Here is a 283,029-nt window from a genome sequence, read left to right as displayed (position 1 = left end):
AGCAGAGTCCCGAGGGCAGCCTTAGGCGATGCAGGCTGTGTTGCCACGGCAATTCTGCCCAACTCCTGCAGCCCATGGAAAGAAGGCAGTGGGGGTTACTCTGGAGCCCCTTGGTCACTGTCCTCTAGAGGGGCCCCTGCAAACCCTCAGACTCACCACGCCCTCGCTGAGCCTTGAAGGTGACCCTCTCTCTGCCCCAGTGCTCGGCTGATTCCTTTGGGGTCAGGTGCCTCTGTCCCCAAGAACATTTTCCTGCGTCAGGAACCCATCCTGTGAGCTCTCACACTGTCCCAGCCTTATGGCTGTGGAATCTCTTACTGTAATTGTCCCCTTGCCAGTCACTGTCCCGCCACAGACCATCTCCACGCAAGGACCACATTCTCCCTGCTGGGTCACTGGAGTCTGGCAGCGGCAGAGGCCGAGGTCTGAGACGTGCAAAGGCTGAGGAAGGGCGTGTGCTCAGGGGAAGACGATCCACAGGGAGTGAGGGGGGTCAGGCAGCAGGGACACTGAACAGAAATGTAATGTAGCCTCAGCCTGATCCTGGGAGTGATCTGCAACATGAACAGATCAGCAAAGCTGTCCCACCTGCCACAAGAGGGCCAGGATTTTTTGTACCTAGGCAAGTCAGTAGGCGGCCTTCCCAGGTGGCTCAGTGGTAAAGACTCTGTCTGCAATGCCCAGGACTCAAGTTCAATCCCTGGGTCAGGAAGATCCCCTGGAGGAAGAAATGGCAACCCACTCCACTGTTCTTGCCTGGAGAAACCCCACAGACAGAGGAGTCTGGTGGGCCACAGTCCATGGGGTCACAAAGAGTCGGACATGACTGAGAGACTGAACCAGGAAGTCAGTAGGTATAAACTTCCAGGCATTTTCAGGGCAGGTGGCGTCCTGAGGAGGCCAGCTCTCTGGAGAAAGCGCAGCTGTGCTAGCAGCAATACTCTCACCAGGGGCGCTGGGGTCGTACCACACTGGGTGTTTGTCCAGTGACAATTTTGAAATTAACAACACATCTGCCGTCTAACATCCACAACGTGCCAGGCACTGTGCTCTGCCTTTTACCATCTCGGTCTGTCTCGAAGCAGCCCTGGGAGCACAAGTGGAGAGAGGGAAGATCCAGCGAGGCTAGATGATGCCTCTGGTTGGCCCAGACACCGGGAGGCAGGTAGATCAGCTTACCTGTACCCAGGTGATGCACACACGCAGTAACGTTTGAGATGCAATCAGTGTTCAAGGCACTGTCTCCCTGACTCTTTGATCAACTTTTATTCAGGATGGGAATTATTGTGTTATGTCCTTTCACCAGCTTGCTTTTCTGAGATTGGGCCTGGGCTAACCTGCCGGGTTGCTAAGCTGGTGGGAACATTTAAACATTTTAACCTGATCAGACCCCGCGCCCTTCCACGTAGTCTTCCCTCCGCTTGGCAGCATCCTCGGTGAATTGGAAAGATGTCCACCTTCCAGGTTAATTTCTTTTTCCGTCCTAGCCATTTAGTCTCCTTCCCCTGGGGAGCTTGGGGAAGAGGGGACACCCGTTCCCACTCAGCCCGTGGGAACACTGTGCCAACAACCCTCAACGCTCTGCCCTCCCCAGGCCCCCGGCCACGGCCCTGTTTGTCCAAATTAGAGTCCGTTTACTCTGCAAACTGTGCTTGTGCTTCCGTCCACACTGAGCAGCTGCTGCCCTTGTTTGCACGGCTTGGTCAGCAGGCAGACAGCCACCCCGGACAAGCCCGGTGAGCTTCTGGCCAGAGGGAGCCGCAGGCACCCGGATGGACGACGCCCAGCTTCCCTGGAGCAGACGGTGGCGGCCTGGGCTCCACAATCCAAAATAGTGTGCAATAAATAAAACATTTATACAGAAGAACCCTGGAATATCCTCCAAGGGGCAGCCTCCCAGCCCTGGCTCCACCAGACACTCTCTTAAAAAAAAAAAAAAAAGGTCAATTTTAACTGGAGGCTAATTACTTTAAAATATTGTGGTGGTTTTTGCCATACATTGACATGAATTGATGCTTTTGAACTGTGGTGTTGGAGAAGACTCTTGAGAGTCCCTTGGACTGCAAGGAGATCCAACCAGTCCATCCTAAAGGAAATAAGTCCTGAATATTCATTGAAAGGACTGACGCTGAAGCTGAATCTCCAATACTTTGGCTGTCTGATGCAAAGAACTGACTCATTTGAGAAGACTCTGATGCTGGGAAAGATTGAAGGTGGAAGGAGAAGGGGAAGACAGAAGATGAGATGGTTGGATGGCATCACTAACTCAATGGACATGAGTTTGAGTAAACTCCAGGAGTTGGTGATGGACAGGGAGGCCTGGTGTGCTGCAGTGCATGGGGTCACAAAGAGTCGGACACGACTGAGTGAGTGAACTGAGGTGACTCAGCCATGGATGTACATGTGTCCCCCATCCTGAACCCCCCTCTCACCTCCCTCCCCATCCCATCCCTCAGGGTTGTTCCAGAGCATCGGCTTTGAGTGCCCTGTTTCATGCATCGAACTTGCACTGGTCATCTATTTTACGTATGGTAATACACATGCTTCAGTGCTATTCTCTCAAAACATCCCACCCTCATCTTCTCCCACAGAGTCCAAAAGTCTGTTCTTTATATCTGTGTCTCTTTTGCTGTCTCGCATATAGGGTTGTCATTACCATCTTTCTAAATTCCATATATATGCATTAATACACTCTATTGGTGTTTCTCTTCCTGACTTACTTCACTCTGTATAATAGGCTCCGGTTTCACCCACCTCATTAGAACTGATTCAAATGCGTTCTTTTTAATAGCTGAATAATATTCCATTGTGTATATGTACCACATCTTTCTTATCCATTTGTCTGCCGATGGACATCTAGGTTGCTTCCATGTCCTGGCTATTATAAACAGTGCTGAGAGGAACATTGGGGTACATGTGTTTCTTTCAATTCTGGTTTCCTCAGTGTGTATGCCTAGCGGTGGGATTGCTGGGTCGTATGGCAGTTCTATTTCCAGTTTTTTAAGGAATCTCCACACTGTTCTCCATAGTGGCCGTTCTAGTTTGCATTCCTACCAACAGTGTAAGAGGGTTCCCTTTTCTCCACACCCTCTCCTGCATTTACTGTTTGTAGACTTTTGGATAGCAGCTCTTCTGACCAGTGTGAGATGGTACCTCATTGTGGTTTTGATTTGCATTTCTCTGATAATAAGTGATCTTGAGCATCTTTTCATGTGTTTGTTAGCCATCTGTATGTCTTTGGATAAATGTCTGTTTAGTTCTTTGGCTCACTTTTTGATTGAGTCAATTATTTTTCTGGTATTGAGCTGCATGAACTGCTTGTATATTTTTGAGATTAATTCTTTGTCCAGACCCCCTCTTTCTGAGCTTGGCTTGGCTGGTGGTTCCTGAGGCAGTCTATGCAGCAAGATGGCAGGGTTTGTAACCTGGTTCCCTTGAAAGTGGTTTAACTGCTCTGCAGCTCAGCTTGCTCCTGTGTAACATGGGGCTGAAGTCCTGGTGGGAGGATGGTGTGAGCTAATGACAGAAAGTACTCAGAACAGCCTCCCACACGAAGTTGTTGTTGTTCAGTCACTAGGTGGTGTCCGACTCTGTGTGACCCCATGGGCTGTAGCCAGCCAGGCTCCTCTGTCTACGGGATTTCCCAGGCAAGATTACTGGAGTGGGTTACCATTTCCTTCTCCAGGCAATCTTTCTGACCGAGGGATCTAACTCATGTCTCCCATACCGGCAGGTGGATTCTTTACCACTGAATCATCTGGAAAGCCCCCCATATGAAGTATATTCTCAGTATAAAAACCAGCATTTATTTGTCTCTCTACTGGCTAAAAGAGCGCCGAGTGATGAGGAAGTGGTATTGGTAGTGGTGTGTTACTTCCAGCATTAAGGGTCCTTTCAGGCAGGAAACTGTATGGAATGCTTGTCAGAACCTAACCGCAGAGTTTGGTTGGATAATGAACGATGGCAGCTGGAAGCCCAGAGTTCTGGTCCAGGTCCCATTCCTGTTGCATTATCCCTACTGCACATCCGCTCCCACCCCTGCCCATCCGCACTGCATCCCTGGGACTCCTCTGGACTCTCTTCTGCGTGGACTCACTGTGGGGATGTAACATGTCCTGGTCCGGTAGGATACTGTTTGTCTATCTATCCTGCTGTTCTCACACGGGGTAGCTCCGTGAGATTTTCAAGTGGCTTCCTTACGCATTTGTTTGTTCCATCTTGAAAGTACCGGGATTTAAAATTTAGTTCTGGACTGAGTCTTCTTGGGCCCTCCAAGGTCCATTTCCAGTGGTTTTCCATGTGAACAAAGGGCAAGGCTTCCACAGTTACACAGCTTTGTTGTTCAGTCACCATGTTGTGTCCAACTCTTCGTGACCCCGTGGACTTCAGCACACCAGGCTTCCCTGTCCTTCACCATCTCCCGGAGCTTGCCCAAACTCATGTCCATTGAGCCGGTGATGCCATCCAACCATCTCATCCTCTGTTGCCCCCTTCTCCTCTTGCCTTCAGTCTTTCCCAGCATCAGGGTCTTTTCTAACAAGTCAGCTCTTTACAGCAGGTGCCAAAGTATTGGAGCTTCAGCTTCAACATCAGTCCTTCCTATGACTATTCAGGGTTGATTTCATTTAGGATTCACTGGTTTGATCTCCTTGTAGTTTCAAGGGACTCTCAAGAGTCTTCTCTGGCACCACAATTTGAAGGCATCAGTTCTTCTTAGCTTTAATCAGCAGCAAAATAAAATGAAGTTCCTTCAACGAGGCCCACACGGATGGTGAGTTCCTTCTTAGGCTTTACTGCCTGCCACGCCAACAAGCCTGTGGCTCCCCGAGCACGTCTTTTCCTGGCCATGGAGGTCTCTGTGAGCTGCCACGCCCACCTCGAGGAGTGCCCTGCAAAGTCCTGACTTGACAGTGAGCTCCAGGCAAGGAGGGTGCTTCGGAAAATCCCAGGTGGAAGATGACTCTCTGTGAGCAATAAGCTCATCACACTGCTATGCCCAAGCTGAGCCCTCGACACTCTGGTGCCTGGCAGGGCCATTTCCTGGCAAACGTGAAGAGAGGGTTAGTTTCTGCCTGCCCTTCCTGACTCAATCAGCTCTCGACCCAGTGAGCAAACACATGCCAGCCTCTGGGGCCGTCTCCCTGACTCCCAGCCCAGACCTGCTCCCGGGGCACTCAGCATCTACCGTGAGCCTCCCATTTTATTTGGTGGCTTCCAGTCAGTAGGAATTTATAGACACAGCCAGTCCTCCCTGGTTTTATTATGCTCATAAGGTGTAGGGGAAAAATTATGCAGCCACACCCTCTTCTCTATCTGTCTCAGGCTCAGGAATCCACGCGTTCCAGTCCTGATTTTGCTCCAGGTTGTCTGAATTCCTGGAAAGACCAGGAGGGGGCACTGTGTAACCACACAGCGTCTCCCCGGCAGCTTAGTGTACTGGTTTTCCCAGGTCCCCTGCGACCTGGCCATCCCTCTAACCTGTAGAAAGTGCCAGGCTCCATTGACTCTGGAAATCTAACCTACCTCTTGCCTGGACCACAACACCCGGATGAAACTGCAGTGTAACAACACAATCTTCATAAGGGCAGAGCAGTCCTCTGAGCAGTATCCTTTACCAACTCTGCCTGCAATGCGGGAGACCCAGGTTTCATCCCTGAGTCAGAAAGATCCCCTGGAGAAGGAAATGGCAACGCACTCCAGTATTTTTGCCTGGAGAATCCCAAGGACAGACGAGCCTGGCGGGCTACAGTCCATGGGGTTGCAAAGGGTCAGACACGACTAAGAGACTGAGCGCGAACAACAGAAAACCATATTTAGCACTTTCGTGTCTAGTTTTTACTTTGGTTTAACAAGGAATAGGAGAAATTTTGGTATCAGTAACAGTATTTTGGCACCAACAACAAAACCAAAAATCTTTCAAAAAAAACCAAAAACAAAAACCTGTGCCATCAAAAGGTAACTGATGCACCCAGTGAAGTACCAAACATTAGCAGAAATGAAATAGAATTCGGTACATGGGAAAGGGCTTTGCAAGCTCTGAGCTACCAAAGTAGGGCTGTGAGAGGGGAGTAGTAGTTGAAACAACAACAGTCTCCCAGATAAAGGATAAAGAATAACCTTGAAACCTCAGCTCTCTGCTGTCCCCAGGGAGCCTTTTGTGGGAACCCATCCATGGGTCTTGGCTGCCCCTGACAGCCTCTACCCCTTCTCCCCACCAGGGGGCTTCAGTCCTCTTTTCTGCCCTGTTCTTGTTCTTAGACCCTTATCCTTCCTCTCACCTGTAGATTCCCCATCCTCCCCAGTCATCCTCCCACGAAGGGCTTCCTTTCCTTGTTCCCCTCTCAGTTTGTGATCCAGGCATTAAGACTTTGGGGAGCCACAGATGAAATAAAGCAGAGTCAGTGGTAAAGAACTCGCCTGGCAATGTGGGAGGCAAGGGTTCGATCCCAGGGTGGGGAAGATCCCCTGGAGAGGGAAATGGCAACCCACTCCAGTATTCTTGCCTGGAGAATCCCACAGACAGAGGAGCCAGGTGGGCTACAGTCCACAGGATCACAAAGAGTCGGATCCAACTTAGCGACTGAACAACAAAAGCCACCAGTCCCACAGTGTTGAAACTGTTTTCTCGTCTGTTGCCCCAGTGAGGAGAAAGTGTATGATTTATTTGTGTGTGTGTTCATTCCAAAGCTCAGTGCAGTGGGGTAAGCCAGAGGTATTAAGCAAATTTGCAAACCTCAGCTAAATGAAACCTCCAAAAATGTGATCAAGGTTGCGTGGAAACAAAAGATCGAGATTCCACTGAGGATAGATTTGGCTAATTTAAAAAGCACAACAGAACCTTTTCTTTGTTATGTTTGCTTTTAGTTTACAGCTCTCCTTCCCCTTTATCATGTCACAAGGGCATCCTTGGCTGTAAACTGTTCTTTCTCACCTTCCCAAACTGAAACTCTGTTCCCACCAGACACTAACTCTCACCTTCTGGCAACCATCCTTCTACTTTGTGTGTCTATGAATCTGAAAAGTTTCCAGAGCTCAAGGTCAAGAAGATATTTTCCTGTTTCCTTATAGAAAATTTGTTTTGTCCTTCACATTTAGAGCATCAGTCCATGTAGAACTGATGTATGGTGTGGAGTGGGGGCCAAGATTGTCTTTTGCACGTTTATGGAACCAATATACGTAAAGAACCGATTGCTGTAACACCGATTATTGAGAAGACCTTGCTCTCCACTTCTCTCCACGGTGCTTGCGATGTCGATCCAGTGTCTGTGTGGCTTTGTTTCTGGACTCTTTTATTTTTTAATTATTTATTTAGTTAGTTATTATTTTTGGCTGCACTGGGTCTTTGATGCCACGTGCAGGCTTTCTCTAGTGGCGAGTGGGGGCTACTCTCTAGGTGTGGTGCGTGGGCTTCTCATCGCAGCGGCTTCTCTTGTTGCCGAGCACCGGCCCTAGGGCGCCTGGGCTTCAGCAGCTGGGACACACGGGCTTAACAGCTCCGAGGCTTGTGGGATCTTCCCAGAGGAGGGACTGAAGCTGTGCCCCCGTGCACTGGCAGGCAGATTGTTAACCGCTGGACCACCGGTGGTTGTTCTGGGTCTTAGTTACTCTCAGGTCTTGATGTTTCCCCACCAATTATGGAAGCAGACTGTGGATTTCTAAAACCAAGTAAATTGCTGGTATTCTAATTTAAATAATTTTGATCAATAGATCCATTTATGGAGTAAGTCACTTTTCTATGACCTAGATCACCCTTCCGAAAAGACAAGACAGAAACACTTACTGAGCAGTCATGAGTATGACAAGGGCAATAGGTCTGCAGACTGAAAGAAAAATCACTATGGAATTGCTGTTCATATATATATATATATATATAATAGAAGGAGCGCGTGTGAGGATTGGGGCTCAATCTTCCTATGTGCTCAGTCGTCTCTGACTCTGTGACCCTGTGGACTATAGCCCACCAGGCTCCTCTGTCCATGGGAGTTTTCAGGCAAGGATACTGGAGGGGTTTGCCACTTCCTACTCTTAGGGGGTCTTCCTGATCCAGGGATTCAAGCGCCATCTCTTGCGTCTCCTGCATCGCAGGTGGCTTCTTTACCACTAGGGTCACCTGGGGCGCCCCCACAGTCTTCCTACGATGGGTTATGTAAAAGTTGGAGCAACTTTGGGATCTGGTCTCTGAGGCTCCTTTTTCCTTCACTGGCCTGAAGTTCAGAGGCTGGAGCTCTGGGAGATGGAAGAAGGGGGAGGATTTCCTCTCCGGGCTCCCACTGCACCCCCAGTCTAGCGCTTCCTTGCGATGACTGTGTGCTTATCCTCGCATGTCGTTCACTTTGCAGCCTGGAAACTGAGGAGGGATTCAGATTATGATTTATTTTTCAAACACATCTGCTGAGTGTCCGCTCCAGTTCTGGGTAGCGCTGCCTTCCAGGTGTTCTGTACAGAGTATCCCACCTGGAGAGGGGATAACCAGGGACCCTGATGGGAAAAAGGCTTATCCCCCATGACGGCCTTTCTCCTGTCCCCTGGAGCATACTCTGAGTCACGCTGAGGCCACCTGTGTGTGTGTGAGTGACCAGGACAGGAGCCAGATGGAGGCAGTCTTCTTTCTGTCCCGGTCAGGCTGGTTAGCAAACACTCTTCCCCCTCAGCCCTAGACGCTTCCTTCAAAGGCTTTCCTGAGGATCCCTTGAACAAATGCCTTCTGCAAGTCGGAATCCCCAGGCTGAGACAAAGACGGGCAACAGGACTCCACGGTGTCTCCTTCTCAGGCCTCATTGTCTTTCCTTCCGTCTGTGGAGCCCTGGAGGGTGACCATGTCTGCTCAGTGGCCGCATTCCCCCACCCCCAGGGCTGCCGAGCCCCAGGGAACCTCAGGGCTTTTGTGCTCTGGGGTCCCCCAGGCTCTCTCCATGCTTTTGCCCTTTCTAGCTCCCCAGGGGAGGCCCAGAAGTGGGATTTAGCTGGACCTAAGGAAGTAGCATGGACTTCCCAGGGGGGTGAGTGGTTAAAGAATCCGCCTGCCAATGGAGGAAACATGAGTTCAATTCCTGGGTCAGGAAGATCCCCTGGAGTAGGAAACACCCAGCCACTCCAGTGTTCTTGCCTGAAGAATCCCATGGACAGAGGAGCCTGGTGGGCTACAGTCAATGGGGTTGCTAAAGAGTCAGACATGATTTAGTGTCTGAGCATGCACAGAAGCAGCAAGCCAGTTACAGACTAGGAGGACACCAGCTTGGGCCCATGCTCCCCACCCAGCAGGTTGTGCCTGGGGAGTTGCCAGGGCTGGAGGTTGGGCAGCTGACCTGGACATCCCGCAGCAGGCAGGCCTGGGGCTGGAGCAGGGTCCTGGCTCCTTCCCGGCCCTGGCTGACTCCGCACCAGCTGGGTGGAGGGTGGGGTTGGCCAGGACGGTGCAGAAGGGGCACAGAAGTGCCGAGGTCTGGGCCGGTGGGTTCCCCCACCCCTACCACTGAGGACATGGCCAGAGGCCCCTCACTCCTGGGAGGGGAGCTGAGGACCTGGCTGAAGCTCAGGACGATTGGGATGCGCAGGTTCCTGGTGGCTTCACTGTCCCCCCCACCCCCCTACCGCCTGTCAGAGCAGCCAGGGCTGAGGGGATCCAGACGATCTGCTGGCAGAACCGAGTGCCTGGCGGCGGGGGTGGGGAGGGAGGAAGACAGAGAGAAAATGGACAAAGGGAGACCCCCGTAAAACCAGCCGCGGGTCTGTAATCACCAGAGCCTTTGTTTAGAGCTGGTTTAAACAAGTTGTGATCCTTGGGAAGGGGAGGCCATAAACTGAAGCGAAAATAAAAGCGTTTACAGCGAGGGCCCGCGAGGTGCCGGGGATCAATGGGGGAGCCATGGGGGTGTGCCTGGCCTGCACTGCCTGGCGTCCTGGGTGCCGGCAGGCCAGCCGGGCTCAAACATCACAGGCTCCACAGAGGTGGAGGGATGGGGTGGGGGCGGGGGGAGGGGGAGGCAGGTGCCCTCCCCCACCGGGCCAGAGGACAATCCTGCATTCCAGGCTGGGGGGTGGGGGGGAGCAGGGGGAAGAGGGCAGGGTGCCAGGGCTCTGTGACATTTAGAGATTCATGGCCGGAGGCCAGGAGATCTTAGAGGCAGCCTTCCACTCCCCTACAAATTCCTTTATAATGGACTTGAGGGGTTGCACTAATAAGAGGGTTTGAAGGGCACTTGTTCCTGGAAGACATGCCTCTTAGGCCCAACTTATCAGCATGGAAAGGTGTCAGGAGGCAGGTTTCACCCGGGGAGCAACATTCCTCAGGGGCGCTCCATGTAGCCATGGGTGGTGAGGCGAGATGCTTGTGAAGGTGAGGCTGAAGGTGGTCATTCCTGACCGTCCAGCCCTGAGATTTTGGTGTGGACCCTCCATTCACTCGACAGATGTAACCAGCACCTGCCGTAGGCCAGGCAACCAGGCAGGGACGCGTTAGGGAATTGTATACATGTATTCACTCCTGTTTTTTAACAGATTAATTTTCCCCAGGGATCCGTGTAATGGGATGTTGTTGTTTTTGTTGTTGTTTAGTCACTAAGTCGTGTCCAACTCGTACAAGTGGGTTTCCATTCCCTCCTCGAGGGGATATTCCCATCCCAGGGACTGAACCCATGTGTCCTGCATTGGCAGGCAGATTCTTGACCGCTGAGCCACCTGGAGAAGCCCATGTAGTGGGGCGCTTTGGAAGAGCGGCAGTACCAAGGAAAGCCAAGGCGATTCTCGGACATATATTGTCTGAGGTCAGAGGGCCTCGTGGGTTGTGCTCAGAGAGAAAGGCAGCCAGGCTTTTCTGCAAAAAAAATCACACCGAGGTCACGTTCATATTAATAAAGCAGATGAGTAATTGGAGGCTCCTGAACAGATGCAGCAGGGTTTTTTGCTTGTTTTTTTTCCCCCCCTTTAAAATTTCCTGCTGACTCTTTGGCAACATTTGTGGAAGTAGTGCTGAGCTGAGTCTTCCAAATGGCAATGACCAGAGAGAACCCAAAGGCAGGCAGCTCACCCGCTCAAGAGATCTCAAGAGAAATGAGTCCGTGGGGATCTTGTGCCTGTGGTCCTGAAACACCAACGCTTTGTGCAGGGGGAAAACAGGGCAGGGAATGGGTGTGGGCTTTGCAATTAGACAGTTGGGGGTTTTTTTGTTTTACTATGCTGCTGCTGCTGCTAAGTCGCTTCAGTCGTGTCCGACTCTGTGCGACCCCATAGGCAGCAGCCCACCAGGCTCCCCCGTCCCTGGGATTCTCCAGGCAAGAACACTGAAGTGGGTTGCCATTTCCTTCTCCAATACATGAAAGTGAAAAGTGAAAGTGAAGTCGCTCAGTCATGTCCTACTCTTAGTGACCCCATGGACTGCAGCCCACCAGGCTCCTCCATCCGTGGGATTTTACTATAACTAATGCCAAATTATATTTTAAAAGACAATCAAGCGTTAGAAATTGGATGGGATATATCATAACAAACTTTCCCTGGGTTTTTTCCAAACTTATTTATTTTTAATTGAAGGAAAATTGCTTCACAGTGTTGTGTTGTGTTGGCCTCTGCCAACAGCTGGTTTTTAAATCTCTTCTCCTCAACTTCGTCATTGGACCCTTGGCATCATCTCCAAGACTCTGTTTTCTCATCTATAAAATGAGGACCAGAACGTCCCTGCCCCTGGGCTGGGTATGAGGATTTCTGAGGTGGTGTGCATGGGGCTCCTCCGTTGCTTCTCCTTCCCTCCCGCCCTCCCCTCTTCCCTGTGAGACAGATTTAGTATCACACCTCCCAAATTTTGAAAAATGGAAATTATGATAACAGAAGTACCAAAAAAAATAGATAAGCTCTCCTTGTTTGTTTAGGAAACATCTCGGATTCCTACACCCGGTGCTTTACTCACTAAGTTGTCTTCAGCTCTTTGTGACCTGATGCACTGTAGCCCCCAGGCTCCTCTGTCCTTGGGATTCTCCAGGCAAAAATACTGGAGTGGGTTGCCATTTCCTCCTCCAGGTGAATCTTCCAGACCCAGGATCGAACCAGAGTCTCCTGCGTTGCAGGCAGTACCAAAAAGACAGATGAGATCTCCTTGTTTATTTAAGAAACATCTTGAATTCCTGAACCAACGACATTCAATTTCACTATCCATATATCCTAAACAACATTGGTTTAGGACTTCATTCATGTAGTACCTGCCATGGGCTAGGACTGTACTAGGCAGTGGAGATGCAGAAGTGAATGGCACTGTCCTTAGCCACAGACAAATACCAAAGGTGCAGATAATTTTAAAGGCACAAAGAATTCGGGGGAAATAGAGCAGAGCTCTGGTCTTTCCTCATGGCTCAGATGGTCAAGAATCTGCCTGCAATGCAGGAGATGCAGCTTCAATCCCTGGGTTGGGAAGATCCCCTGGAAAAGGGAATGGCAACCCACTCCAGTAGTCTTGCCTTCCATGAGACTTCCACAGACAGGGGAGCCTGGTGGGTTACAGTCCAGGGGGTCCCAAAGAGTTGGACATGACTGAGTGATTGAGGACACACACATTGTTAATTTAATCACATCTTTAAAGAAAAGTGAAAGTGTCAATTGTGTCCAATTCTTTGTGACCTGATGCACTGTAGCCCCCCAGGCTCCTCTGTGCATGGGATTCTCCAGGCAAGAATACCGGAGTGGGTTGCTATTTCCTCTTCAGGGCATTGACCTAGGGATCAAACCCGGGTCTCCTGCACTGCAGGCATACTCTTTACCACATGAGCCACTACTTGTCTCCAAATACAATCTCCTTCTGAGGTACTGGTGGCTCAGAGGTTAAAGCATCTGCCCGCAATGCGGGAGACCTGGGTTCAATCCCTGGGTCAGGAAGATCCCTTGGAGAAGGAAATGGCACCTGGCCCAGGTGTGGGAGGCGCTGTGGGAAGGCACACAGGACTTGCCTCCACAGGAGGGATTCGGTGTGAATCCCGGAGAAGGGACAGGGCCAGAGAAAGACCCCCAGATGCTGGCAGGAGAGGGGGAAGGGAGGAAGAGGGAGGGGAGAGGAAGTGGGGAGGCAAGGGTGTGGGAGGGGTGAGGGGAGGAGATGGCAGGCAGAGCTGGGAGCAGAGGGAGAAAGTTCAGTTTCTAGTAGATAAAGGCCAAGCTGGATTTTTGGTGTCTTTTATTCTTCAGGCAACTCTGCCCTCCTTTGCTCCTGGTATCTGAGTCACGCATCTCAGTGCTGGGCTGAGATTGTTATCCAGGTATTTGAGATTTGTTATCTTGTGATGGGAAGGTCTAGATGTGTTTCCTGCTCTCCCCCGCCTCCCCAGCTCCTAATAGTGCTTGGTCATTCTGTACGGGTCAGGATCTGTGCCTGGTCCCACATGCCCTGCTTGGTAGGTGGCCCCCTCAAAGGGAAGCACTGAGACCACCCTGCTGCTCTGTCTAAACTCCCCTCCAGGGACCCAGTACTGCCATCTGCCTTGCTTGAGTTAAAAAGAGTCTTGAGCAGGCAGGCAAGTTGAGTCTTCGCTGAACACCCTAGAATATTCATAAACGCAGAGAGCAATATCATGACCCCCATCCACCTACGCCCACCCAGTTTCCTCATGGCCAAGCCTGTTTCATCTTCTCTGACACTACCCCTCCTCCCAGGTTATTTTGAAGCAAATGCCCAGATAATTCAAACTCTGTAAACATTTCAATAAATATTTCTAAATGAACTCTAAAAACCCCACAATAATATCGTACCTAAAAAATGAACAATCATATCCTCAGTATCAAATAACCAGCCAACGTTTGCATTTCTCTGATTGCCTAATAATACTTTTTTGCAGTTTGGTTGTTTGATTTGGAATCCATATAAGATATAAGGTCCATACATTGGCATATATGTCTCTTGAGTGTCTTTTAATCTCTAGGTCCCCGCCCCCCCATTCCCCTAACTGCACCCTACCTTCACCAGAAATGGAGTTATTTTTCTTTCAGAGTTTCTTGCAGGCTGAATATTGATGATGGGATTCTTGTGGGAGTCCTTTAACATGCTTTTCTGCCCCTTGTACTTCCAGTTCTAGAGGCTTGGTTAGGGGTGTGTGTGCAAATGTATTATCCATTAGCAAATGTATCATGCTTTTCTCTTTTTGTATAATGTAACTGACCGCTGATAATCATCATCTAGATTTATTAATTTTACTTAAATTAGCAATTAATTAAATTGCAAGTTGCAAGATGGTGATATTCTATCATTCCTTCTTCACTGACTAGATGGAATGCTGTCATCACTCCTTTGGTTTCTCTCAGGTCCAGATCATATAGGAAAAGAGGGACAAATACTTGGTTGTGTCCCCTGATTCAGCAATTCAAAAGAGAATAAAGATTTTGTTCCTTAATATCATCCAAAGGTAATCAAATGAGTTATTGTTTTGGTGGGCTCTTGTATCAATGAGAACTCGGGGGCTTAAACATATTTGGCCTTTTTCAACCCACTGCACTTTTCATTCATATAAAAATATGTTTCATTTGTCCTAGCTTTGACCTGAGTAGCCTGTGATAGTTTCCTAGCTTATCTATAAAGGTTTCCTGGCCCAAATCTGCAAGGGGCCATTTCTCCAAGGATTCCTGATTGTTTTTAGCGGGATATGCCGTGTAGAGATAACAGTCTGAGTGTTGGGAGGGGTAATTACCACCAGGTGGGTCACTCTGTTTGTAGGCCTTTTCCATGGACAGAGCTAGAAAATATGTGTTCTTTAGGAAAGATTAAATAATCATAAAATCCTCTGATACGGGGATTCAAATCCAAGATTTACAGGAATTTTGCTTTGTCAGTCTTACATTGTGTCTTCTTTCAATCACAGTGAAAAGTTCTCAAAACACCAGCATAATTTGATTTGTCTTGCGTAACTCTCTGGCTTCCTCGGTGGCTCAGGGGTAAAGAACCCACCTGTCAATGCAGGAGACTTGGGAGACCCCGGTTTGACTCCTGGGTCAGGAAGATCCCCTGGAGAAGGGAATGGCAACCCCATCCAGTATTCTTGCCTGGAGAATTCCATGGACAGAGAAGCCTGGTGGGCTATAGTCCATGGGGTCGCAAAGAGTCGGACTCCACTGAAGCACGCATGTTACTACCTAGACACGAGTCTCAGAATGACAGTACGAGTGTGACCATCAACAGCATGTTGACTGAAAGCCTCAGGAGGCTTGGCTTCTGGGTCTTTTTGTCCTTTGGGCATATCCCACTGAGGATTTGCGGCCAGCTTACAGTGTAGGAATTGCTGTTTGATTTAATCTTGTTTTGTGAAGTTCCATAAAATAGTTTGTAGCTCCAGATGATCGTACTAAGTGAAGTAAGTCAGATAGGGAATGGCAAATATCATATATCACTTATATGTTGAGTCTAAAAAAATGATACAAATGAACTTATTTACAAATTTTGAAAACAGATTTATGGTTACCAAAGGGGAAAGGTGGTGTGGGGAGATAAATTAGGAGTTTGAGATTAACATATACATACTATATCTAAAATAGATAATCAGCAAGGATCTACCGTATAGCACAGGGAACTCTACTCAGTACTCTGTAATAATCTAAATGGGAAAAGAATCTGAAAAGAAATGTATAAATTTAACTGCATTACTTTGCCATATGCCTAAAAACTAACACAGTATTGTAAATCAAATATATTCCAATATAAAATAAAAATTAAATTTAAGAAAAAATAAAATAATGATCCTCAAAAAAATAAAAACATTTAATGGCTCCAAAGTAAATTCTAGAGAATGCAGTGTATGAAAAAAAGTCTGCCTTTATCCCTGTACCCTTCAGCTTATCCTTTTCATTCTTTTGTTGGTAAACATTTAAAGAATTACGACTTCTTTCTTCCATTTTAAAATGCTTCTGTGTAAAGAAAAAATTTTTTTAATTAAAAATGCTTTTGTTTATTTTTGGGAGTTGTATTGAGATATTGTTTACAAACCATCAGATTCATCCTTTTAAAAATCAGCATATGTCTTCTTTCCTTAGACAAGTGGCAGCATGTAGTAAGCACTTTTTTCTCTGCCTTGCTTTTTACAGTAACAGTATACCCTAAAGATTCTTCCATGATATGAAGAGATCTTCCTCAATCATTTGCAAAGCTGCATAGCTTAAAAGCACCACATTTTATTCCACCAGTCCTCTCCTGGTGGCCATTTGAGTTCTTTTTGTTACTGCAAGTAGTGCATATATTTTTTTTCATATTTTGATGCGTGTACTTTTGGACGATCCCTTTGTAGGTGGGGAATTGCTGGGTGAAAGAGGAAAGGCATAGATAACTTTTCGAGACATTGCCCAGGTCCCCTCCCACCATAAATGTATGAGAAGCATTGCCTCCCAGCTTAGCTAACATTGTATATTGTTGAAATGCTGCATGTTTGCCAAGCTGCCAGCAGAAACTGTATCTCAGAGTGATTTTACCTTGGGATTCTCTCCATATGAGTGAGGTGGAGGACTTTGTCATGACTGAGCGCCCCTTGTAGTTCTTATCTTGTGAACCATGTTTTTTGTGAACCTTGTGAACCTTGTCTTTGTGAACCATGTAATTTCCCATCCATTTTCCCATAGGTTTTTTGACCTTTAAAACTCCCTGTGATAACGAGTGCAAATGGTTTTCCTAATTTGTCTTTTGTCTTTTTACTTTGTAACAGTGTTATATGCCATGTAAAAATTGTTTCCCTGTTGTTCGTTTATGTAAGCAAATTTATTAACTTCTTCTTACTTCTGATTTTGAAAACATAGTTGGTGAACTTTCCCCCATTTCTGGTTTATGGATTTGAGCTGTCTCCTTTAGCATGTGAAAGCGGCTCAGTCGTGTCTGACTCTTTGCGACCCTATAGACTGTAACTCAGAGAAGGCAATGGCACCCCACTCCAGTACTCTTGCCTGGAGAATCCCATGGATGGAGGAGCCTGATAGGCTGCAGTCCGTGGGGTCGCTAAGAGTCAGACACGACTGAGCGACTTCACTTTCACTTTTCACTTTCATGCACTGGAGAAGAAAATGGCAACCCACGCCAGTGTTCTTGCCTGGAGAATCCCAGGGACGGGGAGCCTGGTGGGCTGCCGTCTCTGGGGTCGCACAGAGTTGGACACTGCTGCTGGGACTTAGCAGCAGACTATAACTGGCCAGGCTCCTCTGTCCATGGAATTTTCCAGCCAAGAATACTGGAGTGGGTTGCCATTCCCTTCTCCAAGGGATCTTCCCCAACCCAGGGATCGAATCTGGGTCTACTATATTGCAGGTGGATTCTTTACCGCCTGAGCTCCCAGGGTCTCTTTTATGGTATACTAAATTCTCACATGCAATTGGATCAATTTCTGGACTTTCTTTTCTGGTCTGTCTGTCTGCCTATCTTTGGGCCAAAATTAAACTTTTAATTATAGAAGCTTTATAATACCCTCTCATGTGTGGTAAGGCTAGCCTTTCTTCTCTTGGTCTTTGCTCTTTTCCAGGGTTTTCCTTGTTCTTGCTTGTGTACAAACCATATTTTTAAAATTTTAAGGAGAATTTATACAATTGTAATACATAGATGTTGCTTAGATCCTTGTTCAAACAAAGAATTATTTTTTTTAAAGTTAGTATCAAACTAAGAGAATATCCATTCTATGTATTTGATGAAATTATAAAGAATTATTGTCAATGTGTGTGTGATGGTGGTGGTTGTTTTAGTCATTAAGTCATGTCGGACTCTTTTGTGACCCTATGGACTGCAGCCTTCCAGGTTCCTCTATCCACGGGATTTTCCAGGCAAGAATACTGGAGTGGGTTGCCATTTCCTTCTCCAGAAGATCTTCCTGACCTAGACACCAAACCTGTCACCTGCATTGCTAGGTGAGTTCTTTACCACTGAGCCACCAGGGAATCCTGTGTGTAATGGTACTAAAGGGTATTTTTCAATCCTTATCCTTTAGAGAAATATAGTGAAGTAGCACAGATTAAATCATAATTTATATCTGCTTCTAAGTAATCCTGGTGGCTGGAGGAGATATAGATGAAACAACTGACCATAAACTGATAATTATTGAAACTGGGTGGTGGGGACTTGAGGTTCATTTTACTATTCTACTTATTTTTATATATTTTTGAAATAATAAATAGTTTAAAAAAGAGAAAGGGATTTCGAGTTCTAAAGGTTTTGAAACGTGGAGCAATATGAAACTTTTTAAAAAAGTAAGTTTCAGCAAAGAGTGGGTGCTTTGCATAAGGAAATTTGCAGTCAGAAGCCAGGATGCAGAGGACGGAAGTAAGGAGAAAATGTTTGCATTATTTACCCGACTGACTCAGCCCAGGGCCAGGTGCATGAACTAATCCTTTTCTCCATTAAACATTTACCTGTAACTGAACTATATCCTTTTTCTGGGACATAAAGGTCCAATGTAGATAGGTGTGCCCTGATTTACAGACCAGATGAGTTCCCGAAAAGTTGGTTTCAAATTCTCTATTTTCTAACTGGTTGCCTACCATGTTGCTCAGAGTTTGGGGTCTTTGAAATTCCAAAGTGTTTCAGAAGGACAAATTGAAAAAGATATCATAAATGTCACTTTTATGGAACTCTTTTTATTTATAAGCAATGTATATTTTAGAAATAAAGCTGTAGACTGCAGACCACAGACCCTCTAAGTTACCCTTTCCACACTTCAACGCTTGAGAGGTGAATTTCGTTCAGAGTTTAAAACTAGCTCTCAATCCTGCAGCTTGACCCCCTCTCTTGACTGAGTATCTGAACACTGCTCTCAAGAAGTTATCATGTTTGCAGTCTGTTTTGAAGAAAAAATACAGATAGAACTGGGTTGTTGATGTGAGGAAGGAGGAAAACAAATATATCCCTTTTATTTCTTTAAAATTCAGTACTGGCTACCTATATTACCTGTCAAACATTAATAGAAATAACTACTTGGTAAAATAGTCCTGCTATGACTGAAGGTAAAGATACATACAAATGCCACGACCCACAAATCGAGCTTCAGAGATATTCGTGCACATGGGTCCCTGGACTCAAGTACAAATGAATGTGCCAACAAGATTGCTCCCAACAAGGAAGCACTGGAAACATACAGGTGTCAGAAGCAGTAGGCAGTTGAGCGTTGATAGGCTAGATAATTCTACAGCCATGAAGAGGAAGTATCCATGGTTACATTCAGTAACATGGATGAATATTACAAAAGAGTGCTATAAGAAGCGTAACAAGAATGCATACACACTGTTTATAAACTGTTGCTAAAGGATGCATACATAAATGTTAAAATAAAGAAAACAATAGGAAGAGCAACAAGTATACATGTGCTAAACTCAAGGATCAGTTGTTGAATCATCATAGAAGGTGGGGGCTTCCCTGATGGCTCAGAGGTAAAGAATCCACTCGCCAATGCAGGAGACTCAGGAGATCCGGGTTTGATCTCTGGGTTGGGAAGATCCCCTGGAGGAGGAAATAGCAACCCACTCCAATATTCTTGCCTGGAGAATCCCATGGACAAGGGAGTCTGGTGGACTAGAGTCCATGGGGTCGCAATGAGCCGGACAGCAGAATAGAAGACAGGCTGGGAGTTATCTTGGTGAGAAGGGGAAATGAATGAGAAGAGACACATAAAGACATCTGGGGTTCTGGAAGTGTCCTGTTTACCAGCCTGATTGGTGAATGCACAGGTATACAATGTATGATTATTTATTAAACTGGATATTCATGTATATACCTTGCTGGATAGGTTTCATATTTTTTTATTTAAAAGGTTACAATAAAAAGTTAATTAAAGGGCTTTTAAATGTTTATGGGAAACATAATTTCCTTTGTATTGTCTATAAAAATCTATATATCACTCTTATAACAGCCATCGTGGGCATAATTGTAATGTCACTGAATTGCTGGACCATATAACTCATACTTATGTAAAGAATATTGGAGAAACTAGAGATATGTAAGGGAATAAAATATCTAAATATGTCAACAGCAGTGATTTTCGCTGAATTAACAGTTTGCAAATAGACATCTGTGAGTCCAAGTTAAATAATGCTTTGTAAAGAGAAAACATAAAACAGAGAAAGCTGTAGCTCACAGCAGAAGATTCAGCAAACTCTAAGTATATTGATTTTTTTGTACTTAGAATAAAACTCCTGTCTCACACTTGAAGCATGTTTGTAGGGCAAGGAGGAGAAGACTGAGTGATGAGGGAAGTGATTTTACTTTGCAAGTGCAGGCTCTGGAGGCCCGTATGATTTGCCATGTGGGAGGCAGAGTCCTTTCAAAAATCAGATCATCACAGCTGTCAGCCAGTCAGAAACGCAGGTTAGGCTGCCTTTCTAGATTTTGACATTGGTTAATGTGTTGTTGTTGTTGTTCAGTCGCTCAGTCGTGTCCAGCTCTTTTTGACCGACCCCAGGGACTGCAGCACTCCAGGCTTCCCTGTCCTTCTCTATCTCCCAGAGTTTGCTCAAACTCATGTCCATTGAGTCAGTGATGCCATCCAATCATCTCATCCTCTGTTGCCCCCTTCTCCTCCTGCCCTCAATGTTTCCCAGCATCAGGGTCTTTTCCAGTGAGTCAGCTCTTTGTATCAAGTGGCCAAAGTATTGAAGTTTCAGTTTCAGCATCAGTCCTTCCAATGAATATTCAGGGTTGAGTCCCTTTAAGATTGACTGGTTTGATCTCCTTTCAGTCCAAGGGACTCTCAGGAGTCTCCTCCAGCACCACAGTTTGAAGGCATTCATTCTTTGGTGCTCAACCTTCTTTCTGATCCAACTCTCACATCTGTACATGACTACTGGGAAAACTATAGCTTTGACTATACAGACCTTTGCGAACAAAGTGATGTCTTTGCTTTTCAATACACTGTCTAGGTTTGTCACAGCTTTTCTTCCAAGGAGCAAGAGTCTTTTTAATATAGTACATGCATATCCCCTGCATTAGAGATTATTACAAAAGAAATGTGTAGTATTAGTACTTCACATGGCACTGGGTTTGAGAAACAAGAGCCAGTTACAGAAATACAACGAACAATTTGACGTGTTATCAGCAGAAGTTACAGAATTACTCTGAGCAAAGAGAAACAAGGAGCGCCTGATCTTTACTGCACACCTGGGACTGTGCCAGTCTATTTCACAGGTAATCTCAAGCAATCTTACCAGCAGGGCTTCCTGTGAAGCAGGAACAAACCCCCAAGGATGATGGACCGTTCTCCCCTATTTCACAGACAAGGACACTGGGATTCAGAGCAATAAACTCACCTGTACAGAGTAAATGGCAGCATCTGGGAAAAGTGTGAATTTCAAGAAAAACTTAAATTGCTGTCATAGACAAGATATTAAGAAAATGCAAGGACTTCCCTGGTGGCCCAGTGGTTAGAAGTCCGCCTTGCAGCGCAGGAGATGCAGGTTCCGTCTCTGGTTGGAGAACTAAGATCCCATGTGCCACTGTACAACCAAGCCCAAGGGCCGCAGCTGCCAAGCCTGTGCTCTTGGAAGCCTGAGAGCCACAACTAGAGAGTTTGTGCACCACAATGAAAGATCTCACATGACTCAAGTAAGACCCAATGCAGCAAACTAAAAAAAAAAAGAAAGCTCAGATGCTTTCTACAATATACTTACTATATGTGAAGACTAAGCACTCAGCTTAAATAAATAAATATTCAAAACGTGACCCATTGCCAAGTCTTCCTGACTTCAAGGCTTATTACATAGCTATAATAATCACGAGAGTGTGATATTGGTGGAAGGACAGATATGTGGATCAATAGAAATGAAACAGTGAACCCAGAGGTAGACCCACACACAAACAATTAATTTTTGAAAAAGCAGTAAAAATAACTTAATGGAGGAAGAATAACCTTTTCAAAACATGGTGCTGGAGCAATTACCAGTGCATAGGCAAAAAACAAAACAGGGACCTTGACCTGATTCTCACATCTGACAGAAAAACAAACTTCAAATGTGTAATAGTTATAAATGTAAAACTCTGAAACTTTTAGGAAAAACATGGGAGAGGATCTAGGATAAAGCAAAATTCTTAGGCTTGACACCACAAGCATGGTTCATAAAAGGACAAATTGATAAATCTGACTTCAAAATTTAAAACTTTTGCTCAGCAACAGACCCCGTAAAGAGGATGAAAAGACAAACTCCAGAGTGGGAGAAAATATTTATAAACCATATAGGCAGCAAAAACCTGCTATCTGGAATATAAAGAACTCCTAAAATTCAACTGTAAAAAAAAATTGAGCAATCTAATTAAAATATAGGCAAAAATCATTTCACTGAAGAAGGTACACAGATGGGAAATAAGCATACATGAAAATGTGCTCCACATCGTTAGCCATTAGGGAAATGGAAGTTAGAACCACAATCAGATCACACTCCGCACTGACCAGGATGGCAAAAATAAAAAGTAAAACCAGCACCAGGTGCTGGTGAAGTTGCAGAGAAACTCACTGATGGAAACATAAGATGGCACCACTCTGGAACCACTTTGGCAGCTGCCTAAGAAACTAAACATAAATGAAACACACAACCCAACAATTACACTGCTGGGCATTTATTCCACAGCAATAAAGACCTGACATTCACACAAAACCCTATAAACAAATGTTTGTAACAGTCCCAAACTGCCACCAATTTCGATGTCCTTCAGTCAGTGAAGAGTGAAACTGATGGGGCCAGGTACACAGCACAACTCCGATGGGTCTCCAGATTCGTCTTCGTGGGTGAATGACTTATCTTGAGGGGGGTCTTACACCTCTTCATTCTTGGCACGTCAATTGTTTTCAATCAAAGGCTGACCTGAGGCTTTGGCATTAGAAGGTTTCAAGAACAGTTTGAGGAAAATCCCTATTGTTGTCCAAGTGTTTAAGTTAGCCTGCCATCTTCAAAATTAAGGTTTAGAGTCATGAGCAATGTTTACAGTTTAGTATTTTCATGTCTTCCTAGTGCAGCAATTCTGAAACTTTTGAATCTCAGGACCTCTTTAAATTCCTGAAAGTTCTTGAGGATCCCAAAGAGCTTTTGTTTATACGGGTTAAATCTACTTCATATATACTATATTTGAAACAAACACCCAGACATATAAAAAGTTTTATTAATTAACTTAAAAGTAACAGTAAATAAATCCTCTGTGTGTTGACATAGATATTTTACTTAAAATAATTATATTTTCTTAAACAACGAAACAGTGAGAAGGGTATCATTGTTTTCCATTTTTGCAGACCTCTTTCATGTCTTGCTTTGTAGTTTGCAGATCCCTTTAACAGCTGGGTTCTCATATTTGCTTCAATTTGTTGCAGTGTTTTGGTTGAGGTGAAGCATATAAGAAAGGCCAGCCTCCCACAGGTATGCAGTTAAAAAAGAGAGATCTGGGTGACCCTTTGGAAATGTCTTGGGCCCCCCAGAGATCTGTGGACCACACTGAGTCTGAGATCTGTAAATCCACACTGATCTAGTGGATTTCCTCAGATTTCATTTGTCTTCTTTCTTCAAGGTTGCAGAAGACACAAAAAGTTTGACATTGTGTTCAAGTTTTTGGAGGACTTAGTCCTTTTAGACAGCTTGGGGAATAGTACTTTCCAGGAGGCACTAGTGGTAAAGAATCCACCTGCCACTTCAGGAGACGTAAGAGATGTGGGTCCGATCCTTGGGTTGGGAAGATTCCCTGGAGGAGGAAATGGCAACCCCCTCCAGTATTCTTGCCTGGAGAATCCCACAGACAGAGGAGACTGGCGGGCTACAGTCCATGGGGTTGCAAAGAGCTGGACACGACTGAAGCAACGTAGCACACATGCATGCAAACCGAAAAAAGGATGATGAAGAAAAACAGCATCTCCAGAGGCTGTTGATGTAGAGGGGTAGGGTCTGTCTTTTCTTAAAAATCGTACCCTGAAGACAAGGTCTCAGTGAGCCCACAAGGGCCAGCGTTGGGGGCTGAACAAAGTCCGTGACCCAGCCCTAGTGCCCCAACGCACAGGTGACCCAGCCCTGGGAAAACGGGGCGTTTCCAGCAGCTCTGGAACCACAGTGTCTCTCTCAGCTTTCCTTGTAACAAGATTAGTCTTGCTTTTCCCTCCTCTTTATTCCACCGTCTTGCGGGCCACCTCTTGGCTTTTGCGGTAATGTGATTAGCTGGCCTGTGGCCCACACCGAGGCCACTGACACAAAGATCTCTGCTTAGCTGAGTGCACCTCTTTCCTAAACAGCATCTCAGTGTTTATAATCACAGGGCCATTGTGAGTGCTGGGATTCCAATAGGACAGGATATTTACGATACCGCCTACCTCCCCCACCTCCATAAAAGTCCATTCAAGGAGACAGTTGGAAAAGGAACAGAGACAGATGTGTGTCCTTCCCAGATGCTGACAGGCCTCAATTGTTCTGCATATGTAATGACTTTTTACGGCTCTCTGCAAAGGCCTCTTCTGACTTTTAAAAAGCTGCCAAAGTCAAATATAGGTAGTTTTAGTAATCTCCCCGGATGCTCCAGCTGCCTAGAAATCCTCTGTCAGAGGGTGTACAAAAAAGCCTGCCTCCCTTTCCTGTTTCATGGCTGTAACATTGATCTCTTAGTATTTATATATGACTGTTCATGTACATGCAAGAGTCCATAGCATCTTATTTGGACAAGAGTCCTTTATAAACATTCAATGGTTCAATAATTGTTTTAACGGCAATTTATGTAATTAGAACATAAAGAAAATAAAATGAATGGAGAATGTAGACCCTCCTATGAAGTTTTTAACAAATATTTTAATGTTTCTATATTTCTGAATATAGAACTTTAAAGTTGAAAAAACTTTTCAATGTGGAATTAGCTCATTTGATTTTTATAGCCACATGATCTTGAAGGAACGTTTCTTTTTAAAAAATTTGTTTATTTTCTAATAGATAGCCAATGAGAATGTGCTGTATGGCTCAGGAAACTTGAACAGGGGCTCTGTATCAACCTAGAGGGGTGGGATGGGGAGGGAGACGGGAGGGAAGTTCAAAAGAGAGGGGATATATGTATACCTATGGCTGATTCATGTTGAGGTTTGACAGAAAACAACAAAGTTCTGTAAAGCAATTATCCTTTAATAAAAAAATTTATTAGTTAAAAAATTTTATTATTTTCTAAAAATCGAAGTATAGTTGCTGTACAATATTATATAGGTTTCAGGTATACAGTATAGTGATTCACAATTTTTATAGGCTATTCTCTTATTTATAGTCACTATGAATGTTCCCTATATTCCCTGTGCTGCACAATATATCCTTGTAGCTCATTTTTTACCTAATAGTCTATACTTCTTACTCCCCTACCCCTATGTTACCCCTGAAACTTATTTTCTTTTAATGCAAATTAATACATTTGATAATTTCTGATGGATAAGATTTGTTCTGGTCATTTGGGTAGTTTAGGTTGAGCTGAACAGGAAAATATCCAGGATTGGAAAATTCTATCTGCGGTGCTGATCAGCTTCTTCTTTATTTATTTTAAAATGTCTATTTATTCATTTGGCTGCACCAGGGCTTAGCTGTGGCATGTGGGATCTTTAGCTGAGGCATGTGGGATCTAGTTCCCTGACTGGGGATTGAACCCAGAACCCCTGCGTTGGGAGCGCAGAGTCTTAGCCACCGGACCACCATGGAAGTCCCTGATCAGCTTCTTGCTGTACTCCTCTCACCTTAAAAATCCTCTGCTAAGAGTTAGCTCCCTTGGTTTGATCCCTGTGCATAAGGTCGCCACTCTGTGCTTCCGCTATGACTTCAGAGGGACACTCAGGAGGATACTGAGTGCCTCACAGGTCTGTTCCCACTGTCATATTTCTTCCAAAACCCGAAGCAGAAAAATGAATACCCGACTGATTTTAAAAATGGCAAAAGACAGCAAAGTCCTTGAAGAGATGCTTCCAAACCCAGACATTATTCCTCTGCATGCTAGGCCCAGTTCAAGTATCTTCTCATCGGTGAAGTCCTTGGCACCCTCCATCTGAAAATGCTCTTTTTCAGTCCTCATCTCAGTTAGGCGTGTCCAACAGTCTGCTGGTAAACGTTTAACAACCAGCTCTTTGTGGAGAAGATGAACCCTGGTTTGTAGTGCTTGTGATGTAAACAGTCCTGCCTGGCTGACTTTAGTCCCACGAAGACGTCACTGGACTTTCCTGGTGGCTCAATGGTAAAGAATTTGCCTGCAATTCAGAAGCCCTTGGTTCAATCCCTGGGTCAAGAAGATCTCCTGGAGGAGGAAGTGGCAACCCACTCCAGTATTCTTGCCTGAAGAATTCCATGGACCAAAGAGCCTGGCAGGCAGCAGTCCGTGGGGTCAAAGAGTCGACACAACTGAAGCAACTTAGCACGTGCCCATGCGTGTGCACACACACACACACACACATACATATATATATTCTTTTTAAGCGGCTTTCCAGGTGGCACTAGTAGTAAAGAACCTGCCTGCCAATGCAGGGGACATAAGAGATGGGGATTCGATCCCTGGGTTGGGAAGATCTCTTGGAGAAAGGCGTGGCAACCCACTCCACTATTCTTGCCTAGAGAACCCGATGGACAGAGAAGCCTGGAGGACTGCGGTCCGTGGGGTCGCAAAAAGTCAGACATGACTAAAACTTTCACTGTCGTTCTTTTTCATATTCTTTTCCATCGTGGCATATCACAGGCTATTGAATATAGTTCCCTGTGCTACACAGTGGGACCTTGTTGTTTACCTATTCTCTAATATTCAGGCTTCCCTTGTGGCTCAGCTGGTAAAGAATCCTCCTGCGATGCTGCAGACCTGGGTTTGATCCCTGGGTTGGGAAGATCCCCTGGAGAAGGGAACGACTACCCATTCCAGTATTCTGGCCTGGAGAATTCCATGGACTCTATAGTCCTTGGGGTTGCAAAGAGTTGGACACAACCAAGCAACTTTCACTTCACATGTAATATTCAACAGTTTGCATCTGCTAATCCCAAACTGCTATGTGGTGCAGCCAAAAAAAAAGGGAAAAAATCCAACAAAATAAAAGCACAAAATATGACATATGCTGATATATGTGGAGAGAGTGAGAGCCCTGATTACATCTAACATGTAAACACACTGATATGAAGTATTATTTTTCTTTGGACCTTAGACCAGTGATCTCATGGCTGATACAGACCTACAGTTATTTTACTGCACTGATCCAAATATGTAAAGCACTTATTGTTACCATAAGCATCAAACATGTTTATTTGTTAAATGTTCATTAAATGTCCATTTAGGTTGTGTGTTAGTCCCTGCAGTCAGAGTGATTCTTTCTTTGAAAATGGTGACCAGAGGTCTCAATCCTATTTAGCCAAACCTATTACTAATACCTAGGAAATGCTCTCAATTCCTGGTCCTATAGGTGATGTCTCATCTAACATCTCCCAAATTTCTGGATTGGGCAGAAGTTACAGAAATTTCCAGTTTCTATTACAGGTTTTTTCCTGTGTTTTTATTAATTTAGGCTGTCATTTCCACAATACATACGTTTATTCTCAGAAGTGAAATCTGACCAAAATATAGATGGAAGCATTTTAAAAAGAATTTCATTCCAACTGCTTTAGCCATTCATCTATAATTATTTGGGGCATATATCAGAGAATCATTTTCTACTTTAGGTGAAGTATGACTCAGCCAACAATCTCTTGTGAGTGAATAACATCCTGGGATTCATGGCTGGTCCCCACAAGGCGCTGCTAATAGACTGATTCGCTCAGCTCCTCACTCTTGGGAGGAAGTCCAGCTTCACCCCTCTTCCTCCTCATCCCCCAGCCTCAGAAGGGAACTTGGGCTTCTGGTATTTATAGATAAATATACAGACTGTGGTCCAACACTGGACACCTGCATAAGCTCATAAAAGCGTCCCCGGTTCAAACAACCAGTTTTACATTCTTGGCCAGTTGTGGAAACCCCACCCTCACTGGGCTGAGGCAGCAGCAAGTTCCAGCTAAGGCACGCACACACTCAGCTTGTCTTGCTGGACTGACCGCCTCTCTAGGAACCAGATGGAAGCCATTGCTATGTTAGGATACCCATCACATGGACGAGCAGGTGGGGGACCCAGAGGGAGGAGACCCCAGAGGCGTGATTCGGGAGCCCCTCGGAGATGAGGACAACCTTCAAAACCAGGCTCTCAGTCCATCACTCCCCACACCCTGAGATTCCCCGTGTGAGATGAGTTGAGAGCTGGTTTTACCAGAAGAAAGGGGACATTTAAACCTTATCAATCATGCCCAACAAGAAACGCCCCCTCTTCCCAAAACTAAAATGCATTTGTCGTCAAAAGACCTTTTCATGAAGGCAGTTTTGTCAATACGCCATCTGGGCACAAATAAAAGGGTCCATTTGAATGCACGTAAATGCTGTCGGCATTCAGGTTGCTCAGACTGTGGGTGACGGTTGTGTTTTAGCCAGTGCTACCTGCACCCGTACCTCTCCAGTTCCTCCTGGAAACCAGATTGCTGCATCTCAAGGCTGCAGTTTCCCCTGCCTATAAGACAGAAAGCTGTGAGGCTCCAGGCTTCTTAGGTCAAGAAGAATTGATTTAATTTTTCTTATTCAACTGATTACTTCATATATAACATGAATAGAAGGCACTTATTTAAACGTATCTTTCCTGTAGTATTGTTGCTGTTGTTCAGTCGATTAGTTGTGTCCGACTCTTGGCGACTCCTCCCTGTCCTTCACTATCTCCTGGAGTTTGCTCAGACTCATGTCCATTGTGTTGGTGATGCCATCCAACCATCTCATCCTATGTCATTCCCTTCTCCTCCTGCCTTCAATCTTTCCCAGTATCAGGGTGTTTTCCAATAAGTCTGCTCTTTGCATCAGGTGGCCAAAGTATTGGAGCTTCAGCTTCAGTGTCAGCTCTTCTAATGAATATTCAGGGCTGATTTCCTTTAGGATTGGCTGGTTTGATCTTGCTGTCCAAGGGACTCTAAAGAGTCTTCTTCAGCACCACGGTTCGAAAGCATCGTTTCTTCAGCAGTCAGCCTTATTTCTGGTCCAACTCTAACATCCATACATGACTACTAGAAAGACCATAGTTTTTACTAGATGGACCTTTGTCAGCAAAGTTATGGCCTCCAAATTAACGATTTGCTTATCGGTTTTCTTTAAAACATTTTCTCCCAAGAAGATCAGAGGTGAAGGTTCTTCTGAGAAGAGAATAGTTTCAAAGTCTATGGTACTTCCTTCCTGGAACACCACATGGTGGAAACAGAGCCCAGGAGCAAGTCTGGAAGAATCTGGATGGACGGGGTTGGGGTGGGCAGGAAGATGTCAGGCCCTCCTCTGCAGGATCCTGGCTCAATCCAATAAGAAATTGGAAGAGGGAGATGGAGAAAATATTTCTGTCTGGTTATATTTTCACATGGATGGGCCCTTTTTGAAAAAAATGTTAAGACCTCATGAAGAATTAGATATGGGCTTCCCTGGTGGCTCAGTGGTAAAGAATCTGGCTACCATTGCAGGAGACATGGGTTCAATCCCTGATCTGGGAAGATCTCACATGCCTCGGAGGAACTAAGCCCGAGCACCACAACTACTGGGCCTGCGCTCCAGAGTCTGGGAGCCGCAACTATGGAGCCCACGTGCCGCAACTACTGAAGCCGGAGCACTCTAGAGCCTGTGCTCTGCAACAAGACAGGCCACCGCAAGGAGAAGCCCGCACCCCACAACTAGAGACGAGCCTGTGCAGCAACGAAGACCCAGCACAGCCAAAAAAGTAATTGAATGTTGGTTTTTTAGAAAAGAATTAGCTATTATAAAAAATAAAACTTAAAAAAATAAACTCCACACGTGACCAATAAAAGGGCCAGTGCAGTCACACGGGCGAAAAACGACGTTTAGTCCTCTGATAAAACACTGCGAGATGTATGAATCATCCACACATATCCTTGGACGTGTCCTTTGATATTGGAATCTGAGTTTTATGATCTGCCTGTAATTAAAGTTCTGGGTTAAGTTTTTAAGGGAGAGAAAATTAAACACTTTAAAAGCCAACACCTTGTTTCTCAAGACGTAACCCGGGGCAGGTTTTTATGGTCGCACTAGGGTTTTAGTCACTGGCTGGCACTCGCATCCTCATTTTCATGTTGCTGCTAGCCCTCTTTATGGCAGGGTCTGTGCGTCCCGCAGGGGCTGCAAGTGCAGACCTGCCCGTTCAGCCTGTGTAGACAGGCTCTGTGGCCACAGCTCGTTGGTCCTGGTCGTGGGGTGAGCACTGGACCTGCGACAGTGACGAGGGTGAGGGCTAATACTAAAGAGAGTGGGCCAGGCTTGGAGGCGGCCAAACTATAAGCTGAGAGAAGTCAGAACGGGACACAGTCACTGTGTCTGAAAGAATAAAGAGCCTCTCTGAAATCACAGGTACCTTCACTGCCGCAGACACAAAGGTGTGCCGGGCCAGCTGGTACAGGCGCCTGAGAACCTCCCGGTACCTTCCAAATCAGTTATTAAACACAGCCATTCTTTTCTAAAGACATTTATTTATTAGGCTGTTTTGGGGCTTAGTTGTGGTGTGTGGGTTCTCTTCATTGCCACGGGTAGGACTTTTTGCTGCGGCAGGCTCTCTAAGTTGCAGTGTGTGGGCTTAGTTGCTCTGCGGCATGTGGGATCCTAGCTCCCAGATCAGGGATTGACCTCGTGTCCCCTGCATTGCAAGGCAGATTTTTAACCACTGAACCACCAGGGACATCCCCTAAAGAGTCATTCTGAACAATAAATCGTGTAAGAAAAGAAGGTGGTATATTCAAAGTTGATCACTTACTACTTGTCTTTTACTGCACTTTACTATTTATCTGTATTCTTGAGGTCATTGGATTATTGTGGAAACCCTATAAGGATGCTTTACTGGGCATCTCTTATCAACCCCACATTCAGTGATGTCACATCAGTAGGTGGAAACCAGCCTTGGTGAGAGTGTGTGCACCATAGAAACTGGCAAAACGCTTGATTCATTGTTAAATCAGTCAGAGCTTGATTACGTATCAGGGCTTGATTTATTGTTTTGCTGATTGTCTAGACTTCAGAAAGTGATGGAGGAAATGTTAATACTGCAGATTAAACTGAGAAAGTATGTTATGTGTATAACTGTTAAATTGTGAGTATCTGGAAAATTCAAAATGTATCCTTCCAGTATATGAAAATATTATCTGACGTGGTAAAGAGTACACACACATCACTGATAAATAACTGAAGTTTTGATAGTTTTTGTTGTTTTACTTTTACACTTGAGCAAAAATAGCAACTAACAGTTATGTTGGAACTATGTTTGTTCATCAGTGGCACCTCTAGGTTGGCTGTGGATTCAAGTGTGCAACAAAAATTAACGGACAGCATTCTGTGAGACTCAACTAGATAAATGGAATTTACAATCAATAGTATTACATATTTTTTGGGGGGAAGAAATAGTTAGGGACTTTGAGGGGTCATGCACACACTGCTATATTTAAAATGGATATCCAACAAAGACCTGTTGTATAACACGTGGAACTCTGCTCAATGTTATGTGCCAGGCTGGATGGGAGCAGGGTGTCGGGGAGAATGGATACATGTATATGTAGGGCTGAGTCCGTTTGCTGTTCACCTGGAACTACCACAACCTTGTTAATCAGCTATGTACCCCAACAGTGAGGGACCGGGAGGCCTGGCGTGCTGCAGTCCCTGGGGTCTCAGAGTCAGACATGACTTAGTGATTGAACAACAGCATCCCAATACAAAATAAAAAGCTTAAAGTTTAAAAAAATTACATACTTTTTAAAAATTTGTAAATTATATCACATGTCTATACATCTATTATATACACACCTATAATGTATAATAAACCTATATATTATTATACAATGTATAATAATTATGCAATAATAGTGTATAATAAACCTATATATTAAGTACATTATACACACACACACACATTTTTACCCCCTGAGAACTGGTTGCTTAATACCTATTGCCTATGACTGTACATACTGGTGCAATGTAACGCCAGACTTGCAGAACTCAGACCACAGGCCACTGTGACAAGCTGAAACCCTTCTGATCTACCTCCCTCCATCCGTTTCCATATGACACAGAGAAAGAGCCCCTCAGATACATTCAGCAGAATTATGCTCATTTTAAACTTTGCAGTAGGGGTGTGGGTGGTGGTTTGCTTTGGAGCATTGCTGTGTTACGACCAGAAGTTTAAACAGATGCTAACATACCCCTACACACTGCAGAGCTAACCAGACAACTCGCCCTGATCTAAGTGGGCGGTAGCAAAGCTAAACCCACAGTAGGTTATAATTTAAAAGCCAGAGAAGCGGCAATCGTGACACATGACCAGCTCAAGACAGACAGGTGACAGTTTTCCTCCCCCCAAACTGCAGGAATCCCAGCTATGCTGCAGGGACCCGGAGCCAAGCCTCATGATAGCTGGATCTCTGGGCAGGGGTGGTTGAGAGGGGCTCTGGGTGTATCCAGTCTTGCGCTGTTTAGTTTGTGAATAATACACTAACTCCTAATGGCTCACTGTCAGGTCACAAATAATTAAGGCGTGAGTCATCTGTAAAGCTGAAAGTGTCTGGAATGGCCTGTCATTCATAATGCAAGAGGAGGGAAATTTGCCTCCATTCCCAGGTGGTCTGTGGTCACAGAAGCCCCTGCTTCATAGGTCCTGGGGCTCTGTGGACCCTGACCATCTCACATGTAAATACTCTGTCCCCCACGTCAGACTCAGACACGGAGTCCTTATTTCATTAAGATCTGGTGGTGGCTCGTGAACAGTGAGGGTGGCATCTTCGTGGAAGATCAAATCCTTCCTGTCTTCACGGCACCTCCAGGTCCAAGTCAATCACAGCACGTCTCAGGCAGCACCTGGCTGCCCTGCCCCAGGTAGAAGGCCTTCTCTGATCACCCGTCACTGCAAAGGCCCAGCTCCACCCCAGGTGCGGGGGTGCTTGGGCAGACAGGACTCTATCCTCCAAACGAGGGCTAAGTAAAAGTCGCTCAGTCATGTCCAACGCTTTGCGACCCCAAGGACTATACAGTCTATGAAATTCTCCAGGCCAGAATACTTGAGTAGGTAGCCGTGCCCTTCTCCAGGGGATCTTCCCAATCCAGGGATCAAACCCAGGTCTCCCACATTGCAGGTGGATTCTTTACCAGCTGAGCCACCAGGGAAGCCCAAACAAGGGCTAAGGGGCTAGTTATCTCTGCTAGGGAAATCCTGTGTCTGCTTCGTGGGTGCTTTAGAGAGCTTATCTTTCTGTTTGTTTGTTTATCTTCCCAATCCAGGGATCGAACCCAGGTCTCCCACATTGCAGGTGGATTCTTTACGAGCTGAGCCACCAGGGAAGCCCAAACAAGGGCTAAGTGGCTAGTTACCTCTGCTAGGGAAATCCTGTGTCTGCTTTGTGGGTGCTTTAGAGAGCTTATCTTTCTGTTTGTTTCTCCTGATCGAAACCGCTTTGGCCCATGGACAAACCAGCACCAGAACTGACCCAGCAGCCTCAACTGAGAGTTGACTTGGGGGTTAAAGGTTACAGTTTTTGAGAAAGGCAGTCAAACATTAATGATGGGTAAAGTTCTTTCCCTCTTGCCCCATGAGCTGACTGGGCGATCCTGTTTGTTCTACAACGTGGACAGTATTTGCTGAGGGTAATTGAAATCCACCGCACAAACAACCTCCCTCATCTCCTGCCGCCTCTGGGCCGCCGTGTCAGGTGAGCACCGCCAGGCGTTATCAGGCAGCCGGAAACAGCCTGGTCCTGTCCCCGACCTGCTCTTCATCAGCTCCCACACTGGACAGACGCTGCGTGTTCTGCGAGACCCGCTGGACCAGAGACTGGAGTGTCTCAGATGCTAGGAGCCTCATGGGTTTCTAGAGCTTAGTGTTGTTGTTGTTCAGTGGCCAAGTCTTGCCCCACTCTTCATGATCCCATAGACTGCAGCACGCCAGGCTTCCCTGTCCTTCACTATCTCCCACAGTTTGCTCAAACTCATGTCCATTGTGTTGGTGATGCCATCCAACCATCTCATCCTTTGTTGTCTCCTTCTCCTCCTGCTCTCAGTCTTTCCCAGCATCAGGGTCTTTTCCAGTGAGTCAGTTCTTCACAACAAGTGGCCAAAGTATTGGAGTTTCAGCGTCAGTCCTTCCAATGAATATACAGGGTTGATTTCCTTACTGTTCAAGGGACTGTCAGGAGTCTTCTCCAGGACCACAGCCTAGAGTTTATACCTCACTTGCAAATATGCATCCCGTGGTGCCCAAGAAATTAGGGCATTTTCATCACCAGAGACACTGAGTTTATACCTGTCTCCAGCCCCCAGGCTCCTGGGTGACCCTGGGCCATGCTCCAAATTTGACATCTACAGTGTGATGCATTTCTTTGTTCATGGACATGTTTCCATGCTTGGAGCAGTGCCTGACACATAGTGAGTATCTGTTAAACCCCAAAATGAATCCTATTACCTCTTCCTTGGGGCTTCCCTGGTGGCTCAGATGGGAAAGAATCTGCCTTCTAATGCAGGAGACCCAGGTTCAATCCCTGAGTTGGGAAGATCCCCTGGAGGAGGGCACGGCAACCCACTCCAGTATTCTTGTCTGGAGAATCCTGTGGACAGAGAAGCCTAGCGGGCTTCAGTCTATGGGGTCGCAAAGCGTCAGACACGACTGAGTAACTGACACTTTTCACCTCTTCCTCACTGGCTGCCCATTGCCTTCATGCCACTTCCCATCGCTCCTGGGGGGATGTGGCTGTTACCTGGCCCGTGAGAAACAACCGAACCAGGCCAGCGGAGCTGGGAACTGACCCCTGTGGGCCTCGGCAGGAAGTCAGTAGGCTCAGAGACCCTTGTGGGCCCAGGGCTGAGGCCCAGCAGGTGCCTTTTCGTCTTCCAGGCAAAGATCAAGCTGGCCCACGTGGGAGTGCATCAGCTGGAGGAGAAGGAAGCACAGTCCAGCCTGCCCTGTGGACACCAGGAAAACAGCTTGTTGTAAAAATCAAACTGAATTCTTAGCTGCCTTTGAGAGCGTGGCCAAAGCCATCCATGACAGACCATCCCCTCATTCGAGCTGATGTCCCTTGGTGCCTGGGAACATCTACCCCATCCCAGGCTCTCACAGTCCCAAGGTCTGTGGTCCTGAGGCTTGGCTTTCCTAACACAGCCCAGAAGGCCTCCTGTGGGAGAAGGAGCCACACCTGTGAAGACGTCTGAAGGAACCGCATCTCTAGGCAGTGAGAGAAACCCGCATCAGCCATCACATTCTTAGAAACGTCTCTTGTGATGAGTACTCAGCAGGGAGCTTAGGCTCACTTACCTGAGGCTGAAGCTTGCATGCAGGAAAGCACACAGTGTCACCAGTCACAGCTGATACACGCCAGCAAAGCTGTGTACAAGAGCCCTGCGAACGCAGGTCATGTGGGCGCTTGGAGGCGCAGACAGCCTGAGCCCAGGTGTCAGCCACACTCTGAAAGTTGCCCCAATGCCTTGCGGGTTCTCTCTGCAGGCCTGGAGAATGCGGCACACTTGTGTTTACACAGATAAAAGTTGGCCACGAGATGATTGATGCTCCCAGGAGCCACAGCATGAGTCGTTGACGCCTACAGATGGACATTCTGCATCTCACATCATCTCCGGTGAATCAGACACAGTGTGACTGCACAGCTTTGACAGCCTTGGAGAGCAATCCAATGTATTACTATTTTTCACCATGGTGCTAGCGCTCAGTCACTAAGTCATGTCCGACTCTTTGTGACCCCATGGACTGCAACCCTCCAGGCTCCTCTGTCCATGGGATTTTCCAGGCAAAAACACTAAGGTGGGTTGCCATTTCCCTCTCCAGGGGATCTTCCCAACCCAGGGATTGAATCTATGTCTCCTGCGTCTCCTGCATTGGCAGGAGGGTTCTTCACCACTGAGCCACCTGGCAAGCCCGTTTTTCACCACATAAAAATCCAAACCATATAGTTGGGGCAAATAACAAATCTTTGGGAATGGATCCTTATTATCCGATGTGGTTATTTACTTTGATCCACTCACAAACTGAGTGGATCAAAAACTGAATACTGATTTGATTATGTGCCTATAAAGGTAACCCAGGACCCAGACTGAGTAACTGTCCGTCAAAGTCTCTTCTGACAACAGCAAGCATTATAGCATGCCAATAACATTTTTATCAGGTAGTTAAGTTAATTACCTGTGGTAAACGTGTTAGTGAGACAAGCGCGGTTTGTTGTCAACATTTGCCGACCACTTTAAAACACTGCCCGGCTGTGTGGGAGGAATCAAGGGTACAAGAGTTTGCAGATGCGTGGACACCTGCCGGTGAACTGTAAAATCTGATGCAAGCTTTAGGCTGAAACCTGCGTGTTGTTTTTCCACCACAAGATGGCTCTGTATGGTTTCTTCTCAGAAGAAATATGGGCTTGTGTGGCAAATCTGTGTTTGTGAAGCAGCAGCAAGCCCTGGGCAATGGTATTGTCCAAACTGGATGGTCAGTTTTTAAAGGAATCTTCGTCCTATTCTCCATGGTGGCTGGACCAATTTACATCCCCATCAACAGTGTACGAGGGTTTCCCTTTCTCCACATCCTTGCCAACATTTGTTGTTTGTAGACTTTTTGGTCTGGAGAAGGCAATGGCACCCCACTCCAGTATTCTTGCCTGGAAAATACATGGACGGAGGAGCCTGGTAGGCTGCAGTCCATGGGGTCGCTGAGGGTTGGACACAACTGAGCTTCACTTTCACTTTTCACTTTCATGCATTGGAGAAGGAAATGGCAACCCACTCCAGTGTTCTTGCCTGGAGAATCCCAGGGACGGGGGAGCCTGGTGGGCTGCCATGTGTGGGATCACACAGAGTCGGACACGACTGAAGTGACTTAGCAGCAGAAGCAGACTTTTTGGTGATGGCCACTCTAAATAATGATAGCTCATTGTGGTTTTAATTTGCATTTCTCTAATAATTAGTGATCCAACAATTCCACTCCTGGGTATATACCCAGAAAAATCAAAAAATACCATTTTGAAAAGATACATGAACCCCAGTGTTCCTAGCAACGTTATTTACAATAGCCAGAATGTGGAAGCAACCAAGTATCCATCAGCAGATGAATGGATAAAGAAGATGTAGTATATACAAACAATGCATTACTGCTGTTCAGTCACTGGTCGTGACGACCCCGTGAACTGCAGCACACCAGACTCCCTGTCCTTCACTATCTCCCAGAGTTTGCTCAAACTCACATCCATTGAGTAAGTGTTGCCATCTAACCATCTCATCCTCTGTTGCCTCCTTCTCCTCCTGCCTTCAGTCTTTCCCAGCATCTTTCCCAATGCATTAGTGCTCTGCCACAAAAAAGAATGAAATACTTCCATTTGCAGCCATGTGGATGGACCTAGAGGATATTATGCTTAGTGAAATGAGAGAAAGACCAATACTGTATGATATCACTTCTATGTGGAATCTAAAAAATAAGCCAACTAGTGAATATGAAAAAAAGGAAACAGATTCACAGATAAAGAAAAACTGGTGGTTACCAGTAGGGAGAGGGAGGTAGGGGTAGGTGATTAAGCTACTATGTATAAAATAAACTCTAGGGATCATGGCATCTGGTCCCATCACTTCATGGGAAATAGATTGGGAAACAGTGGAAACAGTGTCAGACTTTATTTTTTTGGGCTCCAAAATCACTGCAGATGGTGACTACAGCCATGAAATTAAAAGACGCTTACTCCTTGGAAGGAAAGTTATGACCAACCTAGATAGCATATTCAAAAGCAGAGACATTACTTTGCCAACAAAGGTTCGTCTAGTCAAGGCTATGGTTTTTCCTGTGGTCGTGTATGGATGTGAGAGTTGGACTGTGAAGAAGGCTGAGCGCTGAAGAATTGATGCTTTTGAACTGTGGTGTTGGAGAAGACTTTTGAGAGTCCCTTGGTCTGCAAGGAGATCCAACCAGTCCATTCTGAAGAAGATCAGCCCTGGGATTTCTTTGGAAGGAATGATGCTAAAGCTGAAACTCTAGTACTTTGGCCACCTCATGCGAAGAGTTGACTCATTGGAAAAGACTCTGATGCTGGGAGGGATTGGGGGCAGGAGGAGAAGGGGACGACAGAGGATGAGATGGCATCACTGACTCGATGGATGTGAGTCTGGGTGAACTCCCGGAGTTGGTGATGGACAGGGAGGCCTGGCGTGCTGCGATTCATGGGGTCGAAAGGAGTCGGACACGACTGAGCGACTGAACTGAACTGAGGGATACATATCGTAAAGCACAAGGAATACAGCCAAGATTTTATAATAACTGTACATGGAGTATAATCTTTAAAAATTGTCAAATGAACCTTGTGTTATGTTGTAAATCAACTATAACTCAATAATAAAGAAAGAAACAAACTCAGGCAAATGTTTCATAAGAGTGTTAAGGGCAAAAGCCAGAGCATAGGACACAATGAAAGACAGATAAAAATTGATAATTAAAAAGCATATATGTTAAAAAAATCCAAGAGCAACTTGAAAAATTTAAACATGATGGCAGAAAATATAACAACATAAAAATAGTATATAATATTTTATTTAGTTTTAAAACTCCTGGTATTAGATATCCTTTCTTCATACCCGATGTGGACAGTTCTAACAGCCTACAGAATCGGTCCCTATCTTCCCCTTTAAAAAAAACGTTTTTGGCCGCACAGGGTCTTCATTGCTGCAGCAGGCTTTCTCTAGTTGTAGAGTGGGGGCCACTCTGTAGTTGTGGTGTGTGGGTTTCCCACTGAAGTGACTTCTCTTTTGCAAAGCACGGGCTCTAGGGCGCCTGGGCTCAGTAGTGTGGTGCACAGGGTTAGTCACTCTGTGGCCTGTGGGATCTTCCAGGACCAGGAATCAAACTTGTGTCCCTTGCATCGACAGGCGGGTGCTTAACTACTGGGAAGTCCAGTATACAATATTTTAAAAACTCAGTAGAAAGCTTCGAAGATAAAGCTGGGGCAATCTTCCAGGAAATAGATCAACATGAAAAATAAGAACGTACAGGTGAAAACATTAGAGGAGGAGCATCACTGAAGAAGTAAGCCAAGGAAACCTCCAAAGATGCCGGACATGGCTTTCCAGACTATGAGAGCCCACTCTGTGCCTGCCCCAGTGGTGAAAATAGGCTCTGTACATCTTTGTGAAATGTCAGAACACCGAGAGACGGAGAGGATCCTCAGAATTTCCAGTTTCATAGCAGGTCCTGGAGCCGCCAGTCCAGGTGAGGAGAGGTCAGACGTGCTCCAGCAGGAATTTCTCCAAGAAGGTAAAGCTCATAGAACACCTGATGTGTTGGAGCATAGTGAGGGATCACGACTGGCAGGAGATAGGTTGAATTAGAGATAAGTACAAAAAGCACAAAAGACCAGGTAAAAACAGCAACAAAACCCAGACAGGTTTTAAACTTGGTAAATTTAAAAGTTTTGCAGAAAGGAAAGAGACGTCACAGTTTACTGCCTGAATCAGCTGTGGCTAGCACTGATATAATCGTATTAGTAAACACATTGAAGGTGGTCTAACAAAAGCTGTGTCATAATCCCAGCCGTCTATGTGGTGACTAAGAGCACAGACCCTAAGGCCAGACCGCCCAGGCTGAAACCTGCGCCAGGTCATAATAATCCGATTATGAGCTGTGTCAGTGGGCCGGCCTGTCACTCTGACTCAATGTCCTTATCCGTAAATTGGGGATCATAACCGAACCTATTTCATAGGGCTTGGGGGAACAGTGAATGAATCAATACACAGGAAAGGCTTAGAACAATGCCTAGCCTGTGGCAAATTCTATACACGAGTAAACCTAGGATTTCCCTGGTGGTCCAGTGGTTAAGAATCCGCCTGCCAATGCAGGGGACACGGGTTCTATTCCTGCCCAGGAAGGTCCCATGTGCTGCGGGGAAACCAAGCCTGCAAGCCACACGACTGCGCCCACTGAGCCCCAGTTACTGGAGCCCACATACCCTGGGGTCTTCGTTGCTGGACCAAATGGCTCAGGGTGAAGAATCTGCCTGCCAATGCAGGAGACACAGGGTTGATCCCTGGGTCAGGAAGTTCCGCTGGAGGAAGAAATGGCACCCCACTCCAGTATTTCTTGCCTGGAAAATTCCATGGACAGAGGATCCTGGCAGGCTACAGTCCATAGGGTTGGGAAAGAGTTGTATATGACTGAGCAACTGAGCACACACTTTCACACGCTCTAGAGCCCGTGCTCCACCACAAGAGAAGCCACTGCAAAGAGAAGCCGGCACAGCAACCAAAGAAATGCCATGCAGAGCAACGAAGACCCACAGCAGCCAAAAAGAAAGAAATAAAACGCTATTATGTAACACATTCAGGTTTTGTTTTTTTTTAAGATGAACTTGAGATACAGAAATACAATTTTTTTTTAAAAACATATATAGCATAGTTAGTACTGTTATTTATAACTGTTTAGGAGAATGGAGAAAGTGTGTGTGTGTGTGTTAATCTTCATATTCCATAAGAGAAAATCAACAGAAAATGCCTAAAACTTAAAAATCAAGAAGTAGCACTATGAAAATGTTATTCGAAATATAAATATAAAGAAACATAATGTACCCCCCTCAAAAAAAAAATATAAGAAAAAGGCTGAGATGAGTGTAAAATTGTTGCTTCTGGAGAACAAGAGGTTGGAGAGAGTCTGGGTAGAGGTGGCAGAGGCCTGTTGTTTTTTGGAATAAATCTCATAAAATGATTTGAATCTTGGTTTGCCGGAGCAGACACTGGGACAGGATTTGTGGGCATGAAGGAAGTGCTAGAGGGGAACCCGTGGGACAGGGGACGTGGGGGAGGGGGCAAGGCCCAGCCTCCTGCCCCTGCAGGCAGAGTCGCTGCCTCTCCTGTCCCCCTGGCTAAGGCCACCACCCAACGGCCCACAGGTGGGGGGCCCTGCAGCCCCGGGGAGGGCCCTTGGGAGAGTGCTGGATGCTGGCGCCCAGAAGGCTGGTGATAGGACTCAGAAATGTAAAATTATCTGGGAGGTGGCCTTTAAATCGCTACAGGTCCTAAAAATCTAGTTCAAAACTCCTCAATTTGCATCTCAGAGCCAGAGGCTCCCAGACATGTACAGCAATAAACCCAACTCACCCCATTCCCCCGGGGGGCTCCTGGAGGTTTCACAGCCGCCTTCCTAGGAAGATTTGCCAGTTTCTTTTCAAGTACCCAAATAGCTCAGCGTGTACTTTAAAGTAGGAAGCAAAGGACCATTTCAGGGCCAAGTTCTTCCTGAACCCCTGGAATCACGGGGGCGCAGACAGACCCCCTTTCCACGGGGGGCTTGAAGCTGGGTGGCTGCCACTCAGGAAATGCATGCTCATTACTTACTGTCCCCCTCCCCCATGCAATTAAATAAAAATGACTGTTTAATACATTTTACAAATATACAAATTTTAATCCAATTATAATATTCAAACAGCACTCTTTTGCAAATACAACCAGCAACATATGATTCATTAGTGCTTGAAGTAATTTTGCAAGGCAAACCAGTCCTTTTGGTTTTCTCCCAGATTCACATACTTTCTTGTATTGCTCAGTAGCTTTATAGACCTTGTATGTGATGCCATGAATAACATAAAGTCTTTCTTCATAAACACATAGTCTTTCTTCACCAACCTTGCTGTCAATAAATGGGCAATTTCACTCTAACATTTTGAACCACCATCTAGTGCAGCAGTGGTCCGGGTGTCCGTGAGGTGTCACCTCGGAGACTCTGGGGTGCACCCCCTGAGCACCATGTGGGTCTGGCCCAGCACCTCATATAGAGATTCCCAATAAATACCTGGAAGTCCCAACCTTGACCCATTCTGTACAGATCCTCCTCCCTTCGTCGTTCATCACCGAGAGCGTCATAAATGTCACGTCTCTGTGGGAGGCGAGGACATCAGTTACTTGTTTGTGGCTGAGATCGGCTGTCACACACCATCCCAGGGAGAACACACTTCCTTCTAGAGGACAGTACTGCCCCTCTGTGGCCTCCTGCCCTGTGGGATTCTGGAGGAGCCCCCTGAGCTGGAGACAAGCCCTACTGGGAAGAGCCATGAACTTCAGGACTTAAAATCATACCACAAAAAGCAACCAAAGATCTAAAATTCCAACCAGGCTGCTGGATCCATTAGTCTCAGCTGCCCCAAGTGTTACTTTTGAAAAAGCGTTTTCTACTCACTGTCTGGAGTAGGCATTCTTTTTTCTTTTTAAAAAATTTTTATTTTTTTAAACACCAAAACATTTTGTATTGGGGTATAGCCTATTAACTGGTGGCTAGGACAGTAAAGAATGTGGGAGACCTGGGTTTGATCCCTGGGTTGGGAAGATCCCCTGGAGGAGGAAATGGGAAGCCACTCCAGTATTCTTGCCTGGAGAACCCCCATGGACAGAAGAGCCTGGTGGGCTACAGTCCATGGAGTTACAAAGAGTTGGACACGACTGAGCAACTAAGCATACATGAGCGCACACACACACACACACACACACACACACATGGCCGATTAACAATGTTGTGGTAGCTGCAGGTGAGCAAAGGGACTCAGCCATACGTATACATGTATCCATTCTCCCCCAAACCCCCCTCCCAGGTTGGCATGTAACACTGAGAAGAGTTCCATGTGCTATAGGTCTTTGTTGGTTATCCATTTTAAATAGCAGTGTGTACATGACCTTCCCAGAGTCCCTAACTATCCCTTCCCCGTGGCAACCATAAGTCCATTTTCTAAGCCTGTGAGTCTCTTTCTGTTTTGTAAATAAGTTCATTTGTATCAGTTCTTTTTAGATTCCACCTATAAAGGATGTCTCATGACATTTCTCCCCTGTCTGACTTCACCCACTGTGACACTCTCTAGGTCCATCTGTGCTGCCACAAATACTATCATTTCATTCTTTTTTATGGCTGAGTAATAGTCCATTGTCTATATGAACCATTTTCTTTATCCATTCCTTTGTTGGTAGGCATTTAGGTTTGAAGTAGGAATTCTTAACCTGAGTCCACATCCCATGAAACTGTATGCACTCCTTGTTTGTGGAGAGGCATGTGGGTTTTTTAATGAGGTCACCCTGGGGATGACCTCCCCACAACATCAGTTATAATGATGGGCTCTAAGGCTGACAGAGAGCTTGTGCTGTGCAGAGGAGTATAAATTTTGCTACATTTGGTAGAGGAAATACTCACATAAACCAGTTTCTTTGACCCTATTTCCACTGGCTAAAGGAATGAGAAAAGGCCTGGAAAAGAGAAAGCCAGAACAGAACCATTTCAATGTTCTCCAGGTGCAAATAGACAATGGCATTTCCTCTTTTTATAAAGGGGCAGCAACCTACCCAGGAGAGGCAGCAGCTGTTTCAACATGTGCTCAAATTCCTATTTCTAGAAGATTAATACTTGAGATCAGCTATTTTCTCTTCTCCACAGGTAACTGACTATTAGTAGAGGTTCTTTTAAGATTCTTGGGAAACTTTGTATTGATATTATCATAGACATTAGAGCAGTGGTTCTCCAGGACACATTCTGCAAGTTCTGAACATGGCCCCAGATGTCCCAGGGCTTCCCAGATGGCTTAAGAGATGGTAAAGAGTCTGTCTGCAATGCAGGAGACCTGGGTTCAGTCCCTGGCTCGGGAAGATCCCCTGGAGAAAGGAATGGCTACCACTCCTGTATTCTTGCCTGGAGAATCCCATGGATTCTCCACATGGAGCCTGGTGGGTCCATGTGGTCACAAAGAGTTGGATATGACTGAGTGACTAATACTTCCACTTTCCAGACGTTCCCAAAGATCCAGGAGGCCCCTGCTCTTCCTGTCTCTTCCCTCTGTCTGGAGAGAGATGGTTCCTATTTCTTCGTGGCACTGTTGGGAAAACTTTGGACTCAGTCAAGAAGAAAGAGTGATACAAACTGAGAAAACAGCATGTCGGGGGAGTAGATGATGGCTGGGTGTGAGTAAGGAAGGAAGCCCAGTAGACTTGGACCAGAGTGGTGGGATGCACAGTGAGGCTGAGTGTGGGGTACAGCAAGGAGTCGAGTCTTTATCCTAAAGGCTCTGGGATGCCACTGAAATCCCTGGCACTGGGGAAGGATCCCTTAGCAGTGGTGTGGAGAAAGGACTATAGAGCAGGAGCTGGCTGCAGGATGCATCTGGAGATCAGTTGAGACAACAGTGGAAGGAGATGCAGACAGTGGGGGTAAAGAAAGATGGATGGCTTTCATCCCTAAGGAAAACCAAGGAGCCATCCAAAAATGGGATGAATGCTTCTGCTCATCTCTGCCAGGAGGCAGGGCGGCATCTCTGTGGGCTCGATCAGAAAAGCTGATGGAGGAAATTATCAAACACGAACATCTTGCATGGGCTGCAGATAGAAACTGTGAACACTCAAGCACCTGACCCTGTGAGTAATCAGACAGCAATCAGGCCCTGCTCACTAGATGGAATCTGGCTGCTTCCGGCTTAGATGGATCTGAAGTGGGTGAGGGGTGACTAAGCACGGGCCCTACCCCGGCCCGGCAATTACAGCCGCAGGAGAACACCACAATCAGGCTAAAGCAAGAGGAGGGCTAATTGGAGCAGCCAGGCTGGAACTTCGTGGTGAGCAGGCAACCAAGTGGGGTGATCTTGGATCTCCCGCTGGTCACTGATGGTTCCAGGGGAAGTCGTGGTGGGAGGGGACGGTCCAAGAACAGATGCTTCCAGAGGGCGAGGCCTCTGCTGACAGAGGACAGCTGGGAGCAAGGGCAAAAGAGCAGATGATGCCTGGGGACCTCTCTTGACTGCTTAGATGATCAGTGACCCCGGAGGCTCCCTGACAGACGAGGGAGATGGCAGTATCAGGGAATGTGGCCGATGGGCAGAATCTCTCTTGCTCAATCCTACCTTGGTCATCCTTGGGCTGACCTTGGTTCAACCCTTCACTCACTTTTTGTTTGAGCCAGTGTTTGAGAACGTAGTGTCATAATAGTTTACATAAAAAGCAGAGACACTACTTTGCCAACAAAGATTCATATTGTTAAAGCTATGGCTTTTCCAGTCAAGTATGGATATGAGAGTTGGATCATAAAGAAGGCTGAGCGCTGAAGAATTGATGCTTTTGAACTGTGGTGTTGGAGAAGACTCTTGAGAGTCCCTTGGATTGCAAGGAGATCAAACCAGTCAATCCTAAAGGAAATCAATCTAATATTCCTTGGAAGGACTGATGCTGACGCTCCAATACTTTGGCCACCTGATGCAAAGAGCCAACTCATTGGAAAAGGCCCTGATGCTGGGAAAGACTGAAGACAGGAGAAGGGGACGACAGAGGATGAGATGGTTGGATGGCATCACTGACTTGATGGACATGAGTTTTTGAGCAAGCTCCAGGAGTTGGAGATGGACAAGGAAGCCTGGCATGCTGCAGTCCATGGGGTTGCAAAGGGTCGGACACGACTGAGTGACTGAACAACAGCAGCACTTCATGGTTGGCAAAGGTGCTTTACATGTATTTTCTTGTTAATCTTCACTATCTCCGATGTAGGTATTACTATCCTCAACGGGCTGATGAAGAAACCAAGGTTCAGAGAGGTCAGTCAATTGACCAAGTTCCCAGGTGATGCCCATAACAACTGTGTGAGGAGAGAAGGAAAGCAAGTTGGGAAGAGTTGCCCAAAGTCATACGCAAGTAGTTAGTCGCAACTGGGGTTGAATCCAAAGGTCTTTCTTCCCCACGCCTATAAAAGAGGGAACAGAGAATTCCCTGGTGGTCCAGTGGTTAGGACTCTTCGCTCTCACTGCCAAGGGCCCAGGTCCAATCTTTGGTCAAGGAACTAAGATCCCGCAAGCCACATGGCATAGTCAAAAAAATCAACCAATTAAAAAACGTTCAGAGCTTTAAGTTAAATATGGGCTTCAGGGATGATGCCCTGGTGCCTTGCTTGATCTGCAAGGACAGTGGCCCTGGCTGACTGTCTTGGCTGTGCTGGACTGACACGGGAGAAGTAAACATTAGAAGAAAAGAATACAGTTGGGATTAAGGGACTGTATACTGCAGGGAAGTCCATATTTGAGCTGTTTTGTCCACTTATCACCATACCTATGTGCATTCTTTCATGCTATGTATTTGACTTTTGGATAGGAAGACAGTTGTGTGGTGGTTGGATGCTGGGTCAGAGTCCCCCTCTTGTCAGAACCCTCTTTGTTCAGCTGTTGTCTCCTTAGGGTGAATTTAGGACTATTGGAGTTATTTCGTGTGATGAAAGACTGACTGTGTGTTAGTGAATGCTGGGTAACAAACCACCCCAAAATTTAGTGGCATAAACCAACACACACCTATTATCCTACCATTTCTGCAGGTCAGGAGTCTGGGTGTGGCTTACCTAGGTTCTCTGCTTCACGGTCTCTCCCAGGCTGCAAAGAAGGAGGCAGCCAGGTTAGGGTCGCATCCCAGGGTCTGGCTGGGGCAGAACCTGCTTCTAAGCCTACACGGTTGTCAGCAGGATTCAGCTCCTCCATGGCTGCTGGGCCGACAGCCTCAGTTCCCTATTGGCTGGAAGGCCATCCTCAGTTCTTTGCCTTGTGGGTGTCTCCAGCATGGTAGCTGTTTTGTCAGAGTGCACAAGCCCAGAAGGGAATGAAGGTCTGGGAGGAAGATGAAATCCCATTATTTTGTAAACCTAACCACATCTCATTACCTTTGCCTTATTCTATTAGTTGGAAACAATTCACGGGGTCCAGTCTACCCCAAGGAGGGGGTGATTACACAAGGATGGGATACTAGGAAGCAGTGATCATGGGGGGCCATCACAGAAGCCTGTCAACCACAGGCCACGTGTAAGGATAGAAGGCATAAGCCAGCACAAGGTGGGGGAAAATATTTTTGAATTTTTTTTCTATAAAGATTTATTTATTTCTTTGGCTGTTGTGGGTCTTCACTGCTGGATGTGGGCTTTGTCTAGTTGAGGCAAGCAGGGGCTACTCTTTGTTGTGATGCATGGGCTTCTCACTGCAGTGGCTTCTCTTGTTGCAGAGTACACAGGCTCTAGGCTTGCGGGCTTCAGGAGCTGCAGCATATGGACTCAGTGGTTGTGGTGCATGGGCTTAGCTACTCCGTGACATGTGGGCTCTTCCCAGACCAGGGATCAAACAAGTGTCCCTTGCATGGCAAGACAGATTCTTAACCACTGGATCAGGGAAGCTTGATTTTTTAAATTACTTTTTAAGTTGAGCTCTGAGCCAAGCACTTCACATGAACTGACTGTCTCGTATAAACCTCACAACAATGCTCTGGCATACATATCGCTATCCTCACTGCACAGATATCACAAAGTTCAGAGGAATTAAATAACTATCGTGTGGTCAAATAGTAAATGCTACAGACAGCAAGCAGAGTTAGGTCTGCTAAACTACCAAGCCCATTCTTTTAACCACCACCTTCACTGAGTTGCCTTTTTACCTGTGCACTTGAACGTCTCCTACCTGCCTCCTTCTTGATGGTCCTGTGGTCACCCCCTAGAGCCTGGACCTCCTATTCTGCTGATAACAGTAGCCTCTCAGTCTTCCTGACTCCAGGACTTTCTCATCTAATCCTACTATAGACACTCTTTTCCTTCAGTACCAGTGTTAGAAGGTATAAGGCATGCTGGATAATGGGGAGAACTGAGGTCTAGAGAAGTCTGGGGAGGATCGATCCCTGGACACTTTTCTGGTGGCATCACAACCAACTGGGAAAAGCCAGTGCTCTCTCACTATACCTCCCGTCAGGGGACTGAGCATGAAAACTTGGGTATGGAGAAGCACCTCGGAAGAACAGATAGGTAAGGGGATGGGAGGCATCGGGAAGGCAGAAGCAGAGCGTGGGACTTGGCATGTGTCAGGAGAATGAGAGGAGGGAGGATGTGGAAGAGGTTTACCATACACCTCACCACTTCCAGGGCGCAGTGGAACATAGATGAGACAGCCAGAACCACCACCGGGGGATACCATGTACGATGTTCACGGTCATAGGAAGGATGTGTGTGGACTTGTCCCTGGAGAGGGGCTGGGTCAGCAAAAGAGAAAAGCAGCATGTGAACGCATGTCCCAGACACCCTCTCCCAGTCCTCCAGATACCTGACAAGACAGGCTATTTATTATCCTCATGGAAGCCCTGGCTGGCTTTCAAAACTGCACTTCTTTGCAGGGTTCATCACCTTCAGACAAGGCTTGCTGAATGATTCAGAGTGATGAAGTTTGTGAAAAATACACACCTGGCAGAACATCACACAATCCTGTCATTGTTATTCTCCTCCAAGGATGTTCTTTAAATATGTGGTCCCCCAGGAACCAAGATACCCATACCATTCAAGCCTCTGAACAGAGCTGCTCAAATTCCAATTTGTATCAAATCACCCATAGATCTCTCGGATTCCAGAAGGTCCAAGGTTCCCATTTCTAATGATGCTGCTACTCCAAAGACCACACTCTTGTGCGACCAAGCCATAGAGCAGTGGTCCCAAATTTGTCGGCACGTTGGAATCACTTGGGGAATTTCCAGACTGTGGATTCTCGTTTTCCACTGCCAAAACTGTGATTTAATTGGTCCGGGATATGTGCTGGACTAGGAGTTTTAAAATATCTCCACGTGATTTTAACCAAGTTTAGGAAGGAGGCACTATCCCGGAAATTGCGGAGGAAAGTTGTAAGAGCTTGCAGGAAATTAATCCATAAAGAAGGCAAACCCAAAATTTAATAGTAAGAACTGGATAGTTTGGATGATGCAAGGTTAGTACTCTGCAAAGGGTGGTGGCAGATGTTAAATACATATAAGCAGTGCTTAGGGGTCCATGGAGGACCCATGACTCGCGGGCGCCTTTTGCTGGGGTAGGACGAAGCCCTGAGCCCTTCATTCCTCGCCTCCGCTCTTCCCCGGGAAAGGTAGAGGCGCGAGCAGCCGAGAGGGCTCCCCGGAGCAAACGCATACGCGGGCGCGGGCGGGGTCTCTCGGAGCATGCGCGAGCGCCACGCCGGCGCTCCAACCCCGCCCCTCCGGGGTCACGCTCCCGGAAGTGCCGTGGGCCCACGCGTTGGGTCCGGGGGAGCGGTAGGTGGTCAGCGGTTCTGCGGCACGTGGGTCGGCACGTGGCGGAGCGCTTGGCCCAGGGCAACCTGGAGCCGCCGGCCTCGGTGGCCGAGGCGGTGTCGTCCCTGACTATCGCCGATGCATTCGTTGCAGCCGGCGAGGGCGCCGCCCCGCCGCCCCAGGCGCCCCCTCGGAGCTTCATCTGTTCCTTCCCCAGCTGCAGCGCCGCTTACAACAAGGCCTGGAAGCTGGACGCGCACCTCTGCCGGCACACAGGGGAGGTAACCGGGCTGCGGCCGCCGGGGGCGTGGCGTGCAGGCCTCCGACCTGGGGCAGCCAAGGCCGCCGCCCACTCCTTAGGTCAGGGGAGGATCGAGGACGCAGACAGGTCGTTATAGGACCGAGAGATACCCTTGTCGTGGGTCCAGGGCTCACTAAGCAACGCTTTAATCTTTGATCTTGAGTGATGGCCAGCCACCGCCTCCCTAGAACTTGAAAATACTTGCAAGGTTGGAATACCCTCTCCCACCCTCACCCCTCTGGTGGCTCAGATGATCAAGAATTCGCCTACAATGCAGGAGACCCGGGTTCAATCCCTAGATCGGGAAGATCCCCTGAAGGAGGGCATGGCAACCCACTCCAGTTTTCTTCCCTGGAGAATCCCTTGGACAGAGGAGTCTTGGTGGGCTATAGTCCATGGGGTCGCAAAGAGTAGGTCACGACTGAGTCGACTGACACTTAACTTTTTTCACTTTTCACCTCCCCAATTCCACCCCAATTGGCCTTCAAAGGCCCCGCCTCCTGGGACTGGAATGGCGGGAGAACTTCTGAGTCCTAAGGGTCTGCAAGCAGCCTGTGTTCATTCATTCGTAGTTCTGCACCATTCTAGCCCGGAGAGCTGCAGACCCGACAGGCCTGGCTTCTGGTGTCACGGACCTTACGGTTTAATCCGGACAGACCGAGGAATAAGTAGGAATGCAGCACAGTGAAGAGAGGGCTTCTGGAGGGCGGTGGGGAAAGCCCTCTCTTAACCTGAGTGAGAAGGAAAGGTTTGCGCCCTGCAGACACTTGAGGGAAAAATAGGGCAGGCAGAACTGCCAAAGGAGTGTGTGGTCCTGGGGGCAGACTCCGGGCAATGTGGTTGCGTGGGGGCACCATCCAAGGGGAACCTGAGGGGCAGGCCAGGAAGGTCGTTTGCAGACCAGGGTGCAGATGGCTTTAGAGCCTGGGTTTTGTTTTGAGGGCTGTAGGAAGCCTTTGGGAGGTCACAGATGAGGAAAGGACATCTCATGGAGGCCTAGGAATCAGTCCGGTTTCCTGGGTTTTTACCTTTCCTTTTAGACTCCTGGACTGTGTTTAGGATATTGGCACTCCCAGCTTCCTTCACGCCGGCTGGAAGACTCGGAGCCACGTCATCCCACATCCCACACGTCAGTTTGACAAGCGTTTTTCGAGCCTCCTCCATGCCAGGCTGTGCAGAGTCCTGTGTACCTGGCAGCGCAGTTCTTGTCTTCCTGTCCACCTGCTTTGCCACCAGTACTGTCATCTGAGGCCTCGGTGCCTCCTTCCTGCATGGTCGTGGGGCACGTTTTCTATAGTTCAGTACACAAAACTGGTGATGTGGGGGACCCTTCCTCCCAGCTCCTGGGTCCCTAGTGGTGGTTACACGCTGGGCCGTGAGCTTTTCTGGGTGTGACACAATCCTCCGTAGCTGTGCCAGGCATTCCCTGAGCAGATGATGGGCTTGTCCAAGATGACACAGAGCCTGCCCTGGACTCTGAGCAGACGAGAGGATGCTGGGGAGAGGAGGCAGGACCTGTGGACATGGGCTGTGCTGATAGCAGCCAGGAAACCTTTGAGGGGGCCACTGCCGAAGCTCAGTGTAGGTCAGGAGCAGCTTCACGAAGCTGTAGTGTTACTGTGGAGGCTGCCCCCCTTTCTCATATGTTGCTATTCCTAGGTCAGAATCTGCTGCAGCAACCTTGTGAGCAGCCATGGCAGTTTGGTCATGTAACCCCAGGCGGCAGGTGCTCAGCACTTACTGGGTGGAAACCACCTCTGCAGACAGAGTCAACGGCTTTGCCCATCACACAGATTAAGGCTTTAAATAACACCAGTGTTACTGACTGGGACGGGACTGACATTCTTTTTCTTTCCTTCCTGCTAGAGACCATTTGTTTGTGACCATGAAGGCTGTGGCAAGGCCTTCGTCAGGGACTACCATCTCAGCCGCCACGCCCTGATTCACACCGGAGAAAAGCCCTTTGTGTAAGTGGGGAACTGTCTTTGGGCCTTTGAAGTGGGTTGTATTTGGCACAGAAAATTGATCGATGACTCATGAGATCAAGAACGTGGGGCTTCTGCATCTCCTCAGAGGAGATTCGGTTTGGAATATGTGGAGGAGAGTCGGGGTTTTGTGTGTCATCGTGTGTGACAACTTCAGGGGTGGGTTCATCTGAAGGTCTCTTGAATCTGATCCTCTCAAATGCTTCCCTGGCAGATTGAGGGCTCTGCATCCTCAGGGCCTTTACGAACCAATCAGCTGCTGGGATAACAGACATAAGCATGAGAAAGTAGAACTGTAACAGTTTATCTTCTGTTTCTTTCAAAGAAGCCCCTGCTCCTTGCCATGCCAGTATTAATTTCATTCTACTCAGAGTTACTCCTTATCTCTGAAAGGGTGGATATACTATTTTTCTTTTAAATCGACTACTTTAAAGCAGTGGATCTAGAATTTGGGGTGCCTCAGAATCACCTGGAAGGCTTGTTAAAAAGATAGAAGAAGCCTGCCTGCTCATCAGGAAGGACCAGTTAAAGTATATGTATATCTATATGGTGGGATACTATACAGCTATAAAAAGGAAGGCAGGCATTCCCTGTGAAACTTGTAAGAAAATCTCCAGGGCTCATTAATTGAAAAACCAAGGTTCAGAAGAGGGTGTTTATCAGGCTATCTTTTTGTGTGTTAAAAAGAACCCGGAGGGTAAACAGGAAGACCTCTATTTGTATTTGCTTCTGTTTATATAAAGAAATCATAAAAGTTATAGAACAAAACTTGAAGTATTCTTGCCTGTTTTGGGAGCAGTGGGAGGCCTGGGTGGGTAGGAGGCAGGGGTGAAAGGATTCGTGCATTTGTGTCCCTTTTCATGCTTTTTGGTTTTTACTTATTAGTGAAATGATGGCTAAGATTAGGGCTTGTAAAGGAAGCCGTGCTTCACCCATCAGATTTATGAAAAGTCATCACAATAAGAGCACATATTTTTTAAAAAGTTCACAGAGAATTTAGATAATTCAGGGTCAAGATATAGAAACACTTGTTAAGGGAACCTGTCCCAGCTTGGTGAGATGCTAGAGGCCACAGCAGTTATGGTTCCGCTCTGTCTGCTTTTTGCCTCTAATTATAAGCTGAAACCAGTTGTTTTTGAGGTCTTTTTGGAAGTGCAGTTTGTAGAGACATTTCAAGCAAAATTAAAGTGATAAAATTCTAAATTGAGAACAGCTTCAATGTGATTTAAGTCTAAGCAGGGTGTGGGCTTTCGGAACTAGTGTTTCCACCTCTCCTCGGCCCACTGTACGTCTGCTGCACTGTGCTTAATTTCAGAAGCCTTACCTGAAAATGCATTTCATTACATGAAATCAAACTGAGATGCCTCCATGGTATGGCTTAACACTTCAAAATTTGTTAAAGAATATTTTATACTATATTTCAGAGTAGATAGCTTTTATAAAGTGGGAGGAGGTAAACATCTTAAAATTTCTCTTCCCTCGGTTTGTTAATATTTTGGTTTATACAATTTCATAACAGTTGTACAGCTAGTGGCTGTGAACAGAAATTCAACACAAAATCAAACTTGAAGAAACATTTTGAACGCAAACATGAAAACCAGCAAAAACAATATACAGTAAGTATGAATGATTTTATATGCTCAAATTCCCTAAATTTTATGTTTACTGCCTGTGTATCTAGAATGTTCATGAGCTAAATTTTGTCTGTCAAATATCTGAATTTAGTTTGACACTAGCTATAATAATATCATAATATTGGTATTGGTATTGTTTTGAAAGCAGACATTTTTTGCTAATTGTATTGTTGGTTCAGTTCAGTCGCTCAGTCATGTCCGACTCTTTGCGACCCCATGAATCGCAGCACACCAGGCCTCACTGTCCATCACCAACTCCCAGAATTCACTCAAACTCATGTCCATCCAGTTGGTGATGCCATCCAGCCATCTCATCCTCTGTCATCCCCTTCTCTTCCTGCCCCCAATCCCTCCCAGCATCAGGATCTTTTCCAGTGAGTCAAATCTTCACATGAGGTGGTCACAGTATTGGAGTTTCAGCTTCAGTGTCGGTCCTTCCAATGAATACCCAGGACTGATCTCCTTCAGAATAGACTGGTTGGACCTCCTTGCAGTCCAAGGGACTCTCAAGAGTCTTCCCCAACACCACAGTTCAAAAGCATCAATTCTTCAGCACTCAGCTTTCTTCACAGTCCAACTCTCACATCCATACATGACCACTGGAAAAACCATAGCCTTGACTAGATGGACCTTTACCAAATGAAACATTTTTTGCTGTTTCAAACATGCTACTTTTTGAAGCTTCTTGAATTTTATAGTAAATGGGTGAAAGAAGGAAGAAAATAACCTCTGCAGTATTTTTATCTTGAAAGGATTCTGTTATGAACTGTTCTTTTTTTCCAAGACTAACAAACCTTTACTAAACAGTGCAGTTTTGAAGGTTGTGAGAAGACCTTTAAGAAACATCAGCAGCTGAAAACCCACCAGTGCCAGCACACCAACGAGCCACTGTTCAAGTAGGTACTTCGCATGGGTGAAAACCTCTTCAAGCTCAGGCAGAGATAAGATTAAAATGCACAGGTGGCGTGCACATGCTCAGAAACAGTTTCTTTCTTTTTTTTTTTTTTTTTTTAATTTTATTTTATTTTTAAACTTTACAGTATTGTATTAGTTTTGCCAAATATTGAAATGAATCCGCCACAGGTATACCTGTGTTCCCCATCCTGAACCCTCCTCCCTCCTCCCTCCCCATACCCTCCCTCTGGGTCGTCCCAGTGCACCAGCCCCAAGCATCCAGTATCGTGCATCGAACCTGGACTGGCGACTCGTTTCATACATGATATTTTACATGTTTCAATGCCATTCTCCCAAATCTCCCCACCCTCTCCCTCTCCCACAGAGTCCATAAGACTGATCTATACATCAGTGTCTCTTTTGCTATCTCGTACAAAGGGTTATTGTTACCATCTTTCTAAATTCCATATATATGTGTTAGTATATTGTATTGGTGTTTTTCTTTCTGGCTTACTTCACTCTGTATAATAGGTTCCAGTTTTATCCATCTCATTAGAACTGATTCAAATGTATTCTTTTTAATGGCTGAGTAATACTCCATTGTGTATATGTACCACAGCTTTCTTATCCATTCATCTGCTGATGGGCATCTAGGTTGCTTCCATGTCCTGGCTATTATAAACAGTGCTGCGATGAACATTGGGGTACACGTGTCTCTTTCCCTTTTTGGTTTCCTCAGTGTGTATGCCAAGCAGTGGGATTGCTGGATCATAAGGCAGTTCTATTTCCAGTTTTTTAAGGAATCTCCACACTGTTCTCCATAGTGGCTGTACTAGTTTGCATTCCCACCAACAGTGTAAGAGAGTTCCCTTTTCTCCACACCCTCTCCAGCATTTATTGCTTGTAGACTTTTGTATCGCAGCCATTCTGACTGGCGTGAAATGGTACCTCATAGTGGTTTTGATTTGCATTTCTCTGATAATGAGTGATGTTGAGCATCTTTTCATGTGTTTGTTAGCCATCTGTATGTCTTCTTTGGAGAAATGTCTATTTAGTTCTTTGGCCCATTTTTTGATTGGGTCATTTATTTTTCTAGAATTGAGCTGTAGGAGTTGCTTGTATATTTTTGAGATTAGTTGTTTGTCAGCTGCTTCATTTGCTATTATTTTCTCCCATTCTGAAGGCTGCCTTTTCACCTTGGTAATAGTTTCCTTTGTTGTGCAGAAGCTTTTAAGTTTAATTAGGTCCCATTTGTTTATTTTTGCTTTTATTTCCGGTATTCTGGGAGGTGGGTCATAGAGGATCCTGCTGTGATGTATGTCGGAGAGTGTTTTGCCTATGTTCTCCTCTCACAGGCCCTGGGCCTGGGACTTGCACCAGCAGCAGTGCCGGTCCCCGCTCGCAGCCCTGCTGCCTCTTCTCGTGCTGCTGGTGGCCGGAGTGCAGAAGCGGTGCGCTTGTTCTGGCTCCCCAGAGCCAACGCATCTACAGCCCTGTTTTCACACCATCCCCTGGCAGCAGCATTAAGGAAACCAGACACAAACGATTCAGGATGGCTTGGGTATTTACCCCAGCCATCTTTCTCTGGCCATGGAGATGAGGTGTATTGTCCAAAGTACAAAGATGGAAACAGTGTTTAATTTGATCACATAAGCATTAATAACAAAAACAAACTTTTTTTTCTGGGTTTACTCTGCCCAAGGCTGGTCGAGTGACTTGCATCTCATCTGCAACTACTGCAACTAAGTCTGAATTTGAAGTCCCAATTTTGTGACTGCTCTGGTTGTAGGAGAGGGGCTTTCCTGAGAGGGGCTCAGACAGCAAAGAATCTGCCTGCAGTGCAGGAGACCAGGGTTCCATCCCTGGGTCGGAAAGATCCACCTGGAGAAAGCAGTGGTGATCCACTCCAGTATTCTTGCCTGGAGAATCCCATGGACAAAGGAGCCTGGTGGGCTACAGTCCCTGGGGTCACAAAGAGGCAAACACAACTGAGTGACCAACACTTTTACTTTAGTTTTGGGAAGAGGAGACTGGCAGGGTGGGACAGCATACTGTTTATTTTAGTAGTTAGCTCTCTCTGCGAGTGGGTCGATCGGCTGACACTCATGTGTTGTTAACCCAGGTGTGCCCACGAGGGATGTGGAAAACACTTTGCCTCCCCCAGCAGTCTGAAGCGGCATGGGAAGGTCCATGAGGGTAGGTCCCCGTGCCCACCCTGACAGGCACAACAGCTGTAGTGTGTGTAATACTCTGATCTAGCTTGTTTTTGATAATAATAATTTTCCTTTCAGTCTAATTTGATTGTTGTTTATACTGAATATTCACAAAAGACAACATACCAATCTGTTTGTTTTTTAATAGGCTATATATGTCAAAAACAATGTTCTTTTGTGGCAAAAACATGGACAGAGCTTCTAAAACACATGAGAGAAACCCATAAAGGTAAGGCCAGGATGGGGGGACATGATAGAAATGTAATATCTGCCCCTGTAGAACTATTACACATGCTCGGGAAAGTAATAGATTATCATCTATTACTCTCTGTAGTATGTCTCTGTAGTATGTCTTGTTAAGCGCTGGGTCCCTCGGGTGTTGGACACATGATCAGAGAGACCCGTAGCTGCAGGTTCAGGAGGAGCTGGGCCGGGTCTCCAGGCCTGTGCTCACCTGGCATCTTAAGGCTCCAGCGGGGGAGGCACGTGGGGAGGCCCTGGGCTGGAGTCTGTGGGGGCAGCTGGGGAAGCGTGCCCTCTGTGCCTGAGGACAAGGGAGCAGACGGGTCTGTGTAACTTGCTCCCCTGCCCGCAGCCCCATGCAGAGAAGCCCTGTGTTTAACAGGGCTGGGGAACCGTGTATCACATAGGAATGTAGGAGAGCTAAGGCAGACCTTCAAGAAGCAAGCACTGGAGTTCGCTTCCTCCACCCGACATTCCGATGGGTGTGTTGTCATCAGGCTTCTGGCGTCAAACCCATTACTTGATATATTCAGTGTTTGCTTTTTCTCTATGGGTAACGCTGGGGACGCGGGCTCCCCTTGCTTCTGCTCCCCCAGAGGACATAAGGTGTGGCGTGTGCCAGAAAACGTTTAAGCGCAAGGACTTCCTGCGGCAGCACATGAGGATGCACGCCCCCGAGCGGGACGTGTGTCGGTGTCCACGGGCAGGCTGCGGCCGCACCTACACCACCGCGTTCAACCTCCAGAGCCACATCCTCTCCTTCCACGAGCAGCAGCGCCCCTTCGTGTGCGAGCATGCCGGCTGCGGCAAGACCTTTGCCATGAAGGTGAGCCCCGCCCAACTGCCCGCTTCGGGGACGGGGACCGCCCTTGGGTCTGCATCTTTTCTGCCAGGCTCCTGGGAGATGCAGGGGCCGGAGGGCAGGGGTCTGGCCCATCATTCTGGCTCCAGCGGGAGTGGTTCTCCACCAAGCTAAGCAAACACCAGATGGGCCCCTGCCCCTTGAAGTCCAGCCCTCAGCATGGCTGGAACCTGCCGGAAATGCACGTCCAGGCCCCGCTGCAGACCCACTGACTCAGAAGTCTGGGGGATGGGTCCACTCATTTGTTTTTTAACCAACTTCCCAGGTGATTCTTAGGTGACTAAATTTGAGACCCAGTGGCCGGTGGCACCATATGCATACTGTTAAAGAGTCTCCTGATGTCCTGGGTGTCCTTTTGAACTGGAATGGTCTGGGGATTGGGAACTGGGTGGGGTCTGAGAGCTTCGGGATGTTAGTCCAGATTTTGAGAGCAGGACCCCGACCCTGTGCCCAGTTGGTGCTGTCACAGGCAGTGACTGAACTACAGTAGACAGTGGAGGGTGAGGGTCATGGTCAGCGACAGGGCGGAGACCAGACCTGGGCCAAATTTTCCAGGGGTGTTGCGGGTGCTATAGACACCGGGGCAGTTAGAAGAGTCTCCCTCCTTCAGCTCAGAAGAGTCCATTCAGACCTGGCCCCCTTCCACCCCTGCCCCCTCTGCAGGCGGGGACCACACACACTCCTAACCTGGGTCCTGCGGGAAGGCAGGGATTTCAGTGGAGGAGGGAGCAGTGTGCTCCAGTGCTAGAGGTCAGGTCCCTCCACAGAACAAAACAGAAAGAATGATGTTGGTTTATCTGAGTAACTCATGGGACTTTAACAGACTCCAGGGATGTCTCACGAATATACTCACTGTCTCTCTCTCCTTCACTGCAGCAGAGCCTCAGCAGGCATGCCGTTGTGCATGACCCCAACATGAAGAAAACCAAAGTAAGTTGAGACTTAGTATGCTGTTAATTTTAAAACATTAATTGCTTAAACCAGATGCTAAATATGCTATTTGGCATATTTTCAACTACTTATTAGTTTGTGAGTCTGTACGCCTATCGAAGGCAATTACGTGGAGTTCACGTCCTTATTTACGACAGTTTTATTGTATGCTGCAGCAGTTGCATACCCGACAGACATACGATTCTGATAGTTTTGATTTGGAATTAAAGTTAGTCATCCCTTGGTATCCATGGGGAGTTGGCTCTGGGACCCCCCAGGATACCAGAGTCCGCAGGTGCTTGAGTATATGTAGATTTCCTACTGTGCTCGTGTCCATGTGCCTAACCCCCTCCCCTCCTACCCCTGAGTTCCAGGGCCATCTGTATTTGCATGTAACCTCCGCACATCCTCCTGTGTACCATGAATTATCTCTACGTTACTTATGATACCTAATACAATGGAAATGCTGTGTAAATTGTTGTCAGCACACGGCAAATTCAAACTTTGTGCCTTTTGGAACTTTCTGAATTTTTCCTTTTTTAAAAACACTTTGGATGGGCTGTTGGTTGACCCAGCTGCAGAACCTGTAGACATGAGGCCTGACTGGCTCTGTCTTCCTTATTCCCTAAGGTGAGGCCGTCTCGTGGGAAGCGGAGCCTGGCCTCCCGGCTCAGTGGGTACGTCCCTCCTAAGAGGACACAGGGCCAGGCTGTGCCTTTGCCCAGGAATGGGGAGCCGCTGAGCTGCATGGAAGGCCACGCACTCTCCACGTCGCCATGCTGACCGCAGCTGCACACCCGCCTGCGCTGTGTGGAGGACCACAGACCAGCCAGTGCAGCTCTCTCCCCTGGAAGCATGTGTCTATTAAAGTCACTGGGGCAGGACACCAGATGCTCCGTCCTTCCCGTCTCCCCCATTCAGAGCGTCTCTTCTTGGGGTGTCCGGAGCTGCTCTCCACGCAGCCTCCTCCTTTTTGCTCAAGGGACGAAGAACACACATCACAGCCTTGCCTCCTCTGATGGGCTGTGGCCGGGATGAGAAGGTTGCAATTCCAGACATGGTCTGGACGATTCGATTACACATCTCCTCCTAGAAGAGGAAACAAAAGGCTAGTATAAAACCAGCACCTCTGATTCTTTCCAGTGTTCATGCTTATCTGATACCCATAAAAGCCAACATTCTTGAATTGCTATATAAGGGATCTGCTAAGTCAAATCGTATAGACCTGGTTAAGCTGATTGAAAACTGTACAATAACCAGGTGGTTATACAAACTCCATGTAACTAGTCCAACGCACTAAAGGTTTGATAGCTTTGAATCCCCCGTCATGACACTTGAGAGGCTGTTTGACCCAAACCACCCTCTCACAAAAAGTGCAAAGCGGTGGGTTTGGGCACTGGCAGGGCCCCCTTATCCCCCTAGGTTGTCAGCTCGGTGCTGGTCCCAGCTGTCCTTCACAGAGTCACTGAGGTGGTCAGAAAAAGACACATGGTTCTAGAGATTCTGGGTGGGCTGGACTGGGCCCAGGGCCTGGGTCATTCTAGTCTGGAGCTAGGGCTGAAAACCACTGGAGTAAATGCTGCCTTTATCTGCTGCTGTGTAACTCCAAAAGCGAAATCCACAGATCCTCCACAGACTTATCCTGGGACTGTAAACTAACACGTTCTAGAAGAGTTTGACTTGAATGCTTCTCAGAGGCATTTATAAACAGGAATCGGACTTAAAAAGATGAACCCATACAGTCTCTAGTTTTCTTATTTAAATGTTAGACCCTCTACAATCTGTGAAGTAGAATAGTATATAGCCCTTAAGTGAGAAAGTAGTGTTCTCACATGGCGAAGTACTTAACGCTACAGTGGGAAAAAAGTGTGTACATTTTGCATTTTGAAAACCCAATTAGAAAGCTACCACCAAGACTGGGCGGAATTATTACTTTTCTCTGCCTTTACGTTTTCCAGGTTTTCCACAGCTGTATTTGTAAGTTCAGAAAACAAGCAGTGGCTCAGGCCCGTCTTCACTTACCATTCTGTCCTCGGGCTCGTCTGCACTCCTCCCTTTCTTTACTGTAATCTGGACTTTGTACTTTTTTTCGATCCACTGCTGAATCTGTTTACTCTTTGTGTCCAGATCATGTTGTCCAATATTTGAAGAAAAAGTCAGCTCCTTGGTCAGGGTGGGTCCTAGGTTGAAAGAGCGAGATCTGGGGCTAGTGTGTGAGGCCTGTGTTTATCGCACGCGTGTCCTAAGGTCTACGCTGCTACAGGCCCTCCTGGTTTTAACAGTTTCACCCTCCAGTTAAATAGAGGAGACAGACACAAGGTGAAATACCACTTTTGCCAAGTAAGAGTACCTAAACAGGGAATGCTTCTGTTTATCATTACCATTGTTTGATGAAAGAACAAAGGAATGGTCCTTTAAAGAGAACCAGGTACTTTTTTTTTTTTCATTTTGGGTGGTGTTCACTGTACTTTTTCTTCATCCTTTTTTAACTTAAATAAAAATAATTTTTCTAAAAAGATACACCTCCTTGCTTCTCAGAGCTCCTACCGGCTGGTTAGAGTCCTCTGTTAGCCCTTCCGCCACCTCTGAACCAAGCTTCTCAGGCTGTTCACCTTTTTTTAAATGTGACGCAGTTTGATGCCCTTAGCACTGCAGCGGGCCTCTTCTGGATATTTTTTGTTTTCTAGTCAATATCCCTGTTGCTAGATGTGTTGTCCAGAGAATCGACACATTCTGACCTCTAGTGATCAGCAGTTACTAGCCATCATGAAAAACAAACCTCTTCACTTGATTCAGCTCACGGCTTCTGTAAGGTTTAAGTGACAAGATGGTAAAACACGTTGAGTGTTCCTACCCTGACTATCACAGTGGGCATGGGGGATGCTCTGGGGATGACTTCAGAGTTAGGAAGAGCTTCTCTGTAATCAACTGCCTGCCTCCCCTCAGAGATGAGAGGAGAGAAGGAGGAGGGGACCCAGGGCAGGCGAGAGGCCAGGACAGGACTGGGAACTCGTCCCCACCTCTCCCACACCTCACCCCATGCGGCGCTCTGCGGTCCCGGCCCTGGGAGGCCCCGCCACCGGGAAAAGAGGGGAAAAGAGCGCCCATCGTTTTGGCGGTGGTCGCCTTGTCTGTCTCTCATTTTGCACAGGGGTAAAGGAAGAGATGACGGATACAGAGTAGCAAGGAGAAAAGGAAAAGAAGTAAGTGGATGGAAAACACACTGGACACAGCAGTAAAACCGGATTCCCGTTACTCACCGCCTGTGTTTACAGGCACTTGGCAGATGCCCGATTTAAACTGCAGATCTGCCAGCCCGAGGGACATGAGAGCAGAGAGCAGGGTACCTACCCGGCTTGGGTGCGGCCCTCTCTGCCTCTCTGAGCCGCAGCCGCTCCTGGTGGATCTGTGCGCCCGTCAGGAGCTGGTACTGCGGGGGCTCGGCGCTGGCGTCCCTCTTCACCAGCCGCAGGTCCCGCTCAGCCATGAGCCTGATCACGTTTGCCCGGTGCATGTGGCCCAGGTCGTTGCCCTGCTCATCCAGCACGTGAATGATGCGCTCGTTGATTTTTCTCCCAACGCTACTGAAAGCCGTCTCGTTCTTTTTTTTCTTTGTCATCTCGTCCTGGGTGTCTTCAGTGCTAAAAGCTTTCGCGTGAATGAGGCAGGACGGTCTTGGGGGCTGCTGTGTGGGCGCTGGCCCCTGTAAGATGTATTTGCCCAAACATCTTCTAATGCAGTAATTCTCAGTCTTTACCGTTTGTAATGTTAACTTCTTGAGGAAAAGAGCAGCCATCCTATAAAGCAGGGAGAAAAGATCATTAAAACCCAGCCGTTCATTCCTTCGGGTTGGTGCTGTGGCGCACGGAGGCGGCTGGTCAGAGGTGAGGGAGAGGACGCGGTGCCTCAGACAGCGCTTCTTGGGGACGCTCCCGGGTCTCCTGCTCGAGCATTGCCGGGGTGTGTAAGGCTGGGACTCCCTCTGGTCCGACTTTGATCCTCCTGGGCTGTGTATCCCAGCCCTCTTGCCGTCACCACCACACACACCCACTGTTGACCAGTAAATAGCACAGGAAGTGACGGGAGGTGCGCACTCTGACTGCCCTGCCCCTCAGGTACCCAGGTCGATCCCTGCAACGCCATCCCTGCAGAGGTAACTGCCCGCCCAAGCCCAAGCCCTCCACCCAGGCAGCACCCTCGGGTCAGCACGTGCAGGACTGAGTTCCACCTGCCCTCCCGCCCCAGCTCAGGCCTCCTGTTTCTATATCACACACGCACTTCATGTGTGATACAGAGCTAAGCGATCCCCAGACAGCTAAGTGATCCTTGGCCCTTCTTTTTCTCTTAGCCGTTCATCAGCAGATCCCATTGTTCCACCTCTAAAAGCCACCAGGACCCAACCACTCCCCACCCCCTCCCTTGCCGTCACCCACCCCTGAGTGCAGTGATCACCTCTCACCTGGGTCAGGTCCCAGCCTCCTGACCGCCTCCTGCAGCTGCCCTTGGCCCTGATGACCATCACCCATGCTTAAAGCATGGACGTCAGACAACGGCCCCACTGTGCTCACAGCCCTCCAGGGCCCCCGCCTCACCCCAGAGCCCTCCCTCACCCCACCCCACTCCGCCACAGCACCCAGCCCACCTCCTCCACTCACTCTTCCAAGCTTGCAGCTCCTTGCTGTTCTTGTAAACACCGTACACACACACCCCCACCCCTATGTGATCCTTTCCCTCAGATAATGCAGCTTCGTTCAGTTCTCGTCCACTCTGTAAATGACACACCCCATCCTTGCAAACCCATCACTTTGCCCTTTAAAAGCATCCACTGCTGACATTTATCTCCACACAACGTTCGTGACCTTCCCTCAGTAGAATGTAAGCTTCATGAGAAAACATGTCTGTCCACTGGGTTAGGAGCACGGCAAGGGACCCACTGGTTCTAACCCAGCGCCTAGAGTCTGTCCCAGAACATGCAGCATCCTCAGTATCCTCATGGGGCCGATTCCAGGGCCCCCGGAGACACCCAAATCCACGGACACTCGAGTCCTGCATGTAAAACGCTGTGTGTTTGCATGTAACCTGTGTACATCCTTCCACATACCACATCGTCTCTAGGTTACTTACAAAACCTAACAGGGGAAATGATATGTCAATAGCTGCCTGGCATAGCAAATCAGTCTTGCTTTTTGGAACTTTCCAGAGTTTTTTTTCCCTGAGTATTTTCAGTCATGGTTGGTTGCATCCATGGATGCAGAACTGGTGGACACGGAGGACTGGCCATACGTGCTGAATGAATGTGTGAGTCAAAGGAGACGGTCAGGAGGGAGGCAGTATCCGCAGGCATTATCCCGGGTCTTCAGGTGCATCACCCCACCCGCCACACAGAAGGCTGCTAAGTGTGGTATCTGTCTATTCTAGAAATGCTCAACTTTCCTCCTTATATCTTCTTCCTTTATTCAAAACCTAGGGTCTTTTTTCCCAGGAGTATTCGATCATATCACTGCATCAGCTTCTTCTGACGATCTTCTATAGTACCATCAGAAAATAGTCAGACTTATGAGTAAACCTTGAATAAAATGACCCATGCTTTACCAAAGAAGGAAACAGTTCCTAGCTGGCATTTCAAATGTCCACCACCCTCCATGAGACCTGTGATGTTTCATCCACGGTGAATGAGGCGCCTGGAGTCATGCAGAAGGACCCCACCTGCAGATGCTGCAGAGGCCCCAGGATTGGACTGAAACTGGGTTTAAATAGCTGAGCCACATCAAAAAGTCTACAAACAATAAATGCTGGAGAGGGAGTGGAGAAAAGAACCCTCTTACACTGTTGGTGGGAATGCAAACGGGTATAGTCACTATGGAGAACAGTGTGGAGATTCTTTAAAAAACCGGAAATAGAACTGCCATATGACCCAGCAATCCCATCACTGGGCATATACACCAAGGAAACCAGAATTGAAAGAGACATGTGTACCCCAATGCTCATGTTTACAATAGCTAGGACATGGAAGCAACCTAGATGTTCATCAGCAGATGAATGGATAAGAAAGCTGTGGTACATATACACAATGGAGTATTACTCAGCCATTAAAAACAATGCATTTGAATCAGTTCTAATGAGGTGGATGAAATGAGCCTATTATACAGAGTGAAGTAAGTCAGAAAGAAAAACACCAATAGTATGTATTAATGCATATATATGGAATTTAGAAAGATGGTAACGATGACCCTATATGCGAGCAAAAGAAACACAGATATAAAGAACAGACTTTTGGACTCTGTGGGAGAAGGCAAGGGTGAGATGATTTGAGACAATAGTGTTGAAACATATTACCGTATGTGAACTAGATCACCAGTCCAAGTTCGATGCATGAAGCAGCCACTCAAAGCCGGTGCACTGGGACAACCCTGAGGGATGGGATGGGGAATGAGGTGAGGGGGTGGGGCTTCAGGATGGGGGCACATGTACACCCATGGCTGATTCGTGTTGATGTATGGCAAAAACCACTACAATATTGTAAAGTAATTAGCCTCCAATTAAAATAAATTTTTTAAAATTATAATAACTAATCATAAAACACCATTAAATATATACCACTATGAAAAATTAAATAAATAAATAGCTGAGCTACTTACTGCTCAACAGCAAACAATCAGACACTTATTCATGGAGGAAGCCCCCAAAGCAAAAAAAGCAGGAAAGTCTGAAGACGCTGGAGAAAACTTCTATTTATCATGAAAAAGCACACATGCCGTGTGTGATCAGTCAGCAATCCATTACACAGAACAAGGGAGCAAATAAACTAGGCACAGGAAAAAGATGGATTCCAGAACCTGGAGTTTTCCTAAGACTGAAGACAGTGGTTTTCTCTTCCCTATTCTTCCTAATTATCATTCTCTAATTTTTATAAGGAGGAAGTATTTTTTATACTAATAAATTCTATGTATTTACAAAATAAAAACTGTTTCTGAAACATAGTTTTTTTAAAAAGCTTTAAAAAGACTTTCCCAAAAGAGGAAAAGGTAAATAGAATATTTACCTTTATTTTTTTTAAAGCATCTTTGCTGCTGCTGCCGCCGCTAAGTCGCTTCAGTTGTGTCCGACTCTGTGCGACCCCATAGATGGCAGCCCACCAGGCTCCGCTGTCCCTGGGATTCTCCAGGCAAGAACACTGGAGTGGGTTGCCATTTCCTTCTCCAATGCAGGAAAGTGAAGTTGGTCAGTCATGTCCGACTCTTAGGGACCCCATGGACTGCAGCCTACCAGGCTCCTCCGTCCATGGGATTTTCCAGGCAAGAGTACTGGAGTGGGGTGCCACTGCCTTCTCCGAAAGCGTCTTTACCATTATTCAAATTTTTAAAGGGTTTAAACCTTCCTGACTTACACAGCAGTTATGCTTCAATACTAGCTAAATTTTGACTTTAGATCAGCAAAGTTGAAGATATACAAATTTCTTCCAAATAAACTTTACATAGATAAACATATAAATACAGTTAGGGGGGGAAAAACCTGTGATATTAAATGTGAGAGACAAATAACAAATTCAAGTCATTAAGAAACTTTTAATCAGGAAAATTCTCAAACACGTACAGAAGAAAGAGCAAAAGGAAGGCCGAAGCATCCATCGCTCAGCTCCCTGACTCTCAGCACGCCAGCCAACGTGCTTCCTCTCCACCAACAACTGCTCCCTGGACCCCAACATCCAGTAACGACTTCACAGTAAATCCCGTCTCATCAATAGCCAATTGAGTACATCACCTCTAAGAGCTGAGGACTTGCTTATCTTCTGAATAACAACAGTACACATCCCAACTAATAATCATTCCTCTACATCATCAAATATCCAGGCTTCAGATGTCCCTGGTGGTTATCATTCTGTTTATGTTTCATTTACAACTTGATTGCATGAAGAGACTCTCACTGGCCAAATGTGTGATCATTTACACATCAGTGACTGAAATTAATTTCAACATACCAACCATGCAAAAATCCATGAAAAAGAAAGACAGTTTGCCACAACTCTACGTGACTAATACCCTGACTCCTTACTTTGGAAATTGGTCATTAAAGAAAAAGAACTAAGTATTTATCCTACCTTTTTAGGAAGAACTATAATCATCCCCAGTTGATGAAGAAAAGTGTTCTTTAGAGGAGAATGCCAGCTAATATCTGGAGAAGAAAAGTAAAAGTTAATTGAAAACCACCATTTTCCCAACTCCAAGCAGACCACTGATTCAGGCTTGTTCAGTTTCTAAGTCATGTCTGACTCTTTGTTCAGGCCTAGATGGTTGCAAACATCATTAGGTAAAAGGCTGATAAGGAAATAAGGAGTTCATGGGGTGCCAAAGGGTGACCCAAGGTACACTTCCAAATGGAAGCAGGAAACACATGCTCCAGCTGTCACCCCATAACGGGTCAGACTCAGCACTCTGACACCCTAACACTTGTCTTTTCGTGGGATGGGTGATCCTTCTGTGAAACAGGCCTGCCCAAAAAGGCTGAACCGGAACAGCATCAAGCCTCCTGGTTTTCAAGGATGTAAGGGCCAGACTCTGAGAGGAACAAATCAGATGACACAACAAGGAAACCACTGACAAATCCAGACTATGAGACAAGACTTCTGGCTTCAAGCCTTACAAAAAAATCAGTGTCACTGGAAACTTGAATTAAAAGACTAAGGAGACATAATCATAAAATTCAATGACTGAAAAAGAAGCAATTAAAAAGACACATGGGGATAAGGGAGGAAGAACTACATATGGCCTAGATTCATGATGGATTAGACTCTATCAGAAAAGTACTATTTTCTCAGCCATGAAAATGGCATTCTTAGGAAATCTTAGGGAGTTAGTCATGACATCTGCTTACTTACTCTGAAATGGTTCAGCAGCAAATGTGATTATGACAACATCTGCAGAAGCTCGATTATGCTTGTATGAGTGCTTAGTTGTTAGTCTTTCAACTTTTCTATGTTTAAAATTTTTTTTCATAATTAAAAAGTTCATTTTAGAAAGAATCAACAACCTACAGGGAGGAAAAAATTCACTAGTCATGCCAATATGACTATTCCAGTCTGTGTAATTGTATATTTACTGTAATTTAATAAACTGGCACTCTGACTTTATGTATCCTTAACAAATATTTCTTTCATTAGCTGTAAGTCTATGTTTAAGCAGAGCCTATGTCTAAGGAACTTTACAAACTTAATGGTCTGACTTTTTTTTTTTTAATTGCAAATTGCCTTTCTTTCTCCATCTGGTTTTCATCAGATCAAGTCCAAAAGTGCCTTACCTGGTAAATGGTGATGATTTCAGTTTAAAGTAGAATGTGTACAATTTTCTGCTAACCGAAGTAGCTAAAAGCTAATGTAAGAAGTAGCTAAAAGCTAGTATTTTGGAGAAGGGCTCTCAGAAGCTGGGGGCCCACCTGCATCATCTGGGGATGCTTTTTCAGAACACACGATGTGTCCTCACCCCTCTCCTAGTTAATAGCTCCAGGGTTAGGACCCCCAGAAAAAGATGGCATAAGAAAGTGAGTAATAAAGCATTACAGTGTAGGTGGATTCAAGTAACTTACGCTGAGATGTCTTGGGCTACCCTTAACCTTTCAAGACTGATGCAAAATAGGAAGCCCGTTTCTCTGATGAGATGTCTTTGTCAAACATATAACAGCCTGAATGAATCAGATCTATCAAAATGAAAATGCTTATGTTCTTATGACAATACTGGTACACTTGGTCACTCCCACAACTATCGTTTCTGAGACATCCAAAAATATTTTAAGAGCCAGTTACCTTAAAGCCAGTTACTTAAAATGCACAATTTGATAGTATGAGATATCCATTTCTGATTTTGTATTTATTCAGACCTTACTGAAACCATGCTGTGCTGTATCAGCTGCATCTACTGGTAGTTTTAATTGAGTAGCTAACTCCACATTCTAGAGAGAAACAGAGGGCTTTTCGCTGTTGTTCTTTACTTACTTGAGACGGGATCACTGAAAAACTCCACATCCTCTGAGCACTGGAACAGACTGACAGGTATCCCCAGAGCCCATCTCCTCTGGTCGTGGCTCCTCTTCTGCAGCTCCTGCTACTTTCTGTCCTCACTCCACTTCCTGGGGTTCTTCTGCATCATCCCTGACTGTCCTAGATGATATAAGAAAAAATGTCAAGTTACATTATTCCAGATGTACACAACAGGGGAATTGTGTTTGATACATATATTCCATAAGAACTGGAATGTAAACATTTAGCCATAAAGTGGGCAGTCCTGAAATGTGTGGCACTTCCTTGTGCTGCCTGTAGGGCTGCGTCCTTCACACTGTCACACCAGTCTTCAGTTGTCTCAAAGGAATCACATTCTTTGAGGACTATTACCAAGTTTAAGCTTGTACTGCTCACCACACGACAGACCAACAAATCGACAGACGAGTTGTTGGGATGAGGAATGGTGACTGAAAGCCAGCAGACTGAGAAGATGATGGACTTGTGTCCCAAAGAACCTACTTCCCTGAGTTAGAATTCTGACTTCTTTTACATGAAAAGGGAAAGGGGTAAAGTCAGGTTCCAGCCAGACTCCAGAGGGGATATGTTAATTTCTTCCTCCTTGCAGCCATTCAGAGGTGGGACTGGACAAGGTGTTTTCTGCGACCTAAACAAAGGTATTTGAGCTTCACCTGGGAGGCAGGGTTTCTAAAGATGGACCACTGTGTAATTTAAGCTTGCAGGCAACATCTCTTTAATGATTAACTGGAATACAGTGGCGCTTCCCTATTATAAGGCAACTTTCCCCAACTTTCATTAAGAAAATGCTTAAATATTCAGAAAAGTTAAAATATTATATAGTCAACACCCCAATACTCATTCACCTAGATTCCACTATTGCTCTCCTTGGTATATGTATATTTACTCCTTTTTCCATCCATTTTATTATGTTTTGATACATTTCAAAGTAAGCTGCAGACACTGCTACACTTCACCCTCAAATACTTCAGCATGCATATCATTACCTAGAGTTCAGTATTTGTTTACAACTCATCATTTTGAGACAAAATTTACAAACAATGACATGTACAAGTCTTAAGCATATAATTTGACAACACCTCTGTAACCAAACTCCTATCAACTGACGAGATGAAGATAACTTCTATTTACTTGTTCACTCACTGCTTTTCTTTCCTACATAGCTGATATTGTATATTGATATCTATTATTTCCTAGGAGATTGGAACAAAAGTTACATGGATTCTAGTGGACTAAAATATTTATGAAATTAATTTTTCCAATTCTGATGACTTTTAAGAAGCCTCTGTCACGCCTTCCAAAGGAGTTTCACTAAGTCCTTCTGCCTGCAGCCTGCTCCCTTCCCCATGTGCCCGCTCTGGTAGGGGCTGAGCATTGCAGACCCCAGGCCTGCAGGTTGCTGTCTGCTGGCTCTGGTTTTGCACAAAGTATTCTCCATACCGAGATGGGCTGTTTAAGAGCTAGAATAGTGACTACAAACACTGGAAAAAGCCAACATAATATCTTGGCTAATTATTTAACCACATTTCTTTAGCCATAAAATTTTAAATTTATTTTTTAGTTATTTTATTGAAATAAGCATCCAGAAAACATTTAAAAAAAAGCTTTTAAATCCTGAGTTCAAGACTCAATACTAAAATATGTACTTAATCCTGTATATAATTCTTCTAATCTGTCATCTCACCTTCCAGAACCCCCATCTCAGAGACCAGCATCTTTTCCAGGTCTGCTCTCCAGCACTCCCACAGCTAATCCAACACCAAGGCTTCTCAATGTTACTTCCAAACACTAATCAAATCCACCTACTTCTCTCCATGTCCATCGCCACCACCCTCCTGAGGACACCTCCCACCATCAGTCTCCTAACTAGGCTCTTGCACCTTGAACTCCTCCCCTCTGCACTGCTCGTGCTGGCTCCACACGCAGTGCCCGCCCACCTTAAAATTGCCTGCAGACTAAAGACCTACAGCTTTCAGGAGGCCAAAAGGCCCTTCCCGCCTCATTCCACACCAAACTTCCTTTATGCCTAAACCACACTGGCCTTGCTATCTTGAATGCTCTTCCCCCTTTGTTTAGGGAACTCCCTTCCTGCCGAGCGCTGCCTTTCTCAGGGAATTCCTCCGATCACCTCCAAGCCTAAGCCAGATCTTCCCTGAAAGCGCCCCCGCCCCGCCCCCCGCATTTGTTTTTCGAGGTCAACGGTCAAGTATCCCCACAGTATAACCTCTCTTTCCAAGATTATAATTTTGTGATTATTACTGATTCCTTCACTAGACGGTGAGTTCTGTGAAGCAAGGAACACACGTGGCATACCCTTCCCGGAACCGCGCCTGGCACAGTAAAACCTCACAGCTTGCCCTCGGAACTGCGGCTATTCAGAAAGAACATGTTTTTACTTTTTTCAAGGAGCCCTATGCCGGGGAGCCCAGTAAATGATAAAAGGGAGTAAAAAAAGAAAAAGAAATCCCAGATGGTTCGGCGACTTTCCTCCAGCATTCCTCCTTGGGCGGCCTCGGAGAGCAAGGGTATGCAGGTGTCTGCGCTGTCTCACCTTCCAGGCGCGGAGCCAGGGGCCGAGGGGCGGGGCTACGCGCGCCGAACGGACCAATCAGGTGCGCTTGCGATGGCCACGCCCATCCACGCGCCGCGGCGCGCCCGAGTAAGAGCCGGGCGTAGCAACGTCCGGCGTGCGTGTGTCCCCGTACGTGCGCCATGATGGCCGGACGGAAGACGTAGGGGCCGGAAGGACGGGCGCCCGGCCTATCCAGGGCTCTAAGTCAACTTTACACCCCGGCCGCACTGCGGCCGCACGGCAGCGTCTGCAGTCCGCCGGGAGGTGGGCGGCATTGGCCTTTCAAAAGGACGACGACACGGCCGAGCGCTAGGCCGCAGGCCCGCCCCTATGACCCCGTGTTCCCGCCGCAGGTTCCCTCACTCGCGCAGCGCCCCTGGCCTTTGGGTTTACCTGTGCCGAGCCGCCGATTGATGAGGTTTGGCGGCAGCAGCCCGCAAGCGGGCTCCCCGGTGAGACCCTGTTCGCCTTCCGTAGTGGGCGGGGCCTCGCCGGCTTTAAAAGGAAGGCGACGTTAGGAGGAGAGCGTTTCCGGCTGGCGGCTTCAAGTTCTCCGACAGAAAAGGGCGCGCATTGGCCGCTCCCCTTGCTCCAGCCGCCGCAGGTGGTGCGGCGATCGGAGGCCCGCTTCCCCTCGATCCCTTACGTTGGCGCCGACCTCAGTGTAGCTGCGTGCCCAGTGGGCTTACAGCTTGCATACGTCTTTCTTATTTAATAAAATACTACTTTGATAGGATGGTTAATCAGTTCAGTCCAGTTGTTCAGTCGTCTCCGACTCTTTGCGACCCCATGGACTGCAGCACACCAGGGCTCACTATCCATCACCAACTCCCGGAGTTTACTCAAACTCATGTCCATCCACTCAGTCATCCTCTGTCATCCACTTCTCCTCCTGCCTTCTATCTTTCCCAACATCAGGGTCTTTTCCAGTGAGTCAGTTCTCATCAGGTGGCCAAAGTTTTGGAGTTTCAGCTTCAGCCTCAGTCCTTCCAATGAACATTCAGGACTGCTTTCCTTTAGGATGGACTGGTTTGATCTCCTTGCTGTCCACGGGACTCTCAAGAGTCTTCTCCAACACCATAGTTCAAAAGCATCAATTCTTCGGCGCTCAGCTTTCTTTAGAGACCAACTCTCACATCCATACATGACTACTAGAAAACCATAGCTTTGACTAGACAGACCTTTGTTGGCAAAGTAATGTCTCTGATTTTTAATATGCTGTCTAGGTTGGTCATAACTTTCCTTCCAAGAAGTAAGCGTCTTTTAATTTCATGGCTGCAATCACCATCTGCAGTGATTTTGGAGCCCAGAAAAATAAAGTCAGCCACTGTTTCCCCAGTCCTGGGTGTTCATTGGTAGGACTGATTTTGAAGCTGAAACTCCAATACTTTGGCCACCTGATGGAAAGAGCTGACTCATTTGAAAAGACCGTGATGCTGGGAAAGATTGAGGGCCGGAGGAGAAGGGGACGACAGAGGATGAGATGGTTGGATGGCATCACCAACTCAATGGACATGGTTTTGGGTGGACTCTGGGAGTTGGTAATGGACAGGAAGGCCTGGCGTGCTGCAGTTCATGGGGTCGCAAAGAGTCGGACGTGACTGAGTGACTGAATTGAACTAAACTGAGGTTGGTCATAGCGTTTCTTCCAAGGAGCGAGCGTCTTTTAATTTCATGGCTGCAGTCAGTGACAGTGACAGGATGGTAACAAGCTATTTTGTAAACAACTTTATGCTTACTGTGATGGGAGCCCTGCCTCAAAGTTCAGGTGGACAGGCAGACTTGGGAAGTAGAGGCTTCCCTTGATTCCCAGGTTAGGGGCGCTAGCCACCTGCAAGAGCACTGGGCTGGGTGGGGAAGGCCCACATGGCCCGCCACCCAGGAGAGCTCAGAGTGGTCAGCGTGTAACCAAGGGGACACGCTCATGGCAGGTGCATGGCATGTGCTGGCTCCAGGGACAGCTCTAGCCTGGAGGGGTCATGTACCTGGTCTCTTCCCTCACTGGCTTTGGGGTCCACAAACCTGCAGCCCGCCTGGCCAGGCCTGCCCCTTTGGCCTCTTCTCCATAGGAAAGTCCTCAGTGGCAGTGGGAATACCTGGCTGGAGCTCTCTGAGCCCACCTAGGTAGAGAATCCTCTGGTTTATTTCAGAGCCTGTGACTTCTTTAGGGTACTTGTAATCCAGCAGGATGCATCGCTTTATTCTCATTAAATAGCTCCTCAAGCATTACCTCTTTGATCACAGATGAGGAAACTAGGTCAGTCTTGAATAGCTCCTTGAGAGCAATGAGCTAATTTTTTGTTTGCTCATCAAATCCATGGGGTCTGGCCCAGAAAGTGAATATGAACAATGAAGTGGTAAACCCAGGAAAAACTGTCTGCCTCAAAAGCTGATGGTTAGTATTTGCATGTTGACCTTTTTGAAGAGTTAAAATTTCAGTTTCATTTTACCAGGAATATTCTTTAATGACAACGTGGTTACTTAGTATAAGTCTGGGAATGGAGTGACCAGCACAAAACTTGGGAAATAGTGGGTGCTGACTACTATGCTCCATGCTTTCCTTCTATCAAGTCATCTGCTGCTGCTGCTGCTGCTAAGTCGCTTCAGTCATGTCCGACTCTGTGCGACCCCATAGACGGCAGCTCACCAGGCTCCTTCGTCCCTGGGATTCTCCAGGCAAGAACACTGGAGTGGGTTGCCATTTCTTTCTCCAACGCACGAAAGTGAAAAGTGAAAGTGAAGTCGCTCAGTCGTGTCTGACTCTTAGCGACCCCATGGACTGCAGCCTACCAGGCTCCTCCATCCATGGGATTTTCCAGTCAAGAATACTGGAATGGGGATCAAGTCGTCTAATCTTCAGGAAAAGCCGATTACCCCATTTCACAAATGGTGGAACGAAGCCTGAAGAAGGTAAGTATTAATGGTTTGCCCAAAGTCTGGCAGCTAATAGACTCAAAAAAAAAAAAAAAATCCACCCAGGCAGCCCAGTGTGAGAGTTGGTGTTCTCAATGCTGAATGTCTTTTATGAAAAGAGTGAAGCAGTGGGGTTCAAGTCTGTGAAGATACTAAGTGAAATGTGTGGAACTGAATGAAGAGTTTAATACCCAAACTCAGGACTTAACAGTTTGGTGAGATTATGACCAAGTCGTCATCAGTAACTGGAGCTTCCTGTCAGCACCCCTTTTGCAGCCCCTCTGAAGTACATGTAGCCAGAGTGGATGCTTTGAGGAGTTTTCTAGACAGCCGGCGTCAGGTGTCTCAACTTCAAGAGACAGACGTTAGTGCTCCTGGAAGGAGATGAGCAGAAAGGGTGGGTGTCACAGACATGCCCTCAGAGAGAGAAACAGGCTCTTTTTATCTCTTCTGAACTCTGCTTTGACCTCAGCTGAAATGGGACCAGACAGCTTTCAAAGAACCATTGAGAGTTTTGGACTCAGCCCCACTGGGGGCCGACTTTAAAGACCCTTGACTAACGAAAGTAGAGCGGGCAGCTGGCTTTTTCAGGACCCCTCCCTGTATTTATGGCCTCTGCCTGCTAAGGCTCCCTCCTTGGTTTGGGCATGTCATGTGACTAGGCCACAAAGCCCTTGGAAGCTGTCTGATTTGATATGTGCATGGAAGAGGGTTCTCAGTATAGAGAGCTTTCCCAAATGTTATTGTCTCTACCTATAATTCACCAAAAAAACCCTACAAAACCCAGAATGTAAAATTGTAACTCCATAATATGACTCACATCCTGGTGACTAAAATTCCTACATTTTCCACCACAGCGTAATTTCCACGTTATTTCCTGGTTGGTCCCTGAATGGCACATTTCCTCACATACTGCAGATATTGGTGTTTTTGCCCTGAGGAAGGATTAAAGGAAACAATTCTGTCCCTCTCCTTGCCTGTTAGCTTTCGGAGTCCGCTCTCTTCCCCCGTGATGCAGAGGGAGGCGTGGGAGACAGTTGCTTAGCCCCGGTCGTTGAGGTTCAGGAGTCTTTACTCTGTGACTTCATCAAAAGTTATTAACTGTAAGCTGTATCTTCATGATGCCCCAGTGACTGCAACAAATTAAGAAGCTAGTCTGATAATAGTCCTGTGTTTAGTTTGAAGTTATGTGGATGTGGCAAAGCTGGTCTGGGGTCACTCAGCCTATTCTTCAACAAGTAGCTATTAATGGATTGTAGGTAGTTTATATACCCTCTTTCCGCCATTCATTAGATTGTAAACTCCCATCAGAACCGTTTTGCTAAAACAAAAGAACGGGAGTCTATTACGTACAAGAACCTGTACAGTGCAGACTGAGTCCAGGGAGAGTGTTGACTTGAATGGCAGCCACTGTCTCATCTCGGAGCCATTTAGTAACGGAGAAGAGCCGTGCTCTGCTCTCTTGAGCATGTGTTTACAAACTTGTGGAAAGGGGCAGAGAAAGCACGGCATGCTCGGGACTTTGGCTGACAAAAGTGTGACTTCAAAACCTCAGCTCTTAACACCTGAAAGCTGGAAGCCTTCTTATGGCATCTCTACCATTATCCCCAGGCAGGACTGCGATGAATCCATTCTGAACATGTAATCAGCTAGACACTTAAAAAACAGAGCACCAAAACCCAGGCAAGGAGACCCAGCCCTCCGTCAGGAGCTCATCTCAGTGTTTTAAGGGGCTCAGGGACTCCTCCTTTACGAACCTAAATCCATCCGGCAGCTACTTCTGCTGGTTCCTCAGAAGAGCTGCACCATCTGGTGACCACATCTACGTCAAAACCTTTCACATACTCTTAAACTATTATTAGATTCAGAATAAATTTCTTTACCACGTGAAAAGTTTCCCATAACATTATATTCCAGATTAATCGTTTCTCTTATTGGAAGTGATGGCACCGGACTTCCCTGGCGATCCAGTGATTAAGACTCTGCACTTTCACTGCAGAGGGCACTGGCTCGATCCCTGGTCCAGGAACTAAGATTCCACAGCTGTGTGATGTGGTCAAGGGAAAAAAGTGATAACACCAATAATTGAAACATGACAGTGGTTGGGAATGACCAAAACAAATTTGTCAAATGAATGAAATCGTGATGAATATTTTTTAAGAAGTTCTCATGTCTGCCAATACATGGACGAGATGGTTGGATGGCATTACCGACTCAATGGACATGAGTTTGAGCAAGCTCTGGAAGATGGTGAAGGACAGGGAAGCCTGGCATGCATGGCGTCTATGAGGTTGCAGAGTCAGACATGACTCAACAACAGAGTCGGACTCAACAACAGGTCTGCTAAGTAAAACATGTTTATATATGAAAGGTCCTTTAATTGTCTGTGAGAAAGCCTGTTATGCAACCAAATAAAGCAGAAAATCAGTTCAAAATTCTCCTTTGGAGAAACAACAGGGCCATATGCTTCCATTTCAAAGATGTTCCATTCAGGAGTGAGTCAGTTAACTTTGGTCATTTTGAAATACTTGATGAAAATAATTTCTGTTACCATCATGAGACGTCGTGTAGAAACACGAAGAGCTGGTGCAGAAAACCTTAAGAAACGTGCGTTGTCTTGTACTGTGAAGTCAGCCTAAAGCAGGACCAAGTCATGAGTATTCTCTGTGATAAAATCCACTGATGTGTTTAAACACTCACATGAGATCTTCTAGTTACAAGGCTGCTTAAAGAAGTCAGGGCTAACAGCAAATATAATGTTAGTGGTGAAACAAACTTGTGCTCCTGCCACTTCCCATCTTTGAGGGACATGGAATTAAAAATGGATCATTCCATCTTGGACAGTCCTCGGCTGCGGAGTTTGATCTGTTCACTGCAGGGAGGAACACGTACAGTCCCACTGTGCGTTTCTGTCATTGGCTGCTTTCTCCCCTGCAAGTTGTTCAGTTGCAAAGATTTTAAAGGGTGATTTGCTGGCAGCCTGGGATGTATCCATGACCTTAGCAAAGTGGAAATGAAAGCTCTCAGTTTTTCTTCTTTTCTTTCTTTTTTTGCAACAGTAAAACTACCAATTTTACAGTCAGTTGAACAGCAATAGATGAATTTGTTTAAAGTCTGTGTTCACAAAGAAAACCTGAACTTTAGTGGCTTGAATGCCTGACGCTGCAGCGCGATCTTTGAAGGGCAGACACTCTTACAGCTTGCTCTAGGCCACTGTCACCTGCTTCTCTGCACAGGTGCTGACCCCTCGGTTGATCTGGGGCCTCCTGGCGGGGGAGCAGGAAAGCTGGGCCTTTGTGTGCTGCAGAGAACGCTTTTCCAAGGCCTGTGCCAGTTTTCTGCAGCGGCCACAGGAAGCAGAAGAAAGAAAAGGTTAAGGGCCACAACGAAGGTCAGAGGGGGTTTAAATTTAGTTAACGTTGGAGGTTATAGCTTTTAACAACAGCTTTAAGAAAACTGATTCGAAGATGCAATTTGTTTCTTCTTTGTCAACTGTTATTTTTTTTTTTATCCTATTGATAGTGACAGCTTAACAAAGTTTTTATATGCTAGAGGTTTTCATCCTTTTAGAGGATAATGGTCTGTTCCTAAAAAGAGATGCAGGTGGAGAACTTTATAAAGCTTCCATGACTTTCAAATTGGGAGCTTTAAAATAGACTCCCTGCTTGGCTGAGTCAAAAATAATCTGTGAGGGATGTTTAAAAAAAAAAATCTCTATTGGAAATGGGGGACTACTTTGGCAGTCAGATACAGAGGCTCAGATTTCTAGAACTTTCTTTGTATTTTGCTTTCAGCCATTCTGGGATAGTTTTCCAAGTTTTTATTCAAAATTACCAAAGACACCTCCACTTATCTTTTCATATGTGTATTTCTTTAAATTTAGAGCATGGTATTGTTCATTGTATCTCTTTGTGAGCAAAAGAGATGGCCACAGATTTCTGTACATGCGCTCTATGTTCCTGTCATTCTGTTAGTCCATGTTTTCTATTCAAGGATGGAAATGTTGTGGAAATTAGTCTTTCAAAGGAGAGTCATGTAAACTCTAGCTTCTCAATGGGAAACCCACACTGTTCAATAGGTATGATTACCCAGGGCTGACGTTGAATGTCCTATATCACACAAGGCCTTGTGTATTATTTAGCTGCATTTCTACCATATGTAAGAGGCTGGACTCTCTTGGAATGGGTTTCATACATTTATTTAGCTGGAGTTTTAAAATGCTGAGCTTGGGTCTATAGAGCTGTGCTTTCTATTGTATGTTGAGCAGGGTAAATGTGACCTGTACATCCAACTGCTGTCCTGTAAATGCAGCCATGAAATTAAAAGACACTTGATCCTTGGAAGAAAAGCTATGACCAAACTAGACAGCATATTAAAGAGCAGAGACATCACTTTACCAAAGGTCCATATTGTCAAAGCTATGGTTTTTCCAGTAGTTGTATACTTATGTGAGAGTTGGACCAGAAAGAAGGCAGAGCACTGAAGAACTGATGCTTTCAAACTGTGGTGCTAGAGAAGACTCATGAGAGTCCCTTGGACTGCAAGGAGACCAAACCAGTTAATTCTAAAGGAAATCAACCCTGGAATATGCATTGGAAGGACTGATGCTAAAGATGAAGCTCCAATACTTTGGCCATCTGATGCAAAGAGCTGACTCATTGGAAAAGACCCTGATGCTGGGAAAGATAGAAGGTAGGAAGAGAAGGGATGAGAAGATGAGATGGTTGGATGGCATCACTGACTCGATGGACATGAGTTTGAGCAAGCTTCAGGAGATGGTGAAGGATAGGGAATGCAGGCATGCTGCAGTCCATGAGCCTGCAAAGAGTCAGACACAACTAAGCGACTGAACAACAACAACAACAACAAATGCATATATTTGACAGCATAACGATTTCCAGTTTGGTGAGGACTCATTTAATTATTATTTTGGAAATGAAATTCTTTGTATAAGAGATGTTAATCTTCCAGATACCTAAGCGTACCTCTCAAGTGAACACAAAACTTCCTAACATTTTGAATAAAAGTGTTTTATAGAATCGATTACAGACTTTACTGCTTTCTGACACATGGTATAATGAATATTGTTCTCAAGAATGGGAGTATCCTCAACCATTAAAAAAGGATGAAATAATGCCATTTGCAGCAACGTGGATGGACCTAGAGATGGTCATACAGAGTGAAGTCAGAGGAGGAGAAATATCGTATGACATCTCTTATATGTGGGATCTAAAAAGAACTGATACAAATGAATGTACAAAATAGAAAGAGACTCGAAGACTTAGAGAATGAACTTATGGCTGCCAGCGGGAAGGATAGTTAAGGAGTTTGGGATGGACATGTACACAGTGCTATATCTGAAATGGATGACCAACAAGGTTCTACTGTATAGCACAGGGAGCTCTGCTTCATGTTGTGTGGCAGCCTGGATGGGAAGGGAGTTTGTGGGAGAATGGATACATGTCTGTGTGTGGTTGAGTCCCTTCACTGTCGACTTGAAACTGTCACAACATTGTTAATCAGCTATACCCTGATACAAAATAAAAAGTTTAAAATAATAATGAAAAAGAATGGCAGTCTTGCTATGAATACACGTCTCCATATGGTGGTGTATATGACACTCCCATCATAATCAATGCTGCTACATGCCCAAACTGGCATGATTTTGAATTTGTGATTCTTTTTATAGATTTTCTTACTCCTCTCTTGCCATTATATTGCCAGCTACCCCCTGTTGCTCTAAGTGCCTTTGCATCTTTAATAGTTCCTAAAGTTCTGCTCAAGGTCAAGTTCAATCTCGTCTGGCCTCATGCAAGGGCTGCTCCATCCCACCTTATTCCAAGTCAGCCCACACACTGCTGCTAGGATAATCTCGTTTTAGTAAAAAGCTCTGTTCACACCAGTGCCTTGCTGGAGACACTGCCGGTGATTTTGCACGGCCTGCCTGCTGAAATGGACTGTGAGTTTCCACTGCAGGGTTTCTCACCCTCTGCGATGATCCATTAGCCTTTTGTAGTTGACAAGCTGCTCAATTTGTCTGTTCTGCCCAGACTCCTTTTTCCATCTTGGCTCCTGGACATGACCCCTGAGAGGGGAGCCTCACAGTCCAAATGTCCAGCCTGCAGACCCTCTCCAGTTCTCAGCTCATTGGACCAAGGCAGGACCTACAGCAGAATGGTCCATCCGCCATGACAGTTTGCGGTCAACCTGGGAGATTTGCTGGGTGTCAGAGGGCACTTGGGGCAGAGAAACTAATTGGATATCCATTCTCCTCTCCCAGGTTTTAGCTGAGCACATTTGTTGTTGTTCAGTTGCTCAGTCACGTCCAACTCTTTTCGACCCCATGGACTGGAGCACTCCAGGCTTTCTTGTCCTTCACTCTCTCCCAGAGCTTGCTCAAAGTCCTGTCCATTGAGTCAGTGATGCCATCCAACCATCTCATCCTCTGTCATCCCCTTCTCCTCCTGCCCTTAATTTTTCTTAGCATCAAGGTATTTTCCAAAGAATTGACTCTTTGCATCAAGTGGCCAAAGTATTGGAGCTTCACTTTAGCATCAGTCCTTCCAATGCATATTCCAGGGTTGATTTCCTGTAGGATTAACTGGTTTGATCTCCTTGCACTCCAAGGGACTCTCAAGAGTCTTCTCCAACACCACAGTTCAAAAGCATCAATTCTTCTGTGCTCAGCTTTCTTTGTAGTCCAACTCTCACACCCATACCTGACTACTGGAAAAACTGTAGCTTTAACTAGACAGACCTTTGTTGGCAAAGTAATGTCTCTGCTTTTTAATATGCTGTCTTGGTTTGTCATAGCTTTTCTTCCAAGGAGCAAACGTCTTTTAATTTCATAGTTGCAGTCATCATCTGCAGTGATTTGGGAGCCCAAGAAAATAAAACTGAGCACATAGCTGCCCAGAATAAAGACAACTCTAATCCCCTGGGGCCCACAGGGTTTCATTTCCTGTCTTTGGATGACTCTTAAGCAGATTTTCTTTTTTTTTTTTTTTTTTTTTTCCTTTTAAAAGTATATTATTTATTTCTCTATCTTTAGACTGCACCACAAGGCTTGTGGGATCTTAGTTCCCCGACTGGGGATCGAACCCATGCCCCTGCAGTGGAAGCTCAGACTGTTAAGCACTGGACCACCAGGGACATCCTGATGTGGATTTTCTTATCTGTCTGTCGATTGAAACCAAACATCTTTACAGCTTTAACCCTCTTCACCCTCCTCTGCCAAGCAGCCAGACCATGATTTGCTCCTATCTTCCTTGTGTTTTCTGTGTCTGCCATTCACACCCTGCCCTCTTTCTGGAATCCAGCCCAGCACCCTGTCCTCACAGAAACCTCCCTTCACCCAAGTGGGTGGGTTTCTCCGTTCTTCAGATCCTGTTATTTCTCGTATGCTTGTTCTGTGCCATTTATTTTTCTCTGTCTCCTAATGCATTTACTTGGACGTTGGCACATCCCACCCTCTACAGTGTCAGCACCTTCAAGGCTGGGACCCTTGGTCCCTGCGTCCTGCAGAGAGGTCAGCCTCGGACCTGCATTTCTTTAATGCACATTAAGACTCTGTTGTGGGCTGTGAAGCACACACCTAAGCCTTTTCAGATGGGGGTCTCTGAATAAACTGTAGGAGCTCTGCTGCAGGATTTCATGTCTTCTAGATGTTTCCCCCTCTCTGCTCTTTTGGAGCTGACAGTCCTTAACCAGAGACTGCAGGTGCTGGGTCACAATTTTAGCAGGAAACTTTCTAAACCACTTGGGAAGCTCTCTGAGGTTAGCATCTTTTGTTGAAACAAATTGCTATGCTCAGTAGCATGCCTGCTGAATTAGAAGCATGAACAGTTTATAAACTATTTATGAAAAAAGTCACAGGGAAGCTCAGTGTCTGTAAAGGGGTAATAGCTGGGTCTCCAAACTTTTGTGCTAATTACCATGTTATGGACTCTATAATTGCAACTGACATTCTGTATAATCATCACGCATGTGTGTATACTCAGTTGCTCAGTCGTGTCTGACTCTTCTGACACCATAGAGTATAGCCCACCAGGCTCCCTTGTCTATGAGATTCTCCAGGCAAGAATATTGGAGTGGGTAGCCATTCTCTTCTCCAGGGGATCTTCCTGACCCAGGCATAGAGCCTGGGTCTCCTGAATTGGCAGGCGAGTTCTTTACCACTAGTGCCTCTTGGGAAGCCCATATTCATCATAAGAATTGTCCAAGGATTATTAAACCATCAAACATGTATAACCTTGGGTTGACCTTGCTGCCTCTAAAACAGAAAGTTCACAAGGAACTAGAACACCCAGTCTTAATCACTTCTTTAACTTTCTGTACGTGGTTGATGGGTTTTTATGACTGTCATGGTCAAATGTTTTGATAACATGTAATGCACTCATATCTAAATACTTTGAAATTTTATATTTCATATCCTCTTTAAATCAAGATCTACCAAGATATTTTCATTTTATTCTATAGTATGCCAGGCTTTTTTAATGGATATAAAGTTGTGTATATGAATATATCAATTTAGATCAAGCTTGTTTGTTATTTAAATTCTCTGTGTACACTTTTCATTTATTTGAATTTTTATTCTCCATAAAAAACAAAAACTATCTAACTATAGAAAAATTTTTTGCAGGTACTTTTTTTCCCCCCATGAATTAGGCATGCAATTGAATCTCTCCCCATTGCCGCCATTTGTATTTTGTGATAAAAACATGATTAACCTCAGGCCAGAGAAGGCACTGGCACCCCACTCCAGTACTCTTGCCTGGAAAATCCCATGGATGGAGGAGCCTGGTAGGCTGCAGTCCATGGGGTCGCGAAGAGTTGGACATGACTGAGCGACTTCACTTTCACTTTCACATGAATCTTACTGTAAGAATCAGACATCATACAACAGGTCCATGTGTAATTATAATTGTATCTTTAAATGATCACTATGAGGGCATGCAACAGAATAATGAGAACTAATGAGGAGAAGAACTGCCCTGAAGCATGTGGGATCTTCCCGGACCAGGGATGGAACCCGTGTCTCCTGCACTGGCAGGCGGATTCTTTATCGCTGTACCACCAGGGAAGCCCCCTCCCCCGCCCCACATTTCTGCTGCGTCCTTTATAGGCTGTGACTGATGGCCTTTCACAACTTCTAGTATCCCCTTTCACACTCAGCCATCGTGTCAGGATCCACTGGTGTAGGTGAGTGTTTTACACTAGCAATAGTTTAAGTCAAACGTTGCCACTGACTTTACTGTTTGCAGATTAGAATGGATTTGAAGTTACTCCTTTGCTAATTGGCCACCAGCTCACTTGCTCTCTCAAGTCGGGGAGAGTCGGCTGCCAAGTTACAGCAGAGGGTGCATCACTCCCCAGACCTGATTAGGCCAGGCTCTCGCTTCTTGCTGGACTCCCCGAGTGTGGCCAGGGGGCTCCTATGGGAGCTTTGCACGCTTGCGGGGCTGCCGCAGAGGGGGACACCTGTTTTCCCAAGTGTCCAACTCTCTGTGACCCCACAGACTGTAGCCCTCCAGGCTCCTCTCTCCATGGGTTCCTCCAGGCAAGAATACTGGAGTGGGTTGCCATTCCCTTCTCCAGGGGATCTTCCTGACCCAGGGATGGAACTCGGGTCTCCCATATGCAGGGAGACTCTTTACCATCTGAGCCACCAAGGAAGCCCAAAGGTGTTTTTCTTTCCACTGGTGCTGGCATTAGTGAAAGTATACACCCAGGCTGAGAGACACATTCATACAGTGAACGTGACAGAGTTGGAAAAGAAAATGCGGGACGGCAGGGATTCAGCGTGGGCAGGAGGTTGGGAGAGCCCCAAGCCGACACTGGGCCAGGGAGGCTGAGCTGCCAGAGGGTGGACCCAGGGGCAGGTGGCAGGGGAGCAGGTTAGCTGCCTCATGAACTGCAGAAACGTGATGGTCGGTGAAAGAAGCCAGTCACAAAGGAACATGTATTGTTTTTCCGTTTATAAGAGCCATCCCCAAATGACAACTATATGGAGACAAAAAGTAGATGATGCTTACTTAGAGCAGGAGCTGGCAATGGGGAAGGATTGTGAATAGAAAAGTTTTTTCTTTAGGTGATGGAAGCATTTCTAAGATTAGATTGTGGTCATAGTTATACAGCTCTATACATTCACTAAAACTCCATTGTAAAAATGGGTGGACTTTACAGGATGTAAATTTTATGGTGTGTATTCATATTAGGTATCAATAAGGCTATTTTGGGGATGTTCCAGATGGCACAGTGGTAAAGAATCTGGCTGCCAATGCGGGAGACACAAGAGATGCAGGTGTGATCCCTGGGTCAGGAAGATCCCCTGCAGTAAGAAATGGCAGCCCACTCCAGTATTTTTGTATGGAAAATCCCATGGACAGGGGAACCTGGTGGGCAAGTCCATGGGGTTGCAAAGAGTCGGACATGACTGAACACAAGGCTATTTTTAAAAAGCCAAAGGATTTATTATTTTAATAATAATCCAAGCTCTTCTAGGAAAATATTATATAAAAATATCATTTTACCAAATTTCTATTCTTAGTATTACATCCATTTTATCTCACTCAGTGACCTGTAAAATGCTCACTGGGATGTTAAATATGAATGGCATTTTAATTTTTCTAAAATTATCATTCTGCAAAAAGGCAGCATGTATTTATTTCAATTCATATGGTATTAGATAGGAATATATTTATTTTCCCCAGTGAGTCAGTATTCCGTGGAATTGAGGGTGATTAGATTTTATACTTTTTCCGTAGCAATTATGGCATTATAGCAGGATTTTCATAACTTGAAAGTATAATTGGACTGCCGCTGACAGGATACTTTATTACATAAAATGCAAATTAAAATACAGCTACATTTTGCATAAATTTTGAGTAAGTTTCAGTGAGAGAGATTTTACAAATTTAGCCTGAGTGTAAATAGAATTTCCTTTACAAATTAACCTGTATAAACAGTAATGCTTATTATTCCACAAGAACATAGATTTCATATTTTCACCACCAGTTGTCTAAACATTCTCATGAGAGGAGACTGCACTAGAGCTCACCCTTCATATACAGTGTGTGAGTGTCCAGGATGCTCTGTAGACACTGGGCCTGGACGTCGGTCCTGCAGATCCCACAAAAATCTCTATGTTTATCAGACTCTTTAGGGAAAATCTTGTCTTGCTGGTCGGCAGGTCTCCCTCCTGGTGCTCTTATCGAATCATTCTCACCTGCCCTGAGGACCCTTTCCTAAGAGGGAATCAGGCCTCAGAGGCCAGGAACTGTTTGGTGAACTGTGTCCCTAATTCCACAACAGAACGCCCCATGGGCTTCCTGAGGGGGGCAGCACACACAACCGTTAGCAAAGCCACACGCAAGAAAGCTGTGCAGGAGGGCCTCTGACCACAGCAAGGGTTTGTCAGTCAAGCACCAACACTGAGAAAAACGGCCAAGACAAAGGGAGTGCACGGGGCTCAAACCACCCTGGGAAGCAACTTCCTGAAGTCCAGCACTGGAAGTAGTAACCTACCTCCGCCCCCACCTGCTCCCCACCCCCCAGCCACCACACACACAGCCCCAGGCCTGGGGATGCCCTTGGGATAGCCCAGCGTGTTTCATTGGACCTGGTACTGTATTCACTGGATGTGGTGTTGTGCAGTCCCTGGACATGGCATTGTATATTCACTGGATGTGGTGCTGTGTATTCACTGGACGCAGTGTTGTGTAGTCCCTGGATGCAGTCTGTGTATTCACTGGACGTGGTATTGTGTAGTCACTGCACATGGTGTTGTGAAGTCACTGGAGGCGGTGTTTGCAGTCCCTGGATGTGGCTTTGTGTAGTCCCTGGATGCGGGGTTATGTAGTCCCTGGACGTGGCGTTGTGTAGTCACTGGACATGGCGTTGTGTAGTCACTGGACACGGCATTGTGTAGTCCCTGGACATGGCGTTGTATATTCACTGGATGTGGTGCTGTGTATTCACTGGACATGGTGTTGTGTAGTCACTGGACGCGGTGTTGTGTAGTCACCGGATGTGGTGTTGTGTAGTCACTGGACATGGCGTTGTATATTCACTGGATGTGGTGCTGTGTATTCACTGGACATGGTGTTGTGTAGTCACTGTATGCGGTGTTGTGTAGTCACTGGACACGGTGTTGTGTAGTCACTGGACATGGTGTTGTGTAGTCACTGGACATGATGTTGTGTGGTCACTGGATGTCTAATTTGCAGCTTCAGCTTCTTGGAAAGGACACTGTAACTTAGCCCCAGCTGGGTGACCAGCCTTGTATACAGATCCAGGAGGGGTGAGATGCCAGCCATCTGGGGGCTCAGCCACCCAGGAACCCCCAGCACTTCCCACCCCCTGCCCCTCCTGGTTGGCACGGGTCTGCTGCACCCCTCTGCTACCACCTGGGGCTGTGGCTTTTCCTGCCTCCGTGGCTAGGGCTGGGTCCCAGCTGCTCTGTGAATCCTTCCCTGACATTCTTTTCTGAGGTCGCCTACTCACTGGTCTTATTGATGGAGGGATTCTGTTTTGTTTTTGAGAATTCTGAGTCAGAAAACTGAGCCTTGACACCTAGGAGTCCTGGTCTGAATCAAGGCCCCCTGTAGGTCCTACCTGACCCTGGCCTGAAGGCTGAATGGCTTCAGGGCATTAGTAATAATAATGATATAATATGTGATATATCTACACACACATATATGTGTACTGCCTACTGTGTGTGCCAGCTGCCCTTCTAAACATGTTACATCTATTGACTCACTCAGTTCTTATAAAAACTTTCTGATTAAGTACTACTCTTGTTCTTATATCAGTTCAGTTCAGTCGCTCAGTCATGTCTAACTCTTTGCAACCCCATGGACTGCAGCATGGCAGGTCTCCCTGTCCGTCTCCAACTCCTGGAGCTTGCTCAAACTCATGTCCATTGAGTCGGTGATTCCATCCAACCATCTCATCCTCTGTCATCCCCTTTGCCTTGTTCTTATATATTCTTTCATAAATAAGGATGCTGAGACAATAGAGTTTAAGTAACTTGCCCAAGGTCATACAGCTAATTAACAGCAGAGCTGGGATTAGAACCTCAGAGGTTTGTCTCCAGAGTTTATGCTCTTACCTACTGTACTACCAGTGAGAGTTAAAATAATATTTTATCTATGCATTTCATTTTATGTGGTATTTTATCTATGTAATAATAAAAATAGTGACATTATCAAATTGATTATACACCTATGTCTGACTTAAAGTGTGTTATAATCCCAGAACTTCCTTTAAAAACTTGTAGGGAGGTGATACTGAAAATCATTTAGAGAGGAATATTTATGTTAGTTTATACTTTATTTTCAAAATTCTTTGTCTTCCGTGTGGAGGACAGAGCTCCGTTGTGAGATTTATTTGCCAACTCCATCTTTTACCTCCTAAGGTTCCTTGAGAAGTTAGTTTCTTTAAATATAAGTTCATTTATTTTAATTGAAGGCTAATTATTTTACAATATTGTAGTGGTTTTGCCATACATTGACATGAATCAAGTTAGTTTTAAATCTCTGGATTCTTGCTTCTTCATCCGTAAAATGGGATAATATTGTCAAAGAGTGCAAGGATAAAACAGGATAAATTATTTTGGAAACTATAAAGCAGCATAGAAATGTAAAGATATTCTTCATTTCCTGATCCCAAGTCCCCTCGAAATACTCTCTGAGCATTTGCTGGGCATGAACTGATAAGGGGATAAGCTAGGTGAACCAGTGCTACTCCAGGTGTGGTGTGGGGACCAGTAACGCTAGCAGCCCCTGGAAGCTTCTTGGAAACGTTGTTTCGCGGTTTGTTCTCAGGTTTACCCATTCAGAAATTGATTGTGGGCACGGAGTCCGCAGTCGTGCTCAACAAGCCCTCCAGGTGATTCTGATGCACGCCAAGGTTCGAGCAGCACTGGTGTGGAGTATGTTTAGTCCATTCGTCAACAGATATTGAGGAGTATCTCTAGAAGGGGCCGGTGGCTGGGTCTGGAGGGTACGACAGAGATGGTCTCCTCAAAGAGGTCCTTCTCTGTGAACCACTTCTCATCCTTCAAGATGCTGCTCCAGGGCCCCCTGGAGGCCCCACTGTCCCTGGTGGGCGGGGCATGTGGGCCGCCGCTTTGTGGCCCCACCTTCTCCTCCGCCCGTCCTCCCACCTGGAGGTCCGGCCTCCGAACTGCTCCTCCCAATCGCTCTGTGTTCGGTGTGGCCTCAGTGCTCCTGAGCGCCCTGGCCTCTGCCCCGGCGGCCTTCCCTCTCCTCCGCCTCCATCCTCCCGGGCGCTCAAAGGAGGCCTCCCAGCCCTCCAGTAAGTCAGCCACGTGTCTGTCCCTCTGCACCCACTGTGTGCCTCCACCAGGTCTTTCTCAGGTCATAAGGTAAGGCGTTTTGTGTCCAGTTTTCCCCTAAACTAGAAGCCTGTGTTTTAAATTTCTAGATCTTTGGAGCTTGATAACGTTCATGGCGGGAAGACCCTGGAGGTGGTGGGGGACAAAGCAGGGAAGTGGGGCAGGAGGGTTGGCGGAGAGCGGCGTTTGCCTTTTTCTTTGGAAGGCATCACCTCCATTCACCTGTTGTGCAAACTGGGTGATTTTGTCTTCCACGTGGAAGGGACCTTTCAAAGCCCAACTGTTGAAATGACCCACAAATGTAATTAAACTCTAGCTGTTTCTTTCGCATCTTCTACCCATAAGGCACTGTGGTGGCTGCAGTGAATGGTCCTGCCCTCAGGCAGCTCCCCATGGAACAGAAAAACACAGGGCCCAGCACCCCGACCCAGCCAGAGGGTTTTTTTTTTTGATTAGTTGGCCACTTGGAACCCTCCGGAAGACATTCTAAGTCTTTGAAGCCTTCCTAAACATAGGGCTGGTGCCCCGACCCTCTGCAAAGTCCCCTGTTCATTCTAGAAGTTTGTGCTGGGAGCCCTGGCTGGGTGTGCAGTCCTGCAATCCTGGTTGCCTGTGCAGGGGCTGCTCTTTTGTTTGGAGTTGGGAAGTGAGAGGAAGCTGGTGGTGGGGAGATGGTGTGGAGTGTGGAGGAGACGGGGGTCAGTGGGGGGAGGCGGGAGGGCCCCAGGGTGGGGTGATAAAACAGAGTTATGTTTCCAGAAGCACTGCGGTTCATTTGAAATATTGATTCCTGTGGGGAGGACACAGCCCAGCCTTTGTGGTGCTTTCAGAGGAGCTATTTATACATTTTGGTCTTTGTTTTGGAGTCAACTCCTATATTGGTGACACTCTGGCTTTGCTGAAGTAGTGTTTAAAAAAGAAAGTAGTAATTACTAACTTCATCCATGGAACAAAAGCTTTCTCATAAGCGTCTACTCCCACTGCTCGGGGAGGGCAGCTGGAATCCTATTCCTCTCTAGCTAAAGCAGCGTTCTTGGGATAAATTAAATAAAGACTCACATGCCCTTGAAATCTTGAGTTTTGGAGTCCATATAATGACTTTTCGGGCTTCCCTGGTGTCTCAGATGGTAAAGAATCTGTCTGCAATGCAGGAGACCCAGCCACTGATCTCCCTACGGGCCTGTGTGTGGCCATCCACGAGCAGGCTCGGCACAGACCACGGCCAGGCCATGGTGTCGCTTAAGTGGAAGGCAGGAAAGAGTGTGAAGAGTACATGAGCACCATACATAACAGTACACGGCAGCGTCTTTAGTGTTAAGTGAAGAAAATTTAAAATGCATGTGTGTGTGTGTGTTAGTCTCTTGGTCACGTCTGACTCTTTCTGGTCCAATGGACTGTAGCCTGCCAGACTCCTCTGTCCATGGGATTTCCCAGGCAAGAGTACTGGAGTGAAAATGCATGCATATCATGACAAAAATAAGTAAAAATGTTATCATGTGGACCACAAATGAGACAGCATCTTTCAGTGACCCAGTTCCAGGGACTGGCAGAGTTACAATGCTCCAGAGGGCGGCAAGGGTAAGTGCTCTTCCACGGATGGTTCATCAGAACTGAGGACATGGGGGACTTCAGGGTAAGCCCCAGGGAGAATGGGCCCCGGGTATGTTAGAACCTTAGGAAGTAAAGTCAGGAAGGTCCTGGGGAGTGTTTCCTTAGCAAATCTTTATTTTGTGGACCATCAGTGTGCTGAGATTTCTTTAGGTAGCCATGACTGCTGAGTGATTGCCCCAGGTTTCAGCATCTGTAAAATATAAAGCTTCAGTCTCCCCTAAACAAATGTTACATCCTTTTCCGACCTTTAATCACAGGAATTATTAAGGGTGATGCGTTGTATCTTTTTATAATTTTTTATAAGAGAGAAATTAGTAGAGTCTAGATTATCTTTGTGATAAAATAAGGATCAGTTGAGTCGCTCAGTCACGTCTGACTCTTTGCGACCCCATGGACTGCAGCACGCCAGGCCTCCCTGTTCATCACCGTCTCCCAGAGCTTGCTCAAACTCATGTCCATCAAGTCGGTGATGCCATCCAACCGTCTCATCCTATGTCATCCCCTTCCCCTCCTGCCTTCAATCTTTTCCAGCATCAGGGTCTTTTCCAATGAGTTGGCTCTTGCATGAGGTGGCCAGAGTATTGGAGTTTCAGCTTTATCATCAGTCCTTTCAATGAATATTCAGGACTGATTTCCTTTGGGATGGACTGGTTGGATCTCCTTGCAGTCCAAGGGACTCTCAAGAGTCTTCTCCAACATCATAGTTCAAAAGCATCAATTCTTTGGCACTCAGCTTTCTTTATGGTCCAACTCTCACATCCATGCACGACTACTGGAAAAACCATAGCCTTGGCTGGATGGACCTTTGTTGGCAAAGTAATGTCTCTGCTTTTTAATATGCTGTCTAGGTTGGTCATAGCTTTTCTTCCAAGAAGCAAGCATCTTTTAATTTCATGGCTTCAGTCACCATCTGCAGTGATTTTGGAGCCTAAGAAAATAAAGTCTGTCACTGTTTCCATTGTTTCCCCATCTATTTGCCATGAAGAGATGGGACCAGATGCCATGATCCTAGTTTTTTGAATGTTGAGTTTTAAGCCAGTTTTTTTTTACTCTCCTCTTTATTTAACACTAGTGTGTTATTTGGAGAAGGCAATGGCACCCCACTCCAGTACTCTTGCCTGGAAAATCCCATGGATGGAGGAGTCCATGGAGTCGCTAGGAGGTGGACATGACTGAGAGACTTCACTTTCACTTTTCACTTTCATGCACTGGAGAAGGAAATGGCGACCCACTCCAGTTTTCTTGCCTGGAGGATCCCAGGGACGGAGGAGCCTGGTGGGCTGCCGTCTATGGGGTCACACAGAGTCGGACACTGAAGCAACTTAACAGCAGCGTGTTATTATGCCAGACTTGAGGCTAGTGTTAAATAAGGATGTTATTTAACTAGTGTTAAAATAAGGATGATCAGGATGAAATTCATAGTTTGACTTTGGAGAGTATTTTATTGGGAGACTACTAATTCTTTTTCTTAAATTTAATTGATTTATTTTTGTCTGCACTGGGTCTTTGTTGCCGTGCACGGGCTTTCTCTAGTTGCTGTGAGCGGGGCCCACTCTTCCTTGTGGTGCCAGGGCCTTATTATCGCGGTGGTTTCTCTTGTTGCAGAGCTCAGGCTCTAGAGCATTCGGGCTTCAGTAGTTGCAGCACATGGGCTCAGTAGTGTGGATCCTGGGCTCTGGAGCACAGGCTCTTGCATCATGTGGAATCTTCCTGGACCAGGGATCAAACCCATGTCTCTTGCACTGATAGGCACATTCTTTGCCTACTGAGCCACCAGGGAAGCCCTGGAGGATATTTTTGTTTCAAAATCATTTTTTTTTAAGGTTGAGGCAAATCACTACCTTTAAGTCAAATAATGAAAACAGAATTCATTCATCGCTCAAATCATGGGCACCCACTACCTGCCAGTGTTCTAGAAGCTGTGCACACGGCATAGAGGACCTGTGTAGGCACGTCGGAACTCAGCTGCCCCACCCGGAGTTTGAAGCTTGAAGAGAATGAGTAAGTGTCTCAGGGTTGAGCCAGCTGCAGCTTGCCGTTTCATTGTGGTTCTGACTTCCTGTTTGGAAGGTAGTTAGCGAAGTAGGGTACAGTTGATTCCAGCATCCAGAAAAAGACAGATATCGGAGACAGAGAAAGGGCAGTGGCTGTGGGGGGCTTGGGAGGGGAAGGGATACATAGCAGAGCTCAGAGGATGCTGAGGGCAATGAGAATACTCCGTGACCCGTGATGGTGGGTCCATGTCCTTATACCCAGAAGATGGACCCCACCAAGGGTGAATCCAGCTAAACACTGGACTTTGGGTGTTGACGAGGTTGATTGATGTAGGTTCATTGATTGTAACAAATGCACCACTCTGGTGGGGGTGTTGATAGTGGGGAAGGCCCTGGCTGTGTGGGGATGGGAATTCTCTACTTTCTGCTCAGTTCTGCTGTGAACCTAAAAACTGCTTTAAAAATGTATGTGTGTGTTGGGGGTGGGGTGCTCAGTTGTGTCTGACTCTTTGTGACCCCATGGACTGTAGCTCACCAGGCTCCTCTGTCCATGGGACTCTCCAGGCAAGAATACTGGAAGGGTTGCCATTTCCTTCTCCAGGGGATCTTCTCGACTCAGGGATTGAACCTGTGTCTCCTGCACTGGCAGGCTGGTTCTTTTACTGCTGAGGCACCAGGGAAGCTCTCTCTAAAAAAATAGTCTATTGAAAAAACAAAACAAAACCTCAACAATGTGGAGTTCAAACCAATCTTTAATGATGGGTTAGAATATTCTGTGTTTATTATTTATGTTCATACGTATATGTATGACATATGAAGTTCTCAATCAAAATAGTTAATCAGCAAAAGAAGAAACAGTTCAGAAAAGATGAGCTAGTCAGGTTTAGATGGCAGCCACCCTACTGTGTGGAATAATGCAGATCTGAATTTGGCTAACGACCTGACTGTAAGGACAGAGAGAAGTGTTTGGATACCAAGGTCTGAGCACCCTGGGTGTGGTTGAAGCCCCATGCAGCACTGGAAGCTGGGCACGGTATCTGCATTGCAGTGGAGGGAACTCCAGTGGCCCCCTGGACCGCCTTGGACTCATTGGATTCTCAAGGCACAGCAGGTGGGGTCCTTGGGTCCAGCAGCATCGGTGTCCCTGGGGCTTGTTGGAAGTGCAGGGACTCAGGCTCTGCCCCAGCCCTGCAGGGTCAGAATCTACGTGAAGTGTGAGATGCTCGGCTGGGGCCTCACCAGGAGCAAAGCCGAGCCTGTGGAGTTGGGGGCTGGACCTGCACAGCTCACGGTGCTTCCTGACCTTCCAGAGAGCACCTGTCTCCACGGGAGCCCAATGATAAGGGAGCACTAACCACTGGGCCTCCCTGTGGACGGCTGGGTGTGGGGGACCCTGGGTTTCAACACGGCCCTGTTTACTAGAATCCACAGTATCCTCCTTGAAGTGGTCACTTTGAGACTCACCCCAGGAGACTGGCTCTGTGGGCACAGAACCCAAGAGCTGAAATGATCTTATCTTAAAGAAAACACTGAGATTGCTGCATGAAAGGAGCTTTGGATCTTATCTGCAGAAGGCCTGTCTGTGTAAACAGCTACAACTGGAGACATCTGCTCCTTTAGGTGAAGTTTCCTGTGACCCTACCTCTGCAGCTCAGAGCTCTGTGGGGCCTTGTGGTTTTTCTATCACTATCCTTCAAGGGGCGTTTCAGGTGGTGCTAGTGGTAAAGAACCTGCCTGCAATGCAGGAGACCTGGGTTTGATCCCTGGGTCAGGAAGATCCTCTGGAGTTGGGAACGGCAACCCATTCCAGTGTTCTTGCCTGGAGAATCCCATGGACAGAGGAGCCTGGTGGGCTACAAGGTCACAAAGAGTTGGACACGTCTGAAGTGGCTTAGCAGGCATGCGCATCCTCCCAACCTTCTGGAAGATAAGAAGCCCCTCCTAACCTGTACATGTGGCTAGAATCCCTCCCTGCAAGCCTCTACTAGGAACAATACCTTTTATGAGTACTTGCCAAAGCTCTCACAGCCAGAGGGGATGGAAGTGGATGGAAAGCCAGGTCTGGGTGCAGAGCTTTGGAACATCTGCTGTAATTCTTCTGAGCGTGAGTGAGGGCACTGTGGGGGAGGGGCCAGAGCACACTTGCTGCCCTAAGTGCTGCCCACGTGCGGTGCTGCTTCCCGGGGAGGGAAGGGTGGGAGAAGGCTCTGCGGTTCCGGGCACCTTGTGCCTTTGTGACCCGAACCCTTCCCCTCGCCTCCATCAGCAGTCCCCCATAGATGCTAATGCTAACCGGAACAAGTGTGGGGAGGCAGAGGGTGGGGCAGCTGGTGGAAATCCTCACTAGAGGATTTGACATTGAACTTGACCATTGAACTGTTCCTGCCATGAGGAAGACCCAGGTGATGGCGGAATGGCACCCCTGGTTTGGGGCATCCTTTCCCATTCTCCCTGGCACTGTTCTCCCGAGGGTGAACTGAGAGAGCCCAGAGCATCTGCAAGCCTCAAGCCTGGGGCACTGGGCTCCACGGAGAGCAGTGCTCTGGGGGGTTACCGGGCATCAGGAGAGCAAAGGTTAGTATCGATACAAACACACAGATGACTGCAGAATGAGGAATGTAAGGCGAACGCAAGCCGGGCATTCAGGTAGAGAAGGATTTGTTATAGGAAGAAAGGAAAAAAGTGACTGGCTTTAGAGGGAAATCAGTGCCCTCCCTTTACAGCCAAGCCTTCTTATACCCTATCAATGGGAAATCGTGCCCGGAAGGGAGAGGGCCTTAGTTTATCTTTAGCCCGCAGCTGGGATCTTGTGGTCACGTAGTCGAAGGGGTCTCACGGTCGGGTGGTCACGTAGTTTTGAGAAACTGGCACCAGTAGGGAGAAACAGGATATCGCCTTAAGGAAAAAACAGGATGCCCACCAGGGCAATGTGGCCACTGTGACTTCATCCCTTGTTTGTCAGGTCCCCACAATGAGCCACTTTTAAACTATACGCTATGAGCCCCTTGCGAACCCTAACAAGGAGTGCGATTGGAAATGCTGGTGTGGACCTTGCAAGCGTTGGTCGGTGAGAGAGAAACTGTGAACTCGCTATTTCAGACGCTTCTTTCAGATTCAGGGCTGACAAAGGAAGCCGGGTTATGTGGGGCATCTCCACTGGGATTTCCTTTTCGAATATCAGCCGGTCAGCTTCCTTCTATGCAAATCATTTTGAACATTTATCCTGCTTTTCATTAACACATTCTCCCAGGCCATCACCCCAGGCTCTCTCCTCTGAAGCATTTCACAGGCGAGAAAAACTCAACAGCGGTGTGGGGCAGATACTGCGTTTGTGGAGTTTGAGTTTTTATTCTGTCTTCTCTGGCTGCAATATGTTATTATACACTATGTCCACACCCAAGAAGCTTTTTTTTTTTCCAGTAAAGAACAAAACAGAGTCACAGATAAGAGAACAGACTTGTGGTTGCCAAGGGGGAGAAGGGTGGAGGAGGGATGGAGGGGTGGAGTGGGAGCTTGGGGTTAGTAGGTGCAAACTGTTGTATGTAGAGTACATGAAAAGCCAGGTCCTGCGGTATAGCACAGGCAACTATATTCAATGTCCTGTGTGTGTGCTTAGTCGCTCAGTCGTGTCCGACTCTTTGCGACCCCATGGACTGTAGCCCACCAGGCTCCTCTGTCCATGAGATTCTCCAGGCAAGAATACTGGAGTGGGTAGCTATTCCCTTCTACCGGGGACTTTCCCGACCCAGGGATCGAACCTGGGTGTCCTGCATTGCAGGCGGATTCTTTATCGCCTGAGCCACCAGGATGTAATGATCCATAATGGAGAGGAATATGGGGGGAGGGGAGTGGGGGAGGAGGACAAGATAAAGCTGAGATTAGCTACTCCTGGGTCAAAAAGCCCCAGAATCTCAAGGGAGATCTGAATTCTCCCAGCAGCATGCTCTACAGGATGCTACTCTTGTCACCCCTCTGATGGGCCAGACACCAGGTAGCGCCTGAAGATAACTTGTGCAGGAGATGTGCTCATTGCTAAAGACAGTTACTGAGGACCTGTCAAAAGGCAGGAACAATTTTAAGGCTTTTGGAAAAAATTGACCAGTTATCCTTCAGAAATATTGTACCAAGTATATATTCTCATCAGCAGGGTGTAATAACGATTTCATGGACTCTTTACCAATATTGCTTATTTCAAGTTTCAAAAACTTAGCCAACTTGCAAAACAGAAGGATATTTGAGGGTAGCAGTTCATTAATGATGAAGTCAAGCATTTTTTTCTAGATGCTTGTTTTTGGCTATTATGAATATATTTATTTGAGACCATAAAACAACTTTTGGCTATTTATATTACTTTTGAATGTTGTTCTACTCTATAAATCCTTTACTAATTTTTCTCACAGAGACTTAATATTTTTCTTGTTGATTTTTGTGAGCTTTTTATATGTGAAAGATACTAATTCCTTATCCTAGTTAATTCAAATATTCTCCCAGTTTTCCATTTGCCTTTCAACTGTGCTTTTTGACATGCATTCAGTTATTTGCCTTAAAATTTTCTTACTTTATTATGAATAATTTTTAATTTATAAAAATTAAAGTAAAAATATTTTAATTGTCAAAAACAATTTGTCTTAAAATTTCTTGCTTTATGCTTATATAAATTTTCCCTTGCTTTATTGAGATATTATTAATGTAAAAGATACACACATTTAAAGTGTACAGTGTGATAATTTGACACACATTTACTGTGAAATATTTACCATAATAATGTTAGTTAAGACCTCCATTGGCTTACATAATTACCTTGTGTGTGGGGTGCGGGGTGAGGAACAACAGTTAAGATCGACTCTTAACTTTCTTACATATCATATAGTACTGTTAATTATAGTTGTTGTTAGATAAGTTCTTATCTATTTAGATATCAGATGTGTACATTTCTCATGTCTTTTTGTTTATATTTTACTCCATATTCCCCCTCTCCAAATAAGTAATAAATTTTACAATACTGAAACATAAGTCCTGAGCTCAAATCCTGGCCTAGTCATGAATTCCTATGTGACTCTAGGCAAGTTAATGCATCTATTTTATAAATAGTAGTGTGTATCTATTGGAGAAGGCAATAGTGACCCACTCCAGTACTTTTGCCGGGAAAATCCCATGGATGGAGGAGCCTGGTAGGCTGCAGTCCATGGGGTCGCCAAGAGTCAGACACTACTGAGCGACTTCACTTTCACTTTTCACTTTCATGCATTGGAGAAGGAAATGGCAACCCCCTCCAGCGTTCTTGCCTGGAGAATCCCAGGGATGGGGGAGCCTGGTGGGCTGCGGTCTATGGGGTCGCACAGAGTCGGACACGACTGAAGCAACTTAGCAGAGCAGCAGCACTCTCAGTCGTGTGGGGTGCCATCGCCTTCTCCGAGTGTGTATCTATTAACCCCAAATTCCTAATTTATCCCTCCCCCTTCCCCTTTCAGTAACCATAAATTTGTTTTCTGTGTCTGTGAGTCTATTTCTGTTTTGTAAATAAGTTCATTTGTATCAGTTTTTAAGATTCCACATGTCAGCAGTATCATATATTTGTCTTTCTCTGTCTGACTTATTTCACTTAGTATGAAAATGGACCTTATGATGGATCTTAGTCTAGGTCCATCCATTTTGCTGTAAATGGCATTATTTCATTCTTTTTTATGACTGAGTGATATCGTGAGTCTGAGTGAACTCTGGGAGTTGGTGATGGACAGGGAGGCCTGGCGTGCTGCGATTCATGGGGTCGCAAAGAGTCGGACACGACTGAGCGACTGAACTGAACTGATATTGTATTATATATATGTACCACATCTTTATCCATTCCTCTGTCCATGGGCATTTAGGCTGCTTCCATGTCTTGGCTATTTTAAATAGTGCTGCTATGAACATAAGGGTGCTTGAATCTTTTTAGAATTTTTCTAAAACTGAAGGATAGTGGATTTACAATGTTGTGTTAATTACTACTATATAGCAAAGTGATTCAGTTATACATATACATGCGTATATATACACATGCATTCCTGCTTTTTAAAATATTCTTTTCCATTATGGTTTATCATAGGATATTGAATATAGTTCTCTGTGCTCTACAGTAGGACTTATTGTTTATCCATTCTTGATATAAACCCTTAGATCTGCTCACCCCAGCCTTTCTCTCCATCCTTCTCCTAAGCCCCTCCCCCTTGGCAACCAAAATCTGTTCTCTAAGTCAGTGATTCTGTTATAGCTTCACAGACAGGATCATTTGTGTCATATTTTAATTCCACATATAAGTGATATCATATGATAATTGTTCTTTCTCTTTATGACTTAGTTCACTTGGGATGATAATCTCTAGTTGCATCCATGTTGCTGCAGATGGCATTCCTTTGTTCTTTTTTACGGCTGAGTAATATTCCATGGTATATACGCACCACATCTTTTTTATCCGCTCATCTGTTGATGGATATTTAGGTTGTTTCCATGTCTTGGCTGTTGTGAATAGTGCTGCTGTGAACATGGGGGTGCATATATCTTTTAAAAATAATATTTATTTATTTAGTTCTGTTTGGCCGTGTTGGGTCTTTGTTGCTATGTGGGCTTTTCTCTAGTTGTGGTGCTTGGGCTTCTCATTGCCATGGCTTCTCTTGCTGCAGAGCATGGGCTCTGTGGCTGGTGAGTTACACTTACATTTGCGGGTTAGCAGTTACATTTCCCAGGCTCTAGAGCGCAGGCTCAATAGTTGTGGCCCTCGGGCTTAGTTGCTCTGCAGAATGTGGGATCTTCCCAGATCAGGGATCAAACCCATGTCTCCTGCATTGGCAGGTGGATTCTTCACCACTGAGCCACCAGAGAATCCCCAGATATGTTTCTGAATTAGAATTTTATCTGGGATATATGCCCAGGAGTGAGATGGCTGGATCATGTGCAATTCTATTCTTAGTTTTTTAAGGAACCTCCATACTGTTTCCACAACGGCTGCACCAATTTACATTCCCACCAGCAGTGTGGTCGGGGGGTCCCTTTTTGTCCACAACAAGGGCTGTAGTTTTAATAACTTTGCAAAGTTATGGAACCCCCAATCACAGTAAAAAAAAAAAAAACAAAAAACTGATTTTCATCAAATACCGAATCTGTTTTGATGGCAAATACCTTCACAAATAAGACAACCTTAAAATGTTCTGTAATGTGGTGTGACACCGTTATTCTGGTGCTTACCAGGAAGTGGAGTCAACTCTTCAAATTGTACTTTATTCACCAGAAATAGGGACTTCTTTTTGCATCCTGTGAGGAGCTGTGACATGATGACAAGACACCCTAGCGCTGGCCAAAACCACAAAGCTCCATAGTTTTGGATCTGTGTGGATATTTTAAAAGTAACCCCCAGCCGTAACAAACAGCCTTGCCTCCTGGGGCCCAGCCCCTGGGCCCTCTGTGCCCTCCAGGTCCCCTTCGCTGTTCAGGCCTCAGGCCCTTTGCTCTAGTCCCACTTTGGTGTCTTTTTTATGCCTGAGACCCAGCATTGTGTGGGGGAATGTGTGCTCACAGAGGTGTGTTTCCTGACACCCCTTTAAACATTCCGTGTGCCCAGCTTGTATTTCCCTTTGGCTGCAAATAAGACTATTTGCTGAATGCTCCTGAAACCAGAAAGATAAGTATTGTTTATATAAAAAACAAGGCGGCAGGCAGCACAGGGATTGGTTGGCACCTCAGTAAAGTCATGGAGTTCTGGCCCCTTGTGCCATCCTTGAGGTGCAATTTGCTTTGTGGACACAAGTATCAGCTTCTTATCCAAGAAAGAAGGAATGGAGTCAAGCTTTCTCTTTCTCTCGCTTCATCTCTCTTTCTTGTAGAAGCCCCCCACCCCCGTGTTTCTCTGGGCACCTCACTGCCCATCTTGGGCCAGGTGCCCCACCTTAGTTTAAATAATGTCAAGGAGAAAAGTAGACGAGCAAGGCTCTTAGACCAGTGGACAGAGCTCACCATTGACCAGACCACATGGTTCTGTGCATAAGAAAAGGGGACTAGTTATCTGGGAAGAAGGTCATCTCCGGTCAGCTGTAGGTCACTTTTTTCCTTGCCTTTTCCTTGAATGTAGACCAAACATCCCAAGGGGGGCAAAGGTCCTGCCTTCTGTGTCTTTCTTGTCCCGTCTTTGAGTGGCTTGTCTGAAGGAAAGCTAAATAGATAGTTTGAAAATCATAAGTCCTGGGGCTTCCCTGCTGGCTCAGTGATAAAGAATCCGCCTGCCAATGCAGGAGATTTGAGTTCGATTTCTGCTCCAGGAAGATCCCAAATGCCGTGGAGCAACTATGTCCGTGCACCACAACTACTGAGCCTATGTCCCAGAGCCCAGGAGCCACTACTACTGAAGCCACTACCACGGTGCCCTAGAGCCTGTGCGCTGCAAACAGAAAAGCCACCGCAACGAGAAGCCCACACACTGCAACCAGCGAAAAGCCCGAGCTGCAACAAGGACCCAGCACAGCCAAAAATTAATAAGTAAAGAGATAAATAAAATGATTAAAACTATATATGTTCTGATATCATACTCAGCAGTAAAAAGACAAAATTATTGATAGATGTAATGACGGATGGATGTCACAGAGGGTTTTGTTATGATGAGCGAAAGAAGCCAGACACTAAACAGTGCATCCTCCATGGCTCCCCTCTCACGTAGATCTAGAACAAGAGAAAGTGCTTTTAGGGGAAAACACTCAGAACAATGGTGACCTCGGAGAAGCGTGAGGATTACCCAGGAAGGGATACAAGGACATTTTCTGGGAGGAGGCAGTGTTCTGTTCTGTGATACAGGTGTGCTTCCCAGGTGGTTAGTGATGAAAAGTCTGCCTGCAGGAGGTGCGAGAGATGTGGGTTCGATCCCTGGGTCGGGAAGATCCCCTGGAGAAGGAAAGGGCAGCCCACTCCAGTGTTCTTGCCTGGAAAGTTCCATAGACAGAGGAGCCTGGTGGGCTACAGTCCATACTGTCGCGAAGAGTCAGACACGACTGAGGACGCACACATACCTGAATTACAAGCTGTGTGCATTTCAACAGACATACATTTCACAATAGCCTTTGGGGTGGGCTTGGGGGGAAACATGTGGATGAAACTAGAATGGCAGGATGTTGCTGGATGATGGGAGCCTTCGTCATTTGCTTTTGATTATGTGTTGAGTTTTTCAAAATTAAAAAAAAAAAAGTATTTTCTCCTATTTCTTTCATTCCATCTGGGTCTTTAGTGTGAATTCCTCTCACTGAGGCCCTTCTCTGCAAACATCTGGGTCACTGGGCAGAGGATGGGGTGCGGACTCTGCCTTCAGCACACCCTGAACCTTTGCAACTTGCAGCCTGTGGACACCTTGAACCTGAGATGGTGGCTCCTCTGTGTGCCTGGCCCAGCGCACAGAGCCCTGCCAGAGGGGGCGCTCAAAAAATAAATATTTGAATAAATGAATAAGTTAACAGGAGAGTTAAGCCAATCTGGCTTAAACCAAGAGGTTTAAGCCTCTTAAACCCCCTGGAGGGACTGAGATGAGAATCTGGCCCCAGAGAGCAGAGTGGCACATCAAAGGAATCATTTCAACAATCCCAGACTCTTGTATCTTCCCAAACATAGAAAAGAGAGGTAAATTCCTTACCTTGAGACGTCTGGTTTTCTTTAGTTAGCAGGAATCTTTTGATGTTTCGATACCTGCTCTCTGTTGCAAAAACTCTCATCTGTCCTGAGCAGTCCCTCAGAAGTACCCAAGACGCTGTGTCCTGGGCTTAAGTCCTCAGTTTCGTCCACTGAATAAAACACCATTCTCAACGTTTAGGTTATGCATCTTTTTTTTCAGCTGACATTTCCCTTTTTTTTTTTTTTTTTTTTACTTTTTTATTGAAGTGTAGTTGATTTACAATGTGTGAATTTCTGCTGTACAGCTGAGTGACTCAGTTATACATATATATACTTTTAAAATTATTTCATTATTTTATTTACTTATTTGTATTTTGGCTATCCTGGGTCTTCATCGCTGTGTGCACGCTTTCTCTAGCTGCCGTGAGCTGGGGCCACTCTCCGGCTGTGGTGCCCGCGCTTCTCATTGAGGTGGCTTCTCTTGTTTCAGAGCACAGGCTCTAGGAGGCTTGAGCTCAACAGTCAGGGTGCGTGGGCCCTAGAGTGCAGGCTCAGTAGTTGTGGTGAATGGGCTTACTTGCTCCACAGCATATGGGATCTTCCCCGGACCAAGGATCGAACCTGTGTCGCCTGCATTGGCAGGCAGATTCTTTACCACTGGAACACCGACACTTCAATGGGAAGCTTTGGAAATACATCTAATCCTTCCTCACCCTTCATGATCTCTGCTTTCTGCTGGATGAGAAGGGCCTGTCGGACCACCTGGATGGTGGGGAAGAGGAGATCAGAGGAAGCCATGAACGGAAGCTTGGCTGTTGCATCCTAAGTTTATTTCCTAACTCATCCCAGCCCACGGCTGAGCTATTAGACAGCAGTGTTGGCTGGATGCTCGGTCCTCTCCTCGCTGGAAGTATTTCCTGCTAAGATAACAGCTGTCCGGGCCTCCCACAGAGAAGGACAAGACCGCCAGCCTGAAAGTGGTCCAAACATTGATTCGGTTCCAGCATCCAAGGGTTCTTCTGCCTCTGCTGTTTTCTCTTTTAAATCCGATAAAGCTAAGGCAGGAGCAAATCTTACTGTAATAGGAAAAAATGAAAACAACCCCACCACAACCCAGCCCTTGGGCCTGTGGTTTCAGTAATTAGCTCAATGTGTTAATGAGAGTCTTCAGGGAGAACGGCATTAATTAATGGGTGAATCTCACTGTAATAAATGTATAGGCAATTTTCTAAATGCAGATGGCAGAGTCCGCCCTGATGGTCTACCTACAGCCACTCAATACGGTAAGTGTTGGAGGAAAGTGGTCCATTTGTGAAATGCTTCATGATCCTGATTAGGAGTGAAATCGTGCTGGTGTTTGCTGTCCTCTGTATTATTCGTCTCTCCAGGCTGAGGATCCATTCTTCCCCCACCTCTGTTGCATCCTAAGGCTTTTTATTGCTCCCCTTGTCCTGAATGGGGAGACATGTCTCTCCTTCCTGGGGGGCTGAGCTGGACCTCCCTGCTTTGTGGGCTTTCTTTCTTGGTTTCTCAGCCCCAAGCCGGCTGGGGGTCTTTATCTCCTCTTTCTGTGAATACCATAAGTGGCTAGGATGTGGTCCAGTTGGGGATCAAGACACCATTTTAGAAAAGGTAGCTTCCAGGATATGTGACACTCCAAAGCCACCATTTCTTTAAGAAAACATTTGCTAGTAGTTGGTTACAGACACTTAAAAGAGACCAGTAAGGGGACCTCCCTGGTGGCGAGTGGATAAGAATCCGCCTGCCAGTGCAGGGGACACAGGTTTGACCCCTGGTCCGGGAAGATTCCACATGCCGTGGAGCAGCTAAGCCCGTGTGTGCCACAGCCATTGAACCTGTGTTCTCTTGAACAGGAGAGTCTGGAACCCAAAGAGCTGAGCCCATGCTCCCCAACAAGAGAAGACACCGCACTGAGAAGCCCACACACCTCAGTGAACAGTAGCCCCAGCTCACCCCAGTGAGAGAGAGCCGGCGAGCAGCAATGAAGACCCACTGCAGCCAAAAACAAATAAATACATAAATTAATTAATTAAAAAATTTAAAACACAGTCAGGACAGGGCACTAAGAAATGAATTCCTCTCTCCTTTTCACTAACCCTCTGGGTCAGGTTTACTTTCTGGCTTCACTTTAGAACCTGGGCTCAGATTTAAGAGTGTGTTTCCAGGCCTGCCTTTGGACCGGGCTGTCTCCTCAGGCTTCTCTTGGGCACACCACGGGGACGTCACAGCCACATTCCAGTTCAACTGCTCTGGATCAATAAACTTGAAAAACGACCCGGACGTCATAGCCACGTTCCAATTCAACTGCTCTGGATCAATAAACTTGAAAAACGACAAGAAGTCAGAATTCATCGCCACCATTATCTAGACGATAAATCTGTTTAACAAATCTCTATGCACAAGATTCAAATTAATTGGAAAACCCAGTTAAATAGAAATGGCTTGGCTTGTGACTCTGTGGTTTAAGAATCAAAATGGGAAACTGCTGGATGGTCACTGTCGTTGCTTAGGACGAAGACCCCCTGTTTGCCTCTGGACCAACTCCTTCACTGGGCGTTTCCCACACTCACTGCAGACACGGAGTCACCATCCTGTGCTTGGTGAACCTGAGAGGTGTTCAGGAGATGATGGAGTGATGGTGGTGGAGGATGGAGGATGTTCTGAGGCTCTTGCACCTGCCAGTCTCTGTCTGACGCCCCCTGGAGGGAAGCTGAAGCAGCACATTCCAGGAACACCTGTTTGTACATGAGGTGGGATTCCCCCACCCCCACCCACAATGAGGAGTAAGCTAAATCAATCAGACCTTGTGTTCTGATGAAAGGATTCTGAATCCAGCACAAAAATCCAGGACAGTCACAGAAACTGTATGGTCCTGGAATCAACACATTATTTTAAAAACCTTTTTATTTCGTATTAGGGTATAGCTGATGAATAATGTTGTGCTCATTTCAGATGAACAACAGAGGAACTCAGCCATACATATCCATATCTCCATTCTCCCACAGACTCCCCTCCCATCCAGGCTGCCACAGAACTCAGAGCAGAGTTGCATGTGCTATGCAGTAGGTCCTGGTTGGTTATCAATGAATTTTTTTTTTTAAGCACCGAAATGAAATTTGAGATTATGGAGCACTCATAGCCCAGATGAGAAGAGGTAGACTGAAGGGACTGGGATACTTGTTTCAAGCCAACTAGACAGAGTGGAAGGAGGCCCACACCAACTCCCAGCCTCCAGAGGAGCACACAGGTCTCCTTGACCCGGGAGGGGGCTGAGGCTCCCCGCTTACTGTTTTCTCGCCAGCCCTGAGGTGTGCACCCTTCTGGGGCCTGGCCACTGATGCACTGGCCTCGCTGTGCTGGACCTGGCCTAAGCCTCCTCTTTGGAGTCAACAGGTTGCTAAATTTAGACAAGAGCAGCAGATTTAGCAAAGTGAAGAAGCCACCATGGCCAAGCCAGGCCCTCAGAGGCTTAACTGGATGTAGTCCGTGTGTCTGCCATAGCCTCCCACCCAGTGCCTGGGTCCTGGGGAGGCTGGGAGGCAGCAATCCACGTAGCAGTTACTGTGGGCTGAGAAGAAAGAGGCAAGTCTGACTCCCTCCTGTGCCGGTGGTTACTGGGAGCCGAACATGTGACAAACGGTGTTAAGAAAATCTTTGCTGGGAGTTTGAAGAGACACTGTGTGCAGGACCAGGAGACAATCAGCCCCCCGCCTCCCCACTCCCCGGACCCTCCAACCAGAACCAGGTGTGTACCGTCCCCTCTGCTATGAGAAAGCAAGGACCACGGACACTCAGCCTCCAAGCCTGGGCTGTGTTGCACACGCTTGCTGATCTGTTCTGAACAGTTCCATGACCCGAGTGAGCATTGAGAGGGAGACCATTGCCAGTCCACTCCTGGACCACATTCAGGTACCACGGAAACAGCGTGGACCTGTGCTGGGCGCCCAGCTGGACAGCTTCATCTTTTACCATAACTCTTTTATTCAACAAATCTGTGACTGTCCACCTTCTTATCCCCCCAGGCACCAGTGCTGGGGATAAGACAGTGGGGAATGTGGATGCTTTTCCTGACCTCATGGAGCACGTGGTCCGGTGGCAGAGAGCAGGAAAACGATTAAGTCACAAGGCCCCCTTTGCTTGTCCGATGAATACACCCAGTGATTTGTTACAGGGGCTTTTGGGTGCTAAGGGGACAGGTCTGTCTCCCTGAGGCCAGGATCAGGAATCTAGCCAGACTGCAGGCCCTAGATGGCAGAGGAATCGAGGGTCGTTTACAGAGTTAGACTGCCTAGGTTACAGTCTTATCCCTGTCCCTCACCAGCTGCGTGACCTCTACCAAGTCTACCATGCACACCTGAGCCTGTTCCCTCCACGTAGAAGTGGGCCCAGCGCCTGGCCTCTGATGGGGCCATGTCTGTGCTGGTGTCCAGGGCCAACTGGGTGTCTGGCACACAGGAAGTGTTAACTGTTGGCTTGCCAAGAGATCTTGGCCTGAAGTTTTAGTTTACTGAGGGCAGTTCAGTTTATTTGCTTAACAGTAACAACAATCTTGGCAGCTAGGGGGCCTGGTAGGTGATCAGGGAATATGATTGCAGAGTTCAGGCTGGAAGGGCAGGCCGGTCAATGGCTGCAGCAAAGAGAGGGGTGGCCCTGGACCCCAGGGCTGCCCCGAGACTCTGTTCGGCAGTTCCTGAGACTGCAGACTGGGGGTACCTGGGGCAGCAAGAGAGAGGAGTGCTGGAAGCTACTGTGATTATGAAATCAGAGCGCTTTCCTGACTTTTCCGTCTCTTGTTCACCTTTAGGCAGAAAAACTGAACCGGGGCCCGGCTCACTCCTGTGTCTGAGCCTGGCTTCTCAGAGGAAGACAGGACAGGATGTTTTCCTCTCATTTTCACTGGAAGTGTGAGGAGTGAGGATGCCCGTCCTGAGCATGTCCTGAGGAGAGTTTAAGTTCCTAGTTTAGGTTCTAAAACTGCAATCTGAGCCCATTAGAGAGAGCCTGGGCTGCTGACTCGCACGGGAAAACAGTGCATTAGCCTATTTCCTTCCCGTAAAGACCTGTGAAAGCCAGTGTGATTTTTGCAGAATGAGGTTATTGCAGCCAGTAATCAGCTCGGGCAGCACCAGCAGGCTTGAAATCAAGCAGATGGGGTCAAGGCAGGCCTGTGTGCCAGAAAGGGGGAGCAGGGAATGAGGCTGTCTGCCTGGTGTGGGATGTGAGTGAATTTATCTGCATAGTCACAGTCACCCGAGGGCGTCGGGATCAGCCCCATTTTACAGACAGGGAAGCTGAGGCTCAACCCTCTTGGATTCTGGTCCCTGGCACTGGGAGTGGAGCAGCCTGAGGGAGGAAAAGCCTCCCAAACGAGATGGCCCAGGCTGGAATCCCTCCTCCACACCCACTGGCCAGGTGATCTGGGGTTGCATGTTCTTGATTTGTGGGAACCTCAGTTTCCTCAGGGGCAGAAGGGAAGAGAGAATGGACGTTGACAGTGGAGACTGGAGTGCGAGTTTGAATGGGGTGTGGAGACAAACGTCCTAAGTAACGTGGTTGGCTGGGCACGCTGTCCCTCTTCTGTTTGAGGCCTTCTTCTCTGTGTCTTCTTGGCCGTTCTGCCGTTGCGTGAACATCTCACGTGCTCCGAGTTCTTTACAGACCTGGAATATTTGTTGGTGTCCCATGTGTTAGAATCCCGAATGCCTGAACCCTCGTCTCAGCTGGAAGAGGGGAGAGATGGTGGGTGTGGCCAATGGGCAGTTATTGAGTAATATCCACAGAGCAGCCCACCCCCTCCATCCCATCCCTCTGGGCCATCACAGAGCACTGAGATAAGCTCCCTGTGTTATATATAGCAGCTTCCTACTACCAGATAGTGTATGTGTCTGTGCTACGCTCCCAATTCGTCCCACCCTCTCCTTTCCCCGCCGGGTTCACAAATTTGTTCTCTGTCTGTGCCTCTATTCCTTCTCTGCAGATAGGGTCATCATACCATTTTTCTAGATTCCATATATGTGTTACTATACAATCTTCGTTTTCCTTTTTCCGATTTACTTCACTCTGAGTGACAGACTCTATGTCCATCCACGTCTCTACAGGTGACCCAATTTCATTCCTTTTTATGCCTGGGTAATATTCCATTGTATGTATGCATCACAACTTTATCCATTCATCAGTTGATGGACCTTTAGGTTGCTTCCATGTCCTGGCTACTGTAAACAGTGCTGCAGTGAACACTGGGGTACATGTGTTTTTTTGAATTATGTTTTTCTCAAGGCATATGTCCAGCAGTGGGATTACTGGGTCATATGATAGTTCTATGTTTATTTTTTTTTTTAGGAACCTCCATACTGTTCTCCATAGTGGCTATATCAATTTGCATTCCCACCAACAATGCAAGAGGGTTTTCTTTTCTCCACCTCCTCTCCAGCACTTATTGTTTGTAGATTTTTTTAATGATGACCATTCTGACCAGTGTGGGGTGATACTTTTTGTAGTTTTGATTTGCATTTCTCTAATAATGAGCGACGTTGAGCATCTTTTCATGTGTTTTTTGGCCATCTGTATGTCTTCTTTGGAAAAATGTTTATTTAGGTTTTAAACCCATTTTTGGATTGGATTGCTTGTTTTTTTTTTTAATATTGATCTTCATGAGCTGCTTGTGCATTTTAGAGAGTAATCCTTTGTCAGTTCAACAAGGTATTCTCAGCTCCTCTGAGTGGCATTCCTCTGGGCCCAAGGAAGCGACCGCAGAAGGCTTAGCAGGCTGGCGTGCCTGGGAACGGGGTGCGGGGGTGCACTCCCATGCCGTCCAGTTGGTGGTTGCCCCACTCGCTCGAGGGTGTTCTCTGCAGAGCTTTTCACCTGGTGGTTCGCTGTCCTGTCTGGAGCTCCTTGAAATGAAGACTGTCCGTGCTGGCGTGGTCCTCTCATTGTTGTCTCTGGTCTGTTTACTCCCGACTCTCTTTAGGGAGGAAAATGCTAGAAACCACATCGTAATGGGCCAATTAGTCCCAGTGCTGTGCGGTGTTGACTGTTTAGTTACCACCATATTGTGTACAGAACTAATTGTGGTGAAAGCAAATGAATGGTCAGGAAACAAACAGGCTACTAGAAAATAATTACTTGGAGTGTTTCTCTTTAGTACCTGTGCAGGGAATTCATTATAGTCAACAGCCTCTAAGCTGCTCGAAATAGTGGTATTTGTCATTTTCATAGAAACTTGATAATGACATTAATTTATCTTAATGGCCTGTTCTATTGTTATAAATAGTAAAATTAGCTCAAATTGTCTTGCTTCTGCTGGTTTTGGATGGCTGCAGAGGGCCCCGCAGCCGCCGACGAGTAGATAATTTGGTGTACTTGACAGATTTCCAATAATTTGTTATGTGGAACATGAGTAATGCTAGTACCATTAATGTTCATTTTCCTCTAAATTCATTACTGCCCTTTTCCCTTTTATCTTTTTTAATGTCTGGGCCATTTTTCTGTATTTCAAGTGGAGCCACAGAGCCTATTCGTATTCAGCCAGCTATTAACATTCTGCACATAGCGAGCATCCCATAGAAAACAACTCTTTATGAAATGATGAGCCCGGTCGCTCTTTATGACAGAAAAACAGGCAGAAATGGGGTGCTTACTGGTATCAGGGCCTGGGTGTAATTAAGTCAAATGTAATTTTAAAGAAATTTAAATGTTTTCATTTTATGGCAAAGGTAAAATATACTCAAGGGAGACTCTAAGAAGGTGTAAATGCATTAACCACACTTACACCTCCCTTCCACATCACTCTTGTCTCAACTTCCCCGGGGCATTTATCAAAGGTGAGCAGGCAATGTTTCCTAACAAATTCCATTGTAATTAACCCCTAAGAAATAGGACGACTCATTTCATTTCTCTAAGCAGATATGTTGACATAATATCTGAAACAAATGTGAAGGCTCTTTATCATCTGGAAAACTCCTACGATTTGGTTTGTTCGCTTTTTCCAGATCTTTGTCTGTATTTCTCCCATTTACTGGGAGAGATCATAAAATCAGTTGCTTCTGTCCCTCAGCATTTTCTAAGTATGCATCCTCTTCTTTTGTGTCATCATGTGAAGGCTTTCAAATAATAGCCCGATTAGAGCTTTTTATCATTTTAATAATGGATATATTATGGTTCAGTTCAGTTCAGTTGTTCAATCATGTCCGACTCTTTGTGACCCTGTGGACTACAGCACGCCAGGCTTCCTTGTCCATCACCAACTCCCGGAGCATGCTCAAACTCATGTCCATTGAGTCGGTGATGCCATCCAACCATCTTACCCTCTGTCGTCCCCTTCTCCTCTTGCCTTCAATCTTTCCCAGCATCAGGGTCTTTTCCAATAAGTCGGATCTTCACATCAGGTGGCCAAAGTATTGGAGTTTCAGCTTCAGCATCAGTCCTTCCAATAAATATTTAGGACTCATTTCTTTGAGGATTGACTGGCTGGATCTCCTTGCAGTCCAAGGGACTCTCAAGAGGCTTCTCTAACACCACAGTGCAAAAGCATCAATTCTTTGGCACTCAGCTTTCTTTATGGTGCAACTCTCACATCCATACATGACTCTTGGAAAAACCATAGCTTTGACTAGACGGACCTTAGCATGAAAAAAAAAGTGTGCACTGTTTACTCTGGACAAGAGAAAGGCCACTGCAATTCCAGGTGGGTTTCTTTTTCCATCCTGGGCAGGTATGTGCTAATTCCTAGCCTGAGTGCCTTGACCCACCCCAGGTTGAAACGCCCATGTGAGTACAGTGAGAACATCAGCATGTTTGGTGAGAAACAGACTTTATATTAAAGCTGCATCTTTTTTAAAAAAAAGAAACCTGACCAAAAAGAAAGATTGACTTTCTCAGGATGCTTTCTTTTCAAGATGAGGGGGATGCTCCTTGCTGTGTCTATGCAGAGCTCACCCCAGGCTAGTATGGTTCTACCGGAGATGCCAAGGAAAGAAGATGCACTGAGTTTTTAAAATGAGATGCAGGACACATCTGTCAAACCCACAGTCCCCAAAATGATGACTTTCTCGCTGAAATAGCAAATCAACATTTAAAGAACCTTTCCTAGTTCCTAGTCCCTTTCATAGGACAAGATGATTTCTTTTCTCCACGGATACAAACAGATTTTAAAATCGGCTTGTTCAATAAAATCACCCAGATGCACTCCTGAGTGTATGTAGGCCCAGGCCCTGCAAACCCTGGAGAGGAATGACAGATAATGTACTAATAATGTGATGTATCGGGCGGGGGGGCGATTCATAAAATATTTATCCTAAAGCAGAAAATGTGTCTGTCTGCCTTGTTCATTTATCAAATAATAGTTTAGGGGAATTAGGTACCAGCTGAATCCCTTAGTCAGTGTGGTTGGTCTCACCCAGAGTCCATTAGACCAGGTTATGTATCTGCTGAGGACGAGGCATCCTGTCAGCAGTGGTGCATAATGGATCATGAAAGATAAATGGGATTAGGCAATTGAATAATTAGAGGAGCGCCCACCAGCACGGTTCTAAGTAAAGGGCCGCAGGGATTTCCATTAGAAACCTCCATTTCACTGGTTAGAAATCCATCTGGGAAAATTTGGCCAATGCTGAAAGTTGGAGCCCAGTGCGGAACTAAGGAAAAAGAATCTCCCCCAGGGAGTATCCTGGCACCCAAATGCCAAAGTAGGGGTGATCTAGGAGACAAGATGTTGGCAAGCCTTGAGCCTTGCCCCCTTCCTCCACCTGAGTAGGTCTCCCAAGCACCTGATTTGACGGAATTGAGCATTTCCCTAGAGAAGGGGAGGTCTGATCTGCTCCTCTGTCCTCAGGCTTGGAGCCCTCGGCCATGCCTTAGGGAAGGGCTGTGCTGTGAAGGCTGTAGCCTGGGGTTGTGCAGTAGACAACTTATACAACCGTATTCTGTCACCCTCCAAGGGCGAGACCTCCAACACTGAACGTGGTGCCTGGCACATAAAGGCTGCTCAAAAATATTTAATGAGTGGGCCTCCCTGGTGGTCCAGTGGTTAAGAATCCACCTGCTGGTGCCAAGGACACAGGTTCAATCCCTGGTCTGGAAAGATCCCACATGCCATGGGGCAACTTAGCTGTGTGTCACAACTACCGAAGCCTGTGTGCCTAGAGCCCATGCTGTGCTTAGTTGCTCAGTCCTATCGGACTCTCTGTGACCCCAGGGACTGTAGCCTTCGAGGCTGGCTCTGTCCGTAGGGATGCTCCAGGCAAGAATACTGGACTGGCCCTTCTCCAGGGAATCTTCCCAACCCAGGGATTGAACCCAGGTCTCCCACATTGCAGGCAAATTCTTTACCATCTGAGCCAGCAGAGAGCCCATGCTCCACCACAATAGAGGCCATCATGATGAGAAGCCCACACACCTCAACTAGAGGGTAACCCCGGCTCACCGCAACTAGAGAAAGCCTACACGCAGCTAAAAACATCTAGCCCAACCAAAAATAAAAACAAATATTTTAAGATATATATCTGATGAGTAAACAGTAGATGATTTTGACCTTTGCTGAATTCAGTGAGACACAAGAGAAGACAAACTGCAAACAAAGGTGGCCCCACGCTTGACAGAGAAGTGAGTGAAAGTCGCTCGGTCGTGTTCGACTCTTTGCAACCCCATGGACTATAGAGTCCATGGAATTCTCCAGGACAGAATACTGGAGTGAGGAGCCTTTCCCTTCTCCAGTGGATCTTCCCAACCCAGGAATCGAACTGGGGTCTCCTGCTTTGCAGGCAGATTCTTTACCAACTGAGCTGTCAGGGAAGATCAGAAGCTTTTCTGCAGATGCAGGCTGAGAAGAGAGTAAAATCTCGGGGCTCTTTTTAAGAAATGCAGAATGCATTTCCTCACTCAGGATTTATGGAGCAGCTACAACATGCTGGGATACAACATGAAACGCAGGCTCCCATCTAAGGAACATTGTGTCCATTGAGGGGACGCCATGCCAGGAGAGAGGACTGTCCCCGATGCAGGGAGCCCGGGCAGGAGTCTCGCTGGTCTGGAGGACCCCAGGAGTCCAAGCCCACCTGTGTGCTGTGATGCCCGCACAAACATTCCAATGTCTTTTTAGTCCAAAGGGGTTGAACTCTATTCCAAAAGCCACTGCTGGAAGGAGAGAAGGTGTTTATTAAAGCTGCCACTACATGCAGAGGGAAAGGCAAACTCCCCTGGCCTGGCGTGGCCTCTGCTCGGCTAGGGGGCCTGGGCCAAGACACCGACCTTAGGCTTTAAGCCCAGTCTCCCCAGTGTCTGGGGGGTTGACCTGTCAGCACTCAGGTTCCTGGGATCCAGTGAAGGGCAGGGGCCCGAGTGTGCGGTGAACATGGACTCTGAGCAGATGCGGTTTGCTTTGCCCATCCCCTGGACACTAACACCGAACCTGCAGCTCTCATTCGTCAAACACACACACCTTATCATCCACCACACGTGTTTGAGTTTGGTCACACTGGTTCTGTTTTATATTATAGAGAATGAGACTTAAGAAGGTGCAGCAATTTGCTCTCATCTGACAGTTAGTAAGTAATGACATAAGTGGGACTGGAACTCAGGTCTGCCCGGCACAGGGGCCTTTGGGCCTCGGGATTTGTTCAGCCTGCATGGAGGGGAAGTCCTGCACGACTGGGAACATGCGGGCCGTGTGCATATGACAGTCTCCGTGTGCCAAGCTCTGCCTGGTGGGGACATTTCCAGGCACAGTTGTTCCCAGGAAATGCCGCTGGAGACCTTCTCAGTGTGTGCAACCCATCTCCTGGATCCTTTTGGTCCTGAAAGCCAAATCCTGCAACTCCCCGTTCCATTCCCCCCAGACCCTGGCACCCGCCATTCTTTCTGCCTCTATGAACTTGACTACTCTAGGGACCTCATATAAGTGGAATCACACATTATTTGTCCTTTTGTGTCTGGCTTACTTCACTGAGCATCATGTCCTCAGGGTTTATCCACTGTGTAGCCTCTGTCTAGATTTCCTCCCTTTTTTAAGGCTGAGTAATATTCCATTGTGTGTTCACACCACAGTTTGCTTATCTGTTCATCTGTTGATGGACACTTGGGTGGCTTCTACCTCTTGATTACCATGAACAGTGCTGCTACACACCCACACACACACACACACACACATATATATATATATGCTTTCTTAGATTCTTTTCCCTTATAGGTTATTACCAAATAACCTTGTTTATCTATTTTATATATAGTAGTGCGTATGTGTTAATCCCATCCTCTTAATTTATCCCCGCCTCCACCCTTCCCCTTTAGCAATCATCAGTTTGTTTTCCATGTCTGTGGGTTTTAGCAGGGCTTTCGAAGATTAACTGTTTGAACAACTGGGTTGAAGTTCTGTCCTCACTGCGGGGTGAGTGGAGGAGCAGTGTGGGGTCAAGAGCCTGGGTGTGGACTGATGCTGTGGGGGTGAATCCCACCTCTGCTGCCAGAGCTGCTATGTGACTTTGGGCAAAAGTTTATTCACCCTCTTGGCGACTCAGTTGCTTCATCCATAAAATGGGAAAGCAATAGAACATGCCTCTTGAAGTTGTTAATGGGATTAAATAAGTTATTGCACTTTTAGAATAACCCCTGACAATAAGTACATTAATACTTACTAAATATTAGCTATTATTGTCACTCAGTTTCTGCAATGATGTTTATTAAAAATTGCTCCCTTCTCCTTTGTTTTCTTTTTCCAGCTGATCCTAGTAGTTAAGGGCATGTATCTAGAATTTATGCTTTATTTGGTTGGTTATTTTTTCTGTTCTTAAGCCAATGTCACTGTCCTATTGATTATCATTTGGTTATATATTTTATAATTATCTGGGAAGTGAGTTCTCCTGATTCTGGAGAATTTTATTTTCCTTCCCCAATGGAATGTTCTTAGCTACTTAATTTTCCAGTTGGATTCTTAGTAAAATTCCTGTGAAAATTTTTAATTAGTTTTTGAACTGTATACTTTTTAATTTTAATGCAATGTAAAAGTTACTCTCCATTTACAGTTATTACAAAGTATTGGCTATACTTCCCGTTGTGTATAATACATCCTATCTTACATCCAGGAGTTTGAACTTTATCTGTAACTAATTGTAGTTTTAAAAATCTTTACTGTGTTGTATCTTCGTAGCTTGAAATAGAACCCAACACCCAACTTTTTAAAACTTCCTTTATTTCTCTCACAAGAATTTTATATTTTTCTTTCAACAGATCTTGAAATTGCCACAGTATGTTAATTTCTTTTTATTTATTTATTTTTTTAAATTTTATTTTATTTTTAAACTTTACATAATTGTATTAGTTTTGCCAAATATCAGAATGAATCCGCCACAGGTATACATGTGTTCCCCATCCTGAACCCTCCTCCCTCCCCATACCATCCCTCTGGGTCATCCCAGTGCTCTAGCCCCAAGCATCCAGTATCGTGCATTGAACCTGGACTGGCATCTCGTTTCATACATGATATTTTACATGTTTCAATGCCATTCTCCCAAAGCATATTCTTTTTTTTTTTTAGCTGTACCACACAGCATGTGGGAACTTAGTTCCCCGACCAGGGATTGACTCTGTGCCCCTTGCACTGGAAGCACAGAGTCTTAACCACTGGACCACTAGAGAGCATATTCTTAAAGGTTCTGTGAAGGGGATTGCCTCATTCACTATGTTTTCTGTTTATCTCTTGTATATTAGAAAGCCACTGATGGTCATAGATTTCTGTCAGTGTGTCAATTCTGGGAACCTGAATTACTTCCAGTAGTTTTCTGTTGGTGGTGGAGACAGCAAATTACAGTGTGTAGAACATGGGCTTTGGAGCAGACCAGTCAGACTGTACATATATCTCCTCTCGTGACCTCTGTGAGACAGTTAGGGCAAATAGCATCTTCCCTGAGTGATGGGGGCAGCAGTAGCTAGGAGGCCTTGTGCTGGAACTCTGGAACTTCTTTCTTTCTCAAAAACCATGTAAGCTACTGGGTAGACACCGAAAAGAATCAAAGGTAGCGTCTCAAAGAGATGTTTGTACCTGATGTTCATAGCAGCATTTTCCACAGTAACTAAGAGGCAGAAGAACTCAAGTGTCCCCAGATGACGGATAAACAAGATGTGGTCTATCCATACAGCAGAATATTGTTCAGCTTTAAAGAGGAAGGGAATTCTGACACATGCAAAAACATAGATGAACTCTGAGGACATTGTGCTCAGTGAAACAAGCCAGTCATAAAAGATGAATACTGTAAAATTCCACTTACACGAGGTACCTAGAGTCATCAAATTCATAGAGACAGAAAATAGAGTTGTGACTGCCAGGGGCTGGGGGAGTGGGGATATGGAGTTGTGTTTAATGGGAACAAAGTTTCACTTCTGCAAGATGAAAAGCATTCTGGAGATAGATGGTGGTGATGGTTGCCCAACAACCATCACAGTTCAATGAAGGCCATTGAACTGTACACTTAAAAATGGTCAAGATAGGGAATTTCGTTATGTGTATTTTATCAAAATTAGAAAATAATTCTTCAACATTGTAAGTCAACTATACTCCAATAAAAAATTTTTTTTAAGTAATTCTTTTAAAAATATCATAGGGCTTCTCTGGTGGCTCAGTGGTAAAGGATCCACCTGCCAATACAGGAAACATGGGTTCGATCCCTGGTCCGGGAAGATCCCACATGCTGCAGAGCAACTAAGCTTGGGCACCAAACTACTGAGCCTGTTTCCTAGAGCCCATGCTCTGCAATAAGAGAAACCACTGCAACGAGAAGCCTGTCACCGCGACTAGAGAGCAGCCCCCACTTGCTGCGGCTAGAGAAAAAGCTGCATAGCAACAAAGACCTACCAGTCAAAAATAAATGGGTAAATTTTTTTAATAAGTAAATAATTTTTTAAAATATCATAGAAGCTGGAATTCATTCTGGAAACACATCCTTAGCAGATGGGAGTTAGTGCAATGAAACACACACTGTGCCTCAAAAAAATGTAGAGCTCAGGTCCACGAACAAACATGCAGTTGTGCAGTTTGCTCTTTGCTGGTATGCAAGAAAAGGAACCATGTTTGCCCCTTCCTTAGGTTAGCAGGCTGAATCTAAAACTTGACGTAGGCGTAAAGAATCAAGAATAGACAAAGAATTCTCAAAGAAGGAAAAAACAGAGGGACTTTCAGATCAAATATAAAGTCTCATTATATAGCTATAACCATAAGAAAAGAACGACATCGCCCTCCCCCCGCCATGTGATACCATGCCCAGAGGTAACTTCTGATGAAGAAAGACTTAAACATGAGAGGCAAAACTTAAATAAGTGCATGAGGCAGTGTAACCTAGGCATACAGAAGAATCCCTTGAAAAAGTCCCTCAAAGTACTAATTATATATGAAAAGATTGTAAATGCAACTACATTAAGATTAAGATCTCCATGCATGAAAACACAACATAAAGGAACTTTATATGAAATTCACAGTGGCATCCTGGCTTGGCTCTTGAAATGGCAAAAGGACATTGCTGGGGAAAGCGGTGACGTCTAAGTGAGGTCAGGAGGACTTTGGGAGGCGGGCAGCCAGATGAGAGCCTGGAGCCCTGGGCATAGCAACCAGGGGGGCTGGAGTGCCAGGTACAGGAACACCGCCTCTCTCACCCTGTCTGCCGCAGAGCAGGGTGGTGGACCAGGGTCTGCTGAAACAATGGCGAAGGAGGTTCCAAAGTTTCCAGCACAGCATCTGTGCCCCAGAGGGGATTCGTAACCAAACACCTCCAACAGCACTGGGCCACAATCTTCCCTGTGACTTTTTTCTGCTCAGAAGGACTGAAAGACACCTTCAGCGATGCGGGCTCCACAGCTAACAATGGATTAATGGGAGTGATAAATAAACAATGCTAAATCATGTCAGTTGTGTCTGACTCTTTGCAACCCCATGGACTGTAGTCCACCAGGCTCCTCTGTCCGTGGGATTCTGCAGGCAAGAATACTGGAGTAGGTAGCCATTTTCTCCTCCAGGGAATATTCCCAACCTGGGGATCAAACCCACGTCCCTTACACCTCCTGCACTGGCAGGTGGGTTCTTGACTACTAGTGCCACATGGGAAGCCCGTGTGTGTGTGTGTGTGTGTGTGCCACAATTTCTTTACCCATGCACCCACTAATGGAGGCATAATTGGTTGCACCAATTTACATTCCCACCAACAGTTCACGAGGGTTCCCTTTTCTCCATATCTTCACCAATACTGATTTCTTGTTTTTTGAGATATTAGCCTTCTGACAGGTGTGAGGTAAGATCTAATTGCAATTAGGATTTGCATTTTTCCCAATGATTAGTGGTCTTAGGCATATTTTCATGTACCTCTTGGCTAAGGGACTGTCAAGAGTCTTCTCCAACACCGCAGTTCAAAAGCATCAATTCTTCAGCGCTCAGCTTTCTTTATGGTCCACCTCTCACATCCATACATGACTACTGGAAAAACCATAGCTTTGACTAGATGGACTTTTGTCAGCAAAGTGATGTCTCTGCTTTTTAATATGCTGTCTAGGTTGGTCATACGGAGAAGGCAATGGCACCCCACTCCAGTACTCTTGCTTGGAAAATCCCATGGATGGAGGAGCCTGGTAGGCTGCAGTCCATGGGGTCGCTAAGAGTCGGACACGACTGAGCGACTTCACTTTCACTTTTCACTTTCATGCATTGGAGAAGGAAATGGCAACCCACTCCAGTGTTCTTGCCTGGAGAATCCCAGGGACAGAGGAGCTTGGTGGGCTGCCATCTATGGGGTCGCACAGAGTCAGACACGACTGAAGCGACTTAGCAGCAGCAGCAGGTTGGTCATAACTTGTCTAACAAGGAGCAAGTGTCTTTTAATTTCATGGCTGCAGTCACCATCTGCAGTGATTTTGAAGCCGAACTTGAGCTTCTTCATTGTCAGAGGAGGTCCATCTATTTGCAGGGCTCCATGCCACGTGCTCAGTGACTTACCTTCCTTGTCTGGCAGAGTAACAGGCAGACCCAGGCGTCATTACTCATCTGTTACATAGTTCAGTTTTTATTTTGGAGGAACACTGAGTGTACATAAGAAAGGTTGCATAGCATGAATTATTTTCCCATTGGAGATTGAGCAACTCACTCAAATGGCTTCCCAACCCACACTGTACTGAAGTATCCTGTTTGTTCCATTAAACTATTCACGGGGAGTCAACCGGGGAGCTGCTGTTATTAATTTCAATGGAAAGCTAAAAGGCGGTTCATTTTCTGTAATTGCAGGCCCACGGCCTAAAGAGCCAGCAGAAGCTTTTAATCTGAGGCATTTTCCGAGGAGGATGATCAGAATTACATGGAACGTCTTTTGAAGGTGCATAATTATGAAAACCTCAATCACATTGCCATTCAAAGAGCCCCAACTATAGATGCCGGGAACTCGCATGCCGGGAACAAGGCAAATTGCAGTCCTGGAGACTCAGGACGGAGACGCGTCCACGGGGAGGGTCGGCAGTGTTTGCACACCTTGCTGTCTCTTGCACTGTGAGGATGCGAGCTCTCGGTACCGCTCCGGAGGAGGATGGAGCGCACTGCAGCGCTCCGGTCTGGAAGGTCCCCGCCGCTGGGGCGCACGCATGCAGTCCCTCCGCGGCCTCCAGGTCCCCGCGACGCCGGGGTCACAGGCGCTCAGGCTGTGGGGTGGGGGTGGGGGCGGGGGCGGGGGCGTCGCCCTCCGTTGGCTGCCATGCCAGGAGCACAGACCTCTCCCCGCCCTCAAAGAAGGAAGGACGCTAAGAGCGCAGGGGGGCGCCCCGCTGCAGCCACCTCTGCGCCTCCACTCCTGTGGGGAGGAGGAAACATACAGGAGAGAGGTCTGCACTCATTCGGAACTGAAATTCGATTTACACACCACACACACACACCCCACCCCCTCCACCGCCCCCCACCCCCGCTACAGGAGCGGACCAGCAAAGGGGCCGCAGACATGGGGCGTGCCCCTGACTCCCCGCAGGCGTGCCAGCCCTGCGCACCAGTTCAACCTTCCTTCCCTGCCTCCCGAGGCGGGTAATGCCCAGGCCTTGGGCGGTGCAAAGTCATTAAGGATCACTGAACCAGCTGCGATCCAGGGCGGAGGGAAGCAGAGGGACCAACAGGAGAAAACGCGGGGGATCGGCAGGGATTTGTCCCGGGCAGGTCTCCCAGGAGAGCAGGGGTCAAGCCCCACAGGCAGCTGGAGACCAGCAGGTGATGGGTCCGCAGCCTTAACCTAAGTTAATCTAAGGAAAAGTGAAAAAAAAAAAAAAAGAAGGAGTGAGTCACTCAGTTGTGTCCAACTCTTTGTGACCCTGTGGACTGTAGCCCATCAGGCTCCTCTGTCCATGGAATTCTCCAGGCAAGAATACTGGAGTGGGTTGCCACGCCACTAAAGATCCTCCAGGGGATCTTTCCCACCCAGGGATCAAACCCGCATCTCTCACTGTCTCCTGCATTCGCAGGCAGGTGTTTACCATCTGAGCCACCAGGGAAGCCCTGCTGACTCCTCAGGTCACTGAATAAAGTCCAGATTCCTTAGCCTGGTGTCTCAGACCATAAAGAATCGGCCTGCCATGCGGATGACCTGTGTTGGATCCCTGGGTTGGAAAGATCCCCTGGAGGAGGGCATGGCAACCCACTCCAATATTCTTGCCTGGAGAATCCCATGGACAGAAAAGCCTGGTGGGCTACAGCCTATGGGATCTCAAAGAGTCAGACACGACTGAGTGACTAACACTGAGGAACCAGCAGCAGCTTTCGAGCTGGGGAGCAATTGACCAGGTCCGGCCGGGCCTTGGCTGTCACCACGGCGGCACCCATGGAGGGGGCAGTTTCTCCACCATGCAGCTGGGGAAATACGAGGCAAACACTCACGCCTATGGGTGCTCGGTGGAAAATGTTTTTCAGGTGGAGATGGCTATATTTCTGCAGTTCTCCAGGTCTTATACTGAATTTCAGTGTCAGGCTCTTCATGTATGCAATCTCAGAGTTCTGAAGTACGCTTGAGGCTTTCCAAGACATGGTAAGGTCAGCGCCAAGAGCAGGGGTTGAGAAGAGGCCTCCAAGGACATTCTCCTGTTTAGAAATTAAAATGAGACATTTTGACAGCAAAGAGCTCCGATACACAGGATGGGTTGAACTCTTTAGGCTGGACACTATAAATCAAGAAAGCCAATCTTTTTCAGAATCAAGGACAAGAGGCAGTTACAACATAGACTTAGCATAGTTTGCAACCTTGCTGCTCTCCTTCTCAGCAGAGCTTTAACTCCTGGCTTCCCCAAGCTCCAACAGAACAGGATCATCTTTTCTTCTGACTTGGTCTGTATTTTTCCATTTGCCAGTTTGGGGCAAATAAGCCATTGGACCTCAGTTTTCTTCAGCTGTGAAATGGAAATAATCTGTACTGAACAGACCCCATAAGGTGACTCTGAGAATCAAATGGAAAATGTGTGATGCATGCAGAAAGTATGAAAGTGAAGCTGTGATGTGTATGGAAAATTATTAGACAGACGTGTGGGCTTCATTGGTGTCTTGCACTTGAACGTGTGGAGAGACAAAAACCAGCGAATTTGCCTAGAAATGATGTCCGAATGGGTAAGCGAAAATAGACACACCACACCCCAGTGTTTCCTGTGCAGACTCACAGTTTCAGTTTCAAATGGCCAGTGACAGCTTTTTTTTTTTTCCCTCACTTCCAAACTTTTCTGTTGGTTGCTTTGTTGCTGTTAAAATGTCAAACATCCCTTACTCCCTTCTGTTCCCTTATTTCCATACGTTCTTCCTTGTTTGCTGGATGGTTTGAAAGCAGATCCCAGATGTCACGTCATTTTGTCCACAGATACCTGCATGTCCGCCAAATATCTTGCCAGTGCAGCCCGCATCTTCCTTGGGGGGCTCTATCCCCTCCCTTGCCCTCAGCCCTGGGTCTTCCCAGCCTCAGCCCACTGTGGAGTGTGTTCTCATAAAAGTCACCGAGGATGTGATCCAGAGATGGTGTCACAGTCTCATCCTCTGCTTCCCACCCTGGTGAATGGAAACGGGTGAGCCAGGCACTGTTGGGTATGGCGACCGACCCCCACTCCTGCAGGAGCTCACAGCCCCTGGGGGCACAGCTCGAAGGACCAAGGGCACTCGAGGGACAAGCAGGAACAGTGAGGGGCGGGCAGGGCTGCAGGCGGGGGTCAGAACTGGACAGGCCATTCTGCAAGCCTGGCATTGGGGCTGGGCTGGAAGTATCCGCAGGGCTTGAGGGGCTGGGCTGGGGTGTCTGTGGAGGGGTCAGTGCGAGCACAGCCCGGCCAGGGCAGATCTCGGCAACACGTAGGGAACAGGACTCAGGTCTGTGATTCCAGGTGCGTGAGTGATCCTGCGGATCAGTGCATCATGTTCAGGAAACACGCACTGTTTGGGGAGTAGACGAAAGCTTGAGTTCAAAGGAATCTACAGTAGAGAACTCACTTGCAGCACGATTCCTGCTCATTCTCTCGGTGTCAAGGCGGCATCACCTCTTTGCAACACGCGTCACCGTCCTACATGCACCATCTCTAGAGTGGGCAGCCATCTAGTGAGGTGAGTGGTGTTTTCCTTTGACACACGAGACGCTAAGGTCAAAGGTTAAGAGAACTGCCCCCTCTTCTTGGGGAGGCAGTGGCCACAGCAGATCTAGGGCTTTGGCTCCATCCCCTATGAGGAGCAGATACCCTCGCTCTAGGTTAGTGTCGTGTGTGAACCGGCCTCCGTCGGTGCTCCTGCTGCAGAGCCTGAGTAAGAAGTGTGTGTGTGGCGGGGGGAGGGCGGGTCCACAGCATGCCCCAAGCTGGAGCCCTCTATGTCACCACTGTTGTCCTGGAGTGAGGTCGCCTGTGAAGGGATAGAAGCTTCCCGTGGTCAGTACACAGTTGACGCACAGCACCCAACCTGCAACAGCAGCCCTGTGTGTCTCCTTAGAGAGACCTCCCCTGACCCCCTCTCCACCCAGTGCATTTCCATCTCATGTTCTCCAGGTACCTGGCTTAACTGTCTTCATAGCATTTATCACCATCTAAAATTACTTTATCCCTTCATTTGGTTGTTTATTATTCCCCTCTGTAGAATATAAGCTCAGGAGGTAGCTCTGTATTGGTAACTGGTGGATTCTGAGCATAGTACTTGGCATACAGTAGATGCTCAATAAATATTTTCTGGGTGAAAAGAGGAATCAGTATTTTTTGTATGGTACCTGCCTGATATTCATTTAGATATTAAAAGTAGATATTCATTTAGATATTAAATGGAGAGACTCACACCCCAAATTTCCCCAATACACCCAAATTTCCACACTTTAGCTGGGAAGAGGGACAGGGACAAACTGTAATAAACTCTAATAAAAAAGCCACTTACACTTAGAAATGAAGTAGTGAGGTCCCTATCATGGGAACATTCAAGCAGGTGTTAGATAACCATTTTATAGATGTGATTCCCATACCAGAAACAATTTTAAGGTTCTATGATTTGGGGGTCAATAGTGGGGAGAATCCCAGGGACGGGGGAGCCTGGTGGGCTGCCGTCTCTGGGGTCGCACAGAGTGGGACACGACTGAAGCGACTTAGCAGCAGCAGCAGCAGCAGGGATAGGCTTTAGTATATAGGGTGTGGGGACTTGATAGACACAAGGACATAATATTCTTTGAAATGACTTTATGGATGAGAGTGAACCATGGGTCAGTTCAGTTCAGTCGCTCAGTCATGTCCAACTCTTTGCAACCCCATGGACTAAGCTCGCCAGGCCTCTCTGTCCATCACCAACTCCCAGAGCTTGTTCAAACTCATCTCCATTGAGTCAGTGATGCCATTCAACCATCTCATCTTCTGTCGTCCCCTTCTCCTCCTGCCTTCAAGCTTTCCCAGCATCAGGGTCTTTTCTAAGGAGTCGGCTCTTCGCATCAGGTGGCCAAAATATTGGAGTTTCAGCTTCAGCATCAGTCCTTCCAATGAACATTCAGGACTGATCTCCTTTAGGATGGACTGGTTGGATCTCCTTGCTGTCCAAGGGACTTTCAAGAGTCTTATCCAACACCACAGTTCAAAAGCATCGATTCTTCGGCACTCAGCTTTCTTTATAGTCCAACTCTCACATCCACACATGACTACTGGAAAAACCATAGCTTTGAAGACAGACATTTGTTGGCAAAGGAATGTCTCTGCTGTTTAATATGCTGTCTAGGTTGCTCTTCAAAGGAGCAACCATCTTTTAATTTCATGCAGTCACCATCTGCAGTGATTTTGGAGCCCCCCAAAATAAAGTCTGTCACTGTTTCCACTGTTTCCCCATCTATTTGCCATGAAGTGATGGGACCAGATGCCATGATCTTAGTTTTCTGGATGTTGAGCTTTAAGCCAACTTTTTCACTCTCCTCTTTCACTTTCATCAAGAGGCTCTAGCTCTTCTTCATTTTCTGTCATAAGGATGGTATCATCTGCATATCTGAGGTTACTGTTATTTCTTCTGGCAATCTTGATTCCAGCTTGTGCTTCATCCAGCCCAGCGTTTCTCATGATGTACTCTGTATATAAGTTAAATAAGCAGGGTGACAATATACAGCCTTGACGTACTCCTTTCCCAATTTAGAACCAGTCTGTTGTTCCATGTCCAGTTCTAATTGTTGCTACCTGACCTGCATACAGATTTCTCAAGAGGCAGGTCAGGTGGTCTGGTATTACCATCTCTTTCAGAATTTTCCATAGTTTGTTGTGATCCACATAGTCAAAGGCTTTGGCATAGTCAATAAAGCAGAAATAGATGTTTTTCTGAAATTCTCTAGCTTTTTCAATGAGCCAACAGATGTTGGCAATTTGACCTCTGGTTCCTCTGCCTTTTCTAAAACCAGCTTGAACATCTGGAAATTCATGGTTCATGTACTGTTGAAGCCTGGCCTGGAGAATTTTGAGCATTACGTTGCTAGTGTGTGAGATGATTGCAATTGTGTGGTAGTTTGAACATTCTTTGGCATTGCCTTTCTTTGGGATTGGAATGAAAACTGACCCTTTCTAGTCCTGTGGCCCCTGCTGAGTTTTCCAAATTTGCTGGCATAATGAGTGCAGCATCATCTTTTAGGATTTGAAATAGCTCAACTGGAATTCCATCACCTCCACTAGCTTTGTTCATAGTGATGATTCCTAAGGCCCATTTGACTTTGCATTCTAGGATGTCTGGCTCTAGGTGAGTGATCACACCATCGGGATTATCTGGGTCATGAAGATCTTTTTTGTATAGTTCTGTGTATTCTTGCCACATCTTCTTAGTATCTTCTGCTTCTGTTAGGTCCATACCATTTCTGTCTTTTATTGTGCCCATCTTTGCATCAAATGTTCCCTTGTTATCCCTAATTTTCTTGAAGAGATCTCTAGTCTTTCTCATTCTGTTGTTGTCCTTTATTGCTTTGCACTGATCACTGAGGAAGGCTTTCTTATCTCTCCTTACTATTCTTTGAAACTCTGCATTCAAATGGGTGTATCTTTCCTTTTCTCCTTTGCTTTTCGCTTCTCTTCTTTTCACAGCTATTTGTAAGGCCTCCTCAGACAACCATCTTGCTTTTTTGCATTTCTTTTTCTTGGGGATGGTCGTGATCCCTGTCTCCTGTACAATGTCACAAACCTCCCTCCATAGTTCTTCAGGCACTGTATCAGATCTAATCCCTTGAATCTATTTCTCACATCTACTGTATAATTGTAAGGGATTGATTTAGGTCCTACCTGAATGGTCTAGTGGTTTTCCCTACTTTCTTTAAGTCTGAATTTAGCAATAATTCCAAGATCATGATCCAGGGTTCATGATCTGAGCCATAGTCAGCTCCCAGTCTTGTTTTTGCTGACTATATAGAGCTTCTCCATCTTTGGCTGCAAAGAATGTAATTAATCTGATTTCTGTATTGACCATCTGGTGATGTCCACATGTAGAGTCTTCTCTTGTGTTGTTGGAAGAGGGTTTTCTTGGCAAAACTCTATTAGCCTTTGCCCTGCTTCATTCTGTACACCAAGGCCAAATTTGCCTCTTACTCCAGGTGTTTCTTAACTCCCTACTTTTGCATTCCAGTCCCTTAATGAAAAGGACATCTTTTTTGGGTGTTAATTCTAGAAGGTTTTGTAGGTCATCATAGAACCATTCAACTTTAGCTTCTTCAGCATTACTGGTCGGGGCATAGACTTGGATTACTGTGATATTGAATGGTTTGCCTTGGAAACGAACAGAGATCATTCTGTTGTTTTTGAGATTGCGTGGAAGATTGCATTTCGGACTCTTTAGGCCTGTGCAGAACTGTAAACCTCACCTTCCAGTCACCTTTCCCCTTGCCCACAGCCCCCATGCCCCAGCGCCTGCCTTTCCATCCCTCTTCGCGTGAATACCTCGCCCCTCACCTTCGGTGGAGCAGGTCTGAGGCTTAGTCTGCAGTCTTCTTGCTTTGATACCTTGTGGATAACCCCCACTTTGCTGCACACCCCGGCATCCCTGTGTTGTGGCTCCCCATGTGGCAGGCACCCGGACCTGGTTCATTTCTGTAACAAGGTGAGACAGGAACTCTTTTTCCCTGAGAACATTTATAAATTATGCGCAGGCCAACTCTGCTGTTGGCTGGGTCCACAGGCTGGGTCCCGGGAGCAGGAGGCTGGGGAGGGTGTGGATCTGCACAAACGGCCCGGGGAGAGGCAGGGGCCAGTCCACACCTCCCGTGACCTCGGACACTCTCAGGTTGGTTCTGAGTCCTGGGCGACAGAGTACTGTTTCATAGAATCTAAGCAAAGTGGAGAAAAACTTTGCTTTTTAACAGCTGCCTCCACCCTTGGAACCTCCCGTTGGGTAGTCGTTGCTTCTCTTCCATCAGAGTCTAAGCAGTAGCACTTGCCCGGCCTTTCTAGGACTGGTGACCAGTCTGTGGGCAGTGCCAGGAGGTGTGGTTGTTGGTTCACCCCTAAACCCGAAGCTCTTGTGGAAGCAGGTGAGAACTGATCGAAGTTGGTAAATAGGCCAGCTTCATGACTCGCAGGTGAGAGGGAACAGAGCTGGGGGAGTTTCTGTGCTCACTGCGGGGTGGGGGTGTGTGTGTGCAGTGCCCTCAGGGTGGGAAGTGTGCCCCGGCCCACGGGCAGGGGTGGCAGGGCCCCCATGGGCTGCTGGTCTACTCCTGCACTGAAGAAGTTTCTCCATCTCTTACTTAGCTCTGTACGGACAGATCCTGGGCCCTGAGTGTCTGTACCTTACTTCCAGAGAGGTTCTGTGTTGCCATAGAAACTAATTGGTGGCTTAGTTAAATGGCACAGATTTACACTACAAAATAGCAAAGAGCTGTCTAATAAGGACTCTGAGGAGCTGAAACCTTCCCTTCAGGCAAAGAGACTGACAGTAAAAGCTCCCTTTCTGAATTCCTAGCCTGTGACTAGGCGGCAGTCTAGTGACTTGACTCCACCAAGCCGGTGGAGTCTCTAGGGCTTCACGTATCACCAAGTGCAGACAAACAGAGGAGAGTCTGGGTTATGAAAGAGGAAGTCAGGTGTTCTAAAGCAGTGATCCAGACCCGTCTGTGTCTCATGCACACATAGGTGCTAAATAAATTCTTGTTTAAAAAAACCACGTGGTAAAGAAACCCTTCAATCGCTTGAAGGTGCTTGGGTATTTAAGGCAATTTAACCAGTGTATGTCTGCATGCAGCTTCAACACCCCGCCCTCCACTTATCTGACACCTTGACTTCACTTGGCACTTTAAGAATAGTTATCTTACTTAAGCTCTAAGCTTTAATACTGCAAACTGGTTAAATCTGAATGAATGGAGTTTCACTCTACATGGTAGAGTTTACTGCACCACTAGAGTTTCAGGCAGGATAAATGGGATGATGCGGCCTTAGAAGCTATCCAGGGTGGTTAACTTCAGATTTCATTTTAACTATCCATTTGAGAGGGCTTCCCTGGTGGTTCAGTGGTAAAGAATACACCTGCCAGTGCAGGAGATGCAGGTTCAACCCCTGGGTTGGGACGATCCCCTGGAGAAAGGAATGGTAATCCACTGTAGTACTTTTGCCTGGAGAACCCCATGGACAGAGGAGACTGGGAGGGCTACAGTCAATGGGGTCGCAAAGAGCCAGACGCAACTGAGCACGCATGCACACATCCATTTGAGAAATCGTAAAGCAGCAGTCCACTTTAACACACAGGAGAATGGAAATCGGGAAGGTGCAGCAATAGAATTTGGAGGCGCCGTGGTCTTGTAGGGCTCCGTGGCCTGAAAACCAATCCTCCAGACCTGCCTCCCAACTCTTCCTATGGGACCTGTCTCTGGGCTTAACACAAGCTGTCCTTGCTCTGGACACGTTGCTGACAATGATCTCTGCAACTGCCCCCTCCCCTGCATCCCCTGCAAATGAAAAACTGCTTTAGTGACTTCAGACAGCTTGGAAGCTGGCAACCAAGTGACCACGGCACTGCACTCACACTTCTCTGAAACCTCTCCTGACATCTGGGCTGTAGCACCAGCTGCCAGATCGTCTAGGTCAGCAGTCCCCAACCTTTTTGGCATCAAGGACCGATTTTGTAGAGGACAATTTTTTTTTTTTTTTTTCAATTTATTTTCTTTTGGCTGTCCTGAGTCTTCATGCTGTGGGTGGGTTTTCCCTAGTTGCCACAAGAGGGGGCTACTTTTCTCACCTCGGAGGCTTCTCTTGTAGAGCATGGGCTCTAGGCCCATGGGCTTTGTTTCTCTGGGGCGTGTGGAATCTTCCGGGACCAGGGATGAAACCCGTGTCCCCTGCATTGGCAGGCAGATTTCTTTCCACTATGCCACCAGGGAAGTCCTGTGGAGGACAATCTTTCCACGGACTGGGGTAGGGAGGTGGTTTTGGGATGATTTAAACACTTATTGTGCAATTTATTTCTATTCTTATTACATTGGCTCCATTCAGATCATCAGGCATTAGATGCTGGATGTTGGGGACCTCTGGGCTAGGTCAATATGTTGCCTTTATTCCCCTTCTGGCCTATTTCCTACATGTGGTGTTCTTTTTTTTTTTTTTTTTAAGGTATAATTGTCCTGCAACTTTAGCTTCAGGTGTACAAGATTTGACATTTGTATACATTGCAGAATGACCACAGTAAGTCTTGTTAATGTCATCACTGTGCATAGTTAGAACATTTTTCCCTGTGATGAGAACTTTTAAGATCTACTTGCTCAGCAACTCTCAAATAGAGAAACAGTATTAACTATAGTCGCCATGCTGCACTTTCCATCCTCATGACTTATTTTTAAATATTTAAAAAATTTTTATTTTGGAATATAGTGGGGCTTCCCAGGTGGTGCTAGTGGTAAAGAACCCACCTGCCAATGCAGGAGACATAAGAGATGTGGGTTTGATCCCTGGGTGAGGAAGATCCCTTGAAGGAGAGCATGGCAACCCACTCCAGTATTCTTGCCTAGAGAATCCCATGGACAGAGGAGCCTGGTGGGCTACAGTCCATGGGGTCACAGAGAGTTGGACATGACTGAAACGACTTAGCACACATAGGTTGCTTTACAGTGCCGTTTCTGCTGTATCAACACAGTGAATCAGCTATATGTATACAAATATCCCCTCCCTCTGAAGCCTCCCCCCTCCCCCCACTGACTTATTTTACAGCTCCAAGTTTACACCGTTTGATCCCTTTCACCCGTTTCTCCCACATCTGCACCCCAACTCGGGCAGTCTGTTTTAACATTCCACATATGAGATGGTTTGGTATTTGTTTTCTGACTTATTTCACTTAGCGAGATGCCCTTGGGGGTCCATCCATGCTGCCCCATATGGGAAGATCTATTTATTACGGCTGAACCGTATTTCACTGTTTACATACACCGTCTTCAGCCACTGATGGACAGGTAGGTGGTTTACAGGTCTTGGCTATTGTGAATAGTGTGGTGGTGAAGATGGGGGTGTCAGTAACTTTTCTCCTCGTGTTCCCTGTGGGACATGATGGTGATAAGAACCACTACTAACGGTAGCACTACTAACGGTGCTGGTGTCAGCCTTTCTGTATTTCACGTAGTTATAAACTAAATCTAAACAAATCTTGTCTGTTCAGAACAATCATAACGATGAATTGGAGAAGACAAGGAGGGACCACAACAGTGGTCCCCACGTTAGACTGCAGGGGTGACTGGAGTCGACAGTACAGGAGGGACAGAGCTTGGGGGTGGAGAGGGAGGCTTGGAGGAAGAGCACTTCACTGGGAGAAGCCGGACACACTTGGGCCAGGAGGTCAAGGGCAGCAGCGGGGGTCATAAACCCTGTTGACAGCAGGTACCTTCGACGGGGCATGGGGACATGGTGTTCTTACTACCCCAAACCACAACCCACCTAATCACGAGGAACAGCAGACAGTGCTGATGGAGCATGTTCTACAATGTCCCTGACCATCCTCTTCAACACTTTCAAGATCCTCCTAAACAAGGGAAGTCGAGAGGAGCCTCACAGCCAAGGAAAGCCTAAGGCGACTTGACAACTGGTGGTTCATGGGACCCTGAAGCAGAAAAGCCCAGGAGGCCCACATTTTCCCTCTGGGATAACTTGGGTTCTTCAGAAGGTACAGAATCTGGTATTTAATGTCTAGTTTTAAAAATTGCTTGATCTGCCTGACAAGTTTTCCAGTGCACATCCATGTCTGTTAAAAGTTTTGTTGTCGCTCAGTTGTGTCCGACTCTTTGCGACGCCATGGACTGCAGCACACCAGGCCTCCCTGTCCTTCACCATCTCCAGGAGTTTGCTCAAACTCACGTCCATTGAGTCAGTGATGCCATGCAACCATCTCACCCTTGTCAATGCTTTCTCCTCCTGCCCTCAATCTGTCCCAGCATCAGGGTCTTTTCCAGTGAGTCGGCTAGTAAAATCTTTTAGAAGAGAGGAGCTCACCCTGAGAGATTGATAATGATTTCTGAAGTTGATGTCACTTGAGCCAGGCCAGCCACAGTGACACAGGAAGGTAGGGGGTGGGTGTGGGTGGTGGGTTAGCAGAGAGGCAGAGAAGGCCAGGGCCAGGTGTTGGGGAGCCTGTCACGTGGGGCTGTCATTCTGAGAACACAGAACCACTGGTCTTGTGAACAGGGTGAGGACGTGGTCGGTGATGACTGGGGTTGGGGTTTAAAGTTACGCTGATGGAGGGGAGTCTGGATTGAAAGAGTGGAAGCAGGCAAGTGCTTGGGAAAACATGTTTCAAGTTTGGAATTCAGGGGCCCTATAGCAGTAGGGCTTCCCTGGTGGCTCAGAGGTTAAAGCATCTGCCTGCAATGCAGGAGACCTGGGTTCGATCCCTGGGTCGGGAAGATCCCCTGGAGAAGGAAATGGCAACCCACTCCAGTATTCTTGCCTGGAAAATTCCATGGGCAGAGGAGCCTGGTGGGCTACAGTCCATGGGGGGTGGCAAAGAGTCAGACACGACTGAGCGACTTCACTTCACATAGCAGTAGGATGCTTGGTCTACAGACTATAGGATTACAGGGCATCAGCGTGTTCAGAATGCCAAGGTGGTGATCAAAGATGGTGCTTAGAACTATGCCTAGAAGTAGGTGATCGGAGCCATAATAAATACCAACACAAAGGCCTGCTGAGAGTCATCACATGGAGGTTCATTCTCTCGAAAGTGGGGAGTGGAGATGAAAGTGGGCAGCATTCAAGCTATGCCTCCAAATATGGGACCATGTGAGCAGGCAGAGAAGGGACAGCATTACAGGGACACAGGAGGGAAGATGACCAGCGTGCGTGAGGGTGGGACCTGGGGCACCTACTGGAGTGATGGGAGTAAGTGTGGCTGCAGAGCCGTAGAAATCCTGACTGAGGTTGGACCAGAGGCCTCCGTTTGAGCTTACTAGGAAACTGGGAACCAACTTGCAACTAAAAATAACCTTTTTTTTTTTTTAATGCAGGCAGTACCCAAAGTTCTACAAGGATGGAAACCCCAGTGAGGACCGCCTGAGAGGTGCTGTGAGAGGAAGGGGTGAGGAGACCAGCGTTGCATCCAACAGAAATGCAAGGTTAGCCACCCTGGAGATTTACTTTCCTAGTAACCACATTCAAAAAATAACAAGTTGGTGAGGTTAATAACTTTATATTACACAATACATCCAGGGTATTAGCACTTCCGCACGTGGCACCTGCCACGTTTCTGGTGCTCAGTGGCCGCCATCCAGAGGTCTGGCACAGGCTGACAGCCCGACAGTCAGAAGGGAGCGAGTGGGCTCCACCTTCAGCAGTGACAATCAGAAGACGGATGTGTGGTCCCGAGGCATCGAGCTTGGGATGCTGTAGTGTGACACAATGCCACAAACAAAAGTAAGGACCACACGAGTCTGCACCTGCGGTGCAAGAAAAGACAGTGCTGCTCTTGTGGAAAGGATGATTTTTATTTCCATCCTAAATGATTATCACATTATTATTTAAACACATTTGAAAAATCCTGAAGTAATGTAAACTGAAGGCACAGAACAAATCAACACATTTAACTTGAGATGAGGGGATTTGAGTATTTTTTTTCAGTAACAATAAATTATGAACAAGTTTCCATCACCAAACATCATTCTGACCGAAAGCTCTGGTCTTTCATAGTAAAACCAAATTAGCTTAAGTTGACTTCAAGATTTCCACAGTAAAATAATATTGGAAAAAAGTCGCCCCTGGGTCCGCTGTAAGCCTTTTATTTATAACAAAGTGGTGGTCAGGATGTTTGCTGATGGACTGCCACTCGCCAAGGATGACACATTCTTTTAAAATGTTTTAAAAAATCGCAAAATGGGCTACAAAATTCTGTTTGGGGAACAGGGGAAAAAAAAAACAAAAAACTTGTTCCATGTCAATTAGAGTAACAAGTAACAATACCAGACTGCTTCAGAAGCCAGTCACCATAGAATAGTAACACACTGCAAGGGGCATTCCACTCTATCTTGGTTAACTATTGACCTTAGAGTGTCATAACAGTCATTGTTGCCATTTCTTATTTAGTAAAGAGATATGTTTAAAAAAACAATTTGAAAACTAACTGGAATAATCTGTGACACGCTACAGAAATGATGCAATGGCTAGGTTTTAAAGTAACGTGGTCATGCTTCACAATATACTGTAGTGTTCTAAAATACATTCTCTGATCATTAACACCGTTTATTACAGAGGGCACTTGTAAATTAGCTCAGATTCTGAACTAGGTTTATAAATGAAACTTTTCAAGTATACATAATATCCATAAGGTAGAGACTTTCCTCTTATTCACTCCATGTGTTCTTCCAGGGGACAACTGTGATGATTAAAGGATAAACAAAATGGGCTGGTCAGTTTTCAAAAACATGTCAGAAAACATGAGACAGTCTAGTGATCAAGGACTGATTGAAAGGTTTTTTTTAAAATCTGGAGTAGGTGGTTTCAGACATTAATATCTTCCAGACTTTTTCCTGAAACAAGTAAGTGTATAACATAAGTAAAGCAATAATGGGGGAAATTAAGGGCTTCTAAAACACTCAAGAGAATAAAATTTAAAAGGCCTATCTTCTACTTAGCTGTGATATATGAGTGTGCATTTAATAGCAATATGCCTTTATTTTTATCATCTAATTGCATAAATCACAAAAACATTCCCAGCCAAGTTTGCTGATAGAAGTATAATACAAACTCTAGAAAATGATTTTTAGCAAAAGCTGCTTCAAAATTTTCCTACATAACAAAACATTCCTTTGGAAATGAAATCTTTTAGACTGTCAAGTAAATGCAGCTTTTACCATCTCTAGCACTAAATTATAATTACCTCCCAAATTCTTTTTTCATTGGATAATATTATCTTTTATTCTGCAGTATTCTAATAATGGTACATTATTTTTAAAAAATGCCTTTAGTAGTCTCAGACTTATGTCTTCATCTATGAGTACTGAGATGAAAGTAGATACAAAATAAGCCAGAAAAATGACCTTTTAAACAGTATCGTTTGAAATGTTGGCACAGATGAAAATGGGGAGCGGCTTTTCCACACTGAGCAGGCGGCCACTCACGGCACTGGCCACCCAAGTGACAGCCCACTTGGCCTGTCTCGGGCACATGAAACTCATTTTATGACTCAGTGACTGAAAACAGAGCTACTGGAAGCCACCTGAGGCAGCCGGCTGGCTCACAGTTTGGGCAGACTTCATTCTTTATTACAGCTCACATTCTGACAACTGAGAACCTGGATTCTGAAAATGTGACCCCACGAGGGTTAGGGGAAGACGGGTTCTGAGCTGAGAGAAATGTGACAAAACTCAGGGGAGGAGGCATTTAAATATTAATAACAAAAGGACAAGCCTAGTGGGTTTGGCCCTGTGTGTCCCAGCTGCGTCAGCAGGCCCTAACAGAAACTTGACAAAACCAAAGGGGTTTCTTTCCAAGACCTAAAAAAAAGGAAGCTGTTCGACTTAACACCAAATTCAAAATCTACACCAGGCTGCCAGGCCAACAGATGACGGTCAGCGTGACTTTGTTTCTCTGCTCCTTCAGCATGGGGACCAGTGCCGAGTGGCTCATGCCCACGGTCGACAGGCCGTTCACAGCCACGATCATGTCTCCACATCTGGACAACAACAGACAGAAAGAGTCAGTGTTTTCACGGTATCAGAAATGTTGTCCTGAGATTTGTTTGGCACACTTACCCATTAACTGTCGATGATCAGGCTATATGACTTTCTTTGAGAAATATCTGGGTGATTTTTAAGCCTATGTTGGCTTTCCCTTGTCAACACCCCCATGCCAGCCTCTCCTGTAACTGGTGGATGATTTCAAAGGAAAGCAGAGTAATTTTCACAGAAGCTTAAGCAATGTATAGTTAAGAGAATACATCTGCTGCCTCCTTTAAAAATATCACATGATACATTTGGAGGGGGCTGCTATTTTCATTGTTGATTTTTTACAGCCCATTCATTCGAGGCTTCAATTAAATGAGACCCACACCTCTTTCAGCCAAGGATGCTTACTGTCCTTCGGCTGAATTATCACAAATGGATGGTGAATCTGAAGGCCTTTCTATCTTTTATAATTTTTAGTCTTTATTTTGAATATGAATATGTTACTTTCTTGTGATCTAGTTCAACTTCTTTTAGGAAGTGGAAGTTAATTAGTCTAAAATTCACATGAGACCCAGACTGGTTGAACCCTTGGCTGAGAGAACGGTTATTTCATCCCCGCCTCCCACTCTTTTCTCTGAAGTGATTTTTCCATCTCTACCAGGTGATAGTGGGGTCTGGAGCACACTGACCCTGATGCATTTTCCTCGATATTCTCGAGCTGTTGTTCTGTTTGCAAAATGTAAACTCCCCGATTTGTGCAGCACTCTGACTAGGATGTCAGCATCCACTTTTTAAGAACTGTTTCTTGCATCCAAAATTAGGTCCCAAGAACTTACAGTCACCTGTCTCCTCTGTCTGTATAATCTCTTGATGGAATGCCTCTTTCTTCTCATGGTGCCTGAGCTCTGAGAATGGCGGCACGGAGGCTGAGAGGGTACTTTTTGCCCAGTGGTGACAATGGCAGGGGCTGAATGGCCTAGACTCCTAGATTAATTGCTGTCAACGACTTCCAGCTATTTGACTATGGGCAGCTTTTTTAACCCGAATCCTCAGTGTCTTGCTTATAAAATAGTAACACCAGCAGCACCTACCTCGCGGGCCCATAGCCAGCACCTAGCACCGCGCCTGGCACGCACATCATCCATCAATACTGATGAAACCTCTACTACGAATGCAAGGCCCCATGCTGGCTGCCAGGAATCTAACACAAAATGCAACAAAATCCCTCCCACGTGGACTTGCATGAATTGAGCGTTATGTTGACATAAGTGCTGTAGAGAAAGTCACCTAATGACAGGACTGGACTCAGGTGCTCAGGGCAAGCTTCAGGTCACAATGTGTCCGCGTGACTCTGTGTTACTGTTAATCTCACAACAGGCACTGACCTGTGGTACCAAGATGCTTCAGTCTAGATCAGGCCTGGCAGATCTGTCTCTGTAAAGGCCCAGATGGTAGGTTACCATCCTGGGCTCTGTGAGTCACTGGTCTTGGGACTGGCCACTTGGCTCTGCCATCACATCTCAGAAGCAGCCCGAGGAGATAGGTAAACGAGGGAACGTGGGTATGTTCCAATAAAACTTTATTTACAAGGATGGACAACAGGCTGGACTTGGGAGCTGACCTTGGTCTAGACCGTGTCCATCACAGTAAATGCAAACCACATCATTAAGCACAATAAGACTCACTTTAATCTTCCGTCGTAATAAGCAGGGGTCCCCAGGACGATGGTTTTGATGAAAAAAGGCTGATTGGTGTGGTTCTCTTCGTATCCGCCGACGATACTAAAGCCCCAGCTTCCCAAGTAGCTTCTTCGTAAGACTATGTCATGGCAGCTATGAAGGGCACTGTCAACAAGAGACCAAGAAAAATTAGTGTGAGGGCTTTTTATAGCCTGTTCATCTTTGTTGTAACTCCACACCATGGTCCGTGCATCCATTACGGACGGGGAGCAACATACAACATGCTAGAACATGTGCTCTGGTTTCTTAGCTCAATGAGCAGCATTTAACAGAACACTGACACCAGTGGGCTGTCATCTGGGGCAACAGCTCTGCTGTCCCTGGTGGGTAGGGGCGGGGGCCCTTCCACTGTGTGTGCTGGCATGTACACACACCTGCTTATTTGCATTGTTTGATCTTCTGCAGAAGATTCAGAATAACGAAAACAACCTGTACTGTCCTAAAACATCAGGCCAACACATGGGACTCCTCTCTACTGGAAGCCTTTTTACACATTAACGACCAGAGATGTAGTAACACCACAAGCGTGGTGGGATCGCAAAGAGACAGACACAACTTAGTGACCAAACACCACCACAGTTGATTTATAATGTTGCTTTAGGTATACAGCTAAATATCCCTTGTTGCTATGTTTCCCCTTTGGTAACTGTAAGTTTATTTTTGAATGTCTGTGGGTCTGTCTTGTAAATAAGCTCATCTGTATCATTTTCTTTTTAGATTCCACATATAAGTGACATTATGTGATATTTCTCGTAGTCTGACTTCACTCATGATAATCTCTAGGTCCGTCCATGTTTCAGCAAGTGGCATTCTGTTCTTTTTGTATGGTGAGTAATATTCCACTGTACTGTGTACCACATTTCATTATCCGTTCCTCTGTAAGTGGACATTTAAGTTGCTTCCATGTCTTGGCTATCGTGAGAAGTGCTGTTGTCAACACAGGAGTGCATGTATCTTTCTGTATTATAGCTTTGTTTGGATATATCCCCCTAGTGGGATTGCTGGATCACATGGTAGCTGTTTTTAATTTCTTGAGGAACCTCCATACTATTCTCCATAGGGGTTGTAGCAGTTTATATTCTCCCCCCACAGTGTAGGAACTTTCCTTCTCTCCACACACTCTCCAGCATTTATTAGTAGACTGTTTGATGCTGGTCATTCTGTGAGGTGGTACCTCACTGTATCTTTATTTGCATTTCTCTAATAATTAGTAATGTTGAACACCTTTTCATGTACCTACTGGCCACCTGTATTTCTTCTTTGGAGAAATGTCTATTTAGATCTTCTGCCCATTTTTTGATTGGGTTGTTCTTTGTTGCTGCTGTTTCAGTGTTTAAGCTGCTTATATCAATACATTTTAGAAATTAAACCTTTGTTGGTCACGTTTGCAAATATTTTCTCCCATTCTGTAGGTTGTCTTGTTTATGGCTTCCTTCGCTATCCAAAAGCTTGTAAATTTGATTAGGCCCCACTTATTTTTGTTTTTATTCCTATTGCCTTGGGAGACTGACCTAAGAAAACATTGGTATGATTATGTCAAAGTGTGTTTTGCTTATGTTCTCTTCTGAGTTTTATGGTGTCCGGTTTTAAGTCTTCAAGCCATTTTGAGTTTGTTTTATGTCTGGTGAGTGGATGTGTTCTAACTTCACTGATCTGTATGCAGCTGTCCAGCCTTCCCAACAGTACTTGCTGAAGAGACTCTTCCTCATTGTACACTCTCACCCCCTTGGTCGGAGGTTACCTGGTTGTAGGTGTGCAGGTTTATTTCTGGGCTCTGTTCTGCTCCATGACCCATGTCTGTTTTCGTACCACTACCATGCTGTTTCGAGCACTGCAGCTTTGTAGTATTGTCTGATGTCTGAAGGACTATGCCTCCTGCCTTGTTATTTTTCTTCAGTATTGCTTTAGCAATTCTGGTATTTTATGGTTCTATATGAATTTTAGGATTATTTGTTCTAATCCTATGAAAAATGTCATGGGTAATTTGATAGGGATAGCATTAAATCTGTAGATTGCTTTGGGTAGTATGGCCACTTAAACACATTATTGACCAGAGACGTATTAATATGTCTTTTGTCACGCAAAAGTATATTTGACCAGAGACATTTCAATATTCACTTACATAACAAATTGCCAGCCACAGGTGGTGGTGGTGGTGTTCAGCTGCCCAGCTGTGTCCGACTTTTGAGACCCATGGACTGCAGCACGCCAGGCCTCCCTGACCCTCACCATCTTCTGAAGTTTGCCCAAGTTCATGTCCGTTGCATTGGTGATGCCATGCAACCATCTCATCCTCTGACGCCCTCTTTTCCTTCTGCCCTCAGTCTTTACCAGCATCAAGGGCTTTCCCTGGAATTACCTTGCTTTCTCTATGATCCAGCGAATTTGGCAATTTGTTTGGTTTTGGTATCAGAGTGATGGTGACCTCACAGAACGTCTTTGGGAGTGTTCCTTCCTCTTCAGGGTTTTGGAAGAGTTTGAGAAGGTATGGTTTAATTTCTTCTTTGTATATTTGGTGTGAAGCCATCTGGTCCTGGACTTTTGTTTGTAGGGAGTAGATGGGAGGAGAGTTGAGGGAGAACATATACATGCATATATATGGCTGAGTAACTTCGCTGTGCACCTGAAGCCATCACAGCATTCGCAATCGGCTATACACCAATATAAAGTAAAAAGTCTAAGACAGTAAAATTACAGATTCTATTTCACTTCTAGTAATCTAAAATTACCTATTTCTTCTTGATTCAATTTTGGTGGGCTGTATGTTTATAGAAACTTATCTGTTTCTTCTAGATTGTCAAATTTGTTGGTATTTAATTATTCATAGTTTTTTTGTATTTCTCTCATGTTTTTTTGTATTTCTGTGGCATTGGTTGTTATGTCTCCTTTTATATTTCTTATTTTGCTTATTTGGGTTCTCTCTTTTCTTCCTGGTGAGGCTGGCCAGAGATTTGTCAATCTTGTTTATCCTTTCAAAGAACCAGTTCTTGGTGTTGATTTTTTTCCTGATTTTTTTAAAATCTCTATTTTATTTCCTCTCTGATCTTTTATTTCCTCCTTTCTGCTAACTTTAGGTTTTGTTTGTTCTTTTTCTAATAATTTCAAGTGGTAGGTTAGGTTATTTCAGATTTTTCTTGTTTTCTTGAGGAAGGTCTATATTGCTTTGAACTTCCCTATAATTTTGCTGCATTCCCAGATTTTGTATGACTGGCTTTCTCTATCATTTGTCAAGGTATTTTAAAAAACTTCCTCTTTGATTTCCTTGTTGACATTGATTTTTTAGTAGCGTGTTGTTTAGTTTCCATGTAATTGATTTTTCTTCTTTTCTGTGGTTAATTTCTAGTTTTGTACCACTGTGATCAGAAAAGATGCTTGATATAATTTCTATACTCTTAAATTTCTTGAGGCTTATTTTGTGCCCTTGTATGTGGTTAATTCCTAGAGAATGTGCCATGTGCATATGAAAAGAAAGTGTATTGTGGGTTTTTTTTAAATGTAATATCCTGAAAATAGAAATTAAGCCTGTTTTGTTGTATCATTTAGGATTTCTGTTGCCTTACTGATTTTCTGTCTAGAAGGTCTGTCCATTGACATCACTAGGGTATCAAAGTCTCCTACTATTATCGTATACCCATCATTTTCTCCCTTTATGTCTGCTGATATTTGTTTTCTGTATTTGGGTGCTCCTGTATTAGATGCATGTATGTTGATGAGTATAAAATCCTGTTCTTGTATTGATCCTTTTATCATTATATAGTGTCCGTCTATCTTTCTTTATAGCCTTTAAAGTCTATTTTGTCTGAGTACTACAGCCCCCACTTGCTTGTGATTTGTTGCATGAAATGTTTTTCCACCCCCTCACTTTTAATCTGTGTGTCCTCTGCCCTAAAGTGGGTCTCTTATAAGCAGTATATTATAGCCTCTTGTTTTTTTTTTAATCCAGCTGCCACTCTGTTTGACTAGAGCATTTAGTCCACTGATGTTAAAGGTAATTTACTAAGATATGTATTTTGTTGTTAAATTGATCACTCATGTCTGACTCTTTGCTACGCCATGGACTGCAACGCGCCAGGTTTCCTGTCCTTCACTATCTCCCGGAGTTTGCTCAAACTCATGTCCATTGAATCAGTGATGCTATCTAACCATCTTATCCTCTGTTGCCCGCTTCTCCTCCTGCCTTCAATCTTTCCCAGCATCAGGGCCTTTTCCAATGAGTTGGCTCTCATTGGAAATTTTACAGTTTGTTGTGATCCACACAAAGGCTTTAGCGCACTCAATGAAGCAGAAGTAGATGTTTTTCTGGAATCCCCTTGCTTTATCTATAATCCAACAAATGATGGCAATTTGACCTCTAGTTCCTCTGCCTTTCTAAATCCAGCTTGTACATATGAAGTTCTCGGTTCACATACTGTTGAAGCCTAGCTTGAAGGATTTTGAGCATTACTTTGCTAGCATGTGAAATGAGTACAATTGTGCGGTAGTTTGAACATTCTTTGGCATTGCCCTTCTTTGGGACTGGAATGAAAATTGACCTTTTCAATCCTGTGGTCACTGCTGAGTTTTCCAAATTTGTTGGCATATTAAACACAGCACTTTAACAGCATCATCTTTAAGGGTTTGAAATAGCTCAGCTAGAATTCCATCACCTTCACTAGCTTTGTTCTTAGTAATGCTTACTAAGGTCCACTTGACTTCATACTCCAGGATGTCTGGTTCTAGGTGAGTGATCACGCCATCATGGTTATCTGGGTCATTATGATATTTTTTGTACAGTTCTCTATGTATTCTTGCCACCTCTTCTTAGTATTTTCTGCTTCTGTTAGGTCCATATCGTTTCTGTCCTTTATTGTGCCCATCTTTGGTCAAAATATTCCCTTGATAGTTCCAATTTTCCTGAAGAGATCTCTAGTCTTTCCCTTTCTATTGTTTTTCTCTATTTCTTTGCAAAGTTCACTTAAGAAGATTTTCTTATCTCTCGTTATTCTCTGGAACTCTGCATTCAGATGGATATATCTTTCCTTTTCTCTTTTGTCTTTCGCTTCTCTTCTTTTCTCAGCTATCTGTAAGGCCTCCTCAACCAACCATTTTAGCTTTTTGCATTTCTTTTTCTTGGGAATGGTTTTGATCACTGCCTCCTGTACAATGTTATGAACCTCTGTCCATAGTTCTTCTGGCACTCTATCAGATCTAATCCCTTGAATCTATTTGTCACTTCCACTGTATAATCATAAGGGATTTGATTTAGGTCATCCCTGAATGGCCTAGTGGTTTTCCCTACTTTCTTTAAATTAAACCTGAATTTGTCGATAAGGAATTTATGATCTGAACCACAGTAAGCTCCTGGTCTTGTTTTTGCTGACTCTACAGAGTGTCTCCACCTTTGGCTGCAAAGAATATAATCGATCTGATTTCGGTATTGACTATCTGGTGATGTCCATGTGTACAGTCATCTCTTGTGTAGATGGAAGAGGGTGTTTGCTATGACCAGTGCGTTCTCTTGGCAAAACTCTGTTAGCCTTTGCCCTGCTTCATTTTTTACTCCAAGGCCAAACTTGCCTATTACTCCAGGCACCCCTTGACTTCCAACTTTTGCATTCCAATCTCCTATGATGAAAAGGACATCGTTTTTGATTTTTTTTTTTTTGGTGTTCTAAAAGGTCATTATAGAACTGTCCAAGTTCAACTTTTTTGACATTAGTGGTTGGTGCACAGACTGGGATTACTGTGATACTGAATGGTTTGCCTTGGAAACGAGCAGAGATCATTCTGTCATTTTTTGAGACTGCACCCAAGTACTGCATTTTGGACTCTTTTGTTGACTATGACAGCTACTCCATTTCTTCTAAGGGATTCTTGTCCACAGTAGTAGACATAATATTTATTGTAGTATATATTTATTTATTGTCATCTTAAACTTTGTTTTCCCATTGATTTTATATTTCTTCTTTGTCCCTTGTTTTTTCTTTTTGTTTTTCCTTTTGTGGTTTGATTTTCTTTTGTATTATATTTACATTCTCTTCTTTCTGGTTTCTGTCAATCTATTTTATATTTTTGATTTGTGGTTATCTTTTTTCAAGTATGTTACCCATTTCCTGTATCTATTTGCCTTAGACTGGTAGTCATACAGCCTCAAATTCATTTTAGAGGGGGAAAAAAAATCTACATTTAATTACTCTCCTCCCCCACATTTTATATAATTTTGATGACCTCTTTTATATCTTCGTGTTCATTCTTTTGTTGTTCAGTGTGGTCATCACTTTCATGGAATTATTTTTTATTTCTTTTTTTTAACATATTTTCGACTGGGGGGGTTCTTTGCAGAAATTTAACACCTGTGCTGGCAATTTGTTATGTAAGTGAATATTGAAACACCTGCATTTGAGTAAACTCAAATCGTATCAGCAACTTTTTTTGCACTTAATGTATTTATTTGAAACTTTGTACATGTCCTACTGTAAAGCATTCTAGTATTTCATTAAAGCATGGCAGGCAGTGTGGCGGATTCCTCTGTTCAGGGGATCACAACATCTATTACAAAAACATAGTGTTTCACTGTGCTTTTCCCTGGAAGAGCAGATGCTACACTTTCTGGTGGCTTTTTTTTTTTTTTTTTTTGTCCTATGGGTGGTATTTCTTCTAGAATATGTTCTTTTATCTTCCATGATAGTAAACAAAGTGGATCTTTGAGGGGGGTTCTTTTAGAAACACAAAATTTCGTGATGCATCAGTTTTGAAAGGATCTGCCTGCCATTTCAGGAGACATGAGGAGTGGGTTCGATCCTTGGGTCAGGAAGATCTCCTGGAGAAGGAATGGCAACCCACTCCAATAAATTTTCCTGGAAAATTCCATGGACAGAGGAGCCTTGCAGGCTACAGTCCAAGAGGCCACAGAAAGTTGGACACAACTGAGCACATTAATTGTATTACTCTCTAAAAACATATGTCTCTGGTCAATGATATGTTAATCTGTGTACTGGCTTATATAAGTGATTTATTTTCCACTTATGATTTTCTCTTCCCTGTAGATTGTTACTTTTTTTTTCTATTTAGAGAAGACCTTTCGATCTTTCCTTTCAGATATGTTTTCAGTTCGGTCGCTCAGTCGTGTCCAACTCTTTGCAACCCCATGGACTGTAGCACGCTAGGCTTCCCTGTCCATCACCAACTCCTGGAGCTTGCTCAAACTCATGTCCATCGAGTCGGTGATGCCATCCAACCATCTCATCCTCTGTCATCACCTTCTCCTCCTGCATTCAATCTTTCCCAGCATCAGGGTCTTTTCCAGTGAGTCAGTTTTTTGCATCAGGTGGCCAAAGTATTGGAGTTTCGGATATGTTTAGTATTGCCGTATTCTTTAGTTTTTGCTTGTATGAGAAATCCTTTCTCTCCCTCTGTTCTAAATGATAATCTTCCTGGGGAGAGCATCCTGGGTGGTATAGTTTTCTCTTTTCAGGACTTTTGAATTTATCTTGCCACTACCTTGCCTGCTGCCATTCCTGCAGAGAAGTCAGTTGATAGCCTTGTGGGGGTTCCCTTGTAATCAACTTTTTCTCTTGCTGCCTTTAGGATCCAATCTTTAACTTCTGTCATTTGTATTATACTACGTCTTGGTGTAGGTCTGTTTGGGTTTAGATTGTTTGCAACCCTCTGTGATCCCTGAACCTGAGTATCTATTTCCTTCTTTAGGTTTGGGATATTTTCAGCCATAATTTCTTCAAATACATTTTGATTTCATTTTCTTTCTTCCCCTACCAGAGTCCCTACTATGAGTAGACTGGCACACTTTATATTACTCCATGGCACTCTATTGCTTTCACTCCATGCCCCCCTCCCCCCAACTTGGCTCTCTGCTGTCCTGACTGGGTGATTTCCATTATTCATTCTTCCAGGCCATTTATTCATTCTTCTGCATTATTCATTCTGCTATTCATTGCCTTCAGCTCAGCTTTTGTCTCTGCAAATGAGCTTTCTTATTTTCTTGGTTTTTCTTTATATTTCTAGTTCATTTTTACTCTGCATTTCTGTCCATAGCCTTTCTTAATTCCTTCAATATTTTCATCATCTCCTTTTTAAAACTGGTGTCTATAAGACTGAAGAGGTCTTTCACTGTTCTTTCAGGGGAATTCGCTTGGCCTTTTAACGGGAAACGGTTCCTCTGCTTTATTTTACTTCTATTTCTCTCATTCTGAGTTTAGGAGAAACTGTGGTCTTGGGGGGCTATTTATATGAAGGGGCATCCCTGTGTCACTTGTGAAGGTTTAATATATTTGGTGCGAGGGCTGTCTTTAGCATGAATGCCTGCCGCCTCTCCTCAGTGTGTGCCGGTCAAGTCCCCTTGATGGGTGTGTACAGATGCAGTGGCTGGCCTGCTCCTGGAGTTTCTGGTGGCAGGGGTGGTTTGGGAACACCCCCAGAGCACATGGTGGGTGTGGAGGCAGCTCGAGACCACTCTTGGAGTCCCAGGGGAGCAGCGATGGTGGTTTGTGGCTGTTTCTGGCATCTGGGCGGGTGGTGGCTCACATGATGGTGTCTTGTGACCACACCTGGAGTCCAAGAAGGAGATGGCAGCAACTGTGACCCTCCTGGTGTCTGGGCAGGCAGCAGTGGTGGCTCATGGCGGCTCCTGGATCCTGTGCAGGCTGTGTCCTGCCCTCTGTGAGTATGCATATGGGGAAAACGGTGGGTCCTGCTCCTCGCCTTGCACATCCCCAGACACTGGCACCTGGTCTCAAGGGTGGCCAGCCGTCCTCCGTGTACACCCTCTGTAGTCGCAGCAGATGCCCACCACTCCCCGACTGTTTCTGCACAGCCAACCCCAGTCCTCTCCCGGGTCTCATTTCTGAAGCCCAAGATTCTCTTTGCCCTTTCAGCTCTCTGAAGTCGTCTGCCAGCATCCAGCAGGCACTCTGTAAGACTCATTCCATGTGCAGATGCATTTTTGATATGTTTGTGGGAGAAACTGAGCTTCAGGTCCTTCTACTCCACCATCTTGACCACTTATCTGTTTTTCGTTCTCAGGATTGCTCTATTTGAGGCCTTTGTGCTTCCATACGAATTTTAAAACTTTTTGTTCTAGTTCTGTGAAAAATGCCACTTATAGACATTGCATTGAATCTGTTTATTGCCTTGTACTATATTGTGTATTTCTCACCTAAAATCTTTGTTACTGTTCCTGGCACATCAGAAAATGCTCTGAACACAGGAAGAAGTGCTGACCCCAAAACTAGCCTGGGATAACAGAAAAGGGGAGCTACAAGTAGCAGGGGTGTTTCTTCAGGACTTCACTGGTCCTGTCCTGACCAGAGGCAGAGGTACCTGTGCGGAACTGCTCAGCGTGAGGGCGCAACTTCACACAAAGACTTTTGGGATGAGTGTTTATAATCAGTTAGGCTCCTTCTCAGGGCCAACATCTCACAACTTAGATGGCATGTCTGTAGGAATTGAAAAGCATTATAGCTATGTTGACTTTTTAATGGGCAGAAAGATCACTTTTGGTGCTTGAAATAAACCTATGAAGCAGTTAATCATCTCTGTTGTAAAAAAAAAAATCTTTCTCCACAAAAGCCCTATAGGTCCCTGTGACAGTAATTCTATTACAATTTTGGGCTTTCTTTTCCCCGTCTTATCCTTTTAACCAAGAGGACAAGTCAGCAAATTAAATTAACTAAGTTCAATAATGTTCTTACTTTTTTCTGTTATTCTTTATGTGAAAATACTTTATAAACCATACAGCACCATATAAATGCTATTAGTAATTTATTCCAAATGAAACCAGATGGCTCAGAAACTGGTACATTCTTACTGCTTAAAGAATCAATCATTTTCACACTGGGTTAGAAGAATGTTCTGTCATAGTTCAATTTCAGTATTCTTCTCTACAGTAAGAATCTAAACTGAGCTGGAAAAGAAGATGATAATATAATGGGCATCCTCCCTGCCTCAGTACCAAACCACACAGCCATGGTCTGGAGGTCCCAAACGTCTCATGACCAGATACTAACCAGCTGAAGAATGTCCTGGCTGGTCAGCTGGTCAAAAGCCATGACCTCTTTCTAACAGGGGTTAAGAGCACGTACTAGTGAACATCAGTGACTTGGCCTACAGTCTCTCTATGTCCAATAAAAACTCAGTTTTATATTCCTTTTAAGGAAGAGTTAAAAGGATTAAGAAAGGGCTTTTAGAACAGCTCTGGGACAGGAAGACACTTTGACCTGGTTTTCCCAGTGGAGACTACACCTGAGTCTCAGCATATGTCAGAGTGAAGGTAAAGGACAGTCTTCTGAGCAAGGAGAATGAACGCCCACTCTCACGGCAGCCCACGTGGGGGCCTCTAGTAGCACGTGTCAGCACCTCCCAGCAGTGTCAGAGTAAGGCTGGTAAAGGACAGTCTTCTCAGCAGGAGACCGAATGCCCACTCTCATGGTGGCCCACGTGGGAACCTCTAGTAGGGGTCATTTTTATAAGCATATGTAAATCTCTTCAGCTTAGTTCTTATTGTTAAATTTACCTTTTTGACTCTAATAATCTAAGAAAAACTGGGGGCTTCCCAGGTGGCTCAGTGGTAAAGAATCTGCCTACCAATGCAGGAGACATGGGTTTGTTCCCAGGGTCGAGAAGTTTCCCTGGAGAAGGAAATAGCAACCCACTCCATTATTCTTACCTGGGAAATCCCATGGACAGAGGAGCCTGGTCTACAAACCATGGGGTCACAAAGCACGAAGAAAAACTGACCTGATTTGAAGTCGTAGCTGCTGCTGCTGCTAAGTCGCTTCAGTCGTGTTTGACTCTGTGCAACCCCATAGACGGCAGCCCACCAGGCTCCTCTGTCCCTGGGATTCTCCAGGCAAGAATACTGGAGTGGGTTGCCATTTCCTTCTCCAACGCATGCATGCGACCCCACAGCTGGCAGCCCACCAGGCTCCTCCATCCCTGGGATTCTCCAGGCAAAAATACTGGAGTGGGTTGCCATTTTCTTCTCCAATGCATGCATGCTAAGTCACTTCAGTCATGTCCGACTCTGTGAGACCCCATAGATGGCAGCCCTCCAGGCTCCCCTGTCCACAGGATTCTCTAGACAAGAACACTGGAGTGGGTTGTTACTTTTATCTAACTAAAGCCTCTTTCCTTCCTCATTAACTTTGCTGTGCTACACCCTAATAAAGGCTGTAATGACAATTTTCCATAAAAGAACAGAAAAGCCTCAGCACCTGGGCAGCCCGAGCCACATGACCCACGACGGGGACCAGCTAGCGTCGTACTCGTTCTCGCTGACGGTGCTGAGTGGCTCGTCCAGGCCCTGGGCAGCCTCCTCCACCACCTGCACCTCCAGTGCTTTCAGGGCCACTGTGGGGGATGTGGCACTGGCTTTCAGCATTGCCACAGCCTCACTGTGGCTTAAATTGGTCAAATCAATGCCATTGATGTTCAACAAGATGTCACCTGTTCAAATGAAGAAACAAGGAAAATGAGTTACCAAGTGGTTACTTCCCTATGAATCCTGTTATCTTTAAACTAATCAACAAAGGTTAGGTCCAAAATCTCTGATGAGATAAGAGACCATTTTTCTCTTCTTTGTAATTCTAGAATACTGAGGAAAAATCCAGTTCACAGAGAACACTCCCAAACAATTCAATTTTTTTTTTTTAAATGTAGTAATATACAGGAAAAGTTGTGGCTGTGGGATTCAGTCGGGTTCACATCGTCAGTGCTGGTGTAGCAGCGGACAGGCCCTGGACACTGTCATTTCTCTATCTACAGTTCCTTCCAATTAAGAAAATGATTTGATCTTTTGCCCTAGAAATGGATTTTTAATACATTCTAGGCGATGGCACCCCACTCCAGTACTCTTGCCTGGAAAATCCCATGGACAGAGGAGCCTGGTGGGCTGCAGTCCATAGGATCGCGAAGAGTCAGACACGACTGAGTGACTTCCCTTTCACTTTTCACTTTCATGTATTGGAGAAGGAAATGGCAACCCACTCCAGTGTTCTTGCCTGGAGAATCCCAGGGACGGGGGAGCCTGGTGGGCTGCCGTCTACGGGGTCACACAGAGTCGGACACGACTGAAGTGACTTAGCAGCAGCAGCGGCAGCAGTTTATATTTATACAGTTTTATACATCTAGACAGTTCTACATAGCTCACGCAGTGCAAACCTATCAGAGTATGTAGAGAGGGTATCCTTGGGCCAACACAAATGAAATTCATGATTCGAACATGTCCTGCTTGAGGAAGAAAAACAGTGTCTGTTGCTAGGCTGAGTAATATAATGAAAAAGAGCAATGCAGCTTATATAAAAGGTTAGGAAGGAAAGGATTAGTTTTAATAAGAAGCACAAACATTTGTACTAAGAAAGTCCAGAGTAATCCTCTCCTAATTCATTAAAGCAAACATTCTCTTTGTAGAAAATTAAATATATATATATAAATAAAATTACCTCAAATTCCACAACAGAATGAATAACTTTACAAAAACAGCCTTATAAAGATATAATTCATATACCATTCAATTAAAGTCTGTGATTTTATGGTTTTATAGTCAGAGATGTACAACAATCACATGTCATTTTTAGAACATTTTTATTACCACCTCCAAAACCCTATACCACTAATCTTAAACAACTACTAATCTATTTTCTATCTCTAAAGATAGATATATAGACATATAAATATAATTTGGATATTTCATATATATGGAATCATGTAGTCTTTTGTGACTGGCTTCTTTTACTTAGCATGTTTCCAAGATTCATTTCTACTGTACAGTAGAATGTGGGAATACATCATTCTTTTTTATGGCTAATTAATATTCCATTGTATGCATGAATCACATTCTCTTCATCCATTCACTAGTAAATGGACATTTGGGATGTTTTTACTTTTTGGCTATTATGGAAAGTACTGCTATAAACCTTCATGTACAAGTTTTTTGTGAACATATGTTTTCATTTTTCTAGGAATGGAATTGCTGGGTCATATGAGAACTGTTTAACTTTTGAAAGAACTGCTAAACTGTTTTACAAAACAATCGTACCATTCTGTATTCTTGCTGGCAAATTATAAGTCAGTTTCTCTACATCCTTGCCAATGTTTGTTATTGTCTTTTTAAACTATATTCATCCTAGTGATGAATTTGCATTTCCCTAATAACTAGTGTCACTGAGCATCTTTTCAAATGATTATTGGCCATTTGTGTATCTTCTTGGGAGTAATGACTATTCAGATCCTTTACCCATTTTAATATTGGTTTATCTCTTATTATTGAGTTATAAAGGTTCTATAAGTACTCTAGATACAAGCCCTTCATCAGATACATAATTTATAGATATTTTCTCTGATTCTGTGGGTTGTTTTTTCCCTTTAATGATGTATCCTTTGCAGCACAAAAATCTGTGATTTTGATAAAGTTCAGTTTACTGTTTTAGATTTTTAGTTGATTTACAATGTCATGTTAGTTTCAGGTGTACAGCAGTGATTCAGTTTTATATATATGTATATAAATACATAGATCTTGAGCATCTTTTCACATGCCTTTTGGTCATCTAATGTCTTCTTTGGAGAAATATGTTTAGATTATCATCTGCCTGTTTTTTGATCGTTTTGTTGTTTAGTTTTTGATATCTGAGCTGTTTGTATATTTTGGAGATTAACCCCTTGTTGGCTGCATCGTTTGCAAATATTTCCTCCCATTCTGTAGGTAGTCTTTCTGTTTCGTTTATGGTTTCCTTTGGTGTGCAAATCTTTTAAGTTTAATTAGATCTCAATTGTCTTTATTACCATTACTGCAGGAGATGGATCCAGACATTGCTTCAGTTTTCATCAGTGTTCTGCCTACGTTTTCCTCTAGGAGTTTTATAGTATCCAGTCTTACATTTAGTCTTTAACTCATTTTGAGTTTATTTCTATATATGGTGTTAGAGAATGTTCTCAATTCATTCTTTTACATGTAGCTGTCCAGTTTTCCAAGTACCACTTACTGATGAGACTGTCTTTTCTCCAGTGTATATTTTTCCCTCCTTTGTAACTGACTATAGGTGTGTAATTAATTGACTATAGCATTTATTTCTGGGCTGTCCTGTTTCATTGATATATTTCTCTTCTGTGCCAGTGTCATACTGTTTTGATTACTGTACCTTTGTAGTATAGTCTGAGTTCAGGCAGCCTGATTCCTCCAGCTCTGCTTTTTTCTCAAGGTTGCTTTAGCTATTTCAGATATTTTGTGTTTCCAAACTTTTAGTTTTTTTTCTAGTTCTGTGAAAAATGCCATTGGTAATCTGATAGGAATTGCACTGAATCTGAAAATAAACAAACTCCTTTTGACAATACTGATTCTTCCAATCAAAGAACATGGTATCCATCTCTCTGTCTGTCTCATTTTTTATTTCTGTCATCAGCATCTTATAGCTTTTAGAGTACAGGTGTTTTGACTCCTTGAACAGTGAAAGTGTTATTCACTCAGTCATGTCTGACTCTTTATCATCCCACGGACTGTAGTGTGCCAACCTTCTCTGTCCATGTGATTTCCCAAGCAAGAATACTGGAGTGGGTTGCCATTTCCTTTTCTAGGGGATATTCCCAACCCAGGGATTGAATCCTGGCCTCCTGCATTGCAGGAAGATTCTTTACTGTCTGAGCTACCAGGGAAACTTGTTAGGTAGGTTTATTCTTGGGTATTTTATTCTTTATCTTTCATTGTTAGTGTATAGAATTGCAACAGATTTCTGTGCACTAATTTTGTATCCTGCTACTTTACTGAATTCACTGAAAACTACTCCAGTAGTTTTCTGGTAGCATGTTTTGGACTTTCTAAATATTAATATGTCATCTGCAAAAAGTGACAGTTTTACTTTTTTTCCAATTTAGAGTCCTTCTATCAGACTGTTGTAGCCTGGACTTTCAAAACTATATTCAATAAAAATGGTAAGAGTGGACAACCATGTCTTGTTCCTAGTTTTAGACAGAATGCTTCCAGCTTTTCACCACTGAATTTGTTAGCTCTGGGTCTGTCACACATGGTCTTTATTATGTTGAGGTAGGTTCCCTCTATGCTCATTTTCTGGAAAGTTTTTTTTATCATAAATGGGTGTTGCATTTTGTCAAAAGCTTGTTCTACATTTACTGAAATAATCATATAGTTTCTATCCTTCAATTTGTTAATGTTTATCAACCTGATTTGCAGATATTGAAAAATCCTTGTACCCCTGGGATAAATCTCACTTGATCATGGTATATGATTCTTTAAATGTATTGTTGGGTTCAATTTGCTAATATGTTGTTGAGGACTTTTGAATCTATGTTCATTAGTGGTACTGGTCTTTAATTTTTATTTTTTTGTGGTATTTTTGTCTGGTTTTAGTATCAGGGTGACAATGGCTACACTGAGTTTGGGAGTGTTTCTTCCTCTGCAGTTATTTGTAATAATTTCTGAAGAACAGGTGCTAACTCTTGTCTAAAGTCTTGGTAACAGACTTATTTATTGGGAGTTTTTTTTCTGACATTCAATTTCAGTACCTGTAATCAGTCTGTTCATATTTTCTATATCATCCTGTTTCAGTCTTAGGAAATTGTACTTCTCTTAAAAATTTGTCCATTTCTCCTAGATTGTCCATTGTATTGGCTTATAGTTGCTAGTGTAGTCTCTAAAGTCCTTTGTATTTGTATATCTGTGGTGTTGGCTGTTAACTTCTTTCTCATTTCTAATTTTACTGATTTAGGCCCTCTCCATTTTTTCCTGCTGAGCCTGGAAAAAAGTTTATCAATTTTGTTCATATTTTCAAAGAACAAGCTTTTAGTTTCATTGATCTTTTCTACTGTTTTTGTTTTAACTGCTTGTGTTTTTGGTATCATATCTAAGATAACCATTGTTAATCTACTGCCTAATCAAAGCCATGAGGATTTACATTTGGTTTTCTTTTTTTTTTTTTTTAAATTTAATTAGTATACATGTGTTCCCCATCCTGATGGTTTTCTTCTAAAAGTTTCACCTCTTACATTTAGGTCTTGGATCAGTTAATTTTTATATATGGTGTAAGGTAGGGCTCCAACTTCACTTTTGGAAAATAGCTTTTAAGATTTACTTTTCCATATGAAACAAACCAAATATATTGAGAATGCTATTTTTACAACTACTACCCCCCATACAAATTATATAGTATTGACTGTTGTTTAGTTGCTAAGTCATGTTGAAATCTTGTGACCCTCATGGACTATAGGCTCCTCCTGTCAATGGGATTTTCCAGGCAAGAATATTGGAGTGGGTTGCCATTTCCTTCTTTAGTAGTATTGATAGGGGTTGTGAAATTGTGAATGAATTAATCCCTAAAACCACTACCTTTTTATTAAGTTTATCTTCTGCTCGACCTCTTCTGTGAGCTTCCTCCCACTCAGACACTTTGATAGTCAGCAAGTGTATTTCTGCTGGCAGTTAGTAAAATCAAGAGAGATAATCTTTCCAAGTATCTAGTCTGCCATAATGCTGGGAACATAAATCTCTTAGAGGATCTTTTCCAACATAAAGTAACCCAACAGTCTAAGTAACTGTTAGAAAGTAACAGAACCATTATTAAGCTCCAGCAATTTCCCTTTACATTAGGAATTTTTCTAACCTTATAGAGGCCTTATGCTTCCATACGTAAAGCAGTGGTCCCCAGTCTTTCTGACACCAGGGACCAGTTTCACGCAAGACAGTTTTTCCACTGGGATTGGGGGCGGGGGATGGTTTGGGATGATTCAAGCACATTACATTTATTATGCACTTTATTTCTATTATTACATCAGTTCCATCTCAGATCATCAGGCATTAGATCCTGGAGGCCAGAGATTCTTGATGCAAGGGATATTTTAAGAAGCTATGCTTAACAGAAACCTTTGTTAGATATACTTTATTTGTAAGAATGCAAGCTGAGTTTGAGAGATGTGGTGAAACTGTCCAAGCCCCTAGCTTACCTCTCTTGATTCTGCCATCACGTGCAAGGCAGCCATGAGGTGGCACACTGGTCACAAAGATGGGCAGTTCCCCACTCTTACTTCCTCGGCCTCCAGCTACTGTCATCCCAAGGGACTCATGTGGTTCTTTCTTTATAGTAATGTGTTTTTCTTGGCATGTTACACACTGGGCAAGATCCTAAATGTGAGAGGAAAAACTTACTGGATAATAAATAATATATATAGGCAAAGTAAAGACAGCTGAAGTAAAAATTTATGTGGCAATTATAAAGACATTAAAAAAAATCACTATAGCATTGAAATTTAATACACTGTTCTTCACAGGCACAGGAACCCTGTGGATCACAATGGCAAACTCTGGACTACTGTCTCTTCACATGACTGTACATGGAACTGAAACACTCAGGGCTGCTGACACAGGCAAGTCCAAGTAAAACAAGGTCATCATTTATATATAGTTACCATGAGCTCCCAGGTCGGATCAATCTACAAAAGTAAATAATGAACTTGAATTTTAAGATCCTGAAGAGAAGCCAATTAATTTTACTTCCATTTTTCTCTTATATTCTTTGAGAGAAAAGTTGACAGTAGTATTAAAGTGTGGATTTTACTAACTGCCAAAACCAAAAAAGCTACATACTTATCTTCTGATTCTGACTAACAAAGGTTATCAGAGCACTCAGTCATGAAGCAGATGCAAATATACCTTCAAACCTTTTATGAAAAACTAAAAGGATATAAAATAATTGAATTTTTGAAGTTAATGACAGGGAAATAAATCCCCAACGAACTATATTCTCAAGGAAAAGCTATTTTTATTGACATCTGTTACTGTTACTTATTACTGAGATACTCTTGATAACCAATTTTCTTTTGAAAATAGAATTCAATAAAATCAAGGTACATATATATAACAGGAATATTAAAACAATATTGAAGACTTACTGTGTGCAAAGCTCATGGATTTTATGCATTATTGTTTAAGTTTACTTGTTTTTGGCTGTGCTGGGTCTTCATTGCTACACAGGCTTTTCTTTAGTTGTGGCAAGTGGAGGCTACTCTTCATTATGGTGCAGGAGCTTCTCATTGTGGTGGTTTCTCTTGTTGCAGGGCACAGGCCCTAGACAGGCTCAACAGTTGTGGTGCATGGGCTTAGTGGCACATGGGATCTTCTCAGATCAGGGATCAAACCCGTCTCTCCTGCATTAGCAGGCGGATTCTTTACCACTGAGCCACCAGGGAAGCGCTATATACATTATTTAATTTAATCTTCACTGTGGTCTTCAAAGTAAGTGTACTGTTGCCCCCCCACCCCACTTTTATAGATGAGGAAACAGCTCAGCTCTTGTAACTTGTCCCAAATCATACAGCTCTTTAAGTCTCTGCACAGGGATTTGAGCAGATGCAAATATTTGAACATGTGCACATAATATGATGCACTCCGTATACATATGTTTGTGTGTGCCCACACCACACCACACCACTACTATCCCACAGGGAAAGCTAACATAAGAAGGTTTCCAACATTTAGCAACTATGAGAAAATGCAGGTAAGAATTAACATTATTAACAATATCAACAATAGAAATATGAGTTTATGGTTACAGAACTGTAGCACTCCTTTATTGACATGATTTGAAAGCACTGACATGTACCTATCTGTTAATCCAGCCCCTGAAACTGCAGGCCCATCTCCCTTTCTCTGATCCTAGAACACATATAACTCTTGAAATTTTATTTAAGGGAGCTACTTGCAAGAACTGGCTAGCACTCCTAGAAAATGTTATGACCTAATAGAAAACTTGGAAATGTCTTAAGCCTGTTTAAAGGTATGAAATCTATCTTAGTATCCTTCAAAAATGGACAAAACCCACTTTGTTAAGACAACTCCTGTAAATTCAGTAGTCTTGAGTATATTTACAAGCAATTTTGGCTTTCAGGTATTTAATCAATTAGTTGTTTTAGTTGTCTAGAGGGCTCAGATATACAATTTCTCCTTGGGAATGGAACCAAACCAAACTTTAAAGATTATACTCAGTATACTTCAGTTAAAGTTCTAAATCATACAAATGTTTATCTAAGCAGCTAGAGGCCTAGTAGCAGGCTCATGTATGCTGTGATTTTTACAATGATTATAATCATCTGAACGGGTTTTTTTTGGGTGAATTTGTGTTTGTTTTCCCTAGGAGACCCTTTTTCCAAATCAGGATTTTATATAACAAATGCAGTATTTTAGTAGTAAATAGCTAACACTTAAAAGTATACTTCATATGGTTGTTCTAACCAATCAGATTTGCAGAGTACACAGTAATGCTAAACTTATTCCATTTAAAATGTTGTTATGTAAGTTCAGTTCAGTTGCTCAGTCATGTCTGACTCTGCGACCCCACAGACCACAGCACTCCAGGCCTCCCTGTCCATCACCAACTCCTGGAATTTACTCAAACTCTTGTTCATTGAGTTGGTGATGCCATCCAACCATCTCATCCTCTGTCATCCCCTTCTCCTCTCGCCTTCAGTTTTTCTCAGCATCAGGGTCTTTTCAAATGCGTCAGTCAGTTGTCATATAACATTAAAGACAACAAGATTTAGCAGGAGAGTTAAGAAAAAAAAATATTTGCCCCAAATAAAATAAGCAGAGTTTTCTATACGAATGTTGGAACGACCAAGTACAGTTTTTTACGTGTCTTAAAATTATGTACATACACTCATATCTCAAATTACTGTAAAATTCAATGATATAAAATTCAAAAACAGATTCAGTAATCTATTTTTGTCTTATGATTTTTTAGGAATATACATTATATGCATAAAGCAAGGACCAGCCGTATGAAACAACTATTTGAAATTCCTATTAAAAACAGTAAGTCCTTTTTCATGGTCATCACCATGAAGGCGAAATTACAGGTTTCCTTCATATACTTCAATTTCAGTTCAGAAATGAGAACGAGCCTGTGGGTACAATTTCTTACAAGTATTAACTAAACCAGAAACCAGTGACAAGTCTGTACTTAAGCTAGGAAACCAGGATACACCTGACAGGCCAAAAATACTTCTGCTGTTAAGGGGTGCTTTTCTCAGGGTCCCTGTGACATTCCAAAGGTAAGTATTCTCTCAAATACTCTCCTTACACTAAGAAGTCATTTGAACACACAGGGAACTTCCTGTGGTTTTAAGCAGACCAACAGATGTTTTTGTTTAATAAAGAAATTTAATTTTACTTAAAGAGATTGACTGTGGAAGCTCATTTAGCAAGAAGGAACTACAAACCCTCTTTAAATTTCTGCAACTTAAGTGAGACAGTATCAAAATTCTCAGCACAAGTAAAAGACCTTGGAATATGTTACAAAACCAGTGAAATACTGAAGAAGCAGGGATAAAACATACAAGAATTTTAAAAAGATTTAGGGTAGTCTTCCTATTCTAGAAGATAAAATTATATGCTATACATGTAGCTGTCAAAATTTATGAGTTATGTGTTTAATATTCACATGTCTAATTCTGTTTTAGGCAAGCTACCTATAGTTGCTAAGTACAGGCTGTCAATCATTGTCTTCATTATGCCTTTTCAATTATGTAAACTTTACATTTAAATGAGCAAGTTAAGTCCCACTTTCAAACAGAACTAAACAAACCAAAGATTTTTCTGGACAATTACTTCTCATTAATCACCTGGCAGGAGGCCTTCCCCACCAAGAAACTACTGACTGAGGGGCTGAGACAGGCACTCTCCAAAGTGGCAGGATGCACACACTGCACAAACACTTCTGTGCACCTTCTCCAGGAGTGCACAGCCCTCATTAAAGTCTCACCAGCTTGTAATGACTTATCCTTGGAGGGTGGATGAATTCAGAACCATGAGCAGGCGCCTCACCTTATGCGAGCTGGGTCTATTGTAAGGCAGCGTCTGTGTGTGGTGCTGGCTGCTGCTCTGAGTTCCTGCCTCTCGGACGGTGCTTCCAGGCTGGGGTTTCCCTGGTCTGGCAATTGTTAAACTCACCCTCTCCCCGCTGGCCTGGAGGAAATACAGACACAGCCACCAGTCATTACCGATGTTTCTCATTTCGCAGAGCACAGGTACTTCCCATCACTACGCCAGCGCCTTGCCTGGGGTGGCTGCAAGTGCCTGGTGGCAGGAGGAAGGGAGCTGGTCTTGTGAGCTTATGGTTCAAGGTGTCTGCCGCAAAAATACACACACAGCTCTTGGACAGACCCACCCCAGAACCCCCTCCCCAACAACCCAGGCAGAGCAGTCCACCTCCCCAAGGAGGTGTTCTCCCTCCCCAGGACTTCTTGAAGGGTAACTCTCTTTTAAAATGAAAACAAAACATGCAAGTCTGTCAACAGGAGATGACTGAGTCAATCAGCTGGTGAAGATCAGGACATAGTTCTACACTTACTTTCATAGTTAGGATGTTCACAACATACTGCAGACACAAAGCTGCGAATTCAGAACTCTGTGGACATATACACTCAGGAGTTTGTAAGGATGTTCTCCAAACAATGTTGACATTGCTTGCAGTGTTTAGTGCAAAGTCAATTTTAACATATTTTCAATATTTTATCTTTGGTATTTTATTTCCACTTTAGACACAGAATCTATGTTATTTTTACAATCCTCAATAAGATGATTGGAAGTGAAAGTTGCTCAGTTGTGGCTGACTCTTTGTGACCACACGAACTGTAGCCTGCCAGGCTCCTCTGCCCATGGAATTCTCCAGGGGATCTTGCCAACCCAGGGATCTAACCCATTCATTTTTCTCAAAAAGAAACTTAAATTGAGCAACTTGAGTTTTCTATGCCTTGGGGAAAAAAATCACAACACAAATTATGATGTAACTATTTAAATTATAAAAATCCAAATAAATGTATTACTGATGAAAAACTTTAAGTGTGTTTTCTACCTGTGTAACTATATTTTCCACATTTTGGTTAGAAATTTAGAACACTGCCTGAGACACAGTCAATATATATTGCTCTCTTCCTGGCTATCTTACTGAACTGACTTCTCACTTCAAAAAGCATATCCAACTCACTCATTTCCTTTAACAAATTTCCAAACTGGGTTAACTACCCCCCACACACACAAGATAAACTGTTCTTAGCAGGGCAGCAGCTGATGCGACCCACAGGTATAGCCCCTGGTGCCCTGAGTGCTGCCTCTGATGTGAGGGAATGTCAAGGCATTCGATTTCTTTAAGCTTGACGTCTATGAAACAAGACCAATGCCTGAACCTCCTGTCAGTGCAGTATGGCTGTGAGCATGTTTCCTGAAGGCTACATTTAACCAAAAAGTGGAAAAAAAAATGGAGTAGGTTAAAGGAGAAGTGAAACTTTCTCTTAGTCTTAAAACCTCACTGTTATTTAATTCTATGTACATACACATATTTCATGACTATCAACCTACCTTAATTTCAGATATTCAATTAACGGACGCTTGGTTTCCACTGCAATATGTGTTGTGCCTGCTTAAAAAAACCCATTTTGCTTTACCTTCCTGTAAGGCTGTGGGAAGCCCCCCATCTCCCCACTCCCCCTTAGATGCCATGGCATCCTAGAACCTAAAGATCTTCTCTGGTTTTTAACTCATCTGTTTTGATGCTGTTAATGAAAACACATTTCTTTTCTCTAATAATGACAACCTACTTCCAGAAAATATTATATTTAAAAAAAAAAGACACTATAGAGATACTCTGAAGAGTAAGTTACCTTCCCCTATTTTTATGGACTGAGAAGTGCAGGGGAGTGGAGACACCAGGTGAGTCGCACCCTCGGTGACTACAGCCCCTGGGGTCTTGCTGCTCCCACAAGTCCACATGTGAAGTGTGGACACCACCACCGGCCACCTGACACCAAAGGGCCTTTAGAAACAGCCCACCTAGAAGGTCACAGGGATGCAGATCAGCTGGGAAGAGGCAGGACTAGCGTGGATTAGACAGTGTGGAAGAATTTAGGTGGCCCGGCTGGATGGTGAGGTGACGTCACACCACCCCAGACCGATCGCTGTTACCTGCTGGTGAGAACGCGCGCTGAACTCCGAGGGGAGACTAGGCAAGCGCAGTAGGCACGGGCAGGGCTCACCTGGATGATCTGGGCAGCCAGCTCAGGCGTCCCGTGCTTCAGGTCGTGGCCATTGATAGCTAGCACCCGGTCGTTGCTGCTCAGCCGGCCATCCTGGGCCGCCAGCCCGCCTTCCAACAGGTCAAGGATGAAGACGCCCGGTTCGTCGGTTCTGCGCACGAGTTTGATGCCTAGCTGCTCAGCAGAGTCCCGCTTGTGCAGCACCACTGGGAAGACCTCCTCCCGGGGCGAGCTGCCCTCGGGGTGGCCGTGCGCACGGCTTCCGAAGCGCCTCTCGCGAAGCACGGTGAGCTGCAGAGTGCTGCAAGGCTGCGACAGCACGGCCCGGGCATAGTTGTGTGACACACTGCTGATGTTGTAGTTGTTGACCTGGAAAGAAAGCATTAGGACAACTCTCATTTTGCCAAGTTGTGGAAATGTGCAACATTTCCAAAGGAGACCAACCTTGTGAAAAACATATACAGTCATTATTTACAAAGAACGCTTTACAAAGACATTCTAAAAGACAGACTTCCTAAAATTAACTTAAAATGAAGAGCAGTATATAGAGATTGGTAGTTCAGATCACAGCCTTTAATGATAGCTGGATAACCTGTGGTGGATTTCAGAGCTTGTTTGAGTGTCTCATGTGTAAAATGTGTTTACCACTATCCACTCCACCGAGTCAGGATGAGCCTAACTAGTCAACATCAGGTATGGCAAGGGGTGATCAAAGACTAGCTCTAGTGGAACAGAAACGGAAGGTCTACTGGATTACAAGTTTGCTTGATCAAATTGAAATCCACTTAAGTTAGAGAAAATAAACTTAAGGAAACTGATGCATTCCAAATGTATCTCATTTCAGATGAGTGACTTTTACTTTAAAGCAGATAATCATAATTTCACTCTAATTCTTTGGCTCACAAGTGTAATGTATCTAACAAACATAAGCATAATTTAGTACTCACAGAACACTTATTAAACTTTGTAACTCTGAAATAAGTACAGTGACTGATCCTTGGACATGTTACATCACTAAGAAAATACACTCAGCTCCAGTTGTTTACCCAATGGGAGGAGATTAGCTCTTGTATTTTTCACAGTGAGAGCTGTTCCCAACCCAATGCAACAGTGAGGGGGATAAGGCTCTGGCTGAGGTAGGTGTGATCACCTGAACTCCTTACATTTTTTTCATGTTAATCTACATGAAGCGAGGCCTCCCCACTTCCTGTTAATCTAGGGTTGATAGTTCTGAACACTACTACCTTGAAATGTTGTTTATTTTGGCCTGTTGATGTCTTTAAAACTTCAAATTCATAGGTATCATACACAAACTTGCTATTCTCTCAAATCTGAGCCTTTTGTGCATTTGGTAGCTACCCAAGCCCTCAATAAGAACACTTTATAACACGGGATCAAGTACATAATTAAAGCAGTGTCTAAAAAGACTAGTCGGCCATGGATCCATGAATCAAAAACCATTCTTTCTGTCTATTCAGCTAAGAGCGACCTAGCTCTCAGCTCGTATTTGTCTTTCTTGCATTCAGATATCACATGACTCTGGCCAAAACTCAGTCGTAGCCATGTGAAAGCATACAGCCTCTTAACTAGCCTTGAGCAGTAGGTGTGGAATATCCCACAAGGGAAAAAAGTTTTCCCTCATGAATGTGTGGTTGCTGGAAAAATGCAGAGAAAGAAGAGACCAAATAAATTATTGTTTCTAGGCTTTGTAAAAGCAGTGCCAGAAGAGTAAACTCTACCATTTTGGTTAAATGTGCTTTGTACCAGTGTAATCAACACATGGGGCTTCCCTGGTGGCTCAGACAGTAAAGACTCTGCCTGTAGTACAAGAGACCCGGGTTCCATCCCTGGGTCGGGAAGATCCCCTGGAGAAGGTAATGGCAACCCATTCCAGTATTCTTTCTGGAGAACCCCATGGACAGAGGAGCCAGGCGGGCTATAGTCCATGGAGTCACAAAGAGTCGGACATAACTGAGCGACTCACACTTTCACTTCACTTTCAATCAACACATGGGCTGTGGTTATTTTCCTTTAAAACTGAACATGCCTCAATCATTGATGATAACTCCAACTGAGAACACTCATTCTTCATAATGCTCTTAAAAGTTGTATTATCTTTAATTGTGACACTGATGTAATTTATACCAGCAGTATTTTTTTTCTTCCAACTGCTCAAAAGGCTGCATCACAAAAGGCCCTGAAGGTATATGGGTCTCCTAGTCAAAGAGCCTATTTAGCAGAAGAAGGTGTGTGTTTAATGTGGGAAAACCAAAGCCACACCTGTTACTGCAAATAGTTTGCTAAAATAAAAGCACAGGCTTGGAGCTCTTTGCTCTATAAATATACCATCTTCACAACTCTCAGGTATTTTCAAATTGGGCTCCCTGTATTATTTATGTAGCTCATACAAAGATAGAGATAACCAGATAGTAACAAATTCCAAGAAGCCTCCTTTCCCGGTATTCACTTCTGCTGCTGCTGCTGCTAAGTCACTTCAGTTGTGTCCGACTCTGCGACCCCATGGACTACAGCCTACCAGGCTCCTCCGTCCATGGGATTTTCCAGGCAAGAGTACTGGAGTGGGTTGCCATTTCACTTCTGAGTGACCATTAATACTCCACACGTGGGTGAGGGGTGTGGCTTTACTTACTGATTCCAGCACAAACAGTCAAGAGGCCAAGCAGAAGTCTAGGCCCACAGTAGCAGAGATCCTTTTGAATTCATTAATCAGGTTATGTGTTCATATTTTGTTACCAGTTTGAATCATTAAACTGGATTTCAGATGACTATTACTAGAGTTATTAGTATTATGCCTCCATAAATAACAGTGCCTTGGAATTTCTACAGTGTAAATGTATATAGCTTTGAGTTAATTTTCAAAAAATACAGTCAATAATTTCAGATAACTGTAATGTTGAGTTATAAGGATTCAGTTATATTACTTAACACAATTCTCTAAAACAGAGGAGTAAAAAGTCTACTGCCCAACTATATTAGCTAACAAAGCCTAAAAAACTATTTAACCTCAGTTGTACTCAAATGCAAATGAAAACAAAGTATTTATTTTTACCTTTAAAATTTAGAAAAAGAGTACCTAATGCTAGTATATCACTATTGGCAAAAAAGAAAACAGAAAAACCCATGTACACTAACAGAATGGCTGGCAGTTGGAGAAAATGGGACCAAAAAAAGACAATATATGAGCTGCAGAAAAGGGCAGCTGGGCTCTTTTCTTTTCCTGAACCGCCCGCATGTCAGGATGTGGGGGCAGCCCGCGGACCCAGCCTCGGGGCTGGGAGTACAGGTGAGGTACCCACAGGTTTTGCCAGCCTTGTACAGCTAGAGACTAATGTCATAAGGTGAGAGCAATCACAGCTGTGCAGTGAAGCGTGCGCTTACTGGTAAACACTGCACAGTCAAGAAGCTGAGTTTACATAAGCAGGACTGTGACGCTTCCTGTACCCTGTTTCTTCTTAGTATTTCTAAACAAAACCCTGCTGGAAAGTTCTGTCTGTATCAGCCGTGCTAAGGGTTTGGGGTCCAAGTGTTACAGTGGGGATAACATACCTGAGGGGCAGCATACACCTAGGGGTGAGGAAATTCCTAGAGGTTCCAGGTTTACTTCAATAAAGGAGGTGGTTATGCCTGGCAGGATGTTAGAGCCACATCCACTCCATCAGGGTGGCTGCGGTCACACAGAAAAGACAAGTCCACTTACACAGTGCACTGTCCTGATGTGCCAAGTGATGAATGGAGCAATGAAGATGGTCAGTGGCTCACATAAGGAGAGGGGAGAAGGGCTAAGCAGAACTGGAAGGACGAAGGTGGACAGCCAGCACCAGGCTGGAACTTTATACCACACAGAAGCCTCACCTCCCTCTCCCCTTAGCCTTAAGGCTAAGAAAACACCACCTGTCCCGAGCCAGCTCTTGGGAAAGGGGAGAAATTGCAAACAAATTCTGACACACTTTGCATATAAAAATAGCAAAACTCACTTACATACAACGCAGGTCCCACAGTACCACAATGTTGTTCTAATCTCATGAGTAAGAACGAGAAAGCGCCAAGGTGACAGAGGAATTAAAACGAGTACCTGAAGAATCTGGTCCCCGGCAAGGAGGCGTCCGTCTTTGGCGATCACCCCATCGCGGTAGACTTCCTGGATGACAATGTTAATCAGTGGCGTTTCGTTGCCACCCACAATACTAATTCCTAGCCGAATAAAAGGATTAGACCGGTGGATTTCGATGGTGGTGATTTCACCTTCTGGTAAGCTAAGTGGTTGTGGTGTGGCTGCCGAGTTAAAAGTGAGAGAAAAATAGATGGAAAGAGAAACAACATTTTATATCTTGATTATCTTCAGGCAAAGAAGTCATATTACATTAACAGCTATGCAATACCACTGGATAAGAAAACAGAATGACAAACAATATCTGTGTGCTAAGATTATCTGAACATTTCTTCTCCTAAAGGTGATCAGTAAATTATTGCAACCAGCTACATACCAGATCATGAGGGGTGACACAGAGATCTGAAAGTTGTATTAAGAGAGCATCACCTCATCCTAACTGATGAGACAGTCTGGAGGGTGGTACGTGTGAAAGTCACTCACTTGTGTCTGACTCTTTGTGACCCCATGGACTGTATAGTCCATGGAATTCTCAAGGCCAGAATACTGGAGTGGATTGCCTTTCCCTTCTCCAGGGAATCTTCCCAACCCAGGGATTGAACCCAGGTCTTCCGCATTGCAGGTGGATTCTTTACCAGCTAAGCCACAAGGGAAGCCCAAGAATATTGGAGTGGGTAGCCTATCCCTTCTCCAGCAGATCTTCCTGACCCAGGAACTGAACTGGGGTATCCTGCATTGCAGGCAGATTATTTACCAACTGAGCTATGAAGGAAGCCCCTGGAGGGTGGAACAAATGTCAACAGCGCACAGCAGTATAAAGAAAAGACAGTTCTCGTATGTGGTCACCACAGGGTGAGAGGGAAGTCACACAGGCCCTGAGAAAGGGAGCATCTTAAAAAGGGGTTATGGCTGTGGCAGGCAAAATCTGAATTTGTATGAACTTCTTCAAGAAAAGTATATTTAACAGTAATTTAAGTATTTAAAAGTAAATACCCAGGGCCAACCACCAAGCTATGCCCAGGAGCCACGACTATAGGCTTTCCTAGCGGGCGGGAGTCGAGGGGACCACCAGAGCATAGCAGCAGTCAGAGGAGTGGCCTCGGCGTCAGAGACACACCCAGTCCTTCTCTGGCCGCACATGCTGACCGAGCAGTCTCTCCAGATTCTCCCTGATACAACCTCCCCACGGCACTGACACAGGTTTTGGGTCAGTTAGTGGATGGAGAGGGTCTGGCACGGAGCCTGACACAAGAGGCACTTAACTGGGGTCATTATTTTTGTTGCTCTTGTTATTGTTGTTTTCTTAGTCAAGAAGTGACAAGCAAACGTTTGAACACAAACACAATAAGACGCAGTTTAACAACCAGTGAATCTTGGACTGAATATAAGAGGGAGTGGAAAGGTCCCCTTTCTCGGGCTAAGTTCCACATCCTGCTTCCAAGCTGCAAGCTGTTAGAACTGTACCCCTAAAAGGGTGACTTCTGTGGTATGTGAACCATATCTCAAAGTTAATTGTTTAAAGAGGAAAACAACACATGTGGGAGGGCAGCGGGGAGAGGTGGGAAGGAAGGAAGGAACGCCTGATTTGAGACAAGGTGGAGAACAGAGGCGGGGGCGGCACGTACTGTCCCCAGCTGGGCTCTCTTCAAAGGCGGGGTTGTCCAGGCCGGGCTCCTCCGTCCAGGAGGGAAGGGATGCCGATGTCAGGGTCCGCCCTGAGCAGTCCGTTTCGGGTGATAAAGCAGCTGGAAGGTCTGTGACAGTGGTTCCATTTTCATTCTCGATCTCCATCTGAGTCTTACTAGTTTTTCGTTTCTCTAGGGCAGCTCTCCGATGAGAAGCTCCAGGACATCTAGAAAGACAACAGCGGGTGGTTTCCAGCCGGTGTGAAAGGGAAAAAAAAAATGACTAATAGTTTGTACCCCAACTAAACAACAGCAAAGGCTTCTATGCAAAAAGCACCTAGAAGTACCCTCAAGCAGTACATAATTCTGATCTTAATTTACACAGAAACTAAGTTCTTACCACTCCATGCAGCAAATTTAAAACAAGGCATCTGCACAAACAAGGGTTTGGTATATCTCAAAGAATACTTCAGTAAGAAGCTGTGTTTAGAATATATTAGTACCAGAAATACATACACAGTATACAGCACTACAGTAATCTCTGCCCTGTGAGGGCTGTCCTGAGGCTCCAGTTAATCCCCCTTTTCACAGGGTAGATGGCTGAACCGCAGTAGTAGGAACGAGCACCTTTCTCCACATGCCACCGGTGCCCTGCCTCAGACCCTGAGCACTGCTGGCCTCTCTGCTCTTGCAGCCAACACTGCACCTCACCCGCTAGGAGCAGAGATCCACATGAAGCTTCACCAGCTGCGGGAAGCTCAGCCAAGGCTCAGACTACCTACTATGACAGACACGGAAGCAGGTGAAAACATACCTCCTGGTTTGTAAAAGCAAAGCTGCAACAGGGGAATTACAGGTACGCTATGAAACTTAAAGAAGGTATTTCTAAGTTCTGGGGAAACTTCCATAAGTACCAAGAAATAAGAACTGTTACTTGGCTTGTTTTGACTTATTTAGGCAAACAAAGGGGGCAAGATACATGCTTGTTTAAACATTTAAAGAAAGTCTTATACACGCTGGAAATGCTGCAAGGTGCCAGCTCTTTTCCACATGACACCTCGACAAGACACAGGATGAATAATGAATGCCGTCTGAGGAGTGAGCAGGAGGAGTCAGGCATCTGTGAAGGAGAGGGCCAGGCACACACCCCCAGACCCTGACATAATTCCACAGACCCCATCGACTCTCCTACTGGGGGAAGAAGTTTAGAAAAGGTGGGGCAGGGTAGACGACAGTCTTGTGTTCAGGATTGCAGTCCTTCATTCAATGACAGCATTCTTAAAAAATCTACAATTTCAAACAAATTAAGTATAGAATTAAATTCAATTAAAGTATAGAATTCAATTAAAATTAGAAGCTATTCTCTAAGGATATGAGTAATACACGGAGAAGGCAATGGCACCCCACTCCAGTACTCCTGCCTGGAAAATCCCATGGACGGAGGAGCCTGGTAGGCTGCAGTCCATGGGGTCGCTAGGAGTCGGACACAACTGAGTGACTTCACTTTTACTTTTCACTTTCGTGCGTTGGAGAAGGAAATGGGAACCCACTCCAGTGTTCTTGCCTGGAGAATCCCAGGGACGGGGGAGCCTGGTGGGCTGCCGTCTGTGGGGTCGCACAGAGTCGGACACGACTGAAGCGAATTAGCAGCAGCAGCAGCATGAGTAATACAATTTCCCACATGAACTGAAGATTTATTTTAGGTCCTGGATTTAAGGTCTTGAGAAGGTCATTATTCAGTCTCTCTATTCGGCACTCTCTCCTGACTTGCTTTCCCTTCACCTTGCTTATAAGGGGCACAGTGGACGTTCTGCACTGCACTGCGAGGCAGCGCTCCACGGAGTGTTTCCGTAAGGGCCTGGCGAATATTTTTGAAAATTATATCACTGAAAAGATTACTTCTGTCGAGAAGTAATTAGAATTTAAAATACTTATAACTAAGATAGGTAAAGATTTAGTTCTCAAAATATATATCATACACAAATATCTACACAGACTAGAAAAAAGGACTAGGAACAGGAATTGAAGAGGAAATACAAACAATATGAACACCTGGGAATTAGCCTAACAAATGACTAAAAAAATCCTACAAAGTAAATAATCATAAAGGCTAAGAAATAGTTATTAAATACAGAAAAACAAGTTTAAAAAGCAAAACAAATTTGCTAGAGAGGTAAAGAAACGGGTCTATATAAGTTCCCAGTAGGAGAGCAAATTGGTAACAGGAATTAAAGACATTAAACATGGTGCCATACAAACATACAAAAGAATAAGCCTGCCTAGCATCAGAAGAAAGTTAGAGAGGGAACCTTTGGGAACACCCATGTTTAAATACGATGAACCAGCTGAGCAGATGGAGATAGAACAACCACACAAGAGCAGCAACAAAGAAAAAGCAGCCAACTGTGTCAATGCCATGAAGGGGCAAATAAGATAAGGGCCACAGCACTGGTTTGATCTGGAAATGAGAAGGTCATGGTGACCTTAGAGAGAACACTTTCAGTGAGGAGGGCAGACGCACAGACCAAACACATGCAGCTCTGTTAACAAAATACATGCATTCCACAAAATCTGCACAGAGCTTAGGGGAAAGAGGGCTGGGGCAGACCATGCAAAACCAGGGTGTCTGGGGATGGGGATGGTGCTAGTGGGTACAGGGCTTCTTTCTGGGGTGTTGGCACGTTCTAAAAATTAGACTGTGATGATGGTTACATAGTTCTGTGAATATATTAAAAACCACTGAATTGTACACTTCAAAAATAGCTGAAGTTTATGGTAGATGAAATATATCTCAATAAAACTAATTTTTAAACAAAAATTAGGGAGCGAATAGACCAGAGCAAAGCTGACACAGGTGGCCAGAGTCAGTGTCCCTCCCATCTGTAAACATTTGGACCTGAAAGAGAAAGGAAGACACCAGCACGTGTTGAGTGTCTAAGCTGTGCCTGCTGCTGTGTAGACGTTATGGACAGTATTTCACTGAATCCTCACAAGCGCTCTATTATCCCCATTTTACAAATGGGAAACCTGAACTAAGCCAAAACCACAGAGCTATCAAATTACAGAGTCAAAACCCAAACTCAGATCTGACTTCAAACATGCCTGCTCTTTATAGTGAATCATACCCAGTTCATTCTTATGGAGTCCCATCTCTGTGCCTTAAGAAAACATAAATTGCATTCCTTTCACAAACTTCTACCTAGAAACACAGTCACAGAATGTTAGAGTAAGAAAGGCCTTGGTAACACAAAACTCACAAGCAACAACAAAACCTCTGCTTTTCAAATGGTGCATTTAACAGTAACAACATAAACCGCAACTGGCACCAGGAGGCAGGTAACTGAGTACACTAGGAGGCTAGTGTGGACGCTATTGCACGTGATTAAAAACAGCAGGAAACAAGTGCACACTGACCCAAGTTACATGCCCTGAACAAGATGGGGGTAGGTGTGCACTCGGTGCGGGTGGAAGGGGAACCCTGAGACAGTGGGGGGCCCTCACCACGGGCGCTGGACGCAATGTGACCGGCCACAGGCCGGGCACTTGTCCCTCCCCAGGGAGGGCCCTCTACATGCAGGTGTGTCTTTAAAATTTTCCTAAATAACTCCCAAAGGCTCTTGCAGCAGCCAGAGCAAACTGAGGGACTTCTTTCCTACTGAAGGTTGTAATTTCACCCCCCTATTCTGGCTCTCCTTATGGAGGAAAATCGCATATGAACTAGCTTGATTTATGGCATAGTGGCACCATTCCCTGATATACGATGACTCACTTTAGGAGATGCAGAGTGTAGCAGAACACACTGTATTATTAGTAGCAGTGTTAGTGGCGGTGGGGCCGGCAGAAGGGGGCGGTGGGGGAGTGGCAGCGGCAGGAACAGTAGACGTAAGATACAATAGCTCATGATTAAGTGCCAGCACAATGCCGGGCCCTTAATGAAGCTCAATGAATATGAGCATCTTAGAACCAATAAAAATGATAAAAATAGTTACGGATTATAGCATGCAAAAATCAATTTAAATGGCATTAGTAAAATTGTTAGATTGGGGTATCCGAAAAGCCTCTCCTCCATAAAGCCATGCGAACACTGGGAAAAATTGTTCAGTACCAACTATTACTGAACTCTGGAAATAAGCCAGGGTTCAGTAGCAATCTGGAATGCATTTATTTAAGAAAAATGACAGTTTCAGCAGAAGGTACATGTGAGCTAAATTTTTGTGTACCAGTGAAATCAAGTCCATACTAATCTGAACTGGACTGTTGAAGTTAATATGTTAATTGTAATCCCTTAGGCAACCACTAAGAAAACAATTCAAAAAACAGGTATGAACAGAAATGACAAAGGAATTAAAATGGCATTCTTGGAAATATTATTTAACAAGAACAGGGGAAGAAGTAGATGAACCTTTAGAGAAACTGAAAAGAAATGATATATATAAACAAATAAAATAAAAAATATATAAATTCTATCTTGTTGGTAATTACATCAAATATAAATAAATTAAACACTCCAATCAAAAACCAGTAATTGGCAGGATGGATTAAAAAGAAACAGGATCCAACTATATACTGTCTACAAGAGACACATTTCAAAGATACAAATAGGTTTAAATCAGGAGAGAAAAATATATACAAGCAAACAACATCAAGAGTTGAATGGGTATACTAATTTCAGACAACGGAGACTTTAAGACAAAAATACTTTCTAGTGACAAAGAACATTCTACAATAATGAAAAGGGTTTGATTTTTCACAAAACTATAACAATTATAAACAAACACAATAGCAGACCCTCAAAGTATTTACATGAAGTTCAAAATGACAGAATTAGAGGAAAAAAATAATAGTTTTTAAAAAAAAGAAAAAAAAAAAGCCTAGGATGTCTCCATTCCACTTTCAATAATGAATAGAATAATTAGACATAAGGAAAAGAAGAGAGACTTTTAACAATATTATATATCAACTAGACCTAAGATAAATCTATAGAACACTCCACCCATCAACAGTAGAACACACCTTGTGTACAAATGGAATATTTTCCAAGACAGACTGTGTGCTAGGCCACTAAAAACAAAAAGCCTCAATAAAATTTAAAGTATTAAATCATACACATGTTCTCCAATGACAATTCAAATTGGATCAAAGACCCAAATGTAAGAGCTAGAAGCGTAAAAGTCTTAGAAGAAAACAGGCGCAAAGCTTCATTACCTGGGATTAGGCAGTGGTTTTTTTAGCTATGACACCAGAACTACAAGCAAAGAAAGAAAAGATAAAATGGACTTCATAAAAATTAAACTTGTTTGTCCTTCAAAGGGCACAGGAAAATGAAAAGGCAACTGACAGAATAAGAGAAAATACTTGCAAACCACATATTTAATAAGGGTCAGAATACACAGAGACTGTTTAAAACTTACAAAAAGACAATCACTTTTAAAATGGACTAGTGATGTTAAGCATTTATTCATGAGCTTATGGGCCATTTACATATCTTCTCTGGAGAAATATCTACCTAAATCCTTTGACCATTTAAAATTGTATTGAGTTTTTGTTCAGTTGTAAGAACTCTTTATATATTCTGGATACTAGACCCTTACTGGATACAATTTACAAATATATATCTGTTTTTTACATCATGTAGGACAAAAAAATGCTGGTGAGCATGTGCTAGACACAAACTTCTAAGTTACAAACTGAATTTAAAAGAGCAATCTTCTCTCAGCGCACCCTGACCCTTAAAGGCTCAAAACCATGTTAACTTAACTAGAGAAGCTCTCAGCACAGAAAGACTTCTTTGAAGTTTTTCTCTGTATTGTACGTTCTTTTAGAATACTGTTAAACTCAAGTTCTAAGAGGAAAAGAAAAAATGGTTCTGAATTTTGCCATAAACTAGGGCACAAATGATCAATTTAAAAAAAATTATCACTTCAATTACCATAAGCTTTAAATGTTAAATTGCTGAGGATAAGGCAGGATGGGGTTGAGAGGGGAAGAGGAATCCTCACAGTTGATGTTGCTTGGCAGAACTTCATAAGGCAATTACTAAAATGTTACATGCGTCATACAGTATATGTAATATTTCTTGAGGGCTTTAGTTCTCCCTTCAAAGATGAGCACTTTTCCATGTCTTCTAAAATTTTTCATTGCTTTCCTAATATATAATCAGTTAATAACTAGTAATTTTATTTAAAAATACAGTCATCTTTCACAAATGTTTTACTCTTAGCCCTAGGACAAAATGTCAGCTGTTCTCAAACTGAAGCAGATTTCTTAAGAGTAGAATTTTGTTCAAATAGGGAAGGTAATTTTGCACTCAAAACTACCAGATTTAACAAACTATTTCTGCTAATAAAATTATCATAATTCTGTGTCTCATGACATCACCCTTATTGCTAGTTTGTGCTGGTTTTACATGACTGCACATTTTTTGTTCTCTCCCCACAAAGGGAAGTTTATGCCTCAAATCTGGGGGGTCTTATGACTGACAGCATAAGGGATGCTATGTGACTTGAAGGCTAGACCATACAAGGCCATGCAGCTTCTCCAAATTTATTGGAACCCATGTGAGAACTTAACGTAGCTGGAGGCCACTGTGCTGGAGAGGCACCTGGAGGCTCTCCTGTGGACGAGTCCTGCCTGAGCCCATGCCTCCTGTGACCTCCATCAATGTGCCAGACACGTGAATGAAGCTTCTGTCCTGGATGTAAACACTCCAATGCCAATGGCTGCAGTCCTGGGCTTTCAGTTCTCAGCTGTGACCCAGAGTGGACAGAGCAGAGACAAGCCAGTCCTGCTATGCCCTGAGTCCCTGGGACTCACTGAATCGATGAGTGGAATATGTTTCCATGCGCTCATTGTTTTTATCTGGTTATATTTGCAGTGGTTGGTTTCTCACCAATACTGACATTTAACATTTGTGAGGTCAGTCAGGCAATAGGTAAGTGAAATCAGGGTCTTCCCTGGTGGCTCAACAGTAAACAATCTGCCTGCCAATGCAAGAGATACTGGTTTGATCCCTGGGTCGGGAAGATCTCTGGAGAAGGAAATGACAACCCACTCCAGTATTCTTGCTTGGGAAATCCCATAGACAGAGGAGCTTGGTGGACATGGGGTTGCAAGAGTCAGATATGACTTAGCAACCAAACAATAGATAACCAGAACACAGATTAACAACTTAACTGAACAAACGTTAGTTCTAATTTTGATAATCAGCAGTCACTCTTAGCTCTTTACATCAAGCAAGTCACCTCACCTTTTTAAATCATTCACCTTTTTCAGTGTTATCTTTCAAAACACAAGCCTAACACATTTTGGAAATGATTAAATTAGTAGCTCAAATATTAATAAGCACACTTGGAAAATGGAACTTTCAACTGGACATAACTGCTTAGCTTTTATCAACCTATAAGTGAAGGGACAGTTTGCAGTTCCCAAGTTTTTACATCATCAACATAACAGTTTGACAGAAAAAATTCATGATACTTCAACTACATATTAAATTCTTGTATGCATTTTAAGTAAACATTGCTACAATAATTGTGTAATTTTTATCTTACTGCTATCAAAATAATTAACTGAGACTCTGTTCAGTTCCTCTAATATCCCAAAACTGATGTTCATAAGAGCCAGAAAAGAAACATTTCTTAAAAAGAATACTTCTACTGAGAGAAAACGGAAAAGCCTAAAATCTTCAACCTCAGCCACAACCAGGCCTGAACCAGACAGCAGACTCAAAAGTCTGGGTCAGTTTCCAGGAAGCCTCTGTTACTGTGTTCAGATTCTATGCCTGCTGGTGATCAAAGGAAAACACCACATGCATTTTCAAAAGTGTACACATTTATCCCACTCTTAGTTCAGTGGAGCTTAAGTTTAAGCAATTCCTTTGTAAATCTTCTCATTCTTTCTCATAAATGTAAATTATTTCTAATCAGTATACTCATTGTATAACACTGATATTTAGGATCAGAATGAACACATATTCACATATATATCAAATGTTTACTACCACACAGCAGAGAATGGGATTCACTCTGCGTAAGGCCAGCATGGTATGGCAGAACAGTAAGCAGGAACAATGAAGTTTAAGTCTAACCATGTTTTTACCTATCTCCAACTCTCTGTGACTCAGTTTCCTGATTTGTAAAGTGAGGGGATGAGCTTAGATTCAACTCTATGATTTCAAGTGTGAGTACAGTGACAAGCTGTTCTATACCAGACTTATACTATATTATTTCTAAATCCAGTATCTTACATTAAGCCTTGTTATTCACAGTTACTGCAGATTTACACTGCACAAGTGGTTTAACTATGAAATGTAGACATCAGTACATTTATTTTGGTCATTTTATATGATTATATCTAAGAAAAGGTAAGTTTTAACCCTTCCCAAAGTGTATAAACAATGTTAAAGAACAAGTCTTTTATTAAAGTCAAATGATAAAAACTCACTAAACAATCAGCTGAACAGATTACTTCACCCTTTAAAAAGCCTTTGTTAGTAGAACAAAAACCCCTACTAAAATGTTTCCAACTTCTAGTTCTTGTTCAGTCTAGTTCCTGAACATAGAATTTTATAAGATTTTAAAGAATGAAATCATGGATACAGGCAGACCTCATTTTACCGCACGTCCTTTACTGTGCTTCAAAGATACTCCATGTTTTACAAATTGTGGCAGTCCTGTGTGTCATGAGATGATGGCTTTCTTTCCTAGCAGTAAAGGATTTTCAATCAAGGTGGGTACATTTTTACCTAATGCTGTTGAACCCTTCCTAGAGCACAGCACAGTGTAAACATAACTTCTTTCATAAGCACTCGGAAACCAGAAAGTTCCTGTGACCCGTGGTGTTATGCTCCCCGATGTTCGCTTTATAGTGGTGGTCCGGAACCCAACCCGCAACATCTCTGAGGTGTGCCCGTGCCCATTTCCATGTTGTAGCAATATTGTCATTTTTAACAGCTGCATAGTATCCCGATGCACTGATGGACCACTGTTAAGTAATTAGCTTGACCCCAATTTATTGAACTCTGCACAAGGTTGCAATGAACATCTTTATATACAACGTTCCCTCCTTCTGGATTATGTCCTTAGGATGAAATGCTAGGTAAGATGATACTGACAGTTCCAGTTTTGAAATAAACTGTGAAACTGCCTTGCATATCCTGCTACCCATGTGAATATAACAACTTCATATTATACCGCCAAAAACACTGATAGGGGGACTTCCCTGGTGGGGGCCTGGGTTTGATCCTTGGTCAGGGAACTAGATCCCGCATGCTGCAACTAAGACTTGCAATGGATACAACATGGCCACAACTAAGGTCCCACACAGCAGAATAAATAAGTAAATATTATTTAAAAAAAAATACTGATAGGTATAAAATGGTACTTTCTGTCTAGGTTTTATATTCATGTTTCTGATTTCTGTCTGCTTGCGCAGCCTTTCCACAAAGCCTAGAGCCACGCTCTCCCTTTCTCTTGCTCACCTGTTCTTAAGATGGCCTTCCAGGTCACAGCGCTGCATCACATCATGGCACACTGAAGAAAATGGACATGAAATCAACAATTTGTCCAGGAGTTTATGAACCAGAATGCTAGACTTCTTACACGACTTAAAGTGGAGTTTCTTCCGGTCCAGCGGACAGAAATCCTTCTCCTGTAGGAAGTTTCTGAGGCACTTGCAGCAGAAGGTATGTCCACAGGGAGTGTCCAGCGGCTGCAGCAGAGGCTGAAGGCAGATATGGCAGACCAGGTCGTCATCCACTTCATCCTGGTAATTGTACAGGTGGTTTTCCCGCGTCCAGTGCTGCTGGCCACATTCGAAACACAAAGGGTTGAAGGAGGAGGACGAGGTCTGTTCCACAGACCCCATCTCGTCACTTGTGGTTCCCATTGTGAATCAACTGCAGCAGTTTCTGTATCTTCATATGCTGGACTTCCACCAAAGGTTTGGTTTCCTTTACAAGTCAGTGATGCTGTCCTTTAAAACCCAGGCCTGGTTTTCTAAACTAGACAAAGCAAAATAACCAAAAAAGTAATTAATATCAATCAACATAGGTTAAAAGAATCAACATAATATTAGCAGTTAACATTTTAATAAAAATTTTACTAAAAACTTTTTAGTAAAAAATTAAAATTTAGGTCATGTAATAAATTAGCCATTAAAACATTAAAAAAAATGAAATTAACTAGTTTGCTTGTTGGCTAAGAAGAATGACTTACCATGCCAAGTTATTGGTAAGAAAAGAATTCAGGATTAAAAGCAGAGAAGTCATATTTATATATGGTGTAATACAGGAATCACATGTTCTACTAACTGAAATCACTCAAGACTTCACTGTTTAATGGTAGTTTTAATGCCAATTAATCTGTACAGTATGCTAACAGTGCAAATTGAGGTGTATTATATGTAACATGTTTGCATTTGCTATCCCAGTCATGGCGCCCTGCTTCTGATGGATTTTTACACATTTACGGTGCCATCCCAAAGATGGTGTCTTTGGAAGGATAAGTCAGTATCTGTGAAAAAATGACCTTTGCTCTACATTGTTTAGGAAAAAATGGATTTCAAAGATATGGCATATATGAATGACATCTTGGCAAACTCCAATATATGCCATTAGGAGAAAAAAACCTGCTATAATTCAATTACAGAGATAAGCCATGTTATAAATGTCAAGGCTTACTCAGCGCAGGGTGTGTGTGTGTGTGTGTGTGTGTGTGTGTGTGTACATGTTATGTGTCTCCTCTGAGACTGCAGCCCACGTGTGTGTGTGTGTGTACATGTTATGTGTCTCCTCTGAGACTGCAGCCCACTCCAGTGCAGGGCCAGCAGGGAAGGTTCCATACCTCTTGCTACTGCAGGACCAGGGGTTAAAAGTTCACCTCCAAAGGCAGCAGCTATGTTAACTCTGAATATTTACAGACCCTGGTAGGAGCCAAACACTGAACAGGGAGAGAGGTGATGTAGGGAGAGGATGGTTAAGAAAGCTCAGTGTGAAAACTAAAGGCACTAAAACTCCTATGAAAGTTGTGCACAGGACACTGTGCGAACACAGAGAAAGTGGAGAAGAACTGGTATCTAACTCAGTTTGGTTTTGTGGCTGCTGGGCGGTGGCAGGAATCAGTGGCCAGAGGAGAAAATGGACAAGGGCAGCTTGACTAAGTCACACGTGAACTGGCACAGCAATTTGGGCACGTGAGCAGGTGAAATGGTGAAGACAAGAAAGGAACTCAGGGTAGGGCGGTCCTGAAACCTGGGGTCCGGTACCAGATGAGAAAGAGCAGACAGCATGTTAATGCTGCTGGCATTTGTCTCTGTGATAATTCTCCCCTGATCATCCATATATATGTATATATTAATATATATATATATGCCCAGAAGATGATGCAAATCACCTAAGCTTTTGCATATGATAAGTTTGCAGAAGAAAGCCTGGCTTGCTGCCTGACTATGCTATTGTATTTCTTTGTGGAGTATTTATCAGAAAAACAATATTAACATTTTAAGAGATTTAACAAGAACTGCCATGAACTATGAGGTGGTGGAACAAGATTCAGTTGGCATAGCTGATTCAGATCAACTGTGTTTTCAAAAGCAATTTAATAAAATAATAATAGTAGCTTGTGACCTTAAACAACCAGGACAGCATTAAGATAGCAAACACTTCTCATATTCTGTAACTCATGGGCCTTACTCTGAGCACCATAACTTTTGTCAGTACGAGGTATGTGAGATTGTGGAGAAAAACAAAATTTATCTCCGGCAAACAGACTACTTCAGTGTAGGCATTTTAACACAGGATGTCCACAGACTCTTGTTTCCTACTCAAATAGCAAGAAAATCCATATATCCCTTGCTCTTCTTGGTTTGTGATAGCATTAACGCTCATTTTTTCTCAAGAAAATATACTGCAATTCTGACCTCCCACATAATGACTAAGGAAGCATTTCTCTTAAGGCACTTATATTTTAGTTATTTGCTAAATCTCTAAATAACTTTTAGTTCTTTATTTTTATTTTATCACAAAACCTTTTCATGAGGAAAAATAACACGCTCCCATTTAAAATTCCAAATAACAATTGCATCGTCACAGCCAGCCCAGAAATGTCTCCATGGTACCATGACACGAATGTTAATTGAAAATGTATCAGGGGTAAATCACTAACATGCTCATGTAAGTATGGATTAGAGAGTGTCAAGACCATAGACCCTAGAAAGTTAAGAGTACATATACCCTGGAGCCAGTCTGCAAGGTGTTCAAACCCTTGTTCAGTCACTTACCAGCCCTGTGGCCTGACTGGACTTCTCTGTGGCTGTTTCCTGCTCACAAGTAAAATGAGGTGAGTGACGGTGCCGATCTCAGAGGGGTGATACACAGAACAAACAGGCACGTAATACGTGCTGTTCAGATATGAGCTCTCACTACTATTATCAAAGATAAAGGAATAAACGTTCAGACAGATTTTATGATTGGCTCAAAGCCACACAACTTACAGTTACTTAGTAAGAGAGAAGGAAAATAAATCCAGTTCCTTCTTGTTTCAAAATAACCCAATAGTAATTGACTACCACCGGTGGCTCAGTGGTAAAGAATCTGCCTGCAATGCAGGAGGAGTGGGTTCAATCCCTGGGTGGGAAGATTCCCTGGAAGAGGAAATGGCTGTCCACTCCAGTCTTCTTGCCTGGAGAATCTCATGGACAGAGGAGCCTGGTGGGCTACAGTCCATAGCATTGCGAAGAGACGGACACAAGTTAGTGACTGAACAACATTAAGTAATTACATGAAAGAAGAAAGGTATCTCATGAAAGTCTTAGTGTATGAATTTTGTGAAGACCAGGGAGCCTGAGCCTGCTTTTCCAACCCCCAGCCCAACTCCTCTCCTTACAGCCCAGGACTTAATTCTACTTTGGGAGCAAGTCCATGATAATGGCTCTTAACAGCATTTCACACAGTCATCCCTCACTAACTGTGAGCTCCTCATGACCTGGGCCTCCCATAGCGGTGAACCTCCGTAAATGTGGAGTGACCAACTGAGTAACAAAATGTTTGCTCACTCCTGCTAGTTACGTGGCTATAAATACACTTATACATACAGAAGCATACGCCCATGTTTAATTTTGATTTCAGATATTCTATGAGCAGAATCTGAAATATTAAAATACAAGTTAAATACTAGTTTTAAATACTCTCCAAAACATAAAGACAAAATGTTGCAAAATGTGTATCTTCACAAGCTACATTATTTGTATCTAGTATTCCAGGAACACAGTATACAGATTAGTCAGTTCAGTTGCTCAGTCGTGTCCAACTCTTTGTGACCCCATGAACCACAGCACGCCAGGCCTCCCTGTCCATCACCAACTCCCAGAATTCACCCAAACTCATGTCTATCGAGTCGGTGATCCCATCCAGCCATCTCATCCTCTGTCATTCCCTTCTCCTCCTGCCCCCAATCCCTCCCAGCGTCAGAGTCTTTTCCAATGAGTCAACTCTTCGCATGAGGTGGCCAAAGTATTGGAGTCTCAGCTTCAGCATCAGTCCTTCCAATGAATACCCAGGACTGATCTCCTTTAGGATGGACCGGGTTAGATCTCCTTGCAGTCCAAAGGACTCTCAAAAGTCTTCTCCAACACCACACTTCAAAAACATCAATTCTTCAGTGCTCAGCTTTCTTTATAGTCCAACTCTCACTTCCATACATGACCACTGGAAAAACCATAGTCTTGACTAGACGGACCTTTGTTGGCAAAGTAATGTCTCTGCTTTTCAATATGCTATCTAGGTTGGTCATAACTTTCCTTCCAAGGAGTAAGCATCTTTTAATTTCATGGCTGCAATCACCATCTGCAGTGATTTTGGAGTCCCCAAAAATAAAGTCTGACACTGTTTCCACATCTATTTGCCATGAAGTGATGGGACCAGATGCCATGATCTTCGTTTTCTGAATGTTGAACTTTAAGCCAACTTTTTCACTCTCCTCTTTCACTTTCATCAAGAGGCTCTTTAGTTCTTCTCCATTTTCTGCCATAAGGGTGGTGTCATCTGCATATCTGAGGTTATTGATAATTTCTCCCAGCAATCTTGATTCCAGTTTGTGCTTCTTCCAGCCCAGTGTTTCTCATGATGTATTCTGCATATAAGTTAAATAAGCAGGGTGACAATATACAGCCTTGACATACTCCTTTTCCTATTTGGAACCAGTCTGTTGTTTCATGTCCAGTTCTAACTATTGCTTCCTGACCTGCATAAAGGTTCTCAAGAGGCAGGTCAGGTGGTCTGGTATTCCCGTCTCTTTCAGAATTTTCCACAGTTTATTGTGATCCACATAGTCAAAGGCTTTGGCATAGTCAATAAAGCAGAAATAGATGTTTTTCTGGAATTCTCTTGCTTTTTTGATGATCCAGCAGATGTTGGCAATTTGATCCATGAACAGTATCAAAAGGCAAAAAGATAGGACACTGAAAGATGAACTCCCCAGGTCAGTAGGTGCCCAATATGCTACTGGGGATCAGTGCAGAAATAACTCCAGAAAGAATGAAAGGATGGAGCCAGAGCAAAAACAACACACAGCTACAGATGTGACTGGTGATAGAAGCAAGGTCTGATGCTGTAAAGAGCAATACTGCATAGGAACCTGGAATGTTAGGTCAATGAATCAAGGCAAATTGGAAGTGGTGAAACAGGAGATGGCAAGAGTGAATATCGACATTCTAGGAATCAGCAAACTAATGGACTGGTATGGGTGAATTTAACTCAGATGACCATTATATCTACTACTGTGGGCAGGAATCCCTTAGAAGAAATGGAGTAGCCATCATAGTCAACAAAAGAGTCCGGAATGCAGTACTTGGATGCAATCTCAAAAACGACAGAATGATCTCTGTTCATTTCCAAGGCAAACTATTCAATATCACGGTAATCCAAGTCTATGCCCCAACCAGTAATGCTGAAGAAGCTGAAGTTGAACGGTTCTATGAAGACCTACAAGACCTTTCAGAACTAACACCCAAAAAAGATGTTCTTTTCATTACAGGGGACTGGAATGCAAAAGTAGGGAGTCAAGAAACACCTGGAGTAACAGGCAAATTTGGCCTTGGAGTACGGAATGAAGCAGGGCAAAAGCTAATAGTGTTTTGCCAAGAGAACGCACTGGTCATAGCAAACACTCTCTTCCAACAACACAAGAGAAGAATCTACACATGGACATCACCAGATGGACAACACTGAAATCAGACTGATTATATTCTCTGAAGTAAACAGATGGATGCTATTAAACTGGCTGGGAATATTACAACACATTTAAATAGCACTGGAGAGGGAGTTATAAGACTGTTTACCACCTAACTCCAGTCACTATTAATATGCTTGCTCTTCCTGGTTTATGAGACAAGACTATCCTGGTACATCTTAGAAACTCAGATGGAAGGTAGTTTTCAGTTAATCTGCACACTCTCAAACTATGTTATTCAGATAATTTCTCTTACTGTTACTTTTCATTTAGGCTCAAAGGGTCCTCATTGGCCCTAACCTGGAAGATCCAGCCCAGGATAAAAGATGATAAGGTAAGAGTTAGCACCAAAGTATGGCTGGGGTGGGTGGGGGTGGGGGGTGGGACAGGACACAACACGTCACCGGTTCCTCTGACATAGCTGAGAAAACCTCTCCTCTCTCTTTAAGTCTCAGCTCTGCCTCTACCTCCTGTCAGATCCCATCAGGCTCCTTCCTGCTCTCAGGACCACGGCCTGCCCTCCTGTTTCTGCTGCTCTGTACACACGCCTTCCTTTTAGCAGTTACTACCTTTGCATGCTTGTTTATCTGTCTTTGGGCTTCCCTGGTGACTCAGATGGTAAAGAATCTGCCTGCAATGCAGGAGACCAGAGTCAGGAAGATCCCTGGAGGAGGAAATGGCAACCCACTCCAGTATTCTTGCCTGGAAAAATCCCATGGACAGAGGAGCCTGGCGGGCTGTTACAGTCCATGGGGTCGCAAATGGTTGGACACGACTGAGCGATTAACACTTTCACACTTTTAGCTGTCTTCTCACCTCTTGGAGGGTAAAGACAGTATCTGCTTTCTCTCTTGTATTCCCACATGTCAGCACATACTATGCAATAAAAAAACTGAGACGGAGCCTGAAGTACAGTCCTGAGATGTATTATATAACTATGTAAATATATGAGAAAATCTTGTATTAACCTGTGGTCCTGCAAGTGGTCAACATACTGGACCCTACACTATGACCATAAACACACTAGGAATAAGGTATTACTTCCTTTAATCTTCAAAAGTCTGATGAAAATTTGCCTCTTTTTTTTTTGGCTTGATGATATCAATACCACAAAATTTTCTTGTATTGTCTATGTTACATATCAGCTCACACAGCTACCTTTGTATAAAGCCGCAGTTGTCAACCTTTCACACCTAAGGATCCCTTTATCCACCCTGGACAAGTCTGGCTATTTCCAAAAAAACTCCAAAACTACCATGCAATCCAGCAACTGTACTCCTGGGCATTTATCTCAAAGAAATGAAAACTTACGTTCGCACAAATACGGGTTCAGCCTTATCTGTAATAGACCCAATTCAGAAACAACCCAGGTGTTCTTCAACAGGTGACACGCCACATGACACGGCTCAGCAGTAAAGAAGAATGAACTACTGACGTGCACACCAGTCTGGATGGACCTTAGAGAGTTATGCGGGGTGAGGAAGCTGATCTGAGAAGGCTGCATACTCTATTATTCCATGTATATAACATTCTTGAAATGACAATGCAACTAAGTTAATTAAAATGTTTATGTTTATTCATTTGTTAATAAAACAATAAAGCTCACTTTTACACATTAACATTTTTATGAAAAATAACTTTTTTTCAAAATTGAAGAACACAGTGAGGGGAGGCCCTGTTTATGAAGCATGTGTTTTGCAGATCTGGAGTCTTGTCTATTTCTTTCAATCTGCTGTGAGCTCACCTGTCAAGTTTCCTCTGGAAACTCTACTGGACCCTTGTGAGAGACAGAGTGAAAAGGGAAGGATACATCTTAGCGTTCCTGGGAAAACAGTTTTGGCCTTGTAGACCCGCTGAACACAGGGTGTCCTGGGTCACACGTGGACATGTGGCACAGAGTACTGAAGGGTTCTGACACCCTCTTCCATAAGAAGAGGTCCCAGTCAGCAACCAACACAACTTTTTAAAAAGACAAAAACCGAAAAAGGCAAGATGTGGAGGTGAGCGCATGCTGGAGAAGTCTGCCTGTCCTAGAATGGAACTCTCTCCCTAGAGCCTTCTACCCTAAAGATGTGTGTCTGGATATTTCTCTGTACATACGGAGTACTTAGCATATTCTATGAGACCCTAACAGAAAGTCTATTCTTCAATTAATTAAAATTTATTTCCTACTGCAAGACATGAGGAAAAACCCAAATACCAGTTTCCAACAACTCCACATCTATAATTTATAATTCTCTCATTGTCGACATAAAAGTGTGATTCAGCACACTCAGTGATATGCCTCCTTTTTCCTTTTTATGAAGTAGAAATGCCTGAAAAACCATTTTAAAATTCTTAAGATGCTACTTGTAGTTAGATGTACCCTATTTAGTAAGCTAGAAAATTAATAAGCTAAGAAAAAAATGCTGGAGGCTATGAAACTTAGGCTCTGAATTCCATGCCAGCTGGGTAATTAGGTCACTACACAATTCATTTTCATTCACCACATGTTTATCCAGAGTCTACTAGATGCTGGAATTACAGAGAGATTCTGGTATCTTGGCTTCTTGTCTGTGTACTACCAGCTATGTTTAAAGAGTAACTGACCATACACATACACACACACATGGAGTTTAAATCTTGCTCATCATTCTCATGATTTTATATCTTTTTATACACAATAAAATACTTACTGATATGTTGTATTTATCTTCTGGTCCTGACAACTGTTATTGTTCTTTGATAACTTTAATAGTCTCCTAAGTATTTTATAAAAAGGAGGTTAAATTGTGGCTGCCAAGGACTTTGCAAATTTCAAACATCCTTCTGCCTTTAGTTCTTCTAATTTTGAACCATTAAGCTATGAAAACTTTTCTAATGCAAAAACCAAACCGATTACCTACACAATTCCTGTAGGCTCAGAGAGTTGTACTTCTAAAAATTATACTAAATGATGTTAGAGTAATTTTAAAACAGAATTGATATAAAACTATTTCAAAAAGGAAACACACCATATGGAACACTAAACATTTCCAAACAGGTAAGACACACTCCCACAACACGTGATGGCTTCGCAGCAGAGCTCAGCACAGCACCAGCTGACAGAGATGGTTGCCTAACATCTTACAGACGTCACAAATTCAGGAGAGTTGCACACTACAGAAATGACACGGTGGGGGTATGAGGGGAAGCAGTTTGCATAGGTTTAGCTTTATTGCATGTGATGTTTACCAGTTGGATACAGTTTTATACTTATTTATTATGACATTCAAAATCACTGAGGATGGTGACTACAGTCACCAACTTAAAAGACGCTTGCTCCTAGGATACGACAAACCTAGACAGTACATTAAAGAATAGAGACATCACTTTGCTGATAAAGGTCCATAAAGTCAAAGCTATGGTTTTTCCAGTAATCATGTCTGGATATTAGAGTTAGACCATAAAGAAGGCTGAGCATTGAAGAATTGATGCTTTAAAACTGTGGTGTTGGAGAAGATTCTTTAGAGTCCCTTCAACTGCAAGGAGATCAAACCAGTCAATCCTAAAGAAAATCAACCCTGAATATTCATTGAAAGGACTGATGCTGAAGCTTGAGCTTCAATACTTTGGCCACCTGATGCGAAAAGCTGACTCACTGGAAAAGACTCTGATGCTGGGAAAGACTGAGAGCAGGAAGAGAAGGGGGCAACAGAGGATAAAATGGTTAGACAGCATCACTGACTCAATGGACATGAATCTGAGCAAAGTCCAGGAGGTAGTGAAGGACAGGAAGCCTGGTGTGCTGCAGTCCATGGGGTTGCTAAGAGTCAGACATAACTGAGCGACTGAACAACAACAATATGACATTCAAAGGCAAATGTTCTAATTGTAATAAATTAAATGATTGATTTTCTTCTTAAGGGTAAAAACTTTCAAACATTTATCTTCTTGCACTAAGTTTAGAAAACATTTGTTTTCAAATGATTGATAAAATTCTTATTTTCCAGGTCTTTTCAGTCCCTAATTTCTTTAAGTGTGGACCAGAACTCCTCCATCAACTCTGTGATCCAAGGAAGCCAAGGGCATCAGAAAGAGCACTGCTGGAGGTTTGAAATCTGGCTCCACCCGCCAGTCACTAGCAACGTGACACCATAACATGGCATAGCAATTAGAAGTTTATAAACCTCAACTTCCTCATGTTAGAAATAGTATCTTGCTTATGGCACAGGATTACTGTGAGGCTAAAAATGTTACACTGCCAGAAAACCCTCCCATAGACCACAAGGCATTGTAACACAAACTTCGGAGTAGATTAAGGCCTGTAAGGGACAACGCAGATAAGAGCAGACAGCTGGCTACTGGGTGGCCCGGGCTCCTTCCACTAGACTGGTCACAGGAGGAAAGCATCTGATGCTCGGCTCTGAGACCAGCAACCAGGCTGTCCCGCTCAGCCCTCCTCCTCTCTAGGCTTCCCCTCTCTCTCCCTACAGACCAGCGGGCCACACCAGACAGACTCTAAGTTACCTACAGGTCCCTCATTCCATGATTCTAGAAATGTGCTTGAGCACACATTTGTTCCCAAAGGACAAACATTTTTCTTTACTGTTACCCAGCGCTGTAATTCGGAGAAGGCAATGGCACCCCACTCCAGTACTCTTGCCTGGAAAATCCAATGGACAGAGGAGCCTGGTAGGCTCCATGGGGTCGCTAAGAGTCGGGCACGACTGAGCGACTTCCCTTTCATTTTTCACTTTCATGCATTGGAGAAGGAAATAGCAACCCACTCCAGTGTTCTTGCCTGGAGAATCCCAGGGACAGAGGAGCCTAGTGGGCTGCTGTCTACGAGGTCGCACAGAGTCGGACATGACTGAAGCGACAGCAGCAGCAGCAGCAGCGCTGTAATTACTGTAAAGATGATATAAATCCAAAGCTTATCAGGAGGTTTTTTTGAGTTTCTTTTTTGTTTTTTTATTTTCTTTGATTTTTATAGTACCAGACACTTATCTCCTGACCTGAAAGTTTCTCTTTTTGCAGACAAGTCTATGTACAAGAGAGGAGGGCTAGATATAGAACTGGACATCTCCCTGTGTTTATTATGGTGCTACAACGTCTGATGCTATAGTGCTGTAAGACAAAAATAACTTCTTCCTGGCTCCCAGAAAAATGCCATTTAGGAGACGCAGGTACATCTATCTGAAGGACCAATACAGTTAGCTTGTCTTTTTTCTTTTTTTTAAAGACAAGTTTAGGTAATTGTCAGTAGTATAAACACATGGTTTTAGATGGCAGATTTGCCTCCAGTTAATCTTGTATTTTCCCATTAAAGAAACATCCGAAGCTACAGAAAAAGGACAAACTCTTCAGCATTACTTTCTTCAATAAATGCAAAGAAATCAGCAGGACACTTACTCCTCTGTGATCAAGCCCACACAATAAAATAAACGAAGTAGAACTAAATCACAGACAGAATAGGTTTTATGGTGGTAATATTACTAATAATTAAGATTCCCAGGCTTCATTATCTTAACTGTGAGCAAGATATAAGAAATTTAAATGCTCCAGCTTTCTAAGCTCATTTAAGGACATTGATAATGAAAAGAATAGATGCTATTTAAGATACTCAGTTTGTCCCAGTTATCCAGTTATAATTCAATACATACAAGAATGATCAGCTCAAGACCAGACTCAAAGGACCATCACTGAGTGGCCAGATCTGGTACTTTCTCAAGACCAGGTGACATGCCACGGTGTCAGGCGCAGGGACCACAGCCTTGCTGGCCTTGGTGTGTATCCAGAATGACTCTCGTGTGTTCCCAGAGGTCGTTCTAAATGATTAAAATGAGTTCTTTGAGTTAAACACAGTTCTAATACTGAGAAAAATCAAAAGGGATATCTTCATGTGATGAGACTCGTGGTCCAGACTCAGCTGTGTCACAGATAAAACCACCCTCCAAAGTACAACTGCCTACGTCACATGACGGGAAATGTCTGGACCATAAAGCCAGCAACTGTTAAGGGGCTGTGCTGTGTTAGGATGATCAACAATGCACCCTAAATTACATTAGTTTCCCAAGTTTCAGAAACAGAGTCAAACAAAATCCCAGGTTTTACATGTTTTGTAGTTATTATCTGCCTTTCTGACATTTCCACTAGGAAACTTTAACAAACAAAATATTCAAAAGCAAACTAATTACTCATCTCCATCTCCCTAACCTTCAATCCCAACCTCCCTTTCAATCTCCCATCCTCCCTCCTTTCCATCCCTCCATCCGTCTGTCTGTCTGTCCAGGAGTTACTAAGAATCTTCTATGAGCCAGGCACTGTTCTAGGGCCAGGCATTCAGCCCTGAACAAAAACAAAAATCCCTTCCCTTGTGAAGTTTACATTCTGGGTGGGGGCTGGGGAGAAGATAGATAACACACACACAAAATAAATAAAATACTGGGAGAAGGAGGGCTTTTTAAACAGTGAAAAATTCACTATGAAGGTGACACCTGAGTTAACACCACAAGGATGTAACTAGAAATCCACTAAGCCACATAGTTAATATCTGGTATAGAACATTTATTATAGACATAAACATTCTATACCAGATATTAACTACATGGCTTGTTAATAGTAAGGATAAAGGCCCCGAGCTGAGAAGGTGCCTGGTATGTCCAAGGAATAGTCAGGAGGCCCATGTGGATGAGAGACACAAGCAGAGAGAAGGAAACGCAGCAGACCCTAACAGAGGGTCACTTTTACATGTTATGTAGTTTTACACACATAAAAATCTGGATCGCTCTGGCTGCTACGCTGAGAATAATCTGAAAGGACCAGAGGCAGAAGCAAGCAGGAACCTACTAAAATACTCTAAGCAAGAGATGACAGTGGACTGAACCAGGGTGCACACAGTAGAGAGTGGGAAGTGACCCAATTCTGGATCTACTTTGAAGGCAGATTGCTATGATTTGCTGATGAATAAAATGTGCGTGTGGGCTGCCGGCGGCAGAAGTCAAGGATGATGCCAAGGCTTTTGGTCTGAACTGGAAAGACAGAATTAATACATATGACATAAGAAAGTCTGTAAGAGAGTAGGTTTAATGGGTATGGCCAAATTCACACAGGTTCTATTGGAAATGCCTGTTAGACCTCTAACTAGACACACAGAGTAGGCAGTTCAGTATACAAGTCCAGTTCAAGCGAGAGGACTGGGCTGGTGATATAAATTTAGGTGATATAAATTTAGGAAGCATCAGTGTGTAGATGGTACAGAAAGCCATTCAACTGGGAGAGATCACCAAAGAGGAGTGGATTAGTGTAAGTAGAAGAGAAGGGGTCTGAGGACTGGGCCATGGGGCATGTTCGGTATGGTGAGGCCTGGGAGAGAAGGAGGAACCAAACCGAGCAGGAGTGGTCAGTGCAGAAGATCGGGAGAGCGGGGTGCCAACCAAATGTACAAAGTATTTCAAGGAGGATGGAAAGATTAGCTGTGTAAGATGTGAGAGGCAAGTAAAATAAGATTAGGCCTGAGAATTAATCAAGCGTGGGATTTAGCAACACAGCATTCACCAGTGACCTCGACAGGAGTTTTGTGGACCAGGCATTTCCCAGAAATGCTTCCTGGGAAAGAGTTCAAGAGACCACCTGGAAAAGAGGGATGAGAGCACCGACAATCGTTTTGAGAAACTGTGCAATATAGAAAGGGAAATTCTGTATCCTGGGAGGAACTGAGACTCTAGCGGGGATCCCCTCAACAGTTAACAAAGATGTACAAGTTCATTATTTGCATCTACACGTCCCTAGTTACTTCCTTCTTGGGTCAGACTTCTCCTTCACTTGGGCTCAATATTCCATTCTTTTTGGCAACCTTTGTCACTTATTTCATCTTTCTTCAACCTCTTCTAATGTTTTCCCTTCCACATAAAAGAAGTTTACATTTCACTAACTTGAACAATGAAAACAAAATACTCCCCTACAGTTACTACCCTTTTCCCCACCTTCATTTCACCTCCAATATTTCTGAAATACACGACCATGCTTGCAGTCTCCATTTCCTGATCCGAAGGGCCTCTACCCTCTCCAATTGCTGAGGCTGATTCCACTCGTGGTCGTCGTGACTGGCTGCCAACTCCAATGGTCACCTCCCAGTTCTGAATTGTACTTGCTCTCTCTGCACCATCACTGATTTCCCTCTCCTTGAAATTCTTTGCTCCGCTGTCTACATTATGCCACTCTGCTCTGGTTTTCTTACTACATATCACTCTTTTATGACAGCTGTCCGATTTTTTTTTTTTAAGGCAAACTCTAAAAAATGTAAATTGTTGGGCCAAGAGAAAAAGTCTTCTGATTCACTTCATTAAACTGCTCTCCAACATGGTGAACAAAATTTTGATTCCTACTAGCCGTCTATGGGGTCGCACAGGGTCGGACACGACTAAAGCGACTTAGCAGCAGCAGCAGTACTAGTATGATAACTTCTCCCAAACTCTTTTCAGTTTTCAGTTCAGTCGCTCAGTAATGTCCAACTCTTTGTGACCCCATGAACCACAACACATCAGGTCTCCCTGTCCATCACCAACTCCCAACTCCCGGAGTTCACCCAAACTCATGTCCATTGAGTCAGTGATGCCATCCAACCACCTCATCCTCTGTCATCCCCTTCTCCTCCCGCCCTCAATCTTTCCCAGCATCAGGGTCTTTTCCAATGAGTCAGCTCTTCCCATTAAGTGGCCAAAGTACTGGAGGTTCACCTTCAACGTCAGTCCTTCCAATGAACACCCAGGACTGATCTCCTTCAGGATGGACTGCTTGGATCTCCTTGCAGCCTAAGGGACTCTCAAGAGTCTTCTAATCCTGATTAATTTTATTTTTTAAACGTTTATAAATCTGACAGTTGAAATACAAAATAACACCTCATTTTTTCTTTAATTAGCATCTCTTTGAGTCTAGTTAAATTTATGATTACTATACTTATTTCTCTACGGAGTGCCTCTATATCCTTGGCCTCATTTTTTTCCTATTGAATAGTGGTGTTTTTCTCAATTGATATGAACAATATATTAAGATAACAATCCTTTATCACATTATTATAACTACTTTTCCTCCTATTTGCTTTTAGTTGTCTACAGGCATTAAAAAGTTGTCAACTTTAATGTAACTGAATGCATTCATTTTCCTCTTTAAAAATTCCTCCACTACTCTTAACCCCTCCTCTATAACAAGATGAGGGCTTCCCTGGGGCTCAGTGGTAAGGAATCTGCCTGCCAGTGCAAGAGATGCAGGAGACACAGGTTTGATCCCAGGGTCAGGAAGATCCCTGGAGGAGGAAATGGCTACCCACTCCAGTATTCTTGCCCGGGAAATCCCATGGACAGAGGAGCCTGGTGGGCTACAGTCTGTGGGGTCACAGAGTTGTACACAACTGAGTGAGTGAGCACACTCACATATAACAAGATGAGATGAAGATTTGCCTCTATATTCTTCATTTGCATAGTTTATTTTAAAACATAACACTCAATTCAACTGGAATGCAGTATGAAAACATTTTTCTCTCCCAGTAGATAACTGTCCTAATTCTTGTATATCTAACTCACGCTTATGTTCAGAAGCCATATCATTACTTCTCCCTAACCAATCCTATTACTGTGGTTGCTAACAACCCTTCTAGACTTCTAGCATCCTGTAACCGGGGCCAGGGAATCCAGGGTCTCTCACCCACTGCCTTATCCCCTCCCTCTCCCCACCCCTCACTGGTCACCAGGTTCCTATCGATTCCACCTCCAGAATATGTTACCCCTGCCTCCTCTCCCCCGATCCCCACCACTGCTCTGTTATCCACTGCACTGGCTCCCTGAGCCATCACTCAAGGTTTTGCAAGCTTCTTCCTCTCCCATCATCCTTTACGACACTGGCATCCAAGCACCAGTGATATTACTGTCCCTGCTGAGTACTCTTTTGGAGCCCCAACTGCTTCTACAAAATGAAAGCCGAAGTCTCAACTTGGTGCCTACACCCTTGGGATCTGGCTCCTGTAGTTTCCTCTCCTGACACAATTCCACACGTTCTGTGCAGGGCTGAACCAAATGACCCCTGCCCTCAGCATGCTGTTCTCTGCCTGGAATGTCCTTGCCTACCTTGCTGGTCTGCAGAACCCCATGCATTTAAGGACCAGCTCAAGAGACCCTTGGCTACGAAGCTCTTCCTGATCCACCAGAACATAATTACGTACGCTGTCCCTTACGTCAGTGTGTCATTACTACAGTCACTGTGTTCTTCCTCACTGCTGGCGTGAGCAAGCACTTGCTTGCATGGGTCTTCTCTACAGACCAAGTGTCCCTTTAAAGACAGCAATCAGACATGTATATACTGCTGTATTTAAAACACATTACCAACAAGGACCTACTATACAGCACAGGGAGCTCTGCCCAGTATTCAAATGGGAAAAGTATTAGAAAAAGAATAGATACACGTATAGATATAACTGAATCACTATGCTGTACACCCCAAACTAACACAACATTGTTAAACAACTACACTCCAATATAACATAAAAATTAAAACAACAACAACAACAAGAGTCAAGCCTCATCTTCATAACCCTCAATCTCTATATCTCTATTTGGAGCACTCCTGACAAAGTATATGGTTAATCTCAAGAAACGCAGAGGGGATGAATGAACAAATTTCCTCAAATGTCGCCTGCCCCACCAAATCCCGATCCTTTTCTAGCATTTTTATTCCCACTGTGTCTGTCCTAATTCAGGTTCCTATGACTTCTTGACTATTTCCTGCCTGCCTGCCCTTTCACTTCTCCATCACTAAGGTGATCTCTACACAACTATGATTCTATCATTCCCCTCCAGAAAAAAATCTGATTCTAGGAGAGAGATCAGGGCTTCCCTCATAGCTCAGTTGGTAAAGAATCCGCGTGCAAAGCAGGAGACCCCGGTTCAATTTCTGGATGGGGAAGATCCGCTGGAGAAGGGACAGGCTACCCACTCCAGTATTCTTAGGTGTCCCTGATGGCTCAGCTGGTCAAGAATCTGCCTGTAATGTGGGAGACCTGGATTTGATCCCTGGGTTGGGAAGATCCTCTGGAGAAGGGAACAGCTACCCATTCCAGTATTCTGGCCCGGAGAATTCCATGGACTATACAGTTCATGGGGTCGCAGAGTCGGACACAACTGAGCGACTTTCACTTTCAGGAGAGCAATCAGGCATCTTAACAGGATCTGTCTGTCTCTGTTACCCCACATGAATGCTCTAGCTGGATGCTGCTGCAAACCATTCCCTGATCACATGCCTCACCCCATCATGCTCCCAGCAACCAGGGAGGTGGGAACTCCTCTCTGACAGGATGGGTTCTTCCTGATATGGTTCCTTCCTGTCTCCCTCAATCCCCTCCTCTCCACACCCCACACCACACTCCCCTCACCAATTTCTCAAGGCCTCCGTTGTCTTATATGCATACTTCCTTATCTTCTTAGAGCAGACATAACTTTTTATCTAACAATTCATTACCATAAACGGTGCTATAAATAAGTCAATTTTAGTTTTTCATTTTTCTGCCACGCCCCTCAAAGCTTGTCCTCACACAAATACACCCCCCAAACTCTCCATCTGTTGCTGCTAATCTGTTCTAGGCTGGGCATTCAGATACCCCAACCCATCAGGAACCATGCGTTAAAAAGCAGCCAGTGGTGAGGTCTGGGAAAGGAGCAGAGTTCGTGGCTTCAGTGCCGCAAACTGGACACACACCTCTATCGATGGCTCTGCTCAGTCTCTTCCCTCACTCTGTCCACGGCCTAAGTGAGCCACTCACAGACCAAGATGCCAACTTTGAGATGTACTGTGAGACATGTAAGTGCCAAACCAAGAGACTGAACAAATCACGTTCTCACTTGTTGATGAGCCCCTTACTCTCAATTATATCTATAACCGTTTGATGGTCTTTGCCACTGCAGAGTCACTATTCATTGCCTCAATCTACTTTTATAGTATTTTATACTTTACAGATTTTACCTATGAGATTCACCATTTCAGATACAACATAAGGCGAGAGATTACAGGAGGAGGAAACTCGCTTCAAATCATACTGCAAAAAAGGGTTATAGAAAATGTTCCTACTCAACATCCATTTTAAAATACAAGATGCAGATTCTTGTTAGGTTTCTCAAAGACAGTTCCCGAACTTGTCCTTAAGTTTTGTGCTGTGTCGTCCTGATAAGGGCCTCCAACTTTTAAGAAATGATAATAATTATCATTAAATATTTCAGTGGTTTTATCACTAACATTGAGACATTTAAACAAGGACAACCTAAGAAACAAGAGATTCCATAATTCTTGACTGTTCTTAAATCTTAGCTCTAAATAAAACAAAATCTAATGGTCTTGTTGAAAGAACACTTCTTGAAATTTTAGAATTAAATTGTACATATAAAACAGCTATCTGACATAGTCACTTACCACTCCTCCAAAACTTATATATTGTTGCTTCTTTCTTCAAATTTCTCTATTTAGAGAAGTGAGTTAGGATTTTTTTTAACTTTAAAATATCTGTTGCTTAGCAGTCCAATATGAGAAACTGTTCTGTTTCTAGAAACAATCTGACTCAATCTGGATTGATTTATAAACAATTACACACACACACACACACACACACTTTAACACTTTTAGGGGAAAAAACTAACTTAGGATAGGTGTTCAACATAAGCTACTAAAACACGAATTAAGCAGAACATTTTTCTCTAATTACTGGAACCTTATATCATTTCCCCTATGTACTAAAAATACTCAGAATTCATTATAACACTTCAAAATGCATCTTCACTCTTAAGAGTGCCTATAGTCTTGACTAGCAGGAAACCTAGTTTGCAAAAACCAAAACTTATCCATATTTCCTAGGTCTTTACTTAAATACAGAAGTTCAAAAACTGTACTTTCCTTAAAAAAAAAAAAAAATCAACCAATGGATTCACCTAAACACTTACTTCATACTACAAACTATCTCATATTCAGGTCATTTCCTGTTATTAAGCATGTCCTAATATTTCAAATCCTGGAAGATGATGTTGTGAAAGTGCTGCACTCAATATGCTAGCAAATTTGGAAAACTCAGCAGTGGCCACAGGACTGGAAAAGGTCAGTTTTCATTCCAATCCAAAAGAAAGGCAAATGCCAAAGAATGCTCAAACTACCGCACAATTGCACTCATCTCACACGCTAGTAAAGTAATGCTCAAAATTCTTCAAGCCAGGCTTCAGCAATTCGTGAACCGTGAACTTCCAGATGTTCAATGTTCAAGCTGGTTTTAGAAAAGGCAGAGGAGCCAGAGATCAAATTGCCAACATCCACTGGATGATGGAAAAAGCAAGAGAGTTCCAGAAAAACATCTATTTCTGCTTTATTGACTATGCCAAAGCCTTTGACTGTGTGGACTGCAATAAACTTTGGAAAATTCTGAAAGAGATGGGAATACCAGACCACCTGATCTGCCTCTTGAGAAACCTATATATAGGTCAGGAAGCAACAGTTAGAACTGGACATGGAACAACAGACTGGTTCCAAATAGGAAAAGGAATACATCAAGGCTGTATATTGTCACTCGGCTTATTTAACTTATATGCAGAGTACATCATGAGAAACGCTGGGCTGGAAGAAGTACAAGCTGGAATCAAGATTGCCAGGAGAAATATCAGTAACCTCAGATATGCAGATGACACTACCCTTATGGCAGAAAATGGAGAAGAACTAAAAGGTCTCTTGATGAAAGTGAAAGAGGAGAGTGAAAAAGTTGGCTTGAAGCTCAACATTCAGAAAACGAAGATCATGGCATCTGGTCCCATCACTTCATGGGAAATAGATGGGGAAACAGTGGAAACAGTGTCAGACTTTATTTTTGGGGACTCCAAAATCACTGCAGATGGTGAATGCAGCCATGAAATTAAAAGACGCTTACTCCTTGGAAGGAAAGTTATGACCAACCTAGATAGCATATTCAAAAGCAGAGACATTACTTTGCCAACAAAGGTCTGTCTAGTCAAGGCTATGGTTTTTCCAGTGGTCATGTATGGATGTGAAAGTTGGACTGTGAAGAAAGCTGAGCGCCAAAGAATTGATGCTTTTGAAGTGTGGTGTTGGAGGAGACTCTTGAGAGTCCCTTGGACTGCAAGGAGATCCAACCAGTCCATCCTAAAGGAGATCAATCCTGGGTGTTCTTTGGAAGGAATGATGCTAAAGCTGAAACTCCAGTACTTTGGCCACCTCATGCAAAGAGCTGACTCATTGGAAAAGACTCTGATGCTGAGAGGGATTGGGGGCAGGAGAAGGGGACAACAGAGGATGAGATGGCTGGATGGCATCACTGACTCGATGGACGTGAGTTTGAGCGAACTCCGGGAGTTGGTGATGGACAGGGAGGCCTGGCGTGCTGCAATTCATGGGGTCGCAAAGAGTCGGACACGACTGAGCGACTGAACTGAACTGAACATGGTATAAATAGCTCAATACCATATGCTTATTGCTTTCCTAGATGCTGACTGTGTCCTTTCAGCTGTATTTTGCAGTGGCTGGAGAAGTTCAAAAACACCCATGAGAAAGCACCGTGTGGTGGTTGTATATGGTTGGGTCGATGTGTGGGAGTACAGTGCACCATATGTAAAATATTATTTAATTATATAACAGCTCATAGTTAGGCTGTGTACTATTTTTAAAGTAGATGAAATGCTATTAACTACACAAATGTAAATAGAAAATACTAGCTGTAGAGTGCTTAATAATTGAAAAGGGCAATAGATGAGTCAGTCTTTACACAATATAATTCACAAGTGCTCAGACTATGAATATCAAATTTCAAAGTTAGAGGAGAAAATAAAAAGTTATAGCAATGATATTACTGAGTAGTGAATTATTGATTTTGTAGAACATTTTCCCTCAAATACTATCATCTTCTTTTAGCTACTCAGGCAACTGCCCCCCTTTTAAGGGGGTGGTGGTGGTTTAGTCGCCAAGTCACGTCCAACTCTTGTGACCCCATGGACTGGGAACCTACCAGGCTCCTTTGTCCATGGGATTCTCCAGGCAAGAATACTGGAGTGAGTCGCATTTCCTTCTCCAGGGAATCCTCCTGACCCAGGAATCAAACTCAGGTCTCCTGCATTGCAAGCAGATTCTTTACAGAGAGCTAGAATAGGGAATGATTACATTTATCGCTTAAAAATATTTACTTAAAGATTTTAAAGCCATCTATTATACCCATTTACATCAGTTAACTATAAATCATTGGCCAACTGGTCAAAAAAAAAAATGAACTATTTTAGACTTTAATATATCCTTTCTATAATTTAAAACTCAGCATGTAGAACATTAAAAGCAGTACTGACTGAGATGTACATCACAAGTGACTGATTTTCTTATGTTTACCTATATGTGTTTTCAAAGTTTTCTAAGATGGCCATGTATAACTTGTACAATAAAAATTGTTTGTTTATTTAAGAAGCAATGCATACTCTCCAAATTAATGGAAAAAAAACAAAGTGTGAAACTGGTCAATGAAAAAGGGAAAGAAAGAGCACCTGCACAGGGACAGGGGCAGACAGGCGTCCCTGGCTTCCCAGTAAGTGTGCAGCACCCCGCAAGCTGACGGCAGGAGCACCATGCGGCTGCAGCAGACAGGTGTTCACAGTATCTTCAGCAGGGTTATTTCCTTCAAATGCCAAACATAAAATATCTGCATTTAAACTCTCTCCAAAGCGGTAGATTTCAGTAACATATCACATGAGGTGTTTGTTACAAGAGGACAGGTTAGACCACAAAGACATCTCAGAGGAAGGAAATCACAGAAAATGTCCCTTTCCGACTCCAGGAAGCTACCTATCCCCGTAAGTGCTTTGTCTAGAAGTCCACGCACTCGGAGGACACCACCCAAGTAGCCGGGCATGTGACTGTGACCAGAAGCCACCCCTCCCCACTTCCCCAGGAGAAGTAACTGTGAAGGTCCAGAATTAGGCCAAATGCCCAAGACTGCTGTGACAAGAGGTCATGTAGTTGTATCTAACCTTTTTACATAAAAAGGATTCACCAGATTTGTGGAATTCTATCTGTGAAGATGTCTCTACTGAGAACTAAGGGTCCAATTTTGACCCTCTCCATGCCAATGAAAAGCATAATAGTCAAGAGAACATCTTTGATCAACTCAAAAGGGTCATGCCCAGTTATCCTATACCCTTAAGATCGTATCCTCTTTACATCTCAGATATAACTGCAACAACCTACTGTTACTAGTCTTGGACCATTCCAGTCCACTCAGCACTAACCCCAATCACCAACGGCCCAATAACATTAATTAATTCACACCCTCACCACAATTTCCACATTTTCAATAATGTTGCCTAACTACTTCTATTCATATTCATTGGAAGGACTGATGCTGAAGCTTTGGCCACCTGACGGGAAGAGCTGGCTCACTGGAAAAGACCCTGATGTTGGGAAAGAGTGAGGGCAGGAGAAGAGGGTGGCAGAAGATGAGATGGTGTTAGATAGCATCACCAATTCAGTAGACATGACTTTGAGCCAACTCTGGGAGATAGTGAAGGACAGAAAAGCCTGGTGTGCTGCAGTCCACAAGGTCGCAGAGAGTCAGACATGACCTAGCAACTGAACTACTTCTATTAAAAATATATATTATGTAAAGTATTTAAAGTATATATTACATTATCAATGATAACTTCTGTTAAGCATAAGAAAACCAGGTTTTCAAAAGTAAAGGTGTTAAAATGGTAGATGTTATTTTATTTCAAGTTAAATAATTCTACCCATATACAGAAACAAGAAGGAAACTTCTGGCTTCTGAGAAATGTACTAGTCTTTCAAATTATCATCTCAGGATATTGTTTCTGAATGGATTGAGCATTTTGAGGCCACTGATGTTATACTTTAGTCAATTAAACTGCACCTAACAAATATTTACTGAGTGCCCACTCTGTGCTAGGCTGGGTACTTGGCAAATAAAATTGAATATCTATCTGTGATTCTATTAATCAAACAGTTTTTTAAGTCTCTATTTTCAACATATTGTGTATGTTTTACAGTAGTTTTCAAGAAAACTAACAGAATTGATCAAAATTGGAAATAACAAAAGAAAAGCTTCAGATTTATTTGTGGTTCTTGCCAGATAAATTGTTTTCCATGTACACCCTTTTCATTTTAATTCATTTCACTGGAATATGGAAAGTAGATAGACACTCAAGTTAAAATGGCTATAAAATGAAAACCTTTGATTTACAGAACAATATTAGAACAAAGGTCAAATATTCATTAAATAAAAATATATTTTCAATTATATACTATTTATTTTTACTTATAAATTGTGAGGATGCCTCAATCTACATGATTGAAGTTCTAGCACACAGAATTAAAGATTTGTTATTATTACACAACTCTCTACTTTTAACAAAGCTCAATCAACTATTTCTAAAAAAACTCTAAAGGAAAAGACAGTGAGAAGGAAAGGATCCTATGAAGGTACATGAGACATACACGTGATTAATTAATGGTCTCATACATTTTGTTTTCTTAACCGTTTTTTTTCCTTTTCTATGTCCTTTCCTTCCTCCATTTCAATACTACCTTTCCACCCTTACCTATTTCCTTTTGAAACAAAACCTCTTTAAGGAAATAAATCTCTATCAAGTGATATAGAACAGTCAAAGGAAAAGTAGATTTGCGCAGGGTTTTAGGATGTGGAAATAAAAGAAAAGAGGGGCAAGAGGGTAAAAGAAGGGGTTCACAAACCAAAACCATCACAGACGTATCCAAGAAAACAGACCCGTAAGTGAACTTTTCTCCTATGTTCCATCAAAATATACATATGTTCCCTGTAATTCAGGTGAGTTTCTCAGTCATAAATCTAAGAATTTCCTACTCTCTCCCCAATTTACTGTTTTAGTCTGTGAATTATACTCTGCTGAAAATAAAAGGTCTTTCAAGATTTAAAAAAAAAAGAAAAAAAATGTCCATCCTCAGCAGGAGTGTGGTCTGAGCCCCAGCCTTCTGCTTTGAACAACCAGGGCTCTGGGCTAGACAATCCATTAAGCTTCTTTCAGCTCAAACACTCCGGGAAGCACATTGATGGGTGCGGAGTGGGGGACTGTTCAGGAGAGGAGTCACAGCATTGTTTACAACCAAAGGCAAACACTGTGCTCAACACCTAGGGACCATATACCTGAGTGAAATGTCAATCAATGCCCAATAACCTCAACGAAAACACAGTGTAGTCAGAAAAAGACTGAGAGGCAGGCAACTAAAATGAGAATGAGTGAAAGGAACTAGAACATGTGATGGGACAGAATTATTAGGATTTCTGCTGTTAGACAAAAGGGATATGACTCATGTCATAAAGAAACACACAGTCTTAACAGGGATTAATGGGGGCAATTTTGACATCTAGAAGGAATGGGTTTCAGGAGATAATTGTAAGAGCTAATATTTATTTACCCTCTATCAGGCATGGCATTAACTAAACTGGGGAATTAACAGATTCAATCCTCATGATAACCCTGAGTTTGATATCATCAGCATCCCCACTTCTCAGATGAGGAAACCGAAAATAAGAAACATTAAGTTGCCCAAGAGCCCAAAGCTAGTAACTGATGTAACCACGATTCAAATCAGGCACTCTGACTCCAGAGCTATAATTTTAAAAGTACATACTGTACTTAATTAAGTACAAAGTAAATATGTAGAGGTGGCACACACTCTCTGGTATATACACACACATAAATGTATACACAGACATACATATGTTCATGGGTTTCCCTGGTGGCTCAGTGGTAAAAGAATCTGCCTGCAATGCAAGAGATGCAGGTTTGATCCCTGGCTCAGGAAGATCCCCTGGAGAAGGAAATAGCAACCCACTCCAGCATTCTTCACTGGAAACTTCTATGCACAGAAGAGCCTGGTGGGCTATAGCCCATGGGGTCACAAAGAGATGGACACAGCTGAGCACACATGCACACACATATAGTCATACAAATAAATGGATGATAGACCTATATGAAAATAATTTATCTTCTGCTGTTCGCATCTGAGAGGCTTGTTTCCAGAAGAAAACACATGCTGCTATTTATAGAAGGGCCAGAATGCTGGATGGACCTGATTTCTTAATCTCACAGGAATTTTCCACAATTTTATATTTTAATTTTTACCATAATAAAACTTTCAAAATCGACATTCCTTTTTACAACCACAAAATTAAAATACCTTTGTGTTTCTGCATTCAGATATCAAAATCAATCTGAATAAATATAACCACAGAGCATCTCCATTTTTGAGCTGTTCATCAATCTTTCTAAACACTTTCTGGAAAACATTCACTTATATCTGCAGTGGAGCACAAGGCTCTGAATGCCTTCTTAAATAAAAGGGTGGCCAGTCAGCCCTCTGTATAGGTAGATTCTGCATCTGCAGATTCACTGAAACCAATCAACGTCAGGTGGAAAATATCCAAGTAAACAAATTTCAGAAAGTCCCCAAAAGGAAAACCTGAATTTACTGCAAGCCAGCAATTATTTATACAGCTTTTTCAATATATTTATAACTATTCATATACCATTATACCATCTGGAAATGATGTGAGGTATATGAGAGGATGCGTACAGTATTATATGCAAATACTATGCCATTTTATATCAGGGACTTGAGAACCCCTGGATTTTGGTGACCTTGGGGGTCCTGGAACCAGTCCTCATGGGTACCGAGAGAGTACTATGTGAGGGTTTTAACTATGTTTAGAGCTTTCTTCCTGTGCCTTTATAGTACAAAAGGAGCCTTTATGCTTCCTCATGGCAACGACACTGCCATCCAAGGCCATCTACTACTACTGTGTATATTAATGTCTCAAAATCTATATTCCCATCTTTTTTTTTTTTTTTTTGCCAATAGCTCTGGGTTTCATAATTTGAGATACAACTATCTCTATTCCCTACTAGCATCCTCAGTGCAGTCTGACCTTAAGATTCCCAGTAAGAGAAGTCCACTTATTTTACAGACAATATAATTCTGTTCTAACAATGTAAATGTCAACTAAAACACTTATTTACAAAGCATTCATTAAGAAAGAAAACAAAAAAAAGGAACAAAAACAAGTGACAAACAATACAAATGAAAGCAAACAACAAAGGTATCTAGTCAGAACAATCCTTGTGTTTTAGCAACTCTTTGCTCTCTGGCAGACTATTTTTAATAAAGAGCTTCAAAAGAACACCAGGAAAAAAAGTGAATAGTTGACAACTTTCCTCAAATTTTTACACTTGGGATGGTAAACTCGAGAAACACAGATCTAAATATTTAAGTTTCTGGGTGTTGGTTAACAATGGCAGCAAACATCACCCAGAGACTATTACAGCAGCCCAATCTTTTGCTTCCTGTTTCCATGGAAACTGACTGAAGGCAAAGAACGTAACAGTAAAACATAATGCATTTTTTTAATTCACCTTGTTGACCCCTTTACTTTACTAAACATGGCACATAACAGGTACAGAAACTGACTGCCAGAAAATTCACAATTCATTCAACCCATATTTGTCAATCATGCTGCCTGCCACGCACCGGGTGACTGTGGAGCACTCACAGCGCCTGCCCTCACAGAGCTTCTCCAGTGCAGACACCAAGCATCCAGGGACACAGATGTGTAAGAGCCAGGAAGAGTACATAATGTGTTATTAGAAAAGCGTGACAAGGAGGCTCAAAGTACTTGAATGTCAAGGAAACAGAAAGAAAGCTCATTAGAAGGTGTGAGGAAAGCTGGGGAGTCTGCAGGACACAAGTAACTCACAAAGCGCCATGGACAATGTTAAGGATTCGGGTGTTTATCCTATAAACAGAAAGCAGCAACTGAAGGGTTATTTATGGAGACTGACATGACAAGATTTGCATTCCGGATATACTAATGGATGGGGAGTCTGGTTAAAAAGCCAGCAGAGTAAAAAGCCAATTTGAACTCATACGGTGGAGGTGTAAAGGGAGCAGTCTGAGAGATTTAGAAGGTTAGATGGATGAATTAGATATTGGGGGAGCAGGGCTGAGGGCAAGAGAAGACGTCTGGGTCACTCTCGGGCTTTTAAAACAGACAGCGGGCAGTGCCATTCCCTAGGGTCTGGTGGAGGAGAGGTCATAACATAGTGTGACATGACTGTGAGAGACAGCCATCCCAATGGGGACCCAGGTCCCATGGGCAGGCGAGAGGACAGGTCTGCACGAGGGATGTACGGAGTTTTTAGTATATGGAGGCACTGAGGCCATGGAAAGTAGGTATAAGGTCATTGAGGACAGAGGGTAGTGAGAGAACAGGGAAAGGACCAGTAAACCTCAATACTTACTAATGTCACCTTCTGACTTGTGTTTTGTAACAAACATCCACTGTGGACTGTTAAGTATACCTCAAGAGCAACATAAAAGAATATAATTGATCTTGAGCTTATTCAACCTGTCCATCTAAATTATTTGGTAGAGAAAAGGATCAGGAAGATCATCAGGCAGACAAGGACCTGCTGCTGCTGCTGCTAAGTCACTTCAGTCGTGTCCAACTCTGTGTGACCCCAGAGACAGCAGCCTACCAGGCTCCCCCATCCCTGGGATTCCCCAGGCAAGAACACTGGAGTGGGTTCCCATTTCCTTCTCCAATGCATGAAAGTGAAAAGTGAAAGTGAAGTCACTCAGTCATCCAACTCTTTGCGACCCCATGGACTGCAGGCTACCAGGCTCCTCCGTCCATGGGAGTTTCCAGGCAAGAGTACTGGAGTAGGGTGCCATTGCCTTCTCCGCAGGCAAGGACCAGAGATGCCTAAATCACACTACACTTACAGGACTGAGAAAACAAATAGGAGTCACAAAATAAAACTATGTGGGGGGAGGTGTCTTCCTTCATAGTTTGATAAAACAAAATACATACCTAGTTGTCTCAGAGATAGCATAACATGTTCAGAATCAAACCCAAGATCATTTCCACCAAAACTCAGTCCCCTCTAGTGAATAAGGTCCCCAGCACTGGTTATGTGGTCATGGAGAGTGTCTGTCACTCAGTTGTGTCTGACTCTTTGAGACCCCATGGACTGTAGCCCACCAGGCTCTTCTGAATATGGGATTCTCCAGGCAAGGATACTGGAATGGGTAGCTATTCCCTTCTTCAGGGGATCTTCCTGACCCACGGATAGAAGCTGGGTCTCCTGCACTGCAGGCGGATTCTCTACCCTCTGGGACATCAAGGAATCCAGAGACTTAGAGGCTGTCTGTGATGCGGCCCTCACCCTCACCTCCCGCAACTGGCCCATTATAAAGTCCTACCAATTTCACTCTGCAGAATTTTGTTCTGACTTAACTTTCTAACTTTTATATCTTACAATCCTCACTGATTTCACTTCTCCAATCCACAAATTTTCTCACTTCCTTTAAAGTGTCATGCACTATATACTATACATAGTGTCATGTGTATCCATATACTATACGAGGATAAAAAGTGTATCTGACAGATTAAGAAGAGCCGTCCCTCAGAGCACTAACCACCTAACTAGTAGGTAACCATTACATAACGACACAGAGTCATAGAAGCCTAGCTGTGAACTCACCAGGCAGGAAAGAAGCCGCAAAACAAGGGCTGTACATGCCGGGGGTGCACATGGGTGGGCGTCTCCGTGCGGGGTGCTTCAGGCTCCCAGTAGGGTGACAGCCAGAGTTGTCATTCAAACGGTAGTTATTGCAATGATTCATATTTGCACTTCTACAGTTCTGCCCAATAACACCTCACAACCAAAAGGAAGGCTGTATACAGTGAAAATATTAAAGCCTTCTAGGGTGATAGTCTTAAATCACTAAAACAATTTACTTTTTTCCCCTCCACATCTAACACTGTATTCTAATCGAATTCAAGAAAAAGACTGCTTTTCCCCTTCTGCTTTCAGAATAAAATCAATGCACTCAACACTTCTCAAACTGCAAAGTATCCTAAGAGTGCCCACTACAAATGTTAATGCTGTAAATATACAACCTATAGAACTGATGAACACTGTAAGATGCACCAAGACATTTCAAATCAGCAAGGAGATTTGCTAAACAAGTAGTTTTTAATTCACCATAATTTTTAGCAAATAGGCTCTAATAACTAAGTTTTTTAGCAAAATATAAAATGTACCAAACAGCTACTTTTCCATGGCTGTAGAAATCAGCAAATGCTCCATTTTCTCTTATGTCGTCATAAAGATAATTAAATTTTTATTATGTTCAGCATACCCTTTAAAAACGAATAAGCAACAGGGTATGATGTATAGTTTAAAAAAAGTTCAAATAATCTTTTTTTTTCTAGAATCATAATCAGCAGAGAAAACCTCTACATGGTAATGTTAACATGTTTCTCAAGAGAAACAATTTTTCTTGAAGTGCAGTGAAGTCACTCAGTCGTGTCCGACTCTTTGCTACCTTGTGGAGTGTAGCCTACCAGGCTCCTCCGTCCATGGGATTCTCCAGGCAAGAATGCTGGAGTGGGTTGCCATTTCCTTCTCCAGGGGATCTTCCCGACCCAGCGATTGAACCCGGGTCTCCCGCATTGCAGACACTTTAACCAGAGCCACCACATGTTTCTCAAGAGAAACAATTTTTCTTAATGTAATATAATTCAGATGAGACCAACAAATGACTAAGTTAAATTTCAAAAAGACTAGCAACAAGATCAGATCAGATCAGTTGCTCAGTCGTGTCCGACTCTTTGCGACCCCATGAATCGCAGCACACCAGGCCTCCCTGTCCATCACCAACTCCCGGAGTTCACCCAGACTCACATCCATCGAGTCAGCGATGCCATCCAGCCATCTCATCCTCTGTCGTCCCCTTCTCCTCCTGCCCCCAATCCCTCCCAGCATCAGAGTCTTTTCCAATGAGTCAACTCTTCGCATGAGGTGGCCAAAGTACTGGAGTTTCAGCTTTAGCATCATTCCTTCCAAAGAAATCCCAGGGCTGATCTCCTTCAGAATGGACTGGTTGGATCTCCTTGCAATCCAAGGGACTCTCAAGAGTCTTCACCACCACCACACTTCAAAAGCATCAATTCTTCGGTGCTCAGCCTTCTTCACAGTCCAACTCTCACATCCATACATGACCACAGGAAAAACCATAGCCTTGACTAGACAGACCTTTGTTGGCAAAGTAATGTCTCTGCTTTTCAATATGCTATCTAGGTTGGTCATAACTTTCCTTCCAAGGAGTAAGTGTCTTTTAATTTCATGGCTGTAGTCACCATCCGCAGTGATTTTGGAGCCCAGAAAAATAAAGTCTGACGCTGTTTCCATTGTTTCCCCATCTATTTCCCATGAAGTGGTGGGACCAGATGCCATGATCTTAGTTTTCTGAATGTTAAGCTTTAAGCCAACTTTTGCACTCTCCACTTTCACTTTCATCAAGAGGCTTTTGAGTTCCTCTTCACTTTCTGCCATAAGGGTGGTGTCATCTGCATATCTGAGGTTATTGATATTTCTCCCAGCAATCTTGATTCCAGTTTGTGTTTCTTCCAGTCCAGCGTTTCTCATGATGTACTCTGCATATAAGTTAAATAAACAGGGTGACAATATACAGCCTTGACGAACTCCTTTTCCTATTTGGAACCAGTCTGTTAGCTAATTTAAATCAAGGTACAGAACAGTATGTTTAAAAATGTCTGTATAGATACACACATGGGTTTATAGGCGTAAAGCATAGCTAGAGAGAAAAAACTAGTGATAGTCAACTTTGGAGGAGCTGGGTTGTTGGAAAGAAGAAGTGCAAGTATCACTTTCATTAAGTATCTATTTGTACAGACTGACTTTTATGTGTGTTGGGGTATGCCATGGCAGGAGCACGTACAAAAGGAGATAAAGTCAGAGGTAGGGCTTCCCAGGTGGCTCAGTGGTAAAGAATCCTCCTGCAATGCAGGAGACGAGGGTTTGACCCCTGTGTCAGGAAAATCCCCTGGAAAAGGAAATGGCAACCCACTCCAGAATTCTTGCCTAGGAAATCCCATGGACAGAGGGGCCTGGCAGGCTACAGTCCATGGGGTCGGACACGACTGAGTGACTAAACAATAATAAAATCTAGCAGCCATGCTTGGTTCTCACATACATGAAATTAAAAAGCTAAGTGAACAAACAAGATGTCCACATCAAAAATAAAAACAATTTTATGAAGCACTAAAAATGAAGTAGTATCCCCAAGATAACGCCTTTTCTTCACTGCTTCATCTGTTTCAAAAATAAGTAAAACACAAGCCTAATATTAAAGTACTGTATTTATCTACAAAGTGACTTTATATCCTAAAAAAGGGAGAAATGCAGTGACTGCTGCATAGTAAGAATCTTTTTCAGGATCCACAACATAGTTTATACCTATTCTACTTAAGCTCTTTGAAATGTCCAGGGTTGTAACACTTTTCTAAGAATCAACATACAGCTGTAATAACACCAGGAGATACAGACGACTTTGTGTTTTCTTGTATTTACTTGCATTAGTGCTGCCGAGGGGAAATCTGCTATTGCATTCTTTGTTTCTAAAAATGCTCTGCAACGTCAACTGATGAGTCATGGGTCACACTGAAAACTCTTCTGTACCAAAAAAAGCAGGGCATGAACGTCTTACACATCAACTGTAAAGACAGTCTCACCAGCTGATATATAAAGTGACACAGACGATGGATTTTTGAAATGATGTGAGAACTTTAAAATAAAACTGCAAAGATTGATAAAATCATTTTCCCTTGATCCCTTTCCTAATAACTGGCAGGGCTCTGTTTTTCCTAATTCAGAACCTACAAACAGTAAGTGCTGTTGAGAGACTGACAGGTACAAAGTCAACAAAGCCTCAGCTCCATGCAGAGCCAGATTATCTGAGACACAGTTTTCCAGATGCCCTGCATCTCCTCTTCCTTCCTTCCCACTTCTGCTTTGAAGTCATTTGACCAGGTAAAAAATCTCCAGGAGAGGGTACGAAAGGGCAAGAAACAGATGGGACTACTGGTATCCTTTGGGCAGTGTTAGCAAGAAGTTTTCCTGGTGAAGAAGACAACTAATAGCGAAAATATTAATAGCTGAACCTGAAGACCAGCTGTAGCTTTTAGCCACTGGTGTAACAGATCGCTGAGATCTGACCACACTGTCTGATTTTCTTCCCAGTATTTGTCACTATGCTTCTCATTAATCTGCCTGCCCCCCTGCATGTAAACTCCGTAAGAACAGGGATCCCACTTTGTCTTGTTCACTTAACTGTCTTGCCACCTAGAACAGTGCCTGGCGTGTAACAGACATTCAATAAATAGTCAGCAGGAGAAAAGACACCTCAGCTGTCTCCAGACCAACAGTCATAAAAATACTGAAATTTGCTCGAGACTACTCTTTACCTTTGTTGCTATTTAGCCGCTCAGTTGTGTCCAACTCTTTGCAACCCTATGAACTGTAGCCTGCCAGGCTCCTCTGTCCATGGGATTTCCTAGGCAAGGACACTGGACTGGGCTGCCATGCCCTCATCCAGGGGATCTTCCGGACCCAGGATTGAACCTGTATCTCCTGCATTAGCAGGTGGGTTCTTTACCACTGAGCCACCACAGTGGCTCCCACTCTTTACCTACAATTTATAACTGTAATTATCAACTTTCACCTTGCCACAATACTCTCTATGCTTATGTTTTACCATTTAAATACCATATTTGCATCAAAATATAGTAACTGTAATAAAACTGTTATCTGATTCATCTCAATTTTTGATTTTTTTCAATTCTCTTTTAAGAAAATAGAAAGACATTCTTTAAGATGGTGATGTTACTACTTTAATATTGAATTACAAATATTATCAAGAACATCAAGCTTTATCTCCCACATAGATTATCTTTCCTTAAATCCTAGTATGCTGTGAGAGCAATCTGTTTTCTATTAACAGAGCAATTTTGTTTTCAAGAAGCTCAAGTAACCAAGAGTAATTCTTTATGGACACGTAAAGAACTCTGTACTACGAATAAGCATTTTCAGAAGTACCTAATGGTCTATTTTGCTTTCTTTCAGGATCAGGTTTGATTTACCGCCTCTGAATCCAAACTATAAAGAAGGAAAATTAAGTCACATTGTCACAGACTAAAATCACACTGAGCAACCTTATAACATGTAAACATTTTATAAGAAAAAAGTTAATACACATTAGATATAAGCTGAGACTTTATCATCCTTCTGTATCCTACAGAATGGTTTCATTAAAAAAATTTTTTAGCTACCATATATTAAAACTTACCATCCAGATTTTCAGAATAAGTCCTGAAAGTTTTCTTAACGTTATTATATACCTTCAAAGGGTTTCCCTGGTGGCTCAGTGGTAAAAAAAAACTGCCTGCCAATGCAGGAGACGCAAGAGACACAGGTTCGATTCCTGGGTTGGGAAGATCCCCTGGAGTAGGAAGTAACAACCCACTACAGTATTCTTGCCTGGGAAATTCCATGGACAGATGAGCCTGGTGGTCTACAGTCCACAGGGCCACAAAAGAGTCAGACACAAATTATTAAACAACAACAAAACCTTCAAAGGTGGACAAATCATTCAAGGATGCCAACTAATATACTCCATATACCTGGAAAAAGAACAGGTCAGAGATCCAGAAAAACTATATCTATTTTTAACAAACTCTGAAATTAGTCTATTGAAGTATCAATTAATGTATCTCATCTATAATGAAAGCACAGAGCCTAAAATTAGAGAAATTAATGAGATTAATAAATATTTCATATGAGATCTAATTGCAATGGATACTTCTGAAATCTTACTAAAGGGCCCCTGACAGAATGGTCTTAAAAGGCAGACTACTGACCTTACATATTTAGTAGAAGAGACACAGAAAGCAACCATATGCAGTCTGATACCTGGCTCCTTCCCAATCACCTTATGTAGCTTCAGCTAGCCTTAGGCTGCTGACTGTTTCCATACTGGTGTCTCTCACAAGTATAAGATACAAAAAGGAAACAGAAATTCCAGTTGAAAAGCCATTAAACTTTGCAGCAGGCCCTTGGCATCTGTGGTCCCCTAGTGTTCTTGCCTGGAGAATCCCAGGGACGGGGGAGCCTGGTGGGCTGCCGTCTATGGGGTCGCACACAGTCGGACACAACTGAAGCGACTTAGCAGCAGCAGCAGCAGCCTCAGGCCGGGTAGTACTGCAGCACTATTTATTGAGAAGAAAAATCCACAAATAAGTGGGCCCACACAGCTCAAACCCCTGTTGTTCAAGGGCCACCTGTAGTAAGTACCATTTGAGAACTGTGTCCTTCATCAATGTCATCCATTTCCTCCTCCCACTAAAACAATTCCATGTATTTCAGACCTTTTGCTTTTACATACTGTCTCAAAAATATGTTCAAAATATTTTGTTTGGACCCTTACTTACACCATATCCAAAATACGATTCATCTGGGTTTTAAAAACTATGAAACTCCTAGAACAAAATATAGGGAGAATGTTCCATGACATCAGATTTGATAGAGATTTCTTGAATAGGACACCAAATGCACAGGAAATAAAAGCAAAAATTGACAAATAGGATTATATTAAACTTTAAAACAAAAGACACACCAATGAAGTGAAAAGGCATTCACAAATTTGTATCTGATAAAGTGTTAATATCCAAACACAGAAAGAATGCCTACAAATCACCAACAAAAATAAAATAACACAATTTAATAATGGGCCAAAGACTTGAATAGACATTTCCCCAAAGATGATCTACAAGTGGTCAACAAGCATAATGAGAAGATGCTCAACATCACTAATCAGAGAAATGCAAATGAAAACCACAATGAGGTACCTCTACATACCTGTTAAGACAGTTACTACTGAAAAAATCGGGATAAAAGGTTGGTAAGGATGCAGAGAAAGTGGAACTCTTGAGTCCTGTTGTTGAGATTTTACAACTGTATAGCAGCTATAGAAAACTACTTTTAAAAAAATTAAAAGTAGAACTACCACATGATTCAGCAAATCCATGTCTAGGATTGAAAGAACTGGGATTCAAAAGAACTGAAAGCAGGATCTCAAAGAAAGATCTGTACACTCATGTTCACTGCAGCACTCATCACAACAGCCAAGAGATGGAAGCAACCCAAATGTCCATCAACAGAGGAAGGGTATAGACATACAGAAGAATATTCAACCTTCCGAAGGAAGAAAATCCTATCACATACTACATCATGGATGAATTGTGAGGTCATTATACTATAGAAAGTGAAGGAAGCCAGTTTCAAAAAGACAAATACTATATGGTTCTAATTACATGAGGTATTTAAAGCAATCAAATTCATATAAATGCAAAACAGAAGGATGGTTACCAGGGACAAAGGGGTAGGCAGAAACGGGGAGCTGTTGTTAAGGGTCCAGAGTTTCAGTTCTGCAAAATGAGAACGTTCTGGAAACATGCTGTACAACAATGTGAACACACCCCAGACTCCTGACCTGCATTTAAAGTGGTCAAGATGGTCAATTTTATGCGACATGGTTTTTTTTACCACAATAAAAACTGAAGCAGTATAAAATACTTTTGTTAGATTATTATTATCTTGATAAGATTCCTTTTACTTTACACACTGAAAATTTAGTATCTGCACTAAGATCAGTTCAGTCAACTCACTCATGTCTGACTCTTTGCGACCCCCCAGACTGCAGCAAGCCAGGTTTCCCTGTTCATCACCAACTCCCAAAGCTTGCTCAAACTCATGTCCATTGAGTCAGTGATGCCATCCAACCATCTCATCTTCTGTCATCTCCTTCTCCTGCCTTCAATCTTTCCCAGCATCAGGGTCTTTTCCAGTGAGTCAGTTCTTTGCATCGGGTGGCCAAAGTATTGGAGTTTCAGTTTCAGCATTAGTCCTTCCAATGAATATTCCGGACTCATTTCCTTTAGGATGGATTGGCTGGATCTCCTTGCAGGCCAAGGGACTCTCAAGAGTCTTCTCCAACATCACAGTTCAAAAGCATCAGTTCTTCATCGCTCAGCTTTTCTTATAATCCAACACTCACATCCATAAATGACTACTGGAAAAACCATAACTTTGACTATATGGACCTTTGTCGGCAAAGTAACATCTCTGCTTTCTAATATGCTATCTAGGTTGGTTATAGCTTTTCTTCCAAGGAGCAAGCGTCTTTTAATTTCATGGCTGCAGTCATCATTTGCAGTGATTTTGGAGCCCCCAAAAATAGTCTCTCACTGTTTCCATTGTTTTCCCATCTACTTGCCATGAAGTGATGGGACCAAATGTCATGATCTTAGTTTTCTGAATGTTGAGTTTTAAGCCAACTTTTTCGCTCTCCTCTTTCACTTTCAGCAAGAGGCTTTTTAGTTCCTCTTCACTTTCTGCCATAAGGGTGGTGTCATCTGCATATCTGAGATTACTGATATTTCTCCTGGCAATCTTGATTCCAGCTTGTGCTTCATCCAGCCCAGTGTTTCGCATAATATACTCAGCATAGAAGTTAAATTAGCAGGGTGACAATATACAACCTTGACATACTCCTTTCCCGATTTGGAACTGTCTGTTGTTCCATGTCCAATTCTAAATGTTGCTTCTTGACAACAGCTGAGAAACCTGTATACAGATTTCTCAGACGGCAGGTAAGGTGGTCTGGTATTCCCATCTCTTGAAGAATTTTCCATAGCTTGTTGTGATCCATCAGTCAAAGGCTTTGGCATAGTCAATAAAACAGAAGTAGATATTTTTCTGAACTCTCTTGCTTTTTTGATGATCCAATGGATGTTGACAATTTTATCTCTGGTTCCTCTGCCTTTTCTAAATCTAGCTTGAACATCAGGAAGTTCACAGTTCACATACTGTTGAAGCCTGGCTTGGAGAATTTTGAGCATTACTTTGCTAGTGTGTGAGATGAGTGCAATTGTGCGGTAGTTTGAACATTCTTTGGCACTGTCTTTCTTTGGGATTGGAATGAAAATTGACCTTTTCCAGTCCTGTGGCCACTGCTGAGTTTTCCAAATTTGCTGACATATTGAGTGCAACACTGTAACAGCATCATCTTTTAGGATTTGAAACAGCTCAACTGGAATTCAATCACCTCCACTAGCTTTGTTCATAGTGATGCCTCCTAAGGCCCACTTGACTTCACATTCCAGGATGTCTGGCTCTAGGTGAGTGATCACACTGTTGTGGTTATCTGGGTCATGAAGATCTTTTTTGTATAGTTCTTCTGTGTATTCTTGCCACCTCTTCTTAATACCTTTTGCTTTTTAGGTCCATACCATTTCTGTCCTTTATTGTGCCCATCTTTGCAAGAAATGTTTCCTTCATATCACTAATTTTCTTGAAGAGATAGGCTATACGTGTAAAATATAGTTGAGCCTTAAACAACAAAAGTTTGAACTACATGGGTCCACTTACAGCTTGTTTTCAACAGTAAATACTACAGTACTGCACGGTCTGCATTTGAAATCATCAGATACAGAGCACTGTGGATAGGGAGGGTTGACCCTAAGTTGTACATGGACTTTCAACTGCCTGGGAAGATCAGTGCCCTTCATCCCCACATTGTTCAAGGGACAATAAACCGTATAACCATATTTCAAATACTTAATATAAAAAAGTCAAATCTTATTAATTATATATATCAATGTAATTATATTGACATGTTAACACATTACACATTTTAAATATTAAATTGTAAAATATTTCATTACTTTTTAGGAACAATAACTAGAGGAGACGTGAGGTCAATGGTACTTTGTTTTACAAGTTTGGAACTGGAGTATATTTGTAGGTGAAAAAGCCATCAGGGAGAAAGAGACTCAGTACAGAAGGGGGTTGATGAAGCTCTCCTAAAAGAGACTCTGAAGGATGGAATCATGGGCACATGGAAAAATGAGCCTTTAACACAACTGAGACTTATTCAGACAAGCTGGAAAAGAGAGGGACAGAAATCTACTAAAGCAAACCAGGTACTCACGAACTGATCAGATTATCTGCAGGCTGCAAAAGAGAGGGTTTGATAAAAGGTTTCTGAATGAGGACAGTCTAGAATCATTCACGAGAAAGGAAGAACAAGAGCCTGATTAGGGCCAACAGGGCCCACATGACCCGGCCCTACCTACCCCCCAGGCCCTATCTCCCATCACACTTTCCCAACTCTCTGCTACCCACCTCCTCACCATCCTGCAAAGTGCCACCCCCCTCTGCTGCTTCCTCTGAGAAGGCTTTACCTGTAACATCTACACAACCAGATATAGGTTCAAAGACAACTTCCTCGGGGTGGTTCCAGGGACAGCCAGCTCCCCAGAGACTAGGTTAGTTTCCCTTGTTATACCCCTGACAACACCCCACAACACCCCATACCACAGGTACCCAACCAAAGGTGAACCACACCTGCCATGTTAAATGTTCCAGCAGCCAAGTGAATGAACTAGTTTGAATATTTTATTTCACCCAATATATCCAGGATATCATTTCAACCTGTAATCAATATAAAACTTACTGAGCTATTTTAACATTTTGGGTACTAAGTCTTCAAAATCGGGAAGGGTGCAGTGACAGCACATCTCAATTCAGATCAGGAACGCTTCAGGAGCTGCACATGCAGGTAACTACCGTGCTGGACAGCACAGCTCTCTCTCTTGTCAAAGCACTTACTGTATTTGTGACTATAATGTGTGCTGCTATTTGTCGAATGTCCATCTCCTCTAGAATGTAAGCTCTGTGAGATACTCTGGCCTGCTGAACTCTGGGCTCAGTGTCGCAGCACTCAGTAGGTGCCAAATAAAGGGAACTGCCTGAGGGGAATGCAGGGAAGGGGCTGTTTGAGAGGTGATTCCCTGCTCCTGGCCTTCTAACAGGATTGCCAAAATAACTCAGGGAGAAGCAGAGTTAATGAAGCAGGCACAGAACAAAAGCAAGTTCAAGCGAAGCTAAGGTGCCAGGGAGACATATTCCAGGTGCTTAAATATAGATCCCACAGATGTTAATACAACAGGATGGGAGGTGGGATAAACAGGATGGCAGGCAAACTGTCCCTGCCCAAAGGGCACCGAAGAGGGACTGTGGGTGTGAGACAGCTGGAAGGACAGACTCAGAGGCTGCGGTCAGAGGACAGGATACAGAAACGTAAGGTCTAATGTGGAGAACTGGGGGAATGTCCAAGGACAGTGGAAGTGAAGGTCGAGGAGAAGAGGAGACCAGGTACTTGAAGTCAGAGGTGTTCGTCATGCTCTGAGATGATGTGGGGGTGGCCATGGAGGGTGGAGGCTTGAAGTGGGATCTCAGTTCCCTAAACAGGAATCAAACCCAGACTGTGGCAGTGAAAGCACCAAATCATCACCACTAGACCACCAGGGACTAGTGGCCAGAAGCAGGGTCCTGGCTCTTGCCTTCTTTGCAAAGGAATTTTAGCAAAAAGACGGAAAAAAGTGAAACTGATAAATTGTTTATTAGAAAAATACATGCAGGTGAGCTCAGAGAAAGAGGTGCTTTTGGGGTGGCTTGTTGTTTAGTCACATCAGAGTCCTTTCTAATGAGCTGGCTCTTCACTTTGGCCACCTGATGCAAAGAGCTGACTCATTAGAAAAGACCCTGATGCTGGGAAAGACTGAAGACAAAAGGATGAGACTGTTGGATAGCATCACCAACTCAACGGACATGAGTTTGAGCAAACTCTGGGAGATGGTGAAGGACAGGGAAGCCTGGCATGCTGCAGTCCATAGTTGCAAAGAGTAGGACATGACTCAGTGACCGAACAAGCCATGTCCAACTCTTTTGTGATCCTATGGATTGTGGCCCACCAAGCTCCTCTGTCCATGGGATTTCCCAGGTAGGATTTCCCAGGCAAGATTTCCCACTAGAGTGGGTAGCCATTCCCTTCTCCGGGGGATCTTCCCAACTCAAGGATTGAACCTGTGCCTCCTGCATTGAAGGCAGATCCTTTACCTCTGAGCCACGTGGGAAGCCCTGGTTGCTATATGGAGGCAGTTTTCTGGGTCTTTGTTTCCCTCCGGCCAATTACCTTGCTTTAACCCCACATTTGGTCTGACTCATGGCCCTCCCCTGTGTGTCTGTGTATCTTTTAGCCAAGATGGATTCCAGCGTGAAGGTCTCTGGGAGGTTGACTGGACATATTAAGGGCTAGTGTCCCCTCCCTTGAGGACCCTTTCTGCGCATGTGTAATCTGGGATACTGCCTTGACCACAAGAATGAGGAATGTGCGACCTCCATACCTAGCTAGGGCTCAGCCCTTCTCTGCTCCTGCCATCACTGTTGTCTTGGCGTCCACAGGAGACTAAATCCAGCTGCTTATCCTGTTCCTGTTATTATCTTTGTCTCAAAGCATAAACAGGAGGCTAGTTGTAAATGTCTAACCCAGGGTCCATCTATCTTCTGCCTCAGAATGATTAACTCTGACTTAATGTCTTTTAAGATTTTAACCTTTCCAAGGGCAGAGAACATTTTGTGTCCCACACAGCCCAGTGTTGATCCCACCATGTATGCTGCTTGTTGAATACAATTAAATTGGAAGTCTACAAACATTAAAATCATGTGGAAGAAAAGTGGAAATAGTTAGAATAAAACAATGAAATAAGACATAAGGACTTCAATTTATTTGCTCAATAATTAGATAGTTCAATTGAACAGGATTAAGAACTCTGATAAAGGATTAATTTTTAATTTTGGCAGCCAAAATCCCAATCTGAGGGGTAAAGGGGGCACAGGGTACAAATATATACCAGACTTACTTTACTTTTATCAGTAAAACAAAGTGATAACCAACAGAGCCTTTGGGAGCTTTATTAAAGCCAAGTAGACACCTGTTTATAGTTGGTAAAGAAACTGCCTGCAATGCAGGAGACCCAGGTTCAATCCCTGGGTCAGAGAAGAAAATGGCAAACCACTCCAGTATTCTTGCCTGGAGAATCCCATGGACAGAGGAGCCTGGCAGGCTGCAGTCCATGGGGTTGCAAAAGTCAGACACTACTTAGCTACTAAACCACCAACACCAGACACCTATTTTACATAAGATACAGGTCCTCACAGTTTGTTTATAAACATTTTTTTACAATGCCCCCTATTATATACTTTAGGGAAATTTGCTATTTAAAAGAACTCTAAGATTACTTGGATGCAATCTCAAAAACGACAGAATGATCTCTGTTCGTTTCCAAGGCAAACCATTCAATATCACAGTAATCCAAGTCTATGCCCCAACCAGTACTGCTGAAGAAGCTGAAGTTGAACGGTTCTATGAAGACCTACAAGACCTTTTAGAACTAACACCCAAAAAAGATGTCCTTTTCATTATAGGGGACTGGAATGCAAAAGTAGGAAGTCAAGAAACACCTGGAGTAACAGGCAAATTTGGCCTTGAAATATGGAATGAAACAGGGCAAAGACTAATAGAGTTTTGCCAAGAAAATGCACTGGTCATAACAAACACCCTCTTCCAACAACACAAGAGAAGACTCTATACATGGACATCACCAGATGGTCAACACCGAAATCAGATTGATCATATTCTTTGCAGCGAAAGATGGAGAAGCTCTATACAGTCAGCAAAAACAAGACTAGGAGCTGACTGTAGCTCAGACCATTAACTCCTTATTACCAAATTCAGACTTAAATTGAAGAAAGTAGGGAAAACCACTAGACCATTCAGGTATGACCTAAATCAAATTCCTTATGATTATACAGTGGAAGTGAGAAATAGATTTAAGGGTCTAGATCTGATAGATAGAGTGCCTGATGAACTATGGAATGAGGTTTGTGACATTGTACAGGAGACAGGGATCAAGACCATCCCCATGGAAAAGAAATGCAAAAAAGCAAAATGGCTGTCTGGGGAGGCCTTACAAATAGCTGTGAAAAGAAGAGAAGTGAAAAGCAAAGGAGAAAAGGAAAGATATAAGCATCTGAATGCAGAGTTCCAAAGAATAGCAAGGAGAGATAAGAAAGCCTTCTTCAGCAATCAATGCAAAGAAATAGAGGAAAACAACAGAATGGGAAAGACTAGAGATCTCTTCAAGAAAATTAGAGACACCAAGGGAACATTTCATGCAAAATGGGCTCAATAAAGGACCGAAATGGTATGGACCTAACAGAAACAGAAACAGAAAATATTAAGAGGTGGCAAGAATACACAGAAGAACTGTACAAAAAAGATCTTCATGACCCAGATAATCACGATGGTGTGATCACTGACCTAGAGCCAGACATCCTAGAATGTGAAGTCAAGTAGGCCTTAGAAAGCATTACTACGAACAAAGCTAGTGGAGGTGATGGAATTCCAGTTGAGCTCTTTCAAATCCTGAAAGATGATGCTGTGAAAGTGCTGCACTCAATATGCCAGCAAATTTGGAAAACTCAGCAGTGGCCACAGGACTGGAAAAGGTCAGTTTTCATTCCAATCCCAAAGAAAGGCAATGCCAAAGAGTGCTCAAACTACCATACAGTTGCACTCATCTCACACGCCTATAAAGTAATGCTCAAAATTCTCCAAGCCAGGCTTCAGCAATATGTGAACCATCAACTTCCTGATGTTCAAGCTGGTTTTAGAAAAGGCAGAGGAACCAGAGATCAAATTGCCAACATCCGCTGGATCATGGAAAAAGCAAGAGAGTTCCAGAAAAACATCTATTTCTGCTTTATTGACTATGCCAAAGCCTTTGACTGTGTGGACTGCAATAAACTGTGGAAAATTCTGAAAGAGATGGGAATACCAGACCACCTGATCTGCCTCTTGAGAAATTTGTATGCAGGTCAGGAAGCAACAGTTAGAACTGGACATGGAACAACAGACTGGTTCCAAATAGGAAAAGGAGTATGCCAAGGCTGTATATTGTCACCCTGCTTATTTAACTTATATGCAGAGTACATCATGAGAAACGCTGGACTGGAAGAAACACAAACTGGAATCAACATTGCCGGGAGAAATATCAATAACCTCAGATATGCAGATGACACCACCCTTATGGCAGAAAGTGAAGAGGAACTCAAAAGCCTCTTGATGAAAGTGAAAGTGGAGAGTGCAAAAGTTGGCTTAAAGCTCAACATTCAGAAAACTAAGATCATGGCATCCGGTCCCATCACTTCATGGGAAATAGATGGGGAAACAGTGGAAACAGTGTCAGACTTTATTTTTCTGGGCTCCAAAATCACTGCGGATGGTGACTGCAGGCATGAAATTAAAAGATGCTTACTCCTTGGAAGGAAAGTTATGACCAACCTAGATAGCATATTGAAAAGCAGAGACATTACTTTGCCAACAAAGGTCTGTCTAGTCAAGGCTATGGTTTTTCCTGTGGTCATGTATGGATGTGAGAGTTGGACTGTGAAGAAGGCTGAGCACCGAAGAATTGATGCTTGAAGTGTGGTGGTGGTGAAGACTCTTGAGAGTCCCTTGGACTGCAAGGAGATCCAACCAGTCCATTCTGAAGATCAGCCCTGGGATTTCTTTGGAAGGAATGATGCTAAAGCTGAAACTCCAGTACTTTGGCCACCTCATGCGAAGAGTGGACTCATTGGAAAAGACTCTGATGCTGGGAGGGATTGGGGGCAGGAGGAGAAGGGGACGACAGAGGATGAGATGGCTGGATGGCATCACTGACTCGATGAACGTGAGTCTAGGTGAACTCCGGGGTGTCATCAGTTTAGCTCTGAATGAGGCAATACCCCTACAGAAACCTTTCTTCCCAACTACACCCCACAACAATCACAGTAAAAGGGGAGAAAAAGGGAATCATGCAAATAAATTACAGCAGCTGGCACTAAAATCACTGAATCATAATGGCCATAAATTCTGTTCCGGTATCTTCTATAAGAACATAGAGTACTTTAAGCAGCTTGGCTGGCTCAAATGCCTCTTTTGTTTTCCCTCTGACCAATGACTGTTCCAAAGATTTCAGTATGTCTGTGGGCCAAGACAGATCAAAGTCAATGGATTCAATTCATTTATTCATGCCTACACTAGTATCTTTGGTTCTGGGACTTGGGGACTCTACTGCAGTGACCAAATCAGGATCCCTGCTCTTACGAAGTGTGCATTCTGAGGACAGAGCCTACATATCTGCCTCTTTAAAAGCACACTGACTGGATGCTTCTATCACCATCACCATAATGTACATCACCAACATTTGCTTCTTAAAAAATTCCTCTTAACAACTTCTCATCAGTGAATACACAAAACAGCCGTTTCTTCTAACTCTACTGACCAAAAAACTTATGCAACCAGAGATTTTTTCAGTTTTGTACTTTCTGAGGAAGAGAGACGTATGACAGGAAAGCTGAAGGGGACTGAGTTTGTCAATCTCCCAGGCCCCTTAACAGAATCATTTTAGGCCTAAGTCTTCTACAACTGTACCTGTACATGCAAGATATACACAGATATGTATTTAAAATATGCTTATATACATCTATTTTTAGAACCAACATTACTTCCTAAGTAAACCTATTAGATGAGACCTCTGATTCCTCTAGAAACCTTGGATTTTGATATAGGAAGGTAGGCCTAAAGTGAACTTTGGCCCCAGGAAAAATTAAATAGCTCTGCATAATAAAATTTAAAAGTACCGGGATTTTGAGGGGAGCAATCAAAAAGGAGAAGAGGAGGCAGGGGATGAGGGCAAAGGGCCCACCAGGTTACAGGAGCCTTGAGTTCCCTTGTGATGGTGACCAAAACAGATTTAGAGCTAGAGACGCCCAGCATGTGGCAGCAACTCTCCTGGCACTGCAATAATGTAAACTTCCCCACTCCTACCCCCTGCAAATCTCCCTAAAGCTGACCACACCCTAACCCTAACCCTAACCCTAGCTTTATGTGAGCTCTTTATCTTTTTATCTTCCATTCTTTCCTAGCTCCTGCCTGACACATCTATCTAATAACAGCATCACAGATTCAACCACCCATGTGTACCTCAGTGGGTTGGTCCCAAACTATCTTCCTTTCCCCACCCCTACCACGGACTGTTCCTAACTGTTTCTTCTCGTAACTTCCAGCATTCCACTAGCTCTTTAATGTCATAACCACTTCAGGAACAACCAATATTTATTGAGCACTTGTAATGTGCTAGGTACTCTGCCAAGGGCATTAATGCATAATTTCATTTGATACTCAAACCCCACTAGACAGGTATACTTCATTTTCTAAATGTTAGGAAACCAAAGTTCAATGAGGACAGTAGTGTTCAGAGTAAGTGATGGAATTCAACCCCATTCTGACTCCACAGCCAGCTTAACCAGTATACTCCAATGCCCCCAAGTCAAAAACCCTCCGAACCATCCCTCTCATTAATCATTCGTAGTCACCTATCTGGTTGGACCAATTATACCTCATGGATGCCGCATCATCTCTACTTCCACTGCCTTCATAGAGAACAAAAAACAGCATCTACCAAGTCCTTCCTGTGTGCCAAGCACTATTCTAAGTAACATACATGTTTTTCAAGCTTTATCCCCCAAATCCTATGAAGTGAAGACCCTAAAGAAGAAAGAGGTTACGTAATGAGTGACAGAGCCAGATCCAAACCCAGACAATGTAAACTGAGAAGTGCTGAGCACTTAAACCCTCCAGGATTTAAGAGGCCCTGCATCGGCTCCCTACCTCCCATCTGGACCCCCACCAACCTTCAGCCTGCCGCAGACATCCTTCTGGAAGGCAAATGTTATCATGACATTCTCCTGCTTAAACTTGGCAGCTCCGTATCGCTGACTGGATCAAGTCCAAATTTCTTAATTTGGCACACAAAACCCTTTATGTTCCTGTTCAACCCAGTTCAATAAATATTTGAGTGCCCACTGTAAGCAAGGCCAAGTGCTAAGTGCTCCGAAATGAATAACACATCCCAGGCCCTGACCACGACTTCAACCGCAGACACCATGTTCTTCAGCCAGAGTAACCAGATGCGGCTCTCATAAAGCAACCCCCTACACGCTAGTCCCTTTGCAGAGAATGAAAATCCCCCAGCCACCTGAAGAGTAAGTGCAGGTGTGAGGCCTTCCCTAACAAACTCCAGGCAGAAATTCTCCCTCTTTTAAGGTCCCTCAATACCCGCTCAAATCGCTTTCAGGTGGCTGGTCGAAGAGAGGCATATATAGGCTTCCAAACAGCACTGTGAGCCAGTTCAGGGCAAGAGCTGACCCTTGCTAAGCATGTCCGGTTTGCAGAAGACACTCATTTGCTGAATGAAAAAATAATAGAAAAAGCATAACCTGATGAGAAAAGGAGAGGAACAAGATACAGAATTAGGAATGGTAACACACAGGGGGGCCACATTAAAAGCAGCAGCAGTTATTTTGCCTGGGTTACAAACAGGCCTACATTTTTCCTCCTATGGGAAAACTCACGTGCAGGACTTGGACAAGCTAAAAGGCCATAACTTTTGTTATTCGTGGCTCCAGAAAGCTCGGACAGGCCAAAAAGGATACAAGATGAAAGTCCGTTGTCTAAAGGGGTGAGGAGATGGGAATAAAATCTATCCAAGTAAATAATATTGATCTACTGGGATGAACTCAACAGGGCTACGTCACAGTATGGTGCAAGGAAGAGAGGGAAAAAAAAATCAAAATCTGTCCTGAGACTAATTCAGAAATTAGTATGACTGCGGCCAGAATGCGAAATTTTAAAAGCGAAGACAGTTGCAATAAACCAAAGCTCATAACTGTTTCCCCCTTCTGAATCGCCACTGCTTTTCGCTCAACTTCGTTTCTGTAATTTAAAAAGCAACCATCTACCAGAGTTAAGCCCAGGCATGAGCGTACTATAGCTCCTGGCATATACTGAACGTCTTGATTCATAACCATAAATGCACACAGAAACCTCCGAAGAGACGCTACATCTAAGCCGCAAGTCCTTCGTCTAGATCTGGGCATGAGGTTCTAAAAAGCGAGCGAGGTCCTTTCTGAACGGTGCTTTGTGTGTGGCTGCTTCCAAGTCAAGGGCCGTGTTTTGAAATTACCCCCCTCGAGGGTGTCACGTCTCTCTTCCAGCCTCCAGGGAAAGGTGAGAATTCGCAGGCAACAGGCTGGGACGGAGTGTACGACTTCGCCCCGCTCCTTTCAAACGGGGACAAGTCAGGGTAAGGCAGCCGGTGGCTCTCTCACTCAGGGGACAAAAATATCACCCCACCTCTCCCCTCCCTAAAACCAGAGCATACGACGCAAAAAGCTCGGCCACCCGGCGGCCGGGACCCCCGAGATTGTCAGAGCCGAGGCCGCCCGCCGGCGCCCGGCAGCCCCGCGCCCTCCTCCCTGGACCCCGTGTCCCCGAAGCCCGGCCCGGCCAGGAGAGCTCGAAGGACGCAGCGGCCGCCCGCCTCCGCCGCCTCCCGGGCGCCGCGACGCCCCACACCCCACACGCCGCCCGCACCTGAGGCGCGGCCGGACCGCGAGCGGGCGCCGAGCGTGGCGGGCAGGGCAAAGTTACTCACCGGGTGAGCCCGGCTCCCGCGCCTCAGCCGAGCGTGGGCTCCGCTTCCGCGGCCCCGCTGAGGGAGCGCGGGGGCCAGCTGGCCTCCGCTCCGCCGGGACCTGCCGCCGCCGCCGCCGATTTCCTGGCAAGGAGCAAACTCTAGTCAAGACTTCGCTCCTCAACCGCCCCTGCTGCCTTCCCGCGGGCGAACGCCAGGGCCGAGCCACGCAAGTCGACACGCACCCCGGCCAATTGGCAGCGGCACAGGGCGGGGAGGGGGCGGGCCACAGGGCGGTTCAGCCTATCCGAGAGCGCGGGGGGCGGGCCGGGCCCGGGCCGTCACTCCGGGTTAGAGTGAGCCCGCTCCGCCCCCAACTGCCGCGCGCCCTCCCTCCACCCTCCCCACCCCAGCCATCCCCTCTGCTGTCCGCCTTGAAGCCCCCGGCACCGGGCCAGTGCCGCCTCTGCGCTCAGCACCGACCGCGCGAGGACAGGGGAACAGCTGGGGGAGGCGGAGAACATCTAGGGGGTCGGGGTGGGGTACGAGAACAGGTGGCGCCGGAAAGCTGGACTGTGGGCGTGTCGGGCGAGAGGACAGCGGGGGTCGGGGTGGGGGGAAGGGACGGGAGCTGGCGGGGGGGGGAGGGGGGACAGGAAGGGAGAAGGGGGGTTTTTGGTAAAGAACACCTGAGGGGTCGGGGCGCGGAAAGAGAGTCTGGGTGGTGAAAGGCTGCCGAGGCGGGAGCACGAGCACCTGGGAACGAAGATGAGAGGGAGGTTATGCGGGTGAGGTTGAAGAGGCCAAAAGGGTGAAAAGGAAAGGACGTGTCCAAAGCGAGGCAGGACGTACTCCAGGGAGAGAAAAAAGATCCAGGAAGGAAAGGATGGGGATGCGAGATGGGGACAGTTTACATCCAAACTCGCTTATCCTCACCCCCACTCCCGCCTCCCCCGCGGCAAAAATAAACAAACGCTTGTCCTTTGACCCAGTTGAGCTGTGAAATCATTCAAGATCGCGGATGAGACAAATACCGTCTTACACGTGCATCTTGTACTGTTGTGAAATTCATCAAAATGTATCGATCAACTATAGCTGTCCGTTGTCCCCGGAAAGGCCTCCCGGGGCGGGCGGGGTCCAGCCTGGGATTAATCCCGTCCCCCATGGGGCCAAGATCTTCCCCGGTGGCCCAGATGGTAAAGAATCCGCCTGCAATGCAGGAGACCTGGATTCGATCCCTGGGTCGGGAAGATTCCCCGGAGAAAGGTATGGCAATACTCCACTCCAGTATTCTTGCCTGGGGAACCCCATGGACAGAGGAGCCTGGCGGACTACAGTTCGTGGGGCGCAAAGGGCCGGACATGACTGAAGCGACTGACAATGCTACACTGCCAGGGGGCCAGCAGCAAGTCAGAAAGAGGCTTGATCCTGGCCCCAGGGGGAAAAGGGGATCTGGGGGAGTCAGGTAAGGCCCCGCCCCGTCTGCCATCACCTTAGGGGGCAAGTGCCAAGGGCCGAGCTCTGGCGCCCACAGGCAGGTCTCGGCCTCGGGGCGGGGCAGGAGCCCGGTTCCACCTGTATGCCACCACCAGTTCGGGGGGCGGGCTTACTCAGCAGCTCAGGTGAGCCGCTCAGGCTCGGCCACCGCCCTCCTCGCGCCGGGGGCGGGGCCGGGGCGGCGGCCAGGGGCGGAGCCTTCACGCCCCGCCCAGCAGCCGGGCCCTGCCGCGCCGCTGCGGCTCCTCCCCCCTCCTTCCGTCCGCCCTTCTTCCGTCGGTCCTTCCTTCCTGCTGCCTGCCTGCCGCGCCCGCACGCTTCGAGGCATGGGGCAGAGCCTCCGGCCCGCCCGCGCCACCTGAGGATCCCGGAAGCCGCCCCCGCCATGGAAGAGGACCAGGAGCTGGAGAGGTAACGGCCGAGGGGTGGGGAGGGCGGGAGGAGCGGGCATTGCCGGGCCCTGGGAGCCGGCGGCTGGCTAGGGCCTCCGCCTCCGCGGCCCGGCCTGGCAGCGAGGGCCTGACTGGGAGGACGGGCGAGGAGGGGGCGCGGTGGGCGCGCCAGGGTGGGGAACGGGGCCCCGGATTGGGAAGGGGTGGAGGAGGGGTTAGCTGGATTGCTTGAGTGGAGACGCTCAGTGCACTAGATACCAAGGAGGGAAGACGGGTTGTTAAAGCGGAGTTCAGTCCCCAACGGCCCATCCCCGTTAGGAACAGCCAGAGTCAGTAAAAGATAACGTGCACCTGGCCACCGTTCCCCGAGTGATAGGCTTGGCCTGTGGGCCAGGCCCAGGCCACTCCTCTGGGCCGAGCGCTAATTGGTCGTCTCTGTGCGCCGAGTTCTTTTTTTCCCCCGTGCTTGGAGACTCTTCTCAGACTTTCTAGTTTCCGTACCTCCTGTAAACGGAAACCGTAGTTGGAAAACTGCATGTTGATGAACTTTAGTTTCTGTTTTTATCATCTGCTTTTTCCCCCACGCCTTTCAACTCCCCTTTTAATCCTTTAGCAGGACCCACCCTATTCTAATCCTGCCCCTCTTCTTGTGACTCTACCAAAAGAATATTTTAGTAAACTTTTTGTTGAAGGACACTCCCCTTGGTCGTCATGTGGACGGCCAAATGGAGTAGGGAGAAACTGGAGGCAGTAAATTATTTAGTGGTAGAATAGATGGAGGCAGGAGAAGATAATAATAAGGGCTAATGCTAATAGTTCTGTGTAATTGGAGTGCATTAGAGCAGTAACCTGTTGCAATTGTGATAGATTTTTTTAAAAAGCTAGTTTCAAAACCGTACTCAGTATGATCTCATTTTTATAAAAACTATGTGTGTAGAAAAATGTCTGGAGTGAAGACCTCAATGGCTGAAGGCGAGAGGAAGACAGCCCTGGAGATGGTCCAGGCGGCTGGGACAGATAGACACTGTGTAACATTTGTGTTGCACGAGGAGGACCACACCCTAGGAAATTCTCTTCGGTACATGATCATGAAGAACCCAGAAGTGGAATTCTGTGGTTACACCACAACCCATCCTTCAGAGAGCAAAATTAACTTGCGCATACAGACCCGAGGTGCCCTCCCCGCGGTCGAGCCCTTTCAGAGAGGCCTGACTGACCTCATGAATGTCTGCCAGCATGTGCTTGACAAGTTCGAGGCCAGCATAAAGGAATATAAAGATCAAAAGGCCAGCAGAAACGAAGCCACATTCTAGTCCCTCACGCACCATACAGGGAGAACTGACTTCTAGGATGTTCTGTATGTGCTCTTGGCAAAAGAAGTAAAAGATTGTGGTGACAGCACGATGTGACCTGCAGAAAGGCCTGCTTCTAGTTCATAACTCATCTTAGCGGTTGGAGTCCCTGCGAGAAACTGTATTCTTCTAATAAATTCCCTCTTGTACTCAAACTGATTTGAGTGGTTTCTGTTCCTTTGTTCTGGAGGTGGACTCTTAGGATTTTGTGGGGTTTTTTTTTTTTTTTTTTTTTTTAATTGAACCAAGGTTTAAAGTGAGGAAACAGATAACCAGGCACCTAGAGAAAGACCTTGATGGAGGAAATTAAAAGGATTTCCCTCCCCTAGTCACAGGAGAGGGAAAGATGCTGTAGAGCAGTGGTCCCAACCTTTTGGGTACCAGGGACCGATTTTGTGGAAGACATATTTTTCCATGGACCACGGATGGGAAGGATGGTCTCAGAATGATTCGAGAGCATTGCATTTATTGTGCACTTTATTTCTAATCTAATGCTGCTGCTGATCTGACAGGAGGTACCCGCCTGAGGCGGGGAGTTTCAAGACCCTATGCCACAGAGCATGACCCCACATAGGCTGTGGATGGTTTAGAAAAGAAAGGTGGGAGTGAGGGGAAGACTTGGCCTCTTCCTAGATATTTTTTAGTAATTTATGAGAATTGCATCCTTTGCTATGATTGGCAGATTGTGCAAGGGAGGAAAATAATTTGAGAGAATTCTGGTTTCATGTGAGAGAAGTTAGGTGGTCTCAGGCTTCATCTTTATGGTAGTATTTAGAGGAAGATTCCAGTTTAGTGCTGTAATTTCAGGACCCTAATATAAGAGGAGACAACTGGGATGACCAGATAACATTTTCAATTCTGGGTAGGTATCTCAGTACAGCCCAAGGTTCCATGAAAAGAAACAGTATTTGAGAGAAAGTAAAGACAGGAGGAAAATTGAATGTGCAGAAAATGATTTTGGGGGAAACCTAAAATACTGGTGAGTCACACTTAAGAATTGCCCTACTTACCTCTTCAACCTTGTGTCTTATACCTGTCCTACCCCAATTTGAATGATAATTCAGCCTACATATCTGTCAACCTTAGAACCTCAGCACCCCACCCCAGCCCCACCCTAGTAATCTGAGAGGGGACTCTGCTTTAGGTATGGAAGTCAGAGAGAATCTCCCAGAGATCACAGGAAGAGAAGGAGCTGGCCGTGCAAAAAAGAAAAGCATTCTGGGGGAGTAGCACTTGCAGAACTCTGAAGCAGAACACCAGTGGTCTGAGGAATCAAAGGCCTTGAAAGGAGATCTGTGTCTAGAGCAGGGCAAGCAGGGAGGACAAAGGCTTGTGATAGGCTCCAGGGGAAGAGCTCTAGGGCAGAGACTTTGGAAAGTACAAGGGGAAGGCATCTGGGAATCTGACGACAGTGTGGTGGAATGGACTGTGGAGAGGCCAGGGTAGAAGCAGACGAACTATAAGAGCTGGAAGGTCCAAAAGCTAGTGATGGAGACGAGTGGATTTGAGATACGTTTGCGAGCCAAATGGTACAGAATTGGTAGACCTCAGGAAGTGGGTGTAGAAGATGAGGAAAGAGAAGGATGATTTCCACCTAGATTTGAGGCTAAATTTACTGAAATGGGAAGCCTAGAGGGGAAAATTCGTTGGGAGGTGGAGTGATGGAAAACTTGGGTTGCAGGGATGGGATTGGTTGGGAGGTGGAGAATCAGAAGTTCCATCTTGAATGAGGTAATCAGTAGATATGAGTTGAAGGCCATCAAAGAGATTCAAGTAGAGATCAACTTTGTTAGTTCTTGCCACAAAGATGAAGTAAATGCATAAAAACTGGAGTGATGAAGAGAGTCCAAACCAAGCCTTGAGCAAGCTCAGTATTTAAAGGTTGGTAGAAGATCAACCAGTGAGGTGGTGCGGAAGCCTGTAGAAAGTCAAGTTGTGGAAGACAGCGCTTTCAAAGAGAAGAGTGAGTCACATGAGGACAGAAAAAATGTCAGCTGAAATTAACAGAGAAGTCACTGGGCAGCTGGCAGCATTAGTTTAGTGCCTACAAAGGCTAAATATTAACTCTGGTAACAGAAGAATGGTTTCGTTTGGGTTTTCCAATAAAGAAAATATACTGTAGGACGTTAGAGGCTAAATTTAAGTGGGAGCAGGAGTGGGTGGGGAAAGATCAAAAGTTCCGGGGCAAGGACAGGGAACATTCTCTTAGGGTGACAGACAGTAAGAAACAGTTAACAGAAAGCCAATGTCAGCATAAGGAACTTAGCACTTGAAGACACAGGGAAGTCCTAAAGGGATCAGTGGGAAATGATCAGACACTTGTTTGCCTCTTCTAAAGTTCTGCCTATGAGTAGTTCAGTGGGGACCGGAAACAGGATAACTTAAATGAAGTTTAATACCTATGAGCCAAGACCTGTCAGGAGATGAAGGCCAAATTTAATTAATTAGTGGACACAGCAGTGCAGAATGGTGACAGTAGACTGAAGTAATCAGTAACAGTACCCATGGGGGATGCACCCACTGGTGGCCACCCGCCACATCTTGTGGCCTTTTTACTCCTAAAAGGGCTCATCACTCATGATTTGGCATGGAGTCTTGAATCTGTTTGTTGTTTAGTCAGTTCAGTCTTGTCCGACTCTTTGCGACCCCAAGGACTGTAGCCCACCAGGCTCCTCTGTCCATGAGATTTCCCAGGCAAGAATACTGGGAAGGATTTCCTCCTCTAGGGGATCTTCCTAACCCAGGGATCAAACCCACGTCTTCTGCATTGGCAGGCAGATTCTTTTACCACTGAACCACCAGGGAAACTGAAGTGAAAGTGAAAGTTGCTCAGTTGTGCCTGACTCTTTGCGACCCCATGGACACAGTCCATGGGATTCTCCAGGCCAGAATACTGGAGTGGGTAGCCTTTTCCTTCTCCAGGGGATCTTCCCAACTCAGAGGTTGAACCCAGGTCTCCTGCTTTGCAGGCGGATTCTTTACCAGCTGAGCCACCAGGCAAGCCCAGCCCTAAACACAGGTTCTTACAAAAACACCTTCACAAGGCAGGTGTGTGAAAGGAAAAAACAGGGCAGGGCAGGCAGGATAACCAAGAGTCCTGGAGACCAGAGAAGAATCTTTGCAAAAAGTTTGTCAGAACCTAAGGGAAGGCAGAATTGGTCTATGAGAAAGTGAGGGAGATTGATATGAATCATGTATTTACTTAAATAAACTGAAAAAACTTACTCAGTATTTCTGATTTACTAACAGCAATAATATCAATGGTTCAAGCTCAAATTCTGTTCATCTATAAAATATCTATGCCTTTTAAAGAGGCAATTATTAAATAAAATGATTATATGCTAAAGGCTTTTTTAATATATAACAACTTGAGTACTTGCCAAGCACTTCCCACTTTCAAAGCACTTTACAAACTATTTATAAATTGCATACAGTTGCAACATCTAAGTGTTCTAATTGGTCATTATAACGCATAGGTGCCTGTAGAACCTCTGTGGAGATGAAAAGGTGTCTACCTAGAAAGTAGTCCAATCAGTGTCATTCTGAACCAGTGTCTCACATTTTTAGAAATAATGAAAGCACATCAAGTTCTGTGGCCACCATTCCTCACCCTTCTTTTTGTTTCCCTTAAACATGTTGTTAAGACTATAGATAGTCTCCAGATCACTAAAGTCATCTTTTCCGATAAGCAAAATTTAGAACCAGAGACAACGTTTGTACTAGCCCTCAAACTGGGCTTCCAGGAAATTTGCCCAAATCCACCGGTCTGCTTTCAAGTACTTATGACCCCAGATCTAGCCCTTCTGTGCTCAGATTCTTAATGCTGATTTTTCTTTTGCCATTTGAAAGTGTATAACCCAGGTGGTGCTACTGGTAAAGAACCCACCTGCCAATGCAAGAGACATAAGAGATACGGGTTCAATCCCTGGGTCAGGAAAATTTCCCTGAAAGAGGGTATGGCAACCCACTCCAGTATTCTTGCCTGAAGAATCCCATGGGCAGAGGAGCCTGGTGAGCTACAGTCCATGGGGTTGCAGAGTCGGACAGGACTGAGCAAGTAAAGAACAGCAGCAAGTACGTACCTAGTAGTGGTATCAGTCCTGAGACATGGTGGAGACGAGAATATGAGTCTGCCCTCCAAAGCCCCCTGATTTTGAAGAGGACAGACAAGAGCCATACACATGAAAAAGGTAGCCAGCTGCATTTACAGTGAAGTGCCCTAATGTGCAGTGTAGGGCATTACCTGCTGAACACAGAATGGAACTGGTGAGGGACACTCCTGTAGCAGAGATCGTTCCATGCACACGCAGTCTGCCCGCCATTGCCCTGGGCCCTGGAGAAATTAAACCACACAGGCAGTGTGCCTTCCAGTAACTCATGGAGCACTGAAGCAGGCAAACCTGTGAAAGAATTAGTGCTCCAAGATAAACGGTTTCCTTTTTCCCAGTGTAAAGAAGCCATTACAGATTCTCAAGCTAGGGAATGCCCATGCCAGATGGACGAGGGGGAGGAAACGTGGGAAGACAGTGTGGGTCACGGGGCATTTGTACCAGTCCAGGTGTAATGTAAGGAGGGTACCATTGTAGACGTGGAGGTAAAAAGATGGATACCAGAAAGCTGCTGGAAAAAAAAATAACGTGGAGCCAGAGTCCGCCAGGGAAGCAAGTGAGAGGCTGTGCACAGCCCCGGTCCTTCAGCCCAGCGTTTTGCTACCACTGCCTCCCAACCAAAACCAGCACAGCGGGATTCGTGAGCTCCTCTCCCCACCTGTCCTTGCTAACGAGTCCACCCTTAACCTCCTTCCCTGCCTGTCAGAAGAGCTGCCTTTAACAAGGTCTGGACTCCAGGGCTACAGATGTGGACACTGAGGGTGGGGAGAGGAAGTCGGGCAGTGAGCTGACCAGCCCTTGCTGCCCCCTGCCCATACCACGTGGCTCTCCTCAAAGGGAGCATCGCCATTCATTCATTCATTCATTCGTTTGGCAAAATGAGCACAGTTTAGACGCAGACATGGTTTAGGTACCAGATGGACAGCAGGGAACAAGCTGTCCCATGTATGGTTTGTTTTCTGATGGCAGAAGTAGAAAATAAAGAACTAGTGCATCCATAAATGCATCATGTAATTAAGGTAGTGATGTAAATGGGAAGTGGAGGAGTCATGGGTTTGGGGGAGAAGGCACTCAGAGTTCTGAATATCTAAGAAAGGCTTTTCTGAGGTGGCGACCTGAGCAGAGAAAAGGAGAGACCGTGGAAAAATGAGAATACACTCGGAATTTCCTGGGCGATAAACTAAAGTTATTCAGCCAAGAAAAAGCAGAATGATGAACCTTTTCAAAGGAATAAACTTTCAGCATTGGATGTATGTGTAGTTTTTATTAGTACCCAAATTCATATCATTTATCTTTAATCTGTATATTAATTACTAGTAATGATAGTAAAGAGTTTGAGTTAATGTGTGGGGCAGTAGGGTATGGTCACAGTTTGGGATCCACGGATAGGTGTATGTGTATTAAGAGAGTTGACCTTAATTTCAGTTTCAGCATTTTTGAGAGAAGCACATCTTTCTTAGAAGCAGAAGTGAACGTGCTTGGAATCCTGCACCCCTTTTCAGGCTAAATAACTGAGTTAAGAGCTCACACTGTTGGAATCACGCTGCCTGAGTCTTGGTCTCGGTGCTAGGCTTTTTAGCTGTGTTACCCCAGACAAGCTGTTTGACCTCTCTGTGCCTGAGTTTCTTCACCTGTAAGATTGGGATAACAATACTTACCATACAGGGATATTCTAAATATTAATTTAGATAATAGAGTCAAAGTGCTTAGGATAGTATCTGGCCCATATAGCATGCTTTCAATTAGTGTTAGCTGTTGATATTATTGGGCTTCCCTGGTGGCTCAGAGGGTAAAGCATCTGCCTACAATGTAGTAGACCTGGGTTCGATCCCTGGGTTGGGAAGATGCCCTGGAGAAGGAAACGGTAACCCACTCTAGTACTCTTGCCTGGAAAATCCCATGGACGGAGGAGCCTGGTAGGCTGCAGTCCATGGGGTCAAGAAGAGTTGGACACGACTGAGCAACTTCACTTTCACTTTTCACTTTCATGCATGGAGAAGGAAATGGCAACCCACTCCAGTGTTCTTGCCTGGAGAATCCCAGGGACCGGGGAGCCTGGTGGGCTGCCATCTGTGGGGTTGCCCAGAGTCGGACACAACTAAAGCAACTTAGCAGCAGTGTGGAAGGTTATTAGTCTGCTAAAGCCATTGCTTTTTTTAAAAAAGATAGTTTAAATAAAATAGCATTCCTAATATAATTGAATATAGGTAAAAATCGAAGATAAGTGGATTGTTTCTTCTTTTCATGAAGAAATTAAGATTCTAATGGAACACGCACAGTCTTCCTTAAGCTGTAAGACAGAGGTTAAGCAGGAAGGAAAAGTAAGTTCCATAGCAGATGGATTCCTGGTTTGGTGCCAAGTACGTGAATACTGACGGGGAATCAGGGTTCAAGCTATATGCCAGCCAAGCATCGAATTGCATAAAATGTAATATATCAGTATTTTATCTGCCAGTGCTCCATAGATTCCATGTTTGCTATGTAAGACTCTTAATAAATGTCAAAAAGAAAAGCTACCACCCACGTGCTCTTCTTAGTTTACATGCTAACTTGGGTCAGATGTCAGAGCAAGTGCAGATAAAGCCCAGAACAGTTCTGTCCAAAGGGCTCCTAGAGAAGATGAAGCTGCCCAGAGCATCTAGTCAGACGGGCTAGACCGGCTGGCTTTTAACAACAGTTTGTGGTTTGGAGGTTTGGGTTTTTGTTTTTTTCTTTTTTAAGGGTGAAAGAGGCTTTCTTCCTAGGGGCCTCTTTGGACAGGACTGGGTAGAGGTGAAGTGTAAGGACTCTGAAGGCAGGGCCTGGTTGTCATCTCTGCTTCACTGCTTCCTAACTTGCAAACGTGTGGAAGAGCAGCCTAGCCTTTCGGAGCCTCAGTCCTCTCATCTGTAAAATGGAGCTAGTAGTAATACTTACTTTACAGGGTTATGGTGAAGTGTAAATGCCCTAAAGCACTCAGCACAGTTCCTCGTAGACTTAAGTACTCAATCATTAGCCATTACTGTTACCATTGTCGTGTTGGCCGCGTTGAAGACAGTCAGTGGTGGCTAGAACAGCAGCCTTCTAGAACTGGGCATGTCTCTATCCGCAGGGTCCCTGCCTGTTTCTTCTCGCCACATGGCCAGCTGGGACCGCAGGCCATGCTGGCCTTCCCGTTTCTTTCAGATTTGCCTGGAGTGTTCCATCTCGGGGCCTTGGTGCTTGCCCTTGACTTCACCAGCCCCCTTCCCCAAGTCTTCACCCGGCTGTCTTTCCAGAGTACTTGCTCAGGCCATCTTTGACCGCTGTGTCAGTTACCCATTGCTGTGTAACAGACTGTCCTAAAACTCAGCAACTGAGGAATCTAATTGGAGCTAAGGTAGAAGAATCTGACTCAGGACTTCTTGCAAGGCTGCAATCAAGGCATCATCTGGGCTGCAGCTTCTCAAGGCCTGAACAAGGATGATTAATTTCCAAGCTCGCTCACGTGGGACAGCCTTGCTCCAGGGCAGCTGGCTTCCCCCAGAGCAAGAGATCTGGGAAAGAGGGAGAATGCAAGATGGAAGCTGAGTCTTCATACCCCATCTCAGCAGCGACAGCCCACCACGTCCACCCTGTTCTGTCTGAGAGAAGTGGGTCCAGCTCCTACTGGGGGGAGGAGATTGTACACGGGCAGGAATACCAGGAGGTGGGGATCCCCAAGACCATCTCAGAGGCCACCGACCCACAGCTGCCTTCTCCAGGATAACACATGTGCATCCATCCAGACCGCCCTCACTGTCTGTCCCCTGACCTGGCTTCATTCCTCCCTGGTCCTCACGTTAACTGACGTCATATTCTGTATCTCTCTGTTTATTGTCTAATTCCACTTGAACATCGACTTCCAGAAGGCAAGGGCTCTTTCCCTGTTTGCCTTTGTGTCCCCAGCACTTGAAACAGGCCAGGCAGGCAGCAGGCTTTCATTCATGCTAGGCCAGTGAACAAATGACTGTGTGTGCGTGACTTGAGTGTGAGTGAGCACAACTGCCCCGGCAGGGAGGGAAAGCCGTGATCACACTGACATGACCATGTACACTCACAAGCTGACACTTGCAAACTCAGCCAGAACAGTGACAAGCTCCAAGAAGAAAAGGAATTCTCGACAAGCAAGGAAGCAGGCCCATCCTGTGGCTTCCAAGGGAGGAAGGGCTGAGGCGTTAGCATCATGGAGCAGCTCAGTGAAGGTGGCCACGCCTGGTGACCCCGCTCTCTGATGTCTTCTCTGCGAGAGCCTTAGGTGCTGACCTCCCTTACCACCTCTCCCATGGCGCATTTGGTACCTTTCCTCCTGTTGGTATAAAACATTCATTACAAGAGCGAATAGAAGATGGGCATCCTGCACTTTTAATTGCACTGAATCTGAATTTGTGAGGCTGAGATAACTATAAGCTCAGGGATTGCAAACCACCAGCTGGTAGTTGATGGTCTTTAGCGTCCTCTGTCCATACGGAGGTGAGCACATGCTGGGATGGGCGGGAGGAGTTCATTGGGCAGAAGGTGGTCGTGACGGGAGCAGGCAGAGGCGGAGGTGCTCCTGGTGGAGCAGTCTGCACAGGAGGAACCAAGCGGATCTCACACACACTGACGGGGCAGAGGAGTGCAGAGAGCTCACCTGAGCCTAGCCCAGTGGGCTCTGTTGTTTTCTCTGGGTCTGGAAAGGAAAGGAAATGGCTCCCACTGAGTGCGTCGCACAGTCGTGAGCACTGACCCCCAAGGCAGTGGCGGCTGGTTTTGTGAGTGCCTGCTCTACACTTTACACACCTACTGCATGTCACCAGATTTGGGGAGTTCGCTGATCGATAACACTTCAAAGAATAAAACCTAATAGGGTGAACTGTTGTAGAGTTGCATAGTTTTATTTCGCCATTGAAAATCAACTTTGTTCTGGTTCGAAATTGTCAGAAACCCCAGTCACTATGTGGCCTGACAGCACGTGGAGGCCTGCAGGGTGTGTTTTCACCCCCTCCGACAGTCGGTCGGGCAGTTAGGTTCTGACACGGTCGGCCTGGAGGTAGTATCAGAGCGTGCTCAGACCCTCAAGGTTCTCCTGCCCACCCCCGCTTCAGACGCTGGTTGCAAATCCAGGTTATTACTCGTGCTTCTGACCTACTGGCTGAAAGTTCCCATGACCCTTTCCCTGGGCTCAGTTAATTCATTCGAGTGGGTCACAGAAGGCTTTCCTGCCCACCCCCGCTTCAGACGCTGGTTGCAAATCCAGGTTATTACTCGTGCTTCTGATCTACTGGCTGAAAGTTCCCATGACCCTTTCCCTGGGCTCAGTTAATTCATTCGAGTGGGTCACAGATTTCAGAGAAACGTTTACTCCCTTTTATCGGTTTACTATAAAGGATACAGATGAAGAAGGACATGGGGCAAGGCCTGTGGGAAGGGGTGGGAGTTTCCACGCCCTTCCTGGGCACTCCACCTCTCCTCAAATCTCCATGCAGTCACCAACCGGAAGTTGGAGAATCGAAGGAGAACCGGAAGTTCTCCACACCCTGTCCTTTCGGGGTTTCACTGAGGCTTCACTCCACAGACACGACTGATTAAATCATTGGCCCCTGGTGGCTGAACTTCATCTCTAGCCCCTCTCTCCTTCCCAGGGGTCTGTGGATGGGACTGACAGTTCCCAGTCTCTAATCACTAGTTGGGTGCCCTGGGTGACCAGCCCCCATCCCCAGGTGGTGGTTCAGTCAGAGTCGTGTCCTACTCTTTGCGGCCCCATGGACTGCAGCACACCCGGGGCCTCTGTCCTCCACTCTCTCCTGGAGTTTGCTCAAACTCAGGTCCATTGAGTGGTAATGCTATCCTACAGCTCACCCTCTGCCACGGCCCCTTCTCCTCCTGTCCTCAGAATGGGGGGGAAACCAAACCTACACTTCTTTCAGTAAATTAGCATACCTAAGACCTAAACAGAATTAAATTACGCGTTCTGTAATTTGACATCTGTTATGCCATGTTCATCACATTGGCTCCACACTAAGACAACAGAGTCTTCAGTTTTCTCTTGGATCTTCAAAGGACTTGGTCCACAACTCTTAATGTCTCACCACCACTTGGTAAATTATATGGGATCTCAGAATGAATTTTAATTGGAGCTTAGATTTCAAGATAAGGGTCACGTATCATAGAGATGCCTGATCTAAAATCATTTCAGATCCCGGTTTGCTTGCTTACTGTGTTCTGCATACTTGCATACTTAAGCATAAATCCTGGTGCTTGGAATACTTAACAGGTTTTTTTATTCAGAAGTGATTAATATACAGTTGGGGAAATAAGTATCAATTATCATCTCATTCCCTGAAGATAAAGAAAGGCGACTATTCTCATCTAGTTCAGTGTCTGTGAAAGTAAAAGAGTCCAACTTATGTTCTCCACAGACCTTGTAATCTAAGCCTTCAGAACTTGGTTCTATGATTGTTCTCCTAGTTTTTTGTTTGTCTACATGGCAAACATGGTACTTTGTCATCAAATGGATGAGAAAAAAATGGGGATTCTAGGGCCTTTTAATTAGAAACTATTCTGCTGCTGACACATCACTAAACACCCAGGAAATGCAAACTAAAACCATGTGAGATACTACCTCCCACCCATCAGAATGACTGTTATCAAAAAGACAAGAAATAACAGGTGCTGGTGGAGGATGTGTTAAAAGAGAACCCTCCTACATGGCTAGTGGGAATATAAATCAGTGCAGCCACCATGGAAAATGGTATGAAGTTTCTTCGAAAAATTAAAAGTAGAACTACCATCAGCCCAGCAATTCCAGTCCTAGATATTTATCCAAAGAAGATGAAAACATTGATTCAAAAAGATATGAATTCATTGCAACATTATTTACAATAGCCAAGATACAGAAGCAACCTAAGTGCCCATTGATAGATGACTGGGTAAAGAAGATGTGTGTGTGTGTGTGTACATACACACACAATGGAATATTATTCAGCCATAAAAAAGAATGAAGTCTTGGTGTTTGCAACAACATGCATGGATCTAGAAGATAATATGAAATAAGTCAGAGAAGGACAAATATTGTGTGATTTCATTTATATGCAATCTAAAACACGGAACAGATGAACAAACATAACTAAACAGAATCGGAGTCATGATACAGAGTAAAAACAAGTAATTGCCAGAGAGGAGGGATCTGGGGAAAGGAGAGCAAATAGGTGAAGGCTATCAAGAGGTATAAACTTTTAGTTACAAGATGAATGAGTCACATTATGAAATGCACAGTATGGAAATACAGTCAGTAATTATGTACTCTCTTTGGTGACAGATGACAACTAGGCTTATCATGGTGATCATTTTGAAATGTTTAAAAATATCAAATCACTGTGTTTATGCCAGGAACTAACATAGTGTTGTAGATCAATTCTACTTCAAAAACAAACTCAGAAAAAAATGATCAGATTTCTGGTTTCCAGAGGCAGGAGGTGAGGGGAGGAGAACTGGATGAAGGCGGTGAAGGTACAAAATTCTAGTTATAAGATAAATAAGAACTAGGGATGTAAGTACAGCATGACAACGATAATTAACAATGCTGTGTTATATATGAAAGTTACTAAGAGTAAATCCTAAGAGTTCTCATCACAAGGAAAAAAATTTTTTCCATTTTTTTTTTAACATTGTCTCTGTATGAGATGATGGATGTTCCCTGAATTTATGGTCATCGTTTCATGATGATGTATATGAGTCAGAGCAGTACATTGTACATCTTAAATTTATATGGTGCTGCATGTCAATTATATCTTAATAAAACTAGAAGAGAAAAGAACTTATTCTACTGAAAATGTCAGTCTTTAAAAGTGTCAGCCTACAGGCGTGTCACCGCCTGCTGCCCAGACTTCTAGCAGTCAGGGGTTCCCTTTCTGTTTTCTTGTTGTAATAAGTTGGTCCCCATCTGAGGGCAGTGTGCTTCATAGCAAGCCAGGACATGAAGAATCCAGCTAGGCTTATTTCTAGCCAAAAGCAGACACGTAACAGTGACTGTAAAGTAAGAAGACCAGCCAGGTGGAAAAACCAGTTTAAATCTCCTTCAAAGTAGATGGTGTTTTTCCCATTTATAGAAAAAGAAACTGAGGCCTGGAGAAGTTAAGTAACCGTGCTGAGTCTGCACAGCTAGTAAGTGGATATGAACGCAGGGCAACCCAAGCCCTGAGGTCCAGCTGTCTGTGTCCATGGTGTTGCCTGCAGACCTCCCACAAGTTCACAGGAAGACAGCAAAGCTCTGCTGGAGTTTATGTTCCAAGAGGTCAGTTTGAGAGATGGCACTGTTGACAAGTAACCCTTGTTGACTTCTAAGTTCAAGCTGAAACATGTTGGACATGGGGCTGTTTTCTGTTAACCTTAACCGTGAAAAGAGTCACTTGAGTTAGAGACTATCTGGTCAAGAACCTAGCTTCCCAGATGGCACAATGGTGAAGAACCCCACCTGCCAATGTAGGAGACGGAAGAGATGGGAGTTCAGTCCCTGGGTCGGGAAGATCCCCTGGAGGAGGAAATGGCAACTCCCTCCAGAATTCTTGCATGGGAAATCCCATGGTCAGAGGAGCGTGGTGGGCTACGGTCCATGGGCTCGCAGAGACGGACGTGACTGACAGACTGAACGCACAAAACTTGGTTCATGAAAACATCATTTTCCTTACTATCAAACTTCATGGGCATCATCTTTAAATACATTAACTTGTAATCAATGTTACACCAAAGCAGCACTTCAGTTGAGTCGCTCGGTCGTGTCCGACAAAGCAGCACTTGATCATCCTCAAATGTAGAAAACATCTTCATGGATGGGATAAAATCAGGGTGTGTGTGAGCTGAAGGCTGTCTGGATGTGGAGTCAGAGCTGTCCAGGTCAGACCAGGTGTTCCCTGACCCGCTGACCCTGGACGAGGGAGCCTCCCTGAGCCTTCCTGGTCTAACGGATAAAGGGAACAATAGCTTTTAAAAGTTCTTCTGAGGGTCAGTGAGATAATATGTTCTGCTATTAATTACTATGCACCTGATAGATGCTATTATATAGTATTTTTGTGTTTTAGTTAACAGTTTAATGTAACAATTGATACTGTAGACCCACACTTAAAATTATTCTTAAAACCTTACATTTGTTCAGTTCTTTATAGTTACAGAGTAATTATATAACTGTATTTGATCCTCATATAAACTCTGGAAGGGTAGTAGAAATATGTTCATTTTATAGATGACGTAACCAAGATGACAAGGTCACAGAGTCAGTGAGGGCAGCAGTGGAATCACCCTCTCTCCACGCATTGTGGCTGCGTCCTCATTTTTTTAAGGTGACCTGAACATGTCCTTGATTCAGACCTAAGAAGAGGGAACTGCTGACTCCCTCTTCTAAGAGTGTCGAGAGATGTGGTAGAGAACATATCAAGGTAACTCTGCTCAGTCTGAACTTTCCAGGTGAGAGGTTCTGCTCTGAAGGGTGAACTGTCCAGAGCATGTCCCCATGTTGGTCACGTCCTCCGGGGAGTTGTCCAGCTCCCGGCTTTGCACAGAGCAGACGTAGTTCTCCAGTGAACACGCTGAACTGTTGGAAAGGCTGAAGAACCAGGAGCACCAGCTTTCTTTTTGTACACATGGGATAGGACACTTTCACATTACATGCTTCTGGTCAGGGAGTTCATCGGTCATGGCCGTGTGAGGGCTTTGTGTGCCCGCTGGGTCTGCCCATCTCCCTATCGGCCCCTTAAAATCTCACTCAGTGTCATGAGAGGATTTGGGGAGCTCTGTCAAGCAGGCTGGTGATTTTGATATCAGGTACACTGTACACAGAAAATCTCCTCCCACTTCATTAACCACAGGAAGATAGAATTTCCTTCATATTCTTTGCATTGATAAACAATCCCTCAGCTTCTCATCAAAACAGAATTATGTTCCCTGGAAATCCAGTGGTCAAGAATCCACCTGGGAATGCAGGGGACACAGGTTTGAACTCTGGTTGGGGAGCTAAAATTCCACAGGCCCAGGAGCAACTAAGACCCAGTGCAGCCAAATAAATATTTAAAAACAAAACAAAAAGCCGGAATTGTGCAGCAAATAAAAATTAACATTCTGGAAGTTTTTCTTTACAGAGAATAAATGGAAGGAGATAATTGAGATTAAAATAAAAATGCTGTGGCATATTCAGATACCTAAGTGAGCCCTGTCCCTCCGAAGGAACATCAATACAAAGAAAGTCCTTTACACGTCTCATCTCTTGAGTTCTCCTAACGCCTCTGTGAACAGGGCTTAGTCTGCTTTCACGGAGAGGAAAGGTGCTCAGAGAAGGTCCTCAACTGGCCCAGAGCACCCAGCGGCTGGTGGGGCTAGCTCCCACCGTACCACACTGTCCTCCAAGGTAAAACACAGTTTCCACAGTAAAAGCTTTTGATTTGTTATGCTTTGAAGTTATTAATTTAGGTCCTTTTACATAGGTTTCCATTTTTATATGACTAAGCAATCATAGCAAATTATTCAAGTAACATTTTCCAGGCTGGGTGAGTTTCAGTCAGAACTACACCTGAATAGCAGCCAGTGCTGGTCCTCGCAGTGTTACACTCCAAAGGTAATGACCTTGGACTTACGGTCTATCTTGTCCTAATTTCTCCCCAGGATGACAAACATGCCATCTAGCTTCTAGGGAGAAGACAATAATTGTGAATCAAATAATTGTGAATTAACCCCCCCCCCCCGCCAAAAAAATATCAGGTAACTAGTTTAGGCAAGTTCTTAACCTCTAAACCATAATCTCCTTGGCTTTATCCAGAGAGCCATCTAAGTTAAGTAGTACACTGAACTTCAATAAACATTTTCCTCAACAAGACACTACTCCCGTGTTAGGTCTGTGTGTCTAACCGCTCAATTCCATGAACTGTATTATAGGACTCTAGAGTTTTCCCCCAAAGCACTTGTATGTATATTAAATAAGTTTTTTGTTTTTTTTTTTTTTTAATGGGTTTTAAAATTGCCTTGTCCTACTTAAATACATTGTTAGATACATTAGCCCCTGAAAATCAACTTGAAAACTTGACACTAGAGGGTTTACAAGAACATACTGGCTGTTTTCAATAAATTATTTTGTACTGTAGATCCTCGCATTTAGTTACTGATGTGGAAGATGTCTGTGCGCGTGTGTACTGTTCGTTTTCAGAAACTCTCCCTGCCAGTTTTGTAGGGTGAAGCACCATCTCAACGTTCTCCTTGATCCCTGGAGTGTGAAAGACAGGGCACTCCTGGCACTCAGGAGGTGGCAGGGTGTGGAGGTCCACACGGTAGGGTGGGGGAACGCTCACTGCCCTGGAGTGGGCCGTACCCTCTGTCTTCATCTCTTGCCTTGTCCTGAAAGGCCCCAGGCAGCTGTTGAACCTGAGCTGTTACCTGAAAAACACAGGCTTTCTCTCCCTCCCATCTCATCATGCACTGCGGGACTTCTAAGAATTAGAAGCATCAGTATGTTTTCTTCCTGGGTTCCACATTGCTTAATTCCGCTGTAATGAAAACAGTTTTTAAAGAGCAGGCATTGAGTAGAAAATCCTACACATTCTGGAACGTTCTCTCTTTGTCTTCTCCAGTCCTTGGCTCTTAGCTCCAAGGATAGTTTATAATCATTTGATGAATCAGACATCCACAAGGGGTGGACAGCTTGTCTTCGGCAGACTGCTGCAGCCTTGACACCACTCAAGGAAACAGCTTCCGCGGGCTGACCAGGCTTTCCACCGCACAGGCCACATTCAGGGCAAAGAGCCAAGGACTCTGAAGCGCTGTCCAGGACAGTCTACAAGAGCCTTGGTCTCTGGTGTGAAATGAAACGCTTTTAGGATTAAGAGTGATTTATAGACCACACTTTGAGTGAGGTGGTGTTTCTGGTATGTGGTGTGTTTATCAAAGGACAGCATTCCAATGTAGAGGCAAACCTTTGAGGCTTTATACTGGAATATTTTCTTTTGTATCAACTGTTGTGATTTTTTTTCCTTTTTGCATTTGAAACAGCTATTTGGTGAGAGATGACAAAAATGTTTGTCATTTGGTAAGAGACCTCAATAATTATTTTGACTTTATGTTCTTTGACCAAGTTTATTTCTCCCAACTAGTCTTTCTGTGGAAGGTGTATATACTTTTAAGCTTAACTGACCTATTGAACAGGCATGTTGTTCCTGGCATGGTGTGATTGATGGGCTTTTCTAGTCAGAACTGACTAATTTCTAAGGTAGTTCTCTGCCATCCCCATCCCATCTCCACAGAGTTTTTCCAGTAAGAGCTGCTTTTCTTCATAACACACACGATTTGTTGTTTAGTCACTCAGTCATGTCCCACTCTTTTTTGACCCCATGGCCTATAGCCCACCAAGCTCCTCTGTCCATGTGATTTCCCAGGCAAGAAAACTAGAGTGGGTTACCATTCCCTTCCCCAGGGGATCTTCCGATCCAGGGATGGAACCCCAGTCTCCTGCATTGGCAGGCGGATTCTTTACTGCTGAGCCACTGGGGAAACTCCATACACAGCTTACCATGGCACGTTTAACTAAGTCTTATAATTGGAACTGAAAATGAGTCGCTGTATTTTCTGTGTGTGTATTTTCACTGTATTTTCTTAATCAGGACTTAAGAATAGATATTTGTAGAAATGCTACTTTGACGATGAGGTGATTCCTGTGGTGAGATGTTTTGTGAACTGAGAAATCAGGTTTCCCTCTAAAAAAATAAACTATTAGGAATTGGTCCCCATGTCACCTGAAGAAGTCATCTCACAGTAATAACACCCCACCCTCAGAGGCCACCCCGGATGGGGAGGTGTGGACGTTTGAGAAGGTCCACGTCCAGGTGAAGGGCCGGGAGCTCGCCCTCATGGCAGCAGTGCTTGTCGTGAGCACAGAACACGTGCGGCCACCCCTCTCCTTGCTTCCTCTTGCTCAGCTGAGCTGCGTGAGGCAGGGGTCTCGCCTTCCCACACCTCAGCTAGGCTTGGAGTCAGCTAAGAGTCACTGCCTGGGTTCACGTCCCAGCACCAGTTTCTCCAGTTTTTCTTATCCTCCCCTTATCACTGAAATAGTAGTCTCTTAGAGCAGTCTTGAGGGTGAAGTGTAAGATACATGGTCCACTGTCAGTTTTCATCAGATTCCTGGGGTGCATGTTAAGAGCTTATCTAGTATGTTGATATTCAAAGGAGAGTCTCCTTGAACCTGCACAGCCCCAAGTATCACAGACACATGCAAATCCGCTGCCGGGGCAGCTCCCAGCCCAGGAAACACCCTCCTTGTGTTCCGACATGTGTCCTCAAGTGAAGAAACAGTGGGGTCTGTGGCGATGTGGGGCTGTGCCCTGTTGACCTCAGAGCGGATACTGCCTCAGAGTCCAGGAAGGATTTGAGCCACAAGTGATCGAAAGAGAAAAGACACATGAGCATGTCAAGATCTTCTTATCAGCATGAATGCAGTAGGTTTTGCCATAAGGAAATATCGTTTCCCAGTCGAGCCAAGTTTCCATTTGCTTGCTTGTCTCAGGATTTCAGGTCAGTGTTCTGGAGGTTCTCATGACTTGACTTTGTTCAGTATGAGGAATAGTTATACTTGGAGACTGACTAGTATTTGTAATGTTAAATCAGATTACTCAAGCATTTGTCTGAGTCCATAACACTTTCTTTCACCATTTCTCAAGAAAGTATGTACAGATGTCTTTTTTGAGCAATTACTTGATATTTAGCTTCTCTGGTATTACTTCTTTTAAAATCTCATTTTCTTGTGTTCATTATTTAACTTCTATTGTTTCCTTGTAGTTGCCTTGAATATCTCGCCTTTTGTCTGGGCATACAAACATGCCCAGGGCATGCCCAAAGGGCATATACCCTTTGTCTATACTGACACAGTTAACATTCAGTCAAGTTATGTGAATAAAAAGGAACACAGATCCAGATAAAACTCAAAACTAATTTGTTTGACTTTGGACTTTAAGACGATTTTGCACCAGATTTGCGTCCCCACTTGGATTTTATTTAAGCCGCTATTATGATCAGTTTACATTCCGTAAGCGTGTACCAGCTGGCTAATGGAACGAACAGACAGGCCTGAGGAAGCCGCACTCGGATGGAAACTGGCCATGGATGATACACACATGGATCATCGAAAATTGACTGCAGTTTGTTCCTATGCCCAGAAAGCTGTCTGCTTAATGATCTGGCTTCCTTGGACTTCTTGTCTCCATTGCACTGTCTGTTCTCATACAATGAATTTGTTTTACAAAGAAGCCTTTAGGATGTGTAAATGATCTAAGTATAAAAATTATGGCACTTAATTTCGTGTCTGAAATTTCATTGTTCAAGTTCTCCTTGTACTTAGTTCTTATATATTCTCCTGTTTGCTTTTCCTATACTTTAACTGCAGTTTATAACTCCTGCTTCACGATCTCATTAAAAACTATCTTGTTTCATGATGCCGATGCTTCATCATCTTTGATCATTTCAGTATCTGGCCTCTATGATACTGTGCAGTAGGAACTGACTTTGTTATTTCCTTACCCAGGAATTCGTTAATCAAGAGTTCCAGGGAAAACAGCAGAGGCTACAGGAGTGAGGAAAAATACTTGACTTTTTTTTTCCTCCTTGATTTTGAAGGTGATGTTGTTATTTCAAGGACAAAACACAGGACAGCTGGGAGCTGTCGTTTTCCTGTTCGGAAGGAAAGCCCTGCAGCAGGAGCATGTGAGGAGTCAGGGGTGTGAGGCGCCAGAAGGTCCGCATTCCCAGGACCAAGTCTGAGCCCCCAGGGTCCCTCCTCCCCTTCTCCAGCTCTCTGAATGAGTGTGAAGCAGTGGCAGCTCTGTCAGATCCCTTTTCTTCTTTTCCATTTATTTTGTGCCTTTTAATGATAAAGAGAAAACAGCTTCTCCAGGTCTTGCCATGCTTGTGGAGGAGACAGGAAGTACAAGCAGATGGAGGCAGGCAGCCTTAAACACGCTGGACCTTTTGTTCTGTTCCTCTTCCTCCTGCTCTCTGTGTCCCCACTACCTCCTTCCTCGTCTGAAAACTGGTATTGACAACTACATAGTCACGTTCAGATAGGGCAGTACTTTGTAAACTGTAGAGCTCGTAGCAACATGAGTTGCTCCATGTTGCAATTACCAGGTCCGCCCCAGTCACAGGCAGCCTGCTGGGCCTGCATTGCGGCCCACCTGTCACCACCTCCCATCACTCGTGAGCTGGTACATGCCAGGTGGTCCTTCTCATACTCATACCTTCTTTTCTCTTGGACTATTATCATAAATCAGAAGGTATCCTTAATTGTGGCAGATCAGGTTAACAGCAGCGCTGGAGACAGTTTTAAGAGGAATGACAACCACAGAAGAATCACATCCAACCACATCCTCTTGAAAGTGCCTGGATGGGTCTTCAGGATTTGGACAAGGGTCCTGACTGAGCATTGTCTCCTGCAGATGGATGGCATTTCCACTGTATCACCACACAAAGTGGCTTTCGTAGGCGCATATAGAAAGCCAGGCAGACGTTTTACCAGTTTTTATGGGAGAATGCATCCTGGCTCGTTTGTTCATGACTGGGGCCCTGCACAAGCAAGTTCTCTCCCTAATGATTTTCAGTGTTTCTGCTGTCAGGAGGGAAGACACGTGTGGATACAAGGATGACTGACTTCCTAGTTGTTTTTGTTTGTTGGTTTTTTGAAAACTACCGCTCTAATTGATGGGAAGGTAGGGGTGCATTTGGAATATTTTTACCCTTTGATTACTATTATTTTTTGTTTACATCTATAAGGGTGAAGTAGGGATCTCTGTTTTGGAGCCAGACAGGATAAAATTTTCCTGAAATGCCCTATGAGGCAAAGCCCTCAGATCACATCAGTAGGATATATTATTATTTTAAGGAGATGGAAGAAGGCTGTGTGGCGACCAGCTGCATTTAGTATTCCCGACAGCGAGGGGCTGGGCTGTGACCCCTGGTCTGAGTCCAGGGGTGAGAAGTGGGCAAGTTGGTCCGTGTTTCTGTTTTTCATCAGCCCATCAGTGGGCCCTCCCAGGATGGACCAGAAAGCATCCAGCTGCTGAGTTAGCTGAAGTGACATTTTCTGAAGATCTCACTATTAATAGGAGTGTATTAAAACATATGTAAGTTATGTTAATATAAAAATAGCCAGATATATCTGCTGAGGACTAAGAGGGTGGTGAAACAGTTTGAAAGAATACTGTTAGAAACCTGGAGGTAAATACGGAGAAACAGATAAAAAGGAGTTGAAGTTGAAGTTCTTGGTGGGTAGGGAAGGGTTGATGCCTTCAATTTTTTCTTCATTGTTTTTCTTCTTTATGGAAAGGATTTCTTTTTAATTTTTATGTATTCAAAACTATCAACCATTTAAGAACATTTTTAAAATTTGTCCCCCAATTTTGAAGTTTTATGCCTCTAAAGCTGTTCCTTTCCCAGAGTCACATATGTGGGATATATAGATTTTCAGAATATAGTGGGGTGATGACCTCTCAAATTTCTTCCTTTTTTTCCCACCAGGAAAGCGATAGAAGAGCTGCTGAAAGAGGCAAAACGTGGGAAAACAAGAGCAGAAACAATGGGACCAATGGGCTGGTAAGTACTTGAGTCATCATCCTAAAAATTTAAAGATATGTAAATATACATTAAAGAGAAAAGTTTGCATTAGCATGCAGAGGGAATGTAGAACCATGGGTGTAGAGGCGATCACCCAGAGACAGGTGGTGGAGGAAGAACACTGCTGAGTGCTGTGGCCAAGGAACAGTGGGCAGAGGGGTGCGGGCCAAGAACACCTGTCATGGTGTCAACACCCTCCCGCCCATAAGTCCCCGAGAGATGGGTCGACCCGGCTGTGCCTGAGGCCACCAGAGTGCGAGTAATATTACGTCTGTGTTCGTTGTTTAAGAATTTCTGACTTAATTATAGTCCTCAATAAATTAAAATTTACTTGTAAAAATTCTAATTTTAAGTATTTTGGTTTTGTGACAATTCAGCTGTGTACAACAAAAGTTTAACCTTTGCATTTTTTTTTTTTTAACTAAACAGAGCTTGTTAAAACTTAATATAAACAAAGGAAGAATTTAACCTTAAAAACCACGTCTACTCTTCTAAGTGTTACTTTAGCAATAGCATTTGCATCCAATAAATATGCTGACTTAGATGTTTTATCTACAATTTAAAATTCACTCTAATGGAGTGCTGTTAAACAGTGTAAAATGTAAAAATGGGATGGGAGTACAAGCTAGGTGTCTATGGATTTGACTCTTACAAGAACAGGGCCTACATCAGATACAAACCAAGGTTAAAGTCAAAGAAACGGAGGGAAAAGGCAATTCGTAAAAATCAAGCAACATAAAATAAATGGACCTAAATGTGCCATATAGTAGACAGCTTAGCCACACACAGAGGAACTATTTCAGGTGATCTGTAAAACTTGACTGTATTTCCAAAAAACAGACAAGAACTAGAAAGAAACTTTAAATTGTTTCTCTAGTCATCACATTGTTAGTAATAATGTTGATACTGTTATTCTGAAAATACTCTATAGTAGGATAAAGCGAGTAAGTAAATATTTGTTATAGATACTAAGGTTTTTAGTATAAAAGCTACAAATATAAAATTAAAGACATAAAAATCCATAACCCTAAATTTTAATTGGTAATACCATTATGAAGTTGTACTAGATTTTCACTTTAGAAGAGAAAGAAAGGGCTTCCCTGATGGCCTAGTGGTGAAGAATCCACCTGCCAATGCAGAGGACACGGATTCGATCCCAGGTCCAGGAAGATCCCACGTGCCATGGGGTAGCTAAGCTGGTGCACTGTAGCTCTGAGCCCACTCCCTAGAGCCCAGGAGCCACAACTACTGAAGCCCATCACCCTGGAACCTGAGTTCCACAACAGGAGAAGCCATGGCAATGAGGAGCCCGTGCACTGCAACTCAAGGGTAGCCCCTTTTTGCCACAACTGGAGAAAACCCACACGTAGTAACAAACACCCAACGCAGCCATAAATAAATAATGTAAAAAAGAGAGAGAGGAATAAGCTTTTCTAACTCTGTCCACAGAAAAGCCCTAGAAACAATGACCTTCCACTCAGTAGCAGTGAGTACCCCCCAGTACCCGGAGATGGCATATAATACTACAGTGGTGTATACAAGGCCACTGTATACAAGGCTCACTGACAGGAGCCAGAGATCCTTAGAGAAATAACTGGCTGCAGATCCGAGGCTGAGCCTGCACGCGAGCTGGCACAGCCTCCTCACAGCCTCCAGCACCACCCGCACTCCCTGTGCCAACTGCACATTCAGGGAGTTCCCAGAGCAACCCTCAGCCTCAGTGATCTGCTAGAAAAACTCATGTAATTCACAGAAAGCTATTATACTTACGGTTACAGTTTATTACAAGGAAAGCATACAGATTAAAATCTGCCAAAGTAAGAAATGCAAAGGGCATGGTCTGGGGAGGTTCCAGACACAGAGTTGCTATTGCCCACCCCCCATGGAGTCAGGACAGTTACCACGACCCCCCAACCCTACGACCAGCATCAACCTATGGCAGTGTACTTGGCATTCTGCCAACCAGGGAAGCGACCCTGAGCCTCAGGTGTCCAAAGTTTTCACTGGAGTTCCTCTCTGTAGGATGATTGATAGATTGCTCACATGACTGATTTCAGTCTCTTGCCCACCAGTGCCCCAGTAACCCAGATCCCCACCCTGAATCATGTAGACTGTCTCTCTGGCATGGGCAGCCCTCACGGTCAGGTGTGGCCAGCTCCACCCCAAGCAGAGACGATTCTATCAGGTATGACGTTGCCTCCCAGAATTGATATTACCTCCCAGAAGCCAGGGCAAAGTCCAGACCACTCTGTGGGCAAGACCACTGTTTACTGTGCAGTCAGGACACACATAAAGCCGAGCCAGAAAACCTTATCATATCAGAAAGTAAAACTTTCAAAGACTACAGTAGTCAGGTCAGAAAGACTGGGAACCAACTTGAAAGGCCTCCTGGTAATTGAATCATCAAAAAAATAAAGCTGTAGTGGCAGAGATACCTAAAACATGTCACAATCCATAAGGTCATAACAGTAATCACATCAGGAAACTCAGTGGTCCCTGTTGGACGATGCTAAGGAACCGAATCATTGTTTGTATAACTGATAAGCAATGAGAAAGAAACAAGTATTTATCCTTTTGCTTGTACAAATTATACATCAAAGTTATATAACAACTGATGAAAGAAAACTTCTTTATAGAATTGCAACTGTTAAATGTGGGACTGCAGAATAAGATTATCATCATTTGTATTCTCAACAACTCCATCATAAGACAATCTAATTTAAGAACAGACAAAAGATTTGAATAAACATTTCACCAAAAATGATATCAAATTGGCCAATATCTTTTCATTGGCATATGAAAAGATCCTCAAATCAGTTACTAGGAAAATGCAAATTAAAACCACAGTTTTTCACTACAAATGCACTAGACTGACTAAAATTTAAAAAGACGGACAGCAGCAGGTAAAGAGGAGGATCTGGAATAACTAGAATGCTCACACATTGTTGGCAGAAATGTAAAGTCATACAGCCACTTGGAAAACAACTGGCAGTTTCTTACAATACGCACTCACAGAATTATTCTTCTAACCGCTGACCAGAGGATTGACAATGTAAGCCCACACACAAATCTGTCCAGTAATGTCCACGGCAGTTTTACTCGTGATAGCTCAAAACTGGAAACAGCCCACATGCCCATCAGCTGATGTGTGGGCACACCCTGGTGATGCCCATACATTCCATACTAGTCAGTAACACAAAGGAGCAGAGCTGCTGATAACACTGCGTGGATGAGTCTCAGACGCACTGCGCTCATGAAAGAAACCAGACTCAATACATGACACCGTGTGAGATTCCATTTATATGACCCGGAGAAAAGCCAGAAAAAGCCAGACCCAGAGGGACAGAACCCACTCATCGCTTGCCAAGAGGTGGGGGCCAAAGGACTGCATTTACTGCCCAGCTTTTCTGGGTGATGGAAGTGTTCTGCATCTTGATTGTTGTGATTATAACATGACTACACACATTCGTCAAGACTCATCACGCTGTTTACTTAAAAGGATAAATGTGATTCTGTGTAAGCAGACAGTAAATATGTCTGCTTATACAGAAGACAGACGTATAAATTTATGATTTAAAAATTTGATTATTTAAATGATTTAAAAATAAAAAGAATGTCATTATTCTACAATCCCTAATGATAGACTGAATCTAGGCAAAGCTCTGTCTATGACTTGCTAAATCTATCAGATGAGAAGCTGATGGGGAACCTTCTGATGAGTGGGTCAGGCTGATGACACTGGACTCATGCATCGATCCTTATACCACAGAAAGGTGCAATAGGAAGAGAGTACCACCACTTATGAGACATCCTTGTAAAGAACCTGAATCTGATCAAGTCTCTAGTGAGAACTACTAGTTGGCAGGAAATAGAGGTCAGAGGAACATACTCAATGACTGTAGAGATAAAATTACAGAAATGAAAAATATGAGGAATTCTACAGGACAAACAAACCAGTTTCTTAAACAAATGAATTCCATGGCAAAAAGGGAGGAGGAGTACCCCATGAATTAATAGATCTGAGACAGCTCTAAGTGTAACCTTGTCTGCATTCTTATCCAGACTCATTGAAACAAAGGTATGTAATGATAGAAGGAATTGATGTGGACTTCTGTTTAGCTGTGATTATAGTACTGCTATTATTTTTTTAAGCTGTTATCTTTCAGAAATCCATTCTTACGTTTTTATGGATGCAGTGATATAATGAACTGCAAAGATCAAGTGTGGATCAATCTGTATGTATGTAATCATTATAGCAGATACCCAAAAGGAGCAACTGGTCAACTACTGGTGGGCGGTGGTCTGCTTTTCTAAGCATCTAGAAGGTTTTTACATTTGCTCTAAAATTTAAAATAGAATTAGAGCAAGTGACACTCTTTTTTTCCTCTTGGATATTCCGTAAGAGAGATCTCAAGTGAGGCAGTTGAGCTGTTGCCAGAAAGAGATTGCTGAACTAGAGAAAATGCAAGTGGGATGAACTTTTTTTATATCATAAAGAAAGAAACCATTTGGTGCTATGTACTTCCTTGGACATATTTCAGCAAAAAGAATCTCTTGAGAAGCTGTTCTTGACAGACGCCTTAGAGAAACTGAAGTATTGGCCCGTGTGACTTCCTTTCAGTCAACATAAAGGAATTTATAAGCACAAATTTCAGAAATTTGCTCAGCTTCACGTTCTACAAAGCTGTATTTATTTGGTCCCATTCACTTTGGCTGATCCTAGCCCAGTGTAATAATCGAGTCCAATGCCCGGGTAACTTCCGCCTTAGACATGGAGAGGCTTGTACTTTGCTACAAAAAGTCCCAAAGGTTGGATTTGACAGAAAACGATTCTCCAGTTTTCATAACGCAGTTGTTTTAAAGGGAATGATATTTTGGGTGCTTTTCTGTTTGGCTTGGGGTCAATCTGGTGACATGGGTGAGCACTCCTACATTTTCTGATATTTTATGTCAGTAGCGAATCATTTCCCCGGCCTTGAGCCAGTCACGCGGTGTCTTTATTCATTTAAACGTCTGAGGGGACCAGCACTGCCCCTCCTCGTCCTGCGCCCAGTGGTTGTCGTCTGTTAGCACACAGGACGCTGGGCATCCCGCCCCTGCCTCCCGCGTTCACCCCGCTTCCTGCCCGGTTAGGAAAGTGGGTGGGGAGCCCCGAAGGAGCCACCGTCAGCTCACATGGTAGCGGAGACGACCTATATGGCTGAGGGAGCAGGGGCCCAGGGGCCGTGCCCTGTCGTACGTTCCAGAGCCCCCGCTGCTCACACCCCTGCTCTGACCCTCTCCTTGTCCCACCTTCTGTCCCTCCTGGCCATCGCCTCAAACACAGGCAGCCTGGGATGTATTTTTGCTGCAGGACCTAGCATAATGCCTTACACATGAAAAAGCCTCAGATTTTTAGAAATCAATACTGCAGATACAGATGCACATATGTGTTGGCTAGTCATTACTTTTAGGTGTAGTGTTGGAGGCGGAGTGTATTGAAAACCTACCTCATTACAGAAAAGCTGTCAGCACACTGGTCGCCAGGGCTGCTCCCTTTGGGACAGATGCACAGAAGATGGTATGTGGCGTTGGGTAGGCTCGGAACACCAGCCCTGTGGGAGCCCAGGTGAGTCTGACACAGACAAGGACAGGGGCACAGAACACCCTGGACACACATGACTTGGAGATCTATGAAGTGCATCAGGCCATGGGAGATAATGGTGGTTCTTTCTCTGTTTAGGGAAGCAGGGCCTTGGGGTCAGGGAGGCGTGCTCCATGCATTGTACCCTGATCCAGTCCTTTGTTTTGCTGCCAAAGCCCTTCCCATACAGCATTTTATTTTCCATTCTGCACCTCCTTTGCATGCTCTCAGATGTACGTCTGAGGTAACAGCCACAGAAAGAAGCCCAGCTACAATCCCCACAGCCCAAGGAGCCAGGTGATCCTGGATCTTGAGCCTGCAGTTGGTAACAACTCAGCTCGTCTAAGGCGCCACAGTCACCATAACCACCCACGGTGCCACAGGTGCTAATCTGGCAATCGAATGCCTCAGTCACCTGAGAAGTTCTTGTAGAGTGTTATAATCCCTATAGCTGCACTGCTCATCCTTAATTACTCTGCATTACTCGCAAGCATACAAAGAAAAGTGCAGAATGGAAGATAAAATGCTGTGTGCCTGCATGGGAAGGGCTTTGGCAGCAAAACAAAGGACGGGATCAGGGTACAATGCATGGAGCCCGCCTCCCTGATCCCAAGGCTCTGCTTCCCTAAACAGAGGAAGAACCACCATCATCTCCCCCGGCCTGACGCATTCGCAGATCTCCAAGTCACGTGTGTCCAGGGTGTTCTGTGCCCTCTCCTTGTCTGTGTCAGACTCACCTGGGCTCCCGCACGGCCAGCGTCTCGAGCCCACCCGACGCCACATACTATCAGCTTCTATGCATCTGTCCTGAAGGGAGGACCCCCCTGCTGGCTACTAACTGGGGTTGTGCCGGAAGGATGGACTCTGGAGTCAGAGCCCTGGTTCCCGTCCAGGCTCCATACCCTCCCAGCTCAGGACCCACAAGCGTGCAGCCTCCTGTGCATCTGTCAGAGAGGCGATGGCAGGAGAGACGGAGGGAGGCGACGCTGGTGACAGGAATTACCCTTCAGCATGGTCTGCACCCTCCTGGTTCTCACTGGCGAGTGGTCACGTACCACTTATTCAATGGGTCACATTCATGAAAGTCTTTTAGAAATTGACATGGCAGCTCTACGTCTGCAGAGTGTTGGATATTACTACCTCTGTCCAAAGTATTAAAATCAGAAAGAAAAAAAAAAAAAAAGCATTTATCTTCCCCCTGCTGTTCTCTGCACTTGTTTGAAACAAGGCTGTCATGAAAAACAAAACAAAACAATCATGAAAAACAGTTGACTGTTTTTCATGAGTGGAGTCTGATTACTGCCAGGAGAAAGTGCCTCATTTTTGTGAAGGACGTTCCATAGCACGCCTACTTGGGAAATGGGGAGAGCAGGCTGAAGAGCTGACACTCCTGGCCTCAGTCCATCTCAGTCTCTGCCAGGGCAGGCGAGACCCCTCCTCTCAGGCTCTGCATCAGCAGCTTTGAAAGCAGAAGGAAGTTGCTTCACTTTTTGGTTTAACATGGATAGAACGCCAGGTCTTGAGTCTGACACTGCTGTCATGGGTACTTTCTAAAGCAGTTTTAACGCATCTCATTCTATTTATAGAATTTCATATCCATTTATGTTGTTAGCACCTTAAATCTGGCTCTCCCCATGTGAGCTAGTATAACTTTCTAAAATCAAAAATGAACCAAAAATAAGAGTAAACAGCCAGGGTGAGAAGGTTGACATTGTGGGGTCACAGCTCCGCAGCTGCACACCCCGTGGCCCCCACCCTCATCCCCGGCACAGCCAGTGACAGAGCCGCTGCAGACGCGCCCAGCAGCCAGGCCTGCGCCCACGCCCCAGGGCTCACGCTTTCCCCACAAAGCTGACATGGAAGAGGCTTCAGGACAGTTGAGGATCTAAGACTAGCGTATTGTGTCATCTCAAATACAGAAAAAAGTGGCACTAAAAGAGAGCTGAGACACAAGAAGTCAGAGAGCAATGAAATAATTTCCTAATGTGGTGAAGGAGAGAACGGTCATTTTCCAAAGGGTCAACAAACGTAGAGAACATGAGACACTCCAAACAGGAAGGGCCCTTTGAGATCACACATCACTCCAGCCTCCAGTGTTATTGTATCTGAGGAGTACCTATAGGTGGAGTTTACGGGTCATTAGGAAATGCAGATAACAAGCTCAGAGGTCATGCCCACTGGCCCACTGGCTCTGACATCAGTGGAGAATTGAGGTGTCCTGGAGAGTGAAGCTTGCAGATATAGAAGCTTAACCATTTTAAGCACCAAAACTTTAAAACTGTAACCATTTTTATGAACATTTCTGTAAAATATCTTATTTTTTTCTTGATGGCTCAAGGTTTTTTTTTTTTAATAATTTTTTTTTCATTGAGAGACATCAGATATTCTGCTATGTTCTTAATTAACTTACTATCTCAGGTGATTTGAGACTTAGTTGTCTTGAGTTTCCACCCTGGACAAATCCTGAATATATGAATTTGAGTGCTATATATATTCTCTTTCATAAAAGGAGAATGAACAGTAATAACATTACTTTACATTATTACTATAATGAATAGTAATAAGAAGGGTCCACAGTCCCTTGTTTAAAGCCCTCAGATCCAGATAAGTTTCTTAGAAAGGTACCATAGCACAGACAGCGTGCACGACAAGTACCCCCATGGTATGTGTTCAGCACACAGTCATGTCCCCAGCAAAGCAAATGAATGTTACGCCAAAGGGGACACATACTAGAAATAAGTGCCCAGTGTCAGATTAGGTCAGGTCTGGCTGCCAAATAAGTTGTGTCCAAAAAAGGAACTTGGTTTTCAAATTTTGGAATCATGCATAAGAAATCACAGACCCACAGGTACCATTTATCAGGAATTTGCTCTATGCCAGGCACTGTGCTAAGTGCTTCGTGGGTTATCTCACTCAACTCCTGCAGTAGATGGGTGATTCTGTTAACAAATAGAAAACTGAAGCACAGAGGTATCTGGTAACTCTCAGGATCCCAGAGCCAGTGAAGCCGAAGGGCTAGGGTATGCACCAGAGCAAACCTCCACTGAGTGCCTGTTACCTACCAGGCATTGTTGCGAGTGCACATTCAGCCTCCACCAACCTGCCCTCTAACTCGGTCACTATGATGGTCCCCATTTAACAGAGAATGGGCAACAGGGAGATGATCTGACATGCCCAAGGTCCAGTCTGATAGTATGACCCCAGAGCACATGTGTGCACCGTGTTGTATGAGTTCGTTGCAGAAGAAAAACTGGTGATGAGATTCAGCAAAATTAATTACTATGTTACAGACCAGAGCTCAAGGCCGAGAGAGAGGTTCAAGTTTTCACTGTGTGCGGTTTTTGTTTGTGTAGCCAAATGAAAGATTGGCTACACCTGAAAAACAAATACTGCATATGTAAATATGTGTCAACATGTAAATTAATGATATGATCAGTGACATCCTTCCTCCTGGGTGAACTTGAATCATGAAGCCCCTGAAATGTACATGGCCCAGAAGTTCGCCTGGAGGGGAGATGTGTGGCCAGAGCTCCCTGGCAAAGCAGGGTTCTGAAACAGAAAGTCCTTAGTTAGCAACTGAGTTTTTCAGAGGGTAAAAGGTGGTTATTGCATTTTAATAGACTCTTTAGATTATTATTTTTTATTTCTAGGGTAGATCATGTAGATCCAGTATTCAGGGTATAGCAGGAGATACTTTTTTTGTTCCTCACAGAGGGATTTACCCTTATTCTTTGATATTTAAAAGCAGGCCACCATAAACATAAACCTGCATTTTGAGTTAACGCCTAGTCAAATCAGGTGTTATGGTAAAGGGGATAAATGACTCAGGAATTTAAAAAAGGAATTAAATGACTCGGGTGATGTGTGTTGTGGTCAGTACCTGTACACACATTGTGTGTATTCCTTGGCTTAATTAGTCCCAGCCTGGAAGACAGGGTCAAGGTCTAAAGACAGGGTCCAGCCAGTCTGTCTGGGAATCTCAGTGTCCTGGGTTTTCCCCCTTGTACTCGGAGTTTACACTAGGTGGCATGCAAGGAAAGCTGAACAAATTCAGAAACTTGACTCCGGGGAAGCAAGATTCTTTGGCACAGGCCCTGATGGGAGGGTTCGGCTCTGGAGTCCACATTTGATTTGTGGTTGTTCTCTCTTTGCCCCCAGGATGAAGTGTCCTCTTGCCGGGACAAATAAAAGATTTCTAATTAACACAATTAAGAACACCCTGCCCTCCCACAAAGAGCAAGACCATGAACAAAAAGAAGACAGCAAGGAACCGGCGAAAAGCCAGAGCCAGAAGGAGGAAGGGCGCCAGAAGCACCGGTCTCACCCATACAAGCACAGTGTCCACACCCGGCGCTCGCCGCCCGGGAAGCGGGGGAAGCGGGGTGGCCACGAGAAATCGCAGTCGCGGTCCAGCAAGCGGTGAGGTGGGGGCCCGGGGCCCAGCGAGACCCTCCCAGCGCCCGGGCCTGGGGTGGTGCGGAGACACCAGGACGGGTTTACAGCAGGGCCTCCGTCCTGACGGCGGACAGTCACCCGAGGCTCCACGAAGGAAGGAGCACAGCGACCTCCCGGCAGGTTTAAGCGGCTTCGGCGGTGTAATATACATTCGTCTGGGTTTTCTTCTGTCTTGTTTGGAAGTTGGTTTCAAAATAAATCTAGAACTTACAAGTTTTTGGAGATTATTAAAACTAGTTCCAGTTTTTGTTTTTGTTTTTTGATGTGTTGCACTTGTGGTCTTTTCTCAGAATTTCTCAAAACAGGAGGATACTTGTCGATCCTATACTTTTTAGGGGTGATGATTTTAGAAACCTGGCCAGTGACCATATTTATGAAAAGCTGTAGCCCTTATTTACCCAGAAATTCTTGAGAGCTCTGCACCCATTGACCTTTAAATGAACAACGTAGGAAAATCTCAAAATCCTTTTGAATTTAGCGCCTCCCCCCACCATCAATAACCAGGGGTTAAAAAACTCTCTCTTCTTTCCTTGTGCATTTTCAAACTCATTCCTGAGATAGAACAGTATGTACGTTTTAAGTGGTGCTTTTAAAAGAACCTTCAAAAGTTAAAATTCCTATTATTTTCGTGCTATGTCTTATTTAGCTAAAGACGTACGATGCCACTCTTAGGTGTTGTACAGTTGTTTCAGAAATCTGAATTTTAAATAAAAGTGTGTTTACAATGCTTTTTTTCTGTTTTTTTCAATATCAGTGTGGCTCTGGTTTTAACATACAATTATCATTACTCACACCTGTATCCTTCCTTTTATACTCAGAAAAATGTCACCAAGCACGCTCTTCCCCCATCCACGAAAGGAAGAAGAATCTCTGTTCACACCACCCCCACCTCCCAAAGCGTCCGAGCTTATGCCTGGCTGCTCCCAGATAATCACTTGACGCAGCCCTGCTCCCTGCTTCCCAGCAGCAGGAAAAAACCCTTTCTAAGTGCTAGAAAGGAGACCGTCCGCAAAGTCAGCTTCAGGGTGTTCAACAGAACCACTCTGCCCCCGCCGCAGAGCCGCCCGCCACACCTGTTCAGCCTGCTCTGAGTCCAAAGCTTGGGGCTTAGACCCAAAGCTTCTGCACAGCCCTGTTCCCCAAGAACCCAGCCTCACCCCCATGACTTTGTACAAACACCCTTTCCTCTCAAACACTGAAAAGGGACCGTTTGGTTCATATGACTTTATCCAAGTCCAGTTACACATTAGCCTGTATCATTTGTGCTAAATTTGAAATGTTTTGTATTTAAACATCTATTAGAGACAGCACAGAGTTGTGGTTTTTAAACACTGCTAAGGGAGAAGGCGATGGCACCCCACTCCAGTACTCTTGCCTGGAAAATCCCATGGACGGAGGAGCCTGGTAGGCTGCAGTCCATGGGGTCGCTAAGAGTTGGACACGACTGAGCGACTTCACTTTCACTTTTCACTTTCATGCATTGGAGGAGGAAATGGCAACCCACTCCAGTGTTCTTGCCTGGAGAACCCCAGGGACTGCGGGGCCTGGTGGGCTGCCGTCTATGGGGTCGCACAGAGTCGGACACGACTGAAACGACTTAGCAATTAAGTAAAAGTTGAACTCTCTCATTTGTCTACGTGCCCTGAATTTAGAGCACACTGGCAAGCTCATTATTCTGAAAAAGGGGATGATCATGATAAGCATGTTCTTCCCCTCGACAGTAAAGGAAGTGCTTCAGCCTCATCACACTTATCTTTCTCAGACAGCTGTGTTAAAGGACAAGCATTCCTCAAAACCATTTTCCCCTTAAAAACCTCCACCCCACTTCAGAAATTTTTATTAGAGTCTTTAAAACTTTCATCAGGGCTTCCCAGGTGGCTCAGTGGCTAAAGAATCTGTCTGTAATGCAGGAGATGCAGGTTTGATCCCTGGTTTGGGAAGATCCCCTGGAGAAGGGCATGGCAACCCACTCCAGTGTTCTTGCCTAGAGAATCCCATGGGCAGAGGAGCCTGGAGGGCTACAGTCCATGGGGTCGAAAAAGAGTCAGACACAACTGAGTGACTAACACTTTGACTTTTCACTTTTCTCTGAAAAACCTATACACCTATGCTTTGACCTCTGATGGGCAAAATAGATCTCAGAGCTGAGAGGTTGTTCCTGGGTTATAATCCTGAATTCAGCTTGAATAAAATTTTTCATTTCTTTTCTAGATTGATTTTTTTAATTTTTTTAAAATTTATTTTTAGTTGGAGGATAATGCTTTACAATACTGTGATGGCTTCTGCCATACAACAACATTAATCAGCCGTAAGTATACACGTGTTTTCCCTCTTGAACCTCCCTGTCACCCCCTATACCATCCCAGATTGTTGACAATAAGCATACAATCCAATTCAACTGCAATTTTAAAACCTAGCAAGTTTTAACAAGTTTTCTCTAAAATTTAGATGGGACTGCAAAGGACCTAGAGTAACCAAAACCATTTTGGAAAAAAAACAACGCTGGAGGACTTGCTCTATCTCACTTCGAGGCTTATTATAAATTTACAGTAATTTGGAGAATGTGGCATTGACATCAAAATGGACAAACAAATCACTGGAACAGATGGAGAGTCCAGAAACCGACTGCACATGTATGTTACAATGACTTTTGACAAAAGCAAAAAAGTAAGTTGGTGGGGGGTGGACTTCTAGGATGACAGGATGAGGACTTCTGCAGAGGGGCTCCCAGTGAAAACTATCTAAGAAACAATTATTTAAAGTCTCCAGAAATGATACTAAGGGCACTGCAGCACATACACTTTTTTTTATAAGTCAACAAAGATATAGTAATAGTGATAGTCTGGTTTTTTAATCACACCCACTCCCTCCCCTCTCCCAGTTCAGTGGCACAGAAACCCCACTCCAGACTTGCGTGGCCTGGAACACAAATCTCGCTCTGCCCCCAGCATGTAGGCTGTTCTCCCAGAGGGCGGGATGCCAGCATTTCTCATCGTGTCCCCAGACACCCGTTGTTGAGACTAAGTTCCGAGCAAGAGTGGCCAGGAGATGAGGCTGCCTCCTCCCATCTGGTTCCCACTGGGACACAGACTCTATCGGTCACAAAGCCACTGGGAGTTCTGAGTCCCTGATCACCCTCGCCCCGGCTCATGAGACAGTGGTTCCACGTCAAGAAGACCTGAAGCCACTGCACCCACCTCTGCCTCCTGCTCAGTTCCTAAGGTGGGGGTATAACAGATAGAAGCACATCACTGTCCATATACCACTTCCCAGTTCCAGAGCCCTGGCTCAGAGATTTTTCTGGAGGAGGAAGCAGGCTATAAACAAATAGCTCCTAGCCTCTTCCCAGAGAAACTGACTTTGTTTGCCAAAGAACATGGAGAAGTTCGCGCGTAATGATGCATTCAAAAACTGGAGATTGTGGTGAGAAATAAGAGGATATTGGTAGATTTGTTGAAGACAGAGGCTAAACTGAAGACTCTTAGTTTGCTGTAGAGAACTTGGGGTGGGAGCGGGGCGCTGGGAGTAGCTGTCCTAGGATAATAACAAATATCAAACACTGATCTCAGGAACTATTTGGTTTAGTCTCTGGAACAACTGATGCCTTAGAGCATTGTTGAAAACAATAGAGCAATTATCCTACAAGTTGTGGAGCTTAACAGCTAGGTGCAATCAGGGGAAAAGACCGCCAAAAAGAAGCCCTGCCAATGCACTGTCATCCAGGGCAGCTGGGCACACCCAAGGCTGCACACCATTGGTTGAGAAGCAACATCAAAGGTTTAACACTCCATGTGTTTGTGTAAAATAGACTTCACTGAAATAAAAGTCACTAAACAAGCAATGGAGAAGGAAATGGCAACCCACTCCAGTATTCTTGCCTGGAGAATTCCATGGATGGAGGAGCCTGGTGGGCTACAGGCCACGGGGTCGCAAAGAGTCGGACACGACTGAGTGACTTCACTTCACTTTCACTTAAGCAATCAAGTAAATGGAAGCGGGGACCACAACCCAGAATTTCTATCCTAAACTATCTAAAATGTCCAGTTTCCAACAAAATGTATGAGACATACAAAGAAACAGAAAAACATGACTTACACATGGTGGGGGGGTGGTGGGTGGGGGAAGCCGACAACACAAATTGCCTGTGAGAGTGACCAGATGTTGGATTTAACAGTTAATGGAGACTTCAAGTAGTTATAAATACAGTATGTTCAAATAACTAGTGGAAACCATGGTTTACAAAATAAAGGAAGGTATGCTGACAATGTTACATCAAATAGCTCGTACCAATAAAGAGATACAAACTTTTAAAGAACCAAATAAAAATCTGGACTTAAAAAGTACAATTGAAATGAAAAATTAACTAGAGAGGCCCAAATTCTTGCAGAACAATTTACAAACCTGAAGTTGACAGAGACTTTGCAAGCCAAAGAACAAAGAGGAAAAAAAGAATGAAGAAAAATGAACAGAGCCTCAAGAAATGTGGAATGCCATTAAGTACATCAAGATACATGTAAGAGAAATATCAGAAAAGGAGAAAGAAAACATATGTGAAGATATAATGGTTGAAATCATTCCTAATTTATTGAAAACACTAATCTACACATTCAGAAAGCTCCACAAATTCCACAAAGAAATCCACAGATAGACATGTGACAGTTTGAAAAAAAAGGCTAAAAGGCAAATACAAGGTGAAAATCTTGAGGTGGCAAGAGAAAAAAGACTTTCCATTTGTAAGAAATTCAATAAAGATTAGCAATTGACTTCTCATCAGCAACAGTAGAGGGCAAAAAGCAATGGGATAACATAATCCAAAGGAAAAAAAAAAAAACCTGTCAATCAAGAATCTGATATAGCAAAGCTATCTTTTAAAAAAAAAAAAAAGACAAAACAAAGACATTACCCAATAAACAAAAACTTAGGATGGTCGGAGGATATAAATCTTGGCCCAAATAAAAATTTTCAAGTAACTCAAAAAAAAAAATTGAGTTTGTTTTTGGCGCACACAGTATAATTTTTTCACCAAAAGCAGTGACCCCAGAGGGTAATTTGAATTCACATAAATAAACGAGCACTGGTAAATGTCACATAAACCAAGTAGAGAGTGCTTCACCTATTTTAACTAAAAAGTCTCAGTAAAAATGAAGGTTCAGTTCAGTTCAGTCGCTCAGTCGTGTCCAACTCTTTGCGACCCCATGAATCACAGCACACCAGGCCTCCCTGTCCATCACCAACTCCCAGAGTTCACTCAGACTCACATCCATCGAGTCAGTGATGCCATCCAGCCATCTCATCTTCTGTTGTCCCCTTTTCCTCCTGCCCCCAATCCCTCCCAGCATCAGAGTCTTTTCCAATTAGTCAACTCTTCACATGAGGTGGCCAAAGTACTGGAGTTTCAGCTTTAGCATCATTCCTTCCAAAGAACACTCAGGGCTGATCTCCTTCAGAATGGACTGGTTGGATCTCCTTGCAGTCCAAGGGACTCTCAAGAGTCTTCTCCAACACCACAGTTCAAAAGCATCAATTCTTCAGTGCTCAGCCTTCTTCACAGTCCAACTCTCACATCTATACATGACCACAGGAAAAACCATAGCCTTGACTAAACAGACCTTTGTTGGCAAAGTAATGTCTCTGCTTTTCAATATGCTATCTAGGTTGGTCATAACTTTCCTTCCAAGGAGTAAGCGTCTTTTAATTTCATGGCTGCAGTCACCATCTGCAGTGATTTTTGAGGGAGTGCATCTCATATGGAAAAGTTATGAAACTAATACATGACACATGAAACAGTGTGCTATTTTTATAAATCCAATGTTAAAACTTTTGTTGGGCTCGGAGGAGAGGTTATTTCAGGTAACTGAGAATTAGATGCATACTTTGTAATAGAGTGAATACTTTCCTATTCTGAGAATTGTTATGTTTTTAAATGGTTTGAAAAAATAAGACAACCAAGAGTATGCAAGAGAGACCATGTGGGCCTAGAGTCTAAAACATTTATATAGCTCTTTACAGAAACCATTTGCCAACCTCCATTTAAACATTTTAGCTTAAAATATGTATATATACATTTTATTCACTTACATAAGGGGGCTTCTCAGATGGCTCAGTGGTAAAGCATATGCCTTCAGTGTAAGAGATATGGGTTTGATTTGTGGATTGGGAAGATTCCCTGGAGAAGGAAATGGCAATCCACTTCAGTATTCTTGCCTGGGAAATCCCATGGACAGAGGAGCCCAGCAGGCTACAGTCCATGGGGTCACAAAAGAGACATGACTTTATGTAATTATAAAATATAGTAAAAATACATCTCTATTCTCCTCTCTTAAATTATTTGAAAAGCAATTGAATGAAACAATATGTATTTTTGATCCTGTAACATATAGAAGTGTAATAATTTTGCCAATAACAACATAGATGAGGTGAGTGAGCACACAGCTAGGTTGACCTAAAACAACAACATAAGAGTTGTTCTTGAATTCATAAGAATGAATCAAGAAAATCTGAAATGATCAATGGGAAGGTTGATATAACAAAAGCTATAAATATACTTTTAGTCAGCACCAGTGCCACGTGCTCAGTTCTGAGCACCAGACCAGGCAAACTTGGTCCCAAGAGCTGTAAAATGATGGGGTGTCAGGGGAGGCCTGAGAATGGGCATTTGCAGCCACTCCAAGGTAAAGTGGACCAGCACACACTCACCCATTCATTCCTGCAGGTCCCTGAATGCCCTGTACCCCTCCTGGGAAGAGACATCTTACATAAACTGGGGGGGCTACTCTCCACAACGGGAGACAAGCTAGAGTCTGGGGTCCCCATAGACAAAGGGCACAAGATAATGAATGACACTGATGGCTGAGGACAAAACTCCCCAGACAGAGTGAGTCCACCTCCCTGAGGTGAAGCTCAAGGTCTGGGACCAGGGACGGATGGGATGAGCTGTCAGAGCAAGTCCAGTAATAGTCCATCTAAAACCCAGACACACATGACCCAAGGGAAAACAGTACCCTCGCCATCAGGGGGCCTTGTTGGGCACTGACTGCCCCTGTACAAGACCTGATTGGCTAGGGCCTTATTCGACCATCCAATCGGCCTGTAATACCCCCACTCTTGGCATAAAGAAACCCAGTGGGGAATGCAGGATGGTACAGATTGTTTTGTTGCTGTTTAGTCATTAAGTCATGCCCAACTCTTTGTGACCCCATAGACTGTAGCCCACCAGGCTCCTCTGTCCATGAAATTTCCCAGGCAAGAATACTGGAATGGGTTGCCATTTCCTTCTCTGGGGGATCTTTCTGACCCAAGGATCGAACCTGAGCCTCCTGGATCTCCTGCATTGGCAGGCAGATTCTTTACCACTGCATCACCAGGGAAGCCCCACAGGACCTCAGGGCAGTAATGAAGCCCCTGAAGAAACACATCCAACAGTCCCTAATCCCTACACCCTACTGGCCACTCTCCATCCACCAGGACCTGGTATTCTGTGTTAAGATTTATAAGATGCCTTCTGGGGCTTCCCTGGCAGTCCAGTGGTTAAAACTTTGCCTTCAGATGCAGGGGTTACAAGTTTGATCCCTGGCCATGGAACTAAGATCCCAAAATGCCTCTAGAACAACAACAACAACAAAAAAAAACCTGAAAAAAAACAGATGCAATATTGTAACAAATTCAATAAAGACTTTAAAGATGATCCACATCCCCACCAAAAAAATCTTTTTTAAAAGCACTTAAAAAAAAAGACACACCTCCTATATTCCATTTGCCCCAAAGTCACACAGAATTTTTGCTTTTGAGTGGCAGGACCCAAAGACACAACAAAAACAATATTCCAGACAGTACTGCTCCAAGAATTCAAAAATTCCCTCATCATCTTTGGGGAAACAGCTAAAGGCCTAAAAGATCTACATCTGAAGGAGGGATCCCCTCCTCCAAAACGTAGACATCAGTCTGATCGCCAGGCCTACTAAGGAAGCTTCCGATAAAAAATACTGTAACCACCCCCAAACCACCTAGCCAATAAAGTGTATGAAGTGTCCAAGAAAAGGGTTCAGATATCACAAACCAGGATCACTCACCTGGCAGCATTCTCAACAGAAGGTCAGGGAAGCCCACCTTAGGAGACGGGAGACGCATATGTAGCCTCACCCCTCCTAGAATTAGAAAACTTCTTGGGGGTCTCCTGGGGATGGCAGCACCTGGATCCCCAGCCCTAGTCTAGTAGCTAAGCCTCTACTTGAAATGTTGAATGGAAAGGATGATGATCCTTCTAAATGGAAACCAGAATTCAAAGGGGCCTTTTGAGAATTGAAACAGCAATTCCTTCAGGCCCCCGTCCTGGCCCTCCCAGACTGAGCTACTTCAACAGAGATCCAGGAGGCCAGCAGCGGCCAGTTAATGACCACAGGAGATACTTCTTTCCCCAATTGCAGCTTGTCAAGTATAAGGGAGGCTCATCAAAGAACTCACTCCAGGAGGGAAGCCCTATATCATTGGTTAGCGGGGTCACAGTAACTCCTGGCATGAAAGGTATAGTCAGTGGGATTGTTGAAACATGCCTGACTCCCTTCTCCACCAAAGCCCCAGATAAGGACCATTCAGATCAGGGGGACATACCCTGGAGAAGACTGACATACTGATCTCATGCTGAGGGCAGCTGGCAATTTCAGGTATCTCTTGGTGCTAGTAAACACATTTTTTGAGTGGATAGAAGAATTCCCCGCTACAATTGAAACAGCAGCTGAAGCGGCTAAGGCAGTAGTAAGAGAGAGAATCCCCAGGTTTGGGCTCCCAGGATCCCTACAACAAATGATGGTCCAGGACTTGAATCTCAAGTGACAAAGGGGATGGCTGGACCTTCCTCTCAGCCCAGAGACCTCAATCAATAGAGAAAATAGATCAAATCAGATCTGGAAACAGGTGTTAGCCAAGCTATGTCAGGAAACTCTGACTGCCCTACTCCACATGCGGTCAGCTCCAGGTTAAGTGCCCTTGAACTTAATGGGAAATGAACTCCCATTTCCACAGCTGGAGAGAAAAGACACCTCAGTCCCCTTGGAATGGAACAACTCAAGTGTGCGCTCCAGTTAGGAGAAACCAGGAAAGCTCTCATGGAATATGGGACCCAGTTGTGCTTGCACTCACTGACCCAGCCCCAGCCTTCCAGCCAGGAGCCTAGGCGCATCTGAAAACCTGGAAAACCAGCAGCCCGCAAGCCCTGCTCACCCCTAAGTGGAGCAGACGCCACCTGGTGACCTTCACCACCCTCCCCGCTCTGAAGTCGCAGGGGCCACTCCATGGGGACACTATACTCTAGCTAAGAGGCCCCCAAGCCCCAGCCTCCAGAGAAACAAGCTGGGGCCACGGGCCCCTTAACCACTCGCGTGAACCATGCTCTGACCTGGAGCTTCTTTTCCGAAATACCACCAAAATGGGCCAGGGACACTCAGGTGCATCCAGCCCAAAGACCTGGAGTCCTGCCTTTTCAGGAGAATGTGACAGGTAACCACTGTTCTCTTGTTGATATCTGAGCATGTATTTTAAACCATCTCCTTTGTCTCCAAGAGGTTAGACAAATGGGAGTGGAGGGATTCATCACCAGCAAAGCCCATGCACAATTCCAGGAGAATAAAAGCAGAATCTGGGTAATAAAATCAAGTCTGACCTTTTCTTCTTTTCCTCAGTGCTGAGTCTAGTGTCGCTGGCTCACAGGCAGCCGCGGGCAGAGACCTCGAACCTGGCACTTCAGACCAGGGTTCCTGATGGGTAGTGGCTGCACTTACACCTGGGCTCAGAGCTGTGTGCAAAGAGCCCTGCCCACTCATTGCTGACCGGGACCCTATAAAGCAGCCCTGCCCACAGCCTACAGGAGAGCCTGTGCTCTGGACCAGGACCTCACACCTCTCTGTTCTCTGATCAGGGAATAAAGCTTTCCTTTGCTTCCGAATCTGACTCAGTCTCGTTCTGTTGACTCAAACAACACCAGGCAGGTGGCCCTCCTTGGGGCCAACTCGGAAGGTTCAGTGACACGTGCCTGCTCTTCCCACCTGGCAGCAGAGAGGAAGCACCCTCCCTTCCACTTCTGGGGTAGTGTGAGATGAAGCCACCTAAAACAGAAAATTTAAATAAGTACCAAAATCTCATAATATAATACCACAAAGTTCCAGGTTGCAGTAATAAATTACTCATTATATCAAGAACCAGGTAGGTCTCAAACTGAATGAAACAATCAATAGAGGACAATATCAAGATACCATCGGTAATAGAATTCTCACAGACGTGAAGCGAACATCATAAAAATGCCTCATTGATTATAAGCACCCTGATAGTGAATAAAATAGAGCAGCTCAACAGAGAAATAGAAGGTGTAAGCAAGAGCCAAATAGAAATTATAATAACCAAATTAAAATCTCAATAGAAGGGCTCTACAGCTGAGTGGAGAGCCCAGATGAAACAATCAGTGAACTGAGAGATAGAAATTACCCAAACAGAACAACAGAGAGAAAATTCTGAGGTGAAGAAATGAATCACCAACATATTGCTGGTGGGAATGAAGAATGATTTGGAATTTATATATAAAAATATATTTATATTTACATATATATATTACATGCAACTGCCATATAACCCAGTGATTGCATTTCTAAGTATTTAGCCTAGAGAAATGAAAACTTATGTTCTCACAAAAACCTGTACAAAAATATTTACAGCAGCTTTATTCATAATAGGGGCTTTCCTGGTGGCTCAGATGGTAAAGAATTTGACTGCAGTGTGGGAGACCCAGGTTCGACCCCTGGGTTGGAAAGATCCCCTAGAGAAGGGAATGGCAGTATTCTTGCTTGAAGAAGCCCATGGACAGAGGACCCTGGCAGGCTGAAGTCTATAGGGTCACAAAGAGTCAGACACGACTGAATGACTTTCACTTCAAGCAACAATAAGACCAGATGTCCTTCAATGAGTGAATGGTCAAACAAAAAGCAGTATACATCCACACCATGAAACACTACCCAGCAATGAACAAGAGCAAACTACAGATACATACCCTGGTTGAATCTCCAAGGAATTATGAATGGAAAATCCAATCCTAAAAGGTTGCATATTATGCCACTTATGTGACATTCTTGGAACGACAAAATTATAGGAATGGAGACTAGGTTAGTGGTTGGCAGCAGTTTTAAGGAAAGAGCGAGAGTGAGGAGAATAAAAGAGTGATGAGATATCCTCGTCGTGGTGATGGAAATGCCCCATGCCTTCACTGATGGATGCCCGTGTCCTAGTGGTGATACTGTCTAGGGTTTTGCAAGATGTTACCATTGGGAGAAACTGAGTAAAGGGTACAATAGACCCTCTCTGTATGAGATCTTACAACTGCATCTGAATTGATAATTACCCCAAAATGAAAAGTGTAAATGAATTAAAAAAAAAAAAAAAAAGACAAATCACTGACTAGGAGAGGTTATTTGAAATACAAAACAATATTCTTAAAGAATATTTTCATTAGATATATAACTGGGGGTTGACATTCTTTTTCCTTCAGCATTTTAAAGATGTGTTTTCACTATTTCTGACCTCATTGGTTCTGGTTAAGTCTGCACCCATGTGAATAATTTTCCTCAGTTCAGTTCAGTCCCTCAGTCATGTCCAACTCTTTGCAACCCCATGGACTGCAGCATGCCAGGCTTCCCTGTCCATCACCAACTCCTGGAGTTTACTCAGACTCTTGTCCATTGAGCCGGTGATGGCGTCCAACCATCTCATCCTGTCACCCCCTTCTCCTCCCACATTCAATCTTTCCCAGCATCAGGATCTTTTCCAATGAGTCAGTTCTTCGCATCCAGTGGCCAAAGTATTCGAGCTTCACCTTCAATATCAGTCCTTCCAATGAATATTCAGGACTGATTTCCTTTAGGATGGACTGGTTGGATCTCCTTGCAGTCCAAGGGACTCTCAAGAGTCTTCTCCAACACCACAGTTCAAAAGCATCAATTCTTCAACGCTCAGCTTTCTTTATGGTGCAAGAATACATGTACATACATATACATGACTGCTGGAAAGACCATAGCTTTGACTAGATGGATCTTTTTTGGTAAAATAATGTTTCTGCTTTTTAATATGTTGTCTGGGGTTGTCATAGCTTTTCTTCCAAGGAGCAAGTGTCTTTTAATTTCATGGCTGCAGTCACCATCTGCAGTGATTTTGGAGCCCCCCAAAATAAAGTCTGTCACTCTTTCCACTGTTTCCCCATCTATTTGGGGAACCAGATGCCATAATCTTTGTGTGTTTTTTATTTGTATTTTATTTTTTTAATTTTTAATTAAATTACTTTATTTAATTGGAGGCTAATTACTTTACAATATTGTAGTGGTTTTTGCCATGCATTGACGTGAATTGGCCATAGGTGTACATGTGTTCCCATTCTGAACCCCCTCCCACCACCCTCCCCATCCCATCCCTCAGGGTCATCCCAGTGCACCAGGATCTTTGTTTTCTGAATGTTGAGTTTTAAGCCAGGTTTTTCCACTCCTCTCTTTCACTTTCATCAAGAGGCCTTTTAGTTCCTCTTCACTTTCTGCCATAAGGGTGGTGTCATCTGCATATCTGAGGTTATTGATATTTATCCCGGCAATCTTGAGGCTTGTGCTTCATCCAGACTGGCATTTTGCATGAGGCACCCTGCATATAAGTTAAATAAGGAGGGTGACAATATAGAGCCTTGATATACTCCTTTCCCAATTTGGAACCGGTCTGTTGTTCCATGTCCACTTCTAACTGTTGCTTCTTGATCTGCATACAGATTTCTCAGGAGGCAGGTAAGAGGTTCTGGTAATTTTCCTGCCTTTGAGTAAAGTGTTTTTCTGTGTTTTTAAGACTTTCTCTTTGGTTTTCATAGATCTCACTGTAATGTGCCTAGATGTGGCTTCCTTTATAAATTTCTTGTTTGGGATATACTAAATCTCTCATAATTATGAATTTATATATTTCCACAGATTTGGAAAGTTTTTTCTCACTGTTTCTTCTAATATTTCTTGTGCTTCATTCTCTTTCGTTTTCTCCTTTGGAGAGTCCAAGTCTATGTAGGTCAGACTTTTTTGTATTAGTTCATAGTCTCTGAAGCTCTATTAACATTTCTTCTTCAGTTTCTTTTTCTTTTTTTGGAGGAGGGAGGGACTCCTTTTCAGATTGAATGATCTTTTGTTTGTTTTTGGTCACTCTTCAAAGCCTTTACATAGTTGATATTTTTAGCTTTATTGAGATATCATTGATATATGATAAGCTGCATATATGTTAAGGTATAATTTGATGTGCTTTGGGATATATTTATACCAATGAAACATCTATCAAGAAGATAAGCAACCTATCACAGTCAGAGTATTCTCATGCCCCTTCTAACCCATCACCCTACTCTCTTCCACACCCTCTGTCCACTGATATCTTTTCTATAACTATAGATTAATTTGCATTTTCTAGAATAATGTTGACTATAGCTTCCCAAGTGGTGCAGTGGTAAAAAATCCAGTGCAGGAGATGCAAGAGATGTAGGTTTGATCCCTGGATTGGGAAGATCCCCTAAAGAAGGAAATAGTAGGCCTCTCCAATCTTCTTGCCTGGGAAATCCCATGGACAGAGGAGCCTGGCGGGCTACAGTCCATGAGATCACAAAGAGTTGGACACGACTGAGCGACAGAGCATGCACACACACACACACACACACACACACACACACACACACGAAGTCCCTAAAGCTTGGGGCCTGCCTGATAATGTTATCACAGAAGGAATGTCATGATGATTTCCTCCACTGCACTAACCTGGAGCTGCCTCTCCATAGCCCAGTATTAGGAACATCTCAGGCAAAGAGGTGAAGACGGCTCCCAGGGGACTGGCAAGCTTGGAAGGAAATGGCAGGTGCGGTTTTGTGCGGGATCAACTTAGCTAAGCTGGAGCTGAGTTTCCCAGAATCCCCTTTCTGTGTGGTTTTGTTAAGATTGGCTGCAGGGAAACTTGTACATAACTTGAATGGGGAAACCGAAGTAGCACCCTTGAAGCCCAAGATGGAGGGGCCTGCACGTGGCTGCCGATGTGCAGGCCTCCTTCTCCACTAGGGTGGGGTATGGGGGGTGCCGCTGGGCCTATGGTTCCCCCAGCTCCTCTGAGCTCCAGGCCAGAGCCAGATGCAGCTCAGTAAGGAGAGGGCCAGCTTCTTCCGTGGGTTTCCCAGGCCTCCTGGGTGAGGGACAGGCACAGGTCCAGGTTGTCTTCATGGGTTCTAGTTGGTTCTTGCAGGTCTGGCTTGCCTCTGTCCTTTTTCACATCTGGGCTTTTCCCTGACCGCCAGCCCTGCTGGCCTACAGCAAAGTTATGCCCACCACCAGACAACAGAGTCAAGCTTCCCATGGACATTTCACCAGTTCCCATCACTATAAAAACATCCAGTGCCCACAAAAGTCTTTTATTCCACATCACTCATCATGGCTCTGCTTCTTGAAATGAACCTTGAGTGATATCGCCTGGCAGGCTGCAGTGACCCTGTCTGATTGACGGGAGGGAAGGACCTTTTCATTGCTTTGGAAAACAAAATTCCAAGTGATGAGCTTACTTTAAAAATTTACAGAGTTCTCAGTAAATAAGTGGACAATTCCTTATTGTTAGAATTATCTCCTAGGAAGCAACTCTTAAGAACCTCAAACTTAAATCTGACACATATTTCTTGATAAACATAGCTACAGGACTTCCTTTAAATACTTTGCAAAAATTCTGGACTTTTAGGAAAATAAAAGAAGTCAACCTCCAATCAAAGTATAACATTAACCTCAAATTATTTCTATTTAGCTATATCCTCCCCCCACACTGCCTTTTACAAAGCCACTTGAGAAATTCCATTTGACAGGGGATATTATTACAGTTTGTAATGCCCAACATCAGGGCAAGACTTTTTTTCCTCTTTTGTAAAATCAATTTGAGTTATTTACAATGAACTTAAAAACCATGAACTTTAATGAAAAAGCTTGACAGGTTTGATGTATGATAGACTAAAGTTTCCAAAAAAAAATTTTTTTTTTTTCTTTTTTTGGCCGTGGAATAAAAACATGGGTCTAGCCACTCGGTCTCTTCTCATAGAGCAGTGAAACAGAGTTGCCTGGTGATTATAAAATTTCTACAGAAAACTAGTTAACAAAAGAGATGTAAATGTTTTTCCATCAATGGAATAATGTAGCCAGAGGGGGCTTCGTTTCTCCCCAACAAATAGAATCGGTTTTTGTGTGTTTGTCTGCAAGCTAGTTACTGATTACATTACGTCGTTTATTCTGTCCAAGTAGCTCCTAATAATTATTTTTCAGGAGATCCACAAAATAGATAGGTACAGCATGCTCTCGCCAAACACTGGATCCTGGCCACAGATGCTTGACTTACGCGATGTTGTTCAACACATTCCTTCAGGCCTTCCATTGTGGTTGCACCCCAGCTCCTTGTTTTGTTAATGACTTTGCAGTTGTTGTAAGCAGTTTCTCAAAAGTAATCTTCAGCCCAGTGTTTACTTTGACCACTGGCTGTTGATTTAGAAGGAATTCTCTTTTCAAAGGAAATCCCTCCACTTTTCCTGTGCCTACAGGCAAGGCAGAATAATTGTCGTGGCACCCGGCCCTATGCGTTTAGAGCTTTGAAATGATCACAAAATTACTTTTCCCCTTTCATTTATTTTCCTCTTAAATCCTGTTTTACAGTAATCATTCAAATGACTTCACTACATGGTCAGCCAAATAATGGCTTTAGGAGGCTGGCTATTTTAAATAGTGAGGACTAAATAGCCACTTCTCAGTACAAACCTTTTAAAAAGTATTTGTTTAATGAACATGAAATGTCTAGAATATGAATGCAAATGCATCAGAAATGCAATTACACTTTTTCTAAAAACCTTTTATGCAAAAAAAAGTAGATTTTATTCCTTACTTGTAACTTCCTTAAAGATTGTATTTGTAAATGTCTCCGCATGAAATAAAAAGGAAAAGAATATGGCAAGATTAGAAAGGAAAACATCTTTTAGAATTGTTAGAGATATCTACCTAGTGACTTACTAATTAATATTAAATTATTGACTTCACAATATAAATATCAAATTAGTTCCTTAGCTGAGAGAATCTCTACATCCTGTGTTATATCGCTTTCATAAATTCTTTGACTCTGTTGTCTCTTTATGACGATGTCATTCATTGAGACTAATATTTAAACTACAGAAAGAATAAAGCTTGGCTCACTCTAAATTTGTTAGACTTTTCCTTAAACTTGGTAATTTCTGTTCAACAGCCCTTCCCTCCCCAAACTATGACAGCATGCTGTGCTGTGCTAAGTTGCTTCACCCATGTCCGACTCTTTGCGACCCTACAGACCGTGGCCCGCCAGGCTCCTCTGTCTAGGGCATTCTCCAGGCAAGAATGCTGTGGGTTGCCCATGCCTTCTCCAGGCGATCTTCCTGACCCAGAGATGGAATCCGCATCTCTTTCATCTCCTGCATTGGCAGGCGGGCTCTTTACCACTAGCGCCACCTGGGAAGCATGGCAACAACCAGTTCAGTTCAGTTCCTCAGTTATGTCTGACTCCTTGTGACCCCACGGACTGCAGCACGCCAGGCTTCCCTGGCCATCACCAACTCCTGGAGCTTGCTCACACTCATGTTCATCAAGTCGGTGATGCCATCCAACCATCTCATCCTCTGTCATCCCCTTCTCCCCCTGCCTTCAACCTTTCCCAGCATCAGGGTCTTCTCCAATGAGTCAGCTCTTTGCATCAGGTGGCCAAAGACAGATAGATGCTGGGTGAGAACATGCCTCCTGACTAGGCTTCAGCGAAGATGGGCTCAGGGAGCCCTTTAATTGCTGAAGTGACTCACAAGTCCTATGATGTCCAAGAGGCTGGTAAAGCTAGAAATACTCAGATATAGTCAGAAGGAATTTAAATAATTGATTAACTTTGTCATTTAAAAATCGTATTAAAAATTTGGGGGGTCTAAGATAACAAATTTGTGAAACGTTTCATATTTTTTATGTGTGTATGTACAGCTGATTCATATTGTTGTACAGCAGAAGCTAACACAACACTATAAAGCTGCTGCTGCTGCTGCTAAGTCGCTTCAGTCGTGTCCGACTCTGTGCGACCCCATAGACGGCAGCCCACCAGGCTCCCCCGTCCTTGGGATTCTCCAGGCAAGAACACTGGAGTGGGTTGCCATTTCCTTCTCCAATGCATGAAAGTGAAAAGTGAAAGTGAAGTCACTCAGTCGTGTCTGACTCTTCACGACCCCATGGACTGCAGCCTACCAGGCTCTTCCATCCATGGGATTTTCCAGGCAAGAGTACTGGAGTGGGGTGCCATTGCCTTCTCCGCACTATAAAGCTACTTCAATTAAAACATAAAGTTAAAAAAATTGGGAGGGGGATAAATGTTTTGTTTGGAAAATGTCCAGATGTAGGAAGAATGCCAGAACTAGAAAATCACTATTTGGCAGTAATCGTTTCAGTTAAGAATCATCAACTGCTAAAATTCGTGGATGAAAACAACATGAGAAAAAAGATATCTGCACAGTTTCAACATATCTTTGCCTGTGTTGTTATTGTTCAGTTGCTAAATTGTGTCTGACTCTTTGAGACCCCAAGAACTGCAGCATACCAGGCTCCCCTGTCCTTCACTATCTCCCAGAGTTTGCACAAATTCACATCCACTGAGTCGGTGATGCCATCCAACCATCAACCATCTCATCCTTTGTCGACCTCTTCTCCTCCTGCCCTCAGCCTTTCCCAGCAAAATGGTCTTTTCCAATGAGTAGGCCCATTGCATCAGGTGGCCAAAGTATTGGCGCTTCAGCAACAGTCCTTCCAATGAATATTCAGGGCTGATGTCCTTCAAGATTGACTGGTTTGATCTTGCTGTCCAAGGGACTCTCAAGAATCTTCTCCAGCACCACAAATCAAAAGCATCAATTCTTCAGCACACAGCCTTCTTTATGGTCCAACTCTCACAGCTGTAGATGACTACTGGAAAAACCATAGCTTAGACTATATATCTTCCCCATAGGCTACTTATTAATTACAAATGAGGAAAAGAATTAAATTCCAGTGGAGAAGCCCGGCCTCACTGAAGACAGTTCTTTTGCCTCTTTCCTGCTTGCCCATTTCCATTCCCCTGTAACCTTGAAAGAGCCTAATTAACCTGTTGATCCTTTCCTACATAAAAGGAAGAATAAAGAATTAAGTAGTTAAAGAATGACTAGCTCTTTCCCCTCAAGAGCACCCTTAGCAATCCTGCAGGCAGATCCTGTGGGCGAGATCACTTAGGAAGACAGAGTCAGCCAGTGTGCTCACAGTGGGCAAGGGTGCAGGACCCCACCTCCTGCCTTGATGACCACTAAGATTCTTTGCCCGTTAAAACCTGTCGTGGCTGGGACGTCCCTCGTGGTCCAGTGGTTAAGAATCTTCCTCGCGATGCAGGGGAGGTAGGTTCCATCCCTGGTCAGGGCAGTAAGATCCCATATGCCACAGAAGCCCGCCAGATACAACTAAGACAGTCTGCACATTGCAACTGGGACCCATGTGGCAAAATAAATAAATATCAAAACAAAAACTGCATGGCTGAGCAGAAACCTTGGAGATAGTCTCAGGACGTGAGTTCACCTTCTCACTAGCTTGATAACTTTTCTGATTAAAGCACCTTTCCTTTCTGTTGACACCTGCCTCTCCAGTTACTGGATTTTGAGCGGTGAGCAGCCGAACCTGAGTTCCATAACGTCACCACTTGAACCAGAGGTCCAGGTTAACTTCATGAATCAGGGAACAAAGCAACACATGTGCTTCCGAGGACACACGGAAGTTTTCTGGCAGCCCTACCACAAGTGTGGAACTGAATCTGATCACGGAGAAACATCAGAAACATCCAGATCGGAGGATGTTCTATAAAACAGCTGGCTTGTATTCATCAGAAGAGTCACGAAAGACAAAGACTGGCTGGAGGGCTCCTGATTAAAGATGACCAAATAGACATGGTGACTAAATGCAATTCACTGTGGAAACCACCATCTGAGTCTGACAGTGGGGACACAAAGTTCAGAGATTCAGAGGCCGGCCTACAACATCAGTTTATAATGTGACCCATCTATGGGATCCAAACAGAGGCACACGGGTCAAAAATCAAAAACTGATTTTTGTTGGAGGCAATTTTGTATAGTGAGAACCTATGAATTTTAATAGAACAAAAGTCACGGGCTACTGAATACTGTATTGGGCAACACATAGGCTGAGTGGGGAAGTAGAAAAGATGCACACAGGTGGGGACGCCAGAGGAGTTGTCCCTGTCACCCCCTCCACCAGCCCCATGAATGCTGTGACAGTTGATCCTGGCATAGAGTGCGGTTACCACACTGTGTAAGGATCAGTGTTCGCCTGAAACAGCACCGCTATTCACGACAACCGAGACATGGAAGCAACCTGAATGTCCACCAATAGGTGAATGGATTACGAAGATGTGGTGTATACAGTGGAATACTACTCAAAAAAGATAAAAAATGAAATAAGGCCATTTGCAGCAATACAGATGCACCTAGAGATTATCATACTAAGTGAAGTAGATCAAAAAGAGAAAGACAGATACTGTATGATATTGTTTATACGTGGAATCTAAAATATGACGCAAATGAACTTAACTATGAGAGAGAAACAGACTGACAGACACAAAAAACAGACTTGTAGTGGCCAAGGAGAAGGAGCAAGGGGAGGGGTGGGAGTTCGGGATTAGCAGATGCAAACTATTACATATAGGGTGGAGATACAACAAGGTCCTGCGGTAGAGCAGAGCAAACTACAGTCAATAGTCTGTGATAAACCATAATAGTAAAAAACATGAAAAAAAAATGCAGATCCCTTTGCCATACTGCAGAAATCAACACAACACTGTAAATCAAATACTCTGGAATAACATTTTTTTAATGCATTTCTCTTTCCCACAAATGCCTGAGATGAGCATGAAAGCTTAAAACCTTCATTTTGCAAAGTTTGGAAGTTGTGTTTTGACGTCAGGAAAATAGGAATGTTGGGACCTGAATGCTTTCTTGCTTTGGGACAACCGTTTTAGTCCATTTAATTCTGATTACACTTGGCTTCAATATGAGATTTAAGTGAATTTAGAGTACTTAGCAGTCTCTCTGTTTTTCTATGGCCTTGGTCCCAGACACTTACAAAACATCAGCTGTGCATTTCTGAGAGACAGTTGCACACACAGAGGTCCAGGTCTTGGCAGACCTGCTGGGAAACCGAGACAGATAGAAATAGAGGACTCGGATCTGTGGTCACGCTCTGCTACAGTATCCAAAAGCAAAACTGCTTCAAGGGAGAGCATTAGACAGTGAGTGTTAAACAAAGTTTCCAGAGCCAAAATATCTACCAAGTGGGGATGCAGTGACTCGTGGTTTCACATCTAAGGCGGACAGGGAAGACTGTTGGCCGTATGCTGATTCGGTTCTATTTTAGCCATTTCCTTCATCGGTGCCTAATTAGTAGAAACTTCCCCAAAGGAGCTAAGGTTCACTAAGGCTTTTCATTTGCAGGGGAGAGAGAAACTGCTGAAGGGGAGCCTGACAGTGAATTGTTCAAACTATATCTCTGTTCAGTGTGTCCAATACATTCTTGAGGCAGGTGCTCGAATTCACAGGCTCTTTAGAGAGAATTTAGCAGCCTCAGGAATATACTGGGTAAGAAGAAAGGAGGGGCCGGGGGTGGGGTGGGGGAACCCACAGCATGAGCTGCTAGGAGGGAAAAAGCTAATCGCAGGAACTTGCCTGCCGGGGAGAGGTGCAGCTGTCAGAGCGCTAAGGTAATGAGTCTCAGACCAAAGTGGATTTTGCAGCAGAACTGTGCTCTCCGATAAATAGCGGAGCTTGAACTCCAGCACCACCCCGCTATTCCGTGGTAATGCCCCCATTTTGGCACTGACTGGGTGGTCTTAAGCCCACTGCCACCCTGGTTACACCGGCCACACCAATCAAGGCCCCACAGCTGAGACCCTGCCTGACCTGACTCAGGAGCCTCTTTCAAACTCTGATTCGCTCGTCTGTGTGGGATGCTTTTTTCGCTACTTTTATTTATGGGATTACATAAATGAGCCATTAAAAATGTAAATCTTCAGGACAGTGGAATAATACAGATTTAAACAATCAGCTCAGGGGCGGTACAGTACAGAAACAGCCCTGCACCCACCCTATCGGCAAATCGTGACTATGGCAACAATAGGGGGTGACGGCAAGGACCGAGGGGAGAGGGACAAAACATCCCACATGGTGGCCGTCACTGGCACCAGAGAAAGATTAGGGTGTTTTTTTTTTTTTTTTTTCTAAAAAGAGTATTAGAACAATGATGAAGATGTGCCATTATGATCAACAAAGGAGGGGGCATCCCTCACACGCTGCAGTCAGGCACAGCACAGAGTTGAGAAGTTTATCCCCCGCTCATGGCAAAGTATTTAACCCTTTTGTGGCTTTTTTGCAGAAGCTAAGAAAACAAAAGGGAAGGGGATGAGTTGGGACAGAATCACTCTCATCTCCTCGTCCAGTTGTGATACTTTTAGGTTAATGTTTTTAACTCTGTTCCTACAAGTGAAATCTAGGGGAGCCTCCCCTCCGCATAGTCAGACCAGAGCCACCGTTGCCATCTTGCTGCACTGAAGGGCAGCATGGTGATGTGAGGTGGCGGGCGACCTGATGACCTGGAGGGCCCCCACACTGCAGTGGGTCCTGAGGCCCCTCTGCAGAGCTGGAAACCACTGTCCTCTGCCAAGGTCCCCACCCCGCCACTACCATGACCATCCTGCGGCTCCGACGTGGAAAGGGGCAGCATACTGGGAAGGGTGCCACAGGGAACACGCAGCATGGTGGGCGAGAGGCCGGGGTACCCGGCGGAGTGGGTGCCCCAGGGAGAGGAGACTTGCTGTGAGCCCAGGTGAGACTCTCCCTTGCGTCACACCCCTGTGGGCAGGTAGGGACAAGGGCCCCTTAGAGCCTGTCCCCTTATAGTGTGCTCGTAGCACACACAGTCTAGAAGTTCAGGTTGGGTGGATGATGATTACCGCTGCCTCTGTCCCTTGGAGATCAGCTAGGCCTGACCTCTGTGTCCTGGTCTCCTGGGCAGCCTTTCTCTTAGGGCTGCCTCATTGCCTCTCTGGCTGTATCCCCCATCCCCCAAATTCACTCTGGACCCACCTTCCTCATTGGCTTCTTCTCCTATTGTGCCCTTGTAAACGTCCAGCCACTACCCGGAGAGGTGGCTTGGAGCTTTGTAAGATACAGTCCTACTTCCCGAAGCCCAACCAGACTGGGGAGGACACGGCCAGTTCGTAGCTCTCTGGGGAGGCTGTGGAGAGGGGACGACATGAGCCAAATGACCCCTCCCACCCAGCTCACTGAAAGCTCCTGATCACAGAACTCTTGGACCTCTGAACTCGGAGGTTGTGATGACCCTCCAGAGAAAGGGTTCTCAACCTCTACCATGTGCTGGGACCATCTCCAGGACGTGAGGAAATCCCGAGTCCTGGGTCCAGCCCCAGACATTCTGATTTGGCCAGCCAGTGCAGAACCTTGGAATCAGGCGGAGAACCACCGGTCTGGAGATAAAACGGTTGTGTGAGAATTGTCTAAGTGGACACAGTGCTTTCATCCTGGGTGTTACAGCGACTGCACTGTCACAGTTTAGGACAGTTGGGCGCAGAGTTGGCAGAGGGGTGTGGACAGCATGCGGGCAGAGCCCTGCAGAGTCGGACGGACTAGCTGGGTTAAGCCAAGTGAATGTGAACTAACAAGAACCATCACTGAGCAACACAAGTTGGGAACAATATCACTGATGCTAAATCCATGTGCACCAAAGAGGCTCTGCAGGAGAAATGATGAGGTTGTATATGTGTGTACATGTGTATGTGTGTGCATGTGTGTGCATGCATGCATGTGTGTGTGCATGTATGTGAGTGTGCATGTGTGTACATACATGCGTGCGCATGTGTGTGTGTGTGTGTGTGTTGGGGAGGGTCTGGGAGGACAGGATGGATGAGACAGGCAGACAGAGAGGGAAGCACTCACTGGAGGAAAGGCTGAAGTCCCTGCCCCCACTCTGTTGCTCTTTCCCCTCCTGGGGCCTTGGCTTTGGCACTGCTCCGTCCCACCTCCCACCACTGTGTGATGCTGCCCCATCAGCTACAGTAACGTGGTCCTACCCAAAGCTCTTCCCCAGAGCCCCATCTGAAAGACACTCCTGTATTCACAGAGGACACACACAATACAAAGGGCTTACAAGCACACGACACATTTTCAAGGTGCACATAGATAGTAAAAGAGGTTAGCAGTGACCATAGTTAACCTTCAATCATTTACATAAGGAGTGGAAAGTCAGGCTACAGAAAATCCAGAGGTATTTTCTAGTAAGTTCTGGAATGCAATTTTTTCTTTATCATACCTGTAACGGCAGATTGGGAGTCTTTTGAGGGCAGAGACTATGCTTAATGTTTTTATTCTGGTAAGAAAGGAACTTGCTTGTAATAGGAATGGTGCATTAATCTTTGCTGCACAATAATTATTCAGTTCAGTTCAGTCGCTCAGTCATGTCCGACTCTGCAACCCCATGAATCGCAGCACACCAGGCCTCATTGTCCATCACCAAATCCCGGAGTTAAATTCATGTCCATCAAGTCGGTGATGCCATCCAGCCATCTCATTCTCTGTCATTCCCTTCTCCTCCTGCCACCAATCCCTCCCAGCATCAGAGTCTTTTCCAATGAGTCAACTCTTCGCATGAGGTGGCCAAAGTATTGGAGTTTCAGCTTTAGCATCAGTCCTTCCGAAGAACACCCAGGACTGATCTCCTTTAGAATGGACTGGTTGGATCTCCTTGCAGTCCAAGGGACTCTTAAGAGTCTTCTCCAACACCACAGTTTAAAAGCATCAATTCTTCAGTGCTCAGCTTTCTTCACAGTCCAACTTTCACATCCATACATGACCACTGGAAAAACCATAGCCTTGACTAGACGGACCTTTGTTGGCAAAGTACTATCTCTGCTTTTCAATATGCTATCTAGGTTGGTCATAACTTTCCTTCCAAGGAGTAAGCGTCTTTTAATTTCATGGCTGCAGTCACCATCTGCAGTGATTTTGGAGCCCAAAAAAAATAAAGTCTGACACTGTTTCCCCCATTTCTCCATCTATTTCCCATGAAGTGATAGGACCGGATGCCATGATCTTAGTTTTCTGAATGTTGAGCTTTACACCAACTTTTCCACTCTCCTCTTTCACTTTCATCAAGAGGCCTTTTAGTTCCTCTTCACTTTCTGCCATAAGGGTGGTGTCATCTGCATATCTGAGGTTATTGATATTTCTCCTGGCAATCTTGATTCCAGCTTGTGCTTCTTCCAGCCCAGTGTTTCTCATGATGTACTCTGCATATAAGTTAAATAAGCAGGGTGACAATATACAGCCTTGATGTACTCCTTTTCCTATTTGGAACCAGTCTGTTGTTCCATGTCCAGTTCTAACTGTTGCTTCCTGACATGCATATAGATTTCTCAAGAGGCAGGTCAGGTGGCCTGATATTTCCATCTCTTTCAGAATTTTCCACAGTTTATTGTGATCCACACAGTCAAAGGCTTTGGCATAGTCAATAAAGCAGAAATAGATGTTTTTCTGGAACTCTCTTCCTTTTTCCGTGATCCAGCGGATGTTGGCAATTTGATCTCTGGTTCCTCTGCTTTTTCTAAAACCGGCTTGAACATCTGGAAGTTCACGGTTCATGTGTTGCTGAAGCCTGGCTTGGAGAATTTTGAGCATTACTTGACTAGCATGTGAGATGAGTGCAATTGTGTGGTAGTTTGAGCATTCTTTGGCATTGCCTTTCTTTGGGATTGGAATGAAAACTGACCTTTTCCAGTCCTGTGGCCACTGCTGAGTTTTCCAAATTTGCTGGCATATTGAGTGCAGCACTTTCACCGCATCATCTTCCAGGATTTGAAATAGCTCAACTGGAATTCCATCACCTCCACTAGCTTTGTTCATAGTGATGCTTTCTAAGGCCCACTTGACTTCACATTCCAGGATGTCTGGCTCTAGGTCAGTGATCACACCACCGTGATTATCTTGGTCATGAAGATCTTTTTCTTACAGTTCTTCTGTGTATTCTTGCCATCTCTTCTTAATATCTTCTGCTTCTGTTAGGTCCATACCATTTCTGTCCTTTATCGAGCCCATCTTTGCATGAAATGTTCCCTTGGTATCTCTGATTTTCTTGAAGAGATCTCTAGTCTTTCCCATTTGGTTGTTTTCCTCTATTTCTTTGCATTGATTGCTGAGGAAGGCTTTCTTATCTCTCCTTGCTATTCTTTGGAACTCTGCATTCAGATGCTTATATCTTTCCTTTTCTCCTTTGCTTTTCACTTCTCTTCTTTTCACAGCTATTTGTAAGGCCTTCTCAGACAGCCATTTTGCTTTTTTGCATTTCTTTTTCATGGGGATGGTCTTGATCCCTGTCTCCTGTACAATGTCACAAACCTCCGTCCATCGTTCATCAGGCACTCTATCTATCAGATCTAGGCCCTTAAATCTATTTCTCACTTCCACTGTATAATCATAAGGAATTTGATTTAGGTCATACCTGAATGGTCTAGTGGTTTCCCCTACTTTCTTCAATTTAAGTCTGAATTTGGCAATAAGGAGTTCATGATCTGAGCCACAGTCAGCTTCCAGTCTTGTTTTTGCTGACTGTATAGAGCTTCTCCATCTTTGGCTGCAAAGAATATAATCAATCTGATTTCAGTGTTGACCATCTGGTGATGTCCATGTGTAGAGTCTTCTCTTGTGTTGTTGGAAGAGGGTGTTTGCTATGACCAGTGTGTTCTCTTGGCAAAACTCTCTTAGCCTTTGTCCTGCTTCATTCCGTATTCCAAGGTCAAATTTGCCTGTTACCTTCCTACTTTTGCATTCCAGTCCCCTATAATGAAAAGGACATCTTTTGTGGGTGTTAGTTCTAAAAGGTCTTGTAAGTCTTCATAGAACCATTCAACTTCAGCTTCTTCAGCATTACTGGTTGGGGCATAGGCTTGGATTAAGGGGAAGTCAAAACTACAATGAGGTACCATCTCATACCAATCAGAATAGCCATCATTAAAAAGTCTACAAATAATATATGCTGGTGAGGGTGTGGAGGAAAGGGAACCCTCGTACACTGTTGAAATGTAAACTGGTGCAGCCACTATGGAAAACAATATGGAGGGTCCTCACAAAAGGAAAGCAGAATTGCCATATGATCCAGCAATCCCACTCCCCAGAATATATCTGGAAAAAAACCATAACTGAAAAAGATCCATGCACCTCTATGTTCATAGCAACACTATTCATAATAGCCAAGATATGGAAACAGTTTAAATGTCTGTCAGCAGACAGACGGATAGAGAATATGCATAAAGAACATAATGGAATACTATTCGGCCATTAAAATGAGCAAAATAATGCCATTTGCAGCAACATGGATGGACCTAGAGATCATCACACTAAGTGAAGTAAGTCAGAAAGAGAAAGACAAATAGCATATTCCACATATCACTTATATGTGAAGTCTAAAATACCACACAAATGAACATGTCTTCAAACAGAAACAGACTCACAGACATAGGGAGCAGACTCGCGGCTGCCAGGGGGAGGGGGTGTGGGGGCGATGCATTGAGAACAAGGTCCTACTGTGCAGGACAGAGAACTATATTCAATATCCTACGATTAGTCATGATATTATTTCTGATTATTGTTTATTCATTGTGCATATAATAACATCCACTAACTCTAAATTCTGCAACCATTGCCCACCCCCCAGTCTCCTCCCCTTGGCAGCTACAAGTCTGCTCTCTATGTATGGGCTTCCCTGATAGCTCAGATGGTAAAGAATCAGCCTGCAATGCAGGAGACCCCAGTTCAATTCCAGGGTTGGGAAGCTCCCCTGGAGAAGGGATAGGCTACCCACTCCACTATTCTTGGGCTTCCCTTGTGGCTCAGCTGGTAAAGAATCTGCCTGCAATGTGGGAGACCTGGGTTCAATACCTGGGTTGGGAAGATCCCCTGGAGAAGGGAAGGCTACCCACTCTGGTATTCTTACCTGGAGAATCCCATGGACAGAGGAGCCTGGTGGGCTTCCGTCCATGGGGTCACAAACAGTTGCACATGACTAAGTGCCTTTCACTCACATCACTTACTCCTCAATATGTATAACTGAGTCATTTTGCTGTACAGTAGAAATTAACACAACATTGTAAATCAACTATCCGTTAATAAAATTTAAAAAACCTTTGCTGCATAAATTAAATAAATGATCTACTCACTCAGAAATTTGGGGTGGGGGGCTGGACTAGAATACTCCAACTATCCTGAATTCCTTATTTCCAGAAAGCCTTCTGTTCTCTTGGACCTCCACACCTTTGCACACTTGGTTGCATCTATTTGGAATTCTCTATCATGTCCTGGCCTCTCTCCCTCCTCCAGGATCCAAATTCCAAACTGCAATCAGCCTCCAGTTTCAGCCAAGTGAGGCTCTCCCTACCATCAGACCCTCCCTCTGCCCTTGGACTCACTCCATCCCCCGGAGCACACTGTTGTGAAGCATCTTTCTGTTTCTCTGTCTCCCACTGAAGTACATGCTCAGTGAGCCTCCAGGACGCTTTTATTTATTGGCCTCAGTGCCTGGCACTGTGGTACATTAATTTATAAATTTTATGCATAAATGAATGAGTGAACACAGAAATATCTATTAGTTAAGGTGTACATTGTTAAAAATTAACTTAAGAACCCTGAGTCCCTAAGTATAGAAGTTATTGGGCAGTTTACTTTTTGCAACTGTTGCCTTTCCTATTTTGGTTCTAGTTCAGTTCAGTTCAGTCTCTCAGTCATGTCCAACTCTTTGCGACCCCATGAATTGCAGCACACCAGGCCTCCCTGTCCATCACCAACTCCCGGAGTTCACTCAAACTCACATCCATAGAGTCGGTGATGTCATCCAGCCATCTCATACTCTGTCATCCCCTTCTCCTCCTGCCCACAATCCCTCCCAGCATCAGAGTCTTCTCCAGTGAGT

General features: G+C 44.5%; 5 protein-coding genes across 11 annotated transcripts; 3 read left to right on the top strand and 2 right to left on the bottom strand.

Moving 5' to 3' along the window:
- Positions 1–9,480: 9,480 nt before the first annotated feature.
- GTF3A (general transcription factor IIIA) lies at positions 9,481–58,993 on the top strand. The gene is made up of 10 exons (XM_070380821.1): positions 9,481–9,663; positions 48,871–49,296; positions 51,183–51,283; positions 52,821–52,917; positions 53,743–53,831; positions 55,952–56,025; positions 56,191–56,271; positions 56,882–57,111; positions 58,024–58,077; positions 58,708–58,993. The coding sequence occupies exons 1-10, from the start codon at positions 9,481–9,483 to the stop codon at positions 58,858–58,860; spliced, it is 1,488 nt and encodes a 495-aa protein (XP_070236922.1). The 3' UTR covers positions 58,861–58,993.
- MTIF3 (mitochondrial translational initiation factor 3) lies at positions 58,220–71,221 on the bottom strand. 7 transcript variants are annotated; one of them, XM_070380488.1, is made up of 7 exons: positions 71,070–71,221; positions 68,063–68,227; positions 66,176–66,249; positions 64,414–64,487; positions 61,429–61,874; positions 60,100–60,257; positions 58,220–59,166 (listed from the first exon to the last, which is right to left on the bottom strand). In XM_070380488.1, exons 3-7 carry the CDS (start codon positions 66,197–66,199, stop codon positions 58,948–58,950), a joined length of 921 nt encoding a protein of 306 aa, XP_070236589.1. In that variant the 5' UTR covers positions 66,200–66,249; positions 68,063–68,227; positions 71,070–71,221; the 3' UTR covers positions 58,220–58,947. The 7 variants fall into 7 exon arrangements, with proteins under 7 accessions (XP_070236589.1, XP_070236592.1, XP_070236590.1 ...); XM_070380491.1 differs by lacking the exon at positions 71,070–71,221 and adding an exon at positions 70,656–70,783; XM_070380489.1 differs by lacking the exon at positions 71,070–71,221 and adding an exon at positions 70,418–70,649.
- A 60,345-nt stretch (positions 71,222–131,566) lies between these two features.
- Positions 131,567–221,091, bottom strand: LNX2 (ligand of numb-protein X 2). Its single transcript, XM_070380487.1, has 10 exons — positions 220,894–221,091; positions 173,756–174,277; positions 164,278–164,504; positions 162,617–162,816; positions 158,524–158,892; positions 156,317–156,457; positions 152,443–152,620; positions 146,709–146,940; positions 135,448–135,606; positions 131,567–133,770 (listed from the first exon to the last, which is right to left on the bottom strand). The coding sequence occupies exons 2-10, from the start codon at positions 174,160–174,162 to the stop codon at positions 133,635–133,637; spliced, it is 2,049 nt and encodes a 682-aa protein (XP_070236588.1). The 5' UTR covers positions 174,163–174,277; positions 220,894–221,091; the 3' UTR covers positions 131,567–133,634.
- A 1,554-nt stretch (positions 221,092–222,645) lies between these two features.
- LOC102273644 (protein POLR1D) lies at positions 222,646–255,172 on the top strand. The gene is made up of 3 exons (XM_005902181.2): positions 222,646–222,780; positions 244,741–244,815; positions 254,618–255,172. Exons 1-3 carry the CDS (start codon positions 222,755–222,757, stop codon positions 254,880–254,882), a joined length of 366 nt encoding a protein of 121 aa, XP_005902243.1. The 5' UTR covers positions 222,646–222,754; the 3' UTR covers positions 254,883–255,172.
- On the top strand, positions 222,648–224,272 carry POLR1D (RNA polymerase I and III subunit D). The gene is made up of 2 exons (XM_005902180.2): positions 222,648–222,780; positions 223,699–224,272. The coding sequence occupies exons 1-2, from the start codon at positions 222,755–222,757 to the stop codon at positions 224,072–224,074; spliced, it is 402 nt and encodes a 133-aa protein (XP_005902242.1). The 5' UTR covers positions 222,648–222,754; the 3' UTR covers positions 224,075–224,272.
- Positions 255,173–283,029: the final 27,857 nt, after the last annotated feature.

The sequence above is a fragment of the Bos mutus genome, chromosome 12 (genome assembly GCF_027580195.1).
Source record: "Bos mutus isolate GX-2022 chromosome 12, NWIPB_WYAK_1.1, whole genome shotgun sequence".
NCBI lineage: Eukaryota > Metazoa > Chordata > Mammalia > Artiodactyla > Bovidae > Bos > Bos mutus.
Note: the sequence above shows the minus strand (reverse complement) of the source record. Positions and strands in the feature narration are given on the sequence as shown.

Bases quoted from the DNA above. Each gene is read 5' to 3' on its own strand.
- LNX2 (XM_070380487.1), bottom strand. From the start codon at position 174,162: ATGGGAACCACAAGTGACGAGATGGGGTCTGTGGAACAGACCTCGTCC. The intron at 152,621-156,316 runs GTGAGGCGCCTG...TCTCACATTTAG, and splicing joins ATAGACCCAGCTCGCATAAG to GATCTTGCCCAGTGTGTAAC. The intron at 146,941-152,442 runs GTAAGCTAGGGG...TCATTTGAACAG, and splicing joins TGATGGCAGAATCAAGAGAG to GTGACATCTTGTTGAACATC.
- MTIF3 (XM_070380488.1), bottom strand. From the start codon at position 66,199: ATGATTATAGTTCTTCCTAAAAAG. The intron at 64,488-66,175 runs GTAGGATAAATA...CCCATCCCTCAG, and splicing joins TTATAGTTCTTCCTAAAAAG to GGTTGTCCCAGTGCACCGGC. The intron at 59,167-60,099 runs GTAAGTGAAGAC...TTCCTCTTCTAG, and splicing joins ACGAGCCCGAGGACAGAATG to GAGGAGATGTGTAATCGAAT.
- GTF3A (XM_070380821.1), top strand. From the start codon at position 9,481: ATGGCCAGAGGCCCCTCACTCCTGGGAGGGGAGCTGAGGACCTGGCTG. The intron at 53,832-55,951 runs GTAGGTACTTCG...TTGTTAACCCAG, and splicing joins ACCAACGAGCCACTGTTCAA to GTGTGCCCACGAGGGATGTG. The intron at 58,078-58,707 runs GTAAGTTGAGAC...TTATTCCCTAAG, and splicing joins CCAACATGAAGAAAACCAAA to GTGAGGCCGTCTCGTGGGAA.
- POLR1D (XM_005902180.2), top strand. From the start codon at position 222,755: ATGGAAGAGGACCAGGAGCTGGAGAG. The intron at 222,781-223,698 runs GTAACGGCCGAG...CTATGTGTGTAG, and splicing joins GAGGACCAGGAGCTGGAGAG to AAAAATGTCTGGAGTGAAGA.
- LOC102273644 (XM_005902181.2), top strand. From the start codon at position 222,755: ATGGAAGAGGACCAGGAGCTGGAGAG. The intron at 222,781-244,740 runs GTAACGGCCGAG...TTTTCCCACCAG, and splicing joins GAGGACCAGGAGCTGGAGAG to GAAAGCGATAGAAGAGCTGC. The intron at 244,816-254,617 runs GTAAGTACTTGA...CTTTGCCCCCAG, and splicing joins ACAATGGGACCAATGGGCTG to GATGAAGTGTCCTCTTGCCG.